Here is a 288,358-nt window from a genome sequence, read left to right as displayed (position 1 = left end):
GAAATTTAAAAAAGCTGACAAAGAAACAATCACCTTAACTTTATCCCTTTGAGCTTATAAGAAAGAAAAATAAGACAGCACTCAGAACGCAAAATAACAAAACAGCCATCAGTCAGTCCATACTGTCCATCCACTGGGAGGAAAAAGACATTTTATTCAATTGCTACTAACTCCTTGGAGATGCTATGAACCTCTTCAAACAAGCACTCTGAATAGATCACAATCATCTCTATCAACCCTGACAGACAATGTTTCTTTTTGGTTCATTCTAAAGGTCAAAAATGTTTTTTATGAGTATCAAATCACACAGTTTAGAGCTAGAAAATTAAGTAGCAGAATTTCAGTCAGTGCATGTCCATGTTTGTCAACAAAAGAATGTTGAGATACAATGGCAACCCACATATTGAATATTTTGGTTACTCTAGTGGGAGTTTTAAAGGTGCTCAAAACGTTTGCAAAAAACGTTTCCAGTTTGCTAGTCTCTGTTACAATATATTTAATTTTGGGGTTTGAACATTAAAGCAAACAAGAAATCTCTACAATGTCATGGAAATCATCTTTAACAAATTATAATCAAAACAGTATTGAATTCTACAAGATATAGTTCAGGTCAGGATGTCTGTACAGCCAGAGTCCATCTTTCATAGTGTAAATAGACCCTTTGGGAATCAGTGAGGTGAATAGTCCTAGTTTTACTTAAAAGAAATCAAGAATTCACAGGAAGAGTGTTTTCTTGCTTGTGGTCCTTTGAAAAGGTTCCATGTTTGTTTTACATGCAGTTTTCACCAACAAGCCACACAACAGGTTGTCTAAGACACCCCTTGAGACAACAAGTCACTAAAAGCCTCATACCTACAAACACTGGACACTCAAACAAGGGGAGGCTTGAGAGAAAAACCTATTCTTACAGACTATAAAACCACAACCCGTCCAAGTAATTGACTAGTGGAGGAGTACCATACTTTAAAGGGATTCTGTGTCTTATATATTGTTGGAAATACCAATTTCCTAAATTGTGGAATCCATAGGTTAAGAGGATGGGTGTCACAATTGTAGTCCCTCCCACTTAAGGGCGCTCCGGCTCTTTCACTTTGGACTTGATTTTGTGCACCTGCCCCCTGTTCCAGCCTCCTTCCAGCCCACCTTAAAAGCCAGACGCCCACTCTGTTCCGGTCTCTGCATTGGTTCCCATACCAGACGAGTCAGGGATCTGAGCATTTGGTCCCGATCCCCCCTTTTTCCCCCCGACCCTCCACCGGATCCCACTCCGGTTTTTAATCCTGTTTGTCCTCGCCTTGGATGGACCGCCCGGCTTTGGACCTTTTGCCTCCCTCTTGGATTTCCCTTTGGACTCTGTTTTGGATTGTTTGCCTCGGACTCACCCCCCTGCACACCTGTGCACTATGGACACGCCCCCCATTTACATTCCCGACATTCCTGCTTGCTTTTATCCTCCGTGTTTTCCTCACTCATCCCCGGATTGTGTCGTCTGCATAGGGTCCTGAAAGAATGCTTACGTGACAATAGGTTCTCATTGTTTAGTAACACATTGTTTAGAATAATACCGTAAAATGTCTGAAATTCAAAAAGGCTTAATATGTGATAAAACAATTTGTTATGAAATCAATTAAAAAAAATTAATGACATTTCCTGTGATCTGTGACTTCAGAGATATTCAGGCTACAAAAAAGAAAAAAAAATCCACCAGTATGTTTTTGGGCTGTGAAAGAAACGGGAACACATGAAAGAAACTGGCTCAGACACGGGGAGAATACATAAATTCCACATACTGTAGACAACACCACAGGTCAAATATTGAACCCAGAGCCCCAGAACTGTGAGGCAGCAATGCTAACAGCTTCTCAGCTTCCAGCCAGAAAACATATATTGTGTACTATATATATTTCTTTAATAATATTCTTAATTAACAATATTCTTGTCTGTTTTACTTGGGTACAGCCCCAAAAAAGCTGAAATCGATCGCATCAAAATAAATTACTGTAGAAGAGCCAGATGTTCACCATGCATTTCCTTGACGAATAGGATTCACCAAGTTTATGGCCTCAATAAAATTCATGTATCATAAATCAGTAATTGAAAACTGCTGCTCATTAATCTTTCACTCACTTCTTTGAAATGAGCAGCAGCAGGTTAAAATTATTTTTCACTGCTAAATTTGCAGTCACTACCAAATTCTGAAAACATTTTTGGAGACTTGTAGTGTCTTTTTGGGCATAAAAGCAACTTAAAAATACTTAGAAAAGTAAAAACTGATTGAAAAACTCATCAGCAAATACAAAATGACATAAAGAGGTTTTATCAAGTTTATAGGATAACAGGTGGAAGCTTAAAAATTGAATAACAGTTGTCAGGGCCAGCCCTTGGCAGAGATTAACTAGGTGACTGCCTATGGCTCTGGGGCCTCCAGGGGGCCCAAAGTAATGTCTCTTTCTGTTGCTGCTGTGGATTATCCTAATGGAAACCCGGTCAAAAAATCACTTATCATAATTTAGTATGTAATATGTTTCTAAAGCACAGAAATGAAGAGCGAGATAAGCGATCTAAAAGTAGAGGTATGGCAAATGAAGTGACTGTAACAATGCATTTCTATATCATTTGATTTTGACTAGACACGTAGACTGCTTGAGGTGTTTTACTGATTCATGTTTTGAGTAATTGTACGCATGCTCTTTGAGTCCCTTGCTAAAAATCGACACAGCCCAGCCAAACAAAAACATCAAAGGAAATGTACAGTACAAAAAATTGTTCAGCAATTATATTTACTGATCTCAGCTCCATTCTTATTGAGTGCACTTCACTTAATTCTTACTTACATATTTATTTCTACAATTCCTTTCTACAATTGTGTCCATGTAGTGATTTGTAAGTTCTGATTATTACTTTCAATGTTAATCAGAATGAGAATCAGAATCACTTTTATTCGCCAGTACATGTCAGGTACAGGAATTTGGCTTGGTATATTTGGAACCTGCTCAACACAAAACCACAGGTGCAAAAGGAGCATTAAAATTACTGACATAGTTACATTGGACAATATACAAAAGATGGGGGAGTCATAACACAGTTATAATATGTGCTCATGGTGTGGAACCCCAATGGGGAGTGGTTGGGGGAGGTTGCTGGTTAAGCAAGGATATGGCATTGGGAAAGTAACTGTCCAGGTGTCTGTTGGTTTTGGTTTTGATTGCTTTAAAACATTTTCCAGAGGGAAGCTTTTGAAATAAATAATGATAAGGTTGGGAGGTATCTGCAACAATCTTGGTGGCTTCATTGCTCTAGATTTGTAAAGCACGGCGAGGGATGGAAGATTGCTGCCAATCACTTTCTCAGAACACTTGATAATGCACTGCAATTGTTTTTTGGACTGTGCAGTAGTGGAGCCAAACCAGAAGATGATTGAAGAAGTAATCACACTTTCAATAATGGCTCTGTAGAACTGTATGAGAATAGATTGTGCAATGCCAAGCTTCTTGAGATGTCTCAATAAATACAGTACATGCAGTGCTGTGCTTCTTTATAGTGGAACCAATGTTTTCATCCCAGCGGAGAGTGTTTGAGATGTTGGTGCCCAAGAATTTGCAGAATTCCACCACAGTTACAGCAGTGTCCTTGATTACCAGGGAGGAGGGTGCTGGGGGATGCTTTCTGAAGTCAATTATAATTTCTACAGTTTTAGTGGTGTCGAGATCCAAGTTGTTAGTGGTACACCATGTTGTAAGTCGATCCACTTCCTTTCTGTACCAGCTCTCATGTGATGAGAGCTTGTGATGAAGAGTGGTATCTTCTGCAAACTAAAGTAATTTAACCGAGGAGTCGCCGGAAGTGCAGTCATTAGTGTACAAGGAATAAAGAAGAGAAGAGAGCACACAACCTTGGGGTGCACCTGTACTAATAGTTCGGCAGGTTGAAAGATATTGGCCCACTCGAACATACTGCTTCTGATTAGTCAGAAAATTGAGAATCCATTTGTAAATGGACCGATTAACATTCATATCTGAGAGTTTGCTCAGTAGTATAGTACATCAGGAATGATTGTGTTAAATGCTGAGCTAAAATCCACAAACAGGATTCTAGCGTACGTGCCTCTAGGGTCCAGTTGTTGCAGGACAAAGTGTAGGCCCATATTCACAGCGTCGTCCCCTGACCTATTGGCACTGACCTGCAGGGGATCAAGGTGAGTAGCAGTAACGTGATGTCAAATGTAAAATAAATGATCTTTGTAAAATGTGTGCCTCTTGTTCTTGTTTGTAACTTATTCTTTATGTGTTCTTCAAAGCTGATCAATACAGTAAGTTTTTTATAGTTGTTATATAATTCATTTATTTTAATTGGTCTAAATAGTAAAATAAGATTGTGTAGCAAGATAATAATAGTAGTGTATGTGCGAATTGTGGTCTAGAGGGGCACCTTTCCAAAATCGTGCCTAGAGCCTCCAGAAAGCCAGGCCTGACCCTGGCTACTATTAATATGGTGCAATAAAGATTAACTCCATGTCTGTTTTGTAAACTTAAATTCATAAGAGAATGATCATTTGGTCAATACTAATTTGACTAAGACCAGTTACCAGGCCACAAATCCCATCCATGCTGTGTGGGCATTGTGTCCTGGGTGTTAATAAAATCCCCTGACTCAATGAAACCAATGTGTAATCTAGTTGAAAAAGCTGAACAAGGCACACTACCCAAAATCAACACTGCTATGCAATCTTGTGCTTAAAGAATCTCAGCAGAGAAACAATGGTATCAGGCAGAGCATTCCACCACCTCAGGCTTCCACCAATAAAAAGATGCCAACACAAACAAGAAGCAATTGCCAAAGTAGCACAGTGAAACATCTCAAACACAGCCGCCTGCGGGTATTAGGGGAGAAAAATGTTGATGTGGAACAGAGTGAACAGAAATACCTTGTAGAAAAAAATGTATCATTCAAGAAAACATAAAGGATGTTAGTTGCACAAGCTAGATTTTTGTTATCTTAGAGAAAAAAGAAACAAAGCAATCTTGCAATGTCCACAAAGGTTTTTTCATACTGCTCTCCACAAATGTTTTAATTAGCTGTGAAAGACAAAGCTGGTGTTTGTATGGGCTCTGATAATGCTCATACCTTTATCAGAAGACCAACCTACTTGTTTTCATTTAAGTCTGGGAGCCATTTGTCAGTCTGATATTAATTTTCTAGAGAATTTGCAACAAAGACTTTTACATACAGTACGTTAATTTTAAAAGTATTTTAAGCATCTGATTTGCAAGTTGCAAATGAGGCTTGAATATTTTAATATTAAAATTGTGTCCTGGGTGTTATTAAATACTATACATTTTATCCTTCATCATCACAGCATGTGGTTGATCCTTTAAAAACTTCCTAGGAAATGCTGAACAGTTCAATCTGAAGAGAGTTGCTCTCTAGTCCAGACACCTTTGTCTCAAGCATATGCTTTGCTATCTCTGTCCACGATGTCCCAGGGGGCATCGCATCACACAATGACTGAGGGCTGCAAGGGTCAAGTGGTCTTAATATGGTCAGCATATCAACAGAATGTCAATGAAACATACATCACTCAGTCAGAGGTGTGAAAGGCACTATGGAACTTGCAACATGTGAAAAGAGACAAGTGGCTTCACAGTGCGCATGGACGAGGAGAACATTTAGAGGCCTTGAGACATCTGTGCTAACATAGTAGTGGGGGAATGAATTGGAAATGAACAATACCAATTTAAACCTTTAAAATCCTCTGTAGATATTAAAATAGCAGCAGCAGCAGCAGCGTCTGCATATGTGCACATACTGCATCTTTAACACAGGGTTAGAGGTGATTTCACACTTATGAACAGGTAGACAATTACAATTAGGGCTATAGAAAGTGTTAGGCTTTTGCAGAGATTTTTACAGCTACACCTGGAGATTTTAAGTAGATGTCATTGACAGTGATGCCAGGATTTGAATAATTTATTTCTTCCACTGCTTTTGCTATCCTTTTGAATGCTTCTTGTATCACATACTGTAACTACTGTACTTATGGAACAAGCTGGTGTCTTCAAGGCATTACATTCACTGAGTTTAAGGGTCAAATGAACAAAGAAAGTGCACAGTATCTGAGTTAAGCATAATGTGTTTCTGAAACTATTGGAGGAACTTTATAAAGGGATTAGCCCAAACAGTGATTAGATTCAGAGTTTATTCTTTATTATCGGCATGTTGTCTCATAGCAGTGTCTTGCCTGTACCAACAGAGTATGCAGTTTATTACTTTTCAACACAAATTCAATGAAGTGTTATTTAGTTCTGTGGGAAAATCAACACAAAGGTCTTTAAGGGCACATACTAATGAAGATACCTTATAGTAGTATTCTCTACCTCTCACTGTTTTACAGCACTAGGTAATTTAACTTTGTGCCGTAACTATTATCAAAGCTTAAAATGAAAGTTTAAAATGATGAGAATATTCCCATACTATATACAGGTATGCAGGATTTGACACCATTGACTATGACACGGACAAAGATTGAAATCTTACACAATCATGTTAAGCTGTAATTAAAATTGTAGGAGAGTTGAGCGGAACCTTTTTAATTAAATTATCATAAAGTAATGTTAATAGATTTTGTATCAAGAAAATAACTAGAAAGAAATATATACTATACAATACATGTTAAAGTACAAATAAGAAACTGTTCATTGATTTAAGAATAATGGTGCTGGCTAAGTATTATTACAGCTCCAATTAAATAATAGTTGTTTTTTTTGGTTGGATTATCAGTGCATTATTATTAGACTGATACTGATACTGATACTGATACTAATTATCAACCAGTTATCAGAGCAGTATGCCTGGAATCCCTGTTTATTCGTCATAAAGGAAAAGGTAATTATATATTTTTGTGATTTATAGAACAAATCAATTTGGACTACTTTTTTGTAGCTAGTTTTAATAATATTATTTAATCCCTCATCAATCAAATGCAGTATTGTTATCACAATGAATTACTTTGCCAGAAACACTGTGTGTTTTTTACAGTGGAGTTTACCTTAAATATTTTATTTTTGGCTCATGTACAGTACTGTATATGTAGTTAGGCAGGTGCTACGGGATCATACAGGTAATCTGCTGTATTTTGCAGAAAAATATTTATAAATTCACATTGTAATCTGTTTCAGTGTAATTTGTTCTGTAACAATTCAGTGCTTTTTTGTAAATTTATCTTAAATGACTCGCATAATGAAAAATTAGATGAAAAATGCCCAAAAGCAGGGCATCATCAGAAATGAGAATCAGACCCCCTTCAGTAAGCTGGAGCTCACAAATCATCCTCACAGGTGCTCTAATCCTAACTTCCATAACTGTATTTTATGGCTATTATTTTCTCACATTTCCCTAGAAAAATCAATGACACAAATGAGATATGGCCATAACAGACGCTAACTGTTAATATTGATCATTGTTAATACAAACATCCGCAATAATGAAATATTGGTTTTAATGGTAAGGTAATCCTACAGATACTGCTTTAAAATATGTCAAAACAGTGAAATTCTTAATCATTGTAAGTTTTGATTTGCTTATGTACAGTAGTTCAATTGGTTTATACTGTACATTTTTGTAGAGTGCTCATCAGACATACGTAGTGAAGTTGGTGTAGCAGATAATCACACCTTGCCAATTAACATAATCTCCTGCTTCAATGTCTGTTAAATGTATAATATTACTATTGGAGTTGTTTGTGCTTGAAATGAAAACATGGGGAATTTGCATTCTTTTGATGTTACTTTAGATTCGCATACCCCCAAGGCCATCTGTAAATTCTTTGATTTTATATTACTAACTGCAAAAGACTTCTGAAATCTGTTCTATGGAGCATGACCTGCTCTTAAATTATGTATAATGTTTACACTCAATCCACTGCCCTTGGAAAAAAAAATAAAGCTGAAAACATCAATATGTACTCGATGAATGGGGCAAAGTGCTTAGCTGGAGTTAATGCATGGCCTCTTTCACTGCATTTTATTTGGATGGTTTATACACCACTGAAAAAGCAATTTTGCAGGGACAATCAGCTATCAAATTTATTAATCTCCTTTTTCAGGCAGAATTAGGAAAACCTTTTTCTCCTTTTTTTTTCTTAACTGCATCTTGGATGTAAGGTTGGTGTCCCATTATATGAATTTATTTTGCATACTATCAGTTTAGTGATTTATTCAGTGATTACTGATACCTCACTGCATAATAAATGCACGTGCAGTCACTTAAATAAGGGGGAGAGACACGCTGTCTTCGTGAAAGCAGGTAGTGAGGTGGGACACTCCTTCTTCATTGGCAACAGACAAGGATCAAACCTGCACTGCAGTGGTATCAGTAGCAGGCTTAATATAACAAGTGTATCTCACCAAGTATGGCAGTGACAAATTCAACATTAAAAAAAAAGTTATAGAAAACCATGGTTTTGAAATCTTATAAAATCCGGTCTCCAAGCTGAAAATCAAACAATTAGCTTTACCTCTCCCTCAAGTACTCAGTACTCAGTGATATAAATCTGTATTTCTAATTGTAGCGTATCATCTATGCTCCTTGTCTTTCTGACATTTTCTGTGATGTTCAGCCAAAGAGCTTGCCATTTTCTGCTTTGTAATTTATTCTGGATCTGATTTTCCCTGTCTGATAAACAGATGTTTTTCAGTTTTCAGTGGAGTATAACACAACCTTTTAACAGCTATCTGCAATATTTATTGCTCCAGAAAATAAATCAAAATCCACAATATCTTGACTTCTGACCTGCCTCAGTTTAAAAATGATGCTGTAATGTTTTCAGTACAGATAAAAAGGTAGCAACTTTACAGCTATCACACCCTGTTTTATATACATGTTTTAAAATGCATGCCAAAAATCAATTTAATGCTAAAATAATTATTCTGATGACGGAATAACTGTTCTGTGACATCTAAAATATTATTTAAGAAATTTGTGAAAATTCAATTCTGTAGATTTCTTAAATACATAAATTGCAAAGCCACAGTATTATACAATGTATCTTATTTATTTAAAAATTCTGTGTTTTCATGCATGAAAAATACTTTTTTTTTCCCTCAATTTTCTTGTAGAAGAAGCAGCCAGACATGAGCTTCTTTCTGAATTTTTAGTGAACTCTTTAATGTGTCTCAATGGGGACTATGCATGCCTGATTAGTTTTGAGGTTCTCTTTTGTACGTTATGTCATTGGGGAGATATTCAAAGAGGGCATCTCAGGTAGTTTATGCAGGAGAAAGAGAATGCCATGGGCAAAAGAAGAATAAAGGAAACAATAAAACAAACTATTGGAAATCAGCCTTTAAAGTTAATCAGACATGCCAGGAAGGAGGAATACGGCTAGATGAATATATTTATTCGCTTTCTTTTAAGAGTGGATTTTTCTGGATTTTTGTAAATGATATTATCTAGGAAGTGAAAAGGAGGATTACTTATTCTGTATGAAAAAGCTTTTAGGCCCTGCACGGTGAATGCAATATACTGTACCCCCTTCTAAATAATTCTTTGTATCCAAAGCTGTGTCTTCCTTGGAGATGAGGGAATGGTTTCCTGGTGTTTGACGTGTTCAGTAATGGCTAGCACTGCATAATTAAGCAGAAAGTAACTGTTTGTTTCTGGGAAAATTATAGTTGTAACATTAAGATTCTTGGAGAACTGCAAATTGGTCAATGGTAAAACCCTCCTAATTATGCATTATTTCCCTTGTAATAAAAGTATTAATTATTTTTGTGTTGTCAAGATAAAATGTCAACATGTATGAATATTCAGCCTTGTCAAGATGCAAAAAACACTTTTTGAATTGCTCAGAAGTCAGTAATTCAGTAATAATAAATGAACCTTTTACTGTATGTATTGTTAAATGACACTTTTACATTAATGTTTCTGTTTGCTAAAAACAATTTTGCACAACTGCAAATTGCACCGTGTTATCATGATGACTAAGAGAACCTATGAAAAACATTAGTCCCATGATATAAAATCATAGCCAAATTTTCCTGTGTATCAGAAGCCACATGTTTAGCCTGAAAGTTGTAATTAGCCCATTGTGACAGATTCTCCAAGCAGCAGTATATAATCAAGTGAACAATACCTTGATATTTCCAGGACTCTTTCATTTTTCAACACAACAAAGCCTGGAACTTAACAGGTGCCTGCAAATTTGCAAGGATGACCTTTCCCATTGAAACTGATGGACAAGGACCAGAGTACATCCATTTTCTAACTAATCTATTTTCTAACAATTTCATCCAGGGGCATAGGCGTCTGAGCCTATTCTAGGAATCAATGGGTCCACGAGACCGGACACTACTCCACTGCAGGACACACACAGACACAAATACAGATAAGCACATCCCCCATGCCAGTTTTTCCAGAACTAATCAGTATGTCTTTGGACTGTGGGAGGAAACTGGAGCAACCAGAGGAAATCAATGCGAACACATACAAATTCCACACAGATGGCACCCTAGGTCCAGAATTGAACCCAGAGCTCCAGCTCTGCGAGGCAGTAATGCCAACCACTACGCCACTATGCCACCCACTTTATTCAGTATAAGAAATTTGTTAACCCCACAACACATGGTTCAGGAAATAAACCTCCAAAATACTTAGTCAAACAGTATATTTCCAATGCAATATTTGTTTCATAGTTGCATTCCTCTTTACACCCCCTTTCATTTCATACATTAAAACGACATGATCTGTTGAACGTTACACAAAACTTTCTACCTGGCTGGCATACTGTATGTATCTCAGCTCTATTTTATTATTTATTTGGGATTTTTGTTCACTCATTGATCATGATGTCCCTCTAAACACAGCTCCCTAGGCTGTTATCTACATCATCAAGCCTTGTGTAAGGCTTATCCAAGAAAACTTCCAGGAGGAACTGTGGAGCTTTTAACATATTGTATTAAATGGCAAATTGTTAACAGGTGGGTGCGTTGGAGGTGTATGTCTATAGGTTCATTTTCCCCATGTGGTACAGGAGTTGTAGTCATAAACTGGCAATTCCAAATTTGAAAAGCAGCCAATACATTAGAAAAACACTCCCCCACTGTGCTACAGTTTGAGCCATTTTAAGTCTTACATTCTGCCACAGCTACTGCAGACTAGTCAATTATAAAGCTTTAATTTGCATTTAGTTATGCTGGCACTCAAAAAAGATCCTTCTTAATACTAAATGGTATTTGTTAGTAGAATTGATTATAAATATGTACAGGGTAGCTTATGGTTAGCCAGTTAAATTGGATATACAGTAAGTAAAACTAAAAGCACATGGTTCATATCACAAGTGTTTTTTTTTATTTTATAATACGTTTGTGAAAAATCCAGATTCCATCTCTTAACAATCTACTTTAATTTAAACCTTCAATAAATATTGCATTAAGATTCACAGCACAAGGAATATGCAGTGTAAGAAAAATAAAACTTTTACATTAAAGATAAAGTAACATACATTTTTAAACTGGGAAATTACTTTGCAAAATCATTAGATCCCTGTCCTTATATTCAAACTACATTTAGATCAACTGAGTTGCATGGTCTTTTTTGTTTGTTTAACATGGAATATGGGACCTTATTGCACCTCTCAAATACTTATTTGCAAATAAGTACAATTGTTTAGGGTTCATTTGTTGTACTTTTCCCTTATCTTGACCAAATTATCAAAAGCAGACCCTGATAATAAAAAATAAGGCATAACCCAGCAAGAGCTTTTATTTTACTTATTAGAGATTCATGAAGAAGTGATGTGGGGAAATTTTAATTTGGTGACATTAACTACACCCTTTTTCTTTGAAGGCAAGGTACTCCTGAATTTATGCTCCATTCCAGGTTCATTTTTAGTTCCCACCCTTCAGCCAACATAGACGGAGGTACAACAATCAAGTTTGCTCCTTTTTTTTTACAGGCAAGGAACTCTCCAAGGTGCTGAAATAATGTCCCACCAAAAAAACACAATTAAACAACAATTAAAATCTGCTTTTTGCAGAGATAAATTCCAACATTACCACTATGTGCAACAGCTTGTTCACAGGACAGAAGCTAAGTAAGACTGGGCCTGGGATAAAGTACTGTACTTCAAGTACTATAAATCCTTGTTTCCATGTTGTCATGTAAAACCACGTCCAGATTCATTTCTATATGGAGTGATTCCACAGGATCTGGGGCCCCTTTCTTGAATGCTTTGAAAGAGACTGAGCTTTGTACATAAGCCTGATTGTTTCACATATCAACTCATTCTGTTATTCTTATCATAGATTTTGATACTTTTCTTACCTCAACAAGAAAACTGTAAAAAAGCATGAGGAAGTTTGAGCTTTCTGTTCATTGTCTGGATTTTTTGTGGTTATTATGTGTTTTATGTATTTGTTAGTTGTGTTAAAATTGTCAGTATTTCTTAAATGACTAAGGTCGAGTCTTTGCATTACCCAGGTGAGTGTTGCACTTCCTCAGTAGATTAGGTACAGTTGATCTATTTCTATACGTATAGCAATTTGAAGTCCTCTGGGATAAAACAATATAATAATTCTAATTTAAACATCCTTATGTTTAAATTAATTCCAAAAAGAAATGTTAAAAAGTGAAAAAGAAAGTGGCTAATTTGTTTTGACCAAACACATTGCTGGTACAGTTGACTTCAGTACTTGTAAAATCTATCTATGTATCTCCTTGGTTGTGGCAGAGTAAGATAAATCCTTAACAAATGCTATCTACCAGTAAACCAAGCTGATGGTCTGAGATCTTAGTCCATCACTAGCAAATTTCACTCACATTCATACACAAACCTCATCCCTATAGATTTTACCCATTTTATTCTCTGTATTTCATGATCAGTTCATTTCTTTGTGCTCCTGTGAGTCTCGTACGTCTACATGGCATAACCCATACAAGAATTTGAAAACCCAAAGAAAATCAAACAGCATTTTCCTTGACCTTGAGGAGCAGTCTCCCAGTTCCATTCCATATGAGCTAGACAATCCCAGCCCACATGCCTTGCCTCAACTGCCAAGTTCCCTAAGGAAGTGCTTCAATATAGGTCACACCTACAGTATAGCTCAAGTCTCGTCTTACCTGACAAGTTTAAAAGTTAAAAAAATCCAGCTAAAATTGGTTTCATTTAATCTAAAGCCCTCAAAAATAATTCCAATTTCATGGTGGAGCTTTCACAATAAAAAGTCATAATCAGTATGTGAGCAGCTCTGGGGCTCTGAGTTTATTTCCCAACCTGGGGTGCTATCTGCATGGAATTTGAATGTTCTTCCCGTGATCATATTGGGTTCCTCCAGTTACTGCTGTTTCCTTCCAAAGTCTAAATACTGTACATACAGTACTAGTACATCTATGATAATTGGTCAATTAAAAGGGAAAATTTGCCCTGGTGAGAATATATGCACGTTTGTCTGTCTGTATCTTGTGAGGGACTGATGTCCTAGCCAGGACGTATCCTGCCTTGTGCCTGTTGTCAGGGAATATTAATGAGGACCCTATGCAGAAAAACCAGGACGAACTCCAGAGGCGTAGTCGATTAAACAGTCTGAGGTCCGAAAACCAAAGGTAAACCAACTGGTGCAGAAGTACAAAATCAGAAGCAGAGTCATAAGCCGCGAGGAAGCCGAGAGTCAAAGCCAGAACAATATCCAAAGTACCAAAACAAAACCAGGAGACGTAGTCAGAGAACAATCCAGGGTCAGGAAGCCAAAAACCAAAAAGTAATTTGCGAGAAGTCGAGGTAGCTCTAACCAGGTAAAACCTAATACTGAGCACAGGGCAGAGTGTGAAGCAGCATTAAATAGGCTGGGGTAAATGGGCTAATTGGGAACCATACTGGAAGAGGTGGAATGACGAGTCCTCGGGAGCATGGCGTAAAACCTGTTGCTTGTTGAGATATGCTCTGGCTCCCCTGTGACACTGTGTTGATTAAAGCTGATAGAAAATGGATGGATATGACTGTGGATGTGAAGTATCTACTATTTTAAAGCACATTCAGCTTCCAATTCCTTCTCTGACTGCTTCAGCCACTCACTCCCACACTGTTGGCTCCTTTTATATACAGTATCTCCATTCAAAGTCAATTCAAAAGATTAAAAGGTACGTGTAACATGTAAACAATATTACATTGACAAATCCCAAAATAAGAAAGGTTTCAGAAATACAGGAAAAAAAATAGAATGATTATGAGCAAAATATGGCCACCTGTGACAAATATGTATTAGAGTTGTCAATTCCCATGGATATTGCAGCAAAAGAAGGTAAAATATCAAGCATCTAATTCTCATGGTTGTTTTTTGTCTAAAAGATCAAAGGTGTAGTTGTGTTGAAATGAAAAAAAAATATTTGAAATTAAAAGCTTTGATAACAACCACGTGCATTACAGTATCTGCAAAAATAGAGTGCATTTTGAGGCACATACAGTTAGTGGATCAATAAATCATATATTGAAAATTGGGCCACCAAAAAGCAATTGTTTTGCTGTCAAACATAAACAACAAGTATACGATGGTATACACCTGGGCATATTCTGTGCTATGACTATAAACATTTTGTTTGACTTCTACAGACAAATAATTCTGTCCAACTCAGCCATATCACACAGCTTTGTGCTGGTACTGAGCAGACACATCTGGGCTATACACTAGATGCTCTACCTAATTAGCCCAGATAAATAAAAACTAGAAAAAAATGTTTTAGCTATTATTTAATTGAGATGTTTTTGAACACATTAATTTCAAATAAGGTTAAAAATTAGATGAAGCAACATGTTTAATAACATATACAGTACCTTATGTATTTGTAATATTAAGCATATCTGATTTAATTTAAAAAAAGCAAAAACAGCTTGTTTCTACTGTAACATACAGATGCAGCCATTCAAAGTGTGCGGTACAGACACGTACCGCAGGTAAGATGACACGGGGTACCGCGGTGCGTGATTGGTTGACCGACAGGGGCACTCGTGATCTGTTGGTCTGTCATAGAAAGACTTACTGTAAACGTCTTCACTGTGCCCGTTGTAGATATTGAATTTTACCACTGAAGGGAAATCTTAGTAGCTCAGCATAAAAAGAATAGGAGCATACTGTAACGCGTGTGAAGGCCATAAACGATATTAATTTTGGAACGTAAACATACAGTATATAGCTGGTCTCGGTACTTTAAAGAAAAAAATACACACCAGTATTCCATTTCTCCCTAAACATTGTAAGCTTCGAAGTCTTTAACTAACATGATACCGGAGTCAACAAGCATACTTTTAGAATTTGATTAAAAGGGAATATAATATGGAATCGCGTATCTCAAGAATTTAATAACGGTATGATTATATCCGTGTACTGCGGCAGGGCTGTGTAGGGCTGTTTCGCCTGCCTGTTCATGTGAGCTGTCTTGTAGCCTACTGGTCTAGGTGCGTGACTACCAACTGGCAGGTTGTGTGTTTGAATCCAGCTGGTGCTGGACCTTCCAGTTTTATTTATTTATTTTTTAATCGCGTAACATAAACATATTACCGTATGCAAACTGTACTGTATACAATATGTATATGTATATTTAATGTCTTAACTGTGCCCGTTTAAGTATTGAATATTCATATCTAAGTTTACCACTGATGGGAAATCTTAACATAAACATACAGTAAATGGCTGGTCTCGGTACTTTAAAGAAAAAAATACACACCAGTATTCCATTTCTAGGTTTATATTATGCATTTCATACGTTCAAATTACTTTTGAGCAACTAATAAGAAGCGCGAAACGGTATGCGTTTTAGTTTCGTTTTGTGCTGGAACCCGTGGATTGATTAGACATATCAAGTACATACAAGTCATTTTTTAAATGTAGTAGTTCGTCTTGAAAAAATGTTACGAGTACATCATCTATCAACAATTACACAGGTTCTGTTTCCATATTGCGGATTTTGGTTAGGTATTATCAAATCCAGTGGCGCTGTGTTTTAGTTTACTGAGTCCCATGTCACATGGTCTGTGATTGAAACCTGTAAAACCGGTTTAATTCGTCACAGCCAGCACTCTTCAGGTGTGAGGGTCTTCTGCTCAGAATGAAACGCTAAAATGTTTGTGTATATTCTAATGGTAGTGGGGGCAGGGTGTGTGGGAACAGGTTTGGTTGAAATTGCATTGGAGATCTATGTTCTTCACACCTGAAACATTTTCTCTGAAAGCATTTTCTTCACAGTTTAACCAATCTTGTTACAGCATGTTACAGTTTACTATTATTAACCATATTAATTTTAAGTACTTAATGTAAAATCTTGTAAAAATATATTTTCATTGTTCAAATATACATTAAGTCTGACTATCATATAATAAGTTAAATACAAAACTAAAGAAAAAATAGGGTTAAATATAATTCAAAATATTTTGCTAACAATGTTAACTGTTTATGAATAATAAAGTGTATTAACTAAGGAGTAGGATGGCACAGTTGTTAGTATGTTTTTTGTTTTGTTTCTTTTTCATAAATACAACAGTAGTACCTGATGTCTCAGTGGCTTTCAAAATTAAATTATGCATGCAAACCTGCGAACTAGAAAGATAACTAAGATATCCATCCATTATATTCCATAATATCCATGAAATATATGGCGCTGAAATACAGTATGTGTGACGCATAAAAGACACCAAGGGATTGGGTGAGCTCCCATCACAAAAAAAAAAACTGCGAACCTGCACTACAGCGACCATAGTACAGTATGGAGACCAAGGCATTTTACGGGAAGAGACGGGGTGCTTCTGCCGCCCCAGCTTCCAAAGAGCGAAGGGTAAGCAAATACAGCAGACTTCATCTGAAATACGCGATTACAGCGCATATTACAAGGTATTATTGCCGTTTTGAATTTTAAATTCAATTATAATTATTTCTTCGTAGCCTGTTCTTCAAGAAAACACCGCACGGGCGAAACGATCTACCACCAGGAGAGTAAAAAAGAAAGCGGTAAGACGGAAAAAAAGAAAAGTTTATTTTGACTTCTGTTCCGCGACTGATGAATACTACTGTGTGACTTTATTTCTTACATGAATTATGTTATTTTGCCACAGGCCGTGAGTCTCTGCTCTCGGCCACTGGCCAGGGTGCCAACCTGTAGAAGCAGCACCTGTATGGAGACATTTCGGCAGCAGCGGGAGCATTACGATGCATTACTGGGGAGGATTGGGAGGCTAGAGTTCCAGCAGTCAAACAGTTGAGCAGCTGTCTCCCGAAAAGTGCCTCTCCCCGCCACGCAGGCTGCAATGCCTGGCTGAAGCTCTGCCCCCCGCAGAGCACACACCGCCTCAGGACACTCCATCCCGGCCTCTCAGTTCACCACCGCGCAGGAATCTGTTGATGCTGTCCCCGCCGGCTATCTCCCCCCAGGAAGCACAGCGGAATTCACAGATGCCAGTGGGACGAATAATTCTCCCAGATGTCCAACTGCTACCCATCACCCAGGAGATGGAGGGGGGGTTGTACTTGCAGTGCATCGGCATAGACGGGAAAGCAAGAGCCGACCGCTACGCCGCCCTCGTGTTTCGAAATCTTGTGACTTTTGAAATTTACTGGGGGTGGACCACATCTGTAAATTTCGATGGGTCCAGAGGCAAAAGTGCCTTGCCTTGCAATCTCCGGGAAACCATTAGTACGATGGTGAATCGGAGATTCTCAACCCTTGCTGCGTACGACTGGAAAATAATTCGTGATCGGATCAACGAAATGCTTCGTAGGAGGAGGCGGTCTTTTCCTCTTGTCTAACAGTCTGTCCACAAACAAAACATTCCTGTTAGACAAGAGGAATTGAAAAAAAACAATTTTGTCAATGAAAACCGGTGTGTGTGTCTCTCCCTGCTGGATGTCCCTCTCACAAACTGCTGAATGAATAAAATAATTTTATTGAAAACGAGTTTGCGATTGTCTGGTCTTTAAATTCTTGAGATACGTGATTCCATATTATATTCCCTTTTAATCAAATTCTAAAACTATGCTTGTTGACTCCGGTATCGCGTTAGTTAAAGACTTCGATGCTTAAAATGTTTAAGGAGAAATGGAATACTGGTGTGTATGTTTTCTTTAAAGTACCGAGACCAGCCATATACTGTATGTTTAAGTTCCAAAATTAATATCGTTTATGGGCTTCACACGCGTTGCAGTATGCTCAGGCACTAAGTAAAAGGAGATTCTTCGTATTGCTTGACTAATTTTAAAAACTAAGTTATAAATGCAGACGCTCCCTCGGTGCGCTGCTCTGGTGTGTCGGCTCCTACACAGTGCCTGTCTGCCGTAAGCATTACAATATACATACCCAACACTGCTTGTACCCATCTGTCATGCAAATAAAACACCTTGAATTGAATTGAATTGAGGGGAGAAGGGGGGAATACTAAAGCCAATACTGGCTCAATGGGCTTTGACGTGCTAATGCGTTGGTTTAACAGTCCGGGTGTGGCAGGCTTCCAATGTCAACTCGACTCGATTGGAAGACAATGAACGTATTTTAGCCCTAAATGAATTGATAGCAAACATGGTTTATATAAAATACATTTTTTCCAAGAAAGTTTATAATAATACGATCTATAGTTGAAATCTGAGCCTACTTTAAAAATAAAGGAAAAGCATTTTCAGAGAGCAATCACGCTGTGTTTATGTAGAAAAAGCGATTAGCTTTATGAGCAATCTAATTACCTATTCGCTTAAAACGCTATATAAAATAAAGTTTATTTAGAGATGAATGATCAGTGTCGCAGTTTAAATAATGTGAGTCAGGAAACTAACACAGCGCCACCGGATTTAATAACGCAATAAAAACGCTATAAAATAATGTGACACAGTACAGCACAGTACAATAATACTGACCATGACTTTAGAAGCATAAATTACCTTACACTCAATTTAAACACAAGCTGTCTTTCTGTATGAACCTCTAAGCTGGTTCATACAGAAAATGTAGAAATGCATTAGACTGATTATGATTAAAAAACACATAATTAAACACGTGTTTGCGATTTAAATCAGAACACGATTTAAATCAATATAAATGTTTATATTGTAACGCATACTGTCCAGCCTCCATTTCTCTATAAAAATTTACTGTTGCACACACACACACACAATAGAAGCAGGAACCGCTGTCAGAAGGGAAGATATGTTCAAAATATCGCAAATATCGATCATGTTGCGATATTTTGAAATATAAAAGTCAATTGATTGTCCATAATATCGCTTACCTATTTTTTCTAAGAAATGTTTGTTAAAATAAAAGTCCAGCACCAGCTGGATTGAACACACAACCTGCCAGTTGGTAGTCACGCACCTAGACCAGTAGGCTACAAGACAGCTCGCATGATCAGGCAGGCGAAACAGCCCTACACAGCCCTGTCGCAGTACACGGATATAATCATACCGTTATTAAATTCTTGAGATACGCGATTCCATATTATATTCCCTTTTAATCAAATTCTAAAAGTATGCTTGTTGACTCCGGTATCACGTTAGTTAAAGACTTCGAAGCTTACAATGTTTAGGGAGAAATGGAATACCGGTGTGTATTTTTCCTTGTGATATTTTAAGCTCTAGTTGAATGATAGGTGTCGCATTTTAAATCATTTTCGTAGCTAGAAATTATGAAACGCCCTGTTAAAAGCAAGGAAGTTTTTATGCCCGTTGAAATAAAACAAAATGCCTGACAAAGTATGGCTTGGACAGATTCCAAGTGCTTGTACAAATGTGCTAAAGAAATTATACTTTGAGTATACAGCTTGTCCAAAGTCATCCATTATTAATACTATTAGTAATATCTTCAGTAAAGGCTTTGATGCATAAATATTTCTGATAAAGGTAGGTTGTGTACTTTTGTCCAACTGAGCAATCTTGCTTTCATAAAATATACCAACATTTTAATGACTGATGATTAACATGCTGTAATACACAGTTCAAAATTAAAGGCTCAAATGCTGTACATGAGAGGTTAAGCTCCCCCTGGCGGTTTTATAAGGCGACGCCGGATAGTTAGTCACGTGACACACGTGAACTGCGTGATACCGCGTGATACCGCGACACGCCCACCGGGGTATGCCGCGAAATACCTCACCCATTTTGAATGGCTGCATCTATATATAACAGAAAATTACATTTTTCTCCTTTAATTTAATTGATTTATACCATTAGATCCACAATACCACATATACCTTTAATAGTGGGAAGGACATTAATACAGAATGCACTTTTTCTTACTTCTTTCTTACTTTTTCTTTCTTTCAGTTACTACATGTTTTGGCCAGTTACCTAAAATGAGTAGAAAAGAGCATAACAATTTTTTTCAGGAACAGAATTTATTCCAATATCACACCATACCAATTCTTAAAACTGATTTCCAGTCTGTTTGTTCTGTGTCTTTTGTACTGTCCATTTTATTACTTTTGCTTCATAAGATGCACATTGCTCTTGTCACAAGGGTAGTTACTGTAGATTTTCCCATCAGGCTCATAACAGATCAAATCTGCAAGCTTGTCAACATAATGTGCTTGGTCAGCAAGTCTATTAACCAATATTATATCCTATCAAGATTTTAAAAAGAAAAGCATCACATTGCTATTGTGTATTTCTTTTTTCAATTTTGCAGGTGTGAAATATTGCATTTTAGAGTTTAGGATTAGACAAGGAAGATTTGTATTGGTGTCTTTCTTCTAGGCTGAATTTATTTGAAAGGGAGAGGGAGTAAAAGCAAGTTGGCGCCTTGTGATTTCTCAGGACTTTATAGTGAAGAAAGAGAAACAGGAACCCTTTTTGTCAATTTGTACTGCATTGCAAATGGGCAAGACTGGACTTTATTAGAGCCTTCTGCAACACAAGCGCATCACACTTGATTATACTCACCAAAGTTATGCAGTGCAGATGCCATGAGACTCCCCATGAGCTCCTAAGCACTGCTGTTAAAACAGGAAGTACTGTCTGCACTCAACAGAGCATTACTGCAAACCCCATTTTGTTTTCTTTCCAGTACACAAATCCCTTTGTCTGATGCTATTAAAAATGAACTGGCTAAAAGGAAATCATTAATTACTTACCCATTATTCTTGGATAATTAATACTATGGATTATGCACATAACAAGCTGTACAGAGCATCAAGGAAATACTTCTCACGTAAGGCTTCACAACAGTTGTTTCCCAAAATAATGTTTAGAATCTGATCAGTTCTTCAGCAAGAAGAAATATGAGCACTGATTGAAAACATAAAATGCATTTGAGTATTTATTTTTTTATTTATTGTACCCAAAGGCAAAGCCTAAATCAAGTCTAATTAGACTGCAGCATTCTTTTCAAAGAGGATGCAGATGGTAAAAAGCAACACTACTCGAGGCAAAGCTTCCGAGATGGATGAAAGCTTCCCTTACCCATCGTTTTACCCCAGTCTCCTCTTCGAAAAGCCGATTAAACTGAAACTGCAGCTAAGGAGACATTATTGGTTAATGAGCAGCTATGGTGAAACTGTGATTACTCCCCACAGATACTATTATGACTATTGATTACTAAATCTAAAAAAAATTATTATACTAAATCTATTTAATTAATCCGACAGAATGATGTTTGTCATATTAATTGAAACTGCCACCTTACAGATGTCCTTCAAATGACTTTAGCCAGAGAATCTTTTTCTCTTTCTCATGATAACATCTCTGTGCTATTCTAAACTGAAAATGAAACTGTAATTGTACAGTACATAAATCTGCACCAATACCATTTACAGTACATACTTTTGATAGATTCTGACATTGTATCAACTTGAAAGGGATATAGATTTAAATCCATTTTTGTATTTCAGACAATAGTATTGCCTAGTGACAAAATAGAGCTACTATGTCTAAAGCATTTTCCTACAGAAAAACATAGACATTAGCTTTTGAATCAAAGGGTTATATTATACTATAATATAAATATAGACCATTCTGATACTTTTTAGCATACTAATCTTATTTGCTTAATGGAACCCAACACATTTTCTTGCTCTTTTAAATGAAATAAAAAAGCGTTGAAAAACATTACAGAATTCTGTTATTAGATTTCTTAATTTAAGTTTGACAGTTTTCTTGGTTGGTTTTCTTGCTGTCTGATGTGAGAAACAATATGTTATGGATCCTGTCTCTCAAAAACCTCTATAAATATACAATGATGATACCTACAAGACTGTGGCTATGTTTGTTCAGAACCCTGATAAGCTGGGTAGTAGCACTGTGTCACAACTCCAGGATCCAGACTTGGAGTGCCTGTTTTAAGTGGAGTATGCACTCCAGTATTTGGCTATACTGCCAAATGAATAAAATGAGCCAAATGTCCTCCTCTCTCCTGCAACTCTTCAATGAGCTTATGAGGGTAAGGCTTGATTGGTTGCACTTAAATTGGTTCTGGGGTTGGTTTAAGGGATTTATATAGCTGTATAGTTTTCCCTGAACAAATTCTACTGCCTATGGGACCACAGAAAAGCAGAGCCAAATGAGGTTGATGAGTCAGACAGCCTCCTCTCATCTGTCACTTTTCTGATGTTCTGATGTTTTGAAAATAGGACAACCAACCCTCAGCCAATCTCTATTTAATCTTGTATGTCCTATGCTTACAAAAACTGCTCTTGGTGTGCCCTGTCCTTACAATCCAATATGGTACTGAAGATGAAAATCAGTAAAAAGAACACAGCAGGCACTATTAGGAATAGTAAAAGGAGACTAAGAAAAACACTTCTGAACACAGGCACATCACACTTCAGTTACTTCATATCAATGCTGAAATTGAAGCCCTATCCCAATATGCATTACTGATAGCTCAAACAATGGCCTATGACCAGAAGGGTAATTACATAATAAAGTGAACAAATGTTTGTTTTTGTTTTTAATATGTTATTTCTTTATGAAATTATTTATTAGTTTGACAAAAATGTTGTTATAAAGAAAATAAAAAATATTATATCACAATGAATACATCTAGTTTCATGTAATTATGCTTGCTGTGTATTTACACTTTTTAAGCATAAAATCAATGTGGAATACATTTTTTGTGATTTCTACACATTATTTATGTAATACTGTGTTTGTAATATTATCTTTGGGGCAGTAACATGTTTAAGGCACTCCTGCAAAAGGACAGGCAAGAAAAATATCTGTTGATTGTGTTGATTTTAACGAAGGTGGCCAGATTTTCAAATATTTTCATTTATAAAAGAATATGCTAGCATCCACCTCAGTTTAGAAGTTCCCTGTTTACTGATTGAAGTTGCTGCTTAATTCTTTGGAGCAATCAATAATCTTTAATTTTGCAATTATTAAGTTGTCAGAATGGATGGCTAAATTGCATTTAATAGGAACTACTTAATGACACATCACCAGTATAATCTCCTGCTGTGTGACATTGTAAGTGCAAGGTTTAAAACTCAAACTAAAGAAAGCAAGTGACAGATTTTCTGGTGAAAAAATAATCTGCAAAAGCAAGAAGGTTTTTTTCTCATCTGTCTGAAGTATTTCAATCTGAAGCCCCTAGTGTAGAGGCTCATTATACAACATTGAACTTTTAGTTTACATTAGATTTCTTCATCACTGATTTTTGTCTACACCTCTTGATTGGAAAGTGGGTAAGTCTATTCCGTTGATTAGATATGGCTTGATGTGGTAAAGAAACAAAACATTAAGGTTCAGTAGTAATACTTCACTTGCAATTAACTAAGAGCATCGAGCATGGAATTTAAAGTGTACATAATTTAAAACACTTCAGAACAAAGTGATTAGAGAAGCAGAAAATAAGACTGGTATCTGTTAAGGACTCATACAAACACTGTCAGAACTGTTTTGGTAACAAATGAGATGTTGCTGTTAAAGCTGTCAGATATTTGGATCCATGTTCGATAACTCTTCATTTCCCATTGAAAGATAACATGCACTACTTCCTTAATTTGCAATGTCACTCTTCTCATTTGAGTACTGTAAGCATTGAGTGCTCTGGTTTATTTACAGCACAAATTAAAAGGCAGGATTTCAAACAACCATGAACTGTAATAAGTATTTTGGGAATATCTTCAGAAGAAATGGAAAATAGGCATCAAGTGCCTTTTCTTTCAGAAATACGGTATCAGACTTTTGCAGTCTAAATAGAGTTAATTGTCCCTGCTTTCCTATGATGTCAATCATACTATCATTTTCAGAGTACTGTATACCAGAGCTAAATAACCCTCTTTTGTGACAAAACCCAGTATTCCTGTACAGTAAATCTGACCCACCCCTACAGTACATTGAATAAACGTTCATTGATATAATTAAAAATAATAAAATATGCTCCAGCTCCCCCACAATCCTGTATTGGATACTTTTCAATATTTAATATTCAATAAAATGGAAGGAGATGAACATTAGAGGAGATGAATTGCATGGTATTGTATTTTTCATTGCACCTGGGTTGTTGTTAAGTTGTAGAGTAAGCTCTGTATCCTCACAGGGTCGTGTGAATGCTTTACCAGAGACCATGGATTTTCCCACAAGATGGATCACATCTTTATCTCCACAGATAATGTGGTGCACGGCATTAGTGAGAAACTCTTCAGGCAAACTGATGCATCTGGCTGCTCCGTAAGATTAGAATACAATGAGAGGAATAACAAAACAAAGATGATATAAAGTAATTCAGCCAAAATTAACATCCCATGGTGGCAAAACAGCTAAATTCTGTAAATGTATTTGACATGATTATGTGCATTTACTGTACATGCTTAATTCTCCTAACATTATAATCTGGAACATTTCAACAATTTAATTTTTCATGTAACTTCATAGCAGTCTTGTAGTTCTGTATTTTTAAAAGACTTTAGCATAAATGAAAACAACATAAAGGTGTGAGGCAGTCTCTTTGTCAATAAACTATCCTTAACCCCGGATAAAACCATCTACAAGTAGTACAACACTATGAATACTTTCTGTTGTTTGATTTCTAGCTGAGCTATAAAAAAAGCCTCAAGGCTCTTTGCTCTATAGTCTTTCAAAAAAAAGAATTATATATATTTTTACTGCTTTTCACAATTTAGTAAATATTGTGTCAGATTGTTTCAGACTGTTTATATTATCAATCTTATATACATTTTAAATAAAAAATTGTAAACTCAAATCTTTTAATTAAGATTATTAGTAGTAACCTTATCCTTCCTTGGATCTGTATTGTCATTGTTTCTGATTAATTCAAAGCGGCATGTTTATAAAGAGTGCCACAACACAAATGGGTGATAGAAATTGAAGATAGATACTGTATATAATTAGTTTATTTAATCCACAGAGCTTGTGATTTTCAGATTGTTGAAACTGAAATTTCACAGCAATGAAAATGAAACCAAATCCCAAATAAGCAGAAGCCTTGGTCCAGCATTTTGGAGGTATTGACGTAATCAAAAATTTAAATATGTTTACAAGGTTAAAAAATATGGAATTGCTTTTGTATTAAAGTGTTAGTGAATGGTTGTTGCTAATATTACTTACAGGCCTATAAAGAGTTATATTACAATCTTACCTTATGCTTGTATTTCCTGTTAATGATCATACTATTACAATGTGCAGTATATGATTTAACCATATTTCACAAATATTCAAAACAATAATACCTCAAAAAATTAATTATATAAAAATATAATATTGTATTTTTCCTCATTACAGATAATTTGAAAGGACATTTCCTTTAACAATATTTTGTATTTCCATAAGCTATGCTGATTTGTTTCTTAATAGAAAAGAATGACATGAGAACATTGTATTATTTTGCCTGCAGTTATACATAATAGGATATCTAAGCATCGGTGTTGTGGACATTTTCAGGCTGATTGAATCTATTCTAGTTATTTAACAGTGATAGCTTAAATAAATAAATGGGTTGCTCTCAATAAAACAAAATAAAATTTAAAAAGTCTTGGCTGTAATGTTGTTTGTTCTCTGTGGAAACTTTGATGTCAGCAACAAGTGCCGCTGATAAAAAATAAGAATAAAAAGTTGGCAGATCAAAGATAATATTATTACAAATACACTATATGGCAGTTGTACAACTATTATTGGAAATTGCTTGCTCCCTCAGATAAAGACCTCTTACATTTGACCAGCAGAGGTCAGAAACTAAAACTGGCCAACAAATTAGTTGTTTTGTGTGTGGTTCATTGGAGTAAATATTGTTTACACTATACACATTTATTCAATACACATAAAAAATTAACATAGTTATGGCCAGGGCCCAGATTTTTCTCTGAAGAAGCTGAGATATTGGATTGAATGTGACTCATATTTGATTCATCTTATACTATATTTTAAATTCAGCATTGTTTTCTCTCCCCTAGCACCAATGGATTCTGTATTATCATTTGAATGTGGTTCTCGATTGCTAGCACCTATTGTGCTTAGTGGGGGATGGTTGGACTTGAAGAGCAGCTTGCTGTCAAATCCTCATGGTGCTCCACCTCTATCAAAGCTGTCTAATTCTTTCTGAGTGGTCTTTTGGGTAGAATCTTTAGATAGATAGATAATACATTATTAATCCCGTAGGGAAATTGATGTGTTACAGCAGTCCAGCCCAAGACAAGCAAAAACAGACATCAGAATAGTTATAAAACAAAAAACAAAAAACAAATAAATAAAAAATAAATAAATACATAGGTGTGTGCAAAATGTGATGATCATAGTCACTGTAAAAACAATAAAATATGTGCAAAATGTGCATAGGTTTATACAGACTGATTGAGCAAAAAGTACAATGGAACAAACATGCTGTCCATAGACAAGCAAATGAAGGGCTAACAGTCCTAGCCTAGGGCAGTGTTATACACCCTGACAGCCGCCGTGAGGAAAGACCTGCGGAAACGTTCCCTTGAACACCGTAGCTGGAGCAGTCTGTTGCTAAAAGTGCTCTGCTGCCCAGTAACAGTCCCATGAAGCGGATGAAAGGTGTTGTTCATGATGGGTGTGAGCTTGGTCAGCATTCTTCTCTCAGCCACCACCTCCATGGGGTCAAGGCTCATCCCCAACACAGTGCCAGCCTTCTTGATAAGTTTATTGAGACTATTTGCATCTTTTGTCATGATGCTGCTGCCCCAGCACACAAAAGCGGAGAAGATGGCCGCCGCCACCACTGATTCATAAAAAATGTGTGGCAGTGTTCCACACACACCAAAGGACCTGAGTCTCCTAAGAAAATGGAGTTGGCTCTGACCTTTCTTGTACAGGGCCTCAGTGTTACCAGACCACTCCAGCTTATCATCCAGTTGTACCCCTAAGTACTTGTAGGAATGTACACCCTCTATGTCCTCACCCTGGATGGAAACAGGGTTCAACAGAGACTTATTCCTTCGAAAGTCGAAGATCATTTCTTTGGTCTTGCTGGTGTTAAGCTGGAGATGGTTAAGATGACACCACTCCACAAAGTTGGTAATCAAGCTCCTATATTCCTCCTCCCTCCCCTCTCTAATACACCCCACAATTGCAGAGTCATCTGAAAACTTCTGCAGATGACATGTCTCAGAGTTGTACCTGAAGTCAGAGGTGTAAAAGGTGAACAGGAATGGAGCAAGGACAGTCCCCTGTGGAGCCCCAGTACTGCTTTAATGGTTATCAGGAGACGTGTGGGGAAGGGAAGTTGTTCTGTCACCCTGCTTTGTTCTTACTTTGTTTTGTTTCTGAAAATATAAAACTAATAAAGTCTAGCTCAGAAGAAAAGTTCAGTGTTGTTCTTGTCCTTCTGAAGATTAAAAAAAACTGTAATGAGACTGCTGTAGAAGAATACTTCTGCCAAACCAGTTATCTAATATGCTGCAAAGCCTTGTGTTAGATTTTTTTTGGAAAAAGCATGTTTATCAACCATCCTTGCAACACTTATTTTTTTTCGTTTATTTCAGTAGACCCTTCAGATGCTGTACATTTGTTTGTTCTCTGCATTGTTGAATGACACTAATTATAATGAGTAGATATCATTGAACTTCGGCAGATAGTTATCATAATTCATTGAAAACTTTTTTGCTCTTACTGAAGCACTGAAATACTAAAAGGAACAGCCTGATGTGAAAGTATTGAAACTGAAAAGAAGAACTCCTTCTAATCACAAAATAGCATAACTTGTAAGTTAACCTTTTTCTATAAATGTTGTTTTTTTATGTGAGATGCACAGTGCTGTGTGTGTCATGCTACAGTACCTCCTACACATCCTCTGCTATCACAGCTCCAGCACCTCTGCCACTGCTCCTAATTTGCAACAGTCAGTGGGATTAGACACATCATGCTCATGAAAAGGTAAAGAGAACAGCAGGAGCACCAGCAGGATGAGCAGCGCAAAACCAGACATACCTGCTCCCTTCTGCCAATATGTGTCTAGCTGACCTGCAGGGAGCACTGTCTATTGGCGTATGAAGGCAATTAAACCCACATAATTCTGCTGTTCAAGTGCTCATTTGAGCTGAGTGTCACCACTCTAGACTGAGCCAAAAAAAATGATATCATGTTTTCACTTGGATTTAAGTCTGGTGGGAGCTTAGCAGACTACTGAGTTCATTTTTCTTGTAACCTTTATTGGCACAAAGAGGTAAATTCAATTTCCCTTCTTACAGGACTTTTTTGATCATGCACTGCTATGTTAACAGTACTCTTCTGCTAGAGGTGTACCCTGTCCATTAGGGAATGAGTTAAGCCATCTAAATTAGTTGCTTGAGTTGTTTTTTGAAGACAGCTTTAGATAAAATAACTATTCCTTTTTTTCCCAGTGGTGTTTTTTGTTGGAAAATTATAGTACAATGTCAGTGGCAGTAACACAACAGGCACTTCTCATCCATTTGTTTGTATTTGCTTTGTGTATCTGCAAAATAAATATGAGATTTCAAACTGATGGCCAAAGTTCAATCATACAGTACTTTGATCCTGTAAACTACAGATCATGTATGCAAAACTGTGGTTTTAAATGCAAATGGATTTTTAGTATCATTATAATTAAAAAGAAAACAATATGTTTAATTTACTTTGCATTGTAAAGCATGAAAGATCAACAATGTACTCTGCAGGCTCCAGAATTGGAATGCAGACCATTTTATCACCAAGAAAATGCTTGTGGCCACTTATTCCCTGCTGGTCTCTCCCACCAGTACAAATGAACAAGCTTAACTGATCAAGCTACTGGATATTTATTCTTTCTCCTGGAAATGGAAAGCCACAGCATAATCTCAGATATGACAAAAACCTTGGAAAGTCCATTAGCAACACGATCAGCTCATTACAATCTTGAGCACAATAAAAACCAAATGACCAAGTAACTTTCCATGACACAAAATGAAAATCAAATAAACCAGTTTTGGAGATTCCAGACTGCAATTTAGCCAGGGTACTAGGCTTTGAATGATGCAGCAGGACTTTCTTTATGAACATACTGTAAGCTAAAAGGTCCTACAAAACTGCCCTAGTACTCTACAGAAATCTCATGTACGGTATGTCATGTCATTTACCAAACCGCTTTATACCATACAGTGTCGCGGGAAGCCAGGGCCTACCTGGTAAACATCGAGCGCAAGGCAGGGTACACCATGGATGGGCCGCCAGTCCATTGCAGGGCAGGTGCAAGCCAATCATACGGGATCAATTTGGAGACCACGGTAAAGGCCGAGGGGGTAAATTTGGCCCGGACACCGGGATAACTCCCTACTCTTACTGAGAAATGCCCAGGGATCTTTAATGACCACTGAGAGTCTACAGAAATGTAAAGGTCATTTATATGGTATATTCAGAAGGTCATGTTAATTGACCAGAATTAGTCAAGACCACAATGAAACATCTTATACCAAAGACAGAAACTCCCACTTACTGTCCCTTGTCATCACACCAGGGGCATGGTTTTGTGATTTGTGTTCCAGACAGAACTTTACAATCTCTCTACCAACCGCTTTCAGCAGCAGTCTTATTTTCCTTGGATGCTTCCCAGGAAAGGAAGCCAAGCACTGACCAGGAGCAACTTTGCTTAATTTCTGTAAGTTGATGAAATAAGGCCTCAAGGTGACATAGATACTGTTTAATTATTGTAAAGTGCATGCAATTAAACAGAAAAGCAAAAACAAATTAATTAATTTTACTACTGTTTGGAAAAACTCAGTCTGAAAGGTCAACTCTTGCCCAATATATTCTACAGTCTAGCCTTTGCCTCTGATGTACAGTAACACCTTTCGTTTTTTTAATTCATTTTGATTGCAGTTTAGTTTATCTATTGAATGTTTTTTGTCTGTATCAGCTGGCATTTTGGTTTGAAAAGATGTCAGATTGTATAAATTGCATTTCTACAAGGAAAGATAGTTTCACATAGCAAAACTACATATATAAAGATCCATCTCTCAGACTGGAGCAAAAACTAGAGGAATAAATCTATATATAATGACTGGACATTTTTTCTATTTTTTTATGTCCCTAGGTCTCCTTTGCTGCAACACTCTACTCTGGATGATATCTTGTGGGAATGCTGAGGCAGCGGGTCTATGTTTTTATTTGCATCTAGGGTTCATATTTTGACATAAGCTGTCAAATCATATAACACTTAATAAGATACCTATAGCAGTGCCTTATCCTGCAATTTCTTATTACAGTACATTATATTTTTTTGGCCATTTTCACCTGTCAAAAGCACAAAGAGCAACAAACCATGTGAAGAAAGTGTTACATTAAATGAAAGTGTTCATACTGTATTTTGAGCCTAAAGGAGGTAGTTCATTTTGATACTGAACTAGGCAAGTGATATATTTAAGATTCCAGAATAATGAACATGGTAAACATAGAAATAACAAGACAAAAAGTGCTTCTTTATCTTTGCTTTGAGATATTAAACGTTATAATATACAGTAGATATACAGTAATCAATTTTTTTAGGATTTGTTGTTTTTTCTCTCCTTGCTCAAATTATTGCCCATCAAGTGACATGTGTTTTATTTTGTTTAGAAGTGCCCCCTATTGAAGAAAATAATAAGATTTTAAAATTGAACCGAAATGATGAAGATTGTAGAAGACCGTTCTGCTACGCTGCTCTCATGAAAGTGGTCACAGGCAACTGAGCAAAGTATAATGTACTTCATTATCTAGAACACTCATTTAGTACTGGCACTGGAATATTTTGCCATCTTCCTCCTTGTTCGCTTATTTGCTTGTCTCATGGATTTGCACATCATGCTTTGTTTGCTTTATGTGCAATGGTAAAGCACTCAAGGATACAATAATCTGTAATTTTACAGCTTTTTGTACTTACTGTGTGTTTGCATGAAAATACAGTCTCCATGCAAAACTGAACACTTTTATTAGGTTTGATTTCATACGCAGGAAAGTGAATGCTTGGTCGTGGTGTCCTTGACATAAATAACTTTCAACTTGAACGTTCATTATCAAACATGGAGTGTTCCGTATGACATATCTTTGAGCTCATGATTTGTATAATTTCACCTCTTCAGCTGTCTTTTGCCTCTTAAAGGTGAAAGCAAGCGTCGGTTTTACATTCCTGTAAGTTCATAACTTAGGGGGACTGAAAACTGTTTTCATTAAATAAAAAAATCCTCCAAGGTGTTTTTCATTTTATAAAAGACATGATGTATACAAAAAAAATATTCAGAATACAAATTTGGCTTTGGAAATATTTATTTCACTAAACTAAGTAAGGAAATATTTAGCAAATATCAGGACAGTCGCACATGAAATCAATGGTATAGATCCTAGTGTAACCAAGTCAAATTATTATATATGCATTACAAGTTTAATCATCAAGTAATGCCACTCTGGGGGTTAGATGCAAAGTTAAATAAGTTAAGTTATTCCCCAACAAAGGATAAGTTCCCCATCAAAACAACCCATATGTATCCTTCATCTAAAACAAACCATACAGTACTGTAACTATGCTGTCATTTTAAAGATTTTAACAACTACATAATTAAGCACTTACAATTTTCTTTATCACTCTTCATTTAATAATAGGTATTGGTCCAACTGGACCAGTTTTGCAAAACATATTGATTGTAGCTTCAATTTATGAGATTAATAATGCATGCCAAAATATGTCCAATTAGAGTTTATATGGATTGCAGCAAGCAGTGATAGGAAATCCATATAAAACAATATAGTGCATTTCTAGAGGTTGACTTTGTGTTAAAAAAGGATGCACAGGCTATGCCTATCAGTGCTCTATACTTAAGCTCATTCTATTTACCCAAATTTTTAGCTTAACATAATAGGACTGTAACTGGAAAGAGTTAGACTACTACTGTATAACAGGTACTGTGATTATCTAATTTTGAATCCAGTAGCTGAGTATTCAATTGCATAACCATTTCTGACTATGTGCAGTGTGAGTCATGAAAACAGACACTGGGAACAGACCCCCAGTGCATTGATATTCTTTCAATACAAAACCATGATTTAAGAGTCTTTTTGGCCCATTTATCCTGATCAGCCGCTACAGTAGTTAGCGGCTTATTTATCCAAAAATTTAACTAGACATTTCTTGAAAGTATTTCAGTTATGAGTTTAAAAGAGATGGCTTGGTTAATGGTTCCACACTCACATAACCCTTTGGGTAGAGAAGTACAGTATTTGTGTTCGGTTTTAAATGCACTTACCCATGGTCTCAACTTGTGTTTTCCGTTTCATGCCTCACTGTTCATTCTGAAGAAATCAACAGTCTTGACAAAGAGGATTTTGAAAACTTGTATCAGTTCCCCTTGTATGCTTCTTTGTTGAAAAAGGTTTAGTTTCTTCAATCTGTCAGTGCTGGACATTCTTTAAGTAACAACAGGTATCTGGTTGCTTATCTCTAAAATGATTCCAGTGCAGCTATATCTTTCCTATAATAAGGTTACCAAAATACTACAAAATATTCTATATGAGGCCTTACTGCTAATGTAATGTACAATTATGACATTTTATTATGTTTATATTTGTAATATTTTGTACCTTACCGTAACATCCCTTGATGTGAATTCTGCCCTTTTAATTGTACATCCTAACATTGGGCTTGCATTTTAAATTACTTGCCCACATTGTCTAGAAGATTATGTAATTATTCATTCATTTATTTTTGTCACCTGTTTTACAGATGGGCACTTCATTAGCAGTGCTCCAGTCCCTGGGTACTGCACCTGACTTGAGCAACTATTAGAAAAGTATCAATGGATTCTGAATAACATCTCTTTTTGCCCTGAGAACAGTGAGAAAACACTATCAGGAACTGGGATTAATTCAATTGAATGCTTCTAGTACGCAAAGCACTTCTGCCTGGCTCTTTGCTAATATTATTTCAAAGAAAAAAAACATTCCTTTCACAATTGGACTGTTTTATTCCAGAAAAGAGACTGACATCAACTGTTATGATAATGCCCTTATGTTACCAACAATGTGGCCCTGTAGTAAAATGCTCTGCAAAGTCATCTCTGTGACATCTGTCTTGAGAAATGAGGCCTTGCTGACAATATTGATTGCCTTCAAGGCCAGTCAAGTAATAATCAAGCTGCTGCTCTGCTTCTGTATTTGCTTAAGCTTTTTTTCCCTGCTTCCTGGGTCAATGGCAATGGTTTCACACATTTGGCTAACTGCTAGTGGAAGAAATAGGGGAAAACAAACAAAAAAACGCTCTTGGTAATAAGCTTCCTTCTTTTATTATCTGAGATGAAATACTTGCATTCCGTCCCATAGAAATTTCAAAGCGCTTCTGTAATGAGTCTGTCACTGACAAACCTTGTAGCAATTCACTTCTCTTCTCTGCTATAAACAAAACAGCAGAGCAGCTAAAACCTGTCGCCATGGGGATTTCTTTTTCTAATCAATTTAGATTTATCTACCTTTCAGACAAGCCACTGGCGACACGTTCAAGACATTCTTCAGATGTTTCAGCTCGACTGCTGAGAACTGAAGTAACAGCCTTCCAACCCAGAGAATCTGGCTCTGCAAAATCAATGACAATTTTTTGGCAAAGCAGTACTCGAATCTGAAAAAGGTTTGAAGTAATTTTTACAAGGTGACAGGACTGAACCTCAGCAGGGTTCCAGCCAAAGTTACTTACCTTTGTATGTTGTACCCTTTGATAAACAATGGGCTCAGCAAAGAATGAATTCAAAATATGTCTTTTCTGCATATTTCAGTCTTAAAAACGTTGTAAACATTTGGTTATTACGTCCTTTCTATGACACAGCAATAACTTTCAATTAAAACTTCTTAACACCAAAATTTAAATATAGTTGCTTGCTCATATTTTGAATATACAGGGCAGTACATCGGTACTATTGACCTATAGAAATGTCAGCATCAGAAACTGAAATGGTGCACATGGTTAATGACAGCTTTCTGCAATAGGAATTGGTTTTATAGATTTTGTCTTTTAAAACAATCGAAAGAGTGAGGCAAACAGAAGTGAGTGAACCATTAGGGAGCTGTGATCATAAAATGATATGCTTTGAAATATGTTTTAAAACTATAAAGGTTGAGACCAAAGCAAAAGTTTACAGTTTTAAGGAAGTGGATTGTGAAAATGTAGGAATGAGACAGAGTTTAGAAGAGGTAAAATGAGATAAGATAAATGAGAGCTCAGTGGAGAATGGCTGCAAACAGTTTCATCTTATAATGCTTAAAGCACAGAGCAAATTTGTCCCAAGAGTGAGTAAATCAAAAGCTAAACAACAGTATCCCAAATGGTTCAACAAATCAATTAGGAAAATATAGAGGAAAAGAAAGTGCTTCGTAAAAAGATTAAAAAAACAACTGGATCCACTTAAAGAAACAGAATACAATGAATTCCAAACGTACTGTAGGCGAAAAGAATATTAGAAAGGCCAAGAAATTGAAAGTAACATTGTGATTGAGTCTAAAATAAATAAAAGATCTTTCCATACTACAACAGCAAAAGAGCCATTAAGGATGAAATAGAATATACTGTATCTGTAACAATAATAGGAGAAACTACTAGAATGAAAGGGAGATGGGTGATGGTTGATATGTTTCTTACCTTGGCTTTTTGACTTTCCAGTTCTGGGAAAATCTAATTTTTAATTTTTTGTTGTTTAGTTTTGGCGGTTTCTGTAATAATGTGCAATAAAAAAGAAGTTTTAATAGTTCCAAAATAGAACATAAAAACAAAGATGAAACAGACATTACAGTATGTATGCTTTGTTCTTTTAACTTAACAAAGGAATGGTGCACAGGTATAACATTTTTTAAATACTGTAATTGTTAATGTATATAACAGACTAAAGTCAATAATTTGATCTGGTTTCTAGTGTTATGCAATCCTGTTTCAAGTAAGTCCTGTTTCAGGTAGTAAATAAACCCAGCCTGTCCTTACAGTATTTGGATGTCAGCAGTATGGGACTCAGGGGATATTTTAAAAAACTGAAAATGCTTACTCAGATATAGACACAGAGGAAAAACGCCTAGGTTTGTCTGGACTCTTTTACATTTTGTATCAGTTTTACCATTAAAATATACAGTGGTGTGAAAAAGTGTTTGCCCCCTTCCTGATTTCTTATTTTTTGCATGTTTGTCACACTGAAATGTTTCAGATCATCAAACAAATTGAAATATTAGACAAAGATAACACAAGTAAACACAAAATGCAGTTTTTAAATGAAGGTTTTTATTATTAAGGGAAAAAAATCCAAACCTACATGGCCCTGTGTGAAAAAGTGATTGCCCCCTAAACCTAATAACTGGTTGGGCCACCCTTATCAGCAACAACTGCAATCAAGTGTTTGCGATAACTGGCAATGAGTCTTTTACAGTGCTGTGGAGGAATTTTGGCCCACTCATCTTTGCAGAATTGTTGTAATTCAGCCACATTCGAGGGTTTTCGAGCCTTAACCGCTTTTTTAAGGTCATGCCTCAACATCTCAATCGGATTCAGGTCAGGACTTTGACTAGGCCACTCCAAAGTCTTCATTTTGTTTTTCTTAAGCCATTCAGAGGTGGACTTGCTGGTGTGTTTTGGATCATTGTCCTGCTGCAGAACCCAAGTGCACTTCAGCTTGAGGTCACGAACAGATGGCCGGACATTCTCCTTCAGGATTTTTTGGCAGACAGCAGAATTCATGGTTCCATTTACCACAGCAAGTCTTCCAGGTCCTGAAGCAGCAAAACAGCCCCTGACCATGACACTACTACCACCATATTTTACTGTTGGTATGATGTTCCTTTTCTGAAATGCTGTGTTACTTTTATGCCAGATGTAATGGGACACACACCTTCCAAAAAGTTCAACTTTTGTCTCGTCAGTCCACAGAGTATTTTCCCAGAAGTCTTGGGGATCATCAAGATGTTTTCTGGCAAAACTGAGATGAGCAGTGGTTTTCGTCTTGGAACCCATGCAGGCCATTGTTGCCCAGTTTCTTTCTTATGGTGGAGTCATGAACACTGACCTTAACTGAGGCAAGTGAAGCCTGCAGTTCTTTGGATGTTGTTGTGGGGTATTTTGTGACCTCTTGGATGAGTCTTCGCTGCGCTCTTGGGGTAATTTTGGTCGGCTGGCCTATCCTGGGAAGGTTCACCACTGTTCCATGTTTTCGCCATTTGTGGATAATGGCTCTCACTGTGGTTCGCTGGAGTCCCAAAGCTTTAGAAATGGCTTTATAACCTTTTCCAGACTGATAAATCTCAATTACTCTGTTTCTCATTCATTCCTGAATTTCTTTGGATCGCAGCATGATGTCTAGCTTTTGAGGATCTTTTGGTCTACTTCACTTTGTCAGGTAGGTCCTATTTAAGTGATTTCTTGATTGAGAACAGGTGTGTCAGTAATCAGGCCTGGGTGTGGCTAGAGAAATTGAACTCAGCTTTCCAAAGATGTGATAAACTGTCACGACCACCAGCCAGCTGAGATCAACACGTAAGCGAGCCAATCAGCACCAGCAGCGGATTACTACTAACAAGCGCCGCCGCACGAGTTAACACACCTGCAATTACTCTACCGTGCGGCACGCCGGGTTATTTATACCATTCTTACCTGATTCCCATTGCTCGATATTGAGTTCTCTACTTGTTGCTCAGCCTAGCGTTCTTAACCCTCTTTTGCCTTCCTGGAATTCTGCCTGCACCTTTTGCCTTTGGACTTCAGATCTCGTCTCGCCCCTTGGATTGTTTGCTATCATTGCCTGTTTTGGATTTGACCCTGTAGCTCTCTTTTCGACCACGATTCTGTCTCACATTTTGGATTGTTCGCCACCAGTGCCTGTACCGGATCTCGACCTACGACTCAGCTCCTGGATTTGCTTGGTACGTTTACTTACCTCCCTGCGACTCCTGCATCTGCATCGGATCCCTTTCACCTCTACAGAGCAGTGTTACAGAATACCGAGCCTGATTATGGATCCCGCAGATGCACAGACCCTTCGTTCCCTTCTCCCGCAGCATTCCCAAACCATCGCCCAGCTTCAATCTTCTCACCAACTGCTCACTAACCAGGTCGCCTGGCTTTTTTCTTTCCCTGTTTCGCCGGCTCCCGCACCCATTCCTGCAACGCCTTTTTTACAAACACCTGCACCAACCCCCGCGGCCCTGCCCACCACTCCCTCAACTTTACCATTTGTACTCCCGGAGAAGTATGACGGCAATCCTGCAGGCTGCAGGGGCTTTATTGCCCAGTGCTCCCTGGCTTTTCAGCTGCAGCCTGAGTGTTTTTCTACTTCTCGAGAGAGGATCGGATTCGCACTTTCCTTGCTCACAGGCAAAGCATTGGATTGGGCTGCAGTATTGCTTGCTAGAGGAGATCAGCTGTTCTCTGACTTTCAGCTTTTTGCTGACCGTCTCCAGGCGCGTTTTTCTCAAAGCAACCCGGATTTGACTTGCCTTCGGCTTTCCTCTCTTCGCCAGGGCGACAGACCACTGCAAGATTATGTGGCTGAATTCCAAGCCCTCGCCACGGAGTCTGCCTGGAACCCTGAAGCTTTGGTTTGCCTCTTCGCTAAGGGTCTCTCGGAGGATCTAAAGGACCACCTGGTGCTCATGTCTTTACCCACCTGGTCTTTAGAGGCGGCTATCGCTGCGGTAGTTGAATTGGACACTCGCATTCGGCTGCAGAGAGCGGAGAGACACCCAGGAAGCAGACCTGTGCGCCCCATGGGTCCTCCCCTCGTGGCGCCCACCCTGCCACATGCACCCCTGTCCTTGGAGGAAAAGGAAAGGCGCCGTCAGGAGGGGCTGTGTCTGTACTGCTCTGCGTCGGGTCACCTGCTCGCTACTTGTCCTTTGAGACCCCCACATCCACCTCTTGCTCCCCCACTGCCTACTCTTAGTGTCAGTAGTGCTGTTTTTTCACAATCCTCTTCAGGGCCTTTATTCCCAGCTGAGATTTCCTGGATGGACACGCACCTTCCCCTTTCGGTTTTGGTGGATTCAGGGGCAGCTGGGAATTTTATGGATGCCTCTTTTGCTAAGAAGTGGGATATTCCTCTTGCTCCGCTTTCACCCCCTATCTGCATTCAAACGTTGGATGGGTCACCGATCGCTCCTGGACGTATTTCCTGGCAGACCATTCCCCTATCCCTTACTGTTGGTGCCACTCACGTGGAGGACATTTCACTCCTTCTCCTGGACTCCCCTGCTTACCCTGTGATCCTGGGCCTTCCCTGGCTCAAAAAGCATGATCCCCACATCTCCTGGGCCAAGAATGAGATCATTGCCTGGAGCCATGCCTGTCGTGACAACTGTTGTCGTCCTCCACTCAAGGTTGCTGCTGCAGTAAACCTCTTGGAAGAACACTCTATTATTCCCCCCCAATATGCACATTTGAAGCAAGCCTTTGACAAACAGAAAGCTCTATCGCTCCCCCCTCACCGCACCTATGACTGTGCAATAGATTTGCTTCCAGGAACACTCCCACCCAAAGGACGGATCTACCCTCTCACTCAGACAGAGAATGAAGCCCTGCAGGATTATATCAAGGAGGCCCTGAATTCTGGTTTTATTCGTCCCTCCTCGTCCCCAGCCTGTGCTGGGTTCTTCTTCATAGGGAAGAAGGACGGCTCCTTGAGGCCGTGTATTGATTACAGAGGCCTGAACTCCATTACAGTCAAACATCCCTACCCCTTGCCTTTAATCCCAGCCGCTCTGGAGTCCCTACGTGGAGTGTCCATCTTCTCAAAACTAGATCTACGGGGAGCTTATAATTTAATCAGGATCCGTGAAGGGGATGAGTGGAAGACGGCCTTTATGACCACGCACGGCCACTATGAATATCAGGTGATGCCTTTTGGACTCGCTAATGCCCCGGCAGTCTTCCAATCCTTCATAAATGACATCTTTAGGGACATTATTGGAAAATTTGTCTTGGTATACTTGGACGACATCCCCATTTTTTCCACCGACCCTCAGGAACATGTCCATCACGTCCAGGAGGTCTTGTCCAGACTCATCGACAACCAGCTCTACGCCAAACTTGAGAAATGCATTTTTCATGCTTCTAAGATTCACTTTCTGGGCTACATTATTTCTCCTCTTGGAGTCGAGATGGACTCAGCCAAGGTGGCAGCTATCAATGATTGGCCTGTGCCACGTAATTTGAAGCAAATCCAATGCTTTCTAGGTTTTGCCAACTTCTACAGGCGATTCATCCGGAACTTTAGCTCCGTGGTGGCGCCCATTACGGCTCTGACCCGCAACCGTCCTAGTCGGGGTAAATAGAATCCGGAGGCTAACCAGGCATTCCTGCGCTTGAAACGTCTCTTCAGCTCCGCTCCTCTCCTACGGCATCCGGATCCCTCCTGGCCTTTCATTGTTGAAGTTGACGCCTCTGCCCATGGGGTTGGTGCAGTCCTCTCCCAGCGCCTCGAAGAGGATCGCCTTCCTCATCCATGTGCTTTCTTTTCCAAGAAGCTCTCTCCTGCCGAGGTTAACTATGATGTGGGCAATCGTGAACTCCTAGCTATCAAGCTGGCCCTCGAGGAATGGAGACACTGGCTGGAGGGGGCTCATCATCCCTTTGTCATTATCACGGACCATAAGAACCTGTCCTATATTCAATCTGCCAAGTGCCTCAACTCGCGTCAGGCCCGTTGGTCACTTTTCTTTTCTCGTTTCAATTTTATTATCACTTACACTCCTGGCTCCAAGAATGGGAGGGCTGATGCACTCTCTCGGCTCCATGACCCCCCAGACCTGGACGACACACCTGAACCAATCATCTCTCCTAACAGAATCGTGGCAGCGATTCACTGCTCCATTGAAGATCAGGTCAGGCGTGCCCTCAACAGAACTACAGTTCCTCTGTGCTGCCCCCCGGATAAGCTTTTCGTCCCGAACAACTTACGTTCTGCTGTTTTGCAGTGGGGACATGATTCCCGTTTGCCGGCCACCCGGGATGCAGACGCACTCTGGACCTCCTCACCAGGGACTTTTGGTGGCCTTCCATGCGATCTGATGCAGCAGAGTACGTCCGGGCTTGCCCGTTCTGTGCCAGGAGCAAGACTCCGCGCTCTAGGAAGGCTGGCCTCCTTCACCTCCTTCCAATCCCACACCGCCCTTGGTCCCACATAGCTGTTGACTTCATTACGGACCTTCCTAACAGTCAGGGTCATACGGTAATCATGGTGGTCTCCGATCGTTTTTCCAAAGCAGCCCATTTTGTCCCCCTCCCAGCATTGCCCACAGCCCAGGAAATGGCATCTTTGTTTGTACAACAGGTCTTTAGGATACATGGTTTGCCTGATGACGTTGTCTCGGACAGGGGACCTCAATTTATCTCGGCCTTTTGGAAGGCTTTCTGTCAAACTCTAGGGACTCATGTATCTTTGACTTCTGGTTATCATCCTGAGGCCAATGGTCAGGTGGAAAGGACCAATCAAAGCCTCCTGACCTTTTTGAGAGCCTTCACCTCCAGCTCACAGGATGATTGGTCATCACTACTTCCCTGGGCAGAATATGCCCACAATTCTCTTACCTCCTCCTCCACAGGTCTCTCTCCCTTCCTTTGTTCTTTAGGTTATCAGCCCACTCTCATCCCTGTCACACCTCCACTCACGGCAGTGCCGTCCGTGCAACAATATATTGCCAAACTGCGAAGGACCTGGAAAATGGCGAGGACAGCTCTTATTAAGTCAACCCAGCGCCACGCCAAATTCGCCAACTGACACCGCAGACCAGCCCCTCGTTTTCGGAAAGGACAGTTTGTTTGGTTATCTACACGGAACCTACCTATACATCAGCCTTCCAAAAAGCTTGGGCCTAGATATATCGGTCCCTTCCGGATTCTTTCCCAGATCACTCCGGTAACCTTCCGCCTTGCTCTCCCCCCTACCCTCAGAATCCACCCCTCATTTCATGTCTCCCTCCTGAAACCTGTTTACCGCTCGCCCCTTGCGGCTCCCCAACATCGCCCGCCACCTCCTCGTCGCATTCAGGGGCGCCCGGCTTATACGGTCCACAAGATCATTGACTCCAGATGGAACCGCGGTACCCTTCAGTATTTAGTCGACTGGGAGGGTTTTATGTGCCGAGGAGAGATCTTGGGTTCCAGAGAAGGATATTTTGGACCCTACACTAATCAGTGACTTTCACAGGGACTATCCTAATCGGTCGTCTCGGGCTGTCACGACCACCAGCCAGCTGAGATCAACACGTAAGCGAGCCAATCAGCACCAGCAGCGGATTACTACTAACAAGCGCCGCCGCACAAGTTAACACACCTGCAATTACTCTACCGTGCGGCACGCCGGGTTATTTATACCATTCTTACCTGATTCCCGTTGCTCGGTATTGAGTTCTCTACTTGTTGCTCAGCCTAGCGTTCTTAATCCTCTTTTGCCTTCCTGGAATTCTGCCTGCACCTTTTGCCTTCGGACTTCGGATCTCGTCTCGCCCCTTGGATTGTTTGCTATCATTGCCTGTTTTGGATTTGACCCTGTAGCTCTCTTTTCGACCACGATTCTGTCTCACGTTTTGGATTGTTCGCCACCAGTGCCTGTACCGGATCTTGACCTACCTTCACCTTCGGACTACGACTCAGCTCCTGGATTTGCTCGGTACGTTTACTTACCTCCCTGCGACTCCTGCATCTGCATCGGATCCCTTTCACCTCTACAGAGCAGCGTTACATAAACCACAGTTGATTTATATTTTAACAGGGAGGGCAATCACTTTTTCACACAGGGCCATGTAGGTTTGGATTTTTTTTCCCTTAATAATAAAAACCTTCATTTAAAAACTGCATTTTTGGTTTACTTGTGTTATCTTTGTCTAATATTTCAATTTGTTTGATGATCTGAAACATTTCAGTGTGACAAACATGCAAAAAAATAAGAAATCACTTTTTCACACCACTGTATCTAGAATATACAGTATGTTTAAAAAACCATAAACACAAAAAAAAATGATTATACCCCCACAAAGTCTTTAAGAAATCCATTTAGAGTTTCAGCCATAGTACACTCATTCAAAATCCATCTTTCTTATACTTCACTTATCTCTCTGATTCTACAGTTTTTTCTTTATAATAACTTTATAATTCTGTACCTACACACACTGTCTTATTTATGATATGACAATGACAAGCACACACCATTCTAAAAAAATTAAAACATTTTGTTACTTACAGGGATAAAACTGTAAGCTTTAAGTGTTGTTTACAGGAATCAGTTTCTTTTTGTCATTGCTTCCAGTATTTATCCTATTTTGTGGCAAGTGTTTATCAGGGAAAATAATTTAGTTGCAGTTATATTTTCATATGAAACAAATAATGCAGGTTCATTTTTAAGCATTTAGAGGAAACCTTCAAACTTGTTTGTTTCAAAATGAAAATGGTAAGGCATTTGGTCTGACTTGGTCTGAAGATATTGTGTCTTAATTTGTATAATTACTAGCAATTTTATTCAGGTGGGATTTAATTCATGTAAATTAAAATATACAATATATTAGCAGCTGAGATGGAATTATTTCTCTTCTCTGGGTTTTGTTTGATCTACCTTCTATCAAGTAAGTTTTCTGGAAGGACTATTAATCACATATACAAAAAATACATAAAGGAGATTGGTAGATTACTAATAGAATAAGTGAATATTTTTTAAAAAAATTTAGTCATAGCTACTTAGTTTTGCTTTGTATACTTAACTGATGAGATTAAGGTTATATCAAAAAGAGGTCATAATATGATGTAATGAAATGTTGTAACTAGGTTTACTGCATGTTAAGCAGAGTAAGCAGAGCTGAGCAAGCTGGCTCAGATACTCAAGAGCATTCAAAAACATCACAGCAGAGGGGCAGTGATTTGCCATTGTGGGTTTGACTGTGAAAATTAATAACACCGAGGTAAGGAGTACAACTGAATATCTATCCATCCATTTTCTAACAGCTTTATCCAATACAGTGTAGATCCAGAGACCATTCCAGCAAGCAACAAGCATGAAGCAGAATACACTCTAGACAGGACAACAGTCCATCACAGGGCACACACAGACACAAACACACAAACATTCTCAACAGAGCCAATTTTCCCAGAAGCTTGTTAACCAACTAGCATGTCCTTGGACATGGGAGGAAACTGGAGCCGTAGGAGGAAACACATAAACATGAGGAGTACATACAAACTCCATGCAGATAGCACCCCAGAAATTAAAATCAAGGCCCTAGTTTTGCAGGGTAGCAATGCTAACCATTGCATCACCATGCCTCAACAAGTGAATATGCTGCAGCACTTTAAAGCACAATGTAATGATGGTTTTAAATATGACTTTAATTGATTATGGCAAACTAAGAAAAAGGCTTAGTCAAGACTTTAATGAGCTGAAATATGGCATTGAAAGAAACTGTGTCTTTTAGGACTGTGTTGGAGACTTTAAATGAAGACTTTGATGCTGTTGTACAGCACTGCTTGTTTCATAAACACAGAGATAATAAAATTAGTTGTCAACATTTATTCTTATTTGGTGATGTATTTTAAAGAGAATTACATCAAGCAGTCTATTGGCTGGATGAATGAAGACAAAATAATATATTCAGATCCATTACATATATTTTTTATTCATAATATAATTTATTATATTACAATGTTGTAAAATGCTTTCGGCTGCGCATTCCAAATCTAGCATTCCTGTCCTTCTATATGTATGTGTCTTGGAACCAGCTGGAATTTCATATAACAAAGCACGCCAAACCACAGCAAAGTATATTGGATCATAAATCGATCTATCAACTATTGGCACAATAGGTTACATCATGTGCAGACAGAATGCCGTTTTCAAAGAATACATCAGTATTCTAATATGTCATTTTGTATGATATTACACATTGTTTTATTCAATCTGTAATAAGTCTGATTATGGCTGAATATGCCTAGATGGATATTGACTTAATGACTTTTTGGATATTACAGTCAAGTCCAGCCATTTACCATGTGTATATCCCAGGAGTGTGATTAGTGGCTGTCTTTGAAGTTGATTAAACTGCTTATCAGATGTACATAGAGAAAACAGACAGCTTTTAGAATCCTGTTCAGTATTAATGAGCCATGAAGATTATTCAATTTCATGATGGAGATGGTAAGGGGTCTATAATCCTTGGAGTTAAAGTAAAAGTTGAACATTCAGTATATATTTTTATTATAATAATTCCACCTGTTTTAGCCTTGTGTTGTGGATCTTACAGATAGGCTACATTTGTTTTTGAGTTTTTGACACAGAGTGTTTTCTTTCTTCCCCCTTCAACATTAAAATGACTCTGTGCTGTGTGTATGCCTGGAATTTTCCATTAAGGATTGATTTTTATTTCCTCAGAAATTTCAAGGTTATGACTTTGATATGTGACCTACATGGTAAACACCTCACACACAATACAATCACTTGTGTCAAAGCATTTATCAATTCTGGTGAGATCCCATAAGAAAATCTATAACTGACAACTCCCTCTAATCTAATGTGAGGAAAATTGTCAATAAATATTCAATGATCATCCTATTTGCTTTCCAAATGCTCTGTCATACAGTACACAGGGGAATAACAGATGTATTTAACAAATACTGTATATGTATGCATATTCATGGGCTGAATTGTATATTTAAATAATGATATTATACTTACTTTATTGAACATTCTAGCTTTTGTTTGCCAACTATGCTTAATTAACCATCTTCATTAACGTATTGCTACTAATTGTGATTATATGTTACATATTTAAAAAATGACATAAGGTTTTATCTTAATGAGAGATCAGCATTGGACAGTTTATTTTTGTCTTCTTTATTTATGGTAATTAATGTCTAATTTGGCTCATCTCCATACAGTAGATACTAAACTGCCATGACCTAGTGTTCCCAATAAATCTGATGAAGTGGAAAAGTAATTAACTTTGAAATTAAAATCTGTCGTACATTTGGGTGTTAAACATACAACAGTTTCTTCTAATTACTTTAAAAGTTTATACTTGTGATTATTGCATATTAAACTATGTACTTCTGTACATTGTTAACAGTTAAGATAAAGTTCATTCTCAAAGTAAATTTCAGGACTGTGTCAGCTGCATTGCATTAATTGCTGGTTTTCTGTGGTAGTCTTTCCCCCTTATTGATTGCAGTGAAGTGTGTGCACTCTCACAGCTCCTCTTAGAAAACATAGTGTCCCATAACTTATTGAATATGTATTTCTCTGTAATTAGGAACTACAGTATCTATTTGCAAGAACAAAACCCCTCTTGTTCAGAATTGACAATACACCTGCCATTAATTATCCTTTAGAGAGGTCCTGACCATGTTCGTGCAAATATACTACCTCTTCTGATTATTAAGTACTATATTATGCCATCTTATCTCTAGACACCAGTAGTGGAACTCAAAGCATGAGTTCAAGATCTGGGGTCTCCTTTCCTTCAACTAGTTTATAGCATACAGTAAGAGTGATGAAATTGCGCCTAAGAGCTAATTTCTTATTCTGCCCCTTTTGCCCCCCACAACAGATTTGCATATGAACTGTTTTGACACCTGTGGAGGTAGGTCATTTTTTCCTGTAACTGTATACTAAACATGTGATTGGAACCTCACCATTTACATTGTAGCCATTCTTTGTCAAGAATTTCATATTAACATTTCATGTTAATATCCTAACTTCATTTGTAAAGTGGAATACTGTACTTTCAGTGGGAATATAAGAAAACGTTACTAAGAATCTTACATTATTTTATAAACAGGCATGCTGGTTGAAAAGGATACTTTGGTTATAATTTAATGTGCAGAAAGGACACACACCTTCACACAAAGAATCACACATCATACGAGAAACTACATTGCAGGACATATTTTTCTACTATTACATCATAGGATTAGCTTGTACTGCTTCAACGTTAAAAGAATGTGACAGGTAGTAAAGAAACTATGCTAATTATCTGAATGAATTTAAAGCATGTTTTTTTTTTTATTTTAGTAATTTTCTCCTGAGTTTCACATGGTAGAGACATGAGGCTTACCTGTGTCTCAGTATATTTATAAATATGCAGTATGCTGTACAGTATATCATTTTATATATATTATGATATATACTGTACCTCTGTTCACACAACTCTAGTTACAGTCTCAATGCTCTATCCCTCCCTTTCTATAACTTCCAATTCTATTTAAACCAGAACAATGACTGTTCCCTTTTACAAAAAATCCCTCAATCTCAAGACAAATTATATTACCCTATAACACCCTGTAACATAACCACTGTTTTTTCTGGAACATTTTTTCTACATAAACGTAACATCCTGACCACAAGGCAAACTGGGAAACTGAGAAAGGTTTGTGAAAGATGAAGGTCAGCTTTGCTGTGAAATTTATTCCTCCCTGTTACAAAAATCTAAATGTACATGTACTTACAAAAATGAATGACTGATGTACACAGGAATTAAAACCATGTTTCTTCTCCTTAATGTGTTTTACTTATTAAAATGAAGCTGCATTAGTTTTTTTTTTTCCAAGAAGAGATTCTTATGTATCTATTAACATCTTTGCACTTTCAGCTTCTGTTGATAAATCTTTGCTTGCATTGCTTTAGTAATTTAATTAAATTGTATTAATAATGTTAAATGCTCTCACTGGTTCTCTCAGGCATTAAAACAGTACAAGATGTGCTAACTTAGGACAACAGCTGGAGGCTCATTTTCTTGATCTTCTACTGAAATAAAGCTTGATTTATTCTTTGTCATTAATGTAGGAATAAAGTTCTGTATAGCCACCCAGACACTTATAAACAGTGTGAAGAGAATTACAAAGTAACAAAATAACTCTATATGGATGGAAACCTGTACATACTGAAAATTGCTTTGTGATTTAATAAGGACAAATACATCCAATGAAATGCAAAAAGGTATATCTGCACTAATTGGAAGCATATTAAATGTACATGATTTTAAATAGGCATCTTCATAAATGCAAAAAGGGTGTATTTGCAATAATTGGAAGCATATAAAATGTAGATGGTTTAAATCAGCATCTACATAAGGTTCTTTCACAGTCATAAAAAAACAAACCACTGATTCCTCAATTGATTTAACCATTGACTTCTATTTAATCTAACACCATAATGGTAATTGTGTTTTTGATTTCTCTGTATCAAATGTGTATAAATTAAAACTGCTATTTTTATGTGCTAAGTACTGTTGTAAAATTCTTGTACTTAATGTATTGTATATTTTTGACTATATAGTGTAATTCACCATAAAAAGGACATCTAAAAAGAAACTATTCATGTTGGGGAGTGAAAATGCATGTCTGATAGTATTTTTACACAATGTCAAATTGTAATGTAATGTCAACTTTTTTTAAATGTAAATACTCTTATGTTTTGGGTTCTGTGACACAAGTCCTTCTTGGTGTTATTAAATTACCTCTTCCCTCAACACTCTATTCTGTGGAACACTAGAATACAATATGTACCTGGGATTTTGAGTTTCAATTTTATTTACAGATCAGGAGTCACAGGCTAAAGGACTCTCGGAAATTCAGAGAAGTGAAAATATTACATTGCAGTATAACAGTCATCACTGAAAACAAAAATAAATTGCTTTCAACACCATAAACACAATTCAAAATATTCCAAACTGTATGTGAGGAGTCACTCTAAAATGTGAGATATTCCTTTAGCTGATACTGATATATTGTATTTAAGTCCAAATGAAGTTAATCTTTCATAATCTATTATTCAGTTTATTCCATGATTTTTTGCATTGTAATAGTAACAGTTTTATAAACCAAATACAATATGCATATCTAAAGTTTCATATAATGTTTTTCAAATGTCGTAGACATTTTACGATATGTGCACAGTTCTGTGGTGATCCTACACTGAAAGCATAACCATTTTGTTTTAAGATAATAGTTAATCCTGAAGGATATGTACAGTACTTTGAAGCATAGAAAATAGTCCTTAGCTTTTTGAATGTGTTGAAAGGAACAAACTATGTTAATGACTAGGAACACTTGACAATGAGGCCCTCATTGTTGTATTATTGATAAATGTGATGGATTGCCTAGTACAACATTGCTTGTGTATACCTTGAAATTTCTGAACAAAATTCATTTTTTTTAATCAGACATTTATGAACAATACTTTGGAATGTATTCATATACAAATTCATATTTACTGTCTTAGTGCATTTCCCTTTTGCTAATTATATTTTGGTCTTCATGAGCAAATCTTCTGAGGATACTTTGAGGTTTAGGTTTCTTATTAATTTCCTTTGCATATCCTGATGAGTTAAACTGTAATTAAAATTTTACTTTATGATCACAAGAACAAAATGTGACTCAATACTTTTTTCATAAGGTTCCACATCTGAGTCCAGAAAACCTCAAAGGCATGGTGTATGTAATTGCATTTTTACCATCTCTTCAGTTTATTACTACCATTCTCGTCAACTTGTTGTTGCTGATAAATATATTACATTATATGGGCCTGTACTTTAAGTACCATAGTTTTTACTGATACATCTGTGAGAAAATGTGTATACCATGTGTTATATTGTATCTTCACCTGCACTGTACTTTTCTTTATCCTTCTTAATTCAATTTAATATCAAAATGTTTTGTTCACCCCAAGGGGGCAATTAAAGATTATTTATCCTATATTCGGCAATTCTTATCTTAGAATTCTTAGAATTAGAGAGAAAGTCGTAGATTATTCTTCAATTTTGATCACCATGTTAGAAAAAACTCTGCTCTGGAATTAGTATAAGAAAGACCTAGGATGAATGTCCAAACCTGACGGGATATAAGTAATTTTATGCTTGAACAGAGACAACTATGAAAGGACCTCATTTAAGTATTCAAAACATTCAAAGGCACTGACAAAGTCACACCTCAGAATCAACAATGAAATACAAACCAGATGACACAAGTGGAAACTGGAAAGTGGTTTAAATTCATAAAGAGAAATGCATTTAAAACCAAGAACAGAAATCACTTTTTCACTTAAAAGGTTGTGTAAAACAAAACAATAATTCAAGAAACAGGTGGTTTAAGTGCTCAGTTCAATTAATTATCAGCAAAGAGACAAGCTACATGGACTGGGTGGGCTCCTCTAATTTATACAGTAATCATTCTTACTTTCTGGTGGGTAGCTGCGTCAGCATGCGTAGGCTGCAAAGGAACAAGTAATAGGTTTATTCCATGCTGAAAAAAAGAAGAAAGAGAACACAACGTTTCGGCCGTGGAGCCTTCTTCAGGTGTCACCTGACACCTGAAGAAGGCTCCACGGCCGAAACGTTGTGTTCTCTTTCTTCTTTTTTTCAGCATGGAATAAACCTATTACTTATTCTTACTTTCTTATTTTCATAATACTGTATTTTCCAATATATGTGGATATACTGTGAATTGTAATCTCTGTCTATAATTCATTTTGTGACTCTCCACCTTTCTTTTTTACAGTAAATCACACATTGCAAGCTACAGTTCATCAGTTTCTCCTACTTAATTTGATATTGTAATGGTAATTATAGATTGTGGATGTTTTTCCATTTAATGTGCATAGGAATTGCTATTTGTAAAGACTAATTACCGTCCTATGATTAAAATACTACTATACTTCAGCTATTTGTAAAACAGAAGTACACATACTGTACTGTATGTCAAAAATATACAGTTTTGAAGTATTGAAGTGCTCCCCTATTTCAGACTCCATGGAACACTAGCATATGAATTGTGTATTTCAGTCATACTGTATGTAATGGAATACCCATGGAATGGAATATGATATAACCAGTATTTTTACTGTACTATACTGTATATACCCTATGTATGTTAGACAGATATTAGCTCTTTGCCATTTATTTTGAGCTTAAAACGGAACAGTAATCTTAGCAAAGTTCTTTGTTATATGTGAAATACAGAGGCATTAAAAAGATTAGAAAGAATATCAAAGCAGAAAAGATGCACTGTAAATTTAATTGCTAATTCATTCATTTTTTAGGAGTAGATTCTATCATCTTACTGAGAAAAACATGGCTATTTCACTGCATAGCATAAATAGTATAGTTCTGTATTTACAATATTTTACAAATTATCACATTCAGTTTGGAATTACTGTATCAAATTTAAGTTGCTACTCTTTAAAAGAACCCAATCAGCCCATCTCATATTTGATTTAGAGTGCTTTTTCATAGTCCACAGAATCTCAAAAAGCTTTGCAATGTGTCTTCTACCAAAAGAGCACAGTGAAATCACAGTGGGTCTGTGGGTTCTTTAAAAAACTTCATTATGTCACATGTTAGTAAAATACATTATGCAAAATGAAGTATTTTCTCAGGTTATTCTTACCCAACTCCAGTATTTTCCAGGTAATGGTATTGTGAATTTTAAACCTTGCTTTCAAAAACATTTAAATGTGCAGAAAACATTCATTGATAAAATTATTGTTCTCCTGTTGGCTAAACTTTAACATGTACAATAGCTTTAACAGGAAGACATGCAGTCTCTTAGTATACTCTTGTGAACAGGAAAAAGAGTATTCTAACCACATGAAAATGAACCAAAAATAATATCTCCCTTATTCATATTCCTCTCACACATCCAGTTATTTTTTAACAATGCAAGTATTCTATTTATTATTATCTTGGACTAATCATTTTCAGTCCCATTCATGTCAAATTTTAACACATTATCTGACTATTTCAGAGATTTTTGAGCAATTTTAACATTACAAAAGGCATGATAAATTGAGGGATAAACTCAAACTGTATGAGTTTTGTTTGCTTTCATTTTGGGAGAAAAAAATGAAAACAACTACTGTGTTATCCTATGAGCTTTCAACAATAAATACATGCCAGTTTTGAGAGAAGTTTTGAAACAATATTATTTAAAAGCTTGTTGGCATCCTCTCAGTTATACAACCTTTCGGGAGACAAAGGGTTTGTGAGAAGGTACAGAGAAGCTCCTATGATTAAATACACCTGTAACTATTATGAGTAGATTGAAAAGGAACTGCAGCATCACTTGACTGTAGAAATGTTGAAACATTTTTAATTAAAATGGGCCGTGGATCTTATAACTGTTGTTGAAAGCACCTCTTGGATGCAGTTGTAAAACTACCGGGTTATTTGCGAGCAAGCCAATAGGATGACATAGTAATCATGGCACCCCTCAGTCGGAAAAAAATCACATCAGCGGTGTTTGTTGCTCATAAAGATTTACAAAACCAATTGCTTTTATCACTGGAAATCTGCTGTAAATTCATACAATATCCTTTTAGCCAGGTAAATACCAGTACAAGCTAGTTAAACACAGACCTCTGCAAAACATGGGCTTTATTCTACACATGGCATCACATTAAAATATAAAGTACTACTAATAATGTTGTCATTGTATAACTACCCATACCTCAAACTCTTTCACATTATGCCATGGTAATTAGCTAGCTGACAACATCAATTGCAACAGATGGATCTCTTTCTCAATATTAATAGAAATGATTGTTAAAAAATACAAACTCTGCTCTTCTGTATTGATGGATGATGTGGTTATCTATAATCTTGCAAAATGTTGAACAATAGTGGCTTATTCATTATGAGGCATATTTTAAAGTGTACTTGGGGAGATCTCAGACACCCACATAATACAGGTAATTCAGTGTAGCACCATCAATGAAATGAATATGTAACTTTTCTATGGGTATAATTTTAATACATCTGGGGGTAAATAGTCATGGGTTGCCAGTGATTCTATGATGGATGCTTGAGGAAGTCCGAACTAACTTCAGTAATCTAAAAGGATAGACTTTTAGTGCCATGCCAATGTTGAGTAGGGGTTGCTAGGAGGTGCAAGAGAGTGAATAAGACACTCCTCCTCATCCTCTAAAAAGAACAGAATACAATGCTGTCATAACATTTGACCTACGTAAACCTAAAAAATGTATTTAGAAGCTGTGTCTCAGTTCTTTTTTTTCCCTGCAATACTTCCTAACAAATATTCTGTCATTATTTACTTACTCTACAGCTATGAACAGGGCAGTGATTTAATAAGAAAATCTTCTTATTCAAAACACAAGCCAAGACATAACTGTGTTTACACTAATGTAAAAAATATATTCACAAAGTAACTGTAGAACATGACCATCAAACACTAATAATCTGAAGCATTGCTATAATTAATTCTATCCAAACTACCATACTTACTGATCTTTCATGCTGATTTTGTAATATGTAGAAATGTTTAATATAAATAATATGACTTTAATGGTCTACTTAGTTGGCTTTTGATGTAGATTTTTCAACAAGTCCAAGATGTTTTAATGTCTTGCTGGTCAACCCATTGGTTTTAGAAGAGGGATTTATTTTTACATGAAGGATTGTACTTTAGATTTCTAAATCTAACTAATCATTTCTGACGCCCTGGCTTCTATAAGAAACACCTAATTAGCAGCTAGCAACAAAACTACAAAATGACCAAATGATTTCCTCTCATTACTGAGTTCTTGCCACTTGTCCATTATTCTGCAGTACTCTGCACACCATGTTATTCCAACAAAAGTATTGTGGAGGTCTTCTAAGGTTTTCCCTACCTTGCATGTTGACAGAGTATCATTCCCTGTTTTCCAATTCCACTCAGTGTCATTCACAGAATCGCCTTACTATCATCCAAATCCACAGAGCCTAAATCTTAAAACCACCTCTCACTGGCTATGGCCCATGCATATGATCAAACTAATTTTCCAAACAGCTGAGATCACCAGCAAAAATTCACTGGTAACAGCACTTGCAGTTTAAATATGTACCAACAACTCTGTTTGTCCAAACATTCATTTAATGTTTGTCTAATATTGTATTTTTGTGTACCTACAGTAGCTAAGAAGAATAAAAAGTCATTTTGGGGACACATCTGGTACTGTAGCTGCCAATGATTTGTTTTCCCAAAGAAACAAACAATTAACATTACATTTAAAATTTTTCCAAAATTAATTCATCCTAAATAATCCTAAATAATTTAATTTAATCCTAAACTATTTGCAATGATAAACAATCGAGAGATTAAGAAAGGTTATGTTAGGAATGTCTACAGGTACGGTTTGATGTACAGTAGTTTGCATTTAGAAAACTCAATACATGTGCATGTCTTGAGCAATTGTTTGCCAACTTCCACACTCGAAGCCAAAATCATCCAAATTCGTAAATGTTAGAACAATGCTAATGTGCTCTTTATGCTTAATCATTTTTTGTTTTTAATGAATTTTGTCCATCAAGTATTTTGTTACAAACAAGAATATCATTTGATGTCATTTGTTTCTTGAAAATAAGCATGAAAAAATATTATAATGCCTAGCTGGAATGTACTGTATGCAACTTTTTGCTACTTTTTTTAAAAGTAAAACAAAAACAAATGCTTGAATTCTTAATGTGCAGTTCCATGGAAATGGCAATTCGTTATCTTTCAAGGTGCCAGTTCTCCACTCATGTGAATGTGAAATTTTGAACTTCTTTAAAAAAATAATTTTCACAGATCCAGAAGACTTATTCTGCTTGAGGTTATGATAATTCATGCATGAAAGGAATGTATCCTAATATTTTGTTTGCCTTTGCCCTTTGTTACCCCAAATTATCAAAGGAGAAAAATGTGTTAAATAGAAATACTTACTGTAGGTAGCTTAACCTGTTTCATTTTTTCCAGTATTTTGTTTTTAGTCTATGCTTCTGTTTCCTGAATGTAACACTTAGATGTTTGTCCAGTGTTAAAATTTCTTATTGAATTTCCTTTGCCACCTCTGCAGTGTATTCTAATCTACTAATATTAGTATCAACTGTAAAGTTAACTAATTTACTAATTATGCAAGAATGAAGATTATTGGTTTAAGACAGGAAAAGCCATGCTCCTAATAAAGACTCTTGAACACCAGATTAAATCACCCCAATTTTTCACTCTGTCCATACAGTATATTGCACATGTATTGCCTTGGACGCTTTCAGATCATACAGTAAATTAATTCTTTATCTAATGTTTTCTAAAATGTAGAAAACCACTTGACCGTAAACATTTGTAAAAAAAAGTGTTGTGTTTACTTGAAGTGCTCTCTGCACAAAACAAATTACAGAGAAAAAGACATTCAACAACAGTACCTGCAGTTTTTCAAGAAAAGTTCCAATTAACAGTTAACAAGCTAATTAACAAACACCCGTGTATGTATATAAAAACACAGCCCAGGTAACAACATTCAGGCTGAACTAGACTAAGATTGACTTGCTGTACCATGAATGCCAGATTCAATACCTTGAGCTCCACCCCAAACTGCTATTGATAGACAGGGAGCCTCTATTTAAACTAGTAGTGAGGCAGGCTATATAACAAGGTCAAACAAATAGATAGGGACAAGACTATGGATTTACAACAGGTATGATGGATATACTGATAAACTGAATTAATAACATAAGCACGGTAGGATAGTTTTTTTAAAATATGTTGACTATCCCCTACAAAATCTTCAACTTAAGTTCTATTTATCTTTTCCATAGCTTTACATGTAATAGAAGTACAGTAAGACTAATTGGTCTATTATTACTTGATTCTATTTTGTCACTTTTTTGGAGGATGGATGCAACATTTTCAAGTAAGCACATACTGTGTTACATACTGTGTTACATATTATTGTTAATGGTCTTTACATAATATACCTAGTTTTTTTCACCAAAAGTAGATACCACCAGAATATAGAGATATACAGTATTTGTTTATTTGAGGTGTTTTTAGTGTCTAGAACATTTCAGCATCTCCTATGCTAATAATGTTTAGTACTTTGTGTCTCAGCCTAAATCATGTTGTCAATTACTCTCTTAGTAAAAACCACAGTGCAATTCATTTAATACAATAGCTAGTTCCTTTTCATCTTGAAAAAGTTTCCCATTAGAATCTCTGAGATAGTAAAGGAATCCATTCTCAGCACATGGGGTTAATCAAAACTCAAAGAACAGCTGGGTTACATTTAAATTGCCTTTTTTCGTGTGTTATTTTTGTGGCAATAATGTTTTACAATATGCAAAACTTTGAGTGTATAGTTTATGGCCTGTACTTAAATGCCATCAAGACAAAGACATGGTTCACTGCTTGGAAGCTGTATCTTAGTCCCATTATATCAACTAATGATAACAATAGTCACCTAAAGAACCTGAAAGATGAAAGGTAAATTGGACATTGAGTTGCTCACGTATATTTTGTTGACTGTTTTCCTTCTTTGAAATGTCTGTTGTGAACTTGAGGGCTGCTCTCAGTAAGTTTAATTTAACAGTTGCTATGAGACTGAAACTAGGACATTAAATAGATGACCCAGACTGCAAATAGTAGATTGAAAGTCATGTGTAGCAAAAAGTGCCATGTGTTTGGATCATTAAAGCAAGTGCTCTGCTCTCTGCAAGGAAGAAAAGATTGATAATAGCTTGTTCATGACATGTTGTGCTGGATGAATTACTCGTTGTTTGACTTTTGTATATAATATGAGGGATTGTCTTAATAGCAAGGCAAATCAGAAGTACTATAGTACTGCATTTTTCTAGTATTCTCTTTCAAGTTCACGTGACTCAACCTTACTGCTGTGTCCGAAGAAGGAACTTATTACATAAAAAACAAATGAGAAACTGCTGTGATTACAAAGATTTAAAACCAATTCCAATTAACTTTGTAAGAATCAAAAAGACAGTGAAAGTAGAGTGGTATTGTCGACTATTTACCTTGTTTGAAATGACATAGTAATGTTTTAATTTCTGGGTCAGCACCTTCTAAGGGCATATTTAAAATTTTCTGAATTAGACATGGTTGCTATTTCTAGGTTGCTGAAGAAAGACTGTCATTGAATCATAAAATTGCCATGGCAATGAGACAGATCTGGTGGGCCATTGCAAAACCAGGGAGAAACCTAAACCTAAAACTATTAAAAGTCTGCATTCCACATTTCTCTATTGGCACTGTGGACTGTAACTGCAAAGGCACATTTCTAGATAAAAGGCAATTTAAAGTTAAGTGTTTTAGGACAGCCCAAAAAGAATAGAAGATATTGTGAAAATATCTGATGGTAAGAACACACTATATGAACACTACTGTATATTGTTGAACTCTAAGTCCAGTCATGAGGGAAAAGAATATTAAGGAAGTTAAATCTACAGCATTAATAATAATATTTGGTTATTCTAATGGGTCGCACAGTGGTAAGCATAGCTATCTCACAGCAGTGGGGTTCTGAGTTTAATTCTGGAGCTTGGGTGCTACAGTATGGGCATGGTGTTTGTATGTTCTCCTCATCTTTGCCTGGGTTTCCTTGAGGTTCTGTAGTTTCCTCCCACAGTCCAAAAACATACTAGTAGGCTAACTGGCTACTGGGAAAATTGACACTAGTATGAGTATGTGTGTGTTTGTGTCTGCCTGTAATGGACTGGTGTCCCATCCAGGGTGTACCCTGCCTTGTGTCTGTTCCTTGCCAGGATAGGCTCAGGTTCCCGATGACCCTGAATTGGGAGAGGTAGTTCGAAAATGTTTGGTTGTACCTTAATGGAGCTGCATTACTTACAATATGTACTTGCAGAAATTATACCCTTGAACTTTTAGCGGAATTTGTATATTGTTGCAATCTTAATTTGTATCATGACATAAATATGGAAATACCTAAATGTTACAATGAATTATATTGATAAATGTAAAGTGAGTTTCTGAGAGAGCTGTTTGTGCCTGCACTCTAAGATTTTCTTCATGCTCTAATACTGTATATATATTTTTTTAATATTCTACTTTTTGGTTGAATGTTTAGGAGATGTACTGTACAACATTTACAAAGGAGTCCACCATCAGTATGATTATCTCCATGGAATGATTTTCTTAATAAGAACACATAATATCTTTGTATCTAAAACATTATACAATGTACTTTGTCTCTACAATGCCACCTACTGGGTGTACTCACAGACTCCTCTGAAAGATGAGGGTGGGTTTTAGAAATCCAGTGAAACACAGAAAGTAGGCTATCACGTATTTCTAGATCATCAAGAAGGCAATTTTATCTTGAATATGTTCAGTAAGAAATACATGAAGCATTTACACAAAGTTTCCAATTCTCCTTTTTGGACAATCTTTTGGTACAAACAGCATTCGATTTTTGCAATATGTTGAGTGGAAATGGAAATAATTTGATAAAATTAGCCCCATCTGTGGGCCCCATAATGAGATCTGTTTGAAAGCAGAAGGCTGTGTGTAAAAATACCACCCAGAGGCATTTGTTGTCTGTTGATTGGATTAAAGCACTCAATATACAGTTAGAATATTAACTGTTTGCCGGCTTTTGAATTAAGATTTGTTTTAGTGTGTTCAACACAACAGTAATGCAGAATACTGTTTAAACAAAGAAAACACATTTCTGAGAGAAAGCATCTGCAGTACAAGCATGGCTGTCAGGATGAAAAAGTTTCCAGCAATTTATAGCTTTTGCCAAGAGACAATGTCCAATGGCTTTGAAAACATGGAAATCAGGTTACCAGCTGCCATTGTTTGGTTTCCAGCCACAAGGCAAGCTTGGCTAAAGATGGCTGGTGTAATTATTACCGCATAGCAGGACAACTGAGAATGCCCCTAGTTTCCATCCAAGGTGGCACTTTTACAAATCTCAGATGAAAAATGATGGATCTATGTTTTATTTTATTCCATTCCAGGCTCTGTCTTCTTATCTGATTATGTCTGAGGGACGTCTTTCTGATGCCTTCAAATGACAGATGAATGTTATTGTTTTAGTTAGTAGTGGGGATATAATACTAAATTCTATTTTTATTTTCATTAAGACCAAAAACCATCTAATTTATCATCATCTGCCAGTCTTACTCTATATAAAACCTGCTTTCTGAAAGTTTGTTTTGATAGATATATTGTGTAGCTTCTATGTAAAAATAATTTTGTAAATCTTTCTCTAACCTCCATTTTTATTGATATAGTTTAAATGATTTTCAGTGGGTTAATTCATAAATAAATGTAAATGATGTCTGGAGGGTGAGCACAGAGCAAGGAGAGATTTATAGTCTTAAGCACATATGAGCCAGGAAGTTTACAAGTTGTTAATCCAAGCATGACCAAGTATAATAGACTGGCAAGCACTCTGCCCGCCATGCATACCTACAGTTATTGCTGGTATTGTGCTCATTCACCTCCCACCCTGCTTTAAACATAGATTACTATTTTCATGTTTTGTTGTCTTAAAAACCTAAATTGCCAAGTAATTCTTATTAAATTGCTTCTCCTTCTTTTAGGAATGTCAGGATTTGTTTACTGCCCTTCAGGGATAGCTCTTGTTTCCAAGACACAAGGAGATGTTCAAAATAGTTCCAAGGGGGTGACATTACCTTCTACTGCAAAATCAGTGCATTGAACTTTGTTCAATTTTCCCCCACTAAACCCCTCCTTGACCTACAGTATATACAGTACTGTAGTTATACCATGGCATCATAATAACATCATAATGTTACATTATTATAGATAAAGAAGAAAAGTAGATAAAATCATAATGCTACAAAAAGGAATTGGAGCCATATAGCATTACTAGAGTAGAAATTGCAAAATCTTAGGCTGTTTAGTCTCTTCATTACCAGTTTAGTTTTTTAAATATAATACATTTGAATTATGAGCCAACACAACCTCAGTAGGATTTAAATGTTCACTTGGCACACATTTGTCTACCTTCCTAGACAAAACGTGGACAATTCGTTGTTTTGAATTAAACTTATCTTGAATATATAATATTGTTCTACCACAATGGAACTAGAAGTGCGTTCTTGGAGTGTAAAGAGAACTCCAGTCCTGGGCAGCTGGGTCAGGGAACCTGCAGACAGCACACAGGGAACTGCACAGAGCTGTGCGATCACAGGAACCAGGCTGAGTGGGTAGTGCGCACTCTGGAGATGAGTTGCAGGCTGCTTGCTGACAGACTAGCTAAATAAAGCACACAGGCAGAATTGGTGCTGTGGCTAGCTTGATGCTCAGAGGTGTATCAGAGCTGTGGATGTAGCCAAGAGAAGAGGATATAGTCTCTGTTTGAGCTTGGGTGGGAAACTTGATAGAACAGCGAACACCAAGGATTAAACAAGGAGAGAATTCCATGAAGGCAAGCAGGGTCCAATACCAAATCAACATAGAGAGCAGACCAAGGAGGTATACTGGAACAAGGTCAGAAAACAAATCTGAAGTTAGGAATCGAAGAAGGACTTCATCAGAGAAACAGGAATAAAGCAAGGACATACTGTAGCTAAGGAAACCATTGAACAATACTCTGATATCTATGTTGAAAATCATCTGAAATGGGTGTGGTCGAAAAATGTCTCCAGATGCTCGAAGTCTCCAGGTGATTAGTTTCCACAGCAACCTGCATGGGGGACAGGTTGCAGTGAACTAACCGGCTGTTCCTTCTCAGCTTGGCAACAGGGGTGAACGTAGCAGAATATTTATGTTTTTGGTACAGGACTTTGCAGTAGCTCAGTCTAAGAGCAGACGAATGGGATCATCTGCTGACTGAGCAGAAGTGGCAACTGTTTATGACTAGTGCTTTGCTTTCACAGGCCCCATAAGTGAAACTGTTGTAAAGATATTGAGCTACTCAGAAGAATATACAGTATACTCAGTTATAACAAGGATAAGATTCAACAAACCCATTCAAAACAGAAATATAGGATCTTGCCTCTGGGTGTTAATTTCCTTGTAGACTAAGTCTGAAATACTCAGAGAGAATTGATAAACCAAAGTCCTTGGGCCTCAACAAATAAAGCTGATGGGTGGTCTATCCAGAAATTCCCCTTGGTAAATATCCTAAAACAGTCAGTTTTACCTTGTTGGAATGTAGCCATCTGGCTCTTCATGTTTCTGGCCAAATCTGTCTTGAAGAATAAAGAGTCTCATTTCCCATTTTTGTTTCGTTCAGCTATCTTCAACTATCCATAATAGACCTTGATAAATCTGGTATAAATAAAAAAGAAAAAAAATCTGAACACTTTGTTGAGAAGAACCAAACTGTTGATTATGTTTTGGATTTTTATACATGTACTTATTCAACAGATTAACAGCAACAGCTCCTATGGGAGGAAATAATGGTTGTGCAACACTTAAGCACCTTCACTGTGAAGTTTGTATGGTCTCCCTGTGCCCACTTGGGTTTTCTCTGAATGCTCCAGTCTCTGCCCACATTCCAAAGACATGCTGGCTAGGTTAACTGAGATCTCTAACCTTCCTTTGTGTGTGATGGATTGGATTCCTCTCCAGCCGTCCTAAATGTGATCCCACCTTTCCCTGTGTCTGCCAGATTGTGCTCTGGATAATTAATAAATGCAACTCTACAGATCATGAACAAAAAAAAAACTGTTTTACTGTATTAAGAAATGTTGTTTAGGGAGGGGGGATCTCAAGATAAAGACACTACATCTAAAAAGTTCAAGAAACAAATGGACATTACAAAGATTTTTGAGTATCCTCAATCAAAGTAATAATCAGAGGACACTATGAGTAAATGTCATGGCTTTTGTGTTAAATATATATACTGTATGTATTGATATTTTTCCTCCCCTTTTCTTTGCACACCAGTTAAATGATGTTGATTTATTAACACTTATAACCATGGCAGATGCAGCCTATGACATACTGTGTACAGTATAAGGTTTCAATTTAGCAAATGATTCACAGGGTAGTGCTTCACACTGATAGTTCAATAACTACCAGGTGGTGATGTTAGGAAAGATAAATCGCTGTATCAAGTTGATTATGTTTCTACAAAAGTGTTTCTTCACTTCCTAATCATTACTAATCAGTTGTGCAATCTTTGTTTAAATTTTGGATCTTATTAGAGCTAACATGTTTTTGGATCACCTACAGGTAAATTTTGCAAGTATAGGTCAAAGACTTAACATCACAGAGAAAAAACTTTGGCACTGTTTTTTTTTTTCAGTAGTTCAGCTCTTATGAATTCCTGGCACCACAAATATCACCACCAGCATTGAAATCGTTGATTTAAATTTCAGAGTCATTAGAATCTGCATTGATGCACATTAGACACAAAGACACATGTTTTTAAATTTCCAAATGCATTTATTACTAGACAGTTGTCATTCATTGATTCTGAATAAAAAAATGAATTAAAACCTGTCTGGTTATTGTTTTAGCTCTTAGAGGTTCTCAATACTGTCCTAATGACTGATATTGTATCTACATTTTGTAAAAAAACAGCAAAAAGTAAAAAGAGGTAAACAAACCGTAAATTTGTAAATCTGTAATGCTGTAAAATTACTGCATCTTGCTTTTTCTTCACTAAGTTTTACAACAGGATTAAACTGAAAGGTTGAGAAAGCTGTAGATGAGATGAGGCAGATGAGAAGCTTGCTTGTTTTGAGAATTTGAATGAAATGTAGGAGTTGAAAGTGCTTAATGTATGTATGAAATGAGGAGTAAAAAAACAGAAACCATGATTAAGATTCAGTCCACAGATATTAAAGAAACTATTTTAGCTCTGTAGGTTCACATTCCTGTTTTTGAATCCACTATTTTTAACAAACAAAAATAACTCTTTACAAAGCAGGGCAACAAAGTCACATGAAAGTCTTTAATGGTAATACACTAAACATGAGCTTAATGATTTATGATGGTTTTACAACTTGCTTGTAACCAGTACAATAAACTTGCACCTGCAAACTTTATATTATATCATTTATATTATGTATTATAATATTAATTTATATATACTGTATATACAGTATAATTGCACCTGTTGGTTGCCAGGATAAGTTCTAGCTCCCCCCACACTCATGAATTGGATGAAGAGGTAAGAAAATGGATGGATATATATATATTACATGTATAATATTATTTTATGTTGTTTATATTTATGGAGCAAATTATTTCGCCAAATTCTTCTTTCAGTTTTCAACAGTCTTTAAAATCATTAAGCTTTTCCTACATGTACTATGTGTGTATAAAGCTTTTGAACCTTTTTTTTTCAAGCAAACATTTGATCTCTCTTCTTCCATTAAAATAACTGACTAAGCAGAGAAGAACTACAGTACATGGTGTGGCTTTATTTGCAGAAAAAAGAAGTTTCCCTTTTGAACAGCAAACCCCAGGTTTTTGTGCCAATTTAATTCTTTACTTTGCGAGCTTCGAATGAAAAGCCATATTCCCAACCTGTAGTAGACCTGGTGTAATGAATTGCTTAGAATATAACCTAGAACAGACAAAATCCCTGTATTTTTTTGTTTTGTTTTAAGAAGCTGATTGTTTTAGAATTTCTTTTGTAATTCCAATCAACTGACCTCCAGAAATGTGTAACTGCATTGAAATTTAGAAGCTCTTACAGTACAAACACAAATGGCTTTTGGCCTTTAATAGAAATTTTGGTATAAAAGCAGCATCTATTTTCATTATTTTGTGCACTTTTAGTTTGTATAAAGGTAAAGTGGTCCATCCTTGTTTAATAGCACCACCAAGAGTATTCTTTAATAAGTATCCTGTAGTTCTGTATGATTTAAGTTATATGATAATTTTATTTTTAAAACAATGTTATGTCTGATTATGCATGTAAATGTATGCAAATACTGTATGTATCTGGAAGCTGAAATATGTTTTTACAATTGTCAAGATTCGTAGATACTTAAAAAGTAATGTTCCATAGTATCTATAAAGTATATAGTACAATAATATTGTAAGATATTTCAACATCACCAAAATTTCAGGGACATTCTAAATTCCCATACACTAGCAGGATTCCTGCATTGCTCTGAGATAAAAAGATACAAGGTCAGCCCAGAGACATGTTGCCCTCCGTCAACATATCTATTGTATTAGTTATTCAGAAACGTGTTCAGGGGTCTCATAGACAAATGTCCAATGTACAGCCAGGTGAAGCCTAAAACCTGTTTCCATGTCATTCAATGTGGCTTCTAATCACCTTTGTAAATTAATTCCTGTGTCTCACGGTAAACCAGCCTTGCCTAACTGTGTTATCATTGTTTAATGAGCAATGTTCACTCTACTGCTTCCATTTGCTTTCTTGTCTCTGACCAGAACAGGAAGAACACCCTTTGTAGATCAGAAGTTTCCAGTGCTACACAGTTTTGTGATGCTTATTCTGGTGCTATGCTGCCTCCATATTGTGCATTTTAGGCATGTCTGTGTTTAGAAATTGTATCAAAATTCAGTGTGTTGTTCTGTCAGTGCCCTCCAGTGGTATGAAACAGCATTGGTCTTCACCTACAAAAGAACAAAACAGATTAGCACAAAACAATTTATAACTTTTTATATTGAACTTTGCCTACACAGCCCTCCTCTTTAAATACCATCTTCCAGAGTTAGGAAATCATGTCTGTGGAGCCATAATTAACGTATTTATTTTCCCTGTTCCAAAACGCCACAAAAGTTTCCTTCTCAATCTTTAAGTCATCTTGAAAAAAATAAAACTAACCCATTATTTATGCTAAAAGTGTTTCATTCAGACCTTCTCTTAAGTAAAAACAGATGTAGATACTACCATTTCCAAAACACAAGAATGCGATGTATGTACTGTACATGACTCACAGTGGTATTCATTAATGTAATTCTATTCCTAAAAGGACAATTTGACATCTGAGGTCATTATCATCCTTTTTACAGTGTCTATTTAAAAGTTATACTGTTTTCATGTATTCAGTCTGAGAACACATTACATGGTATAGACTATTTTCTTGGTAGATAAGACAGATCATAACTGTCAGCAGGGGGCATTGCTGAGTGTAAAGATACAGTAATGCTAAAAGACATATGACAGATCCAGACGGACCCAGACACAAGTCCATGAAGTTCAAAGTGGAAATATTATTGAAATATTGTACAACGAGTAACACTGTTCCACTAAATATTTTAAGTGGGATTACATTTATGGCTGTCCAGTGAAAACATCAAAGAACGAACACAAGGCAACTTTTTTCTTAGATTGAGTGTATCTATTTTTGTCTAATATATGCTGCCCTTTCAATTTTAAATCTGCCAAATGTTTTGGCAAAAACATTCTACTGACTCTGGATGTGGAACAGAGGAACTTAAAAAAATCTTTCAGAGTCAGCAGAACTGTATCCTCTACACTTCTAAATTTAGCATAAATCATCTTAAACATTGATTATATATCTCATTTTTTTAATGAGTGTGGTTCCTAAAAAAACACACACACACACAAAACCCTTCCATACGTAGTTCTGAGGTTTAGGTTTCTGCTATCTGTGCCAGAAAAAGATTATCTGGTTAGACATTCAATTGACCAACCCAATGATTAAAAGATTTATTCAAAATTCCCAAAAGAGGCTTTATATTTAGTGTATCCCAGTAAAAAAAGAATATTTCTTCTGGCCAATATGTTTTCTTTCCAGAATCCTTAAGACACTAAACTTTAAATCTTTGTGTAAGCAGAAGCATGATCATCAGTTGCCCTACAGTATAATTTAGTAGAAAAATGACTTGAAATTATTTTTCTGACCTCTCAAGGTTCTGTAAACCTTCTGAAGCTTTGTGAAAATATCCACTTGACCCAACAATATTAAAGCTCTAAATTAACAAAAATCACAATTTATTAAAACATTAAAAATGTATATCAAGCATTTCATACATACTTTTTAATTAATTAATGCTGAAAGATCTTCATGTACAGTACACGTGTATTTTCTTATTCAACTCTTAGTTAGAGTATGATTAAATTTGGAGGCTGCCATATACAGGACATTTGTTTTTTTCAATTTTATGTATGCATTAATTACTGTTGTTCTAATAGTTTGGAATTAATTCTTGGAGAGTGTTTTGAACAAATTATACACTTTCACATGTTGAATGTTTCTCAAATGAGAGCATTCAATTAAAAACAAAGAATGTACTTAATTAGCAAGAGCAATGCAATTATTTTCCACCGATTCTCTTTTATCCCATTGCCATTAATCAGACAGTAATATGAGATAATTAACACATTCAATTGTATTTTGATTTTTTATTTTATTTTTTTACTTTTTACTTTTTTTTGGCTTACAATTTGCTTTAGAGCCTTCCATCCAAGAAACATAATTTAATAATCACAATGCAATTGTGAACATGTCAAGGCCTTTAAAATATTAATGAGCTATATTAATCATTGCATTGATCAACTGCACTCTAAAGGTAAGCAAGAGAAGGCAGTACATTCAATTCTCATTAACTGTTAACTGTGTAACTGAGCTTTCCAGCAGAAGTAATCAGCACAACCCAACCCAATTAACACCCATTATGAAACTGTCTCTTGTAATGCTTATAATGTTCACACAGATACATTTGCTACACATTTGAGGGAAAAAAATAAATATACAGAGGTTTAAGTGAAATAGCCTGTGTATAGATCGTAGTCCATAGATTTAGGAGAAAAATCAAAGATTTCATCTGGTACTACTTTTAATGTTAGAAATATGTTGTGATAAGTATATCTTTAACCCCCAGCTCTACAGTATTAGTATAGCCCATTGTGAATTTTAAGTACTCTGTTCAAAATTTGAATAAAGCAGTTACAACACAGTCTTAATAATGAGTACTTGAAAACATATCTCTAAAAAAAACACAGTTTTCACTTCAAGCTTTGACCATGGGCTGGTTTTAACCGACTTAATGTTATTATTTCTTCCTGCAAAGGTGCGTTTTGGCTACACCTGGTTTCTATCAAACGAACATAACATTGTAGAATGTATGACGAGTAACTTTTACCAGGCAAGGCTAAGAGAAAATCCTCAATCATGCCTTAATGCACTTTGGCTCTGACACAAAGCTTTAACAGCTGTTGGTCACTATAGTTGGGGCTCCTAAAGTACTTATTCAGCTCATTTGAAGTGTATTTACTGTATACCCTTATTTACTATTAATTTATTAAAACCAAGAGTACTATAGAGGACAAAGTTGTTCTTTATCTGCTGGATAATTAAAGTGTATTTAAGCTATATTTTAAGCTATATCTCTTACAAGTTTGTCATCCCATTGCCTGAAAGATGGAAAGGTGGAGAAATAAAGTGTCAAGCAGTGTGCTGATTAGAGGAGACAGTCAGGCACCTGTTGAGAGACAAGTGTATACTCTCTGTACATTTTCAATTAAGTGTGCACAGAACTTTCTGATGGGAAGTTCTGCTATAAAGGGACAGTACCATTTACTCTTGGTGTTGTGGATTAAGATCAAAGGGAGATAGCTGTCAAAATGCTGAAACCTGCATTACAGGAATTTCAAAACAGTTTCAATAGAACCAAAACACCAGCAACCACAAAATTGTGTTTATTCATGTTGAGTTCATTAATGAATCTTTGTGTAGAATCAGCTGGTTCTGTGGGTAGAAATGTACAGGAAAGGGGATCTGCATCACTGAAATTGATGCAACATCAAAATGTACTGATTCCAGTTGAGATAATTTCTTACAAGTGTGCAAAAAGTATAAAACAAATTTCAGGAAATGCATAATAGTCTCATTCAAAAAGTTAAAACTGAGCAGTCTTGTGGCACTTGAAAGCTTTGATTTAAAATACCTCAGACAGATGTGGAACAGAATTCTGGAGCCCTTATGCATTGTGATTAAAAAATGAAGCACTTTGCAAGTGCACTTTATAAAACAGGCTACAGGCTATATGAATACTTTCCATTTTCATCATAGTACGGGGCTGTCTGTTCAAAGACACCTAATAGCTCCTAGGCCAAATTGTGGACTGGACTGACTGATAGCAATCAGTAGACTGTAAAGTTACTACTCTACGAGCAACCATTTTCACTACCATGGAGACAGTTCTTAAGATGAGCTTTTACTTACAGTATAAGCTCTAATTTGGCAGAAATATCCCTACAGTTTTTGTTGTTCTTCTCATGAATTGTTATATTCCATAATTTTAATTTAACAAGCAAAGACCAGAAAGAGCTCTGACCCTGACCTGTATTGTAGGTAAGGTGGGGGTGGGTATTTCCATTCATCTCTGGACCAGCGTTAGAGACTGCAGCAGGTCAAGGGCAACAGAACTGTAGGCTATCTGATCTTCCTAGGGACACTAACATGGAGGAGGCAAAGGGGGGAGAAATCTATAAGCCCAGACAAAATAGTTTAGAGAGAGCTTCAGAGAAGGTGGAGGTAGGCATTGTTGGTCATGCGGGTCTTGGGCTCTGAGAACCATCATCAAAGGGCAGATCAGGACAAGGTAAACTGAACTATCCTTAACTATTAACTTATGCCTCTGTGGATTCAAAGTTGATTAATTCATCTACAGATCCAGCCATTCAAAATGGGGGATACTGCGGGATACTGCAATAGTTTGCAGTTCAGGGACTGCAGGGTACCGGAACTTTTTTAAAATACTCAATTGTGGGGCTGCACTACTTTGTAAAACCGAGCAGTGAAAATTTAACGTGGCGTGTGAAATATTTGGGCTGTTGCCAGAGAACGCCTGGTTTCGAATTCCCATCAATGCTGAGGGACAGTCTTTTTCCAATTATAGTTTTTTAAACTGTTTAAAAGTTTTTTTAACTGCATATTATGGCGTGTTAAATATTGAACTCATTCATAAGTTGATATAATTTATAAGAACAAGATTGCTCAGTTGGATATATAAAAAAGAGTTTATTAATATACTGTAGGTTGTGAACATGATGTGCCTCTTTCACGTTTTCATCCACATAGAGAAAATCCAAAGGTAAATTTTGGTAGCCGAAAATAAAAACAGTAGTATAACATAATACATACCTAATGTATACACAGTAGATGGTAGTCGTAGCTAAATATAAAAAAAGAACAGTATTCCACCTTCTTCATAAATATTTTATGCATCAAAGTCTTTAACTTGGTGACTTACAGTGGGTTATTGTTTTAACGTGCTTGTTCTAATGTTATAAAGTTTATATACTATACTTCATAAAAAGTTATAATTTTGTATCCTGTTCTAAGAACACTGTACATAATAAGGCCACCTCTTACTGTTATTGTAAAAAAAGTTGTTCTGATTTACCATGTGATAGTATAACTAAGCTGCTAAAATAATTGGATATTTTGAAAACATTTTGATATTTGTTTTTTTTTTTAAACTTTTATTGTCTTTATAGCTGTAATAGGCAATGGAATGCTCATGGACTGTAATGTAGCGTGCTACAGTACAGAATATATTATTAATAATTATGAATGCCAATGAACGAGCTGTAAACTGAAGAGTTATAGAGAAGACATGTTGAGTTTTGTCTTTTCAGCTTGGAGTTAACCTTTAGAGTGATCCTTTTGGCAATATTTTTTACATAGCTGGATGTATAGTATAGAAATTGTTTATTATTATACTGTAGCTTGTTCCAAACGCGACCTGGCTCTTTCAGGTTTACATCCACATTAAGAAAATCTATATTTTCTCTTAGTAAAATTTCAGCAACAAGAAATTAAGAAAAATGTTTCATAATACTGTGCTGTAGTGGCTTTGAAACCATATGGTATCATACTCTATATACAGTACAGTATATTTATACAGTACACAATATGAACAAATTGCCTTTCATTGCCGTGTGCGCTACTGTTTCAGTACTGAGGCTTATCATCCAAGCTTTGGAATTATAAAAAATAAACCTTTGAGTTTTCATAAGAACAAAACATACCCTTTCAGAAGTTATGTAATGCACAAAGATTGACAAACAGCAAATGTTGCTTAAATAATTTAAAATCTCTCTGACTGTACTGTAGCTTTCATGTAATTGAGCAAAAAGTCACCTTGCTCTCAAAACCGGCTCTGTAGAGTTTGTGTTAACACACTGCACCCTTTTGAATGGACTTTATATCACCTTTGTCTGCCTGGGGCATGGGGGTTGTATCATGTCTTCAGTTTAACATCGGATACATCCACAGTAAATAGAGAGACTAAAACTTGTATCAATAAAACATCTGCCTTGCGACATTTCTCAAACTGCTCAAAGTCTGGCACAGAATAAAATACTCTAAACTGAAAGCCACGATGGATACCACAATTACCCATAATACAAACTGTAGTACTGTTATTCCTGCAATACAAAGGACCACTACAAACTAAAACACCCCCAAGTGCAGCACATGTGAACAAAGGAAAAAATATTGGCTCCACACAACAAATCAAAGATCCTGAACAAGCCCCCAAATATACTACATCTCCACTACAGCTACGTCAAAGTGAAAGAGGAAAGCTGTTTTTTTAAACATTTTTTAAAGAAAATAAAAAATAAGAAACAATGACATGTCCTTGCCTAACTTAGACATTGCATCACTTAAAAATCTATAAAAAACGTTGTTAGTAATAAACATGCACCAAAAGCGGGTGATTTTTCTTCCTTGTGATCAGCTTAAAATCTTTGTGAACACTGTAATTTAAATTAATTTTGCCAATGCAACATGAAATGTATAAACAAAATATCACATTCTTCTCTTAAAATGGAATTTTAAACCAGGAATTACTTGGCTAAAGCAAAATCATTGACTATTGGGAGTGTGTATTGATGGAGAGTAAAATTACTTCCTTTCCCCCTACTTCAAGGTGATAATGCCCTAGTTGGCTGGCACGAAACAATCCCTCCATTATTTTTGGAGGTTCATTCACTCATGTTAATACTAAAAGACCTGCTGATCTGCTTCACACCACAGGGAGAGGGGAGAATGTGATTTTTTGTGTACTTTACACGTGTTGCATTTACAAAATTAAAGTGTTTTAAACATTTAAATAGTAAACAACAAACTTACAGTTTACACAAACATTCTAAGCTGATTACCCATTTTTCGTGCATAAAAAGTGTTTTTTAACTATCTAAACCTGTTTTTTATGGCTTCTAAAGTAATTCTAAAGTAATACAATAAGTTAATAAGTCTAACAATAAGTCTAAGTTAGGCAGGGACATGTTATTGTTTCTTTTTTTTCTGTAAAAATTAAAGGAATCAGTTGTCCATCATGCCATACCATATTATTGTCACGAACTGCACGCATGCATGCAAGCGCTCCTGCATTTCCAAAGAGTTCTAGTCTCTCTAAACGCCCACGCACCAATTAACACCACATCACTATTTAAACCCTCACACCTCTCCTTTACCTCGCTCACTATTGAGGTCTTCTCCCTGAGTTCAGTACTAGTTACTTGTCCCAGCAGTTTGTTCCCCACCCCAATACAACTCTTCTGGCTTTTGACTCCTAGGTCTCATTCTAGACCACAACTTCACCTCTCATTTTTGTACTTTGCCTCCTCGGAACCCTCCTGGCTTTTGACTCCTAGCTCTCGTCCAAGACCACAACTTCGTCTCTCAATTTGTCACCGTACCACTTGGGATTACTAGATACCTCCCCGATCTGACTCTGCCAGTATAGCCACGCACAGGGTCCTACCTCCCGTTGCTTCCTGGAATGTGATGATTATGTTATATTTTTTAAGTTTTTGAGAGACTTCTGAACGCTTTGACAGATGCATAAAAAATGTTGCATAATGTATTCTTGTGTTATGAACTTGCTTACACTAGGGATCTGCTTTATTGAACTAAGGTTTCTAAAAACACAACTAGTTACTACATATTGTTTAAATAAAAGCTGTAGAAATTTTTTGACAATCACTATCTTTAAAATGCCTGTGTGGTTTGAAGGGTCTGTCACTTTTCACAAAGTGATTGATTGACGTCTAAAACATTGTGTCTCAAGAATAGGCAAGAAAGCAAAGGTTATGAAAACAGGAGAAAAAAATGACTGAAAAAGATACAAGAAGTTTTAAATTATTATTTATCAGTAATAGATAAATACTGTTTATAATGATTAGATATACTATTATACTTTCAGTGGTCTTTTTAATACCACTTTGTTATTCTGGATTATAATTATAATATATTCAATTTTGTCTTAAAGCTTGTTGTAAAGGGTTGTGTTAAATTGCCCCACTGAATAATGTACTTTGAATTTAATTGAATTAAACCAGTTGAACTGTTTTTTACTCCCAGTGTTGAGAGTACTCATGTCTGCTCATTCACATTTTTACTTAATCATTAATATAATTTAACATTGAATACATTGGGATATATAAAAAACAATAAATAATTGCTCTCCTGGAGGCTTATCCACCAAACCCATTGTACCAGGGGGCCACTTCGAAAAATAGTTGAAACAAACAACTTAAATATTTTTTAAAGTAATCATGAGTGAATGAGTCAAAGAAAAAGTAAAACATGTTTACAAAGAAAGTGGACTCGAGAAATACTACCAACTACATAAATATATTATATTTAGATCCTTAAATTAATATCATTACTAATTTCTTTAGTTCCATATTATATTCCCTATACACATGACATAATGACAGCAAGTATTAATAGAAAAGGTTAAAACATTATAGCTTTTTACAAAATATATAAACTTAATATAGTCAGAAGGAGCACGTCACACCTTTTACAAAATAACCACAGTGGGTGACTGAGTTAAAGACTTTGATGCATAAAATGTTAATGAAGAAAGTAGAATACTGTTGTGTACTTTTTATTAAAGCTACCACTACCAGCCACATACAGTATATATAATATATTATATTCCTAAATTAATATAGTTTATGATGATATGACGTTCAGAGATATTATGCTTCAGTTATTTTTATGCTCAGCTACCAAAGTTTACCTTTAGTTCTAAAATTCCATATTAATATTCCATATTAAGCGGATTTCAACATGCACAGTAGAGAGATTAAATGAAGCAATCATTTCATTAACAACTAATCCACTACAAGTGTCACCTTTCGATCATCTTTGGCCAGCGAATCATGTACCGTGACAGCCTGTAGCTCAAAACCTGCGGTACGGGGTTTTACTATGCATTTTGAATGGCTACATCTGTATTTTAAAATAATCAAAAGAAACACTGCAATGGAACATTTTAAGCTACTTCCCTTTCACGTTAGGCAATATTATCAAATGTTCTTCTATAACCAGTTTTCTCATTAAATATATACAGTACATGTTATTTAAACTGCTAGTAATTAACTGTACTTATTATATTTCAATGTGTCCTAAAGCAAAAGAAGAGTGACACCGTATATTGTACCATGTATGTTTCCTTATTAATTTGCTAGGACATACTATACTCTCATTTGAGACTACAAATCTGAGAATTAACCACATTACTGTACCTCCTGTGCATTAGGAATTCAATCATTGCACTGGATCCATTAATTAAAAAAACATTACTTTAAAATTCTTCTCAAAACTATATATTAACCTACCAAAAAAAATCTCTAAATATCTTACTGTAAATCTTATAAATATCATATCTTAAATGGCTAGTTGCACTTACAGCTGTAGTAGATTGTGGCACTGATCCCATTAGATATCCATGGAGATATCAGACCACTCATTGCAATCCAAGCAAAACTGCATGAGATATTGCTATCACTTAATGTGACATAACTATACTCTGTGTCGGTGCTCATATTATTTTAACTAAGGGATACTATACAGAGGGAAAGGCCATGTTAACTATTACTTTCTGATCTTTGTACTGTAGTGCATACCACATGCTGGGTCATTCTCTCTACTTCAGCTAGTGATGTACTGTACAGTACAATGAAGTGATCGAACACTTCTATGGAACATACAGTACTATCCTCTGAAACTTTAGTAAAGCTGTGTAAATCCGATTTATATTGTGGAATTTCAAAATCCTTCTGAAAAAAACTTCTGAATCTTCATCTAACATCACATTTGTAAGAATGATGACAATGAAGTTTAAGTACTGTACCTGTGACTGAGGGATAAATAACATAATTGTGTGTAGTTACTGATGCTACAGTGCTGTTCAAAGTCTTAGACACAATCAGGAGCTGCATAGTTACGTTAAAATAAGCAATTTGACTGTTGCTAATACAGCTTTTAGAGTTTTTGAGAGAAGAAACCACGTTTGTCATTTAGCAGATTTTAATTCACATTCATAAGAATCTTAAAAAATCTGAACACAGGTCAACGTAAAATAGAAATGAGCAACCAATATGAGGTGGTATAGCAACTCATCCATACTGTATGACATACTGTACTGCATGACAACTATTAACATATTTCTTTTCCTCTCTGTGCATCTATAAAGTGTAAAGGACACTTTTTGTACTAAATAATATGGATTAATCAGGATTAACTGTGAGTTTTAAACAAAATAGATACAATTCCAAAAGTAGATTAGAATATAGAATTGTATCTCTGTGTAAGGAAGGATGAACATTGAGTGAATGAAAACAATGCAAAATATAAAAACTGTATTGTATACTTGTATACGGTGTCTACAAAGATGGTCTTTTTAAAAAAACCCTTTATGAAAGCCACATTTGGATTTAATGAAGCTTAATTAATTGCAAATTGTTGTAAGGTGTTTTCATAGTGGCAGGCACAGCAACACCGTAGTTAGGATTACTGCCTTGCAGCTCTGGGGCCCTGGGTTCAGTTCCTGGGGTGCTACTTGCTTTGACCTTGTATGTTCTTACTGTGTTTGCATGGGTTTCTGCTAGGAGCTCTGGTTTTCTCCCACAGTCCAAAAACACACTGGTAGGTTAACTGGTTACTGAGAAAATTGGCTCTAGGTGTGAGTGCCTTGTGATGGACTTGTGTCCCATTCCAGGGTTTGTCCTGCCTTGTGCCCGTTGCTTGTTGGAATAGGCTCTGGCTCTATGTGAACCTGTATTGGATAAAGTGTTTAGAAAAGATGGTTATGGATGGAGGCTTCCATGGACAGTTATAATGTACACCAAAAGATACAACTTTGGTTTAAAGTGACAACCATTTGTGTGCATGATGGTTTACATACTGTACATACAAGGACACAAACTGTAGCTGCTCCATGGCTACCGAAAATATCCATAGGAATCAGTTCTACTGTACTGTATATTACATGTATATTCCTTTTAACATATTTGAGATCATTAGAGATCACCTAACAACTGTGAAACCTGTTCAAAACTTGTTATTTGCAAGATGGAGCTGTCTGCATAATTTGTATGAAGTGCAGTACATGATGATTACTTATTCATCCTTCATTTTCTTGAGCTGAAACCACAGTGTTTTTTGAAAATTTATTACATATACACTGTGCCTTTTTTATAGATTTTACATCAGCTTTTATTGTGTGTTAAAGTATATATTGTCAGCTCAGAATTTTACTTGCATTTAAGCTCTCCATTATTTCTCCATGATTTTGATTCAATATTTAGATTTGCTACAGTACGTTTATGTACAGTAGAGGTATGTTAATAAAAATTACTGACTGTAGACATTTGATTTAATCATTTCACATTTAAGGTTATTTTAACCAGAACTGATAATCAGAAGAAGGGTAGGAAAAGTATTTTTGATTTTTCCAAGATAGATTTATTATTAGTACACATTAACCCTGCTTAAAAGTGTGGTTTTGCATTTAATGTTAACATTCAATTATTTGGTGCCTGACAGTCTCCTTCACCATAAATTTTGTGGATTTTCAGATACAGAAGCCTACAACCACCTGACTAAAGTACTATCAAATATATAATTTTGCGGTCTGTGGATTGATGGATGGTGCTATCTGATATCTTCTGGAGCACAATGTTCCTTTTAAGAGTGTAGGTCAATAAATGTTTATTTTTTGTAATTTAAGGTAGGATATTGAGTTATATGAGGACTTTGAACACACACATAGGACATACTGTACAATGTTGGACATACAAAATAATACTGACAAATGAATTTCACAGAATGTTGTTTGACATTTACAAATCATTCTGAACCTTAACACAAAAAAACAGAAGCCTTATTTGTGTTGAACAAGGCGACAGGATATTAAAGGGGTTATTTTAAAGTGAGGAAAGGATATCATAAAGCAGTGATTGCATGCAATTCCAGCGTGTACTGTAAGTTGTAGTGTAAAAAGAACAGCATGAGAAGGCAATCTCTACTGGTTTGTCCATCTTCAGTTTATTTATGTATTCTTTTTATTCAGTTAAATATTGCATAACCCTACAAAGGGAAACATTTACTAAACACTGGTAATGTGGTGGGCACCTAGCAGCTCTGGGGTCCTACAGTAGGTTCAATTCCAAACTTGGGGCACTACAGTATTTGTGTGGAATTAACATGTTCTCCCTGTGTTCACATGGTTTTCCTTCAGGTGCTCTGTTTTTTCCAAAGTCCTAAAACATTTAATTGAATTGTTAAGTTATTGGCTTCTATGAAAAATGGCTTTAGGATTTTTTGTGTCTGCCCTGCAATGGACTGGCATCCTGTCCGATGGTACCCTGCCTTGCGCCCATTGCTTTACTGGGATAGGCTCAGGCTCCCCCATGAGTTGGAAGAAACGGAAAATGGATAGATAGTAATTTGGTAACATGGTAAACAAGTCATTACTAAGGAGTTACATGTGCCAAAGATCATAATAATTGAACCATGAATGAGTTTTTTGGAACATGATTCGTATTAATATTCCATAATATTTAATGGTGTATTTGATACCCACTAACAGTCATTTGAAAATCTTTGTCCTTTGAAATATTATTATAGCTGCTAGTCAAAATGACAGGAGAAATAAAAGGCACACAGCAAAAACATGGACATGCAGTGCACTGATTATCAGCATTCAGGACAAAATGTAATTCTGCAGTTGCTGAATTTTTAACTACTCATTTCTGTTTACTTAAGGGGTTGTTAGAGACTATGGAATCACCTTTTGTCATTGTTATTTTAATCCCACAGTATGTAACATAATGGCCAAGTAGGCAGATTGTCTTTGGGACTATGGTAGAGAAGGCATACGAGACCACACTAGAGGCAAAAAATATTATTTGTTTCTCTGGTGTGTCATTGAAAGTATCAGCAAAGTAACAGTTTTATTAAAAAATCAGGTTGCTATAATCTTCCGAGTTACTACACACACAGAGCCGCATCATATTTTACAAATGTAGTCAACACTGGAGGTGGGTTGCACAGTTAGGGATGTTCTTTAACATTTTTGTAGAGCAGTGTATGCATATTTATTTTAAATGTGTTAAATGGAATATAAGAACGCAGATGATATTTATTATTATTCTTTCAAAGTTCGTGAAAGTGTGCAAAATATTTTGCTTGACTGCAAAATATACATTGCAGTACAGTATGCTGCTCACACTGGGTTACATGAGGTCACATTGTAATTCTGCTAGTAAGGAGGAGATACTCTATATAATCTCTTAAGTTAATGTATTGGCTCCTTTTATTGTGGCTCACTTCTTGGGTCTGTTTAAAAAAAGTTTATTCAGCAAGTATTGAAAAGGCAGACAGCTAGACTCCTAAAGGATATGATTTTGGTTAGTCTGTACTTTCTTCAATACCTTTAGTGTAACATCATCAGTAAAATAGTAGCAAAAACAGCAGTAATGGAACTATTGATGCCCTGGCACAGTTGTCTTAATGGAAAATTTTCATTCTTAAGTGGTTACAGTGGCCTCTGTACTACTCATTTACCAAAAACAAATCTTTTACTCTTCATTTCTATGTGATGTACAAGGAAATTACCTTCCTTAAATATATTTAGAATTTCTAATCAACCAAGATCTTGACCTTTATCCATAAACCAGAGGCTCATTGGAGTCTATTGTGGTGATGTCGGACATAAAGATTTTTAGATTGACTTAAAATCATTTTTTAATTCTTTATGTCAAAGAAATGTAGCAAAACAACCAAAGCAGCAGAAAGAGATTTTCTGTAAGTAACAATTCCATTATACAGTACCAGGAAAAAGTATTGTTTACATATGGCAATAAAGTTCAAGTTCAAGTTCAGTAGATGTACAGTATTAATTCAGTGAAGCCAGTGCCCAAACCTCAACACATGATCTGTTTTGTTTTTTATTTTATATTAATTATAATTGAAGAATATTTTCAATGATAATTGAAGCATTTAACCTACTGTTATCAACTCCAAGCTTCCTTCAAATCTAACAATATAATGTTTTCTTTTTTACTGTTTGGGCATAGGAACAGGGATTCATAGCCACATTCTTGTGGAGAGGGATGCCATTAGGTAATACATTTAATGGAAAAAAAAGACATGCCGCAACCAAACCCAAAATATTTAGACGTGGAATACTCTTGTTGACGAGGGGCCTGATCAATTTCTTAAAGACATAACACGACAGGACACCAGGCCACATGTCTAACCCCACTAAATGTTTCATGAAATGAGCATCTGCCTAGGGAATAACTACTAGGTGTTTTACTAGGGGATATAGGAGTAAGGAACTACTTTTTTGTACATACAGTACAGTTCTGATCACAAAAGCATAGAAACATTCAAAGACACAAATAGAATTTTGCAGACATTTTCTTTTTTCCTCTCTTTTTTTCTCTTTTTCTCTAATCTGGCAGGTGTCCACCACCCGAAAAGCAAACTGAGCCAGAATTTTCTGTACTAACCCTGACAGTCTGGCAGTCAGTCTTCTTTTGCTGGCATTTGAGCTAGCTTTTAGCTGAAAAGTGTATTTTAAACGCAAATGGGGTGAACTGAAACATGACATTGAGCCAGGAATAAAAAGAAAGAGATCTTTACAGATAAAACCAAGCAAAACATGCTGGTACTCTTTTATTTTAAAAGTTATTAGAATTTTACTTGAACTCAGTCAAACTGTGCATTAACATTTAAACTTTTAGAATACATTGATTAATTACTGTTAAGATGTCTATTCTTACAGAATTAAGTAGTTTCCTGTTCTCAACTAGTTTTTTAATTGTATATTGTTCCTTGATAACTGTAAATAAATGCCATGATTAATTTACACGAACATGTGTATATGTACATGAAGATTTTAAAACAAACAAAATTGGTCTAATTATATGAAAATGTTCCAACTAGAGTGTCTAGTATTAAATGAACAGTAGTGGCAGTAGAGTAGATTGCCAATAGACCATATAAACCTCAGGTAATTCAGTTATCTTGCTGAAAGAACAATTCAAAGCCATGCGATAGCCTGTCAACAAGTGACACCATCTGTATCAAACTGTATTTTAAATGCCTTAGCGTGAGAAAAGGTACCTCTTATTCTTCTTATACATTAAGTATTAAGGTACTGACTTAATACTTAATGCAGTAATACTGCATTTAAATACCTTAAAATAGTAGATGGTCTGCACAATATCATTTTGTTTGCTGTTTTCCCAGATTACACCATAAGATTTATAGTTTAAAAGCATCAAACAGAGGGTGCCAAGTATCACAGCAGTCAATCCTACAGTTCAGGCTGAAATCTGTGGTCTTTAGATATCTGTGACTAGGATTTCACAAACAGTAGAGCATTACTGGGGTATAACAGCCATTACCTGGGCAGGATTGTCTTCTTGTTTGGCACAATGGTGATTCCTGTGGCTCATCTGGCAACACCAGACCTATGGTGATATCAGTGAGAGATTTGCCTCTTTTTAAGTGACTGATAACCTTCCTGTATCTGTGGCATTTGCAGTGTATAAGGATTGATGTCTCTTACAGGCTTGTAGGTCAGAGCAGCAAGTTTGTAAAGCTTGTGTACTACAGTACATGAGTTATAGATTAAATGTAAGTTGAGTATTAAACAATTATCAGTTCCAAACAGGGAATGTCTCAATATAAAATCCGTGATATGGACTCAATAACTCACTGTGGAAAAGGTGCTAGTTATTCATATACTGTAATAAAAGTTTACTCTGGTAAATCAAAAGGGGTATTTTAAGCATGATTTTGGAACACTATTTTCTGATGCGCTGATGTACTGACTTGAGGTTTTACAGACTCATAATTATTGGAAGCACATCGATTAATTCTGGTTTTGATATAAATAAGAAGAACTGGAATAACTTCTCCATCAACTTAAGTTCAAAATATTTTCATGCAAAGTGCATGAATCTCGTCTGTTTAACAATGTAATACAACAAAGTTGACAGCACATTTGAAAATGATTACTTCTTGTGCAGAAATGGCACTTTTTAAATCTAGAAGGGGATCAAAAGCAAAGTGGGGCTGCATATGTTTATATTTAACATCTATTGTCCACATAGTTCAAAGTTATTTTCCATTTCTTCCTGTATGAGCTATCCAGCTGTTTCTTATCAGTCTTTTTTTCTCTCTCCTGTGACAGGGCAAGAGTTTCACTTACTATTGGAAAGCTACATTCGCATTTATTTTGCTGGGGAAATTGTGCAGTTTAAATAGATATGATATGGAAAAATACTGCTTAACTCCTTAAAATGGCCTTTTGACCTTGTCAGCAGTCAGAAATCGCCCTAGTTAATGTACAATTAAAAGAGGTACAGTATCAGTAGCTGATGATTTAGGTTTGTGAATTCAAAAATGATCAATTTTTTATGTTAGATATCTATAAGTTCAAAGTGTTTACATTTAAACAACTGTCACAAAAGCAGATTTATGTTGCTCTAAAGAACTCATTATGTTCACTGTTTGAGAACATATTTGTCAACTGTATCTACCCTAAGAGAGATTTGTTTGCCTAAGAGAGCATATTTTAAGATGAATGTTTGTTTTAATTTGCTTAAATGCATTATAATTTTTCATCATTATGGCTGTCTTGTACTTATTTCAATTAAAAAAAAACATTCCTTGTAAACCTATTACTTGTGTAGAAACTGATATGAAGTATTCAATTAAAGAATATAATAACATACTTATTCCAGACATCTTGAATATTGTTGCAAAATTCTCTTGAGGCTTGCAGACAGAAAATCATATTCATTTGAACTGTCTGTACTACAAAGTATCTCTTTAACTTCCTCTCATTTATCTTATGATTCAGTTTCAACATTTGTTAATTATAACATACCTAGTAAATATCACAGATCTAAATTTATGGCTTGAAGAATCCATTTATTACCAAATCGGCAGTATATATGCTGATATCTTCTTCAGGGGGCAATACGGTAGTGTTTTAATGTTATGTTTGTTTTATCTTCCTCACCATTAGAATTCACAAGAAAACTGGACTTATGGTGTATGTAAGTCCAGCAAGGGTACTGTTACTGGATCCTGTTACATGAAAAGCCATGCTGAGCTCTACATTCTTACTGAGTGTGTGTTTTCCACACTATTTTCAGGACCTTCATGGTTTTTATGAGGTGAGCATAGCCAGGATTCTTAGCTTCATTTTAACAGCTATTGTATTATACTGTGCAGACTGGGTACTTTCTTCTTCACGCACTAATAATAACAGTTTGTTGTTTAAAAAATGTCTAAGTCTATTTGATGATATTAAGATCAAAATTGTTCAAACATATTTTTAAAAATCTAATTTGTTAAACATGTTCAACATGTTTCTGATTATATTTGGAATGCATTCAGATTAATCAGAAAGCTAAATAAAACTCAGTTTTGGCCCTTCATTTTTGCAATTAAACAGCAGGGGGAGTCACTTTGAGAATATTGAGCACATGAATGCTGTCTATTACATAATTTATGAAAATGAACTGCTTGTATTTAGGAATAGTTATATACAAACATTCCACCACATTCCCAATATATCTTATTTCCTTCATTTTAAATCACCTGTTGAATAACAACAAAGCCCCTTTAACTGCTGTACTGTATATTGTACAAACTGTATTTCTGTTATTTTCTCTTACTCTTTGAGTCTCTGTTAAAAACGTACACAGCACAATCTGCAGAAAGTTTGTAACAGCACATTTTTGATGTACTAAAGTCAAAGAATGACAGGATTAATCAAATGCAGAACATTTATTTATCCCAAACCCTTGTTCTGAAGTGAAAACTACTGTAGTTATATTTTAGAAGAATGTGCAATGGTGCCATAGAAACACATTAAGATATAAAATGTAAATACTGTAACAGCCCAAAAGTGAGATGAAACCAAGTTAACAATTATAAGGTGAAAATGAAATATATTCTATAAGTATTTAACAAAATTATGGCTTAAGGTAGCTCAAAGCTCAAACCAAATACAGTATGAATGTACATCTTCTCTGTTTCTTGAGCACTCTATTTCAGGAGTTTCCAAAGAGTCCCCACCCTTTAACAGTTCTTGCTTACTGTCATTTTCTTTTTGCTATAAAGATTGTCATGACTTTGAAAGTTCTATATAAATTTTTGCACAATCCATAAGATTCCAATCTTGCTTTTATCAAATTCAGTTTCTCTCCCAGGTTAAGTTATTCATTTTTGAAAGCCGCAGTACAGCTAGGGTTAAAACTGGTCGACATAAAGACTGTTTCATGCCTTCAACCACTAAATCTCAGCAGCTGATAAAATCCTCCTGAACAGCTCAAAAGCAAGAAGAGACACATCCCATTTGTCCTACATACAGCTTTCTATCTGCTTGTATACCGTGCAATGGGGAGATAAGCGTTTTGATTTTGGATTTGGAGCAAGTGAATGCTGATGCTTCACATACCCAGGATGATAAGGCAATGCGATATTGCCTTGGCATTCCTGGATCAGCTCCTAAAGGCAGATTCAAATTCTTTTTGATATCTCATGTTCTCTCTACCGGTGAATGTTAAGGCTTGCTCTCTGATGGGTTAAAAATATAGGCAGAAATTTCAAATGGGTAAATTTCCGAAAGTGCTACAGTATGTGCTTTAAGGGTATTTCATTTCACTTTCCACAAAACAAATATCTGCAATAAGCATAGAGCAAAAATTGGCGTGTTAATTCTTTCATCAATAAACCATGTCATTGTGCATGACATGCTCTCTGTAGCTAGAAAGAAAGCAGAATAATGTCTTTTATACACACAGTAATATAATGGTATCATTTAAGTTAACACAATTTTGAAACCGCTTGATGAATAGTACTCTGTAACATGCTAACAGTGGTATATGGGTACTCTCACATGTTTGTACAACTAGGTTCTTAAAAACCTTATTTTTACTAGCATTTAAACACATTATGGATTGTTATTTATTTTTACTTCTAAAACTAAATTGAATAGGTACTGCAAACAATTTTAAGTCAGGTGTGACTACTTGTTAATACTGTACGTACATAACAGAAATACAGTACATCATCTTTTTCATTTTATTTACAGGTACAGTAAGTGACTGAAACATTGAAATCTATGCCAGTTAGTTTCAAACAAAAAGTTAATAGTTAAATGTATTAATAGCTAGTATCATATAATATTAAAAAGTGAAGAAAGTTAATTACCTCCACCTTTTTAAAATAGTGTTCTTACCGGTCTGTTAAAAAAATCTTATACCTCTGAGACTATGATTTATTATGCTCTTTCAAGGTGAAAGGAAATATACCAGGTTATATCCTGGATTCCTTCTTAAAAATCTTTGCTTGCATTTTAAGCCAATGGAAATGAAAACAGAATGCTGGAAGCTGTACTGGGTTAGTGTCTGTATTTCCACTTTTGTGTAGAACTCCCAAGATGTCTAGAGTTTGTTTACATTTCTGCTAAAGTTGCACATGTCACTTTTGCAATACACTCCAGCAGCTCCAGTTTATTTTTCTTTCAGACATATTCCCACATCCTAATGTGGAGCAAAGATGACATTTAGAAACCTGAGAACTTTTGTGGAAGATTAGTTGTGCAGAGACGTGCTTTTAAAAACAAATGTAATGTGTTTATTGTCTGGTAATTTGTCTAAACAATGAAATGTGAAACAGGTGGAATAGTTTTTTCAAGCCTAGTGGGTTTTATTGTCTAGAGCCACCTGTTGTGTTTTCATACAAATTTGGATGTTAAGGTTATATTATTGGCATCTGACAGTATTATTAAACTGCTTTATATAACAATAAAATGTTATATATCAATAACCGAATGTCTACAATTACACAATGCAAAAAATAGAGTAGACTTATAGCTAAAAAATACATAGAAAAATTAACAAAGTTACATGTTAAAATACAATGCAAGGTACGGAATGGGTAATGAAAACAAATAATCAAAAATACAGTATCTTCACATGGTAAAGATTACTTAACTCAGAAAATATACAGTATACTATCACAAATCTCGTGATTTGTGAAAAATCATATCACTAAGTTTATGGTTCCCCCTTTTCTCTTTTCTGCTGATCTCTCTTGTTAAAAGAATGAGGCATGGTAACAATAGCAACAAAATGAATCACCAAAAATCAGCCATCAAGGTCAATAGCACACTACCTCTATACATCATGGCTAATAAAAAAAGATTAAGCCTTTTTTATGGTGAACATTAAAATTTGGCACTCTGTTGGGTTTCGTTATGTAAACTGCAGAAGGTGTTATTAGTAAGCCGTCAGGAAAGTTGCTGATAGGGCTTTCTGGGGGTGGGCTGGATTACCAGATAGCATCATCTTTTCAAAACACATTTCAGCACTTACACCTGAACTGTCTCAGCAATATATCTGTTCAAAATCACCCTGGAAAGTTCTGTAGCACTTTCAAACAAAACATAAAGCAAATGTTGTGATCTATTTTCAAATTCTTGACCATCAGTTCTTTTCAACTGATTTTTAACAATACATTTTATTTAAAGGCAATACAAATATATTTGTTCTATTTTCATTCTTGCATAATGTACACGCCCTTGTACTCCAGAAAACTATGAATTATCAGTTTCTATAAATATTTTAGATATCATCTTTGCAATAGTGTCTGTCATTACTCAGAACCATATATTCGTATCCCCATATGATCTTTTTGTTTTCTGTACCGCATATTAAGTAACTAAAAATTCTCTTTATAATTAAGTTCCTTGTATGTGAATGTAATTCCAAATCAAATTCTTGAGCATCTACATTTATAATTGGAGCTATGCTGACAAATGTATTTTCTGCTCTGTTAAAGTTAGCATACCAAAAGAAAGCAGACCACGCTTCAGATGTCAGTTGTGATAATGCAATGACTGTTTATGCACTTTGATCTCCTCACGCAAGGGAAATATGAAGACTACTACATGCCCAAATATTTCAGATGGTAAATAAAATTTTAAGCATTCTCATCAGGTTTTCTGAAGCATGCCATGTTTAAAAATGCCCTTGTGTTAGTTTACATTCCAGGTCAAAACTGATATTGGTGCTTAGCTTCTTTTATTTCAGTAAGTTCTTTGAACATCCTTACCTTGAAGACAAAAAAGAATTGGTATCTGTTTATTCTCTTCACTTACGCCACAAGGAATACCAACACTGTTGATGTAATCAATTAAGATCCATTGCTGTGAAATAATAACAAATATAACAGCTTATAGTACCTTTAATCCTTAAACTCAGAAGAGAATTAAATCTGAAGCAGCTTACCTCACATATGTTCCATATAATTTATAAACAATATAGCTGGTTCAATAGCATCATCAGTATCAATTGACCAGTCTGGTATTTGTGCAAAGATTTGACTTATTAAAATGTATTCTAGATGTAATTTTGAATTCATTTAGAGAAAAAGTTGCATATTTCTTAGGTATTTTCTATCAGTCCTACTGTACATGTCATAATGCTAAATTTAAATTACATGTTCTTTCTGAATGTGAACTTAGACATAAAACTAAATACTATGCTTGTAATGGGCCACACAGAATGAAGCACACAATGCTGAAGAACTGTCTCAAAGGTATGTAAAAAGTCACTGCAATTCAATTAGTTGATGGCCTTCAAACGCTCTCAGGCAGACATGTTTTTTTTTAAGAAGTTCCTGGCATTTTTCTCTTAAGACCACAGAAAACCTGCATCATGCATCCCACTGACCTTTGACCTATTGCTGATGGGCTTAGTAATGCTGTTTTATTTGTATTGCATGGGGGCATTAATCTTTTGAACTGTAATGTACACAGATGGTACTAAAAAGGGTAGATATATGAAACTGACGAAGTGATCGGTCTACTTTCATTTTCAAAGAGACATGAGAGACATTTCCATGGCTGAAATAGAAATAGGTTTATTCCTTTCTTGATATCATTGTTTTGTTTATTTGTTATTATTTAAGGTATGTAAAAGATCACATCCTACCAAGGATAGGTCATATCTGCATTTAATCCTCTAACAAGTGCTATTACTGTCAAATTCACAAAGAAATAAAATATGTTTAGTTTAAAATGGTGTCTTCATTTTTATTATGAGCAGAATCAATCTCTACTGTAAGCACTTATGATAGGAATGAAGCTGAAACTTAAAACGTTTTGTGGTATTCACTTCATTGACAAGGAGGCATTTTGAATGCTTGTATTGAATAGGACATTTCTTATTTGCAAGGTGTTCATTTTCAGTGGCTTAAAGAAATTGTGCAATTTTTTATTTTTTTCCTGACAACTTTGACAACTCTGATGGTCGATTATGTTTCATAAACAGCTATAATGTAGAAATAAATCAGTTTCAGGAAGACATGATCTTGATCTGAAGCAGACTGTGAAGCCACAAGACTTGAAGAGACGTTTTAAAAAGCTTTTAATGGAACACACATGTCACGAAAAAGTAGGCTTGCATCCTTCAGTCTGTAAAACAGTGTCTTGCTTCCTTCTAAATGGGTGAAAAGGAGAACATGAGTGTGAGCCATGGAGAAGAAATCCCTTTGAAATTTCTATCTACCAGTTAGTTCTGGCTGTCTCTGCAACTCCTATTCTGAGCCTGTGGTGTGTAGCAGAAAGACCTTTTAAACATTACGTGGCTACATTGCTCTGGATTCAGCTTGTGCATGTGACCATACTTCACACATATGGAGCTGGGAGTTAACAAACTGTTTGGTCAAAGGTTTAGTTCACTCATCCACTTTGGTTAGCATGATGTTTGGTGTTCTTTTAGCAGACACCTAAGGGACACTAGGCTCATAATGAAGAGACATTACAGCACTTCTATAGTGTCCACTTTATATACATGATACACATACTGTATAAGGAGACATGTACTGTACTGCTCTCTTCATGCTTTAAAAATGAAATCTGTTTCTGTAAATTCTTAACCAGCTTGCTATAAGAAAAGCTGGTTTACCACCTTGACTGGAGTAAAGAATTTTCTCAAGGACATGATTTCTACTTTTTTACACTGCCCCAGACAGTAAAATCCATGCACTCTCCTTTGTGAATAAAGTTTTTATTGAATCACCAAAGTATTACTTACCTACAGTATGGAAGGTATTACCTTTCACTGCAGATTCTCGTCTTTAAATCTGTTTGCAAACTTTAATCCAATATAGTTTTCCAGCATCTATTTATTATTTCCACATTTTAACCTAAACAGTAAAAATTAGTTAATACCTTGTTCTTGATAATGATCCACAAGGCCTATGAAAACATTGAGTCATTCTTTCATCGGTTCCTTGAGATACATAGAGTACGAAATGTTACTGCTTGCTTTCAAGGCTCTGCATGGGTTGGTATCACTTTATCTTGCTTAACTGATTCAGCTTTACATCCCGAATCCAACACTGTGCTCTGGTATTGCTGACATCCTTTGTATATCCTTACTTTGTGTTATTGTGTTAGTATTAGAACTTGTTCTTTCAGGTGTCTCACTCCCAAACTACGAAACTCTCTTTCCATAGACATCAGTCTATCAGACATAGTATTTCTGCTTTATGTTTAAACTTGAATGAGGACATTTAGTTTGACTGGGCTTACAGTTATATTTGCATTTCAGTCATTTATCATTTTTGAAGGATTGTGTAAAGTGGATTAAGATGTCTTCTGATGTATAGATGTATACAGTATATAGTGCTATAAAATTTAATCAATTGTCCAACAGTAAACAAAATCCCTAACCTTAAAGGTTGAAATATGCCAAGTAAAGCTCTAATATTATATCTTTGTGCACAAATTGCACAATGTCGCTCTTTGACCAATTGGATATCTGTTGCCAAACAGCAGTGGAAATGTTCAATTTTACTGGCAAGGAATCTTAAGGTTAATGATTGGGTTTCGACCACTGAGACTTGAAGTCTGTAGTTCTGAAGTGGTTTAATACTGAAGTGGTTTTAGCATGCAATGTCAGATAGAAACAGCACTGTGGTTGCCAAATTCAAGTTGTAATTGTAGGGCATAATTTCTACATTAGGAAATTTTATTTAAAAGAATACCAGAATAAACATTGTGTCTATAAATGTGTGTACTGTATGTACATCATGTACTTTTGCTAGCATCAGCTAGCAGTGCATTACAGATGGTCAGAAAGTTAAATTTTAAACTAAATGGGTTAATTCAGAATACTACTGTACTTAGCATGAATTGTTAAATCTTATTACTTGCTAAGATGAATGAGTGTTTCATATACTTAGAGGTATCACAGGTAAATAAATAAATTCTACTAATTTTATTATCCTTAATAGGATAGATACCTTGTTTCAGATAGAGGTAAAATGTAATAAGTACTGGCAGCAATATATTATAAAAATGAGTCTTTAACCAAAAAAATAAAGGTCTAACTGAGCTACAGCTCCATCATCACTGAGTCCTGTCTGGAAAAAATACCCCTGTGACAGTATTTAAGAAAACAGATGTAACCAGCAAAACTGACAAAGCCAAGGCATACCACAGACTGTGGCTGACCGTTTGCTCAAAACCCACCCAGCATCACGACAGTACATTTGTGGTTCTTCCATGGCCTGGCAAATCACCAAAAATGAGATTCTTTGGAAATATTAACCTTTTTGGATTTTTTAGATTACTTTGATTGATTTTTTTCAATTATTTCAGTCATGTTTAAACACATTCCAACAGAGCAGAGGTAGTAAAAGACAAGAATGTTTGTTTTACTAAAATAAAGAAGAAATACAGTAATTGTATGCATATCACATTTTAAATAAACAATTGGAAAGAACATTTGTACTTAAAATTAAATGTACTTAATAAATATAAATAATGTACCTTACTTTTGAACCTGGGAAATTAACTGTACTCTATAGAAACTTCCAATTGTATTATTTGTCCTTGTTCACATAATGTGTATTATGCTTTGAAATGATGATAGATTAGTTATCCACATTTTTACACTCTGCTTGTGTGCCCTCATTTTGTACACAGCCCTTTCTTTCCTTTCAATACACAGCATCACAAAAAAGATAATTAAATCAGCAATTTGTATCTTAGAGGGGATACAGAATTTGAAAGCACAGTTAATTGGTTATATATGGAAGCAAAGAGCTGAACGCTACACATCTATCTGGTTCTTCAGCTGTGACAACTGCCAACCCTGTCATATTCATAGACTTATTTGTCTATTTTATTCTAACTCTGAGGTAATTACTGAGGTAATTAGAAGAGCATCCACCTATTGTATTTCTATCCTTTTTTTTGGAACAGCTACACTCTAAAAATTATATTTTAAAATTCAAAGAGAATTTAAGAATTCAATTCTCCTCTAATTCAATAAGAAATGCTAATAAATGTAAAAATATCCAGGAATACTTTATTTACAGAATTAATCTAGAGAAATATTTCTACATAATTTAATATAGACTGGATACTAAAATATTATACAATGGTATATTCTATGGGATTAAGCCATCCTAACCAAAGTGAAAAATAATTGCTCAGAACTGTATATTCCATGGTTCCTGGGTACTGTATAGTGGTGGACTGATCAGGCCTTTCCTTAGTGACTTGTTCTGTGGGAAAGAAGGCTGACCTTATTAGAGATCTTATTGTGGGTTCACAGGCATCTATCAGTTCACTGCAGGCAACATCAGACCTGACCAATGTGTCAAATCAGGCAGCTTCAAAAATATACAGGCAGTACAGATAAAACAACTCAGGCCACAAAAAGTTATTTAAATGTTGTTCACATTCTAAGTTGAGCTGCATCAACAGCTAAGCGGTCACATATTTCCACAGACCTCTCTGAACACCTAGTGAAATCAATGCTGTGTAATGTGATCCAGCTGTAATTGCTGCTGGAGGTGGACCAACCTGAAATAAAGGTATTTACTAATATTTCTTTAGCCTAGTTTGCATAATGTGTATATACATAAAATCACTTTTGATGTTTGGTTAAAAATAGTCAAATTTTCATGAAACGCATAGCTACGACAGAGTTACAAACTAAAAAAATCTTCTAAAGTCTCTCTGGGAAGGAAAGTATTTTTTTTTTCTTTTCACAATAAATGCATTTTCAGCAGTATTCTAATTTGCAAATACGCTAGGAACATTATGTCATATATTTAGACCCTTTGGAATGTGGCATGGTTTAAGTCGAGATCAAATTAATAAATGTCAGTTTCTGCCTTATATAAGAGGCTTGACGTAAGAAGATTATAATGAAATATTGGCTTTCATTATTGTGAATAGCTTACGTGTCCTGAATTTTCGGTAGTTTTCCTTTAAAAATAAGAGAGACAGTATTTAACCACAAGTCTGTGCTCTTTTAATTTAAAAATAATCATCTAAATATTCTGGCAAAGATAACCCCATAACCTCAATATAATTACAGTGCACAAACTTGCATAAATGTTTGCTTACCACTTGTGCAATCAATCAAAATACAGCTGTTTCCACTTTATTTAATCAGAGACTTACAGTAACATACTGTTATAGATATTTACTGCTTGAAAATGTGTATGTTTATTTCCACGAAACCTAACTGACCTGCTTTCTAAAGCTTTTATTATTTGTTCCTTAGTAACTGCTGTCAGAACTATCTTTTTTTAGTAATATTGTGATATGAAAGCTCAAAATGTGAAAAAAATAAAGCTGAAGAGATTTAAAATGTGCCTTGTAGCTGCTGCTTTATAACATGGGAAAATGATATTAACAGTAAAACTAAAAAATACAATCACAAGTTGGCATTTCAGTAATGCTTTAAATGAAATTTAGAGTAGAGAACTGTCTTAACTATTCACCCACTTGACTCAAGCTACACCCATGGAATTATTTCTGTTGCCTGGCTACATGCTCGAAGTCAGAAAAGTTGCTTATTCCTTTTATGTCTCTTGCATATGTCTGAACAATAGCCTAGAGCATAAAGTATGTTATTTCTATTCAGACATCTTGCAAGACATTTTTGCCCCTGTATCTCACCAATGGATTCTGTCTTTATTGCTCTTAGACTGCTTGCAGTGTTAGTGATTTAGATTAGTCTGCGGTTTTCATAAACATTTTTTAGGCTTTTCAATAATTCTTCCTTTTAAATGGATCTGCAAGTTTTGTGTAAGTTAAGTAAAGATTAACTTTTGTCTTGCAAATAGTGTTTCAGTCATGTGGTGTCCAGTCTTGGCTCTGGGTGCTGCCAACAGCAGAAGCATCTGGAAAAATTCACAAAAGTCACTGTACTCAGAGAGTTTCAACCTCCTAATCATGAGTGAATGAAAAGGGATTTTGGGTCTTCCATTTCCTTCTTCTGGAAAATATCAGTGTGCTTTCCTCACCCGTCCTTTAGAGCACAGTTGTTTTGTTTCTCTTAAAAGTAAAACAAAGTTTGTTGTGCCTTTAGCTCAAAGACCAGTAAGTGTGAAAATGTTATGTCATAAAATTCTATGAGAGCGAACTGAAGAAAGTATGTAAAGTTCTTTTGTATTTCGAAGCTGGCATTGCTATGGAGGTACTGTACTTGGCATGTTAGTGACAGAACAGCAATTCAATTAGACCATAACACAGACATTAAATATGTTAATTAGAGTGGCATTTAATCATTAACATTCACCAGTCAATGTAAAACATTTTCCTTATTTTTCCACAGATGTCTTGGTTCAGTAATTGCGCCAGTGTGTTTTGTTGGACTATTTTTATACTGTTTATACAGTATATAGGAAATTAAATGTTGAAACATTGCAGCAGGAGAAGACACGCTGCTTTGCTTCACACAAAATCAAACTGTTACAGTACATTAGATTCCTTTTTTGTGGTCTAGATATGTATGAAAAACTGTGCTTTTAGAGGAGGGATAAAATGAGATGTAGTTTAATACTATATGTTATTTACACACAAAATATGTTATTTACATACCACTACAAAAATTGCAGGCTAAGTAAGTTAACTTAGCAATATAAGTTTTGTATTATGAATAATCAAATTCAAACCTAGCACCAATGATTTTTGTTAGATGAACTCGGATTAGAGTGCTCTAAAATAAACATACAGTATCAGCAACAATTTCTTTTTCAGTTTAATGGCAACCTTTTGTTATGTTTGAAAGGCAGCACCATCAATATACCATGACTGCCCTACACAAAACAAAGTACTAGCGCTGTTTTTATAATCCAGGATGATAGGGAACAAGACAAGCTCTTTTTTGGTGTTTTCTAAACATGAACATTTCTTCTTTCTTTATGTGGGACCTTATTATCTAAAGTAAAATTGAGCACTATACACAAAGAACAAAACAAATCCAAATATCTAAATTTAGCATTTGTCAGTTTGATGGTTTTGGCGGTAATTTGAGTTATGTGTCTGGATGCAGGAGACTTGCTATAAGTTTAACTGTGCTTTGTGTCAGGACACAGCTGGTTTGTTATCTACAGTGCTATGTTGGTGCCACAGTCACATTGACCAGGGCCTATTATTTTTACAGCAGAAAAGCCCCCACTACTGATATTGTTTGTGCATTGTTAGTTTTGTGAAGGAAATGTCTTACAGGGATACACAAACATTGGAATAAGCTTTTACTTAATGGTGGTGTAATTTATGAGTGAAATGCTCTTTCAAGATAAGGGAAAAAAGATAAGTAAGCAGACAGATGGTAAATTTGTGGTGTTCTGTTTGTTGTTTTTAACTGGTTACAGGGAGGGGGAGTGTGTGTTAAGGTTATCTGAGTTCCAGTCTTGACATTCAAATGAGATCCGGAAGTCTGGCCTTGAGAAATGTCACTGTTAATGACATAGCTGCTGTACTGACAGCATTTAAAACACCTCTGTTGTAGAGCACTTAAAACTCTATTCAAAAATGACTTTTGCCAACAGTAGGAGATAATATTAAATATTAAATCATTCCACAATATCAAGTGCAAGATAAGACAAATTTGGAAATGCTATTGGTTATTTACTACAAAATAATTTGAATTATGACAATGGGCACATCAGTGCTCATCATTTTTATATACCCTAAGTGATTCTTTCACAGTACCTCAAGTATTCTACAGAGATTTGAAATAAAGTGCTAAAACTTGCCACACTCACAGAAAGGCAAGCTACCTAAATTAGTCTGAATGGAGAATATCAGCGATTCAATTTTAAATGTTAAATTAATCTTTCTGATGTTTAAGACACATTAAGTACCTTTGGTTAACATGTTATAGAAATCAATCAAATGATATCCTCAACAAAATCTGTTCATTTAATCTCAAGCACCAACACCAACAGTAAACTCCACAGGGCATTTAAGATGTATATTACAGGAGAAGATTGAACTTACAGGAAAGCAGTGATATCAACAAAAGAAAACTAGGAAATGGCAATTAGAATTATTTTTCAAAAATAAATTATAACAATAATATCCTTGATGACTTTGATTGTACAGTACATTATATGCAGCACTCAATTCCACTTTTCTGAAATATGCTTAGTAGCAAAACACTTTCCATGTAATGAGTTTCTCAAAAGGTGAATACAGTTACAGTACATGAATTTGAAGTTCTTAGAACTTGACACGAGGATGAAAGATGAGAAATAGCCTGTCAACATTAAGCTCACATGCCATAATTATAGCTTGCTGCTTACCAGTGAAAAACGTGGGAACTGCAGTCTTCCCTAGCAAGTGATACCTGGCAGAGTGAGAGTTTTACTCAGATAGGATTAATGAGTTTGTATGCCATTGATGCTTAAATTAATGTTTTTTTCAAAACATGAAGATTCATGGCTTATAGACGTTTTTTAAAAGAAAGAAACTAAATAAGGCAAAAAACGGGCAGCCATTAGTGAACTATAGTAAACCTATAGTAATGGATTATACAGGAGAATCCAAAATATCCACACCAGTTTCAAACCAACTTTTGAAATACAATTCCAGCTTTATGAAAAAAAGAGGTACTTTACATTCTCACTAAGGAGACATTGGGAAACATATAACAAAATATTAGTACACTTAGACCAAATATTGATGTGCGCTTATTTAAAATCCTAAAATAGTGGAATTTAATTTTACAACAACTCATCTATACCATTATTTACTAGTTAAATTAAATACATTATTCATATCGTTAATACAAAATAGAAGAGTACATACAGTAGTTATGTAGATATAATGCTGTATGGATATTATGGAGTTAAACAATTTTAATAAACATGCCTATAACAGACTGTCTCCAGGGACAGTCTATAGTTTATTTATAGTATATTTATAGTTTATTATTCTTTGTTTAAGGCTAAGTAAAATACAGCATGAACAACATAAAACACAGCATGCCCAACGTAGTCAGGCAATTAACAGTGTATGTGATTCCATGCAAAGAGTACAGGACAAAATTCCAATTATGCATATGTGATTTAAAAAAAAAAATTGAAAACTGAAAAGGAAAGATGTTTGGTGAATGCTTCAATTAAATATGGTCTAAGATATAATTTTATCTCTATAATATCTTCTAAAAGTATTGTACTTAGGTTTTTGAATAACACTAACAGTAGCCATACCACTATCCCTAACTCTGACTCTGTTGCTACCTAACTCTATGACATATTATACTGTGTACAAAGGCAAATGGAATAAGACAGATATTTGGATTTATGCATCAGGCAATGAAGGAAATTGACAAGATATTGCAAATGCCTTCTTTAAAAGTGAGCTAAAGTGAAAAGAAAGCAAAAGACTGGGGATATTCTAATATTAAAAAAATTACTGTACCTTTAATATATGTTAAAAATCAATATTCAGGAAATACTGAAACTGTACTGTAGAAATAAAATGCTTGAATTGCAAACACAGACGTCTTTTTCTTTTAATCACCCATTTTATAATGATGCTTTGTAATATCACCACTTTTACCAATGTTCCAAAGATTGTGATATACTGTAAAGACAAAGCTCTGCACCTTTTGTATTTAAATTGGTACAAAGTTATTTGGTGAATAACTGCAAAAAATATTCCTCAGGGAACCTGCTAGACCTGCTGGTGCTTCCAAGATATATGGATGATTTTAGAAGCTGCTAAAACTTCTTTTTAGCTGTTAGAAACAGATAAGACCTAATACAATACTATATATACAATTAATATATAGTGTATATGTCCTTTACCCTCCTCCTCTAGCCCTTTAAGTAAGGGATATCAGAGTAATGCATTTGAACTGTGATTTGTGTATAGGTTTCCAATCCTGGTCCTGGAGAGCTACAGGCTCTGCATTTCAATCCATCTGAGTAATTAAAACATGAGGGAATTGGGTTCTCCAGGACTAGGGTTGAAGCTCATAAAGAAATATGAAATACCTGGAGATGTATTGCTAAGTATTTTCGCCCTTAAACTATTGTTTATCAAAGAACTTTTAGACACCATGTCAACATAATGGCATGAGAATATTTTGTTTCTTAGTTGGAATATTAACAAGCCAAATTTAACGCCAAGATATGGGTTACACTATAGTAGGTACAGCTAAGGTATATTTGTGCTGAAATAAAATATAATGTGTTTCATACACCTAATGGCTCCCTCCATATGTTGCACATACCTTAAAGCATGCTATGGAAGCATGCCAGCCCAAATCTACCTACCCAAAGAACTTGTAAAAATAAATGCATATAAATTAGCAATAAAAAATGATTTAAGGGTCCATAGTAAATACTTAGAACAAAAAACTGTCAGCTCAGAAATGATGGTAAGCGCTGTTGAAAAATACTTTAAATTCCATTTAGTCTGGCCATAAAAGCACTATTATAACTCTTACTGACTTGGACAAATAATGGAGCTTGAATTTTCCATGCTTGCCCCTGAAACCTGAATAATTTGAAAACTAAATTTAATCTTACCTCCTCCAAGCCTATCTTTTGCTTGGTCAGCTAATATTATATTCAAAGCTATTTTTTATGAGCATGTCATGATATGTTGCCCTAAATCCAAATGTGAAGAAATGTGCATGAATTGTTTTGTTTCAAATTTACATCCTGGAGATAAATAAAAGTTCAAGTTAAAGTTCACATTTAAAAACATATTTTTGATGTGGAAATTAGGTAACTGTCTAAGGTTTACATTTGTTCTTAATTTCTGTTCTCACAGATGCACATGAATGCACAGGGAAACATTTTCCTCTGAAAGAGAAGACTGCTTTTTTTAATTGAGACATTTTCAGGCCTAGCAATGTATAAGGGGCTTTATTAAAGATGATGTTTAAATTCTAGAAAACTGATTAATAATTGTTAAATTCAGTTACTGAAAATTCAATGAATAAAAAATAAAAACTGTTCAATAACGTTGGCTCAATTTTGTTTTGTGAGAAAATGTCTTGATTTTATTAAGCATGATTTATTTCTACAACCTTAAGGAGTAGTAATGTAAAATAAAGAAACCAGGCATAACTGGCTGTTGAAAGAAAATGCTATAGTAATGTTGAGCTCTATGTAGTTTCATCAAAGATGTACTTCAATTTCTGAGCAAAGAAACATTCAGATTTAAGTTAATAACATGCTTAAGAAAGCTGCTCTATAGAAAATGAATAATGTTCCTAGGAGTATACTATCATTAATTTTCATTACTCATCACTGTAAAGTGCTTCAGGCCATTGGAAAGCAAACATTGTGGTCTAACATTTGTGTTTTTTGGACTGGCATAGTATGTTCTAATTTACCTAAACCTATAATTTCTTTAATCTAACTCTTTAATGAAAATAACTGAACAAAAGAAAAAACAAACCAGTATAATGGAAATTACTGATTAGTTTGCCCTTGTTATTTAAAATGTAGATTTTTAGGTTTCATAAGTTTATTTTCACTGTTTTTACATCAAATGCAATATTATAAAAGTCAATTGGACCTCAATGTTTGAGGTAATGCTAAGCTTTTAAAGTGATCAACATGGCAGATTATTAGGGATAATGTACATGTTTTTTTTTTCTAGGTTCTGATCTTTGAAGACATTACATTCTCCATTGTCATCTTAAGAAATGAACCTTTGAAAAAACTGTACAATTACAGTATAAGTTTAAAATTGTCATTGTCATTCATCCAATTTCTAACTGCGCATTACACATTTTCTAACAGGCACATTGCAGGGTACGCCCTGTATTGGACGTTAGTCCATTGCAGGACTCATACTGTTCAGACACACATACACAAACACCGGGGTCAATTTTCACAGAAGCCAATTAACCTACCAGTATGTCTCTGGACTGTGAGAGGAAATCAAAGTACCCAGATGAACACAAAAGAAAGGGTACTGTACAGACAAACTCCACACATGTAGCACCTCAGGTACAGAATTGAACTCACGGACCCGGCTCTGCAAGGCAACAATGCTACCCACTGTGCCACCATGCTGCCCATTGATTTGTTGATTTTGCTAAAATATAGAAATATACAGTATATTTATTTATTCTTTGCATCACCAGCTCTGAACAATCCTTTATAAATCTATAATAATGTAGAGTTTTTGTTAAAACTAAAGAAAAGGTCCATAAATATACTGAATCATTTCCTTATTGAAACAAGTTGCTGAAAGACTATTTCTCCTGCAGAGTGCTGAGATTTTTATACTTAGATTTCTTAGACAATATGGGAATAGTTTAATAAGATGACAGTCGATGTGACCCCAGGGAATATCAGACATCATCAGTATACTAAAAACAAGGGAGGCTATAGTTTGACAAGTATTAGAGAAAATTGTATAAAAAAAAAAACAACAGACTAATTAGATAATGCTAGCATGAACAACAGGTATTTTGAATTTTTGAATATTTTGAGATGCCGGAGATTGCTAGGACTGGGTATTAGAGATTACTTCACAGACTATTATTGTCTCAGTTCTGAGGCAGACAGTTTTCTTCCTCTTTATCTGTTTAGACATAAAACCATCTGGTCTTATTAATTTTCCTTTGCACTTAAACATTAAACATTAAAGTTTAATCACATTAAAGTTATTCATACTCAGTCATATTTCTGTCAATTGAGTCTGATAAAAAAAAACAGCACTGGGTTCTGTTTCTTAGATTTTAGCCCACAGTTATCTCTAAATCCCACATAAAATGAATAAATACATTCAATGTACAGTAATATGACTAGTCTTATTCAACAAAAGAATGTAAAAAAAGAAAGTCTAATCATCAGTTCAGCAAAAGAAAACATATTGCATTGGTGTTGCATGTTTCAAAGTACTGTATATTCAGGAATAAACACTGTTTTTCCATTTCTTTTTCAACATGATTCATTTTTGATCAAATTGCAAGAGGAGCCAAAGGTTGAAGCGAATTGGCTGGAAAAAATATTGAGTGAGCATGGTTTTCTTTTGCCTTTGATGGGAGCTGTGTTAGTAAGTTCGCTTTATACAATAGCCTAAAATTAATACAAATGAGAGAAAGCCATTTGACCTATCCATCTAATTTAGCTAGTAGTAGCTTTTTGATCATTTATTGAATCATTCCATTGAGTTAGCTTCAAAGAGATGGATTGACAATTTCCAGACAACCTTTGTGTAAAAAGTGCCTCCACTGAGTCCTAGGAGCTTCCTTGAAGCTTTCAGCTCTGCCATCATGGGCTTATTTTGTTGTTGTGCATACGTTCATTAATTGGGTTGACTCCTGTTCAGTTCTTTTGACTGACCTGTGAATAACATTCCTTTTCAACTAGGAATTATTCTAATTATTCTGCTTTGATGTCTTTCTAGGCAAGAAATATATTGTAATATTGTAGCAACTAGATATACAGTAGACAGTGTTCTAAGTGAGGTTCAACTAATGCAATTGTATCACCTTAAAATTACTGCAATATCTTTGATTTAATTCTATACTTTTCACTGTATTCCCCACCATTTTACTGACTTGTATACAGTGTGTGCTTCTAAAATCGGACAATCACTAGTCAACGTTAACTTCTAAGCCATTATAAAGGGAGTCTTCCTCTAGTTCAGAGTCATCTTATATTTTCCCAACCTGAATTTTAGTAGTCCAACCCTAATTAAAGTGAAGAAGAGGTGTGGTTTGTATACTGAGCTTCTCCGTTGTTCGGTCAAATTCTAATAATTACACAAATGAGCAAACAAAAATTAAGAAATAGATTTCTTAATTGTTTGTTTTTAACTAACCTGGCTGAGGAAATGACACGCTGGTCAGAGATCAGCACTGTCACACCCCATCCCTCACTTACTGTACTATAAGCTATGTGCCAAGGAGAGGACCTGCAACTGTGGAGGGAGGATTGCTAAAAAGGACGCACACAACACTGTGTTCAGCCAGGGAGCTTTTATACTGTACATAGGGAAGCAGAATTGCAAGATTAGAATTTGACCTTCACCTGACTTCTGTTCAATAACACCATTTCAATTGTTTGGTCAAATTCTAGTAATGATGAAAGGAGCCAATGGAGATAAAGATATAGCATGCTTAATACTTGGGCTTTAACTAGCCTGGCTAAAAAAAATATCTCCAACCAGTGCTGTCACATTTCACCAAAGGAATCCTCAAAACACGAATGCAGATTTCAAATACTAAGTTAAGAGCAAGTCGGTCCAGCTGTGTTTTCAGTGCAACCAGGCAGAATGTGTATATCCAAGAAAAAATGAAAAACACATACTATATGATCCAGACTTCAGCTTGTAGGATTGAGTAGATTCTGATTTGCAGCACTTGAGAAACACTGACGTGGGTGACAGAACACTTATCAGAGAACAGGTGGCAGCACTAGCAGCAAATAGCACTTTCATCTTGAGATTAGAACTATGTGGTGAGCAATGGAAGACACCGCGGCTACCACAATAGTAGCAGGATTCAGAAGCAAAAAGAAAGCTTCTGGGTAGATGGTTGCAGTATAGGCATTTTAAGATTGGTAAATAGTAGTGGACAAAGGAAAAGTCTGTGGTGGTCTACAAGAGTAGTCTGACGCAAGAACCAGAAGAGAGACAACACTTGCTGAAGTTGGCTAGATGAAATAGATGAGAAATTATTCTGAACTAAACATCCAAAAAGTGAAGCAATATAGTCTACATTAGTGACTGTACGATTTGGGAGATGGAAAAGTTGATGGCCATCACAGACAAACTGGACACCAACAGACGGGGAGTGGTAAATAGTGGGGGAGTCCACTTCTGTAGCAGCCTGCACTGAGTGCTAGGGACAAGATGAGGATGAATGATACCCAGATCCAGAGCAGACTCGCAGACTGATATTTTGATCTCACACCTGTTGGGCAGAGTGGGAGTTGGTGAGCAGGGGCCATGGTGGAAGGAGAGCCATTTGTTTTCAGTGGTGGTGAGAATGAAGGTGAGAAAGTAACTGCAGTCCTGGATGAACACGATGAAAGTAAGGTCCCAGCAACATCAAACATGAAAAAATCAATCTGCAGCAAAGCTAAACACCACATGCTAGACAATATACATGCACTGCAGTGTACAGCCAGGAAGCTTTTATACATAAACCCATTATTGGGGTAACTCACCTGGCTGAGGAGAATGACAACATATCTGTAAAGAAGGGGCTTTTGGATGTCTGTTTTTAAATGAAGGATGAGCCATGGAGCTGCTGCAAGAATGAAGATGGAGTGGAATGAGGGTTAGTGTTTTCTAGGGTCATAGACGTGAGTTAGGAGGAAGAATAAAATGTATACTGTGACAGGCCGCCCTAGGACAAGACAGTAATGGCAGCTTACAAGCTTGTACTTAGTTTATAACTAATTACTAGTTAATTCTTGTAATTAGTTTATTTGGATGTATTCACACTAATTGTATCATTGAATAATTGATGTGCATGCATTCCCACACATGGGGCTTATTTAGCAGAGTACAGATTTTCACCTCGGTTTTATTAATGGTTTCTGTGTATACAGTATAAAGGTGTGTCATTGAAAGAAGAGAGATAGAGTGGTTATTGTGGTAGGCTAACGGCGCTGGAATTTTTTAAGTAGCTTGTAATTTCATGTAAATATTTAAGTACAGTGTTAAAGAAATTAATATTCCTCTACCTGCATATTACTGCATTGAGGATCTCTCAATTCTAGAATTGCACATACTGTACTCTACATGCTCTCACACAATCCCTTATGTAATTCATGTCTTTAAAACAATTTAGAATGCTTGTGGTTTACCTTTTCCTTTGTACAAAATATTTTAAATCTAACACTGGTGTGTTTTGAATGTTTATGTCTTTTTTCAGCATAATTCCACATAAATCACAAACATATAAAGTCTTATAGATTGTACAGGTTAGTTATTTATTTTGTACAACAATGGCATTAAGTTTGGAGTAAACAAAAAGTGGCAGGTATAAAGAATTGTGTGAATCTGAGAACATGAATTCAAATATTTGTATAATTAGTTCAATTACTTCAGAAGAGCTAAGACTTGTTTTAATCTCAATGACAATTAAATCTTCTTGGTATTAATGTACCCCAGGCAAGACAAGCAACCACAGACACGTAGGTGCATTAATTAGTTTAAAATGCCTAATTTCTATTTTCAGTTAGCACTTCACTGTCTCCGGGGACTTTACTCCAGGAGCTATGTAAATTACATTTTAAGTTGCCGGTGCTTCATCAATAGTATAGCATTTAAAACATAACAATGAAAACTGACATACTGTCACGCCCTCTGCAGCCAGGGGGCACTCCCTCTCTGTCCTGTCCCTAGTTTCCGGTCTGCTGTCCTTCCGGTCCCTCTCTTTCACTTGGGCTATATATTTCGGGGTCTTTTACTCTGTCCTCGCTCAGCATTGACGTTCGGATGTCCTGAGACCCAGCTAGCACCAGGGCGCCCCACGTCCGCTCCCTGAGGGCATAGGTTTCTATACGGCATTCCTGAACTTTTTGCACTAATGAGCCTGGGCCTTTTTCCCGTCTCGCCGCTACGCATATGGGTCTTTTTCCGCTCTCCTACTCCCCACGGTTAGTCCCTTTGGACGTCCGTGACACATACGACCAGCTGAATTTGCATTGAATTGGACATTGGCAGTGCATATATGGGCTGAAGTTCTTAGTACAATAATACATTTGCAATAAAGTTAGGTACACTGAATTGTACTTTTTTGATTGTCTTCATCACAGTAGTAAACACATTTTCAATTTTTAATAGAAATTCAGGAGGAGGCCAAATTGTAACCTTGCAGTTAAACTGTCTAATACAAACATTTTCTGCCTTGAAAGTATCTTTTGCAATCATTTTTACTCACATTTGATTTGGTCTCATCACAGACTCTCGCACTCAAAGTTAGTAGATGTTATCTCCATTGTAACTCATTCTGTTCCCATCTCATCTCCACCTCCAAGCCACGTGCTAACTCACCCCATCTCTAACAAGCAGTTCTTCACCATTCATCTCTCCACAGAAAACAACCTGCCCCCTGCACCTGTCATGATGTCTGCTCTTCTTTTCTGTTGCTTCTGATGTTGTCACTCCCAAATATTCACAATCCACACTCGCAGTGCTCTCACACCCACTCTTTCTCCTCATTTCTGAGCAGGCATTTCACCCATCACACCTGCAGAATCTCCATCATTTAATCTCTCCTGCTTCCCTAATCCTCCTTTTTCCACTGTGCCCATAAGAGCCCCCCATGGGTGCTGACATTCACTCTGCTGAAAATCACTCACTCTGTCCCCAAGATGAAAGCACACAGACTGCTCTGGACATGGGCTCCTCATTCACAACCCCTGCTGGCCTTAGTGTCCACATCGTTCACAGCCCCTCCCTCCAGCCTTCTCACCCCTACCTCTCCAATGATTTCCAGCTCCAATGTGCGCTCCAGAATTTCAGATGGGCATCACTTTAAGAACATTTATTTAGCTGCTGTTTTTTCTTCTCTTACGAGTTCCACATGGAATCTGTCCTCTTTCATTCAGCTGCAGCATATGGACCACCCTGGTGCTTTCACATTCAGTCAATAAACCTTAAAGGTACCCTTACCAGTCTCTTTACTTTTATTACCCTCTACACCATTCTCAGTCAGCCATGCTGTCATCTCATCAACATATATCAGTGGTTATTCACTACTGTCCCTAAACTACTTCCATGTTAATTGTGCCTCAGATTACTCTTTACTGGAAGACATAGCATCTTCTGCAGCAAACCACAGAATTCCAGGGTTTGTTAACTCTACTGTCACTTGTTTGTTGGTGAGTGTTCCATCACTTGCATCATATGTGGTTCTTATTCAATCCATGCTATGGCTTATTCTCTAACTGGTGTTCCTCTGAAATCTTACATATCCAAACCAACTCAATCAAAAAAAGAACTATTACAAACCAATATCTCCGACATTGAAGGAGTATGCATCACTGTCTTGGAATTGTCTCAATCTTTCTTGTGGCTTTGTCAGCCTTATTACCAAGGCTATAATCTACTCAGCGAGGTGGGTTAACACCAAATACTAAGATATTAAGTACGCTATCCCTTTCAATTACTCATTTCATCATGTTAATTATAATTTGACCAAAATATTGAAATAATATTTATCAAACCGGTTTGACAGTAGAAGTGAATAGACTGATAAGCTCCTACTAGATTTTAGATGTATTTTAGAATTTATTCTGTTCTTGGTATTAAGCACATCCCGATTGTTTCAAATTAAAACACCTGTTGAGCCCCTTAGCTTTAGATCTTGTGCCTTACAAGCCTTACTTCAACCTTGTGTTACTCATCTCTATTTATCCTAACAAGATTACATTTATTTTGAGACCTCGATATTTTGGATGGAAATACCAATAAGAGGCTTTGTCCAAATGTATCTTTTTTTGTGGAATTTCAATTCACTAATTAATATTTTTAGCACATGTAAAAAACAAATATTGTATATACAGTATTTGATCATATTTTCACTTTTTGTTCCTGCAATATTAGATTATTTTATGAAGTGAGGGATAATCTTAAATGAAGCAAGTACAATATGACCTAAACAACTGTATATTTCAGAAATAGTCCATAAGTTAGAAATGATGAAAAGCAATAAGCAAGCTAGTTGAAATACCTACAACACAACAGCAGATGATTATTTGGCTATAGGCAGAAGAAAAAAGTCTAGCACAAAATTTACTCCCACTTGGGGCTTAATGTATTATGCTCATGTATTATGCTCAGCACAATGTAATCATTGTCTTCAAATCCCACCTGCAAATTTCTTAAACAAGTGTTCATGCATAAATTTTAGCTTCAATTTCTAATGCAAATTTATGAATGAAATAATTTATATTAATTTCCCCTTGCTTCAGAGATTGGTGTTTCAAGCATGCCAAGCTCTGAATTGTAAAAGTGTTTGCCAGCTCTAGAGTAAAAGAGTTTGTTCAACAAAGGAAGATATGTTAATGCAAGCTGAGGTTCTCTTGTGTGGAACACATGCATATATGTATATTGTATTTGTTTGCAAAGGGAGATATGTGAATAGAAACTGACAGCTTCCTTTTGAATTGCTGACATTAATGCATATTTTATTATTTGTGTTACAATCAACAGGAAGTCTACATATGTATATGTGTTGATATGATCTACTGTTGATATGTTAAAGTGTTGTGTTATCTTGGCATAGTTATGCTACAGTATTTTGCCCTCACCCATATCTAAACATTCTCAACATCTAAGCAGTTAACATTTTGTTCATCTAAGTCCTATTACATTAATACATTTTTATAGTTATGTACAGAAGGCACAGTTAGCATCACCTATCACTTCTTTTGGGTTTCTAGTTTGATTCTGGTTCTGGAGGGAGTGTGCATGTGCTCTCTATGTTCACATGAGTATTATCTAGGTGTTGCAGTTTCCTCCCATAGGCTTAAAGTTAAGGTGTGTCTTCATCGCCCCCCTGCTTGTGTCTGCATGTGCCCTGTGATGGAGCAGAATCTCATCCGGGGTGTAACCTACCTCGTACTAATCATTATGCCCTAAATCACCACAATCGTGTAGAAGACTAAGTAGTTATGAACAATGAATGGATATATACAGTATGTATAGTAGTTCAGGTGGGTAGCTGCATCAGCATACTTTACATAGGCTGCAAAGGAACAAGTAATAGGTTTATTCCAAGCTGAAAAGAGAAGAAAGAAAACACGTTTCGGCCGTGGAGCCTTGCTCACAGGTCACAACAAAATGTTGCGTTTTCTTTCTTCTCTTCTAGGGCATAATGATTCAATAAGTAAATTTTCCTATGACTTGTGAGGACAACTCCTGGGATCCCCATCATTTCTTTTACATTCTATATCCTCTTAAGCATCTTATTTTAACAATTATTTTCAAAGTCAAAGAGGTCTATGGAAACTATTATAAGTAGTCATGTATTTTACTAAATTAACAAAGATTAGGAAGATCGAGCCACTTTGTCATAGAGACAAAAGTTTGTAAACTAAGCTACAGTAATTCGCATTGAATATCTGTTGTATGCCAAATACATCCTGAGCCAATTTGACGTAACCAGTTTTAATACTGGCTTTTTATGCACGGTATTTGAAGGATAATGTCACGCCCCACACTCTCCCTCGCAAACGACGTTACATTCCCGGAACCTCTGCTTCCCAATCTCATCCCTGATTGAACCCAGCACCTTCTCACATGCATCAGATTCCTCAAATTCTCACTCCCTAACCAATCATCCAATCGCACCCCTTTCCTTTCAGTATTTAAACCCCCCTTCGCACACCTTCCCATGCTCACTATTGAGAAGCCTATCTTAGTATTCTCCAGTCCGTGTTTCCTAACCTTTTTGACTGATCTCCCGTTACGAATCTTCTGCTTCTGCTTCTGCCTCTTGACCTCGCCTTCTGGATTTTGCCTTTGAATTGTTTTGACTATCTCTCGTTACCGGACCCTTTGCCTCCCTTATCGACCCTGCCTTTGGATTTTGTCTTTTGGATTGTCCCTCTGCTACTCTGTGTCCTGTGGGATTCCGGTCACGCATAAGGATCCTCCTATTCCACGTATTGGTTCCCTGACAGATAAGTTGAATATATGATGGAAAATGGATGGATTATAGGATGGAAAACGGTTGGATGGATTTTTTCTTATTATAATAAGAACATTATTTGTCATTTGTCCTTTTAGTTTTAAACATTCTTTTGCCAAATTTAAATATGTCCTAAACTTCATTTGTAGTTATTGGGAGTGCAAAATCATCTCTGCATTTTAAAATTAAGTTGACTTCATTAATTAAAAGATTACTTTTGTTTGCAAAGCCAAATTGCAAATTTACTATAAAACTGCAGTTTTGAACAAAAGCTTCCTTCCAACATTTTAAACAAATACAGGAAATGCCTTCTCAGAAATGAAATCAAATAGCCTGTAACATCCTTCTATTTATTTGGAATCTTGTCTATAGTAGATATGTATCTAGATCCAAATATTTATGTAATAATTATAAATACATAGTCACACAGCAGACATTCTTTACATCTTTACCCACTTTCCAGTTAATGACCCATTTTGCTGTTGGACAAACGTCAACAATATTTTGGTTTAAGTTGTTGTTTTCTTGTGCTGGATTAGTAATTACTGTAATTGATTCAACTCACACTTTTATTTAAAGTCGCTTATACTGTACCTGTATGGGTACCACTTTCTATAGTTGGTAATTTTACTAAAACAAACTTGAGTTAAGCACCATGCTCAAATGTACAACAGCAGTACTCCACTCAGGAGTGAAGCCCACTACCTCCCAATTTACAAGTCCAGAGCCCTAACCGCTACTCCATAACACAACTGTATATCCTCTCCCATCTCCATAACCATACTAAGTCTAATTGCTACATGTGCTCACATATTTTCTTAAAAATGACTGTTTCGCAAAAGAAATACATTATCTTAACTCTCAACATTAACAACATTTAAAAGACAAATGTCATGCTTATTTTTTGTATGTGGAAATCTTGAATAAATCTCAACAGATTTTGTTCTTTATCATTGTATTAAGTGACATTTTATTTGGCTTAAAGTTTAGTCTTTAGGTAGAAGGTATCATGGGAGAACCTTCCAAAACAAACAAGACTAAAAGGATTAATAAATAATTACAATGAATTAGATAATTGCTTTATAGCAATACTCACATGTTAGAAATTGTTGTAATAAATAGTGTAGCAATTTAATAAATACCATTGCCAGCAATCTATAGAAAATGAAACTGAATTCAAATATTATCATAAAGGAGGTTCTGCCTTAACAATGCACTGAAGATATTGTACAGTATGGGATAGGGATATGGGTACTGTACATTACTGTATGTCGTAAAATTAAGGCTTTGCCTACTCATTAAAGAGTTATAGTATACATTAAAAAATACTGACATGTTGTGCTGCCAAAAGGCTTTCGGGCCTTTTTCTGTTGTCATTTTATTTTTAGCTCATGCTTATAAGACAGTAAATAGAGTTTGACATCTCATTCCACTGAAAGATAAAATTAGGACAACACAGGTACTGTATAAATTCCATACAGCTTACTGCTGCATCCTGCTGGGCTCCCAAGGGACCAGACCCTGACAAATTTGGCCAAAACATGTTCGTCTTCATGCAGCAGATTCTCTTTCTCACAGAGATTTGTTCATGTTTTGTTTTGTTTTTCCACTTTGTGAGCAGCTTTAAAAGATTTTTTTTTTTCATTTCAGTAAACCGTGAAAAAGAAGGTGTCGCTCAGTTTACTTTGTTTTTAAGGCTTTGACCTCCTGTTTTTGCAGCTGTGCTTGGTGCTTGTTCGATTTGGGAAATGTGGTTTTAAGGCAATCAAAATCCATATTTCTTGCGAGATACAGTACTGGATTTTTTGCCAGTCCTGGCATACTGTACAAGAATTGGCATGAAAATGATTACATAACATCTATGCAGTAAAACAGTGACAAGACAAAAAGCTTGAGACAGTTTTGGTTCAGTATCTACAGTCTCTTTGCTAACCCCATTGCAAAGAGAATACGAAGGTGTGTTTCAAATTAAAGGACATAATGAATAGAATCTTACTGTCAGTTGAGCCTGAGTCAAATACAGTATGTCCTGCCAAGAAGGTGTATAACCATGGAGTATTCAATTTGCACAATATCAATATTAACCATTTCCTTATTCTTTTAATTCACCCTCCAACAGAAAAGCTTTTAAATGTATATAAATGTACATACATTAAACATAATATTTAATTCAGAAGACCAGCAGCCATATAGACCTCCTGGGAAAAAACAAGGTTCTTGTTCTTCTTCTCATTATTATTTACTCATTTGGATTGTGATCATTCAGCCTTTTTTTCTTTCATCCTAAAAATGGTAAATCATTTCCAGTCTGGTAATACATTGGTGGTGCATGGATATTTGCAGTATCTTACAATTACCTTCAAACAGTATTAATTTAACATTAAAGAAGGACCTCCCACTGTGGAATGCTGTTAATACAGTATATCAATAAGAGGAGAAATGTCCTTGTAGGATATGCTATCAGCACTGTCAAAACAATGTGAGAACTGGTTGTCAGATTTTTCGTGTTGACCACTCTGCAGTATTGAGCATTTATACAGTACATCTGTATTTTGTCCAGCCTTGCAATGTATTTTTTTATTTAGATTCTTAAATTTCCTTAAATATTATTGATGGAAACTATAAAAGGGTGAGATTATGATTTAATACACATACTGAGGCATATAAAGTCCAAATACATTGGCTTCAGTATGATTATTCATGTACAGTATTTGGGTCAAACAATGGGTAGCACTTGCATTGAAAAGACATCCAGTGTTATCAAACAATTTTAATTCCTTAATTTATTTAATTCCTTAGTTTATTTCCACTTGTTCAACAGATGAGGCAGCTGAAGCTTCATAACAGTTCCTTAAAATTTTTAATATTAATTAGTTAGGATTTTACAAAATGATTGCTGTTTATTATACGTAACATTATTGATAAATTAACTTGTTTATTTTATGATTATTCAACAATTACTTTATTGTTTCATTAATAATTAAACTATTAAATTATTACAAAATAATAAGCATAATACTTTAAAAAAAGTTTAGTAGCTGTATATTATACTCATTAGCACCACAGTAGTAGTCAATATTCCTCTTTTCCCTATTTTCATACTGTACAGTATATGTTCTTCTGTGTCCCTTTACTAAAAGAATAATCTGTTTCTAATGCAGCACACTGGTCCCTTGGAAGCCACTATAACTAATTCTATCATGAAACTCCACATAATGCATGCTGCCTACAAGATGCAGATTAAACTATATACATAATTCTTACAAGAAATCACTCTGGGGGCCCTGGGATTATGTCAATGCCCTGCATTATATTTAAATATCCAGATGTTCCCTAAATTCCTTTTCAAGTAAGTATACAAAATTAAATTGGTAAATTTACAGTATAAGTGTGTCCATTTCTCTATGATATACCTGATGGTACCTTGGTTTTTATGTTACAAGATTAATAAACAGTTGTTGCTGTAGGTGACAGTATACATGTATAGTAGATGAATCACTTCTATCTGGACTATAAAGTTCAGTCCAATGTCCCAGTATGGCGACTAGGAAACCATGCTCTGGGATGTGCCATTCTTCAGATAAAAAATTAAACAACCATGTCCTCCAAACTTAGACTTGAAAGATCCCATGGCACTGTTTCTGGATGTAGTGATATTAATTCCACTGTCCTGGCTAAATGCCACTCTAAGCTTATTGTTGTTGAAGCATTTTTTCTCCATTTTGCTGACTACTGTGTATTGGAGCCGATGTTGCCTAATAGCTGCTGCACATCACCCAGTAGGAAGCTGCTATTCACTGATGGATCAAGTGGGTCTCCTTCTATATGTAGAGCTATTTTGACATTCTACTGTACAGTATGTAGAAGATATACTGGTCTGTACATATCTCTTCTATTTTGAGATCCTCTGGGATGAAGAGCACAGTATAGATGTAAGAAAAATAATTATTAACCATGAAATATTAATACTACCACACTTGTTCCTTCTTGTTAAGCCACTTATCTGCCAATGACAAATTCCAAAATCACTGATTTAATGGTGACTTTCTTTTGAATAAAGACTATAGTACTGTATATGCATCTGACAAACATCTGGCAAAAACATTTTGGTTTTTGTTACAAGACAGAACCTTATACAAGGATAATACAAAAGTATAAGAAGCATAAGATTGAGCACAAATACAATAATGTCTGTGACGTCTGACTCCTGCATTTCCAGCCTCTGCCTGCCTTTAGCCTGTTAACACTCAACAGGTTCTGACATATAGAGCACCTAAATGCAACTAAATTGCTCTAATGGCTTTCAAGAAGTGTTACAAAACAGTCACTAGTGAAGAGTTAGTAGTTTATTGATCAGAGCATCTCATCCAGTCAGTCTGCAAAAGCAGCCAGAGTATTGGACAGCTTGTTCCATACTCCCACATCCCTTTGCTTTGCATAAGTACTTTAACATCATTTCTATGATTGTGTCCTTTAGTTCACGTTTCACCTTTGATTAAGACACTCATTGGATTGACTTTGCAAATGCCTTCGAGGATTTTCAATACTTAGATCAGGTGCCATTCTGATCTTCTTTCTGTTCAAGACTAAAAAGACTCAGTTCTTTCAGTCAGTCAGTGAAGGGAATACCTTTGATTCCAGGAATATATTGAGTTGCTCTTCTCTGGACTGATTCCAGAGCAGCAATATTTTTTGGAACTCATTGACCAAAATACCACACAGTATTCTTAAATATGAAATAATATCAAAGATAAATTGCATGCTGGTTGCACATCTGAAAAGCAGACTACTTGTATTACCTGAGATCCTTCTTTAGAAAAACCTGCCTTTCAGCACAGTATTTGGCACCTCATGAAATCACTCCTTGCTAACCAAGAAAAATGACATTATTAGTGATAGAAATTCTCACAGGGTACAGTCTGAGCATAAATACAATGATGACTATGACTTCTGACTCCTGCATTTCCAGGCTTTTTTGCCTGCAATTAGCCTGTTAACACTCACCAGGTTCTGACATTCAGAGTGCCTTGCAACTAAATTGCTCTAATGGCTTTCAAGGTGCATTTTTTGCAACAACAAATGTTTGAACTTTTACGTTTAATGTACAGTTCATGTATTTAAGGAGTCATATATTTCATAGCACATTTATTTTAAAGATATATAATAAACTCCAAGTTTATTCTAAGCTTGTAAAATTTTCTTAATTACAGCATCGCTTAGTCACCAAAAAACAGTTCACACTTTTTAGCTCCACACTTTCACAATTTCTCTGTTTGTTTTTAGTCAATAGTCCCCACATACTGTATAGTGATCATTTTGTTATGTTGAAGCCCTCAATAAAATCTTTAAGTAGTAGAAATTAACATTGGATGAAGGCTCCTTGATGAAGAACACCTTATCATTAGAACTGTGCTATTAATTGTGGTAGATTTTAGGTTACGGCACCGTTGCAGTTGTAATGATGTCAATAATTTTCCAATAACCTAATCTCTGCATAGGTCAAAATACCATTCAACATTAGAAAACAATATAGAATAATTCAGAATATTTATAGAATGCTTTCTAATATTTCAGAATATACACAATTTTAGATGTTTTGTATGGTATATTGTACCCATAAACATTGTTGTTGTTGTTGTTGTTGTTTTGCCAGATGGCCTTTTTGCTTAGAATTTTAACACCAATACTTTAAAAACAAACATTTTCCAGGACACAAATTAAAGCTGTTATGTTCTGTGCACTGCTGCTAAGAAACAAAGTCTTATGTACTGTAACTATACTAAAGTACCCATTTTTTGTATCCACAGTACACTACAGTATATAAAGCTACCCCAAAGGTTGTTTGGAAACTGTAATGTGTACAGCAGTTATTTGTAAATAGTGCTGTACCTGAATTCATTAGTGTGCAATGAATTTGAATTTCTTATTGTTTCTGGGCAAGCGTGAGAGGGTATTGCAATATGTAAAATAGGTCAGATTTTAGTCTTCCAATATAGTTCATATGAAATTGAGATGAGTTTCCCCAAGCAAATTATTTTAGATGGTTATCTACAGTAAATAGGTACTGTAGTAAGGTTGACCTAGATTTTTTTTTAAATTTCTATATATTTTACAATCTGCTTGGGCCAATTATTTTTAAATTTAATTATCAGATTATTATTTCATTAGTCTCATGACACCTTGAGACTTAAGAAAATAATTTGTAGGTAATTTGTAAAGAAATTGCTGCATTCACTGCTTGAAAATATTCTTTTCTTCCCCTCAAATCTTTAAATGTGTAAAAAATGCATATTCTAAGAATGCAATTTCTATTTATTTCACTGTTTTACCAATTTGTGATACCCCATTCTCAGTTTGAAGTTAACTGTTATTCTTGTATCTGACTTTCTTAATTTGAAATACTGGCATTCCAAACTGAATAATTGAATCTGTAACCTTTGATTGTTCCACTGCTTCGGTGGACACCACTTATCCTTGCTTATGTTGATTTTTTTTTTAAAGATATGGTGCCTTAATTAGCATTAATTGTGAATAAAATCCATCCATCCATTTTTAACTGCTTCTTCTAATTCAGGGTCACAGGAGTCTATCCCGGCAAGCAACTGGTACAAGGCAGGGTACATCCTCAATGGAGCTCCAGACCGTCACATCTCACAACACAGACACATTCTCACACCAGACATTTCCTTAGAAGCCAATTAGCCTATCAGAATGGGGTTGATTTGTACTGTAGGAAAAAACTGGAGCACCTAGAGGAAACCCACACAAACACGGGGTGAACATACAAACTCCATGCAGATAGTATACCAGGTACAGAATTGAACCCAGGGCCCCAGCTCTTTGAGGCAGCAGTGTTAACCACTTCACCACCATGTCGCCCTCAATAAAATCCTTAAGTAATAGAAATGAACATTGGATGAAAGCTCCAAAGTGGCTCAACCAACAAAGGTGATTACTCAAAATCTACCATAACCAGGATTTCACAAGCAGAGATGCACAGGTGACAGAGACATCTCTCATGGGATTAACTTGGCACTAGTCTGCCTAAGTCCTTTTGGCTCAATGTGGAATACACAATTCTGTGACTTGCTGTGCATTTGTTGTGACATGAGTGAAAGGCATACTACTACTCCAGACTAATTTAACAAGCTCTGCCTACCAAAGAAGGGTTGCCCATGGGATCTGAGCACACACATCACCACTTGCTCAGCGCACTGAACCCTGTAACACTAACTCTTCTGTCAAGCATTATGGAGCTTGCAATGTGTAAAAAGATGAATGGCTCCACTGGTAAGCGTGTCAGAGGAGAGAGTTTGTAATGTATATCCAATTAGGTGGATCCTGTACATTGGTGTTGGTGGAGGGGAGTCCCCATTACCTGTAAAGCGCTATGAGTGGAGTGTCCAGAAAAGCGCTATACTGTATAAGTGTAAGCAATTATTATTATTATTATCAATTCCCTCCAAAATGAGAAGGAATTGTTACCAGAGAGCTAAACATTTGGCCATGCTAAACTCGGTGGGGTACGTTATAAGGAACAGCCAGTTATTTCTGATAAAAATAAAAAAAAAAGAAGTGAGTGATATTTAGTGGAAGCAGATGACATTTGCGATAATGAAAAATGTTTCTGGACTATCATGAAAGTTAAAAATAACAACTGGATCTGATGTTCAAAAATATAAACACACAATTTTACATGCTCAGTCTCATTTGAAATGTGTAAAAATCACACTAAAAATATCATTTTGCCCCATGTAAACCCAGGACCTTTGTTATTTCACTCCAAATATCATTTGGAGTGAAAAAAATATGACTCTAAGAAACAAAATATGCCTGGCTGGGATCTGTTTTCTACTTGTTTTTTCCTGTTTAACCCACATTGCCTTTCATCAGCATCCCTTGTGAGACATGTAATGCCTTGTCTCTCTCTCATGTATTATTTGTTCAATGCTTAACCCCCCCTCTCTTCAATTGAGAATAATAGAATCACACGGCCTGTGATTTGCACAGGCATGCTCAAACTCTTCACCAATATCCACTTTCTCACATTAGCAGTTAAAAGAACTCTCATGCTTCAGTTAATCCCAAATCATGTTATATTAATTTCAGCTGTTTTTTGTTTTTCTTACTAAGAAGGTAGACTTTAAAAGGCAAGATTGGGAAAGTTTAAATTAGGGCTCTCTTAAGATGATTACATTCATGCTGTTTCTGTGTTAAAACAACAATAATAAAGAATAATGCAGTATGTCGTTTAAGCCCAAGAAAGAAAATGGTACTATACTGATTTTTCTTTTAATGATATAAAAAGTTCATATTGTTTTGCATGAGTTAAAAAAATACATTTTTTTCATCAAAAGATTGTATACCATGTATGGTACATAGATAAATGCACTTGAACAGATGTTGATATGTTGCATTTCAAGATACAAACTTGACACATTATATAGTAATCAGTATCCCCTATGGCCCTCATGTTCTTCACAAACAGCAGGATGGTGATGATTGTGGTATGGTGTAAATCCAAAACAACATGCATGTACATCAATGCTGTAAATATAGCTTGATTAGTATCATATCATCATGATGTGTTGAAATATTAAAGAGAAGACCAAGAAGATTTTATCACTTAAATAATAAACTCTGCAAAGGCCTGCTTTTGAAACAAATTATAAATTCAGACCTTTCTGCCAATGCAACTTTGTGCACTAATGAAATGATAATAAGCAATAAAAAGCTATTGACTCATGAACACTCAGTTTTGAAGTTTGTACCACATCCAGGAGACTGATTTTGCAAATGTTTTCTAAATCACTTTAAGTCAACAATAGCTAAAGACCTAAGGTAAAGGGCTTAGTTTGAACAATTAAGCCATAATGGATCAGTTTAACATTTTTTCTTGGACCCTTGAGGGCTAAAGTCCTCAGCCAGGGATCTCCAACCCTGGTCCTGGAGAGAGCTAGAGATTCCTGCCTAATACAATGTACACTGTAACTTTGGTGTTGCTCAGAGCAAAAAGACAAAGGAAAAATCACATTTGTTTTGGTTTAGCTATCAAAATTGCCTCTCGCTCACAAGGTCAGATTTATTTTTCTATTGTCGGAGCTCTTTTTCCACCAATAACAGAATATTTGGTTTTCCGGGTAACTTTCCAATCTCAGTTCTATATGTTCAAAAAAAAATCTAGATTTTTACCAGTATTTTTCACATATAAATACATACTGTATACAATATAACAATATTATATACTGTACAATAATTCAGCATGTGTATTTTTCTTATTTAATACATACTGTAGTAATAATAGTTATGACTTGTGGTAGTATCAGTAGATTCTGTTCTATACAAGTATAATCACTGTTATATACTGTATTTGCATTCTGTGCAAATGTGGCACCAAAACCCTCATTACATTAGTAATATCTGTAAATGTATAATGCTTTCACCTCAATGGAAAAAAAATGTTAGAGCAGCAATTGCTCTCCTTGAAACATTATCAAAGCAGCAAAACAGTATACTGTCTTTTTTTATACAGAAAGACTTGGCTTTCTTCTCTTTATTTTATCCAAAGAATTTGTACCCATGCAAAACTAAGATTAGTTTTTTAATAAATTTTGTCTTCTGATTTTTTTCCACAATCAAGAGACAGTGCTTTAATATATATTACACTTGTCTTCAGATAAAATATTGTCTAAAAACTAGGTATGAATGCTAGAAAAGCTGTTAAAGTCTCTATTATGTGATTCCATTATTTATGATTCCTTTAACATTATGTATTAAATCATTCCAGGCAGGTTCAGTGCACAAAGCAACTCAAAGTAAAAGTGTTGTCTAGATTGAATTCCTGTATCAAAAACAAAGAATCTGACATTTTTAGAAGTTTGAAAAGGATAAAAGGATCTCTTAAAAATCAGTCTTTAAAAAAAAAACCTTTAGGATCCTACAAGATACAACACAGCCAGTTTGACCACAATTAACCCAAATGACCCTAAACCTGGATTAGGGTCATCGCTCCAAATGAGAATTGGAATTCTGAAATTATTCCAAATGGGCAAAATTAAGTCTCAGGGGAAAAAAAGTATTTTCTTCATTCACCACATGAACAACATATAAAGTCCATGTTTGTCTGAATGTAACAGTTACTACAGTACTACAGTATGTATTGCTGTAGGGTTAAACAGTTATTCTTTCTGTGTACTACATTATAGAAATGAACTGTACAGAAACTGGAATTAGAGTACAATTAGAGTTGTTACTCTTTTTTCTTGCTTTTTAATTTTTTTTCTTTTTCTTTTTTTCTTTGGTATAACCTACACATTTTATCATCACAGTGGGCAGCAAACTGGAAAATTCTGCCAGTATTTAATAGGTTGTCTGGATGGTTTCAGTAACAATGTGATACAGACCTTGTTTGAAGGTTTTAGATTAGGTCTTACCAAAATGGGAACTGCTGTTACAAAAGCAATACTCACACTTCATTAGCTAGGATTTGGAAATACCTTGCATTTTCCAGAGGTAATCTTTGTTTATGTACAGTACAGTATATACCAGAAATGCCATCGTACAAATTAGAACAAGCAATATCCCTTAAAGATTTCTTTTACGTTTTTAAAATAAGGAAATTAGTTAAAACATTTCTGAGACAATTTTTAAATTTAAAACAAGATATTTATAGTTATCTTTTGATCTAAAATTGTCTCTAGGCAACAATTTTCCCCTGTATAAATGATTGCTCATATGGTACCTGTAGTTTATGTTAAAAGGGAGGTTCTGTGTACATTGTTTGTCTACTATTCTTTAGTTTTTTTCATCAGTAGCAGATGCATTTAATGTAACTCAGCATCAACTTCAAAACCAGTCCACGCTAAACAAATACATTTGATTTTGTCATTAAATTATTTGAGGGTATTGCTTCAAGAGTAATTAGCTGGAGACAGCCTGTAATTTCGTGGTTTATAAACAATAAATCACAACTTAAAGCTTAGTTGAGAAATCAAAGCAAATATTAGTTCTGGCCAGATCCAAATACTTTCCACACTCTACCTCCAAAGGATGCCAAAACGACAACTCAGAGTGTTTCAACTATCTTTAAAAGAGGATCTTTAAGTAAAATATATAATATCATATACTGTAGAGTATACAGTACGAAAAGGAAATTATACTGTGGAGCTTTTCTTTAGGGTGGCTCGAGAAGCAAAATTCTTATAAGGAGTCAGACAACTCTTTGCTCATGATGTTCTTAGCAACCTCATTAGGTAGCTTACTGTGATTTTATTAGTTACACTTTGTTTATATTTACTTACATTTTACAGACATTCTCATTGTACTGTCCTATTCCTCCAAGGATACTTATCAAATACAAAATTGTAATATTTCTTCTGCACATTTCACATGCATTTAATTATTTTTTTTACTAATTCAATACTTCAGGCATCTCATTTGATAGATAATTTTACATTCATAGACAATAAATTATCTCATGGTACCGAATTGTATCGTCTCAGTGTAAGGGCATCTATCCTGCTATGTGTATTATCAGAGCTGTTTAAAATCATATAATGAGTGTTCTCCAAGATCTACTGCCAAGTCATTGATGAGCATCGATTATTTTAAATAGTTAACATGTGGATTGAATCGTTCAGGTATAATAACACATGTAATTTGATTTCTCTGGGTCCAGACAACATACAAAAGTATGTTTTCTTTCCGTAACATAATATAATGTCTGCACAATGCTGGATTCTGTGCACAAAGGGCAGTTAAGCTTCGAGTATGCCTACCATTCTTGTCCCTTCACCAAACACAACTGGGGTGCCCTTTGAATTGGCCTTTCATCATTTACAATTCAAATGCTTTTATGACTGTAATACTGCCTGCAGAGCTGGAAAATGGTTAAAAATTCCTGTATTTTGTGGAGGTGCATTTTGAATTAAACTAGATTGGGAAGATCTTTTCTTCACCATAAGCCACGCTAACAAAACAGTGATCCAAACAGGCTAGAAATACAAATACTGTCATTTACAATAAGAAATATAATTAGAAAAAAACAACTAAATGATGACTCAAAAAAGCATATGATACACTGATAATTGAGCACTAAAATTATTTTTGAAGTATATGTTTACTTAGAATGCATTACAGAACTAAAATATAGAAATATGTAAATTTTATTTACATCATTTTATTAAACTAATCCTAATTTTTGATAAAAAACCTATTTTGCTTCATTTTCCCCATATTCAATCTAACCTTTCAGTGCAATAATAATAGTTTTAATAATTTATAATTTCATTCAATCATGACACCATTATACTCTCTTTTGTTAATGTTCAAATTTTTAGTCTCTGTATGTGCCAGTCTTGCTAGAACACCAATAGGATGAATTACATTTAAATCAGATTTGGGATAGATTTCATGTCTATCAAAATTTAGTGAAAGAAATGTTCAGTTTTCTTTTTCCAATTACATGGGAGATGCTCTAGCCAAAGGTCAGCACTGCCACAACCTCCCTCACGCATGAGGAATGAATCAGGGAGGCAGTTACAATGGTGGATGTAGGGGAGATAGAAAGATGTTTGCAGGGTTGTGGAAGTATTTCTGCACAGGAGAGTGGAAACTGGAAATTATTTTTTTACCTCCTTCTGAACTGCTATTTAACAATGACATTTCAAACCAATGGCTGGATGAGATCCTCAGATCAGTCAGGTATTAAAAGTAAAAAATCAAATAAGACATTGTCGAAACCCAGCTTATAGGTTAAGAATATCACATAATGAAACAAACTGCCTTTAATATTTTTTTTTTCTTTTAGGTCATGATTCAATTCACCAAGTATATCCTAGTTCTCATTCTTTTCCTTTACCAACCTATATTATGATTGTACCTAAATGGGGCACATGAAGTAGATATAGGCTCCTCCAAACTGCCCATCCATTAAACCATTTATTGTTTGATGGTATCCAGCCTCCACAGTGATGTACAGGTTGTTCATTACCAGTTGGAAGAAAGACAAGATGCTTACTTCCACACTGCAAGTCTGTGGGGATCTGATAAATCACTGGAGTTCTTGTTTCACTGTAGGCTGAGAGAACCTACAGATGACTATACATAATACTACCTCTAACAGCGCAGAGTTTGGGTACTCCTGGTCACAGTCAGTTATAGTAACATGGCCAAAAGTCACATCATCAAATCCACACAGGCCAGGCTGCACTTGAATAAAGCATATTCATACCAGCTGAGTCACTCAGTCGCATTTTCTTTGTGCAGTGAATTTGATGTTGCATGTCTATTTCTTTTTGACAAAGCTGTGTAAAGGCCATAAATCCCCCAAGCCCATGCCACGTTTCTCTGCACTGTGCGCAGAGGACCTCATCCTCTTATTTCAGACAGTCAACTTCCTTGAGCCTCCTATTTGTGAGGACTCTGTCCTCCTGTTTGTGCAGAAGATACCGTCACAGACCTGGATTGCAAACAGACTGCCTCTACCCTAGTGGTCACAGGATGTGAGTTATTAGACATAACAATCCTAATGGACAGGTGGAAAATAAAGGGGGAAAAAAACTATTAATGATAATTGTCAAAAGCGAAACTAAAAAGCCATCTTTTTTAAAAATAATCTGCAGACGTACTGAAAGGTCTATGGAAACAAGCATGGTTGTCAACATGTTCATAATAGATTAAATAATTCATAATGTATCTATAAATAATTCTCTTAGCTGTAGTCTGCTTGTGCTTGTTAAAGTAAACATTTGATAACACCTATCTGTGACTGAGGGAACTGGGCCAAGGAAGGATCATTAAGTGAACCTAATGAAAACAAACAAACATAATCTTAAAAGATAATGTGGATTAATTTGTTTTTTCAATTCCTGTCACACTACATAAATGTGATCATTTGGCCGGCACTGAAATGCATTTAAGACCCTACTGTAAATAGATAGAGACAGAATATTCCATTTAGTATCATTTTAATCTTCAGACATGCCTTGGTCTTAAAAACAAATACTTTTTTGCAATTATTTATATTTGTGCTTGAGAGAGAGCATTTAGGGCATTTTCAAATTATTAAAATAAGTATAAAACACCCTTATTAAGATGATACTATATTTCAAGATCCTTCCAACAGATCTTGTACCATTGGTCTGCATGAGATCTTAAAAAATATAGCTAGCAAACATATTGAGGTATATAAAGAACATTAAGATGTCATTGTCGCTACTGTTATAGTTATTTCTAAAATGTGTATGAGTGTTTTTCTCTTGGTTTAAATTTGAGGTTAAAAAACCGTTGTGCTTCCTCACCTTAGCAAATGCAGAGAGGACTTCAGGTGGTCATTATAAACACCCCTAGTCACAAATGATTCTTCTGAAGTGAAGGAAGTTCTGCTTTGTACCTACACAACACAGCTGCTTGATCAGTTTCATGCATTTTCTCAGTGACATTAGAGCAGCCAGATTACATTTACTCTGTATTTTCAAAAGTCAAATTTCTATAGTAAAGAGTAGGGGTGTCACCCCGGTGTTCTGGCCAAATTTCCCCCTTGGCCTTTACCCATCATGGCCTCCTAATAACCCCCCTCTCTGAACTGGCTCCATCACTCTGCTCTCCTCCCCACTGAGAGCTGGTGTGTGGGGACCGGACTGGCGCCTCATCCAGGTGGGGCTGCACACTGGTGGGGGTGGAGGGGATCCCCATTACCTGTAAAGTGCTGTGAGTGGAGGGTCCCGTTGGCTCCTCCGGCTTCGGAAAGCCGGGATCTGCCCCCCCCCCCCCCCTTCCCGCTCTCCCGGGTTTCTATAGTTTACATACTTATTGTTTACCTTGGACATTCCATTGATCATTATATGGTATATAACATACAGTACTTACACTGTACTATACTACAGCATGACAAACTAAACATTAATTATTCTCACATTGAGACAAATAATAAATCCTTGCAATGTATGGTTTTGAAATGTATAGATAAAATATGAAGCTAGATCTTATCAGTTTCATATATTTGTATTTATAAAATAATGTGCAATGTATTATATATATGAAGTAAACAGTAAATATGATTTTAATTGCTGTTATAATGACAATCTCACATGTGAGATAATTTATTAGTGGTAGCCCATTGCTTTTATTACTGTGATCTGATTTTTACAAATGTAATTTAGCCTTATCCTTGCAGAACTATGAAGTCTACAAATCATACTTATAGTTGAATGAAATATATTGATAAAGTACTTGTCCTTGTTTTGTGACAACATGTGTGAGAAGTAAGAGTAGAACTCACATGCATCATATCAGTAATACGCAAAAAACAAACAAACAAACAAACAAACAAACAAAAAGAACATACTGTATTCTCCTTTCAAAAGCGTTAGTGTCTAATTCCTAGAGTTTATTTGCCCCTTTAGCTCTCACGGTTTCAGATGCTTTGTCGAGAATGAATCTGCATATTCATGTTAGTATTCACGTAATATTAAATTCAGTATGAACAAGACGTGCGTCACATTTATGACAAGACAGCTAATTCTTTTAAATATAAATCTATTGCTTTGGATTAATGCAGGAAGTTTTCCATTAGAGTAACATTGCGCAACATATTCAAAATATTCCAAATCAGAACTGTATTAGACATGAAATCCGTTTTATGAGCTTGGCAAATAATCAATGTTTTACACTGCTAGTAAAAAAACAAAAGTTTACGATTTATTACGTTTTGAAAAAAAAGAGACGCATAGACTGTATTTTATTAAATGTATGCACGAATATTATTGTTTTTAACCTTATCAAAAGTTGTTGTCGTTTTTTTTCATTCCATTTAACTGTAAAAGGCGTGGAAAGGCTGGGATAAAGAATTTAAGTACCCTCGTCTTATGGTGATTACGGTAGTGAATTCCTCCACTTTTTTTTTCTAAGGAAGTCTCGGGCAATTAGTTCAGTCAGTAAAGAGCCTGCAGTCAGTCAGTCGTTTTGGGTCCTTCCAATGACAAGCGAAAAGAAGCAACTGCTTCTTCTGTGATCTCTGGGAATTCCTGTCTGTTTTTGGAGTTACATAAAACATGGGATTTGAGCTGGATCGCTTTAATGGGGCTGTGGACCCAGATTTTAAATGCAACTTGTGCAATAAAGTTTTGGAGGATCCGCTTACCACTCCGTGTGGTCATGTCTTCTGCGCTGGCTGTGTCTTGCCCTGGGTCGTCCAGCAAAGCAGCTGCCCGGTGAAGTGCCAAAGGATCTCTACTAAGGAGCTGAACCATGTTCTCCCTCTGAAAAATCTGATTCTCAAGTTGGACATAAAGTGTGACAACTATTCCCGGGGCTGCGAGAAAGTGGTTAAACTGCAACATCTCGCAGAGCACGCAGAGATGTGTGATTATTCTCCAGCTAAATGCAGGAATAAGGGATGCAACGAAGTGCTGAACCTTAAAGACATGGATGCCCATATGCGTGAAACTTGTGATTACAGACCTGTCGGGATTTGTGAAAATGGATGTGGTTTGATGCTTATCTATAAAGAGCAGAAATTAGGCAACCACTGTTGTTTGAAGGCTCTTAGGGCTCATAATAGCACATTGCAAGCTAAAATTGTAGGATTGGATAAGGAGTTCAAGAAGCAATCGCTGAAATCGAGCAAAAGAGAGAAATCTCTTCTGGCTCAGCTGTCCTCAGTTCATAATGAGCTGCAAATGACAGCTCTGAAGTACCAAAAGAAATTCACAGAATACAGTGCCAGGATCGACTCTCTGACCAAAAGCCTTGCTCCTCCATGTAAGGTAAGTGTATTCGATAAATAGTAAGAGAATGATGCAAAAAAGCACTTGGTACTTTTTCCCCTCGTTTCTTTAAATGCGCATTTTCTCTAACGCCGAGAATGCGCCTTTTTAGACTCAGGACATCTGTACACAAATGAGCTTAATAAGTTTTTTCTTTTAAAAAAAGTAAAAGAAAAAATGAAGTGATGCGTTTTCTGTTAAGATGCTTAAGGAGTGATCCAAGCTGAGATGAGTTCTTAAAGCAGACTTAGAGTCTCCTGTGGTCATGGCGGGAGTATTCTTTTTAACTTTAAAATTTTTAAAAATTATTTCCAAGGTTTTTACCATTTGGAAGGGTTAGTAGGTGGTCAGAAGTTCGGAACTTTTTTTTCCATTTTGCCTGGAGACATGTCTGTCAGCTGCGGTCAGAGCCAGCTGGCACTTATTGGGGGAGGGGCAAATATTTACTGCTAATCTCTGTACACACTTTGACTTGGGTTTACCTTATAGAGACTTAACTAACGTCACTAACAAAACCAGTCATTTTCTGCCTCTAGAAAGGTTTTGTGCGCTCATTACCTTCATGTTTTTCTTTGAACATTTTTCCTTGACGCACTTACTGCAAGAGAGAATTTGTAATCCTGCTTCAGTTAATAATATTTTTTTCTTAGTTTGCTTATTTTTATTTTCCTGCAGTATATAATCAAACTAAAAAGGCATCCGTAATTATTTAAAATCAATGGGCAGTAATAATGTAGTTTTTAACACCAGGGTAAAAAGTTTTGCAGTTTTTGTCTAGTTGATTTTATAGTGCAATATATATACAGTATTGTATACTGTATGATGTATACTGTCTATTTAATAATTTGATTCGTTTAGAAGCAGAACAAATTAAAATAGCACATTAATGTGTATTTTGATTATATTCTTATATTGAAGCTCGTTTAGAAACTTTTAAAAGCAATTTTTGGAAGCACAATTAACAGTAAAATATACATTCATGAGTCAGACTTTTTGCTTTTAGTCAAATAGATATGGTGAGGGTTCCACTATTTAACTGAACTCATTGTAACAGTGCACATCGTGACGCAATGGATACTCACTTGAAACGATACTCTCCACCTCCCGCCCCACCGCCCCACTATATATTATTTCTCTATAGTGCATTTAAAAGTCATATTTACGTTTTTTATTTATTTCTTCGTAGATTAATTTTGTTTTCAACATGTGTAATGGAAAACTTAAGATACCTTGTTTGAATATGGTACTATACATTATGTGTCTGAAACAAAACTTAGTTGAACTTCAGAAATTATTCCCATGTGGTGAATAACATATCTCATGAGTAAGTGGCATCTTGCAGTGTGTTAGGTCCAATGTACAGTACCACATGACAAAGAGATAAGGTCTGGTGGCTCTCTTGGACACCTGTGTGTGTTCTGCCACATTCACAGCGGACCGTTACACTGACCATTTTCAGTGCCCACAAATGTCTTTTTTACATTGTGTGTTCATTATCTAGGATTTCGTTGTACAGAATATTCATGAGTGGTTGTGTTTTGGCTTTTCTTGAAATAGACCCTGTCAGCAGTCAACAGTAGAACCTACTTTTGCCTGCTGGTGTCTCCCCGTGTCCTTCTGGTGTGATTGAGGCTTCTATTGGCCTGTCTTAATAGTTAATGGTAATAAGATATGCAATTTGAAAGATTTATTCAAATATCAGAGGGTGTCTGTTGATTTATGACAAGCCTCTGTAATGATTTGGATGGAGCTTAGTGATTTCTATACAGCACTTTCTTCACTACTGGATAAAGTGGATGAATGGGTGGAAGCCTAGTTTGCATTAGAGAAGCTCAAAGGTGTTGTAGTTAGTGCAACTACAGTACTTACGGTACCAGCTCTTAGGTCCTGGGTTTAATTCTGCACTGTGACACTTTCTGTGAGCAGTTTGCAAATTTATCCTCTGTGTCTGGGTTTCTTTAGGTGTTCCAGTTTCCTCCCACAGTCAAAAGACATGTTTTTTTAGGCTAATTGCAATCTCTGAATTGGTCTACTGAATGTGAATGTATGTCTGTGCCCTGCAATGAACTGTAGTCCTGTTCAGGGTGTAGTTCCATCTTACTTTATGTTAGACTGTAGCTCACCATTAAAAATTGTTCATTTGTACTATTGAAAATGGATGAATAGTAATTTAGCATTATACTGTAAAAGGAAGACAAATGCTGAAGGCTGAAAGAATTGCATTTAATTTTATGGTACAGTAGACATATTATGAATTTTTAATAAAAAGAGCAAATACTGTATTTAGGCCTTATACCAGAAAAAACTTGTATCTTTAGTTTCTTAAGAGCTGTGTATTAAGCATTCCATAGAATAAACATACACTGTTTTTCTGGCAAAGAAAACACTCCATGTTAGTCTCTTAGGGATTTCATCTTGGCAGTGTTGCACTCTATTTTCCCCAAGGACCGTCTCACAGCTAAAAATGTTAATTGAATCGGTCTGCTTATCAGAGAGTCACATGCTTTTAGTGATGTTACCAATTGTCTTTGTTAGATTGTTGTGTTCTCATTGTGTAAATGGCATGGTCCTATAGTTTATAATAGGGAATAAAGGTTTCATATCTCAAAACACAGTATTTGCTGTTGGCAGCCTATATAGTGTTAATGTTTTTAACTCAGATGTACTACATTCCTACACATGGGTATGGGTCTATTTAAGGTTTAAAATCCATGTGGAATACTTTGTAGAAAATAGGTTTTCAAGTCACAAAATAAAACCTGAGACATAAGGAATTGTGAAAGTAAAGAATATGTTCTCAGCTATTTTTGTTTAGTTAGGATTGATAGTTTGTGGAAGATGGAGTATTATCTTGCTTCGCGAATTGCAAAATATCTGTAATCCATGGAATACTTTCATAAGGACTTATTTTTCAAATTGTCCAGGAAAGTGCATTTAAAAAATAAAGGCAAGGAATAATAAAAAAAAAATACATGGATGATGTGGTTAGTTTTACTTTTTTTTTCTTTAAATTCAGCCAAGCAGCATGAACATGATCACTTGGCATCAACTTCAATGCACATGTGGCAAAAAGGAAAGAAAGACGAGAGTGCAAGGAATTGTAGGAGGCGGGAGAGTTACAGACCGAGAGTTTGTGTTAATACTTGTACTGGTTGAGTCATATTTGAACCGATATGCGCACATTTATGAGCTTTTCTAGATTTAATGTGACTTTTTCCCCCCACAGCCGTCATGTTAAAAAATACCATGGCTGTGAATGCCTGGGGTTATGTGATAACTTCCTTATCTTGTCAGATGGGTTATGATAAAAAACAGAAGACAGGATTGGCAGTGTAACATTAGGAACAGAGTGTCTGATATTTTAAAATATTGCCTGATTCATAAGTCATTCAAACTGCATTGCTTGAGGGCCAGATGCAATCAAATCTTTGGCCCACCCATCAAATGCAAGTCCATTGCTTCGTTGTAATTTCCTTTAGGTAGGAGCAAAAGCAAGAATGATCTGACAAACAAAAGGTGATGCGTGGAGAATTGTGAGATTGGCAGGGTGAACAAAATTTTTCATTTTATTACATTTCATTTTTAGTCTGGGCCATTGATCCCTCATTTATTGATGAATCATACCATGTCACACCTTTCCAAGTCGATCAGCCAGCAATACACATAAAAGCATTGTACCGAATTCTAAAAAGAAAATGAAATAAAAATGTTTCAGCCCAACAGCACAGCAAAGAACAGGGTTCTATTTATAAAAGTGAAGCTTTAGAGTAAGGTTCTCTTGGACAATTATCTTGGATTTGAGAAACCCCAAAGCTCTTTGGCAGTATTGTGGATGGCAACATTTTAATCTTGCCAAAAACTAGTTTCAAAACTTGTCAGTTAAACAAAAATCATTGCACCATTTCATGGAACTGGCTTAACAGGTGCCACATGTTAAATGGATTTATCACCACCCTTAAGAACGCTTGTTTCTGATTTGCTCCATTTGTAACTTCTCATTATGAGAAAGAAGCATAACACAGAACTGTGTAACCCACAGTGATCTGCAATACTGAAAATTCCATCAACACTACCGTTAGCTAAGATGGGAAGCATGCAGCAGAACACACACAGGCCATTAATATCTGCTTTATATTTAGTTACTGTATGTCATGATTCACAGAGATGACAGCTGTAGTTATGTTCCACTAAAAAAGCAGGACACAGCAATTTTATACTGTTGCACTTGTCATCCTTGCATTACTGAGGCTTATAGCTGTTACATAAATAAGTATTGAATGGGTGGCCTTCATACAATGAACAAAACAATGTTTACCCTTAATACAGCTGGTCACTTAACATCTCTTTAACTTAAGAATGTTTAAAATGTATCTGCTTCCACCAGATTTACTGGAATCTTTTGATGTCCACCATTTAAGACATTAATGTACTGTATTGTTCTGCCCTTTTCCTCTGCCTGCGTTAATGTAGTTGACTTGGTCAAGTGGAGATAAGTTTTGTCATCATGCCTTACCAAACAGCTTTAACAGACTAGAGTTGAGCCATAAAGCACCTGTTCTTTTTCTGTCCCTAGGGCGGAGAGACAAAAAACCTCAAAGTCATTCTTCATCGTGAATCCGGATCTCTGGGATTTAATATTGTCGGTGGCAGACCTTGTGCGGTATGTTAATTGCAACAATGTGTTTTTTCCTGATCAGAACTAGTCATGTGAATAGCTGACAGAAACATCTCTACAGAGAATCTGTGTGATACTATATGTGTAATGACCATCAGAGAAGAAAAAAAGTCTGCTTCAGTCTCTGTTAAATCCGTGTTAAAAGTGTTTCCATACGGCAGTGTGTTCATGAGGTGAGACTGTATAAATATAGCTGTTCCATGTTTTTTTTTTTATTTATTTTTACCTGGCCTGTCTCAGCTAATGTACATTAGGGTTCAGAATACTAAACAACAAAGTGGCATAGCCAGTGATCGAGACAGTTGCTCTTTTATGCCAATATCGAGATGCTGGTGGCATGCCACAGTAAACATAGAAGTGAAGGAATCTGGATGATTAAACATTTCTTTTTATGGAGCAGGCTGTAACAATGGTCCATCCCTCATTCCTTGTCATGCCGTGCTGTGTCATGTCATGCATTCCTAGGGGGTTTACTGAAAGAGCATTGCTTTAGGAAGCCTGCCATGCCTCTGCTTAAAATCATATAACAAACATTTATGCCCTCCACATCATCAGGATTGTCCCTGTCGGTTTCAGTACTGGAGTCAGGAGCTTTGTGCTTGGTAGAGAGGAAAACTAAGAGACCAGTGGATGCAGAATTTCCAAATCCAGGACTGCATCCTTTGAACCTGCTAACACCTCTGCCACTCTTTTTGTTGACTGTATCGGCACTCTGTTGCATCCATTAATCAATTCAATTAAAATATCTTACCCACTCTTTTCAAGAATGAACAGCTCTTCAGTAAAATTAAGAGGTATCATTCACAAGTAAGTCCACTTGATGAACAAATGGACAGTTTTCAATCAAGCATTTGAGAACAATGATTTCACTATTACTTTAAGGTATTAATAGCTGTACTGTATTTTTGTAACAGGAAGACATTTACAGTTTAAGACCTTGCATCTTTGCACCTTGTACCTTGCATCCATTTTTGTTCCATTTGTCTTGGAAGGTTATAGTTCTCATTATGACTTTTAGACTTCATGGAAAGGATACTAGCTTCTTGGATGTAGTAGATCACACCAAGAACTGAAAATGTGCCATCACTCTTATTAAAGCCAGTTAACAAACTAAATTGCAGTCACCTGTGTATTCATAAAACCTCTAGAGTTTAATATGGTGTTCATTGTCAAGTGCTACTTGATAGCTTTAAATTAATTAATGAGCTGTAGAAGCATTGAGCAGCACAGGCATTTTGCTTTATTCATTCCTTCAAGCTCTGGCAGACACACATGACAGTGTGTCTTTGTGTTCATGAGATGATGTTGTGACATTCCTAACACATTTCAAGTTTTTCTAAAGAAATTATATTTGTTGTGAACAAAGATGAAAAAAGTAAATGTATGGATTTCATACTGCGTAGGACGTGGCACAATACTTGAGGTAAAAAAAGAAAGTAATTTTACATGTTATCAATACATTAAATCCCATTCTTTTTTCCAATGTGAGACAAATTCATCAGTAACCTGTGAGCAGAATAGTGGCATGCCACTCAGCTGTTTTCCAGCTTAGTTCAATAATATTGATGACATGTAGCACGTGCACTTCATACACAAAAAGATTCCTTCAGTTGTAAAAATATTTAGGTCATTGTTATTTTATGTTTTTTTTTTCTTTCTTTGAAATGAATGTCAGTAGAGTAAATGTATAGGCAAAACACATTTGCATGCCTAAACTTGGTTTCTGTGCACTCCAGTAAAATGGTAAATCAGCATATACAGTACTGTACTGTAGTACACCTATAAACACTCACAAATGTTTTCCTTTTTTTTTACTCTATTCAAGTAAATCTGAGTGCACACAAGGTCAAGCTTATTCTATTGAAGCTGGTAGGAGAGATTTTAATGGCAGTAGATCTTAAGGACTCCAGGGTGTCCATTTTCAAGAACATGCTTAATTTCTTATTTCATTGAGTATTACAGATTTACTGTAATGTGTCCTTAGGATGTTTATTTAAATGTTAAATTGGGCACATGGCTATTTTCTGTTTTTATATATTTTTAATTCAATACCTTCCTCTGAATTTAATTTCTATATTGTCAATTTAACTGTCGGTGTAAATAGATAAATCTAGTTTTGTTTCTTTGTTCCATGTTGTGCCAAAATGTGTGGACATCACTAGTCCAGTAGTAAATAGAAACATTACTGTTTGATTTATTACTAAGATTGTTTTATTATTTCTTGTCTCATTCAAGAAAACGTTTTATCTTTGTGATTCCTTCTCACCAGGATTTTCAAGTGCAATGGCTAGAAACTTGTAGTTAATGTTTTTTTGCAGTTTTATTTTGAATGAAGTCTGAAGCCTTAAAGAGTTGTTCTTCTGACTGTAAATTAAGTCAAAGTTGCAATGTGATTTCTTTTTCAAGGACAATGAGGATGGCTCTTCAAATGAAGGCATCTTCGTTTCCAAAATAGTGGAGAATGGGCCAGCTGACAAGGAAGGGGGACTACAAATTCACGACAGGGTTATGGAGGTAAGTAAGAAGCCCATGTTATATAATTTCAAGAGTGGCTCTCTATCTAGAGCAGTTAATAATGTAGAGTACCTGAAGGAGGATATGACACAGTGCACTCTATAGCAAACATATCTGTCAATGTGTGCCTTGCTAGGCAACACTTGAATGCGTAGACTGACTTAGCCATGGGAATAGTACTGTCTAAATATAGCATCCAGACTGCATTCTTTGCCTTTGCATACAGTTTTTCAAGAAAGAGGGCTTCACCTTTCTGTCTCCTTAAGACATCCATGATTACATCCATGCTGGCAAGACAGTCTTTTTATTTTGTTTTTGATCTTTTTTTTTCACCATTTATTACAATCTTTTTTTATATCTGCATTCAGTATACAGTATGAAACATCACTGACTTTCAGCTTTTTTTGTATTTCCATCTAGTTTAGGAAACAGATAAAAGTGGGTATTATACAACAATGTTTTTGCTCCTTCCTATTTACTGCCTATGATGTTTTCATTGGCGTTAAAATGAATATTTGGAGTAATCTCCAAAACGATTTTAATTGATAGAGATAGCAGCAGTTTAGAAAGTTCTGGCCTGATTCCCATTAAAATTGGTGCAATTGCAAGTTGGGAATTTAGTGACAGTTATATTTAGCAGATGTAATAATAGGCTGTAATTCTGTTTTACAATGGGATTTATCTTAATCCTTGATAACAATAGACAGATATAACCCCCAAACTTCTGCATTTCACATGGCGCCTGACAAGTAATTCTCTTGTATTTTCTCCTTTTTGATTTTCTTTCAAAATGAATCTTTCCTAGTCTGCAAGTCTTCAATTATATACCGTATGCATATTGTGATGTTTGGATATTTTTATGGAACCAATAACATTTTTTTGCCTTACAGTATTTTGATGCCTTACAGTATAAATGAGTTATATAAATATATAAATGGTAATACTTTAATATAAATTTGTACTCATCTGCATTTGACTTTTTTTACTTTAAAAATAAACCCAGTATTTATTAGTGCACCATTTGTAAACCTGAAGATTTTCTTCATATTCAAGGTGGTTAAATTACTTAACTCATAATTTTCAAATGTTTTGTGTAGGAATATTGCAGGAGGCACACAACAGGGTTTGCTGTATGTTAATAATAAATTCAGAAGTATCAGATATATTACAAGGGATAATAGAACAAGTTGGATAACTCAGTGACGTACAAGTATTTTTCTTTATTTATATTATTACCCAATATCATTAACATGACTGGATGATGAACAAGTGGTTTGTTATAAGGCACCTTGTATACATAGTTCTTTGGTACTGTATGCTGTAAAGAAAAGGTTACACCCAAACTGTGGATTTATCATAATTACCTTAAAGCATCTCATTGTTTAATTAGTGATATCACAAATTGGTTTATCTTGTTATATATTATTCTGAATTGACATTGGCATTCAGTATGTTACCTTTATGTATTGAAATCAAGTAGCATGAAGAAATTGCATTTAACAATTACATTTTTTGAAGTGTTGTGTAGTTATATGGAAGTGATTATGACAATTAATACAATGTGGTTTTCTTGGGCTACAAAAATAATAATTATTAGTTTTGATATCTGATTGTACCTTAGGATGGTAATAGATTATTTAGATAGGGGTGTTAACCTGAGCTTTTGCAAGCAAATTAAATTAAGAATGCAGGATGAATTCCAAGAAGCTGTGGGCAATTCCAGATACAATATGCTCATTTGTACACTGTTGAACCAAAAGTCAACAAGTTATTTTTGGATTAGACTTCTCTTTTGGGACAACAAAATCTAAAGCATTTCTATTTAGCCCACCTTGGAAGTTACATTTACTTTGTGACAAGTAGTTTTTCAAAGCCTAATCTTTTTTACATGGGTTTTTATTTGCTCTCTTCTATGGTTTTTATTTTCCTAGCTAATTTCAAAGTTAATGCCATGTGGCAAATCCAGTGTTTGCCTATTGTAGCATGTTGCTATGTGTAGTTATGTTGTCTGGTATTCCTTAGCCAAAAACAGGTCACAGCATCACAAGGTGACTGTGTATCAATGAAAATAATTTCAGAGAGCGTAAAAAATATACATTACTGGAAGTGTTCCTGTCTATCTATTTTTAAAATCAGCATTTTTAAAATTTAGCATTTTATCATATGCCGGTAACTGAATTCCTACTTTAAACCTAAACTCTAAGCCATGACGTTAAGGTTTTAAAAAAAGGCAGTATTTTTATATCATTTTAGAAAGAATGTACTCATTATAAACATTTACAGTACAGTATGTGAGGCAGAAGGAAGGGTTTTGCTGTTAGTTTCCATCAGTACACAAATATGTGAAGTCCAAATCCTCAAAAAACAGTTTCTCAGTAAATTACTGTTATGATTAAGGGCAAAGGCTGAAGTTATGCTTCTGAAAATCAATGAATGAATGGCTCCTTGTTCTGTTCAGACATTTCCTCATAAAACCAAAAGGTATGTTTGCTTTTTCCCCATTCCTGAAGGTAAAAATCTTAGTACTTGAGAGTATTTACACAAGACCTTTAAATGAAATCTGTAAAGCTTACAGATTTATATTTAAAATAGTAAAACAGTATGTGATGCCCATTTAATATTGCTTTGTCTTGGCATTACTAATGATTGATTTATAATAATAAAGGCTAAGTAACATTTACGGCTCCCATTATTGTGTTCTGTTTTTATTGCTGTGTTAAAAGTGTAAAAATATACCATAGAGGAGAACTTCTCAAGGTCTTTAAATATTAATGGTAATGGGTATTAGTATAGCCTAATACATCATTATTCACGTTAGCTCAGCCAGATTCTTGTAGTTATTTTTCATATTATTGAAAGGTAGAATTAAAAAATAGTTTTTGTTCAAGACCCAGTCATTTTCCCTCTTATCTAGTAAAAGGAAAACTTTTCAGCTTTTTTGCATGCTGCATATGACTGTTTTTTCATTAAAGTAATGGCTTTTGCCAAGTCCCTTTCATAGCAAAATATCCGCCATGTTAGAGCAATTTAAAAATATGTCATTGACTACAGCCGTTTCACAGTTATATTTAAGCTATCTATCCAAGCAGAAAGCAACAGTTCAGGTTTCCTTTGGCACTGAACTGAGAACAATTTGTAGAGTGTGGTGATCTCTTTCATTTGTGTGCACCTCTCAGGGATCATAATCCATCTTGGAAGATGAGAACTTTTCACCTCTGCTCTCAAATGCAAGGCTTAGGATACTTTGTCATTAAATATTTAAAGCAGTAGTAGAGAGGTGTGCAAGAAACCTTTGAATGTGCACTTATTTTTGATAACTTATGATTTAATCATATCACCAACCCTGATCATCTGACGGAAATCTACTGTATACAGTATGTGAGTGCCAGCAAACATTTTCCAATTTTAGGCCAATAGTATACCTTGCAAGTGTATTCAGGGCCCTGAAACAGTTTCACAATTTTGTTGCTTCAAAGCTTGCAGTCATTACACTTTAAAGTAGCACTTGATGTTTATTATATACAAGGTGTGGTTGCATGCAGTAGGTTTTCAAACCCATTTCAGTGCCAAAGCTAAATTAATTTAAATGCAACATTTTCATTAAGGAGACACAATACGTTGAGTGGCCCCTGTCTGTGTGCAGTAATAGTGGTACCCATGACTTAAAAAAATATACCTGTCTCTGTATGGTCCTGTTAGGTAGTGAATTTCTAACAAGGATTCAACCTTGAAGACCACAGAGCTTTCAAAACAAATTTTTAGAAAAGCACAGATCAGGAGAAAGGCATAAAATCTCAAAACCTCTGAATATCCTTTTAAGCACTGTGAAGTCGATTATTAAGAAGTGGGAAGTGTATAATACCACCCAAACACTGCCTAGACCTGTCTTTCCCTCTAATCTGAGCTGTGTGGCAAGGAGGAAACTGGTTAGGGATGCACCAATGGTGACGTTGAAAGAGCTACATAGTGTGATGGCTGAGATGGAAGGAAATATGCATGAGTCAATATTGCAGCCAGTTTGCAAGGTTGGGCTGTATGGCAGAGTAGAAAACCCATTTCTGATCCTGCCTGGAGTTTGCAACTATCTCCAACAAACATATGACAGAGGGCTTTGTGATCATACAAGACAAAACCGTAGCTTCTACAGTAAATGCAAAGAACTACATCTGTTGCAAACCCAACATGCATCGCTCACGCTACTGTCAAATCATAGTGGTGTCAGCATTATGTCTTAGTTTTGCACAAACGTGGGGCAAAAGCTACACTGGAGTGGAGTGAGAATAAGAAAATGAATGTCTGGAGTGGCCTAGTCAAAGTCCTGACTTGAATCTTATTAAAATTCTGTTAAAAGACTTGAAAACTGCTGTCCATAAGTGATTCCCAAGCAACTTCAGAGAGCATTAGCAAATCCTGCCAGGAGGAAAGGGAAAAAATTGCACAAAGCTGGCGTGCAAATTTGGTAGAGACATACCCAAAAAGGCTTGCAGCTGTAAATACTGCCAAATGCACCACAAAATATTGTGTACACAGATTTGAATATGTACGTAATTAACTTTTTTTTTCTTTAGTTTGTGCTGAGATATGGCATGACTTTTCAGTTTCTGTATGCCATGACTTACACTTTTTCAGTTTGAACACAGAGGTTTAGAATTAAATATTAAACGTTAAAAAAGCATGTGTGCACCATTTAGTAATCTCACAAAAATGGGACACCATAGGAAGTGTCTGAAAATGTTTGCAAGGCCCTGCATGTATAAAGTTCATACTGTATTACATTTCTGACTTATAATTCAGGGTATGTAAATTAAATATCAAAGCCATCAATACATTGTTCCAGGCTTTATTAAAGTAAAAACATCAACTTATGGAAAGTCATTTCTGATGTTCTCCTATCTGTGTTTGGTAAATATATTTAGTTGAATGAAGCACATTCTGTTTCCTGTTGGGAGATTTTCTTTTAGAAGCTACTCTTCAGATTGGTGGTTAGGCTGCTGGTGCACAGCTGAGAGTAAATGCAAACAAGCCGTTTACTGCAAACACACACAATGAAGGATGTTAAGAAGATGGTAACTGTTGGGCTGTACCATCACCTTGTAAATCTCATAAACACACTGCCGAATGTTCAGGTTGTCAAACTAGTAAAAAAGAAAATAAAAACGTCTCTTCAAAGCCTTTGCATTCTAGTTCAGTTTTTATTTTTACTTTTGAAAAAGGGTGTTCTCTTTGTTGCAGATTTTTAGACAAAGTACTACAGGAGGAGCTTGGTGCCAAAACAAATTGCATACTGTAATTAGTTTTAATATAATTGTATACAAATAATCGTGGACTAAAATGGAAATATTAGATTGTAGATTAAATGTTCCCAGTGGATTTTTTTACAGATTTTATCTTTCTGCCGTTTGTTTTATTTTAACCTGATTTAAACTGTTTGAAAGACTATATATACAGACTATATATTTAACTATTAGCTTTTGGTTTCATCTGGGCCAGCTGATGTTGACTCAAAATATGAGCTAACATGTTGCATCTTAAAAACACGTACATTGTGTGGAGGCCTGGGTCTTCCAGAAAGAAATAAAACACTGTTGTCCCAAATAATTTCAGGAAAATCACTAAACATCATCCCATCAATTGCTTAACCTTGAAGTGTTGGAAAACAATTTTTTGTCTGTTAACTGCAACAATTTTACCCCATTGAGAATGCCAGCAGATAATTTATTTTTGTCATCCATGAAGCTAAAACTACAGTATAAAGTGATGTCAAGTTAAAGTGTAGTAAAGTGTAGTAATGTGCTATTGGTGTTTGCTATCTCAAGGCTGACTGCGGTTCTGACCACGAACTGCTTGTAGCCACCATCAAGGTGAAATTCTGCAACATCAAGAAGAGTGCTCCATCAAAGCGTTTTGATGTCTCCAAGGTACCTGTTTCATACGCAGTCACAGTGAAGAACAGATTCAAACTGCTTGGCAATGAAGACAAACAGCCGGACGAATTGTGGCAGGAATTCCAATCCACGATTATCAAAACAGCACAGGAACATATACCATACAAGGAATTTGAGAAAAGGAGCAAGTGGCTGTCGGCAGAAACCATCAACATCGCGATCAAAGAAGAGCAGCCAAAGCTGTTGGGGACCGAGACGAAGCTAGGAGGCTAAATGCGGAATTTCAAAAGGCAGCAAGGAAGGACAAAGAAGCATACTGGGAACAGCGATGCAAGCAAATGGAGGAGGACTGTCGAAAAGGTCACACCAGAAATCTCTTTGCGCAGGTCAAGAAAATTCGAACTTCTTTCACTGCCCGCAAAGGAGCAATCAAAGACAAGAACGGGATGTCCTGACTGGCCAGCAATGCATCAGAAGCAGATGGAGAGAATACACGGAAGAGCTGTATGCAAGCACTAGCAACCCTGAGCCACCCCACGACGACCCAGTGGAAATAGAGCCAGCTATCCTGGATGAGGAAGTCGTATGGGCACTGAAGCAGTTACCAAACAACGTGGCACCTGGTATTGACTGCATCCCAGCAGAAATGTTGAGGCCTGTTCCACCAGTGACTATCAAAGCGATCTGCCAGAAGATCTGGGAAACCAGCAGGTGGCCAAAGGATTGGAAGAGTTCAGTATTCATGCACTGCCTAAGAAAGGTGACGCAAGGGACTGTTGTAACTACCGTACAATAGCCCTGATTCCTCATGCAAGCAAAGTCCTTCTGAAGATCATACAGCAGCGTCTGCACCCAATCATTGAAGCAGAACTACCTGACTCGCAAGCTGGGTTCAAACGAGGTTGTGGTACCCATGACCATATCACAAATCAGCTGTGGATTATGGAGAAATGTCATGAACATCAGAAAAACATCTACATTTGCTTCATTGACTACAGTAAGGCATTCGACTGCATCGAACACGATAAGCTATGGAAGGCCCTGCAAGAACTGGGAGTGTCAGCACACTTGATCCAGCTGATAAGATCCTTTTATAAAGATCAAGGAGCAACTGTTCGAACACAACATGGAGACACTGAATGGTTCAAAATCGAGAAAGGTGTGTGACAAGGCTGTATTCTGTCTCCTTTTCTTTTCAATCTTTATGCAGAAATGATCATGAGGAAATTAGATCTGGAAGAATCGGAAATTGGTGTGAAGATTGGAGGCAGAAATATTAATAATCTATGCTGATGCTGATGCTGATGAGCGAAAGATCACCAGACTCCGGCTCACTTATTTTGGTCACGTGATGCCATCAGATTCATTGGAGAAAGCAGTGATGCTTGGAATGGTCAGTGGAACAAGAAGACGAGGCCGCCAAAGAACGCAGTGGCTCAATGCCAACAGCTGAAAGAGAAAGACCAAGACCGGAAAGCGTGGCGAGAGATGGCCTATAGAATCACCGAGAGTCGGATCTGACTGACCGGATAACATCATCATCATCTCAAGGCTGATTTTCTTGTTGATTTGGGGAATGTAAATGTAGTGTTCTGTACGCCATGCCCATGTTCTTTTAATGCCATGTATGCCATTGCAGGGAATTCAGATTCAGAATGGAAGTTTAATGGCAAACAGGTTGGTTTAGGTTGGTAATAGAGGTGATGGCATTCTAAAATGATTTTGAGAGTCTGCTGCCCAGCCAGGTTGACAAAACTGACACCACCTTTTCATTCAAGGAGCACCTGTATGATATCCTCAGATCGCCTAGCTCATTTTTATCCTTTCTTATGTTCTTGTGTTAACACCTATCCATCCTGTATGCGCTACTCTGTTTGTGGTGTCTCTAGAAGGTGCACACGATCTGGTAGGACCAAGTTATCGCTCACTTTTAAAATCAGCTCTTCTCAGTTATGGCTGACTGAGAGGGAAGTAAGCAAAGAAAGTTTTAAGATTATCCCACAGAAGGCTTTCATCTTTCAATGCATATGTATACATTACACTTTTGCTTATGTAGTTTAAGATTGTGTTTCATCGACATTATTCCATATTATATGTATAGAAACAATAGAAAATATCCCCGTGGCCAGTGACTGTGGACACTGAACAGTTTAATGCAGCTGTTGATCATGTCCTTTAATACAGGACATGATCCTGTATCCTTTATAGATTGTATCCTTTAATACAAACAATTGTAGTCACTAGCTGCAGACATTTCAAGACAGTGCGACATCCTTTGGTATGTATTGCAACTGTCCATGACTACAAGGGTGTGTTCCATGGTCTAATTGGTTCAGGGTGCCCAATTTTCATGATAAAGTTGTTTGAAAAAGCTGCCTAGCTTTCTAAATATGAAAAGCATGGCATATGGTGATCATTATCATAATCATCATCTTCTTTATTATTATCATCAAAAGAATTAACATTATCTACTTCACAGTTCATTTTCTACCCTGTAGCTTGTCTATTAGTGCATATGTCACACATTCCCCTTGTTATTTCTGTAACTGGCACCAGAAATGGAAAGAACAGATCGTGCAATTATTCTCTGACAGATCACAAGTTGTTTGGCATGTGGAGGCAAGAAATGTACCATTGTGGAGACCTTTATTGGATTTCATCAGACCAAGCAGTCTGCGTCTCCTTTACCGAGGCATTCTAGATTCTGAGCTGTGATGGTCCGTTCATCCAGTCTTGTAGTCTTGTAATAAAGTACTACCTCTGTGGCCCATCCTTGTGGGCTCTGTCTCGGCTAATGCAGTACATTAAATCAAATTTAAGTTTTAAAGTAATCAGTTTCTGGATGACTGTCAGCACATAAAAACGTGGTACTTTGTGGTTTTTAAGTAAATTCCATTGAATGAAGTGGGACAAGGAGATCTTTGTTTTCAAGTCCCTATAACTAAAACTGAAAAAAAAAGGTTAAACCACACAGTGATTTCAACCAAGGAACTGTTCATAAAATCCATGCCTGATTGCAGTACGTGACCATCGCTACATTCATTTGCTGTTTAAGGTTTCTACTGTAGGCAAAATAGTTGTTTTCCTTGAAAAGGGAATCCTAATTAGGTCAGCTATAATCGGCTACTGTAAAGCACATCTAGGTACCGTGAGTAGGTGATTACATCATGTAGGTTTAAGTGGAAAATTCAACCATGCATAGGCATTAAGCAGCACAACTTGGGCCTTTTCCAGTGCACGACGAAACATTCTTCTTTCATCTGTACCTGATTACTGGTAACAAAAGAAGGGCTGCTAGCATTCCAAGATTTCTGATTTTTCAGATACGACCATGTTAATATGGTAAATTAAGCCATGACAGCAAATCACTTCATTAAAAGGCAAACGAAAACGCCAGTCAAAGGTGTTTTTTGTTATTAATCAAAGGTATATTCTTCAAAAATTTGTTCCAGTTTTTCCATTACTGAACTTCAAAATAATAAGCTTCAAATGGCAGACTGATTGTTCAATTCATTTATACTTACATCTTTTGTTAAAAGCTGGTAAAACTGAAAATAGAGAAGCACAATTAGGGGTAATTTTCTTTGAAATCAATCACAATAAGTGTGTAAACATATTGTCAACAATGGTCTCATGTTTCTTTGCAGCTGTGGTCTCTTGTATAAAGCCCTCATCCCTCTGAGTTTCTAGTTAATTAACAGCTCTTGGTGTGGAATATTGAAGTAGTACATAATTAACTGCTGTCAATGAAATGATAATTGGGTGATTATCAGACCCTTAGTTGTTTCCAATACTGTTGCATTTCCTCTACATAATTTTGTCTGGAAAGGAGGCTGGTAATGATTTATGTCTGTTGTTGGTGCTACACATGCGTTAATCAAGCTTCTTAAGTATTCAAAGTAAAGGGTGGATTTGGTCAAATATTTGTTTTAGTGTGCTTATTTCTTACTGATCTTTAAAGTGTGTAAGGCTGAACTGTGTGTATATACTGTATGTGATCATTATACAGTTTATAAAATATTTTGTAAATTAATTGTAATCTAATACAAAGTAAAAGCAAAAATATAGATAATTTAAATATAGCTACCTAAAATTTATTTCAGATCAGTTTAGATTAAACCCATCAGCTGAGAGCTTCTTTTAAACAAAAAGAACATTTTTTATAGAAGAATCCATTACAGGATCAAAAGCCAGTCTAAAAGTCTGTATTTTAAAATGTACACATATACATGGCAAATGGTTTCTTTGAATAATAATAATATTTTTATATAAACTTTGATATGGGGGTTATTAAACAGTTTTTGAGATGTCTTCATCAACAACAATAGAGTGCTTTAGAAGCACAGAAAATGCCTTTTCTTAAGTTGCTTTTAAGGTGACCTTACTTGTGGCTAGTGGCCTTTACTGGAGGAAAAGCTTTATTATGTAGATCTGTCAACATTCAACATTCTTTACTGCCTGAATCTAGCAGTGGTGTGGCAGCTGCCGTACTTTACATTTGTTTGGCTCCAGTGACAGTGCTATTGGAAATTCACCTACATAATATCTGTTTTCAAGAAGGTTTATTACCATGTATGCTACAATCTACAGTATATTAATTCTGCAGTCCAAACTAAACTTTTTCATGTATGTTTCAGTATGTACTTTAATGTATTTGGGGAGGGTCCTAAAGATATATTTTTATTTTTGTTTGGTCTTATACAATTTATATTTGTGAACATTTTAGTGACGTGCAATAAATATTGTGCTCATGTTGACAATTACAGCAAATTAAAGTTTGACTTTCTTTTAATAGGACTCACTGTAAAAGCACATGTATTTAGATAACAGAGTATATCACATATACAGAATCTTAACTCTTAATTTTAATTGATATTGGTTTCTCTTTTAAAAAGAAATTGATTAAATATTATAGACTTACTATAGTTTTTTAATTATTTTGGAACACTTATTTGATTATTAAACAGAAATATTGATACCTGTCACCCAATAATTAAAGCAATTAATCTTTAAAAGAATAGTAATACTTTTTCAATAATAACCAAAAATAGTTAAGAAGAAAATGCATTTGTGTACCATGTGCTTTACAGAATTTCTGGTAACTATATTCCTCATGATGAACCACCAGCAGTTAGTTTACAAACATTATGTGAAATGTTGTGTCCAGCGCAGGAACTAAAGTTCTCAGACTGTTTCAGTGAAGCATTTACATGTTTACTGTTTTACTGTATTGCTTTAAGAGATAAATGTCTGAAGTAATTAATTTATTAATCTGAAACAGTAAATGTTGGACATTTTTCCACCTCTGTGCCACTTACTGTATATGTACTGTTGTGCTACATGACAAATAAATAGAATGAATAATTCTGGTGGACAGTCCTTTGTTGTGTTAACATATATGTAGAGCTAGCAAAACTAGTTAGCTACTGGTTTCAAGCTGTATGTCTGCTGTCCAGGGGCTGCAGTGACAGATGCTGATCATATCATGCTTCAGGCATCATGCTGAACAAATTGACTGTCAGTGTGTGGTAATATTCCTTGTCATCATGAAAAGCTGATTTAGAACTTAGCAAATAAGAGGCTAAAAAATTGTCGTACTGATGTCATTTGTGGGAATTGCTTTCAATTGTGCCTGTTCTACTGAAAGGTAAGCTGGCTCTTTTTCAAATATTAACCAAACTATTACTTGTTGTGTGCACACATTAAATTTAAATATGACTTGCGGTCAAATGCAATTTGATACAGTATGTTTTCATGTGCCGTAGTTCTGAATTAGTTAAAAAAGAAAAGCTTGGAAAGACTTGTAATTTGCAAGTCAAACCATAGCAATTTGCACAATATTCACAATATACAGAAACTATGGTTTGTATTCCACATATTTGAAGGTTTATTTTGTAATAGAATAATGCAGTTTTGAGATCTGAACTTCTTTTTAAGGTGTTGGTGGTAATGGAGAAACTTCATATTTAGACAGCTAAGCATGTTGGCATTATTGTTTCACTGACAGATGATTATTTTTCTCACTTTTTTAAATAATTGGATTCTTCATAATGGTAAGCTCTGTTTGTTTTAGATTCTCTGACAAGATGTGTGTGATTTGGAATTCTGAAGGCCTTTTTTTCCACTTTTAGGAGCATTTAACTGACCATCCTTTCACACACAAATAAAACAGAAACAATGTCTGGTGCACTGTTTTATGATGGAAATGTGTGCAAATAGAAACATTGTTCAATCAGGAGGGTTCATTGTCAGTGTAGCCCTATTTTAGAGACTTTTATTTCTTGGCAAAATTCATTCATATTCAAGGCTTACTTTCATGTTTTACCTTCTACCGGATTCAAGACTTCCTTTTTGGAAAAAAAAGAGAAAACAAGACCAGCTGTGTCTAGCAAGCAAATGAAGGAAAGAAAAGCAAGGAATGCCATCAAATTTACAAAATACAATGTCTATGCAAAATGCAAAAGTCTAAGCATTCTGCAATGTATGGCTCAGTTAACTTAAATATTCTTCCAGGGAAGTTTCCTGATCATTAAGTTTTATGTTTTAAAATGGAATATTCATAGAAGTGACCTTGTCTCAAAGTCACTTTTAATGAGGGTGTACATTTATTTACGTTAATTTGGAGTGTACAACTGACATTCTTTGAAATACTGAAAATATATAAACTGCACAGTTGACAGTGGGCAGTGCTTCTGGAAGGAGACCACATGAACTCTTTCTATCATTTTGTTCTGTAAGCAGTCGCATAATAGTGCAGCCTGGCTCAAAGCTCAGATACATAAAATGGAATGTCTGCATTTCGACACCAGTGGTCTGTTTTTGCTTTCAGTAGGATGGTCTGTTTGGAAGATTGTATCCCTTGGCTCTCACAATGCTTGCAAACATGGAAAGAGAATTAGACAACAACTCTCTGTCTAGGTGTGAGCATTCACCAGCTATCCTTGACAGGCTCCTGCAAAAGTTTCCCTGTAAACATATTTAACGTACGGGTATTTCATAGCTAAACATATGTTTAGGCGGTCCTCCACAAGAACATTTTTTTTCAACGTAGTGCTGGAATGTATAATTAATTTACAGTATAGCTTAAGAGGTTTTGAATGCTTATTGCTGTGTTGCATTATGTTGCATACAGTACAAGGTGAAAAATAACAGAAAGACATGCCAAGATGAAGGTTCAGACCACCAGCTGTGACAGGGCAGTGCTTTAGGGTCAATGTCACAATGTCAATAAAGATGCTTTAATCAGTTGACAACTGTTTCGAAGCTGCACATGGGTGCTGTGTAATGGGTACACCATATACCACCAAAGAAATTGCGCATCCATATTTAATTGCATCTACGGTTTGTAAAAGGAATGTGTTAACAAACAGGTGCTTTAATGATTTTATTTATTTATTTCCCCCTCTGGCGTAAGCATTCTGGTTCCCTTGTGGGAGTGCTTTGTGCTGAAGCGGTGATTGATTTGTGCAGGTGGCTGAGAATATCCTTGTAAGTTAGTCATGCTTCCAAACATGAAAGAGATTCTTTTTCCTTCCGCGAGGAGAAGCATCTCTGCAAGGAATAATCTTCCTGGAAATTAATAAGTACTGTAATTCAACCGCATCTTTTTAAACCAGCTTTGGTCAGACCTGGACAATGCTGCTTTGTGAGCGCGTTTGAATACAGACTTATCCTGGTCAAAGTCTGCTCTGTCAACATATGTTTCAGGCTGGTCATTGTTTTATTGAACAGTAGGTAGTAGGTAGGCATTACTAACCTATAAAAAAATTACTGTCTCGTATAATGAAAGATTGGTAATTACAGGTGGATTTATAAAATGTCAGGCACCAAAGTGTAAATTGATGATACAAGGTTGAAAGAATACAGTACAGTATGTGTTGTTGATTTAATACAGGTCATTCCAAGGCTTCTGAAATCGTCTTAGCTTCTGGCTGTCAACTCCCAGCATTTTTTTCTTCTTGTAGGAGGACAAGTACAGTAGGAGGCTAGATAAATGCCTTTGATGTTTGAAAGATGTGTTTATTTGAATTAATTGTCTGACACTATGTTTCTTATTCCTCTATGACCCCGCCCGTTTTTTGTTATTCTTTTTGGTTAAACTAAACATAATGCTTGGCGAATGAGATGGGTGAAAGAAGAAACAGGAAAGGGCGAGGAATTTGGAACATTTAGGGTGTGAACTAATAGGTTCCGAAACAGGCAAGCTCTTGGGATTGGGGTGTCTTTAAAGAGACCACACTGCACAAGGCCTCAAAAAGATTGTTTGGCATGTGCATTTATTTTGGTACTTTTGCAGTGTGCTCGTCTTTCTTGACTCTTCCCCCAGAATCCTTTTGTGCGGATAACAGGGAATTGTACTAGTATCTGCCTCATATGGCAAGCCCTCCTGTCATGAATTTGAAGAATGAATCATAAGGTCTGAGACGAAACAGAACAAGAGAAAGATGACCATTCATCATGCAGAAAGGCAGCGTCGGTATGACGGCCTAAGGGAGGGGCGACGTAGGTGGGGCCCGAAGGAGTTCAAATTTAGCTTGGGTCTCTCTGGACAAGGTGAGCAGCGTTAAATAAATCTCTTCACATCTGTGGCAGGCATCAGGTTACTGACAGTGTTTGAACAGTCTGACAACTGTTCCTTTGTAATTTTATTAGGAGCCTAGGTCTCCTTCCTTTCTGTGCAGCTTCCCAGTGCCGCAAGGTCACTATCACTTCAGTTCAGTCAAGATTTATGCTGCAGATCCCTTTCCCATCACACGCCACCCTACTCTGTCTGGACTAGTTCTCCTTTTGAGAAATGGAAAAAGAAAGTAAGATATGGATGACAACACTGCTTAAGATGATCAGACCGTGACCACCTAAGCCTTTAGACTGAATAAACTGATATCAAGTAGTTAACCATGCATTTTCATAATTTGATTTTTTATTTTTAAGACTGAGTTTAATTGAAAGGCATTTGGTAGTTAATATAGAATGTAGCACATTAATAACTAAATGCAACTTGGTTTATGTTAAACAAAGAATTAACTAGCACCAAATAACTATTTGCTTTATTTCATTCTAAGTCATTTTGGCATCGGAAAACACCATTAACAAGGAGAAAACAAGGTTGCTATAGAAAAGATTATTTTCATTCTGCGTGTTTCATAAGGCAAGGCAAGGCACTGCCTTCCTTATGTGCATCAGATCCATTAGCATTTGCAATACAAAAACTGATAAAAAGATTATCTAGGAAAATCTGGGAGAGGCAGAAAGAACAGAGACGAAAGGCATGCTGTTGATTTGAAAGCCATCCTCTCCGGTGGACCAGCTATATCAGTCTAGCAGCTGTTGCTTGAGTGAGAAGCTATGCCAACAGTTGAGGATAAGCATCCAGTCAAAAATGGACCTTTCACAAGTCAATGTAATTTTACATCTGGAGCTTTCTTGCGGTTTTTCACCAGCCCTTTTCAAAATGCTTCTTCAACAATGAGAAAAATAAACACTTTCATGTCCTCCTAAAGACCATTTTCAGTAGTTCTATTCATAAACAGCTGCGCACATGATGTATGATTCCATTATTTCTAATGGAATGGTCTTCTCAAGTAGCTGCCATTGCGCAGGTTGGTCAACGTTGGACTATCAAATTCTTTGGCAACGTGCCAAGAAATGTGATGCTTTCTTTCTACTTTGCAGCTGTCCCATGGCACATCTTGGCTTAGTTTTTATCTGATTTCTTAAGTTCATGTTTGTGCAATTCATGTGAGCTCCAACACACATCTATACAGTATTAATTATTTATTTCTTAAAATGTTAGAACTTTAATATCTTTTAGAGGGGAAGGGAAAAACTTAAATAGATTTTTTCCTTTATAGATACAATTTGACAACACAGTAATAACACAATGTGTCTAGTCACTCCTAGTATTAAAAGGTAAGGCTGCACAGAGGGCAGTTTATCAAAAATTACTTTGGTTTTTGTTTTGACTCAGTTTTCAATGGAATGAAACTGATTTCTTGAAATAAGGATGTTTTTTTTTTCAAAATTACATTCATTCTTCTTGCATTTTAGTTATTCAGCTTCAGTTTAGTACTTCTTCAGTCTTTTTATTATTTTAAAGGAGCTTAAATGGCTGCTTGTGAAAATATTTTTTAAACATTATCACTTGTGCTTAGCTATGAAAATGAGAACCACATGTTATTGGGCTGCATTTATTCTTAAAGGTATGCATATAGAAAGTATGAAAGCTGTTCTGTTTTTTTTCCCTCCTCCTGATCCAATGCCTCCCACAAACAGATGTTGCTCCTACAAGTCACCACAACCAAAACATATACCTACCCTCCTTATCCTGAAACACGTTGGAAAATAAGTCACTTATTCAAATTTGCCTTTCACGCATCGAGGAGAGCAAATACGTGATTTCAAGCACGCAGTAGACCAACTGTAGGAAAGTGAAGAAAAACATGTTTGGGGCAAACATTTTTGCTTTTGTTGTTTTCCATCTTAAAGTTTACTTGTATAGTTGAGAACATGAGAATGGTTACAGAGGAGTGCTGCTCAACCCATTCAGCTCATTAGGCTGTTAGTAGCTGAAATGATCCAAGGACCTCACCTTGAAAGCCATGGAATCAGCTGTCAAAATGGCTGTGTAACAAGGTCCAGGCTCCTACAGACTTTGGTGTATAAAAGCACCTCTTATTCTCACTCCCCGTAGTTTATCAAGTAAAAGCCAAGAGAAATCACAGCCAATGTGCAATTTTCCTGAATGACATGATTTCATATCTTGTAAGGCGATGTGTTGCAGAAATACCTGAAGAGCACTCTAAATTGATTTTTTTCTAGTTATTTAATTCATATTGTAAACATTTCTATGATGACATGGGCCTTGTCAAAACTTTCATTTAATGGCTGGAGATACACAGAGTTATCTCTAGAGCAAACTGTTCCTTTATGATGTATTCATTTACAAACCCAGTTTAGGAGAAGATTGGGGAAAAAAAATCATCTCCTTTTAAAGGAAGAAAGGACTGCCTTAAAGGCTTTGGCTTTTAAATGCAGTTGGTTATTGACACAAAAGACTTTGTAAGACAGGATTCTATCTTTCAGTTTGATTTGGCTCCATATACAGATGTTATGTTATTTTAACTGGACTTTCACTGTTTGCCCAGAGCCAGTAGTTTTTTTTTACTGTATCCATTGGTTTTCAGTTGGGGAAAGGAAGCTCTTAATACTAAAGCTACAGAGGTACAGACCTGGCACATGGCTTAGTATTATACTTATGCCAAATAAATGTACTGTATATGAAAATCTGTGGTTCAGATTTTTTGAAAGAGTGATTCATGAAACCAGCAGTGAGTTGTTTTCATCAGTTTTCCCTTAGATTGGTAATTAGCCTTTATAAGGTAATAAAATCACTTAATTCAGACTTCGGGTCTAATTAAATAAACTATTACATTTTTGGTTGGAATTCAGTTTTAGTTTTTAGCAAAGTTGGCTTGTTTGCCTTTTTGTTTGAAAACGCAAAGCAAGTTTTATTATGATGAAGCAGAATTTAGTTTTGCTGTGTGGGGAAAATTGCTGGATGCTGCAATTAAATGCGATACTTGCCAAATTTCCAACTGGAACTTCTAACTTGGTTAAGATTGGATTTACAGCAAGTCGCATTAGGCGTGAGGAACCAAGTATTCCTTGCAGTTTTAGGAATATATTGAAACCAAGGAAAAATGAGATTAGCCATGTCTGAGAGTGTTTTGTTGAAAAGTCTGCAGTGTAGATTTCACTGAACAATAATCTACTTACACCTATCATGAATGTGGTTTGACAGATTTCTGTGTCACTCTATACTCTCTATATCTAACAGTCAAATTTCTAAAAATATTTAACATCATTATATGAATATGTGTGACATGCCAGCCTTATGAAGACAACAACATTCAATAAGAGTTTTCTTAACTTTAGTGTAATGTAACATACTGTATTATCCACATGAACATGGCTTATTATATCAACATGTGCCTGTTGAGCAAGATTAACAATTTTTTTCTTTCGAAATCAAAATATTTCCTTTATTTTTATCTGACATGAATTAATGATTGCCGCTTACCGACAAGACGAGAGTAGAGGCATAATTTTGTTGTTAGAATCAAAAATCGGTGCACAACATTGCAGAGCTGAACTGAAGACAGTCATCATGTCAAAACGCCTTGACCGTGTTCACTTGTGAAAGGTCTTACCTTAGCAACACCTAAAATTCATTCAAGAATGCATATGCAGTCAGCATCTAATTGAAAAAATCAAGATCCTTTGGACATCTACAACATTAAACCAAATGCAAGTAAGAAAATGATGCCAAAAAAATGAGTTTTGAAGGAGTCCATTTACTTGTACTGTAACTACAGTAAAATGTGAAATAAGGTTGAATCAGCTCTCTAGCCTTTCCTACAGCTTATTGCCAAACATGACTCAGCATAGTCTGTTACCATAATTGAAAAGCCCTACAAAGTCAGCCTTGACAAGGTTAGCCTTGGAGGTTATTCAAGGGGAAAGGATGAGGTTCCTTCAATGTCATGGTGTGCTTTGACTTCAAGTCTTCCCTTGTGTGCAAAGAGACTACAAATATAACCTGGTAGTTTTAAATAAAAAATGAAAGATGTACTGTAACTGAAAGTGCTGATTTGTTTGTAGTGAATGTTAAGATTACTTACATATGGTTTCCAAAGCTTTGCATGTAATACTTAGATCTTGCAATACTGTATGCTTGCGTTATGAATTTACCACAAATATCATTTTAAAACAGGGACTTACAGTAGGTATCCTAGCAGTTCTGGGTGACTAACTGTTTCTGAAAGGAGTAGGCGGAAACCAGTTCTGTTTTAGCCCATAAATAAAATTATATGATACAGTAGCTCTAGGAGGGCAGACTTTAGACTCCAAATAGTAAATACTGTCAGATGCGAAAATACTTACTGGTTTCTCATACTAGTTTTTGTGCTATCGTGCTGAAATTACTTGAAACAGATTCTGATTAATTGAAGTTTGGTTTGATTTTCAAATTTATTTTCTGAGATGTCATCATTTTTGATTAATGTGGTTCTACAGTGTACGGGGACTGAATTTAAAGCTTTGGTTTTGCTATAATGAATTTTATTTATTTTGAATATGCAAGAAATGAGTTAAAGCTAAAGATGGTTCTGGGGGAAGGGAGAACACCTTCTGTAGAGTGAATTTTTCAGTATGAAATGCTTTCAAGACGTATGTGTTTAAGCTATTTTTCAATGGCAGAGTAATTATGCAGAAACATTTTTACATTATGCATTACGTTAAATTGTATTTTGAAAAAAATACAAACTGATTTAAATCATGCTAACATTTTTTTTTTACTGAATGTGTGCAGATGGCTTGCCACTTTAGAACTTCATACAAAAAAGTTCTCAAATTAGCCTTTGCTTGAGTGACGTCATACCTTTTATTGTTGCTTGCTTTTGTTGCTTCTGGTTGTGTTGGTGTTTGTGCTTGATTAAATGTCTCCTATCACAAGGTCAAGGCCTGTACAGCTGGAATTGACATGCAACATTTACCCACAAACACATGATTCATTAACTCACTTAGCCTTTTAATTTTATACAGCTTTTTATTCACTCTGAATATGCCAAATTTTAACTATGCATTCGCCTATCTCTAATTAATTCACAACGCTGTACTAAAATCATGAACAGCGGAGTCAATTCCTGTTAACAGGAAGGCATTGAACTAGCAATGCTTTGATCCTGTTTGCTGTGGTACAAGGCTAGAATAAAATGAGGATGCAGTAATTAAAGCCTGATATGTGCAGCTGTTAACTGTATGTATAGTACTGTGTTTTCATACTTGTGTCCTGGTCAAGTTAAACATTGGGTCCCAATTTAGGTATTTATTATGACCAAAATCTATTTAAATTCTATTAACATGTTTTTTAAGTACTGTAACTTCCATGCAAGCAAGTTGGGTTTCTCTCATTTGAATCCTTTTTTACATTCTAAAAAGTATTGTGGTATGGGTTCTGTCAAGCTGGTGGTAGAAATGAAAAGATTTTGTAATTAACAATATAGATGTAATTAAAAAGGCTATTTATATTTAGATATTATAATTTTATTTGGAATCAAAAGAATATCTAAAATCTGAAACCTCAAGTTACTTTCTTAAAAAAATTGGAGATTATGCCTCAAAACTTAAAAATATTAGTGAAATCCTTTGAAAGCCATTTTTCTGCACTGAATTGAAGAACATGGATAACATGAACTGAGTAGCTCACAAGGGTTAAAATGTGTTTAGTCTTTCCCTTGAGAGTTTGAATGGTTTACAGTAACTGAAAACATTACAGTCTGATATAGGCTATGACGTAACTGAACACAAAAGCCTTCTCTTGAGTTTTTTTTTGTTTGGATAACCTAAGAGAACATGCCTGTTGTTGAGTCAAACAGTTTGTCAGTTCTCTTTTCATAAAACCTACCAGCAGTATTTTAAATGCTGTCTATTAAGTCCCTTTTTGCATGGCTTGTTTTGAATTGATATTATGGATGGTAATCTGCTTGTTAAATTTATGAACAGGGGTTGTAGTCTTTTTTTTCGGGGAGTACTCTTTGAAGTTAACAATAGTGTAAATACAGCATAAGACTAACAACAAGGGTGTAATGACTGTGTCAAAAAGAACTAGGTATCAAACCCTACAGTCTCCTAAAATAACACCAAAAAATCACTTAATGCACAAATTTTTATGAAACTTTACAGGATTGTCCCAAGTATGTTAGTTTAATGAAAATCATCAACCAGCAACCAAATTATTTTTCTTTAATCTGAATGTATGCTTTGTTCCCCAATGTTGTTACAGCTATCAGAAAGAAGGATGATTTAATGTTTTATTTTTTATGTAACTATGAAACGTTCCTAAATTTGAAATTTCCAAAATATTATTTGAAATAGAACAATTATTTTTGCCTTCACATTTTCTGTTCTTCATGAATAATTACATTTTACTGGTGAAATATTTTTTTCCTATTTGTAATGTATCAGAGGGACTGCTGAATACTGTATAATATGACTATAATTTTATGTTCCTTATGACTCTTGACAAATACAAAATGAAGGAGACCTTAGCAGGTTTATGTTATTTCCTTCAGAAAGAATCTCTTGCAGCATAAACTACACACGTTTTAGCCTTTTTTTAAGACAGTAATTATTCTTCCAAGATAGGTGCCAAAAGAATTTCCACGTCTTCCGTCTTTAGGGAACTGACAAAGGCTGATTTACATTACCACGCTTGAGACCATTTGGTTTTCAGCTCAGTTCTAATGACCAGTCTGCAGTTGGTGTGCACCTCCTGAAAAGAGTATTGTGTTAAAAAAAAGAAAGAAAAGAAAAAGAAGAAAAGGGCTCTCTGGAAATATCACATGTACATTTTAAAACTTTGTTACTTGCTGTAAAAAGTCTGCACCCGGGTATTATTGTGTCTATTACTGGAAAATATGAGACTTAAAGACATTTTGGTGTAACTGAAGCTTTAGACGATATTACTGTGCAACAATCTTAGTGGTATTAAGTTCAAGCATATATAGTATGTACATGTAGATGATGGGTTTTTATAAGGCAGGCATTTCATGTTGAGAGGATTTACTGTAGCAGATCTCCAGAAAGCTTGAAAGGTAATATCTTTTTTGCTTCTAAAAATGTTGAACCATGTAAGTAGATCTTTGCTTGTTCTATTTTACCCCTTAATGTTTTTAAGAGAGAGTGTCAGGAAAAACTTATAAGTACTGTAAATGTGTTTAGAGTGTCTCTTGACTTTCAGCACTTATCTGAAGTGATGACACCTGGCCGTATGCACAAGGAGTCCAGCTTCCCTGAGAAAGGTGAACCAAGGGGCTACTGCAGTGGTAGAATATGGTAAAGAAAGGCAGAGGCTGCTGGAGCAGTAGTCGCAGGCAAGAAAAACCGTCCATCCATCCATTTTCTAACCACTTTGTCTAATACAGGGTCATGAGGAGCCAGAACCAATCCTGGCAAGCAGTGGATGCAGAACAGCATACACCTTCGGTGGGACGCCAGTCCATCGCAGGGCACACAGACACAAACATGCCCATTTTCCCAGAAACTAATTAACCTGGCAGAACAGTATGTCTTTGGACTGTAGGAGAAATCCGTGCATCCAAATTATCTGTAATGATAAGGTAAAGAGTTTACTGATGGAAGAGAGGGATTGTCTTTTTCCCAGACCTTCATTATTAACTCAAATAGTTCAGTAGTTTTAATACTATACAAGTGCAATTAATTTCTATTTAAGGCATCGTGCTTTGACCATCATCTTAGTAAAGTTTAGTATTAGTAATAATATTATTCACTAGAACTTTTTTTGTCGACTCCATAGTTCAGTAGACACACTGGTTGTTAAATAGGATGTGGAGGTTGTACCACAGGCTAAACCCCTTTGTGTGCTCACAACAGCTCAGATATGTACACTTTGTTGCTGGTATGTCCAAGCTTTGTTCTGAAGAGACATTCCCTCGTTATGCTTATCTAAGCACATCTACAATTGTTTTGAACCCATGCTTACTTTCACCAAAGCCTTTCACTGGGCTGATTGTGTGGTCTACTGTGATCAATGTGACAGACTTCCACAGACCACCAAACTCATCTAATTCAAACTTTGAGTAGTTAAAAAGACTGTTTAGACTTCAGCTAAGTAACCTATATTAGCTTGATGTGTTTTTTGTTATTACAGTATTTTGTGTTTCAAACTTGCAGCTCCCATAGCTCCCTGATATTATATAAGTAAAGGCATATTTGTGTAATGTCACAGGTGGGAATAAATTAATGCGGTAACTTTAACAAAATGTGGGATATACTGTACAGTACTGTATTAATGGTGAGCTTTTTTCAAAGCAGTTTGGTGCATTTTTTCTAAAATTTTATAATAAATGTTACCTATTGCTGCCTCATCTGTTTGGCTTTGTTAAAATCTGCATTTTCTGTATTAAGTAAAAATGTGTTATGTCACTGAAGTTTGAAGTCACTAAAAACAAGGCCTATTGTGGAATATTGTCAATGTTTTTTTAACTTCAGTTCCTGCTTGGTACACAAAATCACAAAATTACCTTTAAATTATTAAAGTGAGCATTTCGTTCCATTTGGCATGGTCAGATACATAATTGAAGTAATTTACAGGAAAAAAGAAAAGCTGAGAGAAATAGGGCAAAATCTAATAATTGCAGCTGAACATTTGCAACATTGTTTCCATCCAGCAGTGGAATATTAACAAACTCTAATTTTGTTGTTATGGCGAATATCTACTTCTGGTAAGAGTTACTGAAAACATATGTCTCTTTAGCTTTTGCTGTCTGGTGTTTTATTTTACATGCAGACCTCTAGGTTGAGTAGTTTTCTTAACTGGTAGATCTGTTAAAATTTCAGGAAATGTTCATTGTCATTAAAGAAAACTACTTCTTAGGACTGTCATAGTGAGAGAGTGTAGGGGAATGAGAGGAGGGCTGAAGAATTGACTTCACTGTAATTTACTATGAACCAAGATTTGCTTACTTTCACAGCGTCGACAGTAGCAACATCTGAGCTTAAAATATCTACATATACAAGAATTCTGTGAAAATTGAATTTGAAAATATCCTGCATGTAATAACCAATCCGGCTGTGCTATAATTCAGTACACTGTAAGACATATTCCCCCAACTTCTGAGTAAAAACAGATTGGGGAAATGTAAAGTTCAGTGGACCAGTTCTAATGAGGTGGTCCCTGGTGACCTAGAAAATGCCAGTTTTGAACTTGGAGAAAGACAAGAAACATGTTTGATGTTATGCCAGTGAACAGGTTTTCATGATATCCACACCACAGCCATAAGCCTTGTGAGGCAATTTCGATTCCAGTTGTGAAACTGAAGAAAATTATAGATAGGCACTTACTTATGTACTGCTTATGTAAACATTCGAGACAGGAGGAGGACAAAATATTACGGAAAGATGAATGAAGTTTTAGTAATTTAAGTAATAAGTATGTACAGTATATGTATTTAATGGTTCAGGTGGGTAGCTACGTCAGCATGCGTAGTCTGCAAAGGAACAAGTAATAGGATTATTCCATGATGAAAAGAGAAGAGAGAGCCCTGAAGAAGGCTCTACAGCTGAAACATTGTGTTTTCTCTCTTCTCTTTTCAGCATGGAATAAACCTATTACTTGTTCCTATCCATTTAATGTATTTGCATTTTTCCATACCTGAGTATGGGTACCATACTGAGGCTTTTTTGGCCTAGATTTAATTTTCTCCTCTTTAAATGATTAATATTTCTAAAGGATAATGAGTAACCTATCCTCCACCCTGACAAGACACTTGCTGTAAGTGATCTACTGCGCTGCATTGACCATGCAGTTTAGCACAGCCAATTTGATTACTGTACTTACATATCACTGGGAGAGGAGACGAAACAGCAATACCATGAGAAAACATGAACAAAGTGAGAACGTAGAAACTCTACACATAATGTGTCCCAGCCCAGACTTGACTCTAGCACCCTAGAGTCCATGCCATTAATACTCAAGGTGACTTGCAAGGGTAAGTAAGGAAAGCACATCTCATTGTTGTGTATTATAAATATAGCCATGCATGTTTATTATGCTACGTAATAGAATAGGAGTGAAATTTCAGGTCAGTTTGCACCCAAGAGAGAATACTGTGTATAGATAGTCTTTCTTTTAAGTTCTTATTCAGGGCAGTGATATTCATAAATCTTAGTCCATACCACATTCATACAGTCTGAGGTACAAAGTTAATGTCTGTGCATTTTGTAAAGAATATAAAAGCTGAACTAAAACTAAAAGTAAATTCAGAAGTAAAAGTTTGCTCACATTTTAGAAGATATTTGTAGATCCTGTAAAAAGTCAGACAATCTCTAATATACAGTATGTTAGAACTGTCTTGTGCTGTAATGTATTATTATCAAACCAGTGTTGACACTGAAAAAGAAGGTTTGATATTGTCTTTTTTTCTATCATAAGAACATGTAACATCGTAATGTATTCGGACAAGTTTTTTGTCAGAATGTGAAAGATCTGAATTATATACACTGTCTTGTGCTTCCTCAATGTATAGGGTATTTCTCTGATTCAAGATTTCGTTGCTGTCTAATAACCTATCCTTAGTCATGATCTGCAAAAGTCATACCCTAATGGATGATGTCTTTGTTTGCAGTCAGACACAGCAGAGGTCTCAAAATGTCATGCCCAGCTTAATCAACATCAACTGCCTGCATATTGCCAACACATGCTCTTCTGTTAGTGTGGAAGTCAGCACCAGGAAATTTGCCACTACAAACAAGGACCTCAGTACAGCTCAGAATGCTGTGGAGCAAAACTGTCTCCTGGCATGCTTTAAAATTAAAATACAGTGGTGCTTCTTAAACATAAATAGATATAAATGCTTGGAACATGTAAATATTATTTACTCTAAGTTCTAGGTAAAAATAAGATCCATGCCAAACTCCATACCATAATCGTAGTGTCTCAATGAGGCAGAACCTATCCTGACTTCGATGGTATTATGCAGAATAAATAGTATTTGACCCCCCCCCCCCCCCCTCAATGGGATGTGAGTCCATCAGCAGGGGTTACCCCCAGAAATGCAGGGACCACTTATACAGCTGAGTGGTTTGGAGCATCTGGGGTGAAGTACCTCACTCAAGGTACAACAGCAGTGTCAAAATCAGAGACTTGAACCCACAATCTACAAGTTGTGAGTTCAGAGACATACCCACTACTATAGGCCATGAACATCCCCACCTACATACTAGGTTGTCTATAATTAATATTTTGAGACAAATATGGTCAAATTAAAACGATATAGAGACGTTTAGCATACCCCCTGTACAAAGATAGTGCACATATTTGCAAAGCTTTCTATATAAAAAACAAAAAAGCTTTCCATATAAAACCTGTTGGGCCTAATACCATCCTCATGTGCAACCTTTCTTATAAGAACAAAGCGATTGACTAGAAAATAACTAGGCTTTCCTACAATATCAAAGTTTCACACCTGTCATAATATCTGGTGTTGCAAAGTGAAGTGTTCGTCTTTTATACCACTGTGGCTTTTGAAGTTTAAAGTTATGTTGTAAAACCACAAAACTGAAAAAGATAATGACATTACTGTTTCAGTAATCTGTTTTTGGCTGGCCGCATTTAATAGCATGAATAGTGAATGTTATTGAGATACTCTGGTATGAGGTAAGAGTAAACATAAGTGGAAAGTTATGTTGTCTATTGTTATTTTATCCTTCAGCATGAAATAACAGCAGTTCACTTATTAGAAACTGTTTTCCTTTCATCGTTTTGAAGAAACACTTAATGCTGAGTACCTTCATGTAGTTTTGTATTGGTCAGTAATACTACAGTAAATAGTATGGGCGTAATTCAGTTCCAGAGAGGGCAGACTTAGGTCAGATCTGATTGGTACTGTATCTCAGTCAACGTACAGTATGATAATGTTATCAGGTGGTCTGGGCCTTTTGGAGATTTTCTAGGTTTTCCCTGCAGTTATGGTTATAAATGTTAATTTCTAAGCAGTGCTCCATTCTATTGCCATTTTTAGGGCTTCTCTAGGATTTTTAACTCCTTTTGCTGTGGATTTGTTGTGGATAATTTATTATTTATTTAGCAAACACTTACAGACATATTTCAACATATATTTGGATACATGTACTGTATCGTGTACTGTATACACTGCTATTTATATGTTTATTCATACCCCAAGTAAAATAGGAACAAAAAAACAGAATTGTAACAGAATGAGTTACAGATTGGATAATGAGACTCTTTTATTTAATTATAATTTTGTTATATTCATAATGAATCATAACAACATTGCCTGGTCTGCCTAGATTAGGCTAGAAGGTATTGCTATTTTGCTTGTGTATGCTTAAGAATATTAATAATTATGGTGTGTTTATGTGTGTATAGTATGTATTTCCACTGTTCTAAAAATGTATCAGGCCACAGAAAGAAAGTAATGGATATCATGAAATATTTCTTTAAAGGTCTACAAGCAGATTAATACCTCCAACAAAAATAAATGTATTATACATTTATAATTTTAATATATAAATTATCATTTTAATTGCTAGGGCTATGTTACCCAAATATTCTATGGGTTCTCATTCAGTTGGTCTTTGTAATAACATGCAGAACAGAATGTTAGGACTGCTCTGACAGTTATGTCTAGAAATACATTTTTAAAATTGCCTGTGGAATTTTATTTTTTAGTTACTAAGAGGTAATTTGGTATGATAGGGCAAGACAAGCCATCAGTGACTCTTTCAGGTCATGAATTATGTTCAATAGCTTTGTCAGCTAATATAATTATTAATATAATTAAGGTAATATAATTTTTGGTAAGGAACTAAACATATAGATCTGTTTTTTGCATTTTACAAGTATTATTATTAACAACAACAACAATAATAATAATACAGTTAAACATGGAATTACTATTCTAATGCTTCTAGGTTGTGCAGCAAATGAAATCAGTTTGAATTGTGAATTAACGTTAATGGTTCCTGCCCTGCAATGAATTGGCATCCTATGATGGGTGTATCCTGCCTTGTGCCAGTTGTATGCCAAGATAGGCTCCGGCTCAACCATAACCCTGAATAGGACAAAGCGGTTAGAAAATGGATGAATGGTTAATGGTGTCTTTGCCAATCTCTGGGTGGGTACGCAGTGTAAATTAATTTCGCCAGGCCGCAACACTCTTAAAATGGGCACTTTAGGAGTGCATGGATCGTGAACCTTGTTAAGTAAATTTGTTCTAATGCCAGCAGTCGAACAGTTTAGTAGTCAGGCTGGAATTTGTGACTGTCAGTCTTTTCAACCAATATCTGAAAAGGGTCACACAATACACTGCCTGCTAAGTACAAGGGCTCTTGGACATACACAAGCACAAGTTGTTGTCAGTAATTAACTGGTTTACACCAGTAGCATACACTACGAAATTAGGCGCATATGGGAAAACCCAATGAAAACCAATGAACTGTAAATAAGACAAGAACATTTATTCTCCAAACAGAACATGTCTTAGTCTGGCATTGAACTTGGAAACCAAGAGTTGTCAATCAACTGTTCTACAGTAAGTGCTCTGCAGCCATGGCAATCTTAATTCATGAGAACAACCCTCAGTTCTCTGTGCTCATATAAATTTGTGGCTTGTTATTCTTCTCTGTGCATTTTGCAAAGGTTTTTCCTTTTAATGACATCTTATATTTGGTATAAACGGTGTGTTTCCATTTTTGCGTGTCATGCTGAGGATGTTATCATCATGATTGTCCTATTTTGCAGTGTTGTGTCAAGATGTCTTTGTACCTGGAGCACTCCAAACGTTTTTTCTTTTAATCATGTCACACTGCCTCAGATTTTAATTTCAGTCACACTAATTTAAATGGCATCATTGGATATAGTGAAACATGTCCAATTTTGTTTCTTAAAATCTGTCAGGATGATTACCACTACCATAACACAAATGAGTCTGTCTTTTCCTGGTTTTGGATGGTATTTTCATTGTGTAATCCTTTCCTAATCTATAACTCAATACTGTCAACCTTAGAGTTGACAGTTAGAGTCAACTCTAGTTAGAGTTCTCTTCCTATCTACCGTTGCCTATATGGTACAGAGGTTTGGCATGATTGTTAACATTAATATCTGTTGTAAAGACTGAAAATGTTCGTACTGATATTGATATTATGTGCATTTAAAGGCAACTGATGGGTAGAATATTGAATAGAAATTAGTGATAATCCAATTCTCTTGATGTGTGTAATGCGAATGAATAGTTTAACTTAATACTAATATAGATTTTTAATGTAACATTGCATTGTGCTTCTTTGCCAAATACAGTGATTAGTGAAGTGGCAGAAGTAATTAGGCTAAAACAATGATCTTATTTAAAACGATTCCAAGGCTACGCTAAAGCATAATTTCTGCTGTGCTTTGTTAGAGGAAAGTCAAGCACAATTAAATAACAAAGAAGTAGCTATCAGTTTAGATACTCTTTTGAGACCTTTGCAGTTGGCTAATTAATTAAAATCTTAGTTGAAGTCAGTGTAATTACAGTCATGGTAATACAAAGCACTACATTTTCTGTTTTTTCATAGTAATCAGTCATTCCCTTAATCCACCGCTGTTATTGAAGCTGAGAACTCCTTTTTCACCATCAGTAACTTGTTGATATTTTTTTGTAGCTCTGCTCTATTTATATAGTGCTACACGTTTTCCCTTAACTTTTTTTATCAACTTCTTCAGACTTAAATAAGTTCTTTAAAAATGGTTGATCAATCTTTCTGAACAATGCTGTCACAAATGGAGAAGTATGCTGAGTCGTCCGAATGCTTGACATTTAGTAGATGTATTTTGCTATTCACTCCTGCCACAACCTGTTACTGTAGATCATGTATCAGAATATCTGAGAAAACCAAGGGCACTGCTAAAAACAGAATTCAATAATCATTCTCTGTTGTTGTGGGCATCCCATTAATATTTCTGTGTGAAACAAGGCATCTTGATGTCTAACCTTTAGAAGTTTAATGTGCTGACTGATCTGTTCCCAGCCATGTTACACAGTACTCTAATAATACTGCTGCACCCTGTGTGTTTATATCCTAGCTATCCTATTATTATCTTTTGTTGGCACCAAAGGAATTTTGAAATAAAGGTTCATTAAGATTATCAAATGGGCAAAGGGCCATGATATGCCAAAATACAGCTCATACAGGAAAGGCAGACATGACCTGTGGCAAAGAAGCTTGTCTGTGGGAACACAGAACGGAAATGTGAAAGTAACAGAGGCCAGAAACCAGGAGGTGAGGATTAAAAGGAAGCAAGGAAGGGAAATTAAAAAGTCAGCATACTTGTTTTTTTTCTTTAATTGCACTAGTGTTTCTAGTAAATTACACCTTCTGTCAGTCCCATGCCCTTGATAATAGAAACTCAGTGAAATTTTGCCATGTTCAAGTATACTTCAAACTGAAGTATAATATGCTGTAGCTCTATTTTGGTGCCCAGATTTAAGAAGGGCCTATTTTAACAGTGCAGACCTTGTATGATTTACATTTGAATCTATCAGCACCCTGGGGAAAAATGTGAGAAATGCCTTTGACAAGCTGTTAAGTACATTACTGTTTAGGACATTACATTTTGAGGATTTAGATTCAGTTTGTATAAAATCAGAATGTAAAAGCCTAATGGCTTAGGGTGCATGCAGTCATTATTCGCTCAAGATATGCTAGTCTTCCTAGTATACGGTCTCTTTTATGAGAGCTCCTGGCATATTTTGTCTTCAGTAATTCTAAAGTTTTGCTACGAAAAGAGAACACATCTATCAATTTTAAAATTTTGTGTACTCATTGTTTAGTAGAACTTTCATATGCCTTTCATATTTCACATTTATTCAGGTCATTCTTTATTATGATGTTTTTAAAATTGCTTTTGTGACATTTTCACCTTCACAGCGATAAAGGTCTGTCTTGACACAATTTAGATCTCTGGCTAAAAATATGTTTTTCAAGCAGAAACAGAAAAAGGGTGATGGTTACATAACTGTTTCTCAACAGGGCACGTTCTGTCTTGATTTGTCATGAATCTAGACCTGGCTGTGGTTATACCAGTAGCTACTGCAATGCAGCTAAAAGACAATGTCAAAGGACAATGATAAAGGAATTTAGCTAACAGTGCTTACAGTGTCAGAAATCAAAGAAGAAGAAAAAATGAAAGCAGTGTTGTCTTGTGATGGGTCTTGGCAGATAACTGCATTCAATAGCATAACATTTGCAGAAAATGAACTTTTTTTCTGTGGCATCCACTTAAACTGTGAGTAACCCCAAAATGTCTCTGTTCTTTTATAACTGTCAGAGGAAAGTGCAAAGTGCAGAAGTTCAATTAATTTGGAATTTCAGTGAAATATGGAAGACATAAGATTCTTGCCATTAAAGCAGTGAACCCATATTGTAAAGCACCCTTTAAGTACAATTGGGCTTTTGGTGCAGTCTCATGTAATATGGTTTGCATTGTCTGTACTTATGGCAAGAACATCTGCATAATATGTATGATTATAACTGCTGCATTATGGGAGAAGTGGGTGTAGTTAAATCTTGTTAAATCTCCAACCTGTGGTATAGGCTTTCTAAAACGGCCTTTTTACTTTGAAAAAAGAAAGCAAAAGAGTGAAGGTTTAACAATGAGTAACGTTAATGGCCCAAATCCTGCAGCTGTTATGCTATCAGTTTCTAAGAAGACCTTGTATTACAACCCAGTTGCCAAGAAAAGCAAATCTGTCTTCTGTAGAAAAAATGTTTTTTACGTGCATCTTTGATAGATTTACTGTAGCTTGTCCTGCAATTTTCAGTTGTGTTCTTAACAGACAGCATAAGAAGGGTTTGTTGAAAAATCCATTGACTTTTCTCTCACAGTCACGTCTCTCAGACACGAATGATAAGAATATAGCTGTCCAGCAGCCTGAACCATTTTTGCATCTTTTACAGTATTGACATCACAAAGTTATGAGCAGTGTTAATGTTCTTTTTTATACTCATGTTTCTGGTTTATCATACTTTGAAATGTAACCTGAAGAAAACATACAGGAAATCTACAGTATTTTCTACATAGCATATATCCATTTCTTTTCAGTGAAGGATATCGCACCAAAGTGTCAGCGGTCCATTCCAGTTAAAATCCATTTCTAAAGTTTTCTTTGGCTTTCAGTGCATAACTTGTACTGCACTCTATATAATCTGTAAAATGCAGAAGACTCAATGAGACAAAACAAAGAACTGCCCTAAATGGGTAACTCATCTTCAGTAAATTGCAAACCCTAGCTTATATATAATAATATACTGTCTTATTGCTAATACCTTCTTGTTCTGAGGCTCCAATCCATTTTTTGAATTCAGCATCATGACTAGGCAGCTTGTTCCAGTCATTTACAACTCTGACTGTAAAGAAGTACATTCACATCCCCCATGATTCATGATCTTCACGGATGTCCATACATTGTTTCGGAGTTTCACTAAACCCTTTAGGAGTTCCAGAAGCACTGTAAATAGTACCTCCACTGAAAGAAAGGTAAAAGTACGATTCTGCCAATTCCACAACAATAAATTAACCTGCATAAAGAAAGTGGATCGGAACATGTATGATTTAATAAATGGTAAATTAATACAAAGAGTTTGAAATGACCAAATGCCACATATACAAATGGGCCCTGCAATGTTGTAATCTCTGTATGTATAAAAGTCTTTGAAATCCATAATGAAATAGAACCATAAGTGACATAAGTTCAGGATTAATCTTTATACTTCTCTGGGAGTCCTTGCACTGGCTTCTTATCAGGTTTCTAGTTGACTTCAAAATCCTCATGCGCATGTACTGTACAAGGCCCTACATTGCTTGTCACCTCAGTACCTATCTGACTTATTATCTCTTTACTCCCACCTTGCAACCTTCATTTGTTTGACCCTGGTCTTCTAGATGTCCCTCAAGTTCGTTTACATTCTAGGGGTGACAAGACCTTCTATTGCTGTGTCCCAAAGCTCTGGAACTCACAAGGATATGAGACTCACCTACCCTGAGGGCATTTAAATCTAGACTCAAAACCTTTCTTTTCAGATTTTTTACTTTTATTGAATTAGTGTCCGTGTCTGCTCCATTTCTAGTAACTGTGTATCTTCTGCTGCACCTCTAACGGCTTGTGTTTCTCGTATGCTCATTTTGTAATTTGCTATCCTTATCCTTTTTTATACCTACTGGAAAGCAGTTTCAGATTATACCTTTAAAGGAGCTATATAAAATCAAGTTTATTATTATTATTATTTTATATTGCAATACAATAACAGGAAGAAAAAAATCATAGCATAGGCACTTAAAAGTTGAAGCTGAGTCAAGCTAAATTTGATGTTGATAGCTTATAAACAAATGAAAATCGAGAGAAAATCACCAAATTGTGTGATTGTAACATAATGGACATTCTAGATCAATCCTATAGTTTATAGTGTAGTAGTGCAAGGCAGGCAGCCAAATGAGATAGATGGTTGAAATGGCCGTCTTCTATAATCTTTCTTTTACTGTATGTGACATTTATGTATTGTAAGCTGTACTCGGTTTATATTTTTTTGATATAGTCTACCCTGAAACATGGACTTTCATATTCTGAAATTAAACCTGAAGATATTGTTTTTTTAAAGTGACTCTCACTGCCTCACACAAAGGCAGCCAATATGCAAAAGGCATCAGTCTTTCTGTTAAAACTAACATGTTAACCTCAGTGAATTCTCCCTGTTTAAATATCAGACATTAGAACAGAGCTTAACACTAATGGATTCCAGCACCTAATTTGGATGGTGTCAGATTTTTTTAGTGGAATTACAGAATTTTCAGTGCACGGTGCTGGAAGAGATCACCAAATAAGATTTGGAATTTTCTAACAGCCCATCTTTTTTACCACTTTTATCATTTTTCATGATCAAAGAATGATTGCTCATAAACATTTACATTTTCACGTTGTAGTTATTTGAAATCTGAAAACAGAATGGAGTTTGTTTAGCTCTCTTCTTAGTGTGCCGACATGCAGACTGTCTTCCCCTCTCAGAGGAACACTGTTTCCTGCAATGCCTCACTGCTGAAATCAAATCCCCACATTGCTCAGGACCTTGTTTTTCTTGGCACTGGTATAGCTGAGACAAACTGAAAGAAAGTTAGAGCGCTTTCTGCTTGTTTTTTGACTGGTTTGTGTTTCTTTTTCCTGGTTTAAGATCTAGTTGAATAAATTAATATGGCACCACTTTTGTGTACCACATTACAATGCAGACATATGAATCGTAAAAAGCTCTTTTTTGACTGTTAAAGATGTGCTAAATGTTTAGATAAGGGCCTCAAAGCAAACCTCGGTGATGTAGAAAAGCACAAGGAATCTGTGGTTCACAGACCATTTTTGGCAGTAATCTGAGCCCCGCCAGTTCACCCAGTGCATATTTTAATGACATTTAAACATCTCCAGATGCAATTTTACAAAAATGCGAGTAAAAAATGACTTTGCCGAAGCTTTTATGTTGACTTTATTCCTTTTAGCACTCTTGATAAAACATTAAAGATGTTATTTATTTAATCTCTGTCATCCTATTTTCTGTAAACCTTAGAAAATATTAAGCAAAATAGCTGCTATTTGTGTGTGTTAATCTTTACCCCTTCATCCCCTCCCACCTTTGTAAAGTGTTCCCTACACTTTAAATGATTTGCTGATCTGTTATTTACTGATTCTTGTGTGTAGGTTTTTGTGTGCTTTTTTGGTTTTCCATTTTGAAACTAATTCACTAATAAATAATGGAATAATGTGGGACTTTGTGATAAGGCAGTAACATATACTAATAGAGAAATGTTTAATTGTGACAGCTATAAATCACAGTTACATCCTGTTACATGTGTTTAGATTTCTTTTTATTAAAACAGTGCCTCTTTGAAAAATCAGTGCAACAACTTGTTTTTTTTTCTTTAGACTTTTAGTAAAGGCGTTTGCACAATTAATGTTTTGTTGGTGCATGGAGGGTTAAACATACATTTTTACCATCACCATTGGGCGGATTACAGTTGATGGAAAAGGGTTGATTTCAATTTCTTTTAAGATTACTGTCACTGCCAAACAATCCCACATTTTCTAAAATAACTGAACAGTTGCTCAGCATTTTTGTTATTAGCCCTGCGTGGTTGCAGATTTCAACATACTTTAAAAAAAATACTTTTCACAGCACCACAACACATTAAGTACAGTAGGGGGCCTAGATTTTAAATTTAGGTTTGCTGGTTTTCTTAAAATGTTTACTCAATGCACTCAACTTCCCTTTTTCCCCTTTGTCTTACCTACAGCAGAGTTGAAATGAAATCCATATGAGTATCTACGAGTCTTTGTAAGTTACTGAATCGAGAAATTACACAGCTCTTGGCTTTCATTGCATGCCCATGCAATGTTTTCCATTGTTTTCAGAGCATGCAATGTATTGAATAGAATCAGAAAGAGAGCTCTGAAAAAAAAGCTGTGTCATAATGTCTTTTGAAGACCTCATTGAATTATCACTGAATTAAATTGTGTTTTAAATAGGCTGGGCTTGTTGAAACTTAAATACAACTACACTTGAGTCACTAGAACACTTTAATTTCTCCCTGATCAGTTTTCTAGCACATTGGCTCAAACAGCTGTAAGTAAAATGCAAGCAGCATTTGCTTGATAATTTCGAAGGTAAAAAAATTGTGACATTATGTTGCTAATTTATTCTGCCTCACAAAACTGATTTTTAGAACAGTAGGAAAGCAGAGATAAGTTTTCACAAAGACTGTCCTTTCCCCCTTCCACCAACCCTTCATTTTTCAATAGCCACACTCAATTGTTCTAGGTTTATTCTAATGCAGGATAGATAGCACAGCAATGTCAAGTCTGAGAAGCTGTAACAGCCCATTTACGTAAGTTCAGACAGCCACAATGTCGCTCAGAGCGTGCCCAGTGCGTGCTTGTATAGCAGGGTAAAATTAAAAGCCTCTGCTGTGCATTCAGATTCAATTAAAAGCTGCCTTTATGGCCACTGGAAACAGCTGTATTGACTCCACCGAGTCTATACTGTAATATTGAAGTGGAAAAGCAGATAGCCAAGTGTGCTGTTTTGTATTCTGTTTTATGTTTGCATCTCATTCAAACAAACAGAAAGAAATAAAAGGTAAGGAAAAAAGAACTAGCTTTCAGAAGTGTTCCTGTAACACTTTCTGTACGTGTTCAAAGCAATATTTTTACAGAAGATGCAAATGTGTCTAAATGTGTGTTTTCAGAAAATTGCTGGTACAGAACAGAGGAAACATACATGAGCGATTTACACAGTATATATCTGCATAATAATTTGGTTAAAACGGCTATTTCTGTACAGGCGATTAGAATTAATTTTTGAAAAAAAAATAAGAAAAAATGTTTTTAAGAAAAAAGAGTTTTTGAAAAAGATCATTTTACTTTCTTTGCCGTTATTGTTCTGACATTTGTGTTTTTTCATTATATGAATGTATCCCATTATTTTGTGCCAAATGTGTTTTATGTTCTTAGCATGTTCTGTTGTTTATATGGAATGACGATTTGTTCTTATGTACAGTATGAATAATGTTTGATAGTATTTTTCTTGCATGGGTGGATACTTTACTGATAATGTCAACATTACTTAAATTTTAACTTTGGGAAGTAAGTTATATTATATAGGATATATTATATGTACCTCAGCCTCAGCTTGGTATGATTGGGTGTGAAGTGTTTCCTTTTGCAAATGTTGTGAATTCTCTTTTTTCAACCTAGGCAGACTGACTAGTTTTGACAAAGTGGTTCGACTCTAAAATTAAACCTGTAGACAAACCACATTTGCCAAAAGCCTGGTATCCTTCCCAGAGCTGATTACAGTATATGCGGCGAAGGCACCTTAAAGTAATGAGATTTGTATCTCTGCTTCTGCACTCTGTCCACCTCCTAATACAAGACTTGTCATATCAAAGACTCTCCACTGTTGTCAGGTTTAAGCCTGCTTTCAGAGTATCACCCTTGAAAAAAGCCCTTTTATCAGATTTCCAGATGTAAAATATTTCCTCTTTATTCATTTTGTTGTAAGTTGTGTCTTGAAAAATAGCTACAAAGATGTAGATTAGACATCCCACAAAAAGGGATAGTTTCAGACCAGGACTTGTCCATTTTTCTTAATGGTTGATGCCATGCATGGTTAGATGTGGATTAGAAATGTCCATTCCCTTATGTGTCACTGCAACACAACAAAGGAGCATTAAAAATCCAGGGGCATAAGTCTGTCAGCTATCTGCCTGCAGGGTAGTTCTTTTTCTTAAAAGGGAGAGTGTGAAATACTCCTATTCTCTGCCTCTGCTGGAAAGCCATGTATCAGCTAGTGCCCCACATATTCGGCAGAGTAACACACATTTTCTCTTAGTCGCCACTCCTCCACTTAATCACCACCTTTCATAACAGCAGGAAAAATATTTCATGATGATTCGGGGAATTCAGAAAGATGAATAAATATATACTTTACAGCTCCATATAAGGGAGTAGTGGGCTCCCTTACTGAACATGAGTCTTTTTTATATTTTCCTGTTTGAAATACAAGTAATTCATGATATTTATTAGTATAATCATGGCACAATATATTTGCATGTAGGGTGGAACTGAGCACAGAGGTTAGCATTGCAGACTGGCAGCGCTGGGGCCCTGTGTCCAATTCCTGTGGTGCTATCTGTGTGGAGTTCGCATATTTTCCCCATGTCCATCTGCTTTTCTCTGGGTGCCCTGGTTTCCTCCCACAGCCTGTACACTTGATGGCATAGGGATGACATAGTGGCTGTCCTTTGTCACCAAAGCATTCATAGTTTTTAAGTATTGAAGCTAACCAGGAAATGTATTTAAAAAAGCAGCATATACTATCCAGCATATATTATCCAGCAGCCATATCACCCTGCAACTCACAACTGGCAACCCACTGAAGCTATGCAGGTGTAAGCCTGATCAGTACCTGGATGGGAGACCTCCTGGGAAAACCTAAGGTTGCTGCTGGAAGAGGTGTTAGTGGGGCCAGCAGGGGGCGCTCACCCTGTGGTCCATGTGGGTCCTAATGCCCCAGTATAGTGATGGGGACACTATACTGTAAACAGGCACCGTCCTTCGGATGAGACGTAAAACCGAGGTCCTGACTCTCTGTGGTCATTAAAAATCCCAGGACGCTTCTCGAAAAGAGTAGGGGTATAACCCCGGTGTCCTGGCCAATTGGCCCTTACCAATCATGGCCTCCTAATAATCCCCCTCTATGAATTGGCTATATTACTCTGCTCTCCTCCCCACTGATAGCTGATCTGTGGTGAGCGTTCTGGCACACTATAGCTGCCGTCGCATCATCCAGGTGGATGCTGCACATTTGTGGTGGTCGAGGGGAGTCCCCATTACCTGTAAAGCGCTTTGAGTGGAGTGTCCAGAAAAGCGCTATATAAGTGTAAGCAATTATTATTATTAATTATTATACAGAACACAAGAGTATAGAAAATAAAATCAATACAATTGAAAATAAAACCAGAGGTGTTCTGCAACTTCCCGTATTTTTTAATTACATTAGAAACATTTTAGTTAACACCACTGTCAAAGTGTTTATCTTCATGCATCAGGCCTAAATTTCATGTCAATGTGTTTTAAATCTGAATAAAAAGTCTGGTGCCTGAATTCCCCCAGTTCTAGGCCAACATATGTGGGTCAGGTTTATCCGAGTCTCAGGCTGCCATGAAGAGAAAACAGCTGGACAAAAGACAAGCTTTTGGTTTGTTTTAAAGATGGAAAATAAATATTGGCTGAATCTGGATAGAAATATAGCTAGGTCAGACATTGCCAGAGTGCAAATTATTTTTTCCATTTTTCTATTTGGATTTGCTTGTATGAATTTCTCAAAACTCATACTCTCCCATTTTCTTGGGTGAATAACCTTCATGCATCTAACATTTAAAGTTATGCTGTTTTTTTTTTCCATAGCAGTTGGTACTTTTATTATTTTAAGGCAATTAAAAGCTATCTGGCAGTCCTAGAAATTAAAATGGCTGCATAACTGACTGTTAAGAACAGTGCTTTGCTTTAGTGGTGAAAATACATGAAGCATACCTTCAATACCTACTTTCTAAGTTGTTGAAAATGAGATCACAGTTCTCAGTAAAATGTAGTTATATTCATTATGCCATAGAAGTAATCAAAAGCCCTCAAGAAACCTTCACGGTACGCTTGGTATTAGCTTTTGGAAAATTTGTTTAGTAACGTGTAAAATTAGGATAGAAGCACTGCTGTGTGCTTTGGTCTTATGTTCCTGTGCTTCGTTCTTGCTTCATTTAATTTTGTCAATTAATCCCTCTTTGATGTTAGCAAGAAGGATTAGGAATTAACCTGTTAAATCCCAGACCCTAGGTCATGATGAAGGAGAGGGAATTATATGGAAGCTTCACCTTTTCACAATAAATCAAGAGCGCTTTAATGTCTTTTGAATAGGGTGCAAACTGCGTACCCCCACTTACTGTATATAAGGAAAGAAAAAACAATACTTCAACAAATTTCTGATTTTATTTTGCTATATACTGTATAGCAATGGGAGTGTCTCTTGCAATGCAGTTCTGCTATTTGAAGTTACAATTTTTATTTATTATGGTGAATGTTTCAGCAGTTACATTTTAGACAACACATTGGCATTTACATCATTTTATTCATCCAATCATGATATCAGCTTTTTTTTATCAAATACAACATAATAATTGCATTTATAAGATGAGACTGAAGTTGAAAATAAGGCTAACACACATCTGAGAGCAATTATTTTTGTCCAGCCATCAAAACCATACACTGTATATATTTTTGGGAAAACGTCTATAATGGTATACACTGTTTATGAAAACTTCATTTATTTGGCCTGGCCGGTACTAGAATGGGAGACCTCCAAGGAAAACCAGGTTGCTACTCTTAAGTAGTGCTGGTGGACTATGCACTACTTACTGTAAGTATGGTCTTTCCTGTGGACCAACATTTCATGAACAAGTACACCAAAATGGTTTTTAACATTTTGGTGAACAGCAAAAGATTTATATTTGGCACATGTGTAAAATATTAAGAATAAAATAATTACATTCAAAGTTTGTTACTGATTTAGTTTAACCCAGTTCAGAAATAAAAGCTAATCATATCAAGGGCTAAGAGAGTGCTGTGATCTTACTAAATATAATCATGATGCTTGACAAACTGAAGCTATGTGTATATACGGAAGGATTTCAAAGAAAAAAAATAGTCACTTGGGTTACTTCCTTTGGATTAACATGAAAATAACTACAATACTGTAAAAGTAATAACTACTGTAGCTGAAAACTGACTTAAGAAAAATATACTTATTTTTTTCTGAAATGCTAAACTATTTGCTTTGCAAAACCTTCCATAGCTTTTTTCATTTGCTTTTCATGTCTGTTTCACAGTAATATGTATCACTTATTTTCCCTATTGCACATAAATCATGACATTGTAATTTAAAACTTTAAATGTAATAAGTACCTTTGTACGAAAGCTGTATTTATCCATGGCGGGCTGACAAACTGTGTGAACTATTTTTAGTATTTTTTTACCAAGACACAAAATGTTATTCAATTTATGTTATTAGGTTAAAGCTTTGAAATGTCCAGAATTTAGAAAATGGGTGGAGCATAATTAGGATGATCCTGGGTGAAAAGGACTCAGGTTAAGAAAAAGAAAAGTTTGAAAAGATAGACGTTAAGCTAAAAGACAGAATAATGTTTTATGTTATGTGTCACAGCTGTTGACTGTTTTGTGATCTACTGGAGGCAGATTAATTAAATATTATTAAATCTCTGGAGTACTGTTTATGAGCCAATATGTTTCGGGCAGTGTTGCTCTGTTATTAACCAGAAACAGTCACGTCAGTGCCTTCAGCAGTCTCCTGTTGAAATATCTTGAATGATTACTAATGCATGTTGATCATTTTTAGGCATCTCAAAACACCTTCTGAGAACCAACATTTTATAAAACGCTGAGAGTCTTGACATAATTCTACATAAAGCTTCTTGGGAAACCATGCCTGACTGGCTTGTTTTGTTTTTTTTTATAGGTAAGAACTTAATCCTTTCTATAAATCCCTGATCTGGAGTATAAGTACAGCTTCACATGTTATACTTTATGATCTATCCCCCTTTCTGTTTATACATATACCCATATGTAGAATTTTATTAGCACATTTGATACCATCTCAAGAAACTTTGTTGTGACAAACTCTTCCAATGGTTGTTCTGGAAAAGTGTGAGATTGTAACTTGCAGCTCATATTCTCAGTTGTCTTTCACAATGTACGAATGCTAAAACACTGCAAACCATTATGTCACTCAAACAATGCTCATCATTACTGCCAGAACCTGATGCTATCTCTGTTATTCTCTTCACAGAGGACAAAAGAAGCATTTACTATGAGCAATTTCCTACTTGCGGTATTGGCCTTGCTGTAATAGAGATTTAACCTATATTGACTTACTGCTTTGCATAATCCTTTCTAAACAGTAACTTCTAGACCGTCCTTAATTATTACAACTGTAACATAAGTTGAGCAAATAAACTTGCCAGAATTTTAATCCCACTTTGTGTTGAGTTAAAGGTTTAAAAAATCTAATGGCTATTATAGGATAGACTTCAAAAGAGTAGTGCAAGAAAAGATCGGGTAGTTTGGGTTTTGACTCTTTTGGGAAGAAGAGGTAGCTGGGATGTTTAAAACCTTAACCAGCCAGGAGGTTGAATGGAGGTTCTGAGCTGACCACTCAAGTAGACAAGAAGTCTCAAGCAGGTTTCAATTGACAGCTAGGAAAAGGACACTCCCACACTCCACGCATCTGGTTCAATGGCAGAACCTCAAAGAAATAAAGAAATCTGGGGGAGTAAAAAAAAAAAAGTAAACTGTGACCTCGGCTACAAAACCAAGATGAAATTATCAAAAGTAAAGAGGTCTATGTCTGATTTTGGGGGCAACAAGAATTTATTGTGCCAACTTATTTTGAGAGGTTGGCATCTTTCTTCTGCTATTACTTAAACAGAAGTGCATAGAAATGCACGCTGAGAAGGTCTTCCTGTCTGACCCTGCACTGCTATTAAAGTAGTTTTCTTTTTCCTTTGCATCAGCTGTGTTTTAGCAAATGGTATAATTTGTGTTTGCATGTAACAGATGTTTAAGTGCAATTCAGTAAGACCAAGTAAGATGTTGGGGAAAACAAAGTTTTAATTCCTTGATGCATATCCATCTAACAGTAGGGCGTCTTTGGTATATTGTTTCAAAAGCAACACATCCTACTTTGTTTCTGTTCCAGACCTTAATATCCCAAACCAAAACCACAAATCCCCTTTTTCATGTAACCTAAAAATGCTATTGAAGACAACTGTTAATGTGAATTCAAACATGTGAAACTGAAGTACATTTTGTTGTTGTCCTTCAGAGCATGGACCGTGTTTCTAAAACTTCATGAATGTGTTTTCACGTTGCAATCTACCAGTGAAATTGTATGCATCTCGTCTAGCAATAGTGAATGTTTCAGAAGGCTTCCACGTTAGAGCCTCCAAACATGAGCTCAAAATGTCCTTTGCATGAAGTCTTCCCAATTAGTATTTTCTCAGTATCCCTTTACCTTTTTTGCAGTTTTTACAAAAAGGATTATCATTGAAACCTCTTCTCTTTCTGAGTCCTAAGGATAAATCAAGTCAGCAATCCAAGACATCACAAAGAAATGCATTGTCTGCATTAGTAACGTGAAGCAAGATCTTCCAAAGGCCTCTTTTCTTTTTATCCTTTCTTTGTTCAAAGATAGAAAGTCAGGCTTCAAAACATCTCACAGTCCACATGTACAGCTTCATTGTGTGGTTTCTAAATAAAAGTTCTCTTTTATTTTACTCTAGAACATTTAAGAAACCTTTAAGAGTCTTACAAGTGTACACCGTTGAACTTATGAGTTCATCAGATCTATTGATGCTCAGAGGTATTTAACATATAATGTTTAAAGCTACTAAAACTACTACATACCATTAGTCCACAGTCTGGAGTACTGTACGTAGTTGCAGCTGGAATGCTGGGAAACTGTACATATTAATGTTGAGTCCTTATACCACATTATGAAAAACAAGTGGTGATGTTGTTGAGTTTTGGCTGGGCTTTGTATATACAGTATGTGGTATGCGTCCCTGCCCTGTCTGTTCACTAAGAGATGGGAAACATAGAAGGTAATCTTGAGCTCAAATGTCTGCATTTGGATTGTGTTTATATCAAGTGTGCCTAAGGTCCTCTGCTAGCTAAAAATTAAAAGAATAACTGGACCACTTTGTTTGCACAACCCAGATGCTTCCATTTCCCAATATTTCAATGATTTAGGCCAGGAAAAAAGAAAACATTTCCCTCTAGGCAGCTGCCTGCTAATTCTGAAGAATTTAAAAGTTTGAACTGTGAACAAAAAACAGTTCTTTAATACCAAATAAAAACTGAGTTGAAACACCTCATCAGTAGAAAGTAGTCCTTCTTCCTGCCAGCAAAAAACATTGTTTCCATTAATAGCTGAATTATAATGGTAGTTAAAGGGAGAAGCACTTGGGCTTTTTTTATTAAAAAGTCATCATATGGTGTGGCAGAGGTAACAACAGTAGGATCTTAAACAGCATTGTAACAAAGGACCAGAGGAATAGAGCTAGATTGTAATCCATAGGGAGAGGCCAAGTCATGCAGATAGTATGGATAATTAGCTACACACGGTCAGTACCATCTGCTTTTGTAATATGGACTGGGTATTCAGAGCAAGCTTTTCTCTATAAAGGACCATAAAATATCCTGCTGCAACTGTTGATGTTTGTGTAGTTATAGCTGGCTTAGTGAGAGCAAAGAGGATACTCACCTGTGTACTATATGTATCATTAATGCTGTTGACTGTTCTTAAAAATGCTCTAGTCATTCTATATAGTGTAGATGGTTACATTAATAGCTTGAGCTGCATACAGTAATTTTCAATGCTTAAAGGAATTTGCTTCAGGCACTGACATTGAATAATTGGCCACATTGCAGGATTGAGCATTGAGAATGAGTGTAATGATTGCATCATTAGGTTTTAGGGCTCTGCTTTTTGAAGTAGTGAATAAATAAATTTAGCTGTATCCTACTCAAGGATAAGTGGCATTCCTTGGTGGTTTTGAAAATTAAAGTATTGAAAGGCCTATAACAAAATGGGTTTTAATAAAAGGTATGAAATATTATAAAGGTTGGAGATAATAAAAGATTGTTTGTCCCATCGTCCTGATTTGGTAATTAAGTGTTAAGTTAGCTAAGTGAATCTTAATTGTCTGTCTCCTGGAGGAGCCCAAAGTTGGGGCCTCAGCTTTCTTGCTGGGAAGCCTGTTCCAACACCTTTGTGTAAAGAAACATTTCGTATTGTCAGTCCTACAGTATATGGATACCCAATGGTTTCCTATTTGTAACTTTGTGTAATATCCTGTGATGAGCTGTAAGAATGATAACACAACAATCAGCAACTATACAGATGAATATATTATTTACCATTCTGTCCAGAAGGAGAAATCTCTGAGAACCTTTTATTTGATATATTACAATCATCCCCGTTTAAAACAAAGGGAAAGAAGATCTACAAAGTTGAGGGATTCTTACAGTTCATTGACACCAGAATTCATCACACAGTTGACAGAGGATGAACAAAATTTGGAAGGGTGCTAGGGTACCAAGAATTAAAAACTAGAAAGGAAATGACTGAATTACTGAGCAATAGGAGATTTTCTTCTGTGGGGATTAGTTTTGGCATTGTAATGTAAATTTGTACAAAAATGCTTTAGAGACAAAGACAGTAATAAAAACCACAAAATTTAGTTCTCTGCACTAAGCCTGTTGACGTTTTTTTTTCTACCTTGACTGCTGTGTGTAATAACAGTCATGGAGCCCAGCTGGGAAATGAGTAGTAGAAATAAATAAATTCTAGAACATTCCAATCCCTGGAGTTGCAATGACTCAGACACCAGTAAGTTTTACTAAAGGGGCTTTAAAATTAAAAACATGTTGACTCTTTAATAAACACAATCATTGCTACGGAAGAAAGGAGCTTTCAAACAGTGCTGTTGATCAGCTAGGGATTATTGTAGGTTTTTTTTTTAGGAATAGTAAGGCAAGAGCAGGAAAGGAAAACAGTTCTGAAGCACAGCAGTTGTTTTTTGTCCCAGGCAGACTAAGCAGTGAACTCTGGGACCCCTTCTAGTGTTTTTTAGTGATGTCAAGGCTAAGAAATGCAGCCTGCTTGTTACAGCAATCTTGAATGTGTCTGTCAGTCTTGCTCTTTACTGTTTCCTAGACAAGCTTTAAATGATTGCTCTTGGGATTTAGTACTGTACCTTAAGATTTTTTTCCTTCTTTTGTTTAAAAAAATACTTTTTGTTAACACTGTGGTGATAGATTTTGTTTCTTTTTCAATGCTGCATATGTACAGTTTAATTACATATTTGTGGTCCTTTGCATTGGTAATTCATAAAGCAATGGTAAATGTTTTCATTCTCATCCTCTCTTTTCAGCTTACTTTGATGAAAGTGAGGGGCCAACGCTGTCAGTTTAATATTGAAAGCTTACCCCTAAATTTCTGTGCCAGGTTTACTTTGTATGAATAAAGAAAAGAACTCCCAGTGTTACTCTTTCCATAATATATTCAGAACTTCACTTTTGTGGGCTGTTCATCTACCTTTCCTGATATGTCTGACCTTATAAAAGTGCTGGACCATTTCCAAAAGACTAAGTTCAATTAGATTAACAACACTTCTAAATCTGTACTCCCCACCTTTGACTGTCAGTAGGGCCATCATTTTTCCTTTATAAATTTAATTAAATTAAATCACAGAGTATGTAGATCAGTTAATCCAAACCTCCCCTTATCTGCCCAGCACCCTGTATCTGGCTGAAACTCTACTGAGTCTCGTCCTTCAAAATTCCTTTTATTGAAATTGACTGATCTTACATCAAAGGGAACAGATGAAGACCAAGTATTCTTTCATTCATTATAAAGAGATTTTTGCTAATCTACCAGGGCACACCTGACATGATTTGCACATAGAGTAAGTGGTCTGTAATAAGTGCCCTTAAGGAGTCTTAATCCTGCTTTCAAGGGTCAATGACTCCTCCAACTGCTACCTGATCTGCTTAGAAGCTAACTAATTTGTTAATCAGAGCTAGGCTTAAACCCGGCTGTGATAGCCTAAGAACTACTGCACCCATGGGCATAAAGATCTCAAATGAGGTTGCAGTTTGCAATCTCTTTTTTTTTTCTCTCAAAAGTAAATTTAACTTCAAAACATGCATAGGGAAGGCTAGACTAGTCAAGTTCATATGGACTTCTCTTTTTAAGGCGATCTGCATGATTATTATTTAAGACTTGGAAAGGTAGCCAATGTTTCTTTTTTTCTTTCTCTGAAGAAATTTGTAAAGTAGCAATGTACAATACATACAGTATATATCCTCAAAGACTATCTGCCAAGCATGAAATAAACTACAGGTCATTGTTGGATTTATATATAAAAAAATATTAATGGGAAAAAATGCCTTCAAAGCCAACATCCAAGGACATCCTCCTTCACAGGAATCTAAAACAATTTTTAAAAAACAAATTTCTCATTAAAATATGCGTGTATTCCAGAGTGTTGGACAGTAACCATAACTTTGAAAATGCAAATCCAGCCAAAAATGACAAAGCATATGTTATCTGTAAAGAGAAAGATTTTCATGTAAAATTAAAGTAATAAGAAAATATAATTATATATAATGGGAAAGTCAAAGTGTTTTTGTTTAATTTAAGCTGCAAGAAGTGGGTGAAATTTATTTTACGTGGCATTTATTATTAATGTATAGGATCAAGTCTGAAAAACTGATTGTCGTATATTTACATTAATTGATGTACATTTGGGTTATATACAAGTATCGGAAACAATTACCGTGTTATTATTACTTTATTAGTATTATTATATTATTAATGCTTTATTTATAAGGTGCCTATACATTGTGATAAAAAAGAGAGAAAGGGTACAATAAAAATAGAATGGAACATGAACATACAGGGTTAGACATAGGCCCTAATAGAAAAGTGAGTTTTTAAGTTTAGATGTGATAAGAATCAAAGGATTTGTGTCTCAAAGAGTTGAGGAGGGACGGCAAAAGAAAAGATATGGTCACCAGTAGACCAACATTTAGTCCTAGATACTGTACATTGAGCAAAGGATTAGCCTCAACAGAATGGAGCCTTTAATACAAAGATCATATGTAAACCAGCTTAGAAGTGATGGGTGTTAGATACCACATTTGCTTATATGAAGTCATTGTTTGAAGAAGAATCTACTTATCAAAGTTAAACTTATTTGTAGTTTTTCACTGATTCACTGCATTCCTGGAAACAACCTTTGAAAATCCAAGAATGGAAAACTTCACTACTTCAGATGTAAGACTGTTTGTTGCACGTGTCTTATTGCAGTTTTATGATACAGATGTAGTAGTTCCCATCATAAACATCAGAGTCATTTCTGTTTAACAAGTTGTAATTCTGAGTTAAAGAATAACTTCATTCATGCCCGCAAGTGCTAACTTGCATACAGAACAGATTTAATATTGTGTTTCACTCCTGACTGCTTGCTCTAAATGAACCCCTAAAACAGGCTTCTTTGCTGTCGAAACAAAAGTGGCTTAAACATTAATTGGCGTATACTGTGGTTTTAACAATAAAGTGGCCACAAAGTGTACATTGTAATTTTCCCTTTGAAAGATGTACAGTATATGAAAATGATACAAAGTAATTTAAGTGTTCATCTTTGCCATTCAGTAATGAGGGAAAACAATTTAAAAAAACATTTGTTGAAAAGTCATTCCAGTTTAGTACTGCAGGCAGTTATGCAAATACAAATAAATGACAAAACTTGTTAATGGTCTTACATATTCACCTTTTTGAACACTGGACTGTGAAATTTAATAAAAATAGCATAAGTAAACATTGAAGAGCAGTTTGGATTGAGAAGAGTAGAGGTTCTTACAGTGTACTGCAGAAATGTAAAGGTCGAAAAATGTCTTTTTTTGTTTGGAAAGTTTGGAAACCAGAAGTTATTTTTAAACTGATACCACATGTAACCAACTTTCACATGAGATCACTTGCTTGAAGATATGAAAACGTTTAAGCAACGTCTGATGAAAAACAATGGCTCACATGAGAAAACTAATATTCCGTATATTGCATTGTTTTGATGTGTTCCTTCTTAATTCCAAGCATCTGAACACAATTTATCTAAGGCCTGTGGTATCTAAAGCAACATAGATTTTTCAGTATGCCAAATGAAACAAAACTTTCTCCTTCTCGGCTGTGGTTTAATGAACTCCGGTTTTATTAATTCCTGGGAATTTGCTTCAGATTAAGATCATGACCAATGTGTAGGACTTTTTCTCATGACCAGTTATACCACTGACATAATTACAACAGCTTTCATGCCTCTCCCAAAACGAGCTGTTTACATTTTGACATGTGTGGCTGGCCATTGTGGTGATGTTGCATCTAAAACTGCATTTACTTGAGTGTCCTTAAAGGAGTGTTCATGTTCAAGTGTGCAAAAGCTTTCAAAACTGAGAGCTCAGTCAAAATGTGAACACCTGCATGTAAATATAAGAGATTTCTTGGATGAATTAATGCAGGCTGAGGAAAAACAGAACCACATTTTACTTATGACACAATGTGCCATGGAACTAATGTGTGGCCTGAGTAATTCTTAATAGAGATACCATATGTTGTCTTACCATGTTATATAAGATGGAGTTGGATTCTAAAGGAATGGAGATTTGTGTATTTGAGATTTGCCTAATATTGCACTGCTTTATTAATATGATTTGGAGACTGAAAATCTAAGCAGTTGTACAACAATGAAGACAAATATTTGTTAAGCATTCACAGGATTTGTCCTCTGAAGTAAATTGGGGAATCTGCTCTCATGCCAACTTAAGTCCCCAGGTGTTTCCTGTCTGCTGTGTAGAAACAGCTTAGCAAACTGATGATGGGCTTATAGAATTGAGTCTTGCACTGTTGGTTTTTAATAAAATAAAACTTTCTATCAAATATATTCTGTGTGTATAAGTACGTGTATTTATATTCTTTTTTGAATCCCATTCCCCGACCGTTACCTAAGATGTGTTTTAAACAGTTAATCTGTGATTTAACAGTGAAAATTTAAGAAAACAAGTCTTTTGTTTCAAACTGAGAAATTGGTTTGTAATTTTATCAGATTAAATTTTTGCCTGCAATACTTCTCTGATACTGTACACAGCCATATGTTTTATTGAGTCTTTCTAAATAGTATGGAATATGTTATACTACAAACTACATAATATTACAACTTACTATTAATACAGCTTTTAAAACATGCAAAGGTCAAGGACATATGTACAAATAACACAATGGTATTCAATGTATTATTTCTAAGCTGCACTCATTCAATAAAAGGTTTAGTGTTTCAAAACTGATTTTTACATGTAATAAATCCTTATTTGAATTTGCTGCTTCCCTTAATTTTGTGGGTATTCAAAGTACAATTTTCTTTAAAAGGAAGCCGAGAAATGTATGTGATCTGCAAGTTTAATAAGTCATCTAGAGGGTTTTGGACAGTCAAATAAAGAACAAGAATCCCCCTAGCGGAAATGTGCGTGATTGCAGCTTCCACTGTGTGTGTCATCCCTCAAACAACACAGTGCGTGACTAAGTGACCTTACTGCTAGTATTATACTATGAATCAAGTTATCTTAAAACTGCTCACTGCTTTTGGTAGGTAGTTTTAATGACAGCCTTTCTAGCTATTGAACAAGTAATAGGTTTATTCCACGCTGAAAAAAAGAAGAAACAAAACACAACGTTTCGGCCGTAGAGCCTTCTACGGGTGTGAGTAATGGAGTAAAGCATTTCAGCATGGAATAAACCTATTGTTCCTTTGCAGCCTATGCATGCTGACGCAGCTACCCACCTGAACTTTCCAGCTATTGCCTTATTTAAATTCTTATTAAAGAAATAAATGTGTCTACAGCTACTTTCCACAGATTCCAGAATGTATCTCTCAATTTATAAAAAAAAGTGGTTTGCACATGGTGCCTATAGATGACAATCTAATCCAGTGGTGCAGTACTGAAACCACAGGAACGGATTAAAGTCTCTATAGACTGTCCATGGGATCCCTGGAGCATTTCAGAAGTGTCTAGTTTCTCCCAGTTATGACAGAGTGCACAACAAATTAGCTGTGCTACCTTTAACCACTGTATTGTTGAAAATAAGATACTTGTGTGCCTAACATGCAAAACCCCAAATGTGCAATGTCAATGTAGCATGGTAAGCATTTCTGTACATAAACTTTAATGCAATCATGTAGCATACAAATCCAGCAAACATAAATGCTCCATATACAAAAGTGAAATTATAAACCTGAAATAACATAATACTGTATGTATTGAAAGTGAGCAGCAGTCCATTTCAGGGTTTATGGCAAGAATATTGTTACAGCCCATCAAAAGAGGCCTAATGTGAGCATCTGACTGCAAAATGTTGAACTGTTTTCCAGCTCATGAAAACCACTCCATTTGGTGAAAGGTTTTCTAATAACAATAAACTCCAGAGACAGACAGACTGGTCTATTAAACATGTAATGCACAAGTTAATGTCAGCCATTTTCCAGCCATCAGTTCCACATTGGTCTTATCAGATTTTTCCTTATGGAAGTTGACTCATTGAACAGAATTGTTACCTTTCTGTTTACATCAGCAGAGTCTGCCTCAGTTAGGTGGTGCTCTACAACTGTTGCATGCCATTTGTTTTGAATAGACATTTCAAACATATTCAGCTCTCCTGATAGCTATCTGGTGCCTGTCTGGCTATAAAGGGTAATTACCCCAGCAGCATGCTGCTTAACTCTATGATTCTTTAAGAATGCAGAAGGTCACACTGAAATCAGAAAATTACTGGTTGTCAAGTCCCTGTAGTGAAGAAACAGAAAGTGTTAGCACTTGGTTCCTTTGTGTAATGAAGACAAAAAGCTGATTCCTCACTTAAGCGGTTACTTAGTTTTCTTTGCTCCTGAAAGCCGTCTGGAAAGACACAATGCAGATTAATATAGTATTGAATAAAAGACATTGGTGCTTTTCTGCTTCAGTATGTAACAGGAATTAAGATTGTGCCTCAAGTACTCCTTTAACCATTGAGTAGATTAAATGTTTTAGTATAGCTGTTTTCCACGTGGCTGCACAGTTTCTATAACTACTCGTTCACAATTACAAAATCAACAAAAATGTTGTTTGAATTTTCTCTATGGATTTTAAAACCAGAATGCAATATTAAATTTGAATTGAATTACATTTGTTGACAATACCTGGTATTGAGATATACTGTACAGTGCCTATAGAAAGTTTACACCCCACTTGGACTTTTTCACATTTTATTGTGTTACAGCATGGAACCATGATGTATTTAACTGAGAATTCTTGCCACTCATCAACACAATGTACATAATGTCAAAGTAAAAAAGAAATCCAGACATTTTACCAAATTAATTAAAAATAAAAATTTGAAATAAAAATAATTGAACGGACAAGTATTCAACCCCCCAGAGGTCGTACTTGGTAAGATCACCTTTGGCAGCGATTACAGCTGTGAGTCTCTTTGGGTGATAATAGTCTCTATCAGTGTTGCACATCTTGACACTGGAATTTTTGGCTCATTCTTCTTGGCAAAATTGCTCAAGCTCCATCAAGTTGGATGGGGACTGTTTGTGAACAGCAATTTTCAAAGTCATTCCACAAATGCTCAATTGGTTTGAGGTCTGGTCTTTGACTGGGCCACTCCAGGACATTAACCTTTTTGGTGTTAAGCCACTCCAGTGTGGCTTTTGCTGTATGTTTCGGGTCATTGTCCTGTTGGAAGATGAATCGTGTTCCAAGTCCAAGTGCTCTTGTGAATTGCAGCACATCTTTATGAGTGTTCCAGTCCCTGCCACAGAGAAGCATCGCAAAGCATGCTGCTGCCATCACCATGCTTCACTGTAGGGATGGTGATCTCAGTGTGATGTGCTGTGTTAGGTTTGTGCCAAACATAAAGGTCAATTGTGGTCTCACCAGACCATAGAATCGTCCTCCAATTAGTTGAGTCTCTCACATGCCTTTGGGCAAACTCCAGCCGAGATGTGATATGAGTTTTCTTCAACAAAGGCTTTCTTCTTGCCACCCTTCTGTACAAGCCAGATTTATGAAGTGCGCGTGCTATTGTTGTCTTATGCACAGTTTCTTCCATCTCTGTCATGGAGGACTGTAACTCCTCTAGAGTTGCCATAGGCCTCTTGTTGACTACAAGACTAAGACTATATGACTACTCCCTTTCTTCTTGCCTGGACACTCAGTTTTGGAGGACGGCCAGTTCTGGGCAGATTCACAGTTCTTCCATATTTTCTCATCTTTTTAATGATGGACTTCACTGTACTTCAAGATATATTCAATGCCTTGGAAATTTTTTTATATCCTTTCCCTGACTGGTATTTTTCAAGAACCTTGTCTCAGATCTGCTTGGAATGTTCCTTGGTTTTCATGGTGTAGTGTTTCCTTACACATGTACTAAGTGGGGAAGCTCCCAGACACAGGTGTATTTATTCTGAAATAATGAGAGTTGGTTACTTAGAGGTACAGTAAGTTAGATGTGTCAAAGCAAGGGGGTGAATACTTATGCATTCAATTATTTTCTGTTTTTTTATTAATTTAATTAATTTAGTAAAATGTCTGGATTTTTTTTTACTTTGACATTATAGAGTACTTTGTTTTGATGAGTGGCAAAAATTCTCAGTTCCATGCTGTAACACAATAAAATGTGAAAAATTCCAAGGGGAGTGTAGACTTTTTTAGGCACTGTGTGCTCCTATAGATGGATACAATGAACAGCTGTTAAACATATTTGGATCTTACCCATTTTCTGTCTATGTTAAAATGGTTGTATAAATGGGTGGAATTTTTCATTTCCTTCAGAGTGAAATCCTTGTTTGAACAGGTGGCCTTCCTTTTGAGCTAAATGTGTCAGTTTCATTGATAATGCTCAATTTGCTTTCCAGTGTAGTCTTAAGTGCTACATTCCTAAATTTTGTTTACTTGTGGGGTTTACTGAGTGGATATGTGCTTATATTGTTTTATTATGCCAGTGGTTAATTCATTGTAATGAAGAGGTCTGCAGTGTATTATCCTGAATATGTTTGTCTCTTTAGTGGCTCTCCTTGTCATTCTTATAATTTCTTATAATGTGTAACATATTGCATATACTGTCTTAATCTGCCATATAGAAATAGACAAAACATATGGTGGTAAAATTGGTATAATATTGAACAGTAATTAGAATCAACTCTTAGCTGTAGGACACCTCAATTCATGAAAACTGCAGCGTGAAAGAAAAGCACTTTTGCAAATTATTTAAAATATCACATAGATATTTAATTACAGGTCAAAAGCGGAACACAATGTCACTGTTTGCAATCATATTTTCCTAGAGGCTTAAATAACCAGTTGATGACTCACTAAACCGGTGCCAGAGAGCTCTTTCCATATCGTTCCAGCTGTTTTGACTGTGTTTTAAAAGAGGAGGCTTTTGTCAGATTTATGACTTGAGGAGAATCTTGCAAGTAAATAACAGGCCACCACAAATCTTCTGAAGGATAGAGAGTGGGTATTAAGCCACTTGTAGAAACTAATTGCACAGGTTCTCAGTTTGGTACAAAACTGGGCAAGTTGAACATCTCTGGCTCCAGTCTTCTGTGTAGGCCAAGTTAGCAAACAAGGAACCTACCTTTTCTCACAAGGTGTTTGTTGCTGTAATGTGTGAGAAGAAAGCAAGACCCCATTCAATCCCTGACCTTGACAGTAACATCATGATACAATAATACACACTTCAGATGTTGAATATTTTAAAACATACTGTAACGCTTACGGCCGACAGGCACTGTGTAAGAGCCGGCGTACCAGAGCAGGTGATGTCACCGCCCTTCCCTGTAATAGCAGGACTCCAGCTACTGGGCTGTAGAGATATCTCTCTTTAGCTCACGGGGCTAGGCTCTGCAGAGAGACGCAGGAGTCCCGGGTTCGAGCCCCCGACGGTGGGGGGCCGACCTAATGCGGCAAGGGCGCCCCGTTGCGTTACAATACTTTAGAAACCCGTCATGTGTAGTCTCCAGTCACACATTTTGTTTTTAGGTCCCCCAAGATCTTTCTTCAGATCCTCTTGGTTTAGTATTCAAGCTGTAAAAATTTAGAATTACAGCGTTTCTCTAGATATTTAGTTTTAGTATCATGTTCATCAGTATCTTCAAATATCTTTGTGATTTTCCTGCAGATGGTACGGTAAGAAAATATGGAACATTTGGCAAATTACACTAGAGGGTTAAGATATTTAATCATTTTATTAAATTAATCTCCTCCAGTTCCTTTCAATTAATCTAATCCAATTCCTTTGGTGAGAACGTTTTTAGAACCTCGTTTTTTATACTAAAATCATATTTAACATATATTGTCATTGTCACATTATAGATCCATTTGTACATTTGTTGAGAATAAGGTGAAAATAAATACTATCACACTGAGTTTTAGTCATTTTTTATGGTAGATTCATAAATATAAAAATGAAAGTATTTCTAGTGCACAAGTAGAGGGCAGTATAACACCATAGAAACCTTCAGTCAGTGAAACAACAAACCTTCTTTGCATTATCTTGGCACTCTTAAGTTTTTTAAAGGACAGGGATCAATTAAAATGTGTTTTTAATGCAACATTTCAGGAATTTCAGGCTTTTCTTCTCTGCTGGGGTATGGGTGACATGAGTATGCCGTATGCATTCACTGAAGATTTTATCAAACATGCTGCTTCCAAGATCATAAGAAGGATTGTAAATGAGAAGAGGCTATTCAGACCATCTTGCTTGTTTGGTTGCTCATTGCTTGTAGATAATGAATCTACCCAAATAATGTGCTAATTAAGCCAACAATCAGATCAGTTAATTAATTGTTCCTGTAGAATGAAAACCTGCAGGTCTGAATCTCCACACCCTCTTCACAGGTTTAGTCAAACAGTATTCTGATCCGCATATCTAAGGACAGTTATATATTCTGCTAACCAAGAATTACATTTTCACATTTTTTGAAGAAAATTTCCTTTTCTTATGCTTTGTGTCCAGAATTACATCTGGACCAGTTTCAAAACAATATGTTTGTCTGGGGTCTCAGAGCAAAAGCATTTTCTGAAAGGTTTTATTTTGTTGTTTGTTATCCGTAGAGTAAATGTACTGTAGGGCACAAACTAATAATTATAATAATAATTGCTTACACTTATATAGCGCTTTACAGGTAATGGGGACTCCCCTCCACCACCACCAGATAAACTGAGTGATTATCTGAGCAAGCAGAACAGAAAATGTACATTTCTTAGTTCTGTACTATTAAAAACAAATATTATTGATACAGACTCTTTAAGTTGCATGGCTTGTGGAATTAAAATGCAAACAAGCCTCTGTGAGCCAAGAGAGTTGTTACTTATTAGAAACTATCCCTAAAACCTGATCTCACTCATTCACAGTCACAGCACCCTGCCAGAGATCTCAAATGTACAGCAGTAGTCTAAACAGCACCATTAAACACATTATAAGTTGTATAATCAGCAGGCCCTCATGAAAATGTTTTTCTCTTGACTAAATTTGGACACAACAGAGTCTTGCACTAAATCAGAATTTTTTTTTTGTCATTTTCACTGTTTTTCAGCAAAAGATTGTTTTAGTGTATATGCAAACATTTTATAGAACAATTTATTTCCTATGCCTTGTTGTTCTGGGATACATATAAACAAAACTATTTAAGTGATAAGGATGTTAATATATGCTTAGTGCAATTTGGTATAATGTAAATACTTTGTGACACTATTTGGCACTTTGGGTCTGGATTTATGCTTGTTGCTGCAGCATCAAACAAAGTAAGACTACATGACCCCCCTTGGACAGGATTCTAATCCGTTGCTGCTTAATCCTCAAGTAATGCAGGAGCCCAATTCTGCAACTGGGTCTGTACATTGCTTAAGGAGAGGAGTAGTGATGTTCAAAATGTGGCCTGGAATCTCATGAGTGGTAATGGGTCTAGATCTGTAGCAACTAATCCAACTTTCTCTCAGTTTAACTAGAAGTTTATGGAGTGTTCACATTGGTTATAATTCCAAAACAGCCATTATTTAATGTAAGATAGGCCCAACTGTGTGCATTGGTTTAACTCTTGGTCCGTGTACATTGTGTGCATAGGAAAGACCTGTTCTGGAACTTCAAACAGTATCACTTTTGCCTGGATAGATATAAATTATAAGCAGTGATTTGCTGCTGCTGCTACTGCTAAACTGTGCCCTAATCCTCTTAGTCTGGGATTTAAAAATGTCAACTCATTCACTTTACTTAATACAACAGTGTCAAAGTGTAAAGGAGACTTTAAAAAAATCAAGATTAGACATTTCAGATGGAATGTTTATAAAATATAAAGGACCTTCAAACAATGAAAGTAAATTAATTACAAGATGATTAAAAGACTAAATGTTTTTTTTTTCTGTAAAGAGTGTCCTATGGCATTTTGAACCAGACACTATGGATGCAGCCTAGTTTATCTGCTGTTAATTGGTTAAAGGAAACATTTTCTTTTAATTCTGAGCTACATGGTTCCTGATGTAATTGACTGTTAATCTCTGTTTTCTCTTCCAAGATTTATTTCTTTATCCCTAACAAGCTGCTTCTTGCATTGCTTGAGATGGCCCCTGTTTGCTATTACACCTTCATCAGTCATTGTAGCACAAGTTTTAACTGATAATCTTATTACAGAGTATGCAGTTAGAACAAAAGCAGTAATTTACCTGAGCTGCAGACTCATTATACTTCAAAAAGGAGCTTTAACAGAGTAGAATAATCTCATTCTGCACCCTCCATTGCATGATTTTTGGCCATAATTTTATTCATTTAATTAGGAGCTTTCCATTAAGCTCCCATGTGGCTTTAGCAGTCCAGCATAATATATCTCTTTTGAAAAATGTGGGAAAGATAATCCCCCTTTCTTTGTTTTGTATGGACGTCTTTGTCTTGTTTGAATGCTACATATTTGGCTTGTGTTACAGTTAGTTATGATGGATTTTTAAGAGGTATTGTCCTGGCGTTTTTAGACTCTTGGACTAAAATACCAGAATAAACTATATGACTGAATGTAAAAACAGATCTCAGAAGAGGTGTAGAAGTATACCTAGGGTAAAGTATATCTGGGAAGTGTAAGTGTACCTGGCTAGCTGGAAGGCTACCTGGTAAATGTAATCAGGCCAATACCCTCACTCCTTTCAAGGACTTACTGGATGTGATCCACTGATAAATTAGCTACTGTACAGTACTATCAAACAAACTAGGTGGTTGGAAAAGCCTCCTATTGTTTGTAGCCCTTCTTATGTTCTGTGCTCTGTTGACATCCACTACTCTGAGAATTAAAAAGTCCGATATGCTTCTTTCAGCGACTGGTCATTTCTTTGTTATTTTGCTAAAACATGCTAAGTAGGAGAAATTAACTATAATGGAGCAGCATCTTACATATCTATGCAACGATGTAGTAGTTTCATAAGACACATACGGTGCCTCTTAATGACATAAGCAATAAGAATAAATTACACAATAATAACACAAGAGGTTTTTTTTAAGGTTTTGTGTTCCAATGTGTTCAAAGGTATAATCAAAAAGTGTGGCAAAAGAAATACCTTGAAAATTGGTATCATAAATAAATGTTATCTTTACATTAAAGGGTTTCATGTGACATAAACTTTCATGTATACATTTTATTACTGTTTTGGGAGTGAACTGATGATTATTTATTCACTTATTTACTGACAGATTAGATTTCCAGAGAAATTCGTCCACAATAAAATCCTCAATTACCTAGTGCCTTTCCAGCATCATGGTCAGCGTTTTTGTGTGCTTCTTTGTTGTTGACAAAACCCCCTTTTTCCCTCAGATAGTTTACATACTTTTTCCAGTGGGTAATGGCATAGTGCAGAATAGTCTAATCAACTGTTCTTTTGAAAATCATAAGCAAATTCTGTAAATGAATTCAAAGATGGTTTTCTTGAATCAGCAGAAAATGGAAGGCTATCGACATCATTTAAACAGGCTATTGAGATTTGTGAAGAGTTGACATTTAGCCTGATGTTTCCTGGAATAGGCTGATTAAATATCAAGAGCATGTTCACCACTCTTGTACTTTATGGTTGGAATTTTATTATTAAGCATGAAAGTAAAGAACTTTTGCAAAAACAGTGTCGTGACCCAAAGAAATATCTTAAAAACTGTGCACTCTTAAGTACCAAGTGCACTAGGCACTTTCTGAGATGAGGCACCATAGTAACAGACAGTAACAAATGAGGTTTCCTTGACAACTGACATAGGCCTTGCTTGCTGCAACTACAGGTACTTGTTTTATTGCCACTCATAACTCATTAGAGAGATATTCACTTTGTCCATCTACTTAAACTAAATACCATACAGAGCCTAATGGATGAAAGTGGAGTGTTCTTTTCTCTTTATGGAGAATACTGTTGAGTTACTAAATACTTGATATAAAGCACAATGCTGATTGTGTATGGTAGGGGACCTTAGGTACTTTAACCTTTGGTATAGGTGCATAACATACAGTAGGTGATTATTGTAGGTTTGAATTATGTTGTTAAAACCTGACATAGAATGATTGTACCTTTATGAACAAACAACTGCTAACATTAAAGGGAATAAGTCCTTTTTGGTTTCTTGGTCTGTTGGCTACTCCGAAGAAAGTTTTACAGTATCTACAGTACACTGTAAAGGTATTGTGCTTTTCTTTCTTGAGAAAAATAATTTGTTTGATTAAGTCTTCAACCACTTGTCAAAGTACCTATTTTGTATCCAACAGATGTGAAAATATAGAGTGTTGCAGGTTATTTTTGTCCCACATGTAAAAAACAGTCTGTTATTTGTACAATGCTTGATCAGTCTGTGAATTTAATACCATTCAACCAAGAGGTTTCCAGGTTTGCTTTGAGGATAGAGTTCTAACAGCTTACAATGAATAAAACATTTATTTTTGTTCTAATGGCAAATGCAAATATCCATCTCAAATTAACAGGTCAGTGCAGACCTGCACAAAAACTTAAACATCACTCAGCTTTACTGCTTTTGGTATAAAATGCATTCTTTACAATAGCTAATGAATCATAAATACTTTCCTTTGTATTCTTTAGCATGCCCTTTTTTGGATCTTTAAGTAGAATGTGAAAAGTGTGCTATTAAGTTTTTTAAAATAATATTCTTTAGTTTTAAAAAAATAAATTGAAGAATAAGCAGTATACTGTGTATATATACTTATACAGTATATATATGGGTACATACACTATGTAGAAGGGTTTGTGCAGTTTTATAATGACAGAAAGTCTTTTCAATGTGTTAATTTTAACTATGCTACAATTTTGCTATTTTAGCTTTAAAACCCTTGCTAAGTGAAAATGGCATGCTTGATATTATTTTTGCTTTGGACACCATTTGTTTTTTTTGTTTTTTTTTAGTTTCTTTTGGCATTCACCTGTTCACCTCATTAGAGATTGGTGTCTTCTGAAGCATGAAAGCAGCATCAAAGCATTGTGGATTTATAGTAATGAGCACCAATAATTTCTTCTGCTCACAATTACTGCAAATTCTGAGACAGTCCCAGATGCAGCACTAATGACTTCCTGCAGTGTCGTGGTACTCCCAGTTATCTGCAGACAGGCGACTGTCTCGCTGTAGGCAGGTATCACAATACTCTCAGCCTGTTAAGCCCACGGGTGTTGTCAAGAGATTCTTGTGTGTCTTTTTCAGTAGGTTTGTTGACGTTTTAGGAAAGTATCAATTTTACACAAGGAGTCAGCTGCAGTTTTAATACCTCCTTAAGGACTGCATTTATACTATTTACAAATGAAAATAAGGAAATACGTACTAGTATGAACGATACCAGTCAGTGCTGGTTTTCAGAGTTACAGTGTCCAAAATTTTAAAAAGTTATTTTCTAGGGTACATGGGAAAGTGTAAAGACAAGATCTATAACATTGAAAGCGTGTTCAGTGTTTACTGAATGTGTTTATCGTCACTTATAGACTGAGCTGTTAGGCTGTCATTTTAAAATACTTTATCAGTCTATTGGTTAAACCTTGTTTTAAAACAAATATTTACATTTTTATAATGCAAGTATAACCTTCCCTTATTCATGCTTACTTAGCTTTACTTAAACATGTCACTCAAGTATTGCTTTTACTTTTTGTAAAGCTTTTAAAAACATTGGGCCATAAACCTTAACAATATTAATGTGCTCAGGTTACTGTTTAAACAAATGTTACAGTACTCCTCCTTAATTTTTAAGTAGGCAATTTGCCCTTATTGATAATTGCCTCAGAGGAGGATCCCAAAAACTGCTCCAGTAATATGTGGAAATTAATCTGAGACTTGTAAAGAGAGTGTTAAAAGTGATCTGATTTATTACGTTTTATAGCTGACTGGTAAACCTAAAAGTGAAAAGCAAATTTAGTCATGAGACATGCATAGCAGTTCTACATTTCCTTCCATGTGGCACTGCTAAGGGTGAAGGTACACTGTTCTGTGGACTCAGTAATCCGATGAGATGAAGAATTGGGTCATTCTATTGCGGCAAAGCACTGTGTTTTTATGTCTAATCCAAAACTTGTAATTTAGCTTCCAGTGGTCAGTAATTAGTACACTCAAGTTTGTGTGTACAGAATATTAAGTCCACACCGAATGTTTTATGTCTTAATTTTCTTGTGTTGATGGTATGAAAGGTGTTCTATGACATTGGGCTTTTTTGAATCTTTGTAGCTAATGGTTTCTTTTGTACAGTATATCCCCTGCTGAAAGCATTAGTCTCCTTCCCCAAGCTACCTTTCTGCCACTGGTTATAACCCCTTATACAGTAAGTCCATACTTGAAAACAAATGTTCAAAATCTTACCAGATTCAAATAAAATTAATCTATCATTTTCCCCAATGCCCCAAAGTTGTAGCTCTCCCCAAAGGAAAATGACAATAGATGATGTAAATAATGTGCTATTTTAGTGAGGGAAGTAAAACCAGTATGGTAGAGTTTTACCATACTGGTAAATTTTACTGGCATACTGGCAATTTCTACTGCTCAACAAAAGCAGAGCAGTAGAAATTAAAAACTAACTCCACAGCTGTAAATACGATACAAATTATTCTGTACCTCCAATAATAATTTTCCATTCTTGTTTTTTCTACATAATCTGAGCTAGTAACAGTAAAATTAAAATTATATTAGGAAAAAGGAAGGAAGAAATGGTATCCTCATAGCTATTGTTGCTTCCAAATGTGTTTGGAAAGTTTGAGAGTCATTAAATTGTGAAGTGATAATTTCAGTTACAATAGTTTTTTATATATCCTTAACTTAAAAAATGCCTGTTATCTTTTTACCAAAGTAACAATTAGTTATGTTATTAGTTTTAAATATGACATTATTTTTCTCTGTCATTTCTCTTAGGCATTCTTTTGACTAAAAAGCTTTGATTTAATCAATGTAATCAGTTCTTAAAATACTTTTGGTAGGTCAGAGTCACTGCTTTCAAAATGACCCTAACCCCCCGAACCTTTAATTAATTTAAAAGCACTGGGAGCTTTGATTGGCACATAATGGCTTTCCACATATATCATTAATCAGTAAAAATAGATTTTTTCTTTTAGTGTTGAAGAATGCATATTGACTTTTCACATTATTATAATTGTGTTATAACTAAAAGAACTGAATACAAAAGATAAGGGAAGGTCTGATTGTCAGGGCATGGGGTTTTAGTGCCAGGGGAACAGATGTCCTAAAGAAGTTGTCCTAAAACTTACAGAAATAATGTTACTTTTAAATGCACATTGTGCAAAGATTGACTTAAAACCACCATAAATCTCTAACTTTGGAGAGCTAAAAAAAAGAATGGCTTCACTCTAAAATGTGGTTGAGAAAATCAATGATCAAAACATTAAGGTCTGAGAAGCCCACATTTTCAACTGAGTTTAAGTGTTTTGGGTGTTGAAGGTTTGTAAGGAGTACAGTTTCTTTAATGATAAAATAAACGTAACAAAAGGCATGTAGGTACATTGGGAAGCTTCACCCTTTACTGATCCCAGAGACAGTTCAAAGAACCAGAAAGGTCTTGGTGTCACCTTTTGAGTGACAAGTACAAACTAATGATTCACTACGCTCCATCCCTTGGAGAGATATGATGGGGAATTGGAGAATTATCTCTGTCAATCAGCTACAGTATCCACAGACAACAATGGAGATGGAAGTATGGTTCCACTAGTCTTTTGTTTTTTTTTCCCAATTCACAACAAGGAGGTGGTTTTGTATGTTGAAGAAAAGGTAACAAGAAAAACATCATACAATGAAGACATTGCACTCCTTGAAAATATATGAGGTGAGAAAAAGTAAGAATGGACAGTTACATATGATAAGAAACTTAAAACCGGAATGGAAATGCCATGCTACATTGTGTTATACAGTATGTGCAGTTTCAGTCCTTTCCTCAGGCTTAAATGCCACATTTAATTGATTTAATAAAACAGGTCTGGATGCTTAGACTTAAAAAAAATGTTCAACAGGTTTTCATTTCATTATTAAAGAAGTGTAGTATAGGCAAGAAAGATGAAAGATTTTCTGATATTCAAGTGAACAGGAACAGTATGAATTGAAACATAAACAATGACAAAAAATGGTAAAATGGTTTATTCAGTTCTATTTTAAAAGACAAAACATCTCATTATCAGTTTGCTATTTTAGCTACTTCTTCATATGTGGAACAATGTGTTTATGATAATGAAAGCGAAACTGTACTGTCCATTATACATTTTGGTTATTATAGATTTGTGAGTTAATTAAGAAATTACCTAAAAAAACACAATTTTGTCTTTTTACGTGTATGAAAAGGTGCAGTTGCCTTGCCAAAAGTATTTTACTCCTGTATTTATTTTCTTTCCGCCATGGTATCCATTTAAACCATTAAGCAAAACCTTTCAGCTTGAGAAGCTATTTGGGTGTTGCTAAGTGCAGGTATGATTTGGTTATGGCTTTAATTTGCTAATTGCAGTTAAGTTTATTAACAGACCCTAAAAAGCCTTGTGATGAATGTACAGTCACATACTGGTTTAAGTCATAAAGGATTCTGTCAATTGCATGAAAAAAATGAACAAACGTTATTTGTTAGGCCAGCCACAAAGTTGTATTTTTGTCTAATTTGTGTTTAAAACTGCACCATTGATTTGTTTACAATGATTATGTTAAGTATTACTATATTTATAATGACAGTATAACTGAGTACCAATAATGTTTGTGACTTCATAGGTAAAAACAAAGAATTTAGTTTCAGAGACAGAATTTCCCTGTGTCTAAGTAATAACACCAATAAAATACGCATTAGAAAGGCTTTCAAAACTCTTCAATTCTAAATTGACTAGTGGATACACTCAGTACAAGATGCATTAAATTTCACTTTAAAATGGGGATTGATTCATTCCATGACAAGATGTTTTGAAAATGCTAAATCAAAGCAATTTTGCCATCACTTGAGTTTTCTTCCCCCAACTCGAGCCCAAGTGATTTTGAGAGAAGGCTTTTTCATTTTTGTATAAAAAACAACATTATCCCATTGCCCTGGTTTGATGGGATTAAAAAAAATGTTTTTCATCTTGTGTTCACGATTGTATCATTTACCCTCATACCCTGGGGCTGCTGACTGTTTATACATCCATCAGGATGATTCGTGTCTTTCTAAAGCTGGGATGTTTGCCCACACAACATAAACAGATATAGAACATTTTGCAAGTGCCATTGGCCAGTCCAATGAAATGATTAGATGTTGTTGTTTATTCTTCTACAACAAGGCTTAAGTGCTCTGGGGGTATCTAAAGTGTAGACATCAAAATTCAAAATTCTCTAATCTTTTGAAAATGAGTGTTGCTTTCTATAAGGCACACAACAGAACTGAACAGAAATCAAATATATCAGTGTCTGTATGTCAAAAGAAAATAATAATAATAATAAACTTTATTTTATATAGCGCCTTTAAAGGTGGCTTCTCAAAGCGCTTTACAGGATGACAATAACAATAAATAAGAAGACTACAACAATACATAAGAAGAATTCACAATACACAATTACAATTACAACAGTTAAGTAAAGGCTTTTCTGAAGAAGAAGGTTTTGAGTCTGGATTTGAAGGAGTTTAGAGAACGTGACTCTCTGATATCCTTGGGCAAAGGGTTCCAGAGCTTGGGGGCATAGCAGGAGAAGGTCCTGTCACCCATACAATTTGTACCCACAACTAATCCATTTACAAGAATGAAATGGATCAGTTGTAGGTACAAATCATGAAATGTATGCCAAAGCTAAATGCACACTTAAATATCTAAAAGAATGACAGGACAACACACAAACATTGTTCATGCATAATACACTGATAATGCTTCAGAAAATATTATGCAAAACGTTCTAGGGGCAAGACAAGGGGATTTTGGAAGTACACATTGCAGTACATTCCACTGTACAGACATCACAGAAAACCACCTCCCAAAATCCCAAGACCTGAGATCATTATAGTCATCTTAGGCAAGTTTGTCTACAGTAACTTATGCTAGAATATATCCTCATGGCATTGTGCAGCCTCAGAACAGCTGGTAGAAGTTCTGATTCAGTGAAATCAGGAGTTAATTAAACTGATTTTGAGATCAGAGGAGACTTCTATTACTGTCTTGTAGTATTGCCAAGGAGGCAGTACTACATAAAAAAAGTGGACCCACAGTAGTAACTGATTTCTGTTTTGTTTTTTTCAGTTGCACAGTTATACAGTACATGGGCATTTCCTTCTACTTATCTAATCAATAATTTGATTTTTTTTTTGTTGTGCAGATGGTGGATTCGTTTTCTCATGTGTCATTTGAGGTGCTAACCAACTCTTCACACTGGCTTTCCTGCAGAGCCTTTTGAAAACCTGAGCACCTGGATATGCCTTTTCATTGCCTGTCTTAAAAAGACAATGACTGGAGTTATCTGTGGGGACATCCGTTTTTTTTAACTGAGTCCCTGCGGCTGTTACAGCCTCCTTGTCTCACTGTGCACAGTTTGAAGCTCTGTGTAGGAAAGATCCTTGTGTGTGTGTGTGTTTGTTTGCTTTTTTTAAAAACTTTTCTCTTCACATGTAACCTGGCTGCCTCTTTTTTTCTCATGTTTGCTCCTGTGCTCAGGTGCATCTGAGGCCCTCTTGAGTGTAAAGGTTGTGTGGCATTCTGTCTATTCCAGGATTCATTTCCCAGTGTGTTCTCATCATTACACCTGAAGGTTCATCTGTTTTTCTCTGCTGCCAGAAGATGTTTTATTTCCCTTTTTTGTCAAGGGTGAAGGATGGAAAGGACCTCACGCTGATCCTTCCTTTGTTTAATGGCCTCCTGTCCCCTAGCCTTGCAGGGGCATTGTGTCGCCATAATAACAGTATTTGCTGCAAACTCTTAGTATAAATGAAGTTTAGATTGGGTGAAAATTATAGGCCCAGACTCTTTTAAAGCAGACGTCCATTTCCCTGACTCAATTTGGGAGGGGTTGGGGGGGGGGGGGGGAATGAAGATTGAGCAAAATTGGAGAGCCTTATTATCTTCAAACACATTTGCTACATTGTGCAGCTCCTGTGCTGGAAATAGCACTTAGAGAATTACATTTCTGTTAGCCCTGCTAATAATAGGTCTAACAGTTCAGCTTTTAATAAGAAATATTTGCATTCTCTTGAAAAAACCTGGATTTGGGGCCCGTTTTCCTATTTCTGCAGCCATTATTCCATGTTTAGACCATGTTGTTTATCACGTTTGCAAGGGGATGGCTTTCCATCCAGGGTGTAGACCAGCTTTGTACCCTATGCTTCTGGATACAAGAATTTCCATGATGCTGTTTTCTCAGAACAGATGTTTGATAATCTTATAAAAATAGCTTTACCTTCTGTACAAAATGAATTTTCTTCATCTCTTTGTAATGCCATTTTATCTAATCTTTTTTAATGGAAGTTTATCAACAATTTTATTTTTGAAAAAATCTGTCATATATACATATAATTGCAAAGAGACAAGATATATATATATAATAAACACATTTATCATTTCAAAAACTTATATTACAAGATGAAGTTATATGACTTTACAGTCCAAACTCTTAATAATAATAAGAATTGCTTATACTTACAGTATATAGCACTTTTTTTTGGACAATCCACTCAAAGCGCTTTATAGGTAATGGGGGCTCCCCTCCACTACCACCAGTGTGCAGCCCCACTTGGATGATGCGACGGCAGCCATAGTGTGCCAGAACGCTCCCCACACACCAGCTAACAGTGGGGAGGAGAACAACATCTTAAGATGATCAGTGAAATGTTCTGTGTAAAATTTTAGCTTCTTCTTTGCAACACATTGCAACACACAGCAGTACACAAAAAAATCTAATGTTCTAAATAATCTTGGAAATCTTATACACTGTAAATATTTTCCTGATAATATCTCTTTCTTACTGGTCTCACCTTTGTGCTGTGCTGCCACCAGTCCTTTTATTAGTTAAAAATTAGTTATTAGTTTATAAGTTAAAAAGGTCTAGCACTGCACGGTGGGCATGTCCATGTCATTTCCTGGTGCAGTGATAAAGTAAGTTTTGAATGGCTAAAATGAAGATTGAACGTTCAATAAATGCCAGCTGTTACAAAAGTATTTTTTTGATGCTGCTAAATGGATTAGTTCCCTTTTGCCTAAAAGCAATTCCATTTAAATATCTGCGTGCTATACAGGAACTGGAAGGGTGAGCTTGATAAATCTGTCTTTGATGTGTCGTAATTGGATTATTGAATTTACTTTTCACTTAAATAAGGTTCATATTGTCTTAGCCATTCATATTAAAGGCTAGTAGAATGTCTTCAGTCCTTTATAAGTAAGGGTATACTTCGACTAAAATGATTGTTCATAGTCAGCTTTGTGACGTGACAGTTAATGGACATTGTGTGAGTCCTGCAGAAGAACCATATTGACTGGTCATTGCTGTCCCAACGGCGTACTTGAAAAAGTCAGAAACATTTGCATTGAGCAAATGTCCAGACTTTGCCCTGGGCAATTTAACCAGTGACAAATGACTCAATGACTTCAGGACCTCTATTAATTTGACGACATCTACAAATGGGCTGAGCACGTGGAAAAGGACTAATAACATTTTGAGCGTGTTCTTTTTTAATACTGTTTCTCCCCTAAGGGAAAAAAGCACAATACTGCCATTAACCACACATCAATGTATTTCCTTTTATTGTTTTTATATGTTCTTGATAATTATTCCATGCCTTCCGTAAATAAATGCTTTATTATTCAAGGGAGATAAGCTTACCAATATCATGCTGTAAACAGTGTGCATTCACCACATTATGTGGTTGTGGTTTAATGTCTAGGGTTTGGATCTGAAATGGCTGTAGGCTGGATTCAAGTAGTTTTTTTTTTCATTAATATAGTTTGTATTGACTGAAGGTAAAAAGGAAAACTGTTCTCTTTTTCGTCCTTAGGAGGCTGTGCAGTCTTTTACATTGTGCCACCATCTACCATTATAATAAAAGATTTACTATTTTAAGTGTAAAACACTCGAAAATCATTGCATTTTTTAATATCCGTCAGATTTTGTAGACATGGCATTATTTAAATACAAAAATAGATGTGTTTAACTGGCCTAGAGTTGGAAGTTTATGTATGACATAAATAACAATAAAGGAAAAAAATAGTAGAAAAAGTCAAGGTTGACCTAAATTGCTTATTTTATTTTAACTTTTTTGTCACAAAAATGCAAAGCTGAAGGATTTTCCATGGTACTTAAACAACTGTATCAGATATCATATTAATATCAATGTACATATCTTTTTTTTCTGCAAGGAGATGGACAATGCAATGGAAATTTTCCTCATACAATGAATTTAATTGCTAAGTGACATAAATACATTATTCCTTTAACTATAAATTATAATAGGCACATGTATGTGAAATTACTTAGGTGTCGTACTTTTACATTGACTCATGCAGTGTGTAAGGAACAAATCCATGGTTTTGTGTGGTTAGTAAATATCAAAGAACTTTGATAAAAAACACATTTTTTATTGCAGTGTTTGCATTAAGGCATGTAATGGCAGTACAAGAGGTCAGACCTTAAGAGGGCAAGCTATAAAAGCAGCATGTTTTAGTTGAAAGACTAGCTAAGAGAATCACTAGGATCTTTTGTGTTTCACTAAAGAAACAAGCCAGTGTGTGAATTTCCCATTTCCTAACCAGTCTTCCTTGAAGCATAAGATACTTCCATTTTATAGTGGCAGTAGGAAGACCTGTTAGCTGCATAAGATTGTTCTCAGTTTGAAATGATTTTGAATAGATTATTTCTTTTAAAAGAAAGAAGTGCTTTTTTGATCAAAGGATTTCTGTCTGTGATTTTTGCATTAATGTAATGACATGACAAACAGAATAATAACAAATAGTAATAATTAACAGGCAAATGTACACAATTGCATGAATGACTGGATCAGAGATAAGAGATGTATCTGTCACCACACCAACATCTTAAGAGAGAGAAAGGCAGGGGCTCCTTCAAATCACAGGAAAGAGAAATTTAATTTGTTTGACAGCTGAAAGCTTTCTCTTGGTTTGGAGAAAAGATTGGCTGGGGAGAAGTTTTAAAGAGGGGGATGGAAAATAGATTATTCAAATCATCTTCCATTCTTCCATCTATAGTTGTTCTTTTAAATAAATGTTTGTTAGTGTGCTAATTTGTGTATTAATCTTGTGTGGGGTTGGAGTTCAAAGGTCATGTTTTCAATTGTAAATAGACAATGAATATAATTGTTAAGGGATGTTAAAGACAATATATGTAGAACAATGTATGTGAAGTTTTCTAAAATCAACACTCTGCCCCTTCTTGAATTAAGACTTATTACAGCTTATATTTATGTTCTATTCCTGTTGGGATGTGAGAATATTATCACCCTTTATAGTCTAATCAACACAGAGAAGAAAAGTAAAATTGTGTGGGACATTGTTCAAGTGAGGTGTTTGTTTCCATTATGATTATGTAATATAGTTATTCCATTGCTAAGTGTGGCGTGGTTTTTCTATGAATTTTTATTTAAACAGGGAATTGAAAAGATAGTGATTTGATCCTCTTAGGTAAACCTAGACCAGCAAGATTATACTTTACATGAGCAATGTGGTTACAGAAGCATTTTGTTTGCAACCACTGTGTGACAGGATTGTAAATGAAGAAATGTCTTTCATTGAAGAAAATAATTTTCCATTAGTTGTTAAAATCTTCTCTCTACTTTACTGTTGCTAAGATAAAAATGTTTAAGCTGTACTTGTGCCTGCCAGCAGTAGATTTTATGGCTGTGTACTAGAAAACTGTCACACTGAAGATGCATGTTTCCTCTATGGTAACATCTTTAATTTTCTCATTGTCAGAAAATACTATACTATTGTGTATTTACATTGAAAATGTACACTCCTTACTAGTGTTTTCTGATCTGATCCCTGTATGAGAAAAAGGGACTTGCACAGCATTTAGAAGAGTGAAGTTCTCCATCATCAAGCTTCAAATGCATGCACCTCTATGGCATCGATATAGGTTTATGATGAGTGTCTGAAGAATGTAGCTCACTTCTTAGACGTTATCTTACCCAGAATGCCAATATAGATGAAATCACGCATCTTCCGAAATCTGTAGGTGCAGCCTTTGACTCCATGAGGAAGCAGATGGTTGAGAATAGTAACATCAAAACTGAAACCAAATTTCTTTGACCATCCAGTCATCATTCCTCGTTCATAGCAAGGTGCTGAATCATGGATAGCATAAAGATGACTCTTGAAAGTAATTGAGTCATATCACTAATGCTGTGTGCTGAAGATTTTACTTATCAAGTGGGTGAACACCAAAATTGGTTATCTCTCCTAAGCGCTACAAACACTGAAGCTGTGATCACCCGCCATCACCTCCAACTTGGTTCTGTCATCTGGATGCTAGATTCCAGACTCCCAAAGAAACATCTCTTCTCCCAGCTTAGGTCAGTTACACAAAACCCGGACATAAGAAACATGTTTAAACATGAAGAAATCCAACATCAGTATTAACTCATGGGAGATTATGGCCCTTCACCAAAACAGATTGAGGATGAAAATCTGGGAAGGAGGCCAGAACATCAGGAGACCCAAAGGTGTCATAACACCTGCTCCACCTCAGGATCAGATTCATGGAGCACAATTATCATTGACAGCAAGGGATAGCTAATGAATGTAACAGTGTCGTTTGAAATCTTTTAATAGATCTTATCACCTATAGAAGAAACAAAGGGTTTAATCTGACTTCCAAGCTCAGTAGATACATATAATATACTGTAGATGTACTGTATGTGGCCTGCTGTGTGAATTTTGTGTGTCATCTTTAAAGCTGTGTTCGTTTAGTCCCACAGTTCAAGGATATACTGTAGTGTCTAGGTTATTTGGCATCTCTAAATTGTGCATCATACATACCCCTAAATGGGCCGGAGTTCCACACAGGCTGTATCCTGTCTTTCACCAAATGTACGTCAGGTTAGGCTCCAGCTGAGATCCTGTAGTGGTCTTGGTGTTTTTTAAAAATGCATATATATACAGTATATCATTTTTGACGTCAGTTCAACAATTTTATATAAAGAAGCCTAGAATATAACATGACAGAAAAATATGTCCTCACATTCAATTTAAAATTCATGGAACAGTTAACATTGGATGGGAATAATTTTTTTACCAAAAGGTAAGTGTTACAAATGATGCCTTTCTGCTTTTGCCTGCATTCATTTGATCCATTTATTACACTTGTCAGAGCCCTTGTCATTACAGAAACTGTCTTTCTTCGGGTCTGTATTTCATAAGAGCATCTTGAAGCTGTTTATTTAGAAGAAGAGTCAAAGTAAACCGTTTTATATCGACTTAACAGCAGCATCTGTGAGTGAAAAGTGCTTCCCTTTAAGGTGACCACTTAATTTCAGTACAAGTAGCGTCTTTTTGACAAGCAGTTCTGTCAAGCACTTCCAGCATTTCACACATACCACCTGCTTGACAGCTACTTTAGTTTCATTGTTTCTCAAGAAAGCAAAATTGGTGTTTCACACAAGATGCATAACTCAGTTCTGCTCTGCAAGCAGGTACAGTACATTCAGCTTGAGGTAATATATACAGTAGCTGTACTCTATGCATTAGGCAAATTAATCTGGCTATAAAATGAAACTCTTTAGTGATATTTAACCAAAGCCCTCATCAAAATTTAATACATGAATTAGAAAAAAAAACAATTAAAAATTTAATTTTGCCCTAAATTCCTTTTCAAACATATGGAATTTTGGGAAAACCCAATCCTGAAAATGCAGGGAGCTTTAGTACTCCTACTGCACATTGCTCCCTTGTCTGCTCATAAAAAGAGCAGATTAGGTAATTAGGTATTCATAGCCCTGCCAACCACAGAAAGCCATGGGTGTTACCCTTTGTTGCAGTAGAAGCAGTGTCACCCAGGAGTGTCTCTTCCAAGAGAACTAGGCAATTAAAGGCAAATGTGTCAGAGTTTTGCCCCTGCCAGACTGAATCATGACTCTTCAGTTGGCAGCCCAATACATACGGCCTGTTCCTATGGGATTTCTTGCACAGCAGTTTACTTTCCAGCAGATGTACTGTGCTGAGGTTTTCAAGTCTGATGGACTGTGACAGCCTAGTGATTTGATTTGAAACACCCTTTGCTACATGAAAGTAGTTCTTCATTGATTGTTAATGTTATTTACTGTTTTTTATTCAGTTGTCCTATTTTATTTTGAGTGCTTCATGAAAGAAATTACAGTCCTACCAGTTTTGTAGGTGTATTCTAAAAGTGCACCTGTCAGTCTGTCATCAAGAATTAGTCATTTCCACAGTACATTGTACTCCATTTAAATTATTTGGCCTGTGTGCTTAGTAATTTTAATGAATTATAAATAGAAAATGCAATAATTTAATCACTAATAAATTCCATTACTCTTCAAATATTTTTTAGCACCTGTGCTCAACCAAAGGCTTAAGAACTAAGGCGGAGAATAGATTTTCTTGCTAAACAAATATTTCCTTTAACAGAGAATCAAGAAGAAAAACTAAGTATAAAATTAAATTATATATTGCTTGTATACCTTTTGTTTATGCAGTCACATATTTTAAGCATATTCAGCTGTGAGATATTGCTTATTTTATTTACCAGGCTTTCATCATCCACTGGGATAAAATTAAATTAATCTGTCAAAAGCTCCTTCAATTTCCAAGAGCACCATAATGTAATGAATGTGCATTGAATGGAGGTGGTGTTTGCAGCAAAGAGTGTGACCAACAATTCTTGTCAAAACACAGGAAAATCTTACATTTAAAGAAAAGATGACATGTTGTACTGTTTGTTAGATCACTCAGTTAAATGGTGATTGAATTAGACCATTACCCTTGATAGGGTGCACTTCTGAGCCCACAGATTGATTGAAGCCATTAGATTAGACCAAACATGACCGCCAAGTTGAAGAACAGTTTTCCAGATATTTGCTGATTTGAAATTAAAATTAGTTAAATACTGTCTGCCCCAGTTAAATCAAAACTTCCATCCACATGTTGGTCAATATTTACAAACCCAATATAAGACAGCAGGGCACTAAACAGAATCTGCTATCAAGTAAAGGGTATGTACTGTAATTTGTGCTTGGTAGAGGGGCTGAAATGTTTTATTTAGTTTGGGCTATGGAGTATGTAGTGTATGAAATGTGAACTTCATAATTTCTAATGGAATAACTGTGTTGACAGGCAGCATAAGTTACAGTACCTGCAGTAGGAATGTCATGGCATTTAGGTAATTAATTCTAAATAGTTTTTATGTCTCGTTATGGGCATTTACCTTTCTCTCTTTATTGTACCAAAGGTTGGGTCATGGTTTTAGTGCACCAATTATGCACTCAAATTCTCATTTGGCCAGGGGTCTTTCTTTTATGGACTGGAAGACCGCCAGCTCTGAAGACATATTAAATCTGTCAACTGGGCTTGGAAATTACATTTACAGCCACTAGATTCATTTGCTGTCATCACCCCCCTCAATATATTTTACTTTCAAATCTATCTTTATCCCTCAGGTGAAATCCAGCCTCCTCTAAATGTAGTCTAAATAAGAGTGAATCTGAAGTGAAGATTCCAGACTCATCTGTGTCCTGCAATTTTTTACTTAAAATCTAAAAACCAGATGGATTTATGGCAATGTGTACGTTTTAAACCAGTTACAAGTGCGAGCATTAAAGCTGTCTTAGGAAAACCACAGTTGTGCTGTTTTCTTATGTCAGTGCTTACCCAGAATGACTTATTTTTCTCATTTTTCTTATTTATAGTGACATCATTGTAATAACCAGACTGCTGCAAAGTAGACATGCAAGGATCATTTGTTTACCTCATGATAATGTGTTAATGTGAAGCTTTTCTTCACAAAAAGCAACCAGACTAGAGTATTAAACCAGCTTGTTTTTAGCCCCCTCAAGACCCCCATAATCTTTGTGAGAGTGCACAAAGAATGTATACAGTATGTAGCTTTGTCAGGATGGAAAAGAGAGATTAAATGTGTTTGTGTTACTCAGTGATATAGCCTTTTGTTGAAGGTAGTCTACAGTATTTACTTTCTTTGATAAGAATACTGAAAAAGTAAGCTTAAAAAAACAGACCCCATTGTCACTTACTGTAGATGTAATTAAGGAGCACCTTCTACTCATTCCTTTTTATTGTTCAGTACAGTGTTTTTTCATCAATTTAATTATTTTATGTTGAATTCCTTTCCTCTATTGAGATGAATTTTTATTTTTTTCAGGAGCATATTTCACCATCTTCTTATGTGTCAAGCCCTAATATTATGTTCAGTCACCATGTCTGAATGTGTGGTATAGTTTTTATTTTTATACCGCTTTTGACAAAAGTGTGTATTCATAAATTAATTGCATTCAATTTAAATTTTACTGTGATTTATATATACTTGATGCTAATGTAAAGTCTTAATAGTAATTTATATCCATTTTGTACTGCAGTACATCAGCAACAAACTTTGCGGGTCTTAAAACTCAATGACAATCCACAATCTACAGATGTCAAACTTCACTTTGCAAAATAATTTTATTTTAATAATTTAGATAGTAATAAAATACATACTGCTGAATTGCATTCATATACAGTATTGGCATTCATGTAAAGGTGTCACAAAGCAACTGAAACATTCTGGTTAGATGGATGTTATTAAAAATCCTACAATAACACTACATTTGCAAACTGTTCTGCACTGCTCACACAGATTGATTCGTTAATGTATTTCATGGAAAGATACAACTAATTTATTTTTCCCAATTGGAATTTTGTATAGGGCTTAATTCAACTGGCACGTGTTCCATCTTTTTTAGAGGGAACTGGGATCCAGTCTGAACAACAGCCTGAATTTGACAGCTGCCTGATAAATTATGCACAAAAAATCCAAGTAGTGGACAGACTGAACCATACATTAGGGAGGACTACATTCTGTTATAGAACTCATTAAGTTAATATTTTTTTGTACTGAAACTCCAGAAAAACAATAATTGTGTAGCCCCATTAGAAAAACAATCTTAAAACAGTGCAGACTTGGTCATATTAAGGGGCCCTGTCCCTCATTCAGCTCTCATACTCTCATATCCTCTTTAGATTAGAATATAATAAGCAGACTATGCAGTCAAGAGCCAATGTCAACTGAAAGAAGATTGCAATGATAGAGAGTTCTAAAGATTACTGCATCCTATTTCCACTAGCTAAAGATTTTAGGGGGTAAAATACATACAGAAAAAAGAAGAAAAGGTAATTTGTAATTCACTGTCGTTTTTGCACTTTCTGTTGTCTGAAATGGCATTTAAAATGAAATCAGATTGTTCACATCTGTCCAATTAGCTTGGGTTCATACAGAAAATATATACAGCACTGTGTATCACATATGATGACTGTCCCTAGTATGTAGTTAAAAAGGAATGAAAAATTCATTGTCTTGCTTCCATCATTCTTGTCACTTCTATCTACTGACACGTCGCCTTTGGGCTGCCAAATTGTCACCCTCTTTGGCTTAATAAGTGTACTCTTTGATCCAGATCATAAAATCCCAGCAGACATTAAATTCAAGAACATTCAGCAACTTTTTGTTGGCCAGACTGACTGATGATAAAACTGATAGGCTGACATTTTCCCTTTGCATGACAAATGCCAAGGTCAACATGAATTAACTTGCTGTTCTAACAACAGGGTAGCTAAGATGCTAAACGATTGAGAGGAGACACTAAACAGAAGGGTTTAAATTTATATGTTTATGCTAAATGTGTTGCAGATTTGTTTTATGGAACATGCAGTTTATATCAGTTTTGGTCATATAAATAACAAACCCAACTTAATAGCCTCTAAATATATTTTAATATCAGATGGGTATGATGCCTGTGTGAAATATTGCATTTAGTTGACAACTGGAAAAGGAATCAGAAAAAAGTCCATTATGTATAAACAAAGGAGTGGTAGAGCTTCATAGTATGAAATCTAAAACCACCACTGATTAGCAAATGTTAAACTAAATAACTGTTTTTTCAATAGATTCATGTTTGCAATTACTGAAAAATCAATATGCATCCTCAGAGACCTGACTCCAACAGTGTGTTAGTGATTCTCTGTTTTGGCTTGGCCTCTCGTTATATCAGTGCTAGTTTAAAAAAAATAAATGGACAACTGTTTAACTATAACCATTGGGACTGAAATCACAGTTCTAAATGGCCAGATATGAATATTAATAAGACATTGGACCGTGCTGTTCCTGGTGGAGTTTGACAGTTTAAAGGATCAGCTAGTTAATTAGAGAATGACATGGCACTTTGGGTCCCATGGCACAGCGTGCCTTCTGTGTCCCCTTTTTATTTTCACTTTGACAAGCAAGATTACATCATTACTTTAGTTTCACTTGTTAGTCACACCATGGCTTGCGAACATTTTAAGTTCTAATTAACTGTTGCTGATGCTGGCTTCTTTCTCCAGATCAAAATGTTGTTTGAAGCATGTTGACAAGAAGACACAGGCTGGCAAACAATATATTTTATCCTGAGGTCCTGAGACTAAATGCTGTGTTACTGATCCTTGCTTGTTTATAGGCAGAACATATAACATCAATGTAGGAGGTTTGGCATTCACAAAGCAAGACTTATTAACATTTGTCGTGGTAAGTGTACGTGTGTTTTGGTTGTCCCATAATTTTCTCATGTTGATACCATGCATTTAGTTTTCAGTCCAACAGTTTCCCTTTGTATGTACAGTATCTTCCTTTATCAGACCTCTCAGTGTGTTATTGTTTTTAATTGTGATATTTGGAGTGGTGTTTATGGCTCCTGTCTCTGAACTACTGAATTGTGTGTTCAAAGGCTTCTGTCTTGAACAAGGTAAACTGAGATTTTTCTAGTAAATGCCCTGGCTGTTTAATGGTATTCTTTGGTTCACCAATGTACATAAGACCGTGTTTTAGTAAAGATGGTTAAGACATCCATCCGTATTCTAACCCCTACTGTACATCTAATCCAGCATAGCAGGGAAGCCAGAGCCTCTCCTGGTAACCAACGGACACAAGGATGGTACACCCTGGATGGGACGCCAGTCAATCACAGGGCACATGCAGACTCAAACACACACACAATAAGATGAGGGCCAATTTAACCAGAAGCTAGCTTAACCTACCAGCATGTTTTTGGACTGTGGGAGGAAACCAGAGCACCCGAGAAAGCCCAGGTGAACACAGGGAGAACATACAAAATCCACGCAGATAGCACCAGGAATTAAAAGGATTAAAATGAATCCTTTTTAGATTTCTCAATCTTCTCTCTTATATCATGGTACTGTATATCATAGTAAAGTTCTATAAGGTAAGCTATACAGGTGCAGAAATGGACTGTTGTTTTTATAGTGGCCAAAAAAAAAGTTAAAATATCTTATGTGTATTTTCCTCATTTTTTTACTGATAAACAAATGATCATCTTGTTGAATGTATCAATCATGTTGTACATTTTCTGTAAATTCAGAAATGTAGTTTTGACTGTGAGAAGATCTATCTGCGTCAACAGAGGGCTTTTCTTTTTATATAGGAGATTGTCCAGTAAGAGGTAGTGGAGATAATTTTGATGCTTTGTCTCTCCTGAAATACATTACTGATATCAACTTGCAGCCACACAGCATCCTTTCTATAACTCTTTGACACAGTTTGACCCTAGGCTATAGTTACAAGGTTATGTACTAGTTGGGTTGTGTTTGATAGAGCTGTGTACGTGATTACACCCAGAAGGGTAAATGTTTAGGTGAACAAGAATTGGCCTTGTGACAAAGGAAGAGCAAAACAAGGAATAATAGCAAACATTACATTGTATAACTCATGCTTAAAGGGTGCCTCTGGCTACTTTACCATTCTCATTACGTTTTTTAATCCTGTAATATTTATTGTACTGTCTATGTATTTGGAGCAGCTTTACGATCATCATATATAGAAAGCCAGGGTGTGAAATTAAAATGTTGGTAACAGTAGGTACAGAACAAGGCATGAAAATTCAATACACTGTTTTAGCTTCCATAACAACATATCTTTCCATATTAAAGAAAAAAATCTATAATTACTTAATCTGTCATAAATCTGTAAGCAAAAAGCAATTAATAATATTGTTTTTTAGATTTCTGGTTATCATTAAAAGGAAATAAAAAACAGATTGCTTCCACACTCTTCTGATCGTAGGATCCTGTGTTTAAAAACCTAGATGGAATCCTGGAAGAATGTGACTATGCCTTACAGTGTAAGTATGGAACTGTACTAGAGAAAATTAATACAGTATAAAAACCTAATTTTGAAGGAAAGTGTTTTTTTCAGTATTATGTTTCTTGGTGGAAGACAGATAAAAATTATTCTGTAGGGCATACCTGTACAGCTATCCTGTTATAGTTTATAATACAGTAATACTGTATATATTAACCTGTTGAGACCAGGGCCTAGGAAAACTGTGGTTGTGGTTTTGTACAGGTTCGGCAGTACTTTTTATCTCAAAGAACCACAGAGCGCTTTTCATAAAGGGGGGATCCAGTTCATATACCAGTCTTGATGCACCAACAGCCTAGTCATACTGTACAGCACTTTATGTAGAGAAACAAGAAATTGAATTAAGGGGAACCTTTAGGAAAGCCAGATTGTACAAGTGGATTTTAGGTAGAACACCAGAGCGAACTCTTACAAAGACATAATATGTTCAGTGATCAAGTAGTCAGGACCCAGTTTAAAAACCAAAGGACACCCTTTGCACAGTGTTTTCCTGTCACCATGTTTACTTGAACAATTGGACATTCTTGTCCAGAGGGAAAAGAGCCACAGATTGATTCACCAAAATCACCTACAGCTGCGGCATCCAAGAAGCTTTTTTTCTTGGATGGTCTCACAGTATTATTTGTGAGGCACTCTGAAAGAGTGAGACACTCTTATTCACGAGGTTCTCTTCCACTTAAAAGTAGTACTCTGTTTATCACAATATCCAAATAGTCTTCAGCAGGTACTGGGACTTCATTCCCTCCACGTTGGTAAGTGCTGTTTGTTTCATGACATGAATCTTACGTGATGCAGAGACCCTATCCCATCACAGAGTGATGAGCTGATACGAAGAGAGGTTCTGTGAACACAAACTGAGTGAATAATGGCTATTTCATGTGAAATGTTGACTTCTGTGGTGCTTCTACTATTTACAAGATGTTTTTTGTACCTTGGAAGACAAAAAACAATAGTCTTGGGAAAATAAGTATCTTGATGCAGCAAATTGTTAATGTCAATGATATTTCGATTTATTTATGAGTTCATGTGTTTTCTTTTGTTTTAATTTGATATTCTTTTGTGCAATTCTTTGATGCAAACTGAACATAAATTCAGGCTGACTTTAATCTCCCTCTCATTACGGATTTAATCAGCAAATTGCTCCGCTTCCCTTTGTTTCACTGAAAATATCATGATCCACGTCCATGGCAAATTAAAATACACTAACTTATTCTGGCTGTTATTTGGCGCTTCATAGAAAGCAAGTTTCTGCAAATTTGCAGAAAGTCCACTTTCCCACCTTCCATCTGTGTTGACTGAGACCGTAACTGAAATGTCAAGTGACATCAGCTATAGAATGCAAGTCAGTAATTGCATGAGTTCATCATTTTGCATTCTTAGACAGGGCTGCAGTGTTCCTGGGATGGTGCCGTCCTAAGGCAATAAGCATGGCTGGAACTGTATTCAAATTGCATTCAGCACTAGTTATGTTTGTTAATTGGCATTTGTGTTGGTTGACTGATTGGCACCAAGTCTCCTCGACAGGGCTGACGCCAGGTCTGCTGGATGAGATGGCATCGCTTTGTCAGCTATGGTGTTAGAAAGGGCATTTTCTGACCTATGTGAAGATTGCTTAGCAAATATAATGAAATGCTTGTTGTGCCAAAAAACACTGTATTCTACTTTTTTACTGTACTTGTATTACTGTATTCAGTGTTGTAAAGAGATTAGTGTTACTTTTATTTTTTGCTCAACTTTGGCTCAGACCTATCAAGACAAATTAAAACAGAGAAATCTGAGTATTGAGGCCCCTTGATAATGTACTAATTAAGAAAATGATCTCACATTTCCACAGAATCCTTTGCACACTGGAAAATGCAACCACAGCCTACTCAAGTACAATGAATGAGATAACTATCATATCCTCAGAAACATACTGTTCAGCAGTTTAAAACCAGAGTAGATCAAAATGGAATATGATAATAGCAATTGAAAGGGGCAAAAACAGATCCCATATCAATTTTGAATACCTTAGCCATTGTACAGCATTCACGTTTCAAAAGTGAATCTTATAACTGCTTGAACCCGACTTAAGTTTCATCAGAATGTAATTTGTTAGGTGAAAGCGGGTTTGAACCTGGTTGTACTGTGCAACAATTTCCTATTATAAACACATCAGATACACCAAAATCATCCTGCACATTCCTCCCCTGCTCAGAATTACTGTAAAATAATAAATGGGACTCTTCTTAAATACTCTTTTTGAAGTTAAATTACACAGTGTGCCCAGTATTTGAACATATGTTTTCTAGTGTTTGGAACTCTCCTAAGGTGTTAATATCATAAAATAGAATGAGAGATATACACATTGTTGATGTACATTTATATGACACACTTGGAATACACATTTTTGTAAACAACTGCATGCATTAATAGAAGAGGAATTAGCATTATAGCCAGGTTTATTTTACAATATGGACCTGCCTTAGAGTGTTCATTTGCTCTGCTATACATTGGTTTTACATTTTTGCAAGCGTACTAAATAATCATGACAGTCAACAACTTGAAAAATGTACGCATTTTAGTGCATTTGGGTATGAAACCGGATCTAGAATTTCAGAGCCTGTCGCAGACAAAGATGCAGAAGTAAAAATTCTCCCTGGCTGACCTCTCGCGTGAAAGTCATGTTTGTTTATAACAGCTACAAAATGCTGCAGTGCCTGTCATTTTGTTTCGGCACAATAGACGTAATGATTGTTAATTAATGAAACTTCATCTGTCGTACTCGGCAATTATGGCCCCCTGTAACAGTGCATGTCATGAATAGTCAATGAGAGCTGATTAATATGCATGAGCAGGCGTATATAGGCTGTGCCGTGGCGCACGCTTCAGCAGCTTGTGTGAGGCAGCAGCAGGAGTGCAGTGCTCACTGAGTGAATGAGAGCCAGAGACAGTGTAAGCACTGGAGTCACAACCCTGCTAAGACAGGCAGCTCCAGTGTAGATCATCTGCAGTGAAACTCATTTACCTAGAGCACATGAAGGAGCTGCTCAGCAAGTAACAGTTTATTTTCCTTCCCTGTCCGTCTTGCTGGATTAGAAGAATTTATGTTGAAATAACCTTCATCATGGGATGCAGTCTGTGTACTCTTCAGAAGCAAGAGGAGCAATACAAACTGCTGTATGAAGTTTGTCAGGTAACTTGGAGTAACTGGCTCCTTAATGTAAGCAAGCTCTGCTGATACTACTAGTGCTAATAATGGTAATACTAGTGCTACTAGTGATACCTACACTAGATGTGCATCATCAATTTCCTGTGTTAAGATTTTAAGAAGACTGGTAATACTTTCCTTTTCACAAGTGAAACTGTCAGTCATTGATGTGTTTTGAAACCCACGTGTTGTTTGACAGTGTAATGACTAGGGAATTTTAATCTGTTTATGCTTTTCTTAATTGTGCACGTTTTGAACTTGTAACGCATGTGGTTAACTTGAATAATTTAGTTTTAAACTGCAAATTAATTGCTTAACACTTTCCACCAAAGAGGTCTTGCATAAGGGTCACAGTGTGGTCATGCACTTAAGGAGCAAGTAGAAAGGACAGGAATAATGATTGATACTTTTTACGTTTTTGTCTGTGTTCTCAGACAGTTTTGTGCTACTTCATTCTATAGAACGCAGTGCTGATGTTGGGTTCTGTGTCTCTAACCCCTCTCTGACATTTTAGCAAAGTTTATGTTTAACTTCTGATGGCTGATGGAGCAAATTTGTATTTTCTTTTAAGAGCAACGGGTTTATGACATGGAAAAGTCAGCTCACTCTCTCTGTTCACATGCCTAACAAGACACTCGCTAATGGATTTTATTCACACACTTTTTATAATTGGATTAAACCTGCATAATTGACAAAAGAGGGGCGATCTGGAAAACCTTATTTGGTCAAGAACCTAATTTGATTTTCCAAAAAGGCACAGTATCATAAGCAACCTGCTCAAGTCTTTTTTTGTTGCTGCATTTAAAACTGTGACACCATGTTGAATTTGAGTTCAAAAGAACATCTTGTTATCTTAAACCATTTTTGTTTTCTAAAAAAAGTATGATATTTTAAATTTCAATGCTTAATGACTTTAAATGTTAAAAATCACATTTGGTATACTGAAATGTTGGCGTGAACTTTAGATTCCTCACAAAGTGTCCTTTTTCCAGTTGTTCAACCTATACTGAACTTACTCGCAATTATCTTTTAAGTGGGTAAAGGGTGTTTCATTAGCTTAGCCAATCAGATGTGTAACAAACCATCTTTTACTTGCTTTTGTTGTTTTTGTTTAAATATTAGATATTAGATTAAATATTGGATAAGTTATAAACAGGGTTTGTTCAATTCCTTGTTAATATTTCTCACCGTTTTTACACTAAAGGCTAGTGTTGGAAGCTGTACTATCATATTTCTGTGTCTATGTGTTAGAGCGGTAGGGGGAGCTTTAACTCAAAACCATTAGTGAAATAGACTGTTGTTTACAAATAATGACAGATACTAAAGAAAAGTGTTTTATTCTGAATAGTATTACATACACAAAGATTCATGTTTAGTTCATAAATAATTCCATGGATAAAATAATTTATTCTGATGTTCTTTATAAATCTGTCAGAGGCCAGTGAATAGATTTTTTTTACTGAAAGGAAATGTACAGTATTAGCACAACAGTTTCCTCTGCTGTTAAAGAAAATGTTTTGTTTAAATGCAGTTCTGAATTTCTATTTCCATTACCGCGTGGGGTGGTTTATTCCGGTTTACATTTAGTCAATGTCATGAGCACTGTTTTGTAAATTTTACTCTTTTTTTTTTAAATTGGTTCTCCCACATTACCAAGAGACCAGAGGATATCAGTGTTTTGTCTGCAAATCTCTGTGCTTTGATCATCTGGGCTCTCTTGAAATTACTTAAGGTTTTCTCTGTTTCTGTACAGCCTTTGTTTTGCAAAGGTAAATGAGTTATAGGTAGGGTAAATTCAACAGATAATACAAGCTTAGAAGGCATCAAAGGGGCTTACAGTTTTATTCCATTTTCATCTTCTTTTGTAAGGAACCTTTTGTGTCTGCTTACACTCAACTACTGCAGAACCTGTTGTGCTGTCTGTCTATTACACTGATTGGCAAGCTCTCAGTCCATAGTACCATGCTGGTTCTCTTATTGTAGATATCCATTTGCTTCTATGGGGAGAATCACCTGATTTGTGAGTGGGAGAAAGCAAAGGGATATTGCACACAAGAATTGAAAGCTACACTCTTTTTTTACACTTTTGTTGTAAGAAATCTTAAAGATCTCTTTTATCTTTCTCCAAAATAACCATAGCTGTAAATGGTGTGTATCGTTTATGCAAAATATTTTATTTAAGAATTTAATTTAGAAGGTAAATGTGCGTCATTGTAATATCTGCCTTCTTTTTCAATATTTCTTGCCATATTGTGTGAGGTGTCTATGTAACATTGATTTGTAATTTCCTTATACCTTCCAAGAAAATTCAGCCAGGTCAAAACCAGCCAGAAAACCTGTAGGTGAATCGTAACAAAGAGAGCGATAATTTTCTCTCATTCAAATTAATTGTCGCCCAGTTAAATAAATAAAAAAATTCTGGCACTCAGTGACAGTATAAGGGACAAAGGTGTACTATTGCTCACAAAATTGTTCTCTACCTAGAGACTAGAGGATCTCTTGATCTCACTTATAAGGCACTTAATGGTCTAGCTCCAGGCTATGTTAAGGACTTATTGCATGAATATAGTCCAACTCAAATCTGCTGATTCAGGCCTTCTTACTCTGCTGAAGACAAGGCTTCACACAGTGGGTTGTAGAGTAAAAACATCTGTGAAACTCATTGCCCAAATCCATTGGAAACTCTGCTATTGCCAACATCTTTCAATTTTTTTTAAAGAGCTTTTAATGAATAATTTTAAGCTTTACTCATGGGTTGCCTGAGTGCTAAGTTGACGTATTGCTGTTCTTTTTTATCTGTTTTCATTTTACACATGTTGTCATACCTGTATTGTATTGCGTACAGTACGGTATGTGTATTATGTGATGCTATGAGTTTCAGAAAAACTGTTCGGTAATAAAATTACAAATGCAAGTATTTTAAACAGTAGTGTCTAGATATGAACAAGAAAGCAAAACTCACTACTACTGAGTTGATGCAAAGAATTATGACATTGATAGATTTTTAAAAACATGTTTTTGAATGTTTGGTCCAAATAAAAAGGATAACACATTGAACCAAATGTGTTATCCTTTTTATTTGGATCAAGAAACAGACTGTAAAGTCATATTTTGACATTATCACTTTAGCCTGAAAATCTCCTGTTGGTGAATAGCAAGGTCTTGGCATTTCCAATTAAGAAAATTCCCATTGAGCTGGGTACTGTTGTGCTGAACAGCTGGTCTAATGAACTGTGAAATAATCAAATACACATTTGTGGTGTGAAAACCATCATTGTGCACATCTTTTAAATTCTTTTATACAGTAGGAGTAGCATGCCATTGGAGTTTTTGGCAGCTGTGTGTGTGTTTGAGTTTTTTTCTGTTGTGGAAGGTAGAAGCTTTGATTTGGCTGGGAAATTAATGCTTCAATAAGCTGCAGTTCTGTAGGTCCAGTATGTCTGGCTTCTTAAACCCCTCGTAACAGGCAGCACAAAAAGGATCAAATATACTAGGACTCAGGCTTTATTCCTGCCTCACCCACAGATAATTCAAAGAGATCCTCTTCATTAAGGGCTTTGGCATGCTGCCTACAATTTCCTTTCAGAGCTCTGTGAGTTTAATGATGCAGAACAATGGAATCCTCTCTTGTTGCACACATACCTTATTGCACTTTTAATCATACATAAAACAATCATAGTTATTTCAGCACTTTCATCGTAGCTGCAGATCATTCTTTTACAATTTCAACTGAATGCTTTTCCCCTGTAAAACAGTGTCTGCTCCTCAAGTAATACAGTACTTCATTTATAACCTGAATTCTCCTGGTGGATTTATTGATTGCATTGTAGTAACTGCTGTACTGTTATCGTCATAATACATCTTTTACAACCTAGCATTGATGCTAAAGCAAACTTGTTTGTAACAGAAAAGATTTCTAATGCCCTACTTCCTCACACACTGTCCAGTTATTCAGCCAATACTTGCTAGTGTTTTTAGAAAGAGATTGTGTGTACTAAATAAAATGTGGAATGTAGAAGCTCTGCATTTTCAAAGTTCAAGGGGTTTTGTCTTCTTTCCTGATGACCAGTCTGTTAAATCTGCAATATTCTTACATTATTATACGCCTATTTATGGTATGCATAACGTACATAAGCATGGATTTTGATTATCTAGTCCCCGCTCCCATTGTGTCTATCTGCCTAGCACTTCAAATTACTGTGGTGTCTCTGTTTTTTAGATTTTGATGTCTAATCTTAGTTATTTTTCTGTTTAAGCAATGAGCAAAACCTACTCCCAGTGCACTTTTACTGCTTTTGATTGCATGTCCTATCCAGATTTACTGTATATAAGAATCTTGTAAAATGTTATTTTGTTTTGTTTTTTTGTGCAGCTGAGAGATGATTAAAACATCCAAATGGCAATAACCAGCCTGCTCAAGTGATTCAGTATTAACTTGACCTTGGTTACTGTAGTGAACTCAACACGCTTATATCAAAGTCAGAAAGTATGTGCTACACCATAATACTTGTTCCAGTAGTTCCACAGTCAGTGAATCAGAGCTAGTGCAGTGAAAACTCTGTTTGACAGTCTATAGACCCATAATCTTCAGAAAACTGCCCTTTAATGACTGTGGCGCCTGTCTGTGGCTCAGAAGTCCCTTCCTTAATTAGAACTTTACCAGAAACTGGCAATTGAAATTTTCCCCCTGACTTAGCTTTGAATAATGTATTACTTCTGCTTGTGTATACAGAGATTTCTTCTCTGTGAATTTTATTTGCCCATTTTTCTTTTTCTCTGCTCATTGCATTTTTGTATTGGTTTTAATGAGCACATTCAGTATATCAACCTCGGGGAAGAGTTTGGTATGTGTGCTTTTAGTGTGTTTTTCAATAAGAAAAAATAATAATAACCACAAGAAAAATAGCCATTATACATACTTTGCATCATTTTTCCACTTTTGTTTATTATGGACGGTGACAGAATTGATTGGGCTGCTTCAAAAAGCCGCAGTTCTGTAAGTCCACTGTATCTGGCTCCTGAAACCCTCACAAAAGAGCAGCACAAAAGAAATATTTAGAAATGATCACCTATTAAATTTTCTGAGAAACAGCTAAACAGAATCAAGCTTTGGTTACATTTAATAACTAACATTTTTAACTTCATTGTATTCGTTTTCTGTACAGAAGGTTATATTTCACAGGATAGTTCTGAAAAATAAAAGTGTTAAAATGTTTACTAAAAAATAGGGAAAGAAATTTAAAGTGCAGGAATCCCTCCAGGAGACTTCTGAAGGGTCAAATCTCAGCAGATGGGAATAAGGTAATTGTCATTAAATAAGTACAGTATTCTGAGATAAAGCATTCATGCTAAGAATCTATTGTGTTGTGTCTTACTCTTTATTTGTAAGAAAAAACATTTTCTCAAATTAGACTTTTTTGCTTTCTTCTGCAGTGCACCTAATGAGGCTTGACAGTTGCAGGGTGAAAAAAAAAAAAGGAAAGAAATTTGCTTGTGAGGCCTAAATAATACAATGTAGTTAATTTAATAACAGGCAGGTTTATGATGGTACATTTCCACATCTGTTTAATATTGTGAAGCAGGTGGCGGAGAACCACAGGGGACCAGGCTTTGGAGACTGCTACTCACCGCAATACTGTCACATACGAGTGAGGCAGAAGAGACACAGGCTCCAACTTGGAGGCAGTGAGGGTGCGCAAAAGCTTAAAGACTGGGTGTCGGTTGTGTTTTTCTTTAATATTGCAAGAGAGTTGCTTGAATTTAAGTGAAAGCACAAACTAGTCATTGGTATTCTGAGTGCCCCAGATATGATATATGATGTCATCTTTTCCTCTTTCAGTTTGTCAGCATTTTATTGGAATACTCTCACCCCACATGGTCTGCTATTCTGTTGAACTCTTATGTTAACAATACCATTTTCCCCCCTATCTAATTTTATGAGCATTCTGCTGTATTTTGTGATGATATTTTCTTTACAGCCAGTTCAGTGAATTACTATAAGTGAATCTCAATATCAATCAATGGTGAATAACAACAGGGCTAATACAGAGAAATGAAAAGACAACCAAGTTGAATATGTTTTTGTGCAATATGTGTTTTGTAGCTGTGGAAAATGCAATCACAGTGTTTTCTGATAAGGTTGTAGGCAGGAGTAAAGATCTCTGCCACCCCTTTCACTGGATGTGTTGTGCAAGGGAGCTTTGGAGACAACGATGTTCTCAATACACTGAAGGTGATTACAGAGAGCTATGTGTACAGTAGGTATGGTCAGTTTGAACAGGTGTGTGCTTTAGAAACAGTATCAAGAAGAAGTGCATTTGTTGCTTAGCCTGGTCTATCACTCAAGCTTCGTGGTCCTTTTTCAGAACAGTCATGAGCAGTCAAATAGGCCTGTATTCAGAATGGATAAAGTTTGAAAGAGACAAAGATCCACAGGTGGTTTTGTTTTCCTAATCTCTTTTTGTTGTAATTTACCTGAAAAGGACATCCCTCTAGTTTTGTAATTTTTTAACTTAATATCCATCACCAATTTCAAACACTTTATCATTAAGTATCATTTCTTTCTCAGGAAATGACGTTTTTTTAAGTGCATGAAAGCATTCAACACAAAACTATGTTCTTCTGGACTTTTACTTTAAATACAAATTGTAGCATAGTGAAAGAAGCATTAACACTGCATGTTAGGTGAAAGAGTCTGTGATTTTAGATTTCATATACTTATAATACTAAAAGTCTAGTATCATAAAGCATTCATTTCTGTTATACATCTTATGCTTTCCTTTGTACTGAGTCTGCTTAATAACATTAAATATTAATGTATAAATGCCATTTGTATTTGGGTCATGAAAGTTAACATAATTTCTTCAGACCAGAACAAGACATTAGCAATTTGAGAAAACTATAATTGACACAAACCTGTTGTAATTGATTTTATGGTTAATTAAAAAAATAGAAATAAATTATTACTTGTGACACAAGCCATTGTGGGCAAAAAGAAAAAAAGCTTCATAACATGACACAGCACACTTTACAAGGAATTATTCTATGTGTACACAAATATTCTGACTGAGAAACAGGCCTTTTTTGTGCAGCAACATCATCATGAATAAAACATCAAGATGCCGGGTTTTAAGAACTTATTAAAATGAATAAGTAGCAGGCCTTTTTAATTTGTATGATAGAGACTCATTATTTCTCATTACCCATTTCTAGACAGTGTACTCACCCAGCTGCCAGTCACAAGGAGCCCTTAACAGTTTCGGAGGCAGTGTTATTAAGAGTTAATACAGTTGCAAATGTGTATTTAAACTGACATCTGGACATGACCTGTGACTCCAAATCACATGTCTTCTTTTTTCTGCACTGAGGCAGAGAGGGCTTAATTGCAATATCCATATGCTTTGTGTGAGTAATGTGTTCGTTTCTCAGTGTCATTTCTGAACTGGAATAATAAATTTAATTGAGTAGCTCTCTTAGCGTTTGCCCAACAGCAGAACAGCAAGGCGTACTATGCTTGGACTGAGCTAGACTCCAAGAAAGCACAGCACAGCTGCTGCCCGGAAGATGCGCCTCTTACTTTGATTCAGTCCTTAAATCATCATTGTGCAAGTCAGTGGGGGCAGGTTGACAAATTTTGGATTAAATAAAATATGGAATTTCTGTCAAGTGCTGTGTTGTACCCTTAGAAAAATGGGTCTCCTCTCTGTCTAGTTCATGTGATATTCATAGTGGTGACTATGATAACATTGCTAATGAGAGATGACAGCACATTATTCTCAAGCTGTTCCCTATGATTTTAGCCTCATCAGGCTGACTCTAGTAGGTTTGAAGACGTACACCAGAAATCAAATAGTGGATTCAGAGACCTGCTACGTAATTGTGTTTAGCCTTTCTGTAACTAATGTGAAACAGCAAGCCTGCTTTTTTCAAAAAGGTGTAGTTTGTAATCTAAGATCTTATATAGCCTAAAACTATATTATTATTGTTGTTGTTAAGAAGAAGCATTTTATTTATTTAAACTGAATAGAATGTAATTTGCTTCCTAGATTTCTGGTTTATTCATTTCTGATTATAAAATATCACCCACTCCTTTATGTGTATTATCTGTGACAACAGTGATACACAAGAATCTGTGTTTTGGCAGGTAGAAATAAAAGGGGCTTTTCTTGTTGTCACTAAATATTGTTCAGATTTCAGTCAGTATAAAAACACAATTTCTTTAATGAACACCTAAGGGAATAGTCAGTCATCACAATGAACAAAAATGAAACCAAAGAAAGATAACGAAAGTGTCCTACGCCTAAATAAGATTGAGAGGGAATAAATAATGCTGCCTTTTTATATATACATGCTAATTAACTGCTTTCATGTAGCCAGTTTATTCTTTGTTCTTCAGTAAAACAGCATACTACAGTAAATAAAGGCTTCTGTGTTTTAAATAAGCTGGAGAAATTTCTTCTGAGTAACTGTTTCCCTGAATCACTAAAAAGAATGGCACACATGCATGAAGAAAGTCCATTACCAGGCTCACAGAGATTGTATCGCTTCTTTTAAGACTGTTAAAAGTAAAATAAAAGGCGGATTAGCAGCTGTTGCAACCAGAATTAACCTACATTTTGAACCTTCTTTCCGACACTCCACCAATAAAGTACTGGAATAAGCCTTAAAGCCTCTACATCTTGTATGAAATCTTTAAAGTTGTGAAGCTTTTTTTTGTCTTTAAATGCATACTTCATAGAATTTGCTTAAGAAGTGTATCGAACCATGAAGAGTGTCTTATAAAGAGCTTGCGACACTTGTGGCCTGTTGGAATGCACATTTGTAGACTGTATTTCCCAAGGATTTTTCATGGGTTTCCAGAAATGAAAGACTTCTTCAGTCATTCTTTTATCAGATCTGCACTGATCAATTCTATTCCCGTTTACCATTTTACTATTCATGATCTTTTGTCACTCTAAATGAGACTGAAATGGAGAGCTGTGTTTATTGGCCAGTATCAGATGAGTGCAGTCTGTTGAAGTGACAGAAATTCTAAAAATGCATTTGCAAGGTGAGGAAACAAGGGAAAAAAAGTTCATCTAAAAACAGAAAACCGTCTTACCCTAGCTTAGATAAAAAATAGATGCCTTTTCATAAAAAGTCAATTAGTTAAGCATCATTAAATTGTTACCACCACAATACTACAATAACCACTGTGATTAAACAGATTTATTCTATAATAATTTCTAGACCTTATACTTGATTTGATTTCTTATCCATTCCCTGGTTTCCAAAACCAACAGCAGCTGGTACAAAGCAAAACAAAGATGTAACAACAAAAGATAACAGCTTAGCCACCCTGGCATTAGGTCAACAATGAAAGAAAACCTAAAATGTGAACACCTGTCAACCTGTGTTCAGATTTTAATTATGCCTGATTTAAATTCCTGGAGTTAGCAAGAAGGTGTAAATGTGGCACTGCTTGGTAATTTAAATTATCTCCAGGACAATGCTTTTGCTTAAAACAACATAATGAGCTGTTTGGAGATATCACAGATGTTGTGACCTTGACTGGGGCACAGATTTGAAGTGAGGAACACAGTATGCAACATCACCCCCAGCTGAGAATAACAGTCTGTCTTTCTCTCTTGACGTAATGGGGTGGGGGGAGGAATTATAGCTGGAGAAAAAAAAGTTTTTTTTTCACCAGGATCATATAAAGCTGATATCTTTAATTAACAGGAGGACTCTACGATGTGGTTTGTATACAAGAATATGTGCTGAGAATTCCCTCATCCCTTCACCCAGTAAAAAAGACTTGAAGTTTTAAATCTCAGACCCTGCCTTGGCAAACAATAGCCAGACTTCATTACTGTTCTTTTAGGAAGAAGAGTACACAACCAGGATTTAACGAAATCCAAATGTCAGCCATTTATTAAAGCAATGTTTGCTTTTATGTTTCCCGTCCCCCACCTGTGTATTGAGGGGTTACATGACGTCATTGGCTTTATCAGTCTAGACCCGTGGGTCTTTCTCTGGGTGTGCAAGATGCCCTTTCTGGGGATATGAGACATGCCAGATTTCTTCAGAAGGTAAATCACTTAAAACACAAATGAAGCACAAGCATGTAATTACAACTGTATCATCAAACCTATACATTTTATGATAAATGTAAAATAAGTGTAATTATTCATGTATTCTTAATCTTACTGCAAGGTTAAATATAGAATTCTCTTTCATTCCATATTTATGATCTTAAGTATCTTAAGTTTAAAGAACTGAACTACTTCAACAATTTTTTACTTTTATTTTTATTTAACTGCGGGCTGCAGTTAAGGTTTCCGAACTACTGGTCTAGGCTAACAGAATCAGGGTGCTTATTCATTCACTTGTTATCACTGATCTGTCAGGAAAAGAGCAAAAAACACTTTGTAGTACTGTCTTGCAAGAAGTGAAGTTTATTCTTACAATTCCAAATCACAAAAACAGTTTAAACTGCTGTAATTTAAACAATAATCCGTAAAATTAAGAAATTTATTGAGAATGCTAAAAGTAACAACTGTTACAAATCTGATCCAACCAGCTTGAATTTGAATGTGAATGTCTGATGGCAATTTTTTCTAAAGCCACGCATCTTCAAGTGTTACTCCTCAGATTAAATGACTCTTCTGTAATTTAGTGGTATCTTTACACTGCTAAGTTATTACTATATTAGGTGTAATAAATCCTACTGTCACAGGCTCGTATTGTGTAGATGTACTGTATGTGCTCTATTCCTTCATCCTCACACTGGATTTGAGTTGATTTGCAGTAGATAATATCAAAACAGCAATAGGATTTACTTGTTATATACAATGCATACATTTACATACCCTATACCGGTTATCTTAATATTGTACTTTCTAGGCTGATTGTGCAAATGTTTTCACCTATATAATATTTAAATTCTACGACATAAATATGATTATAGACACCGTACTTTAGCCTATCTGGAGTGGTTTTTATTATTTCCTAAAGACTGCAGTTCAAGTTTGTAACAGTCCTGTTTTTTATCTCTACCACCTGCAGATCTTGAGCTAACGTATTTATAAGAAAACTGTCATAGCGGTTCGGCACAAAGGTGCTGAGGGGTAGAGGTTAGGTCTGTGAACGTTAGCAGTCTGCCCCTTCACCATGTGCTTTTAATGTTTCCAGCGTGCTCAGTCAAGTGAGATGTGCTGACCACATTGGGAGTGGCAGTGCTTTGTTTGGGGTAGGAGCCTTTGAAAAGGAGTGGGAATCCTGGGTCACGATTGCTGTGTGAGCCTGTAAAAGCAGGAGAGCAAGCAGAAAAAAAGAAGTTGCCACAGTCGGCATTCATCTTTCACAGCTGAGCTGTGGTGTCATTGCTGCTCCTCGGAGCTTCAAGGAAAAGGCTGGAGTTGAATGGATGCATATTTTACCTTGAATAAGTAGCATTTTGTTAGTATTGTTATATGATCGTATGCTGCATTGTTCACTTATCGCCAGTGCATTTAGTTTAGAGAAAAAAATAAACTGTTCTTGGCTTGTGCAACAACAAAGATAAGTTCCCAATTACTTTTTGTTGTTGGTCTATGTTTGAAGGCCATAATCCACATGCATAATTATATACTGTATGTGAGTAAGACTAATGGCTTGCGAAAAAGTATGTGCTTTTGTATGTTCTCTAAAGATATCTTTATTATACAGATTTGTATCTCTGTGTCTATGTACATGTACAGTATATATACGGTACTAGCACTAAACAAACTACTAGTTTTGTACCTGACATTGTGTGTAATATCTAATTACATTCTAAGCCAGCACTTTTTCTTTCCATTTCCAATGTTAAGAAAGTACAAGTTGAGCCATTATAGATGATCCAATTATCCTTCAGGCATGGATTAGCTTTAATCCCTTTTAGTTATTAGCAATTGCATAACCTCTTCAAAGTTTAACAGTAAATTTCCATTTTCCATTTACACCATGATTTCTGCAGATATTAATATCAACAGTGGATGAAACATATTGGTCTATCCTTAAAAGACATTGAATTATTATATTAAACTTTGAAAGTATATACATGCGCTGTAAGCTATGAATATGAATGAGTGTGAGCCGTGGTTGTGTAGACATCTCTTCAGGTGGAGTGGGGAATAAATCTGAAATATGATTGACACTGCTGCTGTGTTCCTTATACAGACTAATCTCATACTTATCTCTAGGCAAACCCTCATATATAACTTGGAATGAAAATGATTGCTGTAGGGAACGATGTCAACAGAACATTTGAGTTTATTGACATTTGTGGACATACTTATTTTAATATTGGCATTTATTTAATCATTGTGAATGCACCACTCATGCTTCACAGTGCCTGCACTAAGCCTGAATATTGACAAAAAAATATTGTACCTTCTTTATTTAAAACTAAAAAAAGCAATTTACTACTGGTCTAGTACAAGCAAATTGTGATATAAATAAGTCAATTTAGGATCGATACCTTATTTTGGCGTATACTGGAACTGTGGCGGTCCTTTCATCTTTCATTAAAGAGTTGTAAAAGCACCAAGGAGTAGTTTAAATATGCCAAGTGGCAAATCCGACTTTAATTAGCTCCTTCATAGAAACATACTGTAGCCCTTTTCCACAAATTAATCTTCATAGGTTAAAATATTGAATTCAGTCAATTTCCAAAGGGAAGTCACTTTTTTTCACAGTGAGAAAATTACTTTTATTAAATGAGGGCACCTCATTTCAGTTTGTATAATGACCTTGATTAATCAAAGCTAGGCTCATGCTAATTAATATCCCATTTGGTTCAGTAGTACTTTCACCTTATGAAATAGGGAGGGGTATTAGCAAGTTATCATACATTATCCTTTGACTTTTTGAATTTTAAACATGGTCTTTGCCACACTTCGGGACAGTTTTTGTTAGTAGTATCTGTTGCAAATGATTTGCTTCTGCTAGCATTCAGCATTGGGGAAACATCCAGGGGAAACAAAGTTTCCACAAGACATATGCTTCAGTAATCCAAGAAGAAATTGCTTTAAAGAGTCTAGAATAGACAACAGTAGTTGTTGTAATTATCAGTATCCTCTGCTCTAATAATGTGAAAATACAGGCAAAACCGATATAAAGTCATTTTAGTAGACGTTTTGAAAGGACTTTCATTGTTTAGAAAAAGCCAAAATGCGTTGGCTTGTTGAAGGCACATTTAAGATCTAGTTCAGGTCCTTCAGACAGCTTATCAGACAGCACGGTGTTCTAAATTGCAGATACTGTATGCATCTTTTAGCCTATTTAAGATTGGAGCAGCTGTGTCTGTGCACTTTTGAACTATATCTTCTGTCTTCATATCCTTGTTTATAGTGAGGCTTAATGTCTCCTGATGTAATTAGGAGAGAGCCCCATACAAAAAGCAGTCATCAGAAGTCCTCATGTTTTCATTACTGCTTGCTATGTCTGGTCCCCTGAAAAACATACTTAAAGGAAAGCCTTGGTCTATGGTGAATATAAACATCTTGCCACCAAATGTACAATAACAAAATATTAAATAATCCGCAAAGTACTTTTAGTTTATCAAAGGCAAAAAAGGCATTTGTGTTCTTAAAAATTCAACTGCTGGCAGGCTGCCGTCTGTGTTCTTCCTAGTTAATGCTGTTGATTTTAATTATTAGTTGCTGTGGTAAATTCTTTCCTGTCCTGCTAATTGGAGCTCTTTTGAGAATTGCAAATCACACATATAATACGCAGAAAAATGAAGGTCAACACTAATCTGGGTAAATTATTGAGTTAGTAAAAATTTCCATTTTTAATATATCTGTGGCGCGTGTGTGTGCTAAACTGGGTAATCTGAAAAGCCTGCTCATAGACTCAGCAGCTTAAGGGCAGACAAAGCCAATATTGATGTTTTTTTTTCTCAGATTAACCCTGCCTCTTTGACACTGCCAGCCATAGCACTGAATTAACTTTATTTATGTAGCGTCAGTGTTTTCATATAAATGTGTGCTGAGCTATCGTAAAATGTGGAGAACAGGCACAAATAGAATCACTGGTAATGGCTATTTTCATTTGAATTCAATGGTGTAACTTATTATTGAGCAGCGAAGTGATCTAAATTGCATGTAGCCTTTAGCTTTGTTTCCCTTCGCTCTACTCCAATTGAAGTTTGAAGTTCAGGACGAATATTTTACTGTCCCTTGTCCAATCTAAAGTTAAAGAAATGTCATTCTGCCTTGTAACCCTTCAGTGCTGAGCAGATGTAGATTACCATGCTTATGACTGATTTAGTGCATGCACATTTTTTTTTACCAGGTCAATGGAAAAGATCTGTCCAAAGCCACCCATGAACAGGCAGTGGAAGCTTTCAAAATGGCCAAGGAGCCCATCGTGGTGCAGGTGCTTCGAAGAGCTCCACGCACAAAAGTTTTGAATGCCACCCAGGAGTCCCAGCTCGCAGACATGAGCACACAGACGGACATCACCTTCGAGCACATCATGGCCCTGGCAAAACTGCCACCTCCCAGCACACCTGTTGGTGTTCTTGAGCAGTACCTTTTGCCAGAAGGGTAAGCATAGCCTTCCCTTAATATTTATGGGTCACTTTTTATAACGTTTTAGCCATAAAACTGCAACATACTGAATTTAAAAGCATCATGAAAACTGCAGTTTCTTGAAACCCAACTTCATTGTTTGCTTTCTTTTATTTTCTGCTTCATGAATTTAAGAATTGTTTATATTGCATCTAATAGGATTCAACACAATTTCAAAATCATTTCTCACACACTTAAGTTGTAAGCTGTCAACACCAAACCAAAAGGGTGTAGAACTGGCTGGGTTTCTAATACTAATCCATATCTCAGCACCTTTAACCTATAGAAGGCATTCTGTGAAGGAGTTATATTCTGTGAAAGAGGTATATTTGAATTACTGTGCTGTTTTTATTCAGTGTATCTTAGAAAAAAACTGTCAAATTATAGTCAAATGTCATAAAATATGTATATATTTGTTGCTGTTTTGAATTGTAAGCAAACTCCTACCTTGCCTAAGGGCTATGTACTGTTAAATGTTAGGTCTACAACAGTGCAGTTCTTGAATCCTTTATAGTCAACAAACATATTGCTAGGCTCTTTAAACAGGAAATTAAACTGTATCGTCCCAGGAGTCCAATTGAATATTCACTTATATATGCTGTGTTCCATGTAGAAATTACACTTGTCAGTCTGGGAGATAGCCAAGCCTAGGGCAGGTAGTACAATTATGGTTCATGCTAATTTATATTGGTATTAGGTTTCATACAGCTATATCTAGAATTCTCAGTCTGTGGCCTCTAGCAATGTACTAGTATTGGTTATTATATGTCAGAACTGCAAGGTAAGGTAGGTTGTGTTGTGATTGTTGTGCCTTATAAACAATTACTTTTATTTAAATTAATTTTAATTATAAAATGTTTGAAATTAGGTCTTGAAAAACTCTCCAGGTTATTTTCTGAGACAAAAACTCTGTAATAATAATTTATCGAACAAAAGTCTGCTCAGAATATGTCATAATACTGTATTGTATCTGAAAAAGCATTAAATTGTGGCTACTGAGATAGGTATTTACAATATATTTTAGAATATCTGGGATGTTTTCCTATTGCAAATTGACTTAGATTAACACTTAACAGTACCAGGACAATCTAAAATTACTGTTTTGTTTTTTTAGGGGTGGGCATCCTTTATACTGTTTTAATTGTCTAATCATAAAACAGAATGATTTGTACATTATCGTCCAATAAGTTATTTGTCACATTTTGTGTTTTTTTTTCTGAATTCTTTATGGATCCACAAGATAATAAATTGCTGGGAATAAGACTATATAATTGTTGTCATTAGTACAATAAAATATGCTTTAATGCTTAGGGTCACTGTGGTTAAGGAAAAGAATATGCATGATGGTCACTGAGAAAGTAAACTATCTCTAAAAAATTCAGGAGAGTTTGTCCCAGTACAGTATATTAATTCTTCCAGAAGGTAGTGTTCACTTATAAAAGTTGTAGATTGCTATAATTGTAAAACTGCATCACACTTCAAGCTCTTGCTGTGATTATTTCACAGAAGTAAGTTGTTTCTGTCTCTGTGTCTTGTCTGTGTTTTCTGTGAAAAAGTAACTTATTATTTACAGGACTTTGTGTATAAACAGTAACTGTTCTGAGCTCTTGTTCCAAGAATATGAAAACATCATGAGCATCAAAGAGTTACGATATTTGTATCACATTTTGTCAAATATTGCTTTTATAGACATTCCCCAGGACATGAATACTATGACCCAAATGACTTCTTGGAAGGCATGCACCAGGAAATGGAGAGAGAGGAGCTTGAATATGAGGTAGTGTCAGAGAAATTGCCAATCTCTACAGTGGCTCATTGTTACTTAAAATAAAGATATTCTGTTTAAATATCTATACAATACAGCTATACAGTATCTTGTAGACCCTTTGGCTGCAATGCAATTAACTGTCAACACATTGTATACTCTGTGCAGCTCACTAGATATTTTTCACTGAACAGCATTTTTATTTGTGAACCTATGGCTAATTTATCCTTGTATACAGATTTAAATACAAGCCAGACACGAACTGAGATGCTTGTTTATAGTAAACCATTACCAGATGCTAGATGGTAACATCATTATTTATTTGTGACAACTACTAATATGCCTTTCATTTGGTTGACAAAAGTACACTTGTAAGGAGGTTTGTTCAAATAATCATCCTGGAGCATTGGGTATGGAAAAAATAGTTAAGTATGCATATCCTTCATAAATTTACTGTTATGTCAATGTGTAGTCAGACAGAGAAAAGAGCCTGAAAAAAATAAAAATTTCAAGGTCATTGGCCTATCACCATTTGCCCTAAACCTTAGCATTAATAACTTTGACTTTGATGTACTGCATAGAGCCAAGAGGTGAACTTGCTGCATGACACAGTCAGCTGAACACTAGGAACTCTCCCAGTGGCCTGATGATATTTCTTAAGGCCGCTAAACAATCTTCTGGATATCTTGGAAACAAGGATCAATGGATGGGTCAAGGCAATAACAAAGCCCCCATGTCTTCCTCTTGTGTTTGCTTTGTTGCTATTGATAAATGCTCTCTATCCTACCACTGTTCCATTTACTGTAATGGAAATGTCAAAACAACAAGACAAATATCACTTAGTTCCCAGAGGCTTCATTGTAGGGAATGACTGAATCTTTGCAGCTCACAGCCATCTATGTCCAACACACTCAAAAATCTTTTGACACACCTATTCAAGACTCTTAGAATTTAATATTTTATGTATATGTTGGTTTGTAAATCAAATGGAATTCTTCAGTGGAAAGATTTCATTATTAAACAGCCATGAAGATGGACCGCAAAGAAGCACTCTTTTTTTTTTTGAGGGAGAATCATAATTTACCAAGAAAATGTCGATATGCTTCCAGTAAAAATAAAAAAATGCCCAGGCACATACTCTCAGGACGTTTGTTTTTCTTTTCGGACATGACACAGTCTGTAATTCAGACTTAATTCTTGTATTATAAGGTCTTGTATTATAAGTCTTTCATGTGTCACAGTGTTCCTCTTGAGCGTCAAACTGTTTGCTTACATCAGCTTTTATTAATGTGATTTACCTTTTAGGTTGATGGAAATGTTCCTATTTTACACCATAATGACTATATACTATAGCAGGTCATAAAGATTTAACTAGTTGTTGTTTTTAACAGCCAGGATGGGGAGTCTCTGATACTTGTAATTTGTTCTATTCCTCTTAGCCTTGTGATTGCACAGGCTAGCATTGGAGTGCTTCTTTTTGTATGAGAAAAAATACCTGAGCTTGTGCACTGTAATTATTTGTCTTCCTTAATATATGTAAGATGTCTTTCTGGAAGAGATTGTAGTCCCGTTTATGTACCAAGTAATCACAATAATCATTGCATTAATTATTTCACTTAAAGTGTCATTAAAATTTCTTAAGTAACATTCAACAAAAAGTATCATAACAGGAAATGTATCAAAAAACACATCAGACTTATGGATGAAGAGGAAGTAAAAGTACTTCTTGCATGTGTTGTACACTAGCAATTAATGTAACAAATGTTTTAAAACAAGTATATAATGTTAACTGTGTTGGTGCCAGGATTATACTATACTATTATCTATTTTCTATGGTCACAAATGGAGCCATGTCACTTAAACACTGTTGTGGTATTTAACAAATTACACATGTTGACAATTCAATAGGGAGTCACTGCCGGACTGCTAGAGCTGGGCAGCTGTCTTCCAGACATGTCAATAAATTATTCATATTTATTTTGGTCAGTATCCTAAGCATTAATAAAAAAGAAGCATGGTCTTTTGTTGCTACCCCAGTCATAATCACATGGGGAGATATATTAGAGGGTGTAATCATACTTTCTTGTTACCTGAGCCTTGTGGGATCTGTATCATGACAGTACTGCAATAGTCAGAGTTTCACAAAAGATTTAAAGAGACCTTAATAACTCCAACATAAATTACCTGCACTTGTGAGTGACAATAGAATATTTGAGAAAATGTAACTTTTGTTACATTTAAAGGATTAGAATGTATTTTAATGTTCATGTAAATGTTGTAGTTAAGTGTTCTGAGAGGTGTTTTTCCTCCTTTTAGGAAGTGGACTTGTACCGACTGAACAGTCAGGACAAACTTGGACTCACTCTTTGTTACAGAACTGATGATGAAGATGACACAGGGATCTATGTAAGCGAGGTGCGTTTCAGAATAGTGCTGGGGAAAAATGACTTGTCATGAAAAGCTGGAAAACATGGTACACACATTCCAAAAGAAAGCAACAGAGAAGCAGAAATTAGCCATGAGCAAAACTACTCCTATATCAAGGATGCTACCCCTGATATATGACTGAAAGCAAAGAATAAAGAATGACATTTGTCCACCAGTCCATTTATCATCTTACTGTCACTATGGTAGCAGACGATGGCATTTTTTTCAAAATGAATATATATGAGGTCTTTGGAATTCTTATTTCTACCCTGAAAATCATATAAATATATTAGCCATTTTTTCATGCCTTCTTCTATAGCGTGCTACAAGATGGTAGAAAACATGGTTTTACATATATTCACTCTCTTCGTGTCTATAAAATTGTTTTTTAGATTGACCCCAACAGCATCGCTGCTAAAGATGGTCGAATCAGAGAGGGAGATCGTATTATCCAAGTAAGTAAAACACCTGGACTATAATGCTTTTTAATATTTTAATGTGATTGTATTCCTCAGGAAGGGTTGATTTCTATTCCTTTCTATTATAACATTTCTTATGTACTTTTATATTTCGCTTTCTCTGTGTAGATCAATGGTATAGAGGTGCGGAACAGGGAGGAAGCAGTTGCTCTGCTGACCAGTGAAGAGAGTAAAAATGTGTCTCTTCTTGTGGCCAGGCCTGAAATTCAGGTAAGATAGCTGTCCTTCTAGGAAACCTGTTGAAATTATCAATAACCTTCTTCGGGAATTGAAGTTGCCGGAACTTTTTAAAAGTCGTTTTTAAACATTTGAACATGTTTTCAGATATTTGTTGTCCTGCAAGTATTTATTATATTTCTTATTTGAAGTTAATGTTCCTTAACTGATACCTTTACTTATATGATACCTTTATTTAGTTAAAGTAAAGGTATCGTAGAATTGGAGAATATAACAGGGAATAGTGTAAAAACCAACAGAAGACAGGATTTCCCATTATCCTTGTAAAGAGCAAGTACTTTGACAACAGTAACACACACAGACAGGAAAGATGGAATTTAGCATTGCTACCGTCACCTCCATGCTCGAGAGAGGCAGTGGAGTTTTGACACTAAAAGAGTAGCAGAAAATTAAGTTTCCAGCTCAGCAGATTTACTGGCGAGGACAAGGGTTATCTATGACGTGAAACATTGAACCGTTAGATGTATAAAATGCAAAAATAGAACGTGTTTGGTTTCATCTGTTCTTCTGTTGAAGCTGGACAATTTTTAATTTCATCTGTCCATTAGCAGAACCCACTTATTCTTGATGTGGGTCACAAAAAGCTAGAGTCTGTTTGAGAAGCACAGGACTGAAACTATACCCTGGGTGAGATATCTGTTCATTGCAGGGTGCACACATGTGCAGGGACAATGTGGAAGCACAAATTAATCTACTCAGGATGTCTTTGAAAGTTGTGAGGAAACCAGAGCATCCAGAGAAAACCCACCAAGCCATAAACTTCACAACAAGCATAAACTTCAAACTCCACCAAGCATGTAAACTTCACACAGAAGAGATCTCAGACCACAATCAAACCCAGGACCTAAGAGCTATAAGCCAGCAGCATAAACCATCACAACAGTGTTGCTACTCATTTTAGTCATAAGGCTTAAACTATACAGTACAATGTTGTTAAAAATATATTTTTTAAGGATTTAATAATAATAATTATTATTATTTGCTTTCAAACATTTAGGGTGGTTGAAGTAATTGTCAGTTTTCATCAGTGATAGTTAAGTATGAATCACTAGTATTCTCATGATCTTGGAAAGTGAAGTATTCTGTTATTGCGTTTTCATAGCTGGATGAAGGATGGATGGATGATGACAGGAATGACTTTCTGGATGATTTACACATGGATATGCTGGAACAGCAGCACCACCAGGCCATGCAATTCACTGCCAGCATGCTTCAACAGGTAAGGCAATTTTGCAATACAATACATTGTCCTAAATATGTCATTACAAATGGCATTTCCATTCAGAAGGTAAAAGCAGCTGATGAAATTCACAGAATATATGTTCTCAAGGTCCAGGTCTCCCTGTATCCCATCATTTACTTCAAGATAGAAATTTTTTAGTGGTACTACTGTATATTTAGGCTTCTACAAGTATTAGTTCTCCTGTTTCTCTGGATTTCTGAACCAGGGTAAAAAATGCTTTTCATTTTGAAAAAATCAGGGTCACCAGCAGCAAAGTGAGATGACCTTTCATTTGTCATTTTTTTCTCTGTTCTCATGTACAGCCATGTGATTCTGATGCTGAATACTGAGTCAATCCTTTTCCTTTGTTTATGAAACCTGTGTTTCAGAAAAAGCATGAGGAAGACGGTGGAACTACAGATACAGCGACAATTTTGTCCAACCAGCACGAGAAGGACAGTGGGGTGGGGCGCACCGACGAAAGTACACGCAACGATGAGAGCTCAGAGCAAGAGAACATGGGAGATGACCAGACCACGTCCTCCAATACCTTAGGGAGCCACAAGAAACTGACCTACAGCCATGACACTCTCGGTAGTGGGGACATGCAGTTCAGCAACGAATCCTTCATATCTGCAGACTGCACAGATGCAGACTTTCTGGGAATCCCTGCAGATGAGTGTGAGAGATTCCGTGAGCTTCTTGAGCTGAAATGTCAAGTGAAGAGCGCCAACCAGTACAGTCTTTACTACAGTACCAGTACAACAGATGTGAACAAAAGTGACCAAGAAAGTGTTGACAAGGAGCTGGAGATGCTGAATGAAGAGCTAAGAAACATTGAGCTGGAGTGCCTCAACATTGTGAGAGCTCACAAGATGCAGCAGCTGAAGGAGCAGTATCGAGAGTCCTGGATGCTACACAACAGCGGTTTCCGAAACTACAACACCAGCATCGACGTTCGCAGGCATGAGCTGTCGGATATAACAGAGCTGCCAGAGAAATCAGATAAGGATAGCTCAAGTGCCTACAATACTGGTGAGAGTTGCAGGAGCACACCTCTAACACTGGAGATGTCCCCTGACAACTCCCTGCGGAGAACAGCAGAGAGCAGCCAGGGCAGTGAGAGGGTGGCTGTCAGTATGACAGGGGCAAATAGTGTGGCTCAGAAGCCTTTGTTGTCCCAAGTGGGAGGTCAGGAGTTAACCTCTGTTAAAGGTCGCACTTCCTCCAAGGATTCAGACTCCAGCAAGCAATCAGAAGGAAAAGATAGGAAAACTGCGGAAGTCAATAAGCCTTCAAAAAGTTCTAGCTCCTGCTTAACCTACCCACACTCTCCTTACAAACATGCTCATATTCCAGCTCATGCCCAGCACTACCAGAGCTACATGCAGCTGATTCAGCAGAAGTCTGCCGTTGAGTATGCCCAGAGTCAAATGAGCCTTGTGAGCATGTGCAGAGACCCCAGCTCACAAAGCACACTGGAGCCCAAGATGGAGTGGAAAGTAAAGGTCAGGAGCGATGGCACACGCTACATTACCAAGAGACCCGTGAGGGACAAGCTCCTCAAGGAGCGGGCAATGAGGATAAAGGAGGAACGAAGCGGCATGACGACAGACGACGACACCATCAGCGAGATGAAGATGGGCCGCTACTGGAGCAAAGAGGAGAGGAAGCAGCACGTTGTGAGAGCGAAGGAGCAGAGGCAGAGGCGGGAGTTCATGAAGCAGAGCAGACTGGACTGTCTGAGGGAGCAAGGAGGTGGAGAGGACAAAAAAGAGTTGAACATCATCGAACTGAGCCACAAAAAAATGATGAAAAAGAGAAACAAGAAAATATTTGACAACTGGATGACGATCCAAGAACTGCTAACTCATGGCACCAGATCCCCTGATGGAACAAGAGTGTACAATTCCCTTTTATCTGTAACCACTGTGTAGGTGGGCCTTCTAAATTATGTAAATAAGACACTACCATTTGGGGTAGAAATTCCTGCCATGTTAAATGTGGCAACCATGTTTTTTGTAAATATAAAATAAGTTGATCTAAAAAAAAACTACAATTTGAAAGGATGGTTATCTGGAATGACAGATTATAAAATCCAGTGTAGATTGAAGGCAAATTATACATAAACAAACATTTTTTTTTCAAATCTGCTTTCAATAACCTTTCTACCTTTGTACTCATAGTTTTGAATACAATGTAAAAAAACTGTTTCATGCTGCCTTTATACATCAATATCCATAACATTGTCTCATCAATAATCCCGAGTTAGACTTGCAAACCCTTTTGCATTTGTAGACAGAATGCTTGCCTAGGGCAGATAACAACCGACATGTATGTATTTTTATTGAAAACAAGTATTTTCTATCAGTATTTTACTGTTAATGTGTACTTTTATTTGCTTATTTTAAAAAAAAAACAGTATTTAGCTTCAAGTTAGTATTGGGATCCTTTTTGAATGGACTTTTGTACATTTTAATAGATTTTCCGAACAAATCAATGGTGGTCATGTTGGGCTGTACTTTTTATGATTTTTGTACACAACCAGCTTTTTAATTTGTATTAAAGTTCCACAAAAGGGATGCTGCATATTATCAGCATTTTCCTAAAAATTAGTTGTTTTGTGACAGACCTGTTAGAAATACTGCCTGCGAAACTCTGTAGCCAGTTGAACAGGTTTTGCATGTACAGTTACTGTAATTTGTTTGTTTATATATATAAAAAGCTTATTGTGTTATTGTTGGAGCCTATTGTAGTTACTGTGCGCTTTGTAGGATTGGATGTACTGAACTAAATATTACAATTTAATGAATTCCTAGATAGCAACACCTTTTGATGTCTTGTAAAATGAGATAAATAATAAATTATTGTTTTATATTTGATGCGCTTTCAAAACAGTGGTGAAAGAATGTTTTATTTTTTTCATGAAAATGAAAATGGCATTGATACACTGAAAAGCATTTAGGACTCAAAGCATCTAAACATAAGGAAGCTTTATTACATTTGTTTTAGTAAAAGTGCAACTATATACAGTAGGTAAACACACCTTTATCAATTTATGATTTACAGCCAGTTGTTTCAGTTTAAAAGTCAGATTCAGGCAGTCAGTAGTGTTAAGGAGCAGATCTATTTGCAAAACAAAATATGGAATAACATTTTGGTTCCATAGCAATAGGCAGCCACTCACTACAGAAATGATAAAACAGGTAGACATTTTCAGAATTTGGATTTTAGTACTTGAACAACAAGCTTAACCAGGATACTATGCTTCTTATTGTGCATGATCAGAAAACATTAAAAAATATTTGGTTATCCCAGTTAGAATTATACATTCTCAGACTCACACCCCAAAACGAATAACTTTTCAACCAAATAGTATACTAAAACATTACCTATATGCTTTATGATTAAAAAGCATATTTTTATTTTTATTTAATAAAACTATATAGATAAACACAATTCTGGAAAGATTAAATGAACACATACTGTACAAATACTTGACATACACTTTCCTCATATTAATTCATTTAACCATCATCTAAGCATGTAGCATCAATGAATCTGCTAGCAAAAAGAAATCCCAACAATGTCTTTATTCAGATTCACTTTTTGTAGTTGAAAGTTATAGTTTGCTATGTAGAATGGCATTATTTTCTTATTCTTGAAAATTCGCTATGTGGTTTTCAATACATAAAATTTGACTTTACTGTCCTGCTGTTACTGTCAGCCACAGATGTGATGCACTAGTCAATGAAATGTGACATTTTTATACACCTTTTTATAACACTATATAAAACCATAAACCCAAACCACTGGAAGCAAATCAATATTATAGTTCATCTGACACAAGTTGTGTATTTGTTTCTGAAATGTTTACTGCATAGTAAATTTCAAGAATACTTTGATTGCAGTAAAAATATCATTACAATCCATACAAGATAGGCAATATGCATTATGCTTATTATTGTAAGTACAGCCTTACTTGCCCAAACCACAAAAGAAAACTTCATTTTAAGAACAAAAATTTATAAAAGTCCATCATCCTTAGTTATGTTATAACATTTTGCAATGCATGATGATATTTGTATTGCAGCTAGGTGCTAAATGGTAACTCAGAACAACATCTCTCCATAAAGTAAATATATCCTTTTATACAGACTGTCTCTGTATTTTCATTATTTTCAGTGTGTGCTCATGTAATAGCAAAAACCTCCCAGCAGATATCTGGAATCCAGATCCTAGTATCTATAAAGTGAAAACCTAATATCAGAAAATAAACATGCACAACAGGAAATGTTTCCAAAATTAACTGGTTGCTGATTATTAACATTGCTAACGCACTGCTATTCCTCTCTGTTCTTGATACTGTCTAAAGAAATTCATGGGAGGGAACAAAAATGTGCCCTTTCATTTATTTCCTCATCTCGGCAGTACCAAGTTGCGTTTTGCCATCGTCTTGATGGAGTCTGAGATATCAAAGTCAGGGCTTTCATGTTATTCTGCAGAGCCAATCGCAGAACCGCCAGTTGACACAAAGAATAGGCATTCAGGTAAAGGTCTGTAAGTGACCAGGATGATGAATGGGGCATTCGTGGAATTAATTGAAAAATCAAATGAATATCAGGAGATGAAGGCAGTTGTCCACATAAAACTAAAACTGACTTAGTTCAAATTTATATTTAGTCTGTTCTTATTTACTGAGATACTATAGAAACACTGAAAAAAGACAAAAAGACAGTGAATAAAGCTGTCTACATTATTCTGCATGTCAGATTATAAGCATGCAGTTACTCTCCAGCAGCAGAGGGCTTACAGGTAGCCATGTATATATTTTTAATTCAAGGCTGTGCATTAGTATGGCATATTGGTACCTTGGTAACCTGGCTAAAAAGCCTACTACAGTATATAAATGATTGGGACAGAGTGCTTTCAGATATCACAAATCCCTTGATCAAGCTTCATGTGTGCTACAGTACGTGCAATTATGCCACAAAACAGTCAGTTGGAGTTGCTTAAAGGTGGTAGGTTTTTTTTAGTAGAGCTATAGAATGTGTGAAAACAGTAAGGCTTCGGCACTTGGTTGTGTCATTGCAATATCAAAATTGTCTGGAGCTAAAAGGAATTAAATTTTAGGATGCTTACTGGATATTTTGTAGAATGCCTAATTTTTCAACTTTTCTTGTTGAAGGAGCTTATCACAATGACACCAAAAGTCTTGATTGATTTTCTGATTAGGTCAATGAGGTGTTGATGCAGCACAGCCTTTAAGGCCTGGACAAAGCTTGGATTTGAAATCTAATCACTAATCCTAACATTATGTAGGCAACAGGTGTGCAATCATCAAGGTTAAGGTTTAAGGTTTAATTTGAAATAAGATGATGAAATTGCTTCCACATGATTGATGTGTAAATTATACATCACAGTATTTCTTTAAAAATCTGAAATTGATTATTCTATGACAGCCATACTTAGAATTCCTAAGAAGAAAAAAATCCAGAATCAGTGATTCCAATAATCCTAAAATGGTTTTGAATGAGATATCTAAACCCTAAAGGCATTCTTTTCATTGTGCCAGAGAACAAGAACATGTAACTTATTTCTCATTTTCTCTTATTTCCTCCTATTTCCTAGTCCTTTGTTTACCTTTCTCTACCACATTTTGATCCTGTGACAGAATGTAGGGCAAGGTTGTAAAGGAATCCATTTTGGAACAAGATGTTTGAGAAGCCTCTACCCACTATAATCCTCTGCTCTGTTCCAATGAGAAAACTACATTTTCAGGAATAAAAAAAGGGAACACTGATTAGCCAGAGTCCAGTGTGTTGAGGCTCAGCTGTGGATAATTAGCTTAATTGTAGCCTCTCATGGTATAAAAGGTGTGGTAAATACAAGCCTTTTGTATTCTTAGGGAGTCTTGAATTGCTGAACAAAGAGGTTTAAGTGCTGAAAGAAAACAAGGGGTTCCAAAGGTGGAGCCAAGATTGATTGTTGCTGCCTGTCAGTGCTGGAAGCTTAACCCATATCTAAATAGTAACTAATTAGGAAGACACATTTGTGTGGCTAGTTTCCCTGTGAAGGAATGAAGCCACAACTGAAAGATCCTGGCCAGAGATGATGTGGCACCCCAAATTGTCACACATGGCAGAGAATGTGGGCAATACAGTTTGTGTGCAAGGAGTGTTTTCTGTATGCAGAAGGAAATGTTGAGGAATGCTTCAAAGTGATGATGATACCACAGCACTCCAACAGATGGCTGCTGTGCAACATGATCAAAGTCTGCTGCATGGAGATGAGCAGAAACTCATTCGTCAGCATTTACGAAAGGAAAAGTATTTCCTTGCTCTAGAAGTAGAGGAACTATCTGCACGGATGATAATAGACCCCTTCAATATCTGGGAAAGCCATTATCTGCATAAAAATGACTACAGCCAAAGGTGTATTTGTTGCCTTTTAAAAGGACTGCAGAGAGGTAAAAATAAAGGTGACACAGTGGTCTGACCAAAAACTAAAACATTGAAGGCAGAAATGTTGGTATGCCTAGGGGTAATTCTAGCTTTACAGGTCAAAAGGTTTCAAACCTGGACTATTTAAACTAGCTTGGAGCCCAGGTCCAGGTCCTTTGACCTCTTTCACTTGGCTAGAAAATGGCTCCAGCCAGAGGTTCGCACCCCATCCCAAGTTGTAGAGTTAGTTGTCCAGGATTGTTTTCTGAGGAGTCTGCCTTTGCCCTTGAAAAGATGTCACCCATTGAGAATTACTGATCACAAACAAGGAGGTTGCCAGAACAATACATAGACATAGGAGACTTATTAAATAGCAGCATATGAGTGTACTGTATGTCCTCAACCCAAAGACCTGGAATATGGATAGAAATTTTTTCCCAAGGAAGGACTGAAGAGCTATTGGGAGTCCAATCAAGTGAGAAATTTGAGAAGGAATACATGAGAATAAGATAAATATTTAGATGTAATAGGTACAGGAGATGTTCCATAAGGCCAGTGATTATCCCCTAAAAGAGAGGAGAGAGGAGTCCATGGACTGTAATACAGTATGTACTGTAATATGTGGAAAAGTGAGAAACAGAGCCTCTTTTAAATATATTCTATGGTATCAGGGTCCACTGAGGAAAACAGACTAGAAACTTCTGTGTACAGAAATGGCTGAAGGTCAACAATGGTGGTGAAAAACTCAGTGAAACCTTCACATAACAACATAACATAAGCATAATGCATATTAGGTGACACCAACCACTGTCCAACTGCCAAAGTTGAAATAAGGACTAGAGCTGGTACTGTAAACTGCCAGGCTGGTGTTGTATCTGCCCTTCCAAAACCTGTGATGATAGGGAGATACTACCACTTATTATTATGGGAAAATAATATCTGGGCAACTAACAATAGTGGAAACCCACCTGTCACTGAGGATCAGGGAGGGAACCTTGAAACAATATTTCCCTTCAGTGATTTAGATTGTTTTTCTTGTGAAGATGGTGAGGAAAGTAGAAATGCCACCCTCATTCAAGTTAAGGTAGGAGATGAGTCAAATTGAAGAAGTAGGACCCTCAACACCTGGCCTTCCAGAGGGGCCCATTGATATTACTATCTTGACCATTACCACCAAAAACTAATGGGACTTTGGGACTACTCAGTTAAGAGACCCCATACTAACTAATATTATACAACCCAGTGTAAAAGTAATTTATGGGATTCCAGTTTGTCCCTTTGTACCCTTAACATAGCCTCATTTAATTTCGAAATTACATCATCAAGGGGACATCATCATATGCTTTTAGTAGTGTATTATGCCCTGTTCTGTCCAGAAGTAATACCTTTGTGTGACATACAGTATGTTCCAAAACTATTGCTAAAGAAATAATGCTGTTGTTTAGTTAATTAAAGCAAAGCGCATGAGGACATCAGCCTACCATTCACAGACAGATGTCAAAAGATTTAATAAAGCCTTAAAATTCACGCTGCACAAGGTCGCTGATAAGGTTGGCAGGAACTGTGATTTTCTGATTCTCTATCTGATGTCTGCAGTTAGGGAAGTCCTGCAGGAATCCATTAAGTTCTCTTCCTTTGAGTTATTATATTGAAAACAGAATTATTAGAGCGGGCTGTTAAATATGGCCAACAACAACTGATAACCCATTACAGTATGATTGAACATTTCACAAGTGTAGGACTGCATTACCACGGTGATACTTCCAAAGAATATTTACGAAAAGCACAAGCAGCACAACTGTAAAAATACACAACTGAGGACTTTCCAACCATGAGATAGGGTACAGTTCTTGTTCCCTTAGAACAAAAAGCACGTTTCTGACAAAGTGGCAAGGACCCTATGAAGTGATTTAGAAGAATGGGGAGGTCAGTTATGAAAGAAGTCGGCCTGGAAGAAAACCTGAACAGATCCATCACGTGGTTTTATTAAAACCTTGGTGAAAGGGGCACTAACATCCATTTCAAACTACCAAGAGTATTGACAAGGACATGATTCTGTGTGATGAAGTGGCTGACAGTATGACGACCAGTCAAAAACAGGAGGTAAAATACTTCATTGGGTACAATAGATAATCCTGGCTGGGATTAGCAACTACCCAGGGTTCAAGGTGTTCTGTATTCCCTCAGGTGTAATGGTTTAACTGCCCACTCATTAAATTGCATTATCAGGTTAAAAAAGGTATAATACCTGAGCAGGGGTCAAACCATGAGTAAGGAAACCGGATGCAATTAAGAACTGGCTGAGGCTTGTGAAGGGCGTTTCTTTGTCTTACAGGAGCTCTCCCTAATATTGGATCTTAATTCTGGGGTTTGCAACATTTGTGGTCCCCCTAACTGATTTGACTAGGGTAAGGTGACACTTGATTTTTCCAAGGATTTCATAGTCTACACAGATGCTTTTGACATGCAGTCAGAAGAGCAATGTTGTCACATTCAGCGAGGAGAAGGACACCTTGTATTGTATTTTATCAGGAAGCTTAGTCCCCAAGAGAGACAATATACCACTCGACAGTAGGGGTGTATAGTTTAAAGTGGGCAGCAGAAATACATAAATACTACCTGTTTGGTAGGAAATTTGTTATGATCAAAGATTATGTACCATTACAGAGCAGCATAATAAGAAAAAGGACACTAGAATAACACAATGGTTTCTCAGCCTACAGGCATATATTTAATAGTTTAACACAGAGAGGGGTGTAAATATGGTAATGTTGATAGCATCTCCAGTGTTCAATGTTTTTGGACACTAGATCTGTAGGTCTGAGCAGGGGAGGATTATAGATGCAAGATATTTTGAACCTAGAATTCTGAGAAGCCTCTACCCACTATAACCCTGTCTGCTAGGTTTTAGCCTCCTCTGCCCTGTTCCAGGAACTACATTACCAGGTGGGCAAAGGGAACACTGATTAGCTGGATTCCTGTGTGATGAGACTTAGCTGTGGGTGATTAGCTTGCCTTTCAAGGTACAAAAGACTGTGGGAAGAATTGCCTTTTGTCTTTTGTTTGGGAGATCTGAATCACTAAAGCTTGTGCTTTTGCTGCTTAAGCAAAACTAGGTTACAAAGAAGTTTGAGAATTGAAAGCAGCTAGGCTAGTGGCTCAGGTGAAGCCAGTTTTGATTATTGTTAACCTTGGTTGAAACTGGAAGCTAAACCCATGCTGGATGTCTTAATACTAACAAGTTAATAAGGATAAAACATGTGGGAACCCCAGACTATCAAATTTCTTTAAAAGGAAAGCTAGTTGATAGTTAGGAACCATTTGGGAAAAGACTGAGGTTCTAAAGGAATTTTTAGTTTTAAAACATAATCACTGGTGATGTGGAGGTACTGGTTTTGTGCTTTCCTGTGTATAAAATGGAAGATTTTTTTTCTTTGTAACTATAAGAAACAGTGCTTTGGTTCAGTTCACACAGTACTTGTAATCATTCTCTTCATTTTTATTGTATATGGTGCCTTTCATACTACACTACCCCAAGACACTTTACAATAAAACTGAAAAACTGCACAAAGATACTGTAATACACTTAAACAATTAAGGGTGAAAAAGTTTTAAGACCAGATGTAAAAGGACTGACTAATTTACAAAATCTCATGGGTTTTAGAACAGAAAGCAACCTCTTATTGTACAGAGCTTTGTGTTTGTAATTAAAAGAATGCATTCCACTGGTGTAGTTAGGAGCCCAGCTGATTAAGCCCTTAAAGGTGTGCAGCTGTATTTTCAATTTCATTCTGAGATCCACGGGGATTCAGTGCAAGGAAGACAAAACAGGTGATATAATCTAATTCATTTTAGTTTTAGTTAAGATGAGACCAGCGTTGTTCTAAACATACTAATTCAAGAGTTCCAATGTATGTGTACATATGGCAATAAACTACTCTACTCTCTCTACTACAGCTTCTCAACATGCAGTATCTAGATATACTGTACAGGAAGTACAGCATTAAAGTAATCAAGTCTGAAAAAGATAAGTACTGTGTGTATTAGTTTTCCTGTGTAATATTAGGAGAAATATAAATTGATACAGGCAATGTTACAAACCTTTTTAGAAAATACATGTTCTTATCATAAAAATAAAAGGCTTGGATCTAAAATGACATCAAGATTCATGAGCTGAGTGCTTGGACTGATTCCAGAGACATCAATTCAGAAACCAAAGTTCCTACAGTGTGAAGAAAAGCCAATCAACAAACTTACAGTCTTGTTCAGATATAAAAGATTTTGTTGCCTACATTTTTAACATTGTAAGATTCATGCATGAATAATTTTTATGGATTTTTCTTGGATCAAACCTATTCTCAATCTCATTTGTTCTAACATGAAGAGATTTACACCTTTTAACCTGTCCGTATACTGTATATGACAAAATATAATTCGTGTTTTTCCAATTCAGTGGGGTTGTGAGGGAACATTGAATGAAGCCCTTTCTCAGCAGAGTAAGAAGGCCTGAATAGGCAAGTCTTTTATTAAACTTGGAGCCAGACCATTTAGTGTCTTATACAGTAGCAGGAGAGCTTTAAAGTCCACTCTAAATTTCACCAGGAGCAAGTGAAGTGATGTTTACAGGAGATGGCCGTTGTGCTCATGAAGAGCATTTTTAGTTAGTACAGAAACCGCAAAATTCATTACATACTGGAGTTCATTTAGTACCTTAGAAGATACCCCGATAAGAAAGGCATTACAGTAGACAAATCTTGAATAAATAAATGCATGTATCAATAATTCAGTGTCAGATCAAGGATTTTAGATGAGCAAGGTTATGCAGATGGAAGAAAAATCCCCTTGTGATGGTCCTAACATGAGCTTCAAAAGGTAACACAGGATCAAAAGTAACACCATGTTTTTTACTTTTCATCAAAGATATGATTTCAGCACTGTCGATGGAAAATGTTAGAAAGGTATAATCATTGTTTCGGTCTTGTCGCATTTTTAGCTCAGGAAATTTCTGTTGCATTACATCCATGTCTTAATTTTCAGATAAACTGTAAAGTGTAGACAATGCAACTCTAATATGGTCTACAGCTACCTGTACATTTTAGTGATGTCAGCAAAATAGTGAAGTTCCAGATCATGATGGCAAATCATATGAGCTAGAGGCAGCATATAAATACTAAAAGTACAGGTTAGCACAGAACTTGGAATAGGGTCATTTTTGCTCTCCTGACATTCCATGCCTTTCCAACATCTGTGACAGAATGTTGAGCCATACTTTGACCCCGCGAGCGGCTCTTTTTGTTTTATTTTTATTTTTTGTTGTTACTTTGTTTTTTTCTCTCTGTGTTTGTTTTCTCACTTCCTGGTTTCTGTGTTCCCTGGTCCCTCGACCCCTGTTTCCATGGACTCTTGGTTCCTATCTGTTGTGTGTGTTTTTTGCCCTGGTCTCCCAGGTTTATTTTTGTTTGTGTGTGCTTTTGTACATGTTTTTTGTCTCGCTCCCCGGAGCCCCACCTCGCCCCCCCTTCCTTTATCCAATAAAGGTTTTTACCCTGGAGGAGGGGGTAGCTCTCAGCCGTGGACTCCCAGAGGTTTCCTTTCAGTTAAATGAGGTTTTTCTTCCCCCCAGTGCTGTGCAGTTCTTTTGTTTTTGGGGTGTCAGGAGCCGCCCATGAAGGGGGGTACTGTCATGCTCTCTACAGCTAGAGGGTGCTCCTACTCTGTCCTGTTCCTAGTTTCCCTGTGCTTCGCTTGTCTTTCTGGTTTGTCTTTGTTTGAGGCTATATATTTCCGGGTCACCCTTTCTTTCTCGCTCAACATTGAGGAATAGGATGTCTTGAGACCCACCTAGCACCAGGTCGTCTCCTCCTGGGCCTGAGGGCATAGGTTTCTACCCAACATCGTCTGACCTGCTGAACATCTGTTTCGCCACTACACACAGGGTCTTTTTTGCTCTCCTGCCATTTCACACCATGCCTTTTCAACATCCATCCATATTATCCATCCATTTTCTAACTGCAGCTTTCAACTCAAACTCAAGGGCGAACCGAAGCCTGTCCTGGCAAGCGACACCAGGCAAGGCACTGTGGACAAGACACCAGTTCTATGCAGGGCAGACAACATCAACACAGACAGACATGCATCATATCATATCCTGAGAGTTAGGATACTCATTTCCTTAAGTATGACTATGAAAATACCATTAGGATTTTCAGTTAATTAGTTTTAAACTTACCTAGCCCCTGTAGCCCTACTGTGTCAGTTAGGCTGAAATTATTCTGTACTCTAGGAGTTTCTATATCATGGAGAGGGCTATTGATATCTTCTAGATTATATATGAAACATGATATTTAATTTTCATTTATCATCTTTGCAGTTTTTTTCATGTGATTTTATTGACCCCCGTCATTAACAAACTCCATACTTTTGTTTTTACAGTTCCTTTATTGTTGAAGTCATAAAAACATTTTGCATTATTTTACATTCTTTTTTTGGATCTTTTGAAACATTTTTTTCTCTCTATTATTCCAACAAAAGTTTTCTATTGTGCCTGTAGCTAAGTATAATTATTTTCATTCTTCAAATTTGGGGCCCTTTTAGGTGGTCTTTAGAGTGCTGTTTCACTCTTATTTTTTTTCTTAAATATCCAGCATTGCAGATATTATGTTAACAGGTTCTTTTACTAAGGCATGTATTTAATATCTGCATAGTGTTTTGATTGAAAGCACAATTGTATAACAAGTTGTGTCAAGACAGAAAATTAATTGTGATCAGAAATGCATTTTATTTAGGAGCCCAGCTTTATGAACACTCAAAATGTTTCATTCCTAGCATACCTCTTTTTTAGCTCTCCGCTAAAATGAGCTTCAGATAAGTTTCAGGCAGCAGACATAACCTTGCTTTTTCTATTGCTTGCATGTGTGAAGAGGAAATGAACAAGTCTTGGGGAAAAAAAAACAAAAAAACATTGGTTTAATTAACCGGATGAGCTGTGTTTTTAATTGCCTTTGATTGCTTCTGATTGAAAAGCAGGGTTGTTCTAAGAATTGCCCTACAGACAATATCTTAATAATTTGAATAACATAGAAGAAAGTAATCTAATCAGAAAATATACAATCCCTCAAGGATGGCAGACTGAGCAGCAGACTTAACAGCTTGTGAGTGAAGTCATATGTAACTTAAGGTGTTCAGGCTGTTTCTATGGTGGCTGATAATTGGATTTGCCTTAAGAGGCATTGACGTCAGGTATCTGTCTTTGTTTATATTTCTTATTTTGTCAGTGAAAACAAAGTTTCATTTATTATCTTCTTTTCTTGTGGGGATTTAAATGACTAATTTTGTTGTTGTATGCATGATAATATCAGCAACAAAAGAAAAGAAGGGGAAAAAAAGGAATAGACACAACACAATTATTTGCTGGCCATTTGTCATTTGTGAAAGATATTCATCTTTTGCTGTTGCTCTTTTGATGAATTGGCATGATATATGATTATGCTGCTACTAACAAAAATAAAGATCACTTCTACAATTCAGGGGAAATTCCCAGTGCTCTCAGGTGTGATAAAATCCAATTAGATTTTGAAGTTTATAACCTCCATATGACTGAGTACATGTTATTGGAAAATTAACATCTAACTATGGGTATTCAATCTGCAATGCATGTCTTAAAATAATGAGCTCATAATAAATTCAAGGATTCAACAACACGGCTTTGGGAAAGGAAATGGACTGGTATTGCTTGTAAAAAGAGACAATAAGAATCTTTTTTTTTCAAGAAGGAAGTGCTTTCAGGCACTCAACTGCACAGTCCTAATTAAGTGATGCAAAATATGGCTCTGGAAAGCAACCTTGCTGCAAGGCTCAGCAAGTCAGTGTTACAATTGCCACATTTCACTTTGTTATATTTAAAAGTGGGCATTGCAATTTCCCCAATTTGCAATCAAAATCTTTTTGAGGAATGTAAATCCCCTTGGTTTTCAAGTATGGGCTTTTTGAACCCATGCTGCCATTTGGAACAGAAACCTTGTAAAACACACACACAGAGTGAATGTGCACAGCAGGGTGTAACACTGAAGTCCAAGGAAAGAGCATACAGTATCTACAGAGCAAGAAAAACCAAATGCATTCTCTGGGGATAGTGGGGACTACTAGAGGGGGCTACATCAATATTGAATGCGGGGAAGGACCATCATCAAAATGAAAACAAAACCACACCACAAAGTGTACTTGGTGCACCATATGCTGACCACCAGTTTCAACCTATAAAGATGATGTTTAAGTGTGAGAGAACAGTCTTTTCTTCCCATGCCTGCCTATCAATATGATATTGGTCCCTCATGGCTGTAAATAAACAGAGACAGAGAAAGCAGGTGGCCAGTTTTCTGCCCTTTACCACTGTGGTCCTGACACTAAATCCCTTTCACTTTTGTTGGACTCCCTCTTACAAAATTACAAAGTAAATCTAATTCTCCACAAAGCATTATGGGAGTAGACAGGCAATAGACTTATAGCAACATGGAGCTGTAGTATTGAATGCTGAGCAAGGCAAGACAATATGCACATCCCACCAAACCAACCCAAAACCATGTTGCTGGTGTTTAATGGCTGGTATCTTGGAATGTATATGTACAGTACAATAACATTAGACTACAGTAACAGCTAATTTACTGAGGTATCTTCCAATGTACTGTATAGGGCTTTATACTGTACTGTATATCCAGAATTCAGAGGCTTATGTACTAACTAAAAGTAGTATCCATTTTGAGATCATTGAGTTCTTTTAATTCATCTCTTCTTACTTTCTTACCAAGCTCAAATATAGCTTTCTTGTCATACAGCACATTGAACTGATAATACAATTCCTTCTGAAGATGTAATGATAGTCAATAATTTTAAAAGTAGGTAAAACACTATTTTCTCTAAACCTTTTACATTTTACTCCTGTGTACTATTTGGGTGTTGTTACAGTGCTTTTGTTTTGTTTTATAAACTAAATTGTTACTCTTATTATACTATTATTACAGTTCTAATACTGTTATAATAATAAACTATTAGTATTGTTGTTTCATATTTATTATCTAGGGAAAGCCTCAAGACAGGAAAAAATAGCCTCCTTGCTAACAAGGAAATATCTAATTCTAACCACATTAGACACTTATTACCTTGTTAACATGTCAGGGAATATAAAAGCCATCCTGAACAAGTTATCCCTCCTAAAGCAGGATGTATTTGTTAGTATCACTGACAAGGTGGTGCAGCCATCTGTTCATCACAGTCTGGCCACAAGCCCTTAGTCTCATTTGCATGTTTGGAAATTACAACAGGAAGACAGAATCCACACCCAGAAAATATATTTTATTTGTGTGATACTATATAACCTATAAAAGATTGTGCAGGTGGATTTCAATATTTTTTAAATGTATATCACTCACAAATTAAAACATAATTCCATAAATTAGTTATTTTAGAAGACCACAGTACACATTTGTTGAACACTCCAGCTGTTGCCTAAACTGAACTGAGAGTTTGGATTGGATACTCCTTGTATCTAAAATGTTTTAAACTGTTTTAAACAACCTTGACCACACCGAAATACCCTTTTGGTGAACTTTCTCAGCATCTAAATGTCTGAAAAGAAAAGCTAAGCATCCAGAGTATAATCTACTCACGTTCCATAACTTTAAATACAATTAAATACAATATAGCAATAAAACTGACTTTCAGACAAAAGCACTGCAGCCTGAGAGAGGCTGCAGATACGCTTTTCATTTTTATTTGCTTCCCATGACATTCCCTGCCCCAGCCCACTGGTGTGAAGTCAGCCCAGTATGAAAACAGATTAAAATTTTCTACTCAGAAGCAACAAGAAGCGAAGCATTTTAAAGCACACTTCAAAGGCACTTTCACTTCTGTGCTAAATTGCCTGTAAAAAATTTTCTTTCGTGTTTCGATATGGGCCCAAATCAGCCCTGAAACTTTTCAAATTTAGTAAGCAAGATGAAACCTGTACTCCTGAGTCACCATAGGACTATTAATCATTCTGCTACACATAGGGTGGTAAGATTGATTGGAGCTTTTGGATTGTTGTGCTTGGATTGATGTGTTTTTGATGTATTCACTGCATATACCTTCTGAAAACATGACTTTAGATGAAGTCCATCTATACTCCTTTTTTGTTATGGCCTTACTATTATTTAGGGAGTCTTAAACACAAGTATGGATACTGTAAGGATTAAGTACTAAAGAAATGCAACTTTCACACTCGTTTTTAATGAAAGATGACCAAAACTGGCACAAACTGTACCACCTAGCAGGTATGCCCTCATCATTTAATCCTGCCCTAATCATCTAACAGTTGGCAAAAAGTCTCAGTCAAATTCTACAAACAGCTTTAAGGCACACATTCTCCTATGGTAGACAAAGACCGAAAGGCATACTGGCACAGAACCAAAAACAGACGGCCTGAAGAACATAGGATTTAAAGATCACATTCCTAGTCATAACAATTGTGGCTGTACACATATTACAGCCTTCCTCACATTGTGCACTAAAATAGTTTTAATCAAACACTAGATAACGGAGCTTACAAGTTCGACAAGTTCTCCTGTTTGTTGAAATACTTATCAGAGATACAGTAGGTTGGTTAAATGTGATGCTTAATCTGTGCTGGGCATTACAAGTATCCAGTATGGGTTTTATATTATTTATATAGAACGTTTTAGTAGTATTTATACAGAATACCGTATACAAACTGTCACGATTATAGTCCCCCTTCCTTAAGGGTGCTCCAGCCCTTTCACTCAAGACTTTATTCCATGCACCTGCTCCCCATTCCCAGCCCACCTTAAAAGCCAGGTGCTGACGCTCATCCGGGCTCTGCTCTGATTTCCATATCGTGCGAGTCCGGGACCTGGAAGCGCCTGGTCCCGTTAAGGTTTTAACCTCGGTTTCCATTCCCGTTCCCGTTCCTGTTCCCTCTCCGCCGGTTCCGACCCGGCCTTTGTGTTTTTAATTCCTTCTTCTGATGGATCTCCTGGTTTTGGACTTACTCGTGTGTTTTGGATATTCCCTAAGGACTACTCTCTCGGATTGTTTGCCTCGGCCACACCTCCCCCGTGCACCAGCGCACCGTGGACACGCCCCCCTGTCTTCTGCCCCGTATTCCTGCATGACGTTTCCCCAGTGTTTCCCCACTCCGTCGGACTGTATCGTCTGCATAGGGTCCGGAAAGAACTGTTCGACTTGGTTAAAGTCATACAAAAAAGTTCTTGCTGCTCTAGAATCAGTCCAAAGATGAGCAACCGGATACATTTCTGGGATCAAAGGATTCTAAACTGACAGGATAAAAGACCTTGAATCTTTTCAGGCTTAAACAGAAAAGACTGTGAGGACATTGACAAAATTAATCTTATGGACTTCTTCAAAAGTGACAGTGAAATACGAACCAGTGAACACAGGTGGAAACTTGTGGATTGTGCATTTAAAACTGAGAACAGGAGGCACTTCTTCACAGAGAGGGTTGTGGGGGTATGCAATACGCTATCCAACCATGCTCTTGTAGTTTTTGTCCTGGATTCTTTCAAAAAACAGTTGGGAGATATCTTTGGGTCATTTAGCTAATATAACCCTGATAAACTGGATGGGCTGAAAGGCTCCTCTCATGTGTAAAGACTAATGACTTCTGTATTCATTATCAATATCACTTATGTAAAAACAAAATAATTGATTTGGTTCAGAATTCCCCTTAGATTCATCATTGTGTTTTCATACAGTTCTAGTCTATCTCAAGAAGTACTTACAAATCTCAAATGCTCTCCAATTTGGACCACTTTTCATCCATTCCTACAACAAATTTAGATCGTGTTATAATTTCTGTTCAATAGTTATTACCGGATTATTACTGAATGCAAGAACAGCATTTTTTTTTGCTGTTTTTTCTCCATTTGCCTTCTATTCAAGAAGAAAATGTATAATTAACAAATGTAAGTCTATCTTCAATATTTTCAGACACAAATATGTTATTTTAGAAAATACATATATAAACTATAGACTTAAACTTAATCTTTTTGGCAGTAGACTAAATTTGACATTAAACTATATTAAATATAATCATATTAAACTGTGCTGTAGATACTTTATTAGTAAATGTGTGTAGTTTAAGAAAAATCTGACTGTCACCAAATATCTGCATGAATTTTAAATTCTCAGTCATCATTCTAAAATGTTTTCTCTGTATTCCATGATTTTGAGGAAAGAGACTTTAATAAAATTAATGTGTCCACACTTACCTTATTTTTATACATTGTCTCCATCATGATCACAGACAGGACAGTCTGGTGACTGATGTCCACACTGGACTGACCATAAAGCCAGAGGTTACTGACCTGACCCATTGTCTGGCTTTTTTCATTTCAATAGAGTAGAACCTGATCCTAACCCCACTCTATTTATAATTGTATTGACTTGTATTGAATCAGTGTAATTACAAAGAACAGCAGAGACACATTGATTGCAATAGCAAAACACTTACACGTATGTGTATCTAAAGTGTATGTATTTGGTATTTTTTGGACAGGCATCCCTGTTTTCAGTAAGGAGAGATCAGACTATAAATAAGAAAAAATGTGAAAAAGGTAATTACTGCATTGTACTTTAATAATAATAATAATAGTTATATTTACTCTTAAAACTTTTTGACAGCGGAAGTGCAATGCAGTTTTGTGCACAGGACACTAGTAACTTTCATTTCCTGTTTGTTTAAAAAGTTAGAATATTGGATTGAGAATTCTTCTTACCAGTTGAATATGCATTGTGAAAAGAGATTGCTTATTATAATAAGTGTAGCTACTGTAGAGAGAAAGCTTGAGCCTTTCGTCTAAGGCTGCTGGAATGTAATTGATTACTCTTCTGCAGGGATGACTGAGCACAGGCTGCTATGATTTATGTCTGGGGAGAGTAGTGTGTACAAACTCTTTAATGGGAGATAACAATATGGCATGCAAAGCAAACAAAGCACCCACAATCAATTTTTAGGACATTCTTCTCTGATGTGTTTAGATCACATGCTTGGCTCGGGCTATTTCCAATTTTTATCTTTATCAAAATGAATGAAACTGTTACAACATTCATTTGCCAATCTTCTCCCGTTGTCAGTGGTGCTTCCTGGTCTTATTCCCTTATTCCCTCATAACAAAGAAGCTGACATTCCAATGCAGTTGTCTATCACCTGATAAGGGGAAGACTCTGATCTGTGTCGTTCTGTAAAAGATCCCCCTCAAAGTGAAGGCATTGACAGTGGAAAGTACTGTAACACTGTTTCTATTCTTTCCAACTAGTATGGAGAGGTGAATTTCACAGCCCCAGTACTTTTAACTTGGCATTCGCCCACAGGTAGCAGGTGGAATGACCTACAGTAATCCAGGACAAATGCCAAACATCTGAATCACAACTTACAGTAGTGAAAGTTCAACTAAGCCCCTTTAATTATCCAGAGGCGCCAACTAAAAATGCTGTGCGCTAAAGTTTTAAAAGTGAATTGAGTGGGTTCTTTTGCAATTTAGGCTTTAGTGCTATCACTGTAGCTGTATAATGTAGTTTTTTTTTCAATTGCACAGTAATATACAAATAATATTTGTGTATGACAATAACCCTTCAGCAAAATTCAGTTTTACGTCTTCAGTTTTAGAAGATGATAAATGGTAAATTAGGTTTGATTTCTACATATCCAAGATAAAGACCATCTATAGAACCACATCTAAAGCACAAGCATTACTGTACATCTCTGTATCTTGTTCTCTACATGAAAACTGAAATTGCCTTCATCTGCTCATGTTAAGAATGGAGATAAAAGTGAAATGCCAGACAGCTTTTTGTTTTAAATCCAACAGATACTGTGTGATCACTGTAATCTGTAATATGCATAACTGCTCTACAGGCATGGAGTCTGGAAGAAATACTTACACCATGCAGACAATAAGAAAAACTATAGCATTCCCAGTGCTGTGCTAATTTGAGAAAGGAATCTGGTGCTTTTTTTAAAGCACAAATGACATTTTGGCCATACTTACAATGGCTATGAGGGGAAAGAATCTGAATTTGGTTGTGATAAGACAGAAGAGAAAGAGAAATGAAATAATCACTGTTGTGGAACAGCTTAAAAGAGCTGTAGAAATCCAGAAAGCAAAAAAAAAGAACAGACGAAGTACGATTCTGAAAGACAAGGTTGACAGCACATAATGGGACTGTCATTCTCCATTAGGGGTCTGTAAATAATTCAGCTGCAAGCAAAAGAGAGGTAACTGCACCAGAGAGTATAACTTCACGTTCAATAATATAAAGAATCCGCAATACTTTACACACAACTTTTTTTAAAGGAATGATCTTAGCAAAAAAAAAAGCATATTTAACTATTTCAGTCTCTAGTGGTACGATACCACGATTGTGTTTAAGACAAGTGGCAAGATGTAGGCTTTGTGAGATCAGTGAGTTCACAGAGAGCATTCATTAGGTTTAGTTTCATACAATAAAACAATAATTCACTTGGGAAATAATTCTGAATGTGCTTTTTGTTTTATTGTAGATCATGTTTTACATCAGTATAGCAGCAGTATTTTGTCATACCCTCCCCCTTCCCCCTTCAAACATGCGGGAAAAAAGCAATAAATAAAAGCATCCCAATCCTAATTGCCTTTTGCAGGGTGTATACACCAAAAGACAAACCTTTTACATTTAACAAACTCCTGACTGTGAAGGGGAAAAGGCTCTGACATTGCTCTCAGCACATTCCCCTGGGGATTCCACAGCACTTGTGTCACACAATCACAGACATCATTTATGCTTTGTTAACATTGGTGATTCTGTAGTGACAGTATTACTTTGCTGCAATGTTTTTGTTTGCCCTGAGATCACACCACCTCATCTCCCACTTAGCAAATGTTCCGTGAAAACAAATGCAAGTGATTAATATTTTAACATGCGCTTCATTTAGACGTTTAATGGAGAAATGTGAAAGGCAAGCATTCCGCAAAATTCAAACCATGCTTGTGATGCAAAGTGTTACAGCATGTGTTTCTATTCAAATTTTAATATAAACCTTTAATAAGTTTACTTACTGTAAATGAGTAATCTTACACTGGTGTCTTATTCATCAGCAATGTTTAGTGCAGGCAATGAACTGTGTAAGAATCTGGGTGAATAAACCATTCTAGTGACAGAGCAGTGCACTGGATGTTATATTATCATGAGCAAATGAAGAAAGGCTTATTTAACCTAAAATTACTCTTAGGTTTAAGCATTTGCCTAAAGTTTTTGCCTTACCTACCTTGTAAACTTAACAATCATCTGAATAAGGAACTGAGATTGCAGATTAAAAACAAATGATAATATAAATTTGTTAAAATGTTCTTTGACATTGCAGTTGTCTAGAAGTGTAGATGCATAGAATTCTTGTTTTGGGGGATTTGCTATAGTATATAGTGCAGAAAGTCCAAATATTGTATATATTAGAATTACATTTATTCCATTATGCAGATAATATATTAAAATTAATTATTTGTATAATGAAGAAGGGGGTTCCCAAAGCTATTGCACTACTTACTATTTTTAATAAATAAATGCCTTTTGTTTTATTGCAAAACTAAGCTCCCTCAATTTGATTTTAAGCTACATCAATTTTAAGTGTCTTTAAAAGTGTTCTCGTCTTTAAAGTGTGAAAACAAAATTAAAACAGTTAATGTGTCTGCAATTTTACCTGTGAAATTGTAGGAGTGTCATATCTTTGTCTGTCAATATCAATATCACAATCACTCTTAAGCACTTATCTGTATATTGTTTTATCGGATAATGTCTGATAATGTGCAGAAACATTTTCCAAAAGTAATAGTCTTAATATTATTTAATGTTCATTTTAAAATAATAGAGATTCAAGAGATTAAAGAGAAAAAGGTAAATATGTATCAATGATGTAGTGATGATGTAGTACAAATATGTAGTGATCTTTTTTTCTAAAGCTACTAATAAATGGGTTCCATTTTTCGAAATGGAAAAGCAGAACAAAGCTTAGCAAAGATGTCTATATGTTTTATATTATAACCCATACATAAAACTTGAAATAAAGTCTCATCTGAGTTATTCAAATATTAAAAGTGATTTTCCATCGTACACAATTGAACGTTAGAGTATATTAGAACATTGGGATTATATTCAATGTTTCTTGATCCACACCACAATATGTACTGTATGATTTTAGTTATGGATATCCTGAGGGTGAGATAAAATATTCCTGGTGAAAATAAATAAATAAATAAATAAATAAATAAATAAATAAATAAATAAAACATTCAGGAATGAAATTTACTAGCCACCAGTGACCTGCCTTTATGACTTAGGATGAATTGGGCCTGACAACTAGAAATGTAACTTTAGAAATGTGATTCATTGCAGGCAGACTCACTATTTGAAAGGAGTGAGAAAAGGAAATGAAAAAAAATCTAAATTCTCTTTCCTTCTGCCAGATTAGCTGTATCTGTCTTCCGAGGGAATCTATTTGCTTGTGGACTGAAGACTTTACACTTCTCATTAAACAGGGTGTTCATGAAGAAATTCAATGGATTTGTTCATCAAGCTGTAGTGACATGCAGCAGTAGAAACCTCATAAATTATCTTGTGCCTTAAAGCAAACGCTGCCCATAAATCAGATCATTCTGCAATAACATGTATTGCTTTCTAAGATAAAGAACCCATTTCTTTTTAGAATATTATTTTATTATTTTTCAGATTATGATGGCAAAACGACAATGAATTTGTATATTAGTATCAGTACATATTTAACTTTATATGTTAACATTGACATACAGTATATGATAATTTTACATTTCACAAAAATGTTGGATGTACCTATTGCTAAACCTGCAGATATTAAACATAGTCTAAAATGTTTAAGGCTCAAAAGCTATTTGTCTAAACCTGTGAATTTTAAAAGATGGTTCACAAAAGAGTCTTTCGTGAAAGTATACTTTACCAGAAATGGCTATCATTTCATGCTGTCAAAAAGATCCCTCAGTATGCCGCTGATTTTGTTAAATCAGAAAAACAAGAACATTTAGCTGACACCAAAGAAATACACATGGAGTTATGCCACCAAATTGTTAGAATAAAAGCTTCAATGATCAGTCCCTATTAACTGCATCCCTCATTGCGTTACCAATATTGCTTGATTTTGCAAAGTTTTCATCAGTCACCGGACATCCATACAGTGTGGGTACTTTTTTGTTATATGACTTTAAGTACATATATGGAATGTTTTAAGAGCAAGGAAGTATTATGTGCAGCTAACTTACAAAATATCTACACACTAGATGTTCGCATATGTGATCTTCTGACATGACACGAAAACTGCTGTCTCTTCAGATAGTTCAGTAGCTACTTGTGACCGAAATTTAGCTTTTTATTGTTGGTAGGAGATTGCCAGCAGCCATGTCACCCTGCAACTTACAATTGGCAACCCACTGAAGCTAAGTAGGTGTGAGCCTGGTCAGTACCTGGATGGGAGACCTCCTGGGAAAAACTAAGGTTGCTGCTGGAAAAGGTGTTAGTGAGCCAGCAGGGGCGCTCACCCTGCGGTCCAGGAGGGTCATAATGCCCCAGTATAGTGACGGGGACACTTTACTGTAAACAAGCGCCGTCCTTCGGATAAGACGTAAAACTGAGGTCCTGACTCTCTGGTCATTAAAAATCCCAAAGTGTTTCTCGAAAAGAGTAGGGGTGTAACCCCAGCATCCTGGCCAAATTTCCCATCCCTGTTAATAATCCCCCTCTATGAATTGGCTACATTACTTTGTTCTCCCCCCCTTACGACGGCAGGCGGAGCGACGCGCCGGTTGGAGTATTCTCGGTCGCATTTAATGGCAACGTCAGCTCAAAGATTTGGTTCAAACCACCAAATGGAGACGGGCGTGCCGACAAGCGGACCCTGCTGATGCAGGATGAGATGGTGGGAGATTTTAGACGACTGCCTCACTTAGCCAGGTATGATTTACCTTCAGTAATACACCACAGACACACCCATCCATTTTTCGACCGCTTTATTCAATACAGGGTTGCAGGGGAGCCAGGGCCTATTTTGGCAAGCACCGGGTTCCAACAGTCCATCACAAAACAGATGCTCAGACACACACACACAACCAATTTTCCTAGAAGACAATTAACCAACTAGTATGTTTTTGGACTGTGGGAGGAAATAAGAGCGCCCAGAGGAATACGTAGGGATAACATGCAAACTCTGCAAAAAGCACCCCAGGAATTAAACCCAGGGCTCCAGCTCTGTGGAGCAATGCTAACTCTTCTGCCACAGGTACACACAGAAAGACAAATGTGAGGTCACATACTGTACACTGACCTTCTTTCTCATAGCATAGCACACTTAACAAACATCTGGTCTGTTACCACCTCACCATCCTCAGGAATCATGAGACATGCCTCGTGCTGGGTTATTCCCAATACTTTAAATTGAAATAGTCTGTCATTCCTGTCAACCATACAGTTATCTAATATACTGGTAGGGAAGACCACAGGCAATGCTTTCCTTTTGAAAAAACTTTAATTTTCTGTTTTTACATACAGTATGCATTTTTTACTTTTTGCAGATTGGGAGTGCTGTGAAAGGCCAAGACCAGAGTCATTATTTAACAAGAACATGAGGTGAAAAGCAGGAAATATGTATGCCTAGAATAGAGGAAAGAAAGCCCTCTCCAAAAATGAGTCACATCCAGACATTCTCAAAATGCTTATTGTGCTTTGTGAAACTTTGCACATGGGACTAAGGAATGAGATTCATATAATAATGGACAATGTTCATCAGTGAAAAAAATAAATAAAGGGAATCATCTGATGGTTAGGAATTTTGAAAGTTTGAAAGATATATCTCCATCTGTAATATTCAGATCCCTATCAAAAATAGAAACAACTGCTAAAAAGTTTGTATTATGCCTTCAGGGATTGCTACAGAAACATAACACAGCACAGATGTGCAAGTAAATAAAGAGGAGCTAGGAAGGTGGTGCTAAGAATTCAATTCCTGGAATGATCAAAACCCATCCTTGTGATGCTGGAATTTGTATCCCTGTGTCCTCCAATGAGAAAAAGGGGAAAAAATGGACTATTAGGAGTTAATGAGTTAGTCTTATGGATTTGCATTGATCTTTGTTGTATTTAAGTCTGTAATTATGGGGCTACAACATATTCAACAGTGTTCAAGATAAGTGTAATTAAATCTGTTAGTTAAGATTGGGATTTCAAAACAAAGGAACAGAAAGAAAGCCTTGATTTTTACAAAAAGTAAGTAGATGGTGGAAATTCGGGAGGTCAAATTCTGATCTTGCACTGTAACTCTCCCACATATAAATACTTGGTGAATGCCCAGAATTCTGCATTAATCTTTTCTAGCACTCTAGACCTTATCTTTATGGTGTTTACCAGGACTAGAATCACTTTCCATTCAACCTCAAATTCTCCATAAACAACCGAAAAATAACCGGCTCTCTGTACCTGCCATGCTACAGTATGTGTTCTTTGGCTTTTGTTCTGCTGATTTCATCCAGCCACCTTGGACCTCCAATCAACCGCTTTGATTTCTTTTCACCCTTTTCTCTCTTCTAATCATGCTTGCTTCACTCGCTCTTTCTCACCCACTTCTCCAAAGGTCCCAGTCTATCTTTGATTATTTTTTTCTCCCCTTTTCCCATTCTTCCTTTGCATTGTCCCCATAGACACCCCCTGGTTCCTGATGCTCACTCTGCCTCAAGAGTGCAATCGCATGGCATCAGCCTATTATTTGTTGTTTGATCAATACATTCTTCGTCATAATCAATTTATGATATGGTATATTTACATTTCTGAATGGGGAACTTGTATATATGAAATACTATATATCCATGTACTAAACATCTCATATCTAGATATATCAATGATCATTATAATAAACATCTTTGTTTAAAAAAGTCAAATAAATAAGAAACCATTAAGCTTTTTCTAAATTCTAATTCAAAGAAACTTTCCATTTTAAAATTGCCACTATTTGTTTGTTATCTATCTGTATGTTTGTACAGGAGTACAATGAAAAAGTAACCATATTTTTTGGAGTGTTAGAATACTAAAAACAATCAACTCGTTTGTAAGGAAATTAGGGGGAAAAGCTACTCCTAACTAGATTTTATGTCCAACATTAGTTCTACCTAAGCCCCATCAGTGAAGCCCTTCTGCTATTGACATAGCATAGACTGACCTTATTAGCAGCAGCTGATTCAAATTTACTTTACTTGCCTCCTGTGAGGTAATTTATAGAGCATTCTCCCACTCATAAAAACAGAACCTCCTGGTTTACAAGCTTTCTGTCTATGAATAGATACAACTGAGTATAAAACAATGTGTCTGTGTGCTTGTTGTCTGCTTTCGTTTATTGTTGGGCATGTGGTCTCTGGACAAAGCATAAATGAAAAATTAAGCAGAGAAGAAGTATAGTCTAAAAATGTGATTGCCATTTACACATTGACTGAAAAATATCTTATGATGTTTTATTTTTCTTTCAAATTAATTCGAAAGGTAACTTGTTTTCTTGCTCATGTTTGCATTTTCTTCCTATTGTTAACAATTTATTAAGCTGCACCTGTATTATGCTTTATTTTCCATGCACAATATAATACGCATTTTGTTAACAAACAATTTTCTTATGAGATTTATTTGTTTTAGAAATGGTATTCACAATTATTAGGGAACCTGACGTGAACTGTTGAAACAAACGTTATTTTAATTCACCGACTTGTGACCTCAGCCAATTCCCATGACCCAGCTGTAACCAGATGCCAGCTCATACTTATTGATCAAGCAAGCTGTAGAGGAATGCAGGTGCAGTAAAGCACCAGCACAAATGCTCTCCTGAAAGCTGAGCTGCTGTATGGATAACCATTCAGAAATCCTGCCTTCATTTGTTCACAGAACCTCCTGAAGTTTGAGAGCTCAGGCTGAAATTTACATAAGTGGAACAGCTTTTTCAAAATTACATTGCATAGGCGAGAAATTAAATATGCTGAACAGTGAGTTAAATGCAGTTACAAGATAATGTTCTTCTGCAACATCCTCTTATAGTTTCAATGGTGTATCCAACAGCTATAATAGTAGCATTAATATTTTAGGAGTGTGCAAATTGCACTGTATGTGCAACTGTTAAAGCTTCCTGCTTCTATCCAAGTAATCGTTCACTCCAGTGATAGGGACAGCTCTATAGAAACTTTAAGGATATTTTCATAGGGGTTTTGTGGTTTTAATTTCAATCACTCTTGTAGAAAGCCATTTAGATATGGTATCATTGTCATAAAGACACTGTGATGAAATGTCATGAATTTCTTGTCTCATATAAAAACAAAATATATTGAAAGCTTTGAAGATGAAGAGCAAATTGCTTGCTACTGTAAGTAGTTTCATTTTATTCCACTTTCCCTCACAATTTGTGCTTTCAGTCATTTGGAAGGAATGCTTTGACCTATGGCTATATTTATTGCATTGCATTTTTAATACCTTAAATTACATTTGACTGCAGATTATTTTTATCTGAGGCTATAACAATGACGTATTATGTATTCTAGGGCACTTTTAATTTGACGTCTCTCCCCCTGGCTTTTATCAAATCCATGAACATATTCAATGTCAGTTTCCTGTCATCTGCCACTTCAATTGCCCAGGAAAGTCAAATATTTACTCATAGATAATCCATTTAACAATAATTTACAGTTTATATGAAGCATGCCCAGCTTCAATTCCATTTCAAAGTGCTTGAATTAAATTGAAGACAATAATTAAATCATAAAAGAAAACCATGAGGTAGCAATGGAGTTATATACCATATCAAATATTCCCATGTTAAATTTCTCAATATTTAAAGCCAACTTAGTCTGCTTGTGCAGTGATAATGCAGTTCTAGTATATTATGTCAATTAGCTATGCTTTTAAAGTAATCATCATTCCTGTAACCTATGACTGTTTATCAGAGCAGACTTCTAAAAGAATGCATTATCATTGACGTAATTTTACACTATGTGCCCCAATCTTCAAAGAACACTTTCTATCTAAAGATTTATGCATCCTTTCAGCTACAAATTTACATAAGAACATTAGATTCTAATCGCAGTTGCAGGGAAAGGACTCCATCAGGTGTTTGTTCCAAACTAGCAGAGCAGAAACCCAATTTGTAAAAGTCAATGCCTCATAAATTAGGTTTGGGGAATTACAAGATGTACACATTTACATTCATTGTGCATCACAATGTCATTTGTTTTTTTTGGAAGAATTTGTTAGTGCAGACACTGACGCTTCTCAGTAATGACAAGTTAATAAACGAGGCATCAGCAATCAGCTTTCATGCCAAGTAGTAAATGTTTAAAAACAAATAACATGGTAACTGCTAACTAGACATCATTATTTATTATTTTAAGGCATATTTCAAGGGACCTGTTTTAAAAGTAAGAGAAACAGAAGAACTAAAAAGTATATGCAGATCAGTTTATCTGTTATTGTATTACTATAAAAGATGCTTGTAAAAGTGTTTATGCCTTCTGAGCTCACAAGTCTTTTCCCTTTCAATTATAATCTGTTACTCTTCACCTTAGCTCGTCAACAGTTTTCTTTTCAAGCCTTTGGTGCAAGCCTTTTACTTTTTAAGTTTACATTTAATGCAAATGTGTGCATATATTTAAAGTGGAAATTGCCAATCTTTGAAATAAAGCAAGTCTTTGAAAAAGGTCTGCAACAGAAATACTCTCACAGGTGCACCTCATTTTGTTCCCATCAAGTGCATCTGGAGATGATAACCTTGGGTTATCAGTTATGGTCCTCAGTTTACAATGCAGGCACCCTCATACTTTTTACATGCAAAGTGAAGTGGTCGGTAGCCAAATGAATTGAGTCTCTGTCGTTCACATCCAGTATCTGTTACCACACTTAGTCTTACAATCCTCACTTTTTTCTATCAACAATGCACCTTTACTGCCATTGTAGTGTCCCGAAGCAATGCTCTCACCATGACTCAGTAGAATTTTATCCTTATTGCAGCAGGTCAGGCAGCAGCTGGGACACCTGGGTGATTAGCTTATCTTTCTTTAAAAGCACAATGCCTTGGCTTTTTACACCCAGAGTAGAAAGAAATCACTTCCATTTCAAAGTCAATACTTCTGTGTATATATTGATCCCAACAGAATCAAAGTTTAAACAAACACTCCTTGTGTTTGTATATGACTAGACTTTGCCAACAGCCTTAGGTTACAATATCACATGAACAAGACGTTTAGAGATTACAGCAATACTTCAGAGACTGGTAAACTACTTAATTGTAATGGAACACTATACATGTTTAAATAATCGTGCTACCTTAAAATTAAACAGTACATATACCTATAACATATACCTCATTATGATTTCTTATTTATTGCACATCTCCAGTCATTGTTTACACGCCTGCGTTGTTTACATTCAAACTGTTTACTTGTTTACTTGTACATTGTCTACTGTTTGTTTGTATATTGTCTTGATGCACTGTCTGCACCTTGTATTTTTACACTTGTTTTAACAATCGAGAGACTTTCTGTAAGTAAGAATTCTATTGTACCAGTACATGTAAGTTCAAGTTCATAGCAGTTTGTTAATGACCCCATTTGTTAATGACCCCAATGTCAAGAATGTAGTGGATTTTTTTAGGACAGGCATTATTGTTAGCAGAGGTGTATTGCAAGGTTTATTACAATTGAATAAATGAATGGAAAATATAGGTGTTATTTTATTCCTTTAACATATTTTTTATATCAAGACAGAAATATCAGCAACACTGCAAATCTTTAAGATGAATAACTAGAAAAGAAATTCTGAACATTACGTGACTTCTAACTTTCAACATGAAAGAATTAATTTTTCAAAAGTATATAACAAAGACTTATGGCATTGTCAAACGGTTGTCAAATGTAATCACAGCCAGCATACATGCAACTGTGCAGCAGTAAACATCCATAAATTTTTGTATGCTGATTCTCAATGTACTTAAACAAGATTGTTTTTTGGGTTATAGCAATGCGTATATTAAATCCCAGCAATGTAATTATTTTTAAGAAAAAAGGAAGTGAAGTAATAAATACTCTTTTGAAAAATGTCACGCTTTGCCAGTGCTCTTACTTGAAAATTGGAATTGCTGAAACTGTACAAGAACTAAAATAAAAGAAATAAAACACTTCCTTAGCAGCCAGAATTCCTTAAAAGAAAATACCATTCATTAGTCCTGAGGCTTGTTAAGGAAAAATCCAGAGTAATTAACTATATAACCTAGAATTTTATAATATACCACATAAGTCTTTTTTTCAGTTTACCCTTTTTAGACAGCATTTGTTTTACATAAATCATAGGTGCTAATACAATAGCAGTAATCGAAAGAAAGTGTTTTGCTGCAGTATAAATCCTAAATGGCAGCAAGATAACACTAGACAAAAATAATACCGTAAAAATAATTTGGTCAGGGCTGAAGTATATTTTAGATGTTTTTATTTTTGCATGACTGGTGCTACTTTTCAGCAGCTTTTATTTTATTCCCTGCAGATGCATTTATGACAATTTACCAGTGTAAATTACCTAATTATCTTTATTAACACTCACACCCCAGGAGAACCGCTCCAGGAAACCAAAAAAAGATGCAACACAAGTTTGTCAGACTTTAACTGATACTCTCACTCTCTGCATGTGTTAATATCACTTGCTTTTGGAAGCTAAGACAACAGTGGCTTGCAGTTTAATAGCCCTTATACTACATCTGTCACACGCAGCCCTTAGGCTAGACTACAGTTGTTAATTTACAAGCATCTTAATTCTAGTAGTCCCAGGAAGTGCTTCTGCTCAACACTGCATTATTTAAAGGTGAAACTGTACATCCAATGATGGAAAACATTTTAACCACCAGATTAAAAATGGTAGGCATTGCACTTACACATAACCAAATAATTAGTCACATTAATGGAGTTTTTAATGAAAGTTCGGGAGGAATGAAGGCAGCCGCGCTCATTCGACACAGCTGCTGCAATTCTCACTAATCCCGACGTAAGCAACCGGTCTCCATAAATATCAAACGTCACCCTCTCCTCTTCCTCGTTCGTTTTCTGCATGGTTTGTTTTTTGCCTAGCTCGAATCCGTGCTCCCTTCTCATAGATCTACAAATCCGCCGCTCCGATGAAGACCTTTTCTGCAGCGCATGAAACTCTCCTACACTTCTCGACCAGTCCACCCCCCACAGCTCCCCCCACCTCCGTCTCATCGCCTCCTTCAGCCGCCGTGCCACATCAGCGCCGCTCATCTCCCAGCCAGTCCTCACAAGATCCAACTCCTCGCCGAAGACTGCGTTCCGCCGTCGCAGTTCCTCTCTCATTACAAACCCAGCCTTCCCGTTCCTCCACGACAAAATCTCCAAATATCCCCGCTTCTCTTGAGGATGTCCCTGCCGCCGCGCTTCATCCCCTTCTCCTGGATCATCTCTCGCGATTTCCAACCGTACCGTAGCAAGCCTCCAGAGGATACTTCGAAAACATGGCGTCCATTTTAAAAGAAACGCTTCCAAAAAAAAAAAAACGCAGTCTACACAAGGAAACATCAACTCCCCAGCTTCCCCCGGCGCTCTCTGATGACATCACCCGCGCCGCCGCCACTCATCCCAACGTGAGGACCCCGAGGCCGCCCGCGCCTCTGCCTGTCGCATCTTCTGTCTTGTCTTGTCCTGATATATCCGTGTCTGTCTCTTCCCCCAAGCAATCCATTCCTCTGCTGAACAACTGCACCTAGCCTCTTCCACCCAGCCTCCTGCCCTAAACTCCTTGCTGCCGAGTCTAAGGCCCCAGGCTCACGCCCCTCCCCCCCCTTCTCCGCTTAATCTAATTTCTGCACTCTCCTGTCTCTACCTCCGGCATCCAACACGACTAAAGCTCCGCCAGCTTGGTGCCTTCGGCCCCGGTTTCTTTTCTTTCGGCCCATGCTGCTGTCTCCACGGCCCGAAGGCCAGCTAGTAAACGACCCCCAGCTCAGCTAGCAGGCGGCCCTTACCCTCCCCCACCCCCTGGCGTCCAAGACGACTCGGCAGCCTTCGCCCCTGCTTTAATTCCCAACAGTCTTCGGCTTCCATATCCCAAGCCACCGAGCTTCAGGCCCCAGATCCGTCAAACCCCTCCTACCACAATCTGCTTTCCGCTCTTCTTCTCTCCTCATCTTCTCCCTTCCCCGGTGTCCAACACGGCATCCGTCATCCCATGCCTTCGGCCCTGGATTCCAATCTCCCCTTTACTAAGGACTTTTCTCTCCGAACAGCCGTTCCTCTCCCAGCTCCTCCTAACACACTAAAGTTTAGTCCTCCTCCCATTCCCTTTTCACTCCGGCAGCAAATTCTGAGGTGCGGACATCTATCTAGCTCACTTTCTCTCTTCCTCCACTTACAACTCCGATTCTAGAACAGTCGACTGCGGCTCGATTTCCATTACTCTCAAATCTTCTGACCCTCACTCTGCTTCAGTCCTTCGAATTTCCGACTTCTGCTTGGCTTCCAGCATTTTCCACGACATCACGTGCTCCGCCTTTCCCCAACGTCATCAGGAACTCGACGATTACATGAACAGCATCCCCGATCTATCCGTCCTTTTTCGAGGGCTCCCTGTTCTACGATTACTGTAAGCAGTTCTTGGCCGAGGCCGCTGCCCGCCTACTCCAACGGAACCAGCGCACCTACCGGGGAGCCCTCGACATTGAGCTTTACTGCCGCACTTTCACCGGTGTCCAAGCTCTTTCCTGTGACTTCTGTTCCTCTTGGACACATTCATCAAATCTTTGCCCGGATACCGTCCGCAAGCCCAACCTCGACTTCGCCCCTTCTCCCCCACAGCATCTATTCTCCCTCCAGGTCTTCTTCAAACCTTCCCGGTCCAAAGATGTTCACGGTCGCCCCATCGTGATGATCAGAGGCCAACAAATTTCCAACATCTTCAATTCCTCGACATGTACCTCTCCCCTTCATCGCTTCCTTCAAATTTGCAGCTTCTGCGGCGAAGCTCATGCTCGCTTTGCCTGCCCCTGCCGGCCCTTCCATGCTCGCTCCACCTTCAGCGTTCCCAAATGACTACTGACTTTTCTGTCTACCCCAATCGACATCCCCATTCTTGCTTCCAACCTGCTCCGTCACCCCGACCCCTCTTCCACCCACATCTTACTCGACGGCCTTTCCTTCGGATTCTCACCAGGCCCGTGCACACTTCCTTCTTCCTCCGTCTTTTGCAAAAATTTGCAATCTGCCACCGCTGATCCCCAGTTCGTTGATTCCTTGCTAGCATCCAAAGTCAAGAATGGTTTCGTGATTGGCCCACTTGACTCTTCCCCATTCCTTGCATACCACATCAATCCCATTGGTATAGCGGTCCGTCTGGGTGCCTGGCTCGCTAAGGCCAACATCTCCAGTGCCGTTAAAGTTATGCCTCCTGACCCAGACCTCTGGCACCTCTTCGGAGTTCATTGGCGGAACAAATTCTTCGCAGTCCGCCTTACCTTCGGACGTAGGAGTAGCCCAAAACATTTTCGGTACCTTAGCCGAAGCTCTCGGCTGAATCCCCTCGAATAACTATAAGTTTCCTTTTCTTGTCCACCTTCTCAACGATTTTCTTACCATAGACTTTCCTTACACCCCACCTGCAAGAGCCTCCACCACACTTCTTTCCGTTTTTAGGAACTAGGGGTACCCCTTGCCATGGACAAAACAACTGGCCCCTCTCATATAATCCAATTCCTCGGGATCACCCTCAATTCCATCAATTTCTCCGCTTCCCTGCCTCGCAACAAAATTGACAGGATCCAGATGTATATCTCTATCTATTCTTCCGCCAAATTTCGCACAAAGAGGGAACTTCTCTCTCCGCTCGGCCACCTCAATTACGCCATGCGTATCATCCCTCAAGGACGGTCTACCTTCTCGACCTCGCCTCTTCTGTGCCCTCTCTTTACCGCCACGTAAGCCCTTCAGCCAACTGCAAATCCGAGCTCAGGCTTTGGCAGCTTTTCTTGGCCAACTCGAATGGCATATCTCTTTTCTACGATGACCCTCCTCTCTGACACTGAAGATATCCAGCTTTTCACAGACGCAGCCCCCTCAGTCGGTTTCGGAGGCTATTACAAAGGCCAATGGTTTGCGGCCCCTTGGCCTCCTGATTTCTCTCCAATCCCTCTCGCCAATCAGTCATCGGCCTTGTTAGAAATATTTCCAATTGTCGTAACATAAACCATCCTCATCCATTCAGCCATCCATGCAGTAGTTCATATAATCAACAAAGGAAGGTCTTCATCCCAATCCATCATGAAATTCCTCTGTCGCCTTAAATGGATTTCTCTCACACATCAACTCATCCGCGTAGCTGCTCACATTCCAGGCCGCCTTAATGAGATAGCTGACTCTCTCTCTCACTTCAGGAACTTGGCACCAGATGCAAGACCGAACCCGTGCACAGTATCTCCCTATTCGGAACTCACGTTCCTCTGAATTATCCTTTCCATCGCTATCTCCAGCCGGCCCAGCAAACTATCCTCTTAGGGATCGCCCCTTGAACTCTCGATTCTTACTGCACTGCCTGGAAGGGCTTCCAATCCTTCCACCTCTCCGCGAACATAAAATTCGTTCTTTCGACATTCTCACCGTATCATCCTTCGTTCGCTATCATAGAAACTCACTCAAGGTACGAGCATCCACCACCAAAGTATACCTGTGCAGCATCCACTCCTTTTCAGCACGATCTGTCCATCCCTTACCCACCCTCAAATCTCTCTCCTTAAAGGCTTTCAGTGGCTTGAAAATCACTTCCGAACCTACGCGCACCACTTACCTCAGACATCCTTGAATCCTGCATCAACGTTGTCAGGTCAGGTTACCACTCACCCTGGGTCGACCGCTCTCTTGAATCGTTATTCTTGTTAGCCTTCTTTATCTTCCCAAGGTGCTCCGAAATGACCGCTAATTCCACATCCTTCGATCCTTCTCCTCAACCCTGCTTATCCAACATCTCCATCTTATCTTCCGAGACACTGACCTTCTATCTCAAGAAAATCAAAACCAACCAACTCGGATCCGCCACTCTCATGTATTATTTCAAACTCTGTTCCTACATAAGCCCTTACGAGGCTCTATCCCATTACGCACATCTTCGCACCTCTGCCGGAGCTTCGCCTACTGCCCCTCTGTTCACAAATGAGAAGGGCTGTATCATGATACCCTCCTAAACAATTCTCCGGGCACTCCTTTAGATCAGGGGCCGCATCCTCAGCCGCTCGCCAAGGCATACCCGAGTATCTCATTAAGCAACTCGGCCATTGATCCTCCGAGGCTTACCATGCATACATTAAAACTAACCCCGATATCCTCAAGCAGGCACTTTCTCTCCTCAGCTGAATTGGCCCAATAATCTTTTGTGTTTGTTTTTCTGCACTGGTGACTGGGGGTCCCACTTGGTTCTTTTGGGGGTCCTATCCTCCCCGTCCAACGGCCGGGAGGTTGGCCCTCAGCCAAGCGGGTTACGCCAAATCTCCACATCACAATAAACGATTCTAATTTCCCCCAAGCTTTTGGCTGCTGTCATTCCTCGTGAAATGAATGCTGATCAAAAAGGGAAGAATTACATTTATAAAATCTCTCTTTCCTAGTGTTAATCCCACATCAACAGGGTCGGCACGCCCGTCTCCATTTGGTGGTTTGAACCAAATCTTGAGCTGACATTGCCATTAAATGCGACCGAGAATACTCCAACCGGCGCGTCGCTCCGTCTGCCATCGGAGTGAGGGAGCAGAACAAAGTAATGTAGCCAATTCATAGAGGGGGATTATAAGGAGGCATAGGAAATTTGGCCAGGACGCCGGGGTTACACCCCTACTCTTTTCGAGAAGATTTTTAATGACCAGAGAGTCAGGACCTCGGTTTTACGTCTCATCCGAAGGACGGCGCTTGTTTCCAGTATAGTGTCCCCGTCACTATACTGGGGCATTAGGACCCTCATGGACCGCAGGGTGAGCGCCCCTGCTGGCCTCACTAACACCTCTTCCAGCAGCAACCTTAGTTTTTCCCAGGAGGTCTCCCATCCAGGTACTGACCAGGCTCACAGCTGCTTAGCTTCAGTGGGTTGCCAGTTGTGAGTGATATAGCTGCTGGCATAAGAATTAAACTTATAAAATAACATATAAAATTCTGTTAGATGTCATGTAACTTTCAGAATTTTTGTACAGTATTTTTGGCCTTATTAAATATCTTATTAAAAGACATACACCTAACTGATTTACTTACACTTAGAGCTATTACAGCTATAAGACAGTGCCATAAATCTTTTGTATCACTTCACATTTAACATAAAAACAATAGGAAGAGATGATAAATAATTAATTTAATCTGACAACCTGGTACAGTATAATACTCAGAACCAGAAATTCTCAATACCAAAAAGTAAAAATGGTTTCAGACACAGATCATTATAGGTGTTCAAAACAATGTCACTTACACCTACAAATTGAATTAGCTTGCAAGATAACTGACTGATGTGTGAATGCACCTCTGCTTTTAGATGTTTATATTAAAACTGCAGAGAAGCTCCTTACATTCTGATGGGCAATCAAGACCTGATCTTACTGTACAACAGATAAGCTACAGCTCTAAATGAGGTTTACTTATTGCTACCTGCTTTCAGCTTTCTGTTTGTTTCACATTTCATTAACATTTTCCACTGGTACAGTACCACATGTTGCACAAGCTCTCTTGCATAGCCTGCATGGAACCCTGTGTTTTTTAAGCTGATTTTTTTAGCACTATCATTAAATTGTTGCTTACTTTGTGCTTTAGTTTTAGGAAATGTCCACACTGCTTATTTTTTTTAACCTGGAAATATTCACCCCAAGACATTGATGTTTATGTTGCGCTTGCAAGTCAAATCCCCAAAAATCGAAAATGCTTATCTGTACATAGTTTCTGTAGGCTCACTCGACTGAGAAAAGATAGACTTTGCATTGATTTTCCTCATACATTTAGCAGCAGTTGTAAAATAGAAGATTGAAAGGAGATTTTTTGACATTGATACTTTTGTTATTATTTTATTATTGCTCTTACTGATGTTATTTCCAGCACCGTTATTGTTATGTTCTGGATTATTATTGGTTGGATCTTGGACAGTGGACAGTGAACTAGGGACTGACCCTCTGGCTCCTATGGAGAGCTCTGTTGCCTCTCAGTTGTGGGTGTAATGAGGGGTGAACAGCAGCAGGAAAGCCAGGTGGCCAGGCAGCCTCCTCCCTGTCAAGCCAGCTGCAGAGTGGGGAGAGGGAGGACAGAGGGTTACCCAGCACAATGACAAAAACAGGTGGACTGTCCTGGAAAGTCCTTACAGACGCCTCTGGTTCTGAAAAACCCTTTGGATTTGACTCAATAAACAAGCTAAGGTTTTCTAGCCCTGACACCTGCAAACAGAGCAAAACTAAGCAAATCAGTATGTGAACTTTGAAAATAACATAAGATAGGCTAAATCTCGGTCTGTATCTTTTAAGCTGCATCATTATTTATGTCTTTTGTTGCAAAGAGTTATTTGGCTTTTCAGTCATTTCTAACTTTATAATAATATAATGTTTTGACCCAATCTTTTTTTCTTAATATGTATGTCTAAGCATAGGTTTTAAGTAAGATATATTACATTTACTTGTTTAATAATGACACCAGATGTTAAGTTATTCAGGCTATCGTGATAGGCATTATGCATTCTAAAACATTATCTAAATCAACTTCCAAAGCCTTAGCAGTGAGCTATGCATCAACAATTGATTTGAATCACATGCAACAGAAGAATGTTTCATATGATGAATATACCACAAGGAGTTTAAATAGCATGATCTAAGCGACACAGTTTGAGTCAACAGCAATGATCTGACACCTGAGGTCAATAAGAAACATTTTTATAACCCTGAGTCTAATGCTATCCTAAAGTATTTTATTGCAACTTTTGTATCCATGAGTTGACTTTTAATGCAATCATCATTGTCACGTTAGGGTCTTTAATTAGTAAATGTTGTGTGGCACAGTGCCAAGGTGCTTTGTGTTGCTGTCTTACAGTGCCTGGGATTGGACCCAAACTTTGGGACCTGAACCTGCAGAGCTTACATGTTCTTACTGTGTTAATTTTAAACAAATACGGAATGGGTTTGATTTGATACCTTTAATTGTCGCTCTTATGGTTTGATCACTGGGTCCAACAAGGAAGGGAGCTGTACTGTCAAGAGTAGCTCTGGCACCTCTCTGCCTGATGGTCAGAAGTATAGATTGCCTAGATAGATGGTATATTGTGCATCCTTATTGTTACGCTGATAACAATACATTAGGTTAAATATGCCTTGCCCTTGCCAGTAACTGCTTCAATGTATAGCTACAGAATACTAACACAAATTGTTTTGTCATTAAATATGTGAGACTGTACTCCTTCAAAAATATAACCAAATTATAAACAGCATTAATGTCATTTATAAAAGAAGGGTTTGCCAATATCCAATTACACTGTCAAGTAATGCCGGTTTGTGATTGATGTCTATGGAAATTAGTCATATTAAGTTAAGAAGCTGAGCTGAGAAGCATATGTAGTTTTATTAGTGCCTCAATATATAATGCAAACAATATCTAGTCAGAGAGAAGTGCAGCAACTGCATTATGTGGTTGTACACAGGTACTATTGTACAGAGAACTATTACATGATCCAATGCCGTATTACATTTTCTGTTGAGGAAGCCCAAGAGTTTCTGTAATAAACAGAAATGACCAGAAAAGAGCATCGGAAAATCACAGTTATGAAACTTGTTACAAGTGTATCTATAATACTTGTAAAAAAAAGTGAAAAAACACAGTATGGATGGACAACGTGAGATGAAATACAGTTAACAATGTGCAAATCCTATTACACATCACTACTAGAAGAGAGGCAAAATTCCCCACCAGGAATAGCAACACAGAAATCACAGAGTAAAAACAGGAAAAATCCAGATTTTCCTTAGGTGTTATTCAGAAAGAACTTTGAGAAAAAATCATAGCCAGGCATGCTATCTACAAGATATTGTAATTCTTAAACATTATTATTGACTGTCCTGAAGGAAGATTTCAGCAATCCCATGAATACCTAATGGAATAACACATTTTTAGACAGTCCTAAACTAATCAGAACAAATCTTTATTTTATCATTCAAATTGCTTTATAATCCTTGGTGTCTGCTGTTGACAGTGACAATTCAAATCAGATTACAGTTATAAATACACATCTTAGTTAATTATTACAAAAGCCTTGCAATACTTTGATGTGCTTTTTTTTGGTGCTTTTCAAGTGTAGGATGTCAAGCATCACCAATGTAAAAGTATGTCTGATTTTTTTTTACTTTCCCTTTGTTGTGCTAATACCCAGCTGCAATCCATAAGGGACAATGACACATCTAACATCGGTAGAAGAAAAACAGTGGAATGAAGTGAACTGTTTGCAAGGTCAGGTTTCAGCAACTTTTTTTGGGACAACACTTTGCTCCAAGCTTTGTAACTATGATAATTGCTCTTTGAAAAACAAACTCAAATGGTTGTCACAGTGGGGATTCTTTTCAACCCACATCAAGCACCAATCCTGCCTTGTTTGTAATATAACCACATACAACTCAATACCGGAAGAGTTCTAATTAAGTCAGTTCAAGGAACAGTACCTGCCTTTTACTTTTATCTGAGATTGTTTGCGTGTGTGTCTGAAAAAAAAAAGAGTATAGTAAGGAAATGTGAGAATAACAACTGTAAATTTCACAGTTATAAACCTCCATATGTTAACCTCGTAAAAGTCATTAGACAACATGTAGAAAGGAGGCCTGAGTAAGGAAAAAGTTTGTTACTGTTTGATGAAATACAGTATGTAAGTTATTATTCAAGTAGCTGCATCTGGTGTGGTATTCTTTCTTCAGCATACATGAAAATTCTGAATTTTATTTCTCTTCCATCAATTTAATCTATTCTCCAAGGCAGAATTTGAGGACATCTCAAGGTAATAGGATTATTCTCAGGACTTTAAGCTGGTCACTTATGAATTTTAACATTATTAATCATTAAGTACTGCCAGAAATTTAAATATAGCAAAGTGCACTACTGGTAAGATATGTAAGAATGCTTAGACCTTGGGTCAGACTTTCAAATCTCAGATTTGGTGTACTGCTGCACAGTTATCGGTTAAAAGATTGTATGGAAAAAGCAAAACTAATTTGTCAAAATAAATATAATAGCAGTAGCCAAGCTGTACTAAATGAAAAGAGGTAATTGTGAGAGTGCATTAACTTAACAGTAATGTGATTAGTCATTCTTTATTGCACAGATCTTCCGTTTCCTGAGAAATTTGTAATAATAACACTGACATTGTCTTCATCCATATATTAGCTTAAGAGTTATGTTTTTTGGTTTAGTTTTTTTACAATATGTGCAGGAACACAATAAAAGTGAGGACCAGAAAATACTTTGCCATTTGTATTTACTTTTAATGCATAAAAGAAGAAATATTCCCCATGATTTGCAGTTGAGGAAAACAGTGTTGCTATTTCACTAATGTCAAAGCAAAGTAATTTTGAAGACAATATTACCACAAAGAAAATATGAATATTTATCTACCACAGAATTTCCACACCAAAACTTTTGAAAGTTCTACATTTCTTAATTTAAATGTTATTGGTATGTTCTTGAAAGATAGGTCAACTTCTTTACAAAAGAATATTAAACCTAAGCACCTTGCATTCTTCTCTGTGAATATTTTTAAAAGTTTGTCAGAGGTACTCAAACAATGATCAGACATCAATATAACAGTGGATGGTTTAAATCAAGCACAATCAAGAAGAAAGAGAAATTGTTCAAGATCTGTTATCATCAATGTTAATTAAAGCATTATGCATTGAAAATACACCAGTAGATTTGGTGTTTTATCCATGACAGTAAAAGCATCCAAATCTGAAAACAAATAAAAGACAATTCTTAATACTCAGAATGCCAGGGTGACATAAATCACCATTAATACCTACACAACCTTTGAACTCAGCAAGGACTTGTTAAGTTCAAAGGTGACATTGTAGTCCTCGTTTATTGCTTTGCAGAGCCATAACTCAACATTCATTTTAACTGAATTGTACAGTTACTCTTGTCTTCAGAATTTCCCATGGAGTAGCATGCCAATCTACTTTTGCAAAAGATCCTTTAAGTATTCAGGAATTAGCCTCCTATCTGGAGCCGAATGGAAAGGATCTCTAATTTGTCCTTTATTAACCTTTGTATAGATTTATGGAGCTGCAGCTTGCTAAAAGTAAGACTGTGCATTGCCATGGATATTAGGTAGCAGCAACAAAAGGGTGAAGGCACATGCACAAACACTGTCTGAGATTCCTTCTGCACCCTTTACCATCCTCAAAGGCTCTATTCATTAGTACTGCTATCTGTAACTAATATAAATGACAAGAAGCGATGTGTACTACTGTCACTAAGCGGATTTCAGTTAGTTTAGCTTGTAGCAAGGGTTTAAGGGTATTTTATCTTTTTAATTGACTGGGATTTTAATTAAATTGTTCTTCCATTTTGGTCAACCTATATGTATATGTATATTATCTCAGTGCCATCTGTCTGCGACTGCATTTATAGGCTGGAAAAATGCAATATGTTGCTAAAATATATAAGCATATTATGAACGGATCTTTTGTTTAATTTAATCGTATTTTTTTTCTTATACCCTTGTTATCCACACAAGAACGCTATTGTAAATTATTTATGTCATATTTACTGTATTTCTTTAGGCCTTTAAAACCATGTTTTTATTAAAGAAATACCACGAAGCAGATATTTCCTGTTAATGGAATCTGAGAAATTTTTATTTTATCAAACCGACAACAGAAGTGCACTGCCCTAATACAAAAGGAAAGGATTTTAACAAGTAGAAAAACTTTTCTACTAAAGCATACTGACAGAAATACAGTTCAGAAAATATTTCTGAAAAGCACAATATTCTACATTTCAATTAAGAAAGGAAGGTGAAGGTGTTCTCTGGAAATTTTTGCAATCCATACAATGCACTTAAAATATCCATGAAAAAAAACCACAAGAAAAAGCAGTGAACATAAAAGAAAACTAGATATACAGTAGAAAACATTAGCAGGCACCTAACTCAATCTTTTTTATAGAAATCAACAATAAACGGAATGAAGAAATTGCTGTCATTATCACTAATTATATGTTCAGGTAGGGGACAGCAGACTGCATACATTATTGAATTTCATGACGGAACATTATTCAAAGGAACGGTACTGAAATCTGAACCAGTGTCAGTGTACTGAGTTAATAACCAATGCAAAAATACCCACTAATTAGCAGAAAACCGAAAAAAAAATGAGACCACTTCTTTTTCTCCTTGGACTGAACATATATCCTTTCAAAGTAACTCTAGAAGCTATTGTTTGCTGTGAAAAATTTCACAACGAAAAGAAAATATTCTTAAGTGCCTTTAATTTCTCAATGATATGAAGCTACAGCTGTCATCGACAGCATAACCGATGCAATCCAGAGACTGAATCAATGACAAATTTAAGGTTAATTGTAGCGATAATAAGTAAATTGTAGCTGTAGCAGTGTTGTTAAAAAAATGCAAGGACTTCAAATGTTTTTTTTTTAAATAATGAATTGCAATGGGTGAAAAAAACATTACGTATTCATTGTGTCTAGATCATTATCATAATAATATGTGATAGTAGAAGTATATTTAGAATTGATGCTGCTACCTGGAACTGACTAATTCCTGTCAATATCCATGTGACCATGATGTTTATTGTTAGCTTTCTTGGGCTAGCCTGTCATGAGAAAACAATTATTTAAAAACATTAGGTCAACCGACTAAACATGGTTAACTCAACTTTTCTCCTTATTATCAAAGAGGTTCCATTATCCATGATGTTTGTGTGCATTTAATTAATTATGTGCACAGGTAAATAATTTGATTACATGTAATTATGTGTTACATTGTTACATGTCACAGCTGGTGATTTGTCAGAACCCAATCGTAAGAGACCATAGAGTGAAAAGTGGAAGGTGAAAATCAAATAATTGATTATTGGCTGGCGGGGCTTAATCAGCCCTGGCCAGTCAGTATGGGGAGGAACAATGATGCCAGGAGAAGTCAGGCTAACTTCATCTCTGGCGAGAAGAGGCTGCTAGACACAGCCCAGTGGTTGGAAAAAGTCTCGGGTACTGGAAGAAACCGAATAGTGAGACCCCTAAAAATGAAGCCAAATGGGCTTAGAAGGGCAGCCCTTAGAAGTGCCAGGGGTGCAGGTCGGCAAATTGGAGGGTTGACATGGTGACCGGTCAAAAGGATAAGTATAGACTAGAATCTGAGATGGCTGCCTCAGGTGATGTGGAGAGCAGGCTAAGAGCTCACTGGGCGACGCTGGAACAGAGTCTGCTGTGCCAGACAACGCCGAGAGCCAAGAGCTGAAAATGCTGTACTGGGTGACTGAGGGCTGAGGCTGCTGCACACAGCAAAGTAATGTCATCAAACAGGAATAGCTGCCAAACATAATAAGGGTAAGGTTGAAACCGAATGGCGAGCCTCCTGAGAAGGTAGCCAGACAGATTTGAAGGACAGACTTGAGGCCGCCAAAAGGGTGAATCGCTGGCTTGAGGCTGCAGAGACTACTGTACCAAACACAGTCAACCGGTTTGAAACAGGGAGCCTTGGATACCGGTGAAACAGAATGGTTTAGCCTCCTGTGAAGGGAGCCGGACAAATCTGAAATGCTAACTTAGGGCTGCAGAGACTGCTGTGCAGGGTGAAGCCCTGGCTTGAGGCTGCAGAGACTGCAGTGCAGGGTGAAGTGCTGGCTTGAGGCTGTAGACACTGCTGTACAGGGTGAAGTGCTGGCTTGAGGCTGCAGAGACTGCTGCGCAGCGCTAGAGCTGGCTTGAGGCTGCAAAGACTGCTGTGCAAAGCGAGAGCTGGCTCGGTGCATCGTTTGATGCTGGATCTGAAGACTGCTACACAGAGTGAAAAACTGGTTTAAAGCCTAAACTGAGCAGAGTTAAGGGTTATCTCAAAACCGAAATTTCTGCTGGTCCACTGGTCGGACTTGGGTTCGGGTGAAACTGAATGGCAAACCTCCTGAGAAGGGTGCCGGACTGAGATGAAGGGCTGTCTTGAGGCAGAGAAACTGTAGCACAGTTCATGGGTCATTAAAAAGACAGTGAGCCTCAGGTACGGAGAAACCGAATTGCGAGCCTCCTGAAAGTCTCCTGAAGGGGACCAAATGGGTTATAGGGCAGTCTTGAGGCTGCAATTTTTGTGCAGAGTAATGACTGTCCAGCTCAGTGAAGAAATGTGGAGAGTGAGAACTGTAGTGCTAGTGAAAACCGTGAGTGAGAGAAACAATTACAAAGTGGCTCACCTTTAAATAGAAAAGCAGGAATTGAATAATAAGAAAACTGTGACCCCTCGTGATAATGTGACAGGGCAAACCCTAGCCGAAGGATGCCATCTTGACACATTTTAAATACATGTACCCATTTCTAGGAAAATGTTACCTTCTGGTGTCGTGTAACAGAAGTTTTTTGAGGAGGTCAAAATCTAATCCAGAACACTTTCGGTACAAATCACATACAAATATTCCATGGATGCCCACAACTCTATGTGTGCTTTCTGCATCTCTCTCTCCACTCCATCTGCACCCTTAACATAGGTCCCTGGTTCATTCCTCAGAAGTGAGGTGGTTAGCCAATTTTAGGTCAATTGCCAGAATAAAAATACGCATGTGGGTGGGTTTGGCATAACGAAACCCCACAAGCATCTCTACAGTGAACACATTAAAATTACGATTTATAAATGGAGGTAGATATCTCCCAGATCAATACAAGTTCACACTTAAATATATGTGTTTTCACTTACAAGAGCTTACTTAAAATATGAAAATTTTTCTGTGTTATGTTGTGTGGAATCTACAGCACTGAACATCAAATCTCCCGTTCATTTGGAAGTTTTTTACACTGTAAAGATGGCTAGATGTTTTTACATATTCAAAACCGAAATAATAAAACATGTAAGGTTCATTATTTGTTCATTATTTATTCCCTTTCACTCTGTATATACAGTAAATTTCCAAGAAATTTAAAATAATGAGGTTGTAAACTACAGTTATACCTCAAAAGTATAAACAGCAGGTTTTTTCTTTCAATGGGACTCCACAGCTACTCTTCATGTGTGCCTTAAGAAGTTGTCTATGCAATCTGTAATAATATTTTGCTCTAGGCAGAGATCACACTCACATTTAAACAAGAAATGTCCTGCAGTTCATGGGAATAACATCCTAAATTACGTGGCGCAAACAGCATGATACATGTTTATTCCTTAGTAATGTTATATGTATGTTTGCTCGTTTTATTTTTGACAACCTTATATCATATAAAGAATGCATGTGATGAGAATCACTTTACTCTAAACCTGGTAAACCTATAAAGAAAAATATCCCCCGTTAGAAGATTTGGTTGTAGGAGTTAGCTTTGGAAAAATGATGATATGTTATCTGAGACTATCTTCATTGAAAGCCTTTTTTCTTTCTCTAGAATTATATTCTGCTTAAATAGCCTTTGCCAATGGTGTAAAAGCTTTCAAAAATCTGGTTTAAGATGTTTTAAAAAAGTTACAGAAAAAAAACATATTTCAACATCTTGGTATTTGTTCATTGTGTTTAATTAAAGTTTGCTTGATGGGAAGTTATTGAACAAAGTCAGGGGTGATAGTACAGTAAATATCACTGGATCCCACTAAAGTAAGAGTATAATTGAAATCAGGGAAATTTCAGATTTCCCAGGCAGTTCAGCACAAAAAAATTAAAGAGACATTGTAAATTTATCTCCAAAGAACCATACTCCCCCAAGACCTGTTTTTAAAGTAGATACTGTACCATAACAAAACAATAGATCACAATGTCTATTTTCAAACTGTTGGGAAATATTTGTCATTCTGGGCAGTTTCAGGTAATTAGTTTAGAAGACAGGTGTTCAATATCCAGGTGGATGCAATCCAGGTGGGTGCTGCACATTGGTGGTGGTGGAGGGGAGTCCCCATTACCTGTAAAGCGCTTTGAGTGGAGTGTCCAGAAAAGCGCTATATAAGTGTGAGCAATTATTATTATTATTATTATTATTATTATTATTATTATTATTATTATTATTATTATTATTATTATTAATGTGTCACTCCAAGATAAATAAGGAGAACTAAAAGATGTGTAAGATGTGCTCAATTGGATGAACTTGTTTTAATTTTGTTCATTTTTCTTAATGTGTCAATGTATTTACTGTTCTTTAGCAAAATATTTGGAAACCCAGAGGATCACTGGTAAAAATAAGATAGTCTATATCTTGAAACAAATAAGATAGACCAGAGATAGTCCAGTCCTGGTCCTGAAAGCCTGGTATGTCTGCAGGCTACCACTCTTTAACAACTTCAACCAGCATTCAATCATTACTGGCTTTATGGGAACAATTTAACAGTTTCTCCAAGCACTTTTCGGGTACTGAGGTTTAAAGAGACCTAGAAAACCTGAATATACCAGTTCTCCAGAACCAGGGATAAAACATTCTTTTAAATAAATTACAAAAATAAAGTAGTAATCTGCACATTTCTCATCTAAATGTCAAGTGCTCAACACATCTAACATTGTAAAAATTATTTAATATTGTTGGTATGGGGTTACAACAATATCTTAAAGCTCTTTTACACAGAAAACCATGTACAAAAAACTGAGGGCAGAATGTTGTAAATACACCTAGACAAAATAAAAATGCTCCCCAGTATTACAGGAGAAAACCTATAACACGGAGACAAATGTACAATGACATTTATTACAGGTTAACAAACACAGGATTTCTAACTATTGATGAAGAAGATCCACTACTCCACATTTTTACAGTAGGTTGTCCAATAAGAATCAGGATGCAATAAACCAAAAAGAAAATGTCAAGGTCAGGTGTGATAGGCAACACTGAAAAAAAATCAAACTGCCAGGAAGACTAATGGTCACACAACATCTATGGGTATCCCTTGAGGGAGTTTTCTGCAGGGAGGGGGTTATAAATGAGTGTATAAGATGGTATCATACACTTTTATTAGTTTAGGTTGATTTTTCATTAGTTCATTCTTAACGCAGTAATTCAACCAAAATGCAAAGCAATGTGCAGAGTACACTTTCAAAAAAGAGATAATGTTTTAAATAAAAAACAGAGAAGAGCAAAATGCCTGAAACAGATGTTTACTGTAGCATTTGTCACATTTTGTAGTGATTTTTTTTTCACTTTTTTAAGCTAGCGCTGTGGTTGTTAGGCTAAAGGGTCTAGTACAATGAGGCTTGTAAAACCACTAACAGAGAGGCTTTTCAGTTCTCATTATCTTCTATAATCTGCTAATTAGAAAAGCATATGTTCATTCTTGTAAACATATTGAAAGCACAAGATGTTTTTTTTATGCAATCTTGCCTAAGATTTAATTTCCAGCATAAATTAATTTCTAGGAAAATAGAATAGGCTGGGTCTGAGGATGTCAGTACCCTCTGTTGACAGTCATGTTTCCTCACAAACCAACCCTGTATTTCAAGGCAGATTTTTTAAGACAGACTGATTCCTATCCTGAAGGAGAAATTCTGGCATGATTCAATTATAGAGTTGCGTTCTTCAAAGTCTTGTTCATTGGAAAGACTGTTGAGGTGAGTGATAGTTGGAAGCTTTGAAAACAGCAGGGAATCATGCACAACCCAAGCACAAGCTTTGTAAACCTGGTAACAAAGTGTTGAGGTGATGTTGACAAACAATTCTGATTTCTTTCCCTCCATTTGAATTCCCCCATCATTTCACAAATAGTGAATTAACTCACAAGGCCATGTAAACATTGATCTTGTGACAGCAACAAATATATTACAGCTTATAGAAAAGGGTGAGAAAAAAACACAGCTTTAACTGATCACTGTGAGATGTTTTTATTTCCTGCTTTCTTTGCCTGAAAACTGTATTGTATGTCTGGCACAAATATTGCTTTGCATCTATTTCTGAGATATTCTGCATATGCAATTACACCCTTACACCCAAAGAAGGCTCCACAGCGTAAACATTGTGTGTTCTTTCTTCCCTTTCAGCATGGAATAAACCTATTACTTGTTCCTTTGCAGCCTACGCAGCTACCCACCTGAACATATGCAATTACTGCAATGTAACAGAAGAGGAGAAGAAAGATGAATTGTTAATGACTCAAATGTGGCACGTTCTGTATTTAGACAACTCTCCCAGAAACAAGTAAGGACTCATTTAGTGCTGAAGAGACACCACACCATCTGTTTGGCAAATAAGTATTAATAAACCAACATTAGCAAGCAGTATTTTTTTTAAATGTCATTTGTTTTGTTCTGCTTCAGGGTACTCTAGCTTCAGGAAGCTGTGCAAGGATGTACTGGAGCGAGGAATGCACTTGTTGGAAGCCTATACCCCAATCACCAATTTGTGAAGTGAATGCTTAAATAGAAATAGCTTTGCCGCTCAGGAGAGACAGCTGCTACACTTTGTGAATCTTTCTCTGTCCTTATTTGTCTTGAACATTTGCCAGACAATATCTGGAGGATTTGGTTTTAAACCCTTTGTTTTGATCTCTGGACCTTTATTTGATAGGTTTTCCTTCCCCCTTATTTCTAATGATTCTTTAGCATTCAGAACAATCAGATTGATTACATTTGTTTGTTGTTGGAAAGACTGCAGCCCTAGTACTGTGTTAATGATTAGACAGATTGAACCCTTTTTTTCCTTTATTAAACTTGAGACTTTTTTTTCTATCCAATGCAATGAACTCTTAATACAGCACGAAGCTTGTGTTTATGATCCCTCTAAGAGTGCAATAATTATTGTGCTGAAATACACTATAAAAGTGACAATGAGACTATAAAAACACACCTGGAATAACTAAAGCACCCAACATGAAGCTGCCAGGGAAGGTAATTTGACACATAATTGCTCGGATTATTTAAAATAATAGGTCTATTGTAAAGTTCCCCACAGAATTTGAATCAGAGAAAGTGGTGGTGCTCATGTTTGAGAAACAGGAGGGTTGTGCTAATGCAGAATTGTGTGTTACTCCTCATACCAAAAAGAAACAGCTTCCAACCTTTGATAATGTAACCTTGTCTTGACACATGCAGGACATTCTGATGAACTGACAGCTCCTCTCTGGAATAGCACATCCCATCTGTAATAAAGATGTGTCAGATGTGCAAAAGTGTATTTCTTTTAAATTTTGAATTATTAATTTATTTTGTTATACCCACCTGATTTGGAATTGCCCATTGTAAGCTGTTCACATTTCCACTCACACACAGAAGAGAATTAAAAAGTGCAGGACAACTCCTGTAACCCACTCCCCAATCACCAATTAAGCATAGATTAATGTAGAAATACTGAAAAATATGCAATATGTAACACATCCTAAATGTTATAATTTCAAAGACTTCAAGGTAAATGCATTTGAAATATGCAAAACTAATTAAAATAATCAGGCATGTAGAAAAACAGATTAAAATGTTGTTAGAACTGTTGTTGACCTGGGAAACCAGACCATTCTTGCGAAGGCACATGGTTTTCCATGACCTATCACTGCAACTGGATCTTCTTTTGGCCCATCGTCCTGATCACCAATCAGGATTCCTTTAATTCTTTATCCTTTTATTTACTCCAATTATTTCTTTATTACTGCCCCTATACAGTTCAGAAGCACTTCATTGTTACAGGACACTCACGGGTAGTGCTACCAAAGCAGCCTTTTACTCCACAATCCAGCAGTTTCTCTCCGGCTGACTCTTTGGTCGCTTTTTCTGGGCAGTCTGTTTCTGCCTGGAACCTTGGTCCCTTTTCCTGCTGTCTCACTCTCGCCTTCCTGATCCACATTATTCATCTCGGACTGCCCTTACTTAGCCACCTAAGCAGCCTTAACTTCGATCTGCCCACTCCTGCCTATATCCCTGAACTTCTTTCTCTCTCTTGCCATTATGACGAGTACTGAGATCCCCGACAAGTGAGTTGTAGATGTCGAATTAATGGCAAAAGAGAGAAAGAAGTTCAGGGACACTCACTTGTGGGGGATCTCAGTACTCGTCATGGACTTTCCCTACCTCTGAAGCAGCCTTCAGTCCTACCAGTCCACTCCTGCCTGGAACCCTGGACCTCTCCAGCTGTCTCACTCTTGCTGTTAACCCAGCTTCATTTCTTAGTAGCCTCACTCATCCAGGATCTCCGAGCTTGCCTTGGACTGTTCCCATTCCATCTCTGAAACAGCCTTCACTTAAAGCAGTCCACTTCTACCTGCCACCCCAGACATCTCTTCTATCTCATCTTCACTTTTACCCAGCTCTATTCTTGAGCAGCGCCGCTCAACCGGGATCACAGGTATCAACACAGGTATGTCTCCTCTGCAGTTATAGCAGGCTTCGCTCCAAGTTCTTCCCAGCTCTCCCTGCAGATTGCCTTTGCTTAATCTGGCATCCAGATCTCTTCTCAGGCTACAGGCCATACACCTACCCACCTTTCCAGATCATTGCTTCACCTTGCATTCTCCATTTTCTCTTCTTTCTCTCCAGGGTCACCTTCCTGCTTTCCAGCAAAGCCTTCGTTGTTTCTGGGATTCAGTTCTCTGGGCTTCATCTGGGAGCTGTGCCTGTGCCTGTGCAGTCCATGGCACCCATAGGCAGCTGTGAGAGGAACCCAGAGACCGGGAGACCAGGATATCCCTTGGGATTCAGTCTTAGCAGCCGATGCTCCCGGCTTGGTCTTAGGCAGGCCTCCAAAGCAGTGACAGCACATGCTGGCCTGGTCTCGGGAAAAATACCCTCCTGTTGTGTATACCCTCCAGCCTGGCATTTGAACGCCTTCTAGTGGACCGTGCCCAGCATGACTGTCCTGACCATCCTTCTTCCTGACCTCTCAGCCTTCCATATCGCCCTGGAGCTAAACCTTTTTGTTTGTGCCCTCTCTTTCCTCGGGGAGCTTTGCACTGGACCTGACTGCTGGTGGGTTCATCATTGTTTGCAATGATCGAGCACCCGGTCCATCGGTTCCAGTGTCAAGTTCGCTATCCTCCATACTGTCTAGCTGAGGCTCTCTAAGCTCTGCCACTCTGCAGGCCAGTATTTAATTACACTCATACCCCATGTTATTCATGAAAATCTGTTCAGAAGGTGGGGGATAGTAAATCAAAAATAAAAATTCCATCATTTCTTAAAGGGAAAATTCCACTCCTTTCCAAACTGAAGACAAGTTCTAATCCACTCTAAACATATAATACCATACAGACCATTAAAGCAAGCTTAGTGAACAACGCAGTTCTACTCAAATAAGCCAACTATAGCTGTAAAATAATTAATGATATAATATTTACATTTTTCATTCTTTCATAATAGATCACTATCCAAGTGATTGGCTAAAATTATGTGTATACTGTCGAGTATTATGCTAAAGAGACTTTTTTCTCTTCTTTAGGGCCCATAATGAACAGAGAATACAAAACAAACACACACAAAAGCACATTTTGAAAATGAGAGCAAAAGCCTTCACTGTGATTGTAAACAAAGTACTGCTGCCTCATGGTGTCCTTAACCATAATGCCTTAAGTCCACACAGAAGCAAATAGTGGTTCGGTTTCAATGAATTCAAATGTTCGCAGAAGGTTCTCGGCCAAAGTCAATCACGAACTTCAAAATTTGGATTATCAAAATTTAATTTAAATTTAATTGTTATAACAAATTCCAAGGTACAAATTCTTCATGTTCGCATTAGCCACAGAAAATGTGTATACCGAACGTTCTTATACGGAGGTATGAGTATATTCAGATTATTAGTTAAGTAATTGATAACTTAAGTAATCAATTATTTGTTGTACTGTATCTTAAGAAAATAACAAAAGTTACAGATGAGAGAGAGAGGTATTAAACACATCTTGTTTGTCTGGTAGTTTAGTAGCAAAGTGAATCTAAAATTTCATCCAACTATTTTCTTTTTAACTCGGAAGCAAGTTGTTGTTGTTTGGTTGTTCTGGAGTGCTCGATTTCCTAATAGTTGCGTCTCTTTCGGCATTCCTGCAACCACCCAGTCCCTTGTGCTTGGAGGCTGACCAATTGCTTTTCTCCTGTATAATAAATGGTGAATTAAAAGTTGAAGCTTGTTTTATCTGCCTCATAACTGAGTAGTTAATCAATCATTGATTTTTATTGTAGAAGCTGATCAATTACAAAGAACATTCTTAATTCAAAATTAGCTTCAAAGAGATAAAATATCATTTTCACTTCAAAGCAAAAAATGTTATATAATGTATTTGCTTGTTTCATGTAACACCTCTCGAATCTAGAGTTCAAAGAAAGTATACCTTATCAGTAATTTCTCCTTAGCGATGGTGTATTTCATTTTATATTCCAGTGTACTGCATTTCTTACATTACAGTTCTTGATACTTTAAATTCTAGGATCACAAATGCAATTTCTAGATGTTGTATACATTGAATATATTATAATAATAAAATGAAATGGTATTTATTAAATTGATATTAAATATCTTAATAGTATTGTAAATGTGTACCAAACTCTACTGTAGATTAATTGCTTATAAGAAACAAACACCTAATTATGACTATAGTCAAAACATAACATTGACCCAAGCACTGTGATGAGTGGTATTAAATAATATTTTATAACATTCCAATTTAAATAATGATGTTTATAGACAGTTATAACAGATTCTTGAACTAAAGTGTCACCCAGTACTTTTAACTGTTATCCTGCAAACTAGACTTTTATCCACAGACTTAAATCTCACGTTCCACAAGATCATATTTTTAAGAATTTCAATAACATCAAAAGGCAATCCTGGAATATAATGTGAGGGATTTGAAGCATATTAGAGTGTTAGAGATATTTTAATAGTTTTTTGCCTTTAGCAAGTCTGTCAATAATAATCTGTGGACGATCCAGTTAGTTAAACTGGAAGGAATTAAAATCATAGCTCGTGGCATATGTATTTATATTTATAAAATATTCAGGTTCACAGCTAAAACAGATATGCATATGCTGTGCCAAAATAATTATTTAGCACACAACATACTGTATGTACTAAAAAGCATTTAAACCACAACAAATAAGTATAAGAACCATATTTTAATGCCTCCCAGTGTGCAGTATATATATACTATGCAGTCTGCATTAAATGATAAATGAATTTTAAATTGAGTGTAAAATATTATAAAAATGCCCTTAAGGAGTATTTGTATGAATACTAGGGGTTTAAGAACCACATCTGTTAGGTGCAGCAATTCCACTCACTAATGGAAACACAATAATCCAACTGAATGTTTTTGTGGCCACACGAATAAATATAGCATAAGACCAGAAAAAATATTTGTTTCACACTGCCCTTGTCACAATTTTACCAAACAGACCATCCATCCATTTTCGGTCTGCTTGTCCTGGTTAAGCAGCATGTTAAGTTGGGTGAACTAGACATGTTCTTCCCTTTTTTTAAGGAGAAACACCCTGTTGAAATTGTCATTGTTTCTACAAGGTGCACAAGAGCAGAAGAAGGGTGACAAGGGCAGTGTCCAGGGTTCTGGAGATGTACCTGGAAGGTTGTGGGTTCAAATCTCATGTGAGCCACTGCAGTGATGTTCTTGAGCAAGGTGAATCACTTGAATGGCACCAATAAAAAGTCCAGCTGTAGAATTGGGAACAAATGTAAGTTGCTTTGGATAAATGTGTCAGCTACATAAATCAGTAGGTTGATGTTTTGTGGTAGAGATTGAGACAGCTGAATTAAGGGAATTAAACAATTTGCAGAGAAGCTTATTAAATGTTAAGATATATACAGTTTAAAGAGTAGAATTTAAATCAAAGGAAGTTTTGTTAAAATTGTATAATGAACTAGTAAGACTTTATTTAGAATAGTCTGTACAATTGTAGTTACTATGTTATAGAAAAGATATTGCTGCTGTGAAATCAGTCAAGTATAGTGCAACCAGATACATTTCAGGGTTTATGGGAATGTCTCCCACAGACCATCTGAAGAAATGGCACCTTTTTAGGTTTGAACAGAGAAGATTAAAAGGTGACCTAATTCAAGTATTCAAAAACCTCAAAGGCATTGATCAAGTCTTCTTCAGAATGAACAGTAAAAAACAAACCAGAGGGCACAAATGCCAGGTCACTTTAAACCAAGAAAAGGAGGCATTTCTTCATCCAAAGAGAAGTGGGAGTATGGTACAGAATTCCCTACCATAATATTGCAAACAATAGTCTGATTTGTTTCAAGTATATTCTTGGATCAAATAGTTACAGATGTAAATGCTTACTTAAAATGGAGTTTCACATACCTGACTGAAAAAGGAGAAGTGTATTATCCATTGTAACAATCAAGAGGGGAATAACATATTAAAATGATAAAATAATGTGTTAACAGCAATAGACACCTCAAAAACAGAGTTGAACTATTACTATTGAAACTTGTATTTATGCTTTCAGGAGCATAAAGAAGGTATATACTGTACTGTAGTACGTACTGGTTTCTGAGAAAGAAAAATACTGACTGCTGAATATACAGAGGTAATATCTCTCCAGGGAAGAACTTTAAAGCAAGAGGGGGGAGAATAGGGGTGTAGTGAGTATTTAATAGCGTCTTGAAATGCTCTCTCACCACAACATGTAGCAGTTTTGACAGGAACAATTTGTGTATTTGTTATATGGTATTGATTTTACACTTCCCTTCTTTGGCACTAAATGCCCTGCATGCAAAATTATGATGAATATGTCATTAAACACAATTATGAGGATCGTAATTTCTTAATATGTCGATCTCCAGCACCATGTTATTGAAAGCAGAAATGTTTTGCACACAGTGTTGGCAGATAGCATACCTTTTCTGTTTTCAATTAACAAAATATGATCTTTACATGTTTCACAGCCATTGGTTAGGATGGATTATCTTCTCAGGCTTTTTTATTTACCTCAAAGGCCTGGTGCATACAATGATTGATTCTTCTCCCTGTATTCACATATATAAAATAATATAATCAATAGTTTTAATTTTCACACTTAAATGCGCCATTTTCAATTGCTAGCTGCAGTGGACATAAATGGACACAAGTAATTTACTTGTATTATTTTAATTGTTCTGTTGTAGTTCAATAACAATGCAGTCCTCAGTTTCACAGAAACACTAATTCTGTTTGTAAATATGAGTAAAGAAATTTCTGAGTTGAGAAAATAAACAATTCAGCACTGTTTTAAGGTAGGAGACAAAAGGAATCTCATTAAAAAAATTCCAATCTTCTACCTGTTTCAGTCTTCAGTACTGTGTATTGTAGGCAATGCAAATAAAAAGGTTGTAAATAGAGTTGCTGTAATCATATGTCTTTTTACTTGCAAATAATAATAAAAATAACATCCATGCCTTTTCTTTTGTAAGAACTTCTTTTTCAGGCCAGTCTCCATATATTTCCAAATATTTACGAGGACATTTTTTTTTTAATTTAAATTTCTCAGAACCATATTTCTGCTTTGGTTTAAGGACTGTGCATTGTAACATGTACCTTACATCCTTTCTTATCAGCTTTAATCTAAAATTATCCCGAACCCAAAATTATTGGGTTCTGTCTAAGAACACTCTTCGTGCAAGATGGTCATTTTAAATCAAGGCGGTTTATTCGACAGCTAGAGGACCATAAACCACCTGTGATAAAACTACTGGAAGTAAATCCAGGGGTGGTGGTCACAGGAGTCATAAAAACAGATAAAAAAGCAAAGTGCAAAAAACTGTATGTTCAGCGCAGAAAGAAATATTTACAAAAGGTGAAAAAACAGAAGTAGTCAACTTTTAACATTTTAAACTGTTAGTAGGCTGCTAGCTGAATTAAGCCAACATCAGGCTGTGCTTCAATTGTAAACAAGGTAACACTCAGGTTACCCTAGACAAAGGCTCAACAAAAACTGCCTTCCTACACCATGGATGACAGGTTAAATACTCTTAACTCCACCCCTGCGCCTGTTGATGGACAGGAAGCCTCCATTTAACCTAGGGGTGAGACAGGCTCTGTATCCTTTAAACAACATGGTGGAATAAACAGATAAGCACAAGACTGTGCTGTGGACAAGATCCACAACAGGTAGACAGGTACAAAACAATCAATAATACATTATTTCACTTACAATCCTTTGCACCTAGTTTATGTTAGACCTACAGTATCATGTGAGAAGGGTGTGCATCAGTCCTTCATCTAATACCCCTTTCTGTTGATATTTTTCATAGTTATTTCAGGTTTTATAACGGTAAGGATTTAATGTGTAAAGGGTATTCATCATAATAATAGAGTTGAATAAACATCTTGATTTAGTAAATGGAAAATCTCAGTAATCAATTATTTGTTGTACCAGCAGCCATATCACCCTGCAACTCACAACAGCCCACTGAAGCTAAGCAGGTGTGAGCCTGGTCAGTACCTGGATGGGAGTCCTTCCTGGGAAAACCTAAGGTTGCTGCTGGAAGAGGTGTTAGTGAGGCCAGCAGGGGGCGCTCACCCTGCGGTCCATGTGGGTCCTAATGCCCCAGTTTAGTGATGGGGACACTATACTGTAAACAGGTGCCGTCCTTTGGATGATACATAAAACCAAGGTCCTGACTCTCTGTGGTCATTAAAAATCCCAGGGCATTTCTCGTAAAGAGTAGGGGTGTAACCCCGGCGTCCTGGTCAAATTTCCCATTGGCCCTTACCAATCATGGCCTCCTAATAATCCCCATCTATGAATTGGTTTCATTACTCTGCTCTTCTCCCCACTGATAGCTGATGTGTGGTGAGCGTTCTGGCACACTATGGCTGCCGTCGCATCATCCAGGTGGATGCTGCACATTGGTGGTGGTGGAGGGGAGTCCCCATTACCTGTAAAAGCACTTTGAGTGGAGTGTCCAGAAAAGCACTATATAAATGTAAGCAATTATTATTA

At 36.2% G+C, this 288,358-nt stretch overlaps 1 protein-coding gene and 1 non-coding gene across 6 annotated transcripts; both read left to right on the top strand.

Annotated features, from left to right (window-relative positions):
- Nucleotides 1–121,258: 121,258 nt before the first annotated feature.
- Nucleotides 121,259–233,662, top strand: pdzrn3b (PDZ domain containing RING finger 3b). 5 transcript variants are annotated; one of them, XM_069189360.1, is made up of 10 exons: nt 121,259–122,100; nt 126,674–126,760; nt 129,182–129,289; nt 224,360–224,613; nt 226,327–226,414; nt 228,719–228,808; nt 229,222–229,284; nt 229,417–229,518; nt 230,648–230,764; nt 231,157–233,662. In XM_069189360.1, the coding sequence occupies exons 1-10, from the start codon at nt 121,387–121,389 to the stop codon at nt 232,702–232,704; spliced, it is 3,171 nt and encodes a 1,056-aa protein (XP_069045461.1). In that variant the 5' UTR covers nt 121,259–121,386; the 3' UTR covers nt 232,705–233,662. The 5 variants fall into 5 exon arrangements, with proteins under 5 accessions (XP_069045461.1, XP_069045462.1, XP_015202778.2 ...); XM_015347292.2 differs by having other exon boundaries at nt 121,260–122,100; nt 228,719–228,817; XM_069189361.1 differs by lacking the exon at nt 126,674–126,760 and having other exon boundaries at nt 228,719–228,817.
- On the top strand, nt 154,989–155,093 carry LOC138238482 (U6 spliceosomal RNA). Its single transcript, XR_011189533.1, has one exon. It is a non-coding gene; the product is annotated as a U6 spliceosomal RNA (small nuclear RNA).
- Nucleotides 233,663–288,358: the final 54,696 nt, after the last annotated feature.

The sequence above is a fragment of the Lepisosteus oculatus genome, chromosome 4 (assembly GCF_040954835.1).
Source record: "Lepisosteus oculatus isolate fLepOcu1 chromosome 4, fLepOcu1.hap2, whole genome shotgun sequence".
Taxonomy (NCBI): domain Eukaryota; kingdom Metazoa; phylum Chordata; class Actinopteri; order Semionotiformes; family Lepisosteidae; genus Lepisosteus; species Lepisosteus oculatus.
This window is presented reverse-complemented; position numbering and strand designations above follow the sequence as displayed.

Bases quoted from the DNA above. Each gene is read 5' to 3' on its own strand.
- pdzrn3b (XM_015347292.2), top strand. From the start codon at position 121,387: ATGGGATTTGAGCTGGATCGCTTTAATGGGGCTGTGGACCCAGATTTT. The intron at 228,818-229,221 runs GTGCGTTTCAGA...ATTGTTTTTTAG, and splicing joins CAGGGATCTATGTAAGCGAG to ATTGACCCCAACAGCATCGC. The intron at 229,285-229,416 runs GTAAGTAAAACA...TTCTCTGTGTAG, and splicing joins AGGGAGATCGTATTATCCAA to ATCAATGGTATAGAGGTGCG.